The sequence below is a fragment of the Tetrao urogallus genome (assembly GCF_951394365.1).
Source record: "Tetrao urogallus genome assembly, chromosome: 3".
In the NCBI taxonomy this organism is placed as follows: Eukaryota; Metazoa; Chordata; class Aves; order Galliformes; family Phasianidae; genus Tetrao; species Tetrao urogallus.
Window position 1 is genome coordinate 66224716 of NC_136815.1, and position 288358 is coordinate 66513073.

The following is a 288358-nucleotide window of genomic DNA, read 5'->3' on the forward strand; positions in this document are numbered from 1 at the left end:
TGGTTTTGTGCAGTTTCTGGGACTGTGTAGAAATATCTTTTATCTGTATCTACACAATGAGTTTTGAGGTGTTCATGAGATATATTTTATAGAACATACTGCTTCTGAAAAAATACAGAAAAAAAAGAAAAAAGAGGAAAAAAAAAATCTTTTTTTCTCCTAGTGGAAAATAGCAAAAAAAAAATTCCTTAGATATTTTTCACAGAAAAAAAAAAAAAAAAGGGAAAGTTCTTGATCTCAGAAGGTTTTCCTAAATGGAAAGAGTTTGCCTGTAGGACCTAAACAAGTTCATCAATTCAGCCAGTCTGTTTGAACTTTGGTAATGCTTAATAGGTAATGATTCATGTTCCCACTTTCCCATGTGATATAAGCTTCCTTGTAAACTATGAAGGAACATTGTAATCCACAACTACATTTATTTGCTAAGTAAGTTTCTGTCTAAGCCCATTTTTCTAATGAGTATTAAATTTTATTCTGAGACTGAAAGATAAACACATTGTAAATTTTGAACTCCTAGAGAAATTGAATATTTTTTTGTTTTCAATTAGATTTTGTCTGCATTGACTTTATGTAGGACAGCTTCAAGTCTGTTCCTTGCTACAATCAAATATTTCAGGGAAAGATGATGGAACAATAACTTTTATCCATGTTTAAAATTCTGTAATAGTAGTATCTAGCTATACCAATCTGTAGCGTTGCATTGATGTTCATGGAAACCACTAAAACTAATCTTTCTGCCCTTTAGCTTGCAAACAGCAAAGAATCCTTCATTCAAGACTAAGTCCTAAGTGAGGTTTGCAGCATAAAGACCACAAGTTCCTGGGCTCAGAGGAATTCCAATGAACAGTAACTGAGAAATAGCAATTGTTATTGGCAGCAGGCTCAATGGAGAGCTGCATTTCCATAAGAGCTTTCAGGGTACATAAAATAAAAGCGTAAACAATTTTTTTCCAATTCAGATTCAATCCTTCTCTAAAACTTCTTTAGTTTTTTCAAACTCTTCTCTACTACTTTAATTACAAGATCTCAGTATCTGAAGAGCAACTTGTTTGTAACTAACTTTTTGTTTGGAGACGGCCTACAGAAAGTCACAGAGTTATCTAGATCTGTGTCCATGACAGGAGGACAGCAGACCCACAGGCCCACTGGCCCAAAAAAAAAGAAAGAAAGGAGGGCTGGGAGGGTATTGATGGTGTTATGGTTTGGCCTGGTTCTGTGACTAATAGGGCAAGGGGCCCACAGACACACGCCCTGGGAAAGGGGAAAAGGTGGAAAGGTAGGCAGATGGGAGCTGGGCCAGGTCGTGAGAAAAGCGAGTCCCGTGACTTGCCAGGACTTTTATTTTCCCCTCTAAAAGCAAAGTCCTCTGGGATATGTAGTTCTTCTCTTCTGAGAGCCAGATATTTAGAAAAACAGCGGTCCACGGTAGTGGGGCTTTAACTCCTTACCTCCCAGTGCTTTACATGATGTTATGATGTAGAATGCTAATAAAATCATATAAATCATATAAAAAAAAATCACAAAACCATGAAAAGAAAGAGGACCAGAAGCTCAAGATAAGACATAGGAATTCCATATACTCACTTTATGTGCTCAAAATATTTTATTTTGCCTGCACTTTTTTCCTCCTGTAGCATTACAGGCAAGAGTTAATTATGAACTTAAATCTATGAAAAGTTGGCTCTAAGTGAAATAGAAGAAGGTTTTTGGAGTGGATTATATATAACCAGAACCACTGAATGACTACTGCTTATCAATAGGCTAGAAAGTTGCTACAGATAACCAAAAGGTACTGGGAGGGAGCAAGATTTCTGGAGGAAGAACAAGCATAAATAGTGTTTTAAGGTTTTGAATTGAATATATTTTAATGTTAAATACATGCATGAACACATGCATGCATCCCAGAAACATTTATTTTACTTTTTTTTTTTAACTTTTTGTTTCTGTGTACTACCTCACTAGATGCTACACTAAGTTTTAGTGCATGGGGTTTTTATGACGGTTTGAGTGCACTGTTCAGCAGCTTGTCTTCTGTTGAGTAACAGAGCTTTTATTATACTGCCTGAGAGATACCACAAAACATACAACTCTCTCTGAGGAGTTTGCAATCTTCAGCATTACTTAACATAATATGCTTCATTATAAGGTTGTTTTGAATTTGATTACATAAAAAACCTTGCTATGATCTTAAAAAAGTTTTCACAGAACCTAGAGGACAAAGTGGTGTAGACTGAAGGGCCCTCTGTCAGGTAATCTTATAGATACAGTCATTTTATTTTGATTCTGACCCTTAGGAGAGTCAATCATGAGAGGATATGAAAAAAGTTGTATAATGACCAATGCCAGAATAGGAAGATACAGCCTTTGCTAGTGGCAACCATAAAAAGAGCTGCCCGATTTTGGCAATAAACTTGATCTGCAATATACAAAAGAGATGATGCCTAGATTTAAATTCTTATTGTACGATGGGACTATGCCTTACTTTGCAAAAGTGGAGCACAGTAGCAGCAGGATATCTGAGCTGTTTTTCAATGCACTGACACTAACTTACAGACATCTATACAAAATAACATCCAGTACAGGTTAGGAAATCAAAGCATAATATTAATTTTACAGTCACCTGTGCAAACTGAATTCTTTTTGCTCAGTCCTCCTTGCCATTATATTAACAACAACAGAGTATGAAGTTCATGGAGTTTGCATTCATGTAAACTCAAATCCATCATCTTCTACAGTTACATCAGAAGACTAAAATTTCCTCTGCTGATAACCAGGAAGAGAGGATAACGCATATTCCCATCAGCCTGTAAAGTGGTTAAACCTGGAAAAAAAGGTGTCGAAGGAAATACAGACAACATTTTCTTCATTAATCTTTCAAAAAGAAAGCTAAAAGACAGGGAAATATCCTTGAAAATCACAGCATCAAGTCCAGCACAGAAATGCACATAGAAAATGTAATACCGAAATACTAAGCTACTGTACTATAATAAACAGAGTATCAAAAGGACCTTTTCATGAATGTGGGGATCTAAAACATCCCTTTCCAACGCTGAAAACTTTGGGTATGAATGAAATGGTTGAATATTTCAGAAATAGAAACAAAGTGCTAGAAGAGAAGTGCTAGAGAAAGAAAAGAGAAACAGAAAGACAAAAGATTTGGAACAATATGCTATGCTGTGCTTAGTAGGTAATAATTCCAGAAAGATATTTAAAAGAAACAGAGATAAAATTTTATTTTTGGTCTGTCCTTCTTTTAGAAAGCACCTGATTCTTTCAATTAATTGATTCAAATGACAGTCGTCAACAGCTAATGAGATACAGATGTCCAAATCTGTAAGCTGCAGTCAGGAAAACATAGCTTATTTATTAGTCTTTTACAGGGATTTTTTATTTTTTTTTAAGGATCTTTTTTGTCAGTTCTTTTTTGAGTTCAGCGTCTTCTGACTTTGCAAAAATCTTTAGCTCCATCTTCAGAGCAATAACGTGCACACATCTTCAAACTAGAGAGGTAGGGATCTATTAACCATGATCGTAGTGCATTGGAAAGTAACAGCTCAGATGCCTTGAAAAGATGAAAGCAAGAGAGAATTTAAACCAAGTATGAGGCAGAAAACTTTGAAGTACAATTCTTTCCATGGATTGGCCCTGATTTTGACAATTACTTGTGCTACGTTCATTCGGGGGAGTTCTTTTACAGTTTAAACATACATGGGTGCAAGTGCTTCTCTGAACAAGGTTATGTTCTGCCAACGTGCACATAAAATATCAATGAAAAATTCTTGGAACAGTTGAGATGTAAGAAAGGAGGATGTGCAGTGAAATACAGTGATTTGTTTAACTGGGAACTGAGTAGCTTAAAACTGGTGATGAAAGTTGGCACTCAACTGTTTACACTAGAGGCTGAATACTTAGGAGCCTACAGTGAAAATAGGAAGCTGCCATTTGGCAGAATTAACAGGTCTGTTGTCATCTGCACGACAGCTGGATTATAGAGTAGTAAAGCTAAGGAAGTTAGAGGAGCACAGAATAAACTAATTCTCAGTTGAGTGTATGGCTGCTTTTAATGTCAGTATTTTAAAGGCATTTCCTCACTTGGTTGTAAGTGCCAGGTCTCTTTTTGCTAGTGGCTTTTTTCTTCCTGCAACTCGTACAGATTTTGACTGAGATCAGGTAGAGATATGAACTGTGCTTTGGGGGATGTTGCACTCTCTGAATTGTCCATGAACACAAACAAGTTTAGTGGATTTGCTACTATTTTAATTACTCAGTTTACAGTATTTTCAGAACACACATCAAACAAATAACACTTGCAAGTAGCCAGCTGAGAATCCAGTTTTAACCTAACCACATGGGTACTGAAGAACATACCTAAACCTTTGTGGTCTGGATCTAAATATATCCAATCAGCTTAATGTACTGCAAGTCACATTCTCACACAATGGACTGCCTCTCTCAAATTCAGGAAAGTATAAATGCTGTAATTAAAAAACTGTGATGCCAAAAAAAGAAGAAGAAAAAAAAAAAAGCCCACATGAAATTTACTGTTTGTGTTGTTTTTTTTTTCAATAGTAGTAGCCAGAAGAATAGAGCTTAAAACAATTCAAATAAAACTGGATACATTATATTCAAGACAAGTGTTGCAAAGTGACCCTAAATAATTGTCAATTGTCCTCGTTTCTGTACCCTCTTTCAGATTCAGGGGTATATATTTTGCTGGGGAGTTTGCTACCTTGAAGTCAGGCTGTTAAAGGGGATAGCTTTCACACCTGTGAACCTGCTCCCATTGATTGACGGCTCTGCAAAGCATGTTTGGACTGGTTCAATCAAACATAAAAACTGCAAAAATCATAACCAGTTTGTGAGCTACCTAATAAAATCTACTCCTGACATTCCTCTTTCTACTGATCTCTCTCTTCACGGGTCACAAGCAGCATGTTCTGTTCAGCTGGTACTTTCTTCTTTACCTGTCAAATCCAAGTCTGTCTAACAAGGGAAGCACAGATAAAGGAGTTGAACCTCAATAAATACCAAATGAATAGTTAAAATAGAACGTGGAGAAGGCATGTGTATGATGTATCAAAGCAGCAGCTCTGGTAGCTCAAATCCTACTTAATCCCTATAGATGTGGAATTGTGACAGAGAATACATGGAATTCATTAAAGCATGGCTAGAAGTAGAAAATACCCCACCAAGAAAAATAAATGGCAAACACATATGTGGGAGTTCTTTTCTTATATAAAAGAATTCTTTCTGGAAAGATAATTGCCCTGTAATCTCCTCCACTAGTAATTCAGCAAACTGAAGGGTCACATGCACCTTGAGGGACAATGTTTTAACAGGAAAAATACAGCTGTTCTCCCAGTCCCACACCATCATGAAGAAAAAACACCACCTCAGAATAACACAAATCGGTATGAACCGATAACACTGGGAACTTTGAAGCAATTCTTCAGGCACTTCATTACCCTCAGAATGAAGTCAAACCACCAAAAGAGAAGGTATTTCATAGGATCACCAAGGTTGGAAAAGACCCACAGGATCACCCAGTCCAAGGCTCTTGCCCCAGTCTCATTTCCTATTAGGGTTCTCTATTTTGTACTCAGTAGAGTGCATGTGTAACAATATTGGTCCTTCAAAAATGCCCAGAAACCTGAAATAAAGCCATTCTTGCCATCTGTAAAATGTATTAAATGAAATGAGGAGAACTGAAACACTGATTAACTAGGCAAATTATCTAATGCTCTAGGTGTGGTGCTCTGTGATATTAATTAGGTTATTTTGTAGTTGAGCTGATTTTGTAGTCTCATATAATACTTATTTTTAAATAAGCCACTTTCAATCATTGCTTCTACATTACCTTTGTTTATTCATAATGCTAGAATGCATTCTCTGATTCTTAATTTTCATTTTAAGTAGTTGAGTTATCAATATGATTGTGTCAGCACAGTAAAGTGAATACACAACTCAGATCTTGCGACTTGATGACTAATGAGTAATAGATACACTTACAGATGTATCCATGATACTATGATAAGTCCATGTACAGTGGATTGTAACTGTCTGCCCATTATCTTCCAAGATGTGAAATCTCTTGTCAGGAATATAATGTGGATAGCTGAAGTAAGGCAGTCATTTTGCATAGCCACATAATATTTTTAACATTTAACATTAATAGTAATTTTAGTATTTTTCTAACCTTAGTAGGATTTGAGGGAAAGAAGTAAATATTCTGAGACAGAAGAATGTTAAAAAGAAAAATGTTCAACTAATAAAGAAAATGTTTTTCTGGGACAAGCACTGCTAACTGTAGCATAAAAATTCCTGCCCAACCAGACCAATTGGAAAAGTACTCCCCATCTTTTCTCCTAAATAACAAATTTAAACTAGGGACCAGAAACTTAATAGTTTTACAGTTAACAGCCTTTGCATATACCATGCAACAAGCCAGCCTGAAAATTCACTTCTATAGAGATTTTTTTCGTCTAGCTTCAAATTTCCACCACTGTGGTGGCCTACCTCTTCTAACACCGAAGATGCTTGAGATACAAGAGAATTCAGAAAAACTAGAAACTGTAGCTTGATGTCTCACTGGATTTCAGTGCAAGTGAGCTACGGGAATCTGCAGAGCTTCATTCAACACACGACATTTGGAATTTGGAAAATAACTCCAGTATATCCAAGGCACTAAAGACTACATTGAAGATAGAGCTTGGCTGAAGGGGTGAATGAGGCAGCCTTTGGAAAGCATAGCGTTAGAGTTGACAGCACTAGGATATATGGAAATAACAAATGTTTCCACCCTTCAGGGGAAAAACAAAAAACAAAAAGAAAAAAAAGAAGGAAACCTAATTTTTTAGTGGGTTATAGGCCTGTTTCATATTATCACAAGTTCATTTTTTACTTGCATCTCGGAAAGTATTTGCATGCTTCTAGTTTCAGAGTGCTTGAATAGGAGATGCAAATCACAGCCCTCAATCCAAAGACAGAGAAAAAGAAATCAAGAGATGAGAACCAACCTGAGCAAAGTCTTGCTATAATGTAGTGGAATAAACAGGAACAAAAGATTATTTTGCTGGGGGGAAAGGGCTGTCCCTATTTAGCAAGACATGCTGCCTTCCATTATAAATACTTTTTTAAAGATAACTGTGGAAAATGCTGGCTTTCAATTATGCACCTGGTTCAGAAGATGCTATCCTTTTGTGTTCAGTATGGACAACATTATTAATGATCAGCATTTCAGAGGAAACTGATTTTACATCTGTATTTCTAGAATCTGCTTTGCTGAGCAGAGCTATAAGCATTCCATGTATTAAATTATAAATTTTTAGAAGTTATAAAATTTGTAGTTCTACATACTCAGCTTTTCTACATAATATTGTAATGTGTGTATAGACATGTTTGTAGTTTTGTTTCTTTTTGTTTGTTTGTTTTCCTTTCCCCTAATAAGAACATGAAAATATCTTTCACTCGTGTTTTTAGAGCCAGCTTGTTCGACAGGGAAGCACAACTTGTAGCAAGTACATAACCACTCCTTAGCCTGATGAATTTATCTTTAGAGATTTCACAAAGCTCAGCTTGCTTGCAAATGCAGAGTTCCTTTTGTTGTTTCCCTGTGTTCCTGGATTGTACCATGCACCATTCCATTAGTTCACAGCTTAGTGCTCATTGAACTATCATCATTCTTTTCGTGCTTAATAATGTTTACTAAGGTTTTAACAGCATTCCTGCACACAGCAATAACTGTAGCTAACAGATGAAAACCACAGCCATTTCAGTGCAAAACAATGAGCTTACATATCCCTGAGAAATTGCTCCAGTTGAAAAACTCAAGTTAAAAAGGAAGAAACCGTGCATGTTAATTAGAAATATACAAAAAATACATTACTGACATATATTCTCACATAGCAAAATGCAGTACTGCGATTAATAGGTTTATTTCACAGAGAGTATTGAACTGTTTTATAGCTTTGCTTCAGAAGTCTATGTAAGTCATTCGAATAATCACATTTAAGTCAGGGTACACTTGCAGTACTCCATGAGACTGGTAGAAAATTATTTTGTTCCTTTCTCCTTCATCATATCCCAGCCTCCTACAGCATCCCCCTTTTGAACCTTCCATAATCATCCTCTGCATCCAAGCCAAAAGTCTTCCCCTGATGCCTATAGGGGTATTCAGCACTGCCCATGCGTGGCTTCACTGGGAGTACCGGGCTTTCCTTGAAGGCTAAGTAGGAAACGGAGAGAAAATGCAGACAGCCATTTCCACGGCCGAAGGTTGTTGCCGGTGAGCTCAGAAGAGGTTAAAAGAGCGACGAGCTGCTGCCACCTGCTGATGGTCCATTTCCAGATTCAAACCAAAGCTATCGCATTAAGCAGTAATTGCAAATAATTTCATTCTTCAGGGAAAAGGGAAGAAACGGCGTGCTGCGTTTAGCCCAGTGGGGGCAGGCACTACTGAGACACTGGGCACTAGAGCCAGGGCTGTGGTTGCTAACATTCTTTGGCTTTTCGACCCTGCAATCTCAGTTCTGTCAATGACTTGTGTCACCTTGAGAAAGCCAATTAAGCTGTTTAATGTAATCTTCCAAGCAGTAAAAAGGAAATAAAGCATGTGGTATTTTTCACAACAGATTCTAAAGGTGCAGAATGTATTGAAGTAGTTGTTTTGGGTTGTACATTCTATTATTATCTTTAGATCTTAATTCTTTCAGAAGGCTATTTTAATAAAGCTCCCACTGTAATGAAATGTTCATGCTTTGTTAATGAGTAAGTATTAATATTCAACTGTGAAGCAGTAAGTCTGCTCCAATCATATGTATAACAGGCTGAAAAGAGAATATGCAGAGGGAGGAAGCAGTAATGCAACATTTTTGTAGAGGTTTGCATCCACAAATTGTATATGGCTTTGTACTCTACACAGTGGTCAATGGGGAGTCACCAAAAATACTACAAGGCTTTTCTGGGGACCTGCTTTTTAAGGGTATGAGCAATCAGCGAGTTTCATATCAGAGGTCAGAATGGCATGTTACTTGTTTACTAATCAGTGTTGATTCATGAAACTCTGTTCCTTTACTAGAGGCAATACAGCAGATATATATGTGTTGCTCTGAAAGTAATGCCTCCCATTTATCTCCATGGTTACTACAACAGACATAAAAAACACAATAGCACTATTTGATAAAGCAAATTCACAGCTACAAAACACTATTTTTTGACATAATCACCATCATTAGCTATGCATTTTCATCAGTGATGAACAAGAGCCTGCATGCCATGCTCATAAAAATTTGCATAGCCATCTGGAATATGGTTTGTCTTTCACGCCACTGTCACCATTGCTGAAACACATCACCCAACACCTCACTGTGCTCACATCCACTGTTTGGTCTCCATAAATGTTCAGCAAGTGTTGTTGAATGTCAGTGGGTGACATTTTTTCTGCATGTAGGAATTTTAATCCACACCTCTGTTCCAGCCTCTTTGCTGCCATCTGTTGCACAGTAACCCAAAGTAATGGATTATTGTTGGGAATGTTCAGACTCTGCTACTGTACTACCAACATCCACCTCTGACACTATGGGCCAACACCAGAAAATAAGAGGTATTACTTCAGGAGTAGCCCTCATAATAAATAGTAGTCAAATAGCTACCTGCTCTGATGGTGTTTCTATCTCTATATGTCAGATATTTCTTGAATAAAATCTTTTCCAGCCAGAATAATTGCAATACTAACTGTCCTAATCTTCCTGTCCAACAGAGAAGGGTGAGTTGCACAAGTGGAACTGCTGACAGATTACCTTCTGTCACCCAAATGAGCATCCCTGTGAGAGGCAATTAGATGGCCCTGAGTGAGGACAAATTGAGATGGCTCACAAGCTGGTTTACAGGGGCAATAGCAATTCTGAATCTTGCAGGTGGCTTAGAACTTGCCACTGGCATGAAAACTGAGTTTTTTATTGTTAGTTATACTTTGAAGATTGCACATACTTAACACCAAAGTAGGCGCTCATGATCTAACAAGAGACCAAAAATAAATATGAAGTCCTCTAGTTTTCTCTATCCATTTTCAATCATTTCAAAACCAAATGGCACCACCAGTTCAGATGTGTATTTGATCTACATAAAACAAGCTGCAGATACCAGGAATTCTGCAACTGTTTAAATGTGTATGTACTCTTTCAGGCAAATGAGCAAGATCCAGTAATGCTATGTGTAGACAAGGTCACACTGGGCACAGACTACCTGCTTGCAACATACACAATGCAGCTATTTCAGGGAGCTGAACCTTTACTTCCAGTCTTAAAGACAAAAGGCAGGGCTTCCTCCTCTGGTGCTTCTTTACTTATTTCATTTTCTCACATGTAAAATTCTATCTATATGGTTTTATTTCTCCCACTTGTATTTTGTCCAGATGAAATCCATGTTAAGAGCATTTTGGAGCCTCTTGGCTCTTTCAAATTAAAATTAACTTCAGGGGACTCACTGGGAGATTCATCTTGTTGCATAAAACAATGCCACTCTTACAGGATGAGCTGTGCTCTGTACCTCACTGTGACAAACCCTGACATAAGTTAATTCTTCCCTTTATCTATGTGAAATTGAATAATAATAATATTTTAAGAAAAAAAAAAAAAAGTGAGCCTTCTTTCTACTGTGAAAGAAGGATCTCTGTACTACATTCCCCATCTACAACCAGGTAATAACAGTGCATTTTTATTTTCAGCCAGGAAAGTTTCTATTAGTCAACTGAATAGTACAAGTTAGAAATTACCTTTTTATTCAAAGAGAAGCTGGAGTGTGAAGAAAATGTTGCTGCTGGTTTTAGTAAGGGTTTTGTTGGCTATTGGTATTGGTCTGAATGTAAAACAAAAGCCTTATCCAAGTTCTCATGAATACAGAGATTTTTAAATCACAACAAGCTGGTTAATTTTTAATGCTGTTTGTAAGTACACTGAAGTTTTTGTTTTCTGCTTGGACCACAAAAAGAAGGGAGAGAGACTTCTTTTGTTTGCTGATTATCTAACCGGAGTAAGGCATTGCCATTTTCTTCAGTGAGCCACTTTTCCTACCTTGAATGAGCCACCTGAATTTCAGTGCCTTCGTTTCTCTGTTTGTTAAGACAGAGACAAGCCTGCTTCCCTTGTAAGTAAATCTTTCTGAGCACTAAATAAATACTCAAGACTCACCAGCTAATATGTAGAATATTGTAAGGCCTGTTCAGATGATACTTTCATCAGCTGAATATCAATAAATGCCAGAAATTCTGAGGAAATACAATCCTTTGAGATTTCCATGGAAACTGGAATGCCCAGACAAGCTGCAGTTCAACTAAACAACTGAGACAACTCAAGTTCCTCACTGCTAAACCTATTGCGATAAAGTTACATCGGTTCATGCCCTGCATCTGTTGGTTTGAGGAACAGACTTGTTTGTCACTTGGGAGCTGGAAACTGTACTACTCAGAGAGGAGAGAAACACATAGCAGATCTTGGAAGGTTGATCTGGACCTCATTCCTTATTTTTACTTCCATTTTTCATCACTTCTTTCTGGTAACTTTGTAAACAGAAATTAAAAATTTAAATCACATGTAACAGAGTTGTATCATGATGCTTTCTCTCAAGAGGAGTGATGGAGCAGCACAGATTAGCTTAGAACAAAGAACACAAAGGTCTCTGGATAACTGCAAATGAGCAAATCAACTGGGGAATATCAGATATTTGGTCTTTCTGTTATGGTGTTGTCACAATAGCTTATCACAGAATCAGTTGCTGATGTTGGACAGAGCCCTTAAAGAATTTCTAGTCTATTTCACCTGCTCAGAGTAGGGTGACCTGGAGCAGGTTGCTCATGTCTGCGTCAGCTGTATTTAAAGGAAGGAGAACAGATTGTTCCAGTGTTCAACTACCCTCTTGTTGTTTTTTTTCTTATTTTAAGTGAAATATTCTTAATTTCATGCTGTTGTGTCTATTGCCTCTTGTCCTGTGTCATGAGGCATCTCAGAGAAGCATCTGAATGCACCTTTAACTATTCACCCCAGTCAGAAATTTATACCCACTGATAAAATCCTTCCCTGAGCTACCTTCTCCAGGCTGAGCAATCCCTAGTTCTGTCAGCCTCTCCTCATGTGATACAAGCTGCAATATCTTAATCATCTTTGTGGACCTTTTCCAGCTCACTCCAGTATATCCAATTCATTGTTCCACAAGACCCCAGACTTCTTAACTACAAGGGCAGATTGCTGGCTCGTGTTCAAGTTTTTGTTCACTAGGATCTCCAGGTCCTCTTCTGCCAAGCTGCTTTCCACATACACATTCCAAACCTTCACTGCAGCATCAGGATTTTTCTCTCCAGTTACAAAACTTGACATTTTCTTTTGTTGAACTTCATGAAGCTTCTGTCAGCCCATTTCTGCAGCCTATCAATGTCCCTCTGTGCAGTGTATCAACCACTGCTCCCAAGCTCACATCACCTACACGTTTGCCAAAAGTGCTGTCCCATTGTTAAGGTCATTAATGACACTATCAAGCAATACTGACCACAGCATCAGCACCTGGGGTATTTCATTACAGACAGACCTCCAGCTGGATTTTGTGCTTATGACCCCAGCAGTTTTCAGCTCAGGTCATAATCCTCTTGTCTAGTCTGTACTTCCTCATTTGATCTATGAATAATTTTTGAAAAACAGTGTCCTACTGAAGCTAAGATAAATAAAATGCATTTCCCGCTTTATTATTTAAGTCTGCTGAGTTTGAAATGCAAGAAGTAATAAAAGGGATGCTATAGGGGCAAAGGCATGTTAAAATGAGATGCATGGCCTTTCTTAGATATGTTCACTCCAACACAGACAGTATTTTGGAACAGTCCAAATAAGTTTATTGGTATGCAACAAATTTTCCCAATTGCAACAGATGGAAAAATATTGCCAAAACAATTGAAAGTGAGGGCTGTCAAGGTCATGGTCCTGATCATGGAATGTTTTTCAATGGCTCCCTCCTGATGTGCTGTGTTGCTACAATGATTATCTACCTGCCTTAACAGCAACTTCATAAACACCAAAGAAAGCTAATCCCTTTGGCTGTAATATTCATCCCAAATATTAAACTGCTAGATGAAAGAGGGTTATACTCTACACTTCTAGTTCATTAAAGGGTTTCCTGGACAGATCTGAAATGATACTACAGAATATCTGGAACTCTAGAAAAAAAACATGTTTATCAAACATCCTAAGCAAAGTAAGGAAATTATCAACATAAGCAAGCACAGCAATTTGTGCTGATAAATCTCACCCAAAATTTCTGATGGAAATTGAATGTCTTTATTATACACAAAGCCAAAAGAAAAGTCATTGTGTAATGTTTCTCCTTTGCAAGATATGGATACTATCATAACACACTATCAAAGCACAATTTGAGGACTGTGTCTCCATGTTAATTTAATTTAGAAGACCTGCATATTAATACCTGCCAACTATAAACAGCATAATGGACTTAGTCACCTAGAAGATACTGCAATTCAAGCAGCAGCAGAAGGGTCTCCATGGACAGGGATCCCTTTTCCCTCAACTTGTTTTTCTGTTCCCTTTCCTTGCAAAATAAAGCATAATCTATAATCTATAATGGATTTCTAAAGCTCTTGCTGAGTAATTCATTCAGCAGATACATAGCAAGCAAATACCTCTTCATTTTTTTTGTTTGCAAAACTGGTTTGGGTCTTGGAATGACATATAATTACATTGCATATATGTATCTTTACGTCATGCAGATAAAAATATTTTGTTTGTGCCTTTTAGTTTAGTTCCTACTAGCTATGCATTTTAAGTTGAATTACTCTGCATAGGACTTTGGAAATCATAGCCAAGACAATTTTCAGATAACTTTCAGTAAAACGAGTTCTGCTAAGATGAATTATTTCAATCACAAAGGGACTTGCTGGTTTAGGTGTTTGCCTTCTAGCACAGTAGGGTAAAGTTCCAGGACTGGAGATGCTGAACACTGCTGTGATGCAATGAATAAGTAATAGTGCCTGATCAAAAACCAATTAAAAGCAACTCAGTTTTAAATCATGCTTAAGCACAAATGATAAACTGGAAACAAATCTTAACATCATGCAAAAAATTCAGCTGTTAGATGTTGGTAGATATATTTCTTCCTACCCAGGCATTTCATGGTTTGTACTCAAGCTCTTTAAGAATGTTAACAAGGGACTTTTCAAAAAGCAAACAAAGTCTCCCAGTCTCTAAAATGAAATAAGGAGAAAGGCACCAGGAACAATTCTTGGCAAGTTGTCAACATCATGGTGTTGTGCAGCCTATTCTGACAGATGTATAGCTACCGAAGTACTTTAAAACGGTACATCTTCCCTTGATGTGGGAAGACATCAACAGTGGAGTTGTGTAAAGCAGGATGACTTTAATTTCCTGAAAATACTTAAGAGACAACAATCTTTTCTCACAGCTAAATACCATTTAAAGACTTAAATCACTCGGGTAATTTGAATTTGTACATTACAGAGCAAGAATCCCATCTCAACCAGGACTGATAACGCAAAGACTTGCACATAAGAAGAAATCTAAAATGTAGTTCCACTTTTGGGAAAAATCTGTTACCTAAGGGAACTAACCAGTCCAGTTTAACTGATAATAAGCCAAACTAGGGTTTTGCTATCACAGTAGAGGGAAGAAGTCTCCTAAGACAAGAAGAAAATAAACTTGTCACTTTGGGTTCACACTGGAAATGTGAGTGTTGCAAAGGCAGAATTCCACAGATAATAGTAAAGAGATGTGGTTTGTTTATTTTTACCCTTCTGTGTGAAGGAAGCAAGTTGTTATTTTCTGTTTCTTTGGTTTATTTATCTTCTCCCCTCTCACACTCCCTTTGTTTTCTGAGTTCCTGGGGCAGGAAATATTCCTTATTCAACTCCAGTAAAGAGCCTTGAGCTACACCACAAGCACAGCTGTCACTGGTAAACAGACTGAAATGCAGACTCAAAATAGGATGAATGCAGTTAAACTCTTACCTTCCTGAAGTTTGCAAGCTCATTTGATTTCATATCCATGAAAATATCAGGTACTCAAGGTCCAAAATCTATTTGAATTTTCATATGGGTGTGCTCTAATTTAAAAATAAGAGTTAGATGGTTGCAAATGTATTTTCAGTTGTACAATCTAATTCTAAAAAGATAGCTATATTGAATAATAGAATAATGGAATGATCCAACCCGCCTGCCAGAGAAAGGGACATCTTCAACTAGATCAGGTTGCCCACAGCCCCATTCAACCTGTCCTTTAACACCTCCAGGGATGAGGCATCTACAGTTTCTCTGGACAACAGTTTCCATTGCCTCACCACCCCTGAGTAAAGAATTTTTTTCTGAATATCCTACCTAAAATTACCCTCTTTTATCTTTAAACTGTAGCCCTTGTTACCCTATCACTATGCTCCCTGACAGAGTCCTTCTTCAGCTATATTACAGGCCTCAAAGAGATCTCCCTGGAGCCTTCTCTTCTCTGGGATGCACAAACCCAACTCCCTCAGCCTGGCTTCATTAGAAAGGTATTTCAGCCCTTTGATCGAATTCCAGTCATGAAACATATCACAGATAAAAAAAAGGATACTTTCCAAGCCTTTTCATTGAGATAGCTCACAGTTTAGAAGAACCTTGGAATTTTCTTCTCAGGAAGGTGGACTTGGAAGCGAGTGTCAGCACCTCGCTCTTTGTAAGAGTTTCAATAGATGTAGCCCATTTTTCCCCTGAAGACCAGTTTAGATTCCCTGCTGTAAGTGAGGAGGGGGACTGTGATACTTCAGAATAACAATTTTAGCAGGAGTTTAAGTGCTCTAACAGGAACCATGGAAGAATTTGCTTTGTTACACAGCATTGCAAACTTTCTTGGACACTATTCTTACTTTATGAGACTTTAAAATACCGAACCTGAAGCAACTAAATAGATGTTCCTGAGACTCTGATGAAGGTATGATATTCACAATGATGATTCAATAAATGCTTTTCTGATTCTCTTTGCACTGTATTCAAAGCTTGTTTTCTCTACCCTTTCCCTCGTTAGTCACATTTTCAACGTGGTCAGATATCCTCTTCAGCCTCTCATCAGAGTTCATGTCTCTTCACTGCACCGACTGGCGCTGGCACTCCAGGCTTTTGTTACGGTTTCTGAGTTTTTCCTCAGCCACTTGTCCATTTTTTTTTACCACTTTGCACAATAGTGAAATTGGTCACTGAACTGCATCTCTTGGTAAAACATGTATTAGAAGAGTGCAGCCACACCAAAGGAAAAAAAGTATGCTGCAATTTGTTGTTGTTTTTTATTTTGGTTTGGTTTTTCATTTTATTTTTTCTTAATGCCAACACTTGCGTAACAACTTCTGTATCTAAATCAGGTGTTATAATTTTTCTGAGAACTTTTTTTATTCATGGTTCCCCTTTCGCTCAGTTCAGTGTGTTTTCTAAAATTATCAATAATTCACAACCTATAATGGAGCCAAGAAACATTTTTTATTCATAAAGATTTTTTTGTTTGTTTTTTTTTCAAGGCAATCTCAGGCTTGGTTTGTACATATACAACAGGAATAATATATGAGCTTGAACTTTAATGGCATATAGAGCATGCAGCCTTGAATATGTTATTGAATATAAGCTGTGAGGCAACTTGCATTGGAGAAGAGCATCTAATTCATTTGGACCATAGATCCCTACAATACGTGACTATTTACAGATATACATTATTTCCACTGCGTTGACCCTGTCAAGAAGTGCATACTCATCATCTCATCTTAAAATGTTAAGAAATTGCTGGAGAACATGTCAAATAGAAAATCCATCAACAGTGCTTTCCCTGAAAATACCACTCTGCCTGACTAATGGCTGCTTAAACTCAGTAGCAGTGAGTTTGTGAGAGTCTAGCTGACAGCACATGGCACCGAGGTCCTCAATAACACACATAGGGCAGGGAGCAGTCTGGCAGAATTGCTTTGAAACATGAGAGAATCTGAAACTCTCTGCATGTATGGTCCTGTTTAGCTGCAGGGCTGTCAGAAGTCATTGACACCAATTACATGGGCTCTGCTGTCCTTGCACAGACAAGACCAGAAGATAAAGACACAGTTCTGGCATCTGAGATCTACGTGATCACATTTAGACATCTTTGGAGACATCACAGAAGCTTAGAACCAAACAATCACAAAATGGCTTGGGTTGGAAGGGACCTTAAATATCACCAGATTCTGCGCTTGCAACCTTGGATATATATCCAAACCAGGAGGCAAGATGCTGGAGGGCAGCTGAATGGAAAGGGATCTGGGGGTTCTTGCTGATGGCAAGTTGAATATGATTCAACAATACACCCTCGCAGCCCAAAGGGCCAACCATAGCCTGTGGTGCATCATGCCCAGTACTGCCAGCTGCGCCAGGGTAGTGTTGTCCTGATCTGCTCTGCTCCACAATCATCTGTCAGCATACAAAGACAAATAATAGGTCTGTTGTAATTAATATCCTACAGCTTTGTGGCATAGCCTGTAAATCTACAGGGAAAAGTTGAACAAATCAAGCTATTCAATTCACAAATTGAACTTAGCCAGGTCTTCCCCAGATTTTCTCTGTTACTCACTGGTGGTACAAACACTTTCTAGCAGTAAAAGAGTACCAAAATTTGGTGTCTGCACTGAATCATGTCCAGCAGAAGCCTGTTTCTAGTCCAGTAGATCAAAATTGGGTGTTCTTAATATTTCCCCATATCAAATCAGTATTAAATTTGTGCATCCAACTACACTCTGTTTCATACACTTGTTTCCTTGAGGTTAATTCACTTACAACAGAGCAGAATCAATGAGGTGCACTGAGTTAAGGCCTAAGGATACTATAACCCTGCTAATTGACTCCGGTCCACAAAAAGTAGGGAATTAAGTCAGGTTATTTGGAAGGTATAAAACAGAGAATAGAGTTTCATGGTAGCAATCCAAGGCAGTTTTTCCTTCTATAGCATCCAGAGTGCCAGAAAATCATAGAATCATAGGATCATTTGAGTTAGAAGTAACCCTCAAAGGCCGTCTGGTCCAACTCCCCTGCAGTGAACAGGATACCTACAGCTAGATCAGGTTGCTCAGAGCTCCTCACAGCCTGTCCTTGAATGTCTCCCAGGATGAGGCATCCACCACCTCTCTGGGCAACCTGTTCCAGTGCTTCACCATCCTCACTGATAAAGCATTTTCCTTATCTCCAATCTATATTTTCCCTCTTTTAGTTTGAAATCATTCCCCTTTGTCCTGTCACTAAAGACCCTGCTAAAGAGTCTGTCCCCTTCTTTCTTACAGCCCCGAATAGATACTGGAAGGCTTCTATTAGGTCTTCAGGTCTTCCAGAGCCTTCTCTTCTCCAGAATGAACAGCCCCAACTCTCTCAGTCTGTAAAAACAAGCTGTAAACATAGATACACAGCAGTAAATTAAAATTAAGGCACACAGCTGAAACTGTGTCCTCTATACTGAAAGATGCTAATTATAAATCTGGCACCTAGAGTCAATCATATTATTACAAAAATATCTTTTTTTTTTTTTTTTTTTTTTTTATCAGAGTGCTGCAGAGTCACTTTCTGCTAAATTTTAAAATATTTTAAGAATGTTGTTTCTATTGGACTCAGCTGAAAGGGAAAGGGACATGTTTGTCTTTTGTTGTTTTTTTTTTTACCCCCTGAAATACAGAAATACTCTTCAGTTCAGAGCCTTACCTTGAGGTAAGAAATTTACTTATGAGTCATATGTGTCATGGCTTTGCTAAACCTCTCCAGGGGCTGACTGGGAGGTTATTTTGAAGGCAGATATTCTGGGCCATGAGTATGAGTATCTAGGGACCAATGGATAAGCTAGAAGGCTGCAGACAGGTTAAGACAGCACAGAATTGCTACTCCATTTACATAAGGATTGAAATAGTCTCCTGCATACCCAGTGCCTACAGTAGTGTTACCAGCCCCAAGCTATTACAGCATTTAAGCATGCTTGCTGAGGGGGCTGAAACTGCGCATTATTCTCAAGATAGAAAACAAGCTGCTTTCAGAAAATAATGCTGACAGCCTAAGCAGAGAGGTCAAGGAGAAAGCTGCTTTAATTCAATCAAGTAATTCAGGTTTTCCAATAGATCTTTTACTCAGCAGAGAAGATAGTAGCCACGTGGATTTCAAGGAATACAAGTAAGTCAACACTGTCTGTTTCTAAATCAATCTCCTTTCTTACTAGGATTTCCATTGTTCCAATACATTTAGTGGGAGGCAATTAAATGCAATTTAGCAAAGACTATTCTTGGTTTTGTTGCCCTCTTTTTCCTATTGTTTGATTAAAATAAATTAAAATTAACTGTAATATCTATTCTATATGTGACCCAAGACAATTCCTCTTCACTCTTCACAGCCCAGGAAAGCAAAAGGTTAGTAACCCATGTTCTAAAGTGTTCTCAGGTGTCTACAGGCATCCACAGCTTTGTGTCTCTGGGATGGAATAATCAGGCTCTCCCTATGGCTTCCCTTTCCCAGCACACTGAGCACTGCAGAGCTGCTCAGCGGCAACTTCCTGCCTGCCTGAGCCCTCTTCAGCAAAACACAAAGACCATGTTCAAGTGCTTTTTCAAGTTGCAGCCTCTGGGACAAATAGGGAGAGGCAGCTGTAACTGTGCTCTTCAGACCTCTGAAAAAAATGTGATGCAGAGCACCAAGGTGAAGTGACTCAAATGAGGAGATAAGCAACCAAAACCTGCACACAGCTGCGTAACAGAGCCTTGGATTGTCCCTCCCATCTGGAAATAACATTCACTGCAGCAATTTAAAAGCAGAGCAGATGGGACTTGAAGTAGCAGAGGGAAAAGAAGAGAAAGTACTTTTCAGTCAAAGCAACACAGAAAAAGAAGAAACTTAATTTGCAAATAACAAATAATAATAATGTGTCTGCAAGAGTGCCGTACAGTATTCAGCACTCCGCTGCTTCATGGCGGACCTTTGTGCCTTCAGTCCCTGAGTTTTTGCTCTACCTGACAATGATATACAACCACTGAGTAAAACTCTTAAGCACAATTTTCTAAATCTTTATTTATATTGAGGCATATTATTTATCTTTTTGACAATATTAATCACCCAAAATATAATTTTTAAATTAAAAACTCTGTAATACTGTTACCCAGAAATACTGCATCCAGCTGAGAATATTTATCTTCTGTGTTGTTTTCCTCATAGAACAAAGTTATTACATGATTCACTTGACTATATCTCTATTAATTATGACATAGTTTTGCTATAGTTTTCTCAGTCTTTTGTAAACTATATGTAAGAGTTGACTCCTTCAGATTCTCTGCAAATTCTGTGGTTAGAAATGGTGGTTTTTTTTCTGAAGAGGAATATGTTCTGCAAATTGTTAGAATACTCAAATATTTTGAGCATACAAGTCTTTAGTAAGCTGGGCAGAATAATCTAATATAAAGTATAGCATAGAGCTCCTGAGTACCTGTGCTAATTAACATTCATATGGGCCAGTTCCATACCCAGGATCTGGTATAAACTATTTCAATAATACATCATAGATATTACTGCTACTCCGCACAGATTTCCTTTCCTCCATTTCTGTAGTTAAAGTTAGGAATGGCAAGTCAGCCACTTTGGGTTCCTTCCTGAGCATCTCTATGATCATAGTAGAAAACAACAAAAATATCAATGGGAAAGGGAATATCTAATTAAATTAACAATGTCCTACCCGTGTTTCTATAACCACTCACTAGAACGCTTGAAATATTCTTGAAACCTAAGAAGAAAAATCAAAACACACAAATAAAATACGCCCCCAAAAATCACCATGTTAAGACTTTGCTGATCTATTAGATTTTTAGACGCAGCTGCACTGCAACAGTACACTTCCAAATTAGATTACAGAATTGTGATTAATTTGTAATCTTTAGGCCTACTGTATTAGATAAATTCTGATTATTTTTTTTTTTTTTAATACTAATTTTTGGATGGCAAATATCAAAGCTCTCAGAAAGTTTCACAAAAAAAGATTTGTCTTTTGCTTGTATAATATATTGTGCCTATTTTATGGGAACTGCTGAGTCACGGCCTGAACCTCTGATTGATCACCTGAGGCGAGCCATGAGTCAGCCAGAGGAGCACAGGTGAAGGCAATTCACCTGTGCTGCTGGAAGGGGTGGAGCCAGGCTCCACCTCTCCTATACTTATTTAAGAGCTGGCTTAGGGAAGGCTTTTGTCTGGAGATCCCCTCTTCTGGTGTTTTTTTGTGAGTGAGCCTGGCATACGGGTAAGCTTTCTATTTATTCTCTCTTGTTGTCTTAGTCTACTTTGCCTAACTCTCTTGTTCTTTTTTGTGATTATAGCATCTTAATATCTATTGATTATGCAGCCTATGGACTAGAAATGATTATCAATTGCCAACTAAGTTGGCACAATTTCTCTGTATTTCAAATTATCATCTTCCCTTTCAAGTTAATTTACCATCAGTTTGTGTGCATTCATGCTCTATCATAAGAAAATAGTTAGCTCTGGAAAACGTATTTCATCAAACTGGTTGTTTTAACATGTCAACCCATAAGAAATGCTATTTAGACAGCCACATGGAATAACACTGTCAATGATCATTAGGTACAGCTCAAAGACCGAGTAGGAAGCAAATTAATAGAAGACACATTCAATTTGTTTTTCTACAGAGAGAATAAGTCATTAGTTTGCATACTTTAATTGTAATGGAACATTAAGTTCTATCCTGACCTTTTCTAAAATGTAGTGTCTGATTTTAACAGATATTTTGGCTTTGCTCCTGCCATTTTGCCTAAAAACATAGAAAATTGATGGTCTTTATTTTCCACATAGGTTCATGGAAGTCAGTGAAAGTACACTCATGTTTAGGCTGTGTTGAATTTCACAGTTTAGTAAAATAACCTCTCTAGAATATTAAGAAGTCTTTTTTTCCTTCAGGTTTTATACTCCTAAGAAAGCTGCAAAAGAAAATATTCCTCCTTAAAAGCCTAAATAAATCAATAATTTAATCCTTAGCAGGCAACAATAAACAGATAGTGTTACCACTTTTCCATCACTGTTCTTGTATATTTTTTGACAGAGCCTGCTGCACGAGTAGTAATCTCAGTGCTCTATTTTTGTAATACTTCCTGTTGTCCAGAGATTTGGCTAAGCAGGCTGTTGAGAAAGCATTTCAGTGTTACCTGATACCATGTTTTTTCCCATATTGAAATGCTTTTGTCTTTATCCAACATCAACAACAAAGTGAATGATTTACCTTGTATCTTCAATTATCTTTATTAGACCTGAAGCAACTAATAATCATTTTATTCTGTTTTCTGCACCTTCTTTGGATCTATTTCCTCCAACATAATTTTCCTCTCTTTTCACCGTATCTCTTTGGTCTGTACTCAGTTTTGTTTGGATATAGCTGTAAAGGTGATGATCGCTCAATACTCACACTGAATCATTACTTTATTACGTTTGTCCTCCATGAGAGAGTATAGCATTACTCTTGTAGCAGGAATGCTAAGTCATTGCCCTGAAACAGTGATTGAGCACCTGGTGGGAAGGCACTGCTAACCAGGGGAGCTCAGCTGCATGCAATGTACTTGAGTGAGCAGGAGTGGAGCTAGGATGCACCCCCCTCCCAGTCTTCGTTTAAGGGTTTGCAAGGGAGGTAGGGGTTTCTTACTGAATACTCCTCCATACCTGAGGTCTTATAAAAGTAAATGGTTTCTTTTCTTTGTTTCTGTTGCATTTAAGTAAATTCTTGCTTGCTGTAGCCTGGAACTTTCTTGTCATTACATTGATGTGCTTTCCATCGTGTTATATTCATCTAATTAATTTTGAACTGTAACAGTTCTTAAAGTTGAAAGCCTTACAAGATCAGGAGTAGTTTGAGTTTTTTCATTTAATGAGCTTTATTTGGGTGTAGTTTTCATTATATTGCTGGTTTCTGTCATGAGTGTGACAGTTGCTTCTCTAAATATGTGTCTATCAAAAGTTCTCCCCAAAAGTCTACCGGTAAATTCAATGATAATTTCACATGAGGAAGCATCCTAGCATGTTAAAGGGAAAGAGTTAATTCTTAAACTTTGTCAATAGAAAAAAAAATCTTAGTAATTACTTAGTAATTGTAAAGAAAATCAGTATATGTTTGTGATCAGTTTCTTTCAATTTACATATGATGCATTGTATGGGAACTGTTGAGTCACAGCCTGAACCACTGATTGATCACTTGGGGAAAGGTCAGCCCTGGGAGCTACAGGTGAAGGCAGTTCAGCTGTGTGACCAGAAGGGGTAGAGCTGCACCTCTCTTAGACCCCATTTAAGAGCTGACTGCCACTGGGGAAGGATCTCTTTCTGGAGATTCCTCTTCTGTGATGCTTTCCTAGTATTTCCTAGAATCTTCTCATATGGGTGAGCAATCTTCTTCTCTTTCTTTATAGATCCTTTCTACTGTGCCAGTCCTTCTGTTATCACACCTCTGTTGTAACACTTTTCCCATCATATTGCTATATGCATGAAACAGATTTTTGGCATACGTGTACACTTTTAAATAAGGTGTGTAGCCCATTCTTCATGCATTTTATATTTCATTTCATAACTCAGCCAAACCATGATAAAGAAAATATCTAGCTTGTAAATGGCAAGTCAGAGCAAAAAAGCTTTGTTTCACTTGCAGTTACAGAGAACCAGAAGAGGTCCTTTTCAAATTAGCTATGATCACAAAGCTAGAGTGGCCATGTAGTTTGCGAACTTGAACTCTTGTCTGTGTTTTTAGAAAACGTTTAAATGCATTTGCAACTTTCAGTACTATGTCAATAATACCTGTCTTCAAAAGTTATCCTGAAAAAAGACTTTTTTCAGCACCTTTCAGATTAATAAGCAATTGTAGAAAATAATTCTTTTTTTCCTCTGAGGGTTCAATTTACAAGAGTAACAGCTAAGCACAGAAGAATAAAATCTGTCTGCATCTACTGGTAGGCAGCACCACGTAGCTTAGTGAAAGAAGGGTGCAGCTCTACCTTGGTGCCCGTTGATAGAAGCAAAATCCATCCACAAGAGCTTAAACTCCCTACCATATGCATTTTATATTTCATTCCATATGTATGGTGGGAAATTACTACTTTTGTGAGAAGAGGTTGAATTTGTTTGGTTCTCTCTGTAAACCAAGAGTAAAGGAGAAAGTGTAAATGTGCAATCTCTGGTCTGCTGTTGAAATGCATTTTGAAGTCCTGCTTACAGTTTAATTGAATGTGACAATGTAGTCCAACATGAGGGCAGGAAAATGTCAAGAAGGGGGAGGAATAAAACAGCAGTTATTGGCATTATGAAAAGCTTATGAGTTTCTTAGTTGGTTACTTGTGCACTCATCCATAGAGCCCTTCAGCCACCAATCAATTACTAAATTCAGAGATGTCAAGCGCCTATGTATCTTTGATGCTGTAGACACAGTCAAGGCAGGGGCTTATTAAAAATAAATGCAATGCCACTCTGCTGAAACAGAGTGGATCCTGTTTAAAAATGAAAAGGGCTATTGCTTCATCAGGAGGAGGGAGGTGAAAGAGATTTGTGTCATACTGTTGAAGCAAATATAGGATTGGGAAGGAGATGTGAAGCTGAGACAACTGTGTCTCCTTTGGTTTCACAGAATTTGAATGAGAGAGAGAAGAGCAACAGATTAAAGGGATTTGCTAATTTGGGTTTGATTTGATAATGTGAATGCTTACTTCTCTGAGTGAAGAGTCAGTACTGCTATGACTGGCTGAATCAGACTCTGAGTAACCTGATCTTGCTGTAGATGTCTGTTTTTATTGCAGGGAAGTTGAACCAGGTGACCTTAAAGAGTCCATTTCAACTCAATTCTTTAACTCTATTATTCTACAATAGATTAGAAATTGCTGTAATTGTATAGCATCTCCTCTTTCTTACCACTTTACACAAATAGTATCTAATGGGAATTGTGTCTAATATTGGACAGAGGAAGGAAAGGAGTTCCCTGAGCTCCAGATCAGAAAAGCTTTCATTTGAACTCCCAGCTACCAGAAACATTTTTGTAGCCACGCTATTACAAAAAAATATTTGGAGAAACAGGCAGGTGTAAATTCAGTTCCACTTTAAATTATAGATTTCTGCTGCTGACTGATTAAACTTGACCGATTTCCACTGCTGGGATCTGCCCCAGAGTACTTGCCAATCTACTTTTCCATTGGAGCTACATTTCTCTTCTTTGTTGAATAGTATTAGAAATTGTGTAGACCTGCCAAATTGATCAGTGTGATCAGCAGATGGGAGAAATGTGGTTTGAGCTTTTCTTTCAGATTGGTCATATGGAGACCAAGTAACACCTCTGACAAGTTGCATAGATTTATACTGTGCAGGAGGTATTTTGTCTAATTTATTCCATTTTGAGCATACTATTTTGGAGAGTGAGGAGTTTGGCAGGTACATTTTTCTTTTTCCCTTTCCTTCTGCTAGCACTAACTTATGACAGCTAATTTTCTCAAAATAACTTTACACAATAAACTTGATATTTATTCTTGTCAATATTTTATTCATCAATTTGATTCCAAGCTCTCCTATTCTCATGTTTACTAAAGCATTCTATTTGACAAATTGGAGAAATAAACCCTTTTACTTCCAACTGCTCAGTAATTAATGCCCTCATGCCATTTATGAGTAACAAACTCATGGGAAAATCCTTTCCTCCATAAAAGAGGACTTGAAACCCAGGGCTGGATTATTATCTGCTCAGCCATGCAGCTTAGGAGAGAAGGAATTGACTAACACAAATAGAAGGATGACAGGCTCCTTTCCCTCTTAGTAAACCCTTGATCTTTGGATCTTCATTTCCTATGAGAGTTGCTTATCCAGTATGCTGAGCTGTCAAGTGGGGCAAGAGGTCAGAAATATGCTCTGTGTTGTTTTGCTTATTGTTTTCTGTATTTCAAATATCAGAAAATTAAATATTTTCTGAAGTTAATAGTCAGTGAAGTATCTCTGCCTTCTAGGCTAAGGAGAGAATTCCTTACCTAACTACTCTCTCCCAGTTTTTTTACTTCCTACATTTGTTCCTTTCTGTAAAGAATGTTAAACAAGGTTTTATAAAATATTTTTCTGTTTAAGCGTTGAACCTAAATGTCATTTTTCATGGAGATTTAATCAAAAAATAAGCAAATTGGTCCTGAGAAAATGTGCTGCGAGTAATACATTAAGTTCCTTGGTGTTGAACAGTGAAAGAAAGAAGTGTGAGCCGGTCATGTTTTGTTATGTCTCCTGAAATGCTCTGAACATGTAGTGAGGTGCAGGTAGGCAAGTGAAACACAGTACACAGATATCCCAGCTTTTGGGCAGAAAAGTGTGGAAGCCCTTTTTACCAGGTGACAGTAGAACAAAAGTGTCAATCCTGTAGCCAAGCTAAATCTGTGCTTACCTCTTTGTCAGTTCTTTAAAATCCTCTTTTTTTCAGCCACAGTGTCCGTGTGTGGCTTGTCAAAGCATTCTTTAAGATGTGGTTGCCAGTCAGTCCCCACAAATCCACTGTCTCATCAAAGCGATTGATTGCTGTCAAGCTGGCTTGAGACAAGGTTCACAATGAGCTGCATCTATTTATCATGCTGAGGTATGTGTGTAAAGTGTGGGAAACAGTATACATGGAAAATAAACAGAATGTGTAAGGTCTCTGAACTGTAATGAGTTGTTTCAGCAGCTGAGAAAGTGCATTTAACCTTCTATCTTATAACCTATATCTTAATTACTTAATATGATCAAGCATGGAGACTTTCAAAATGTGCATTAGGAATTCCAGAAAGACAAAACAGTTAAGAATAGACAAAAATAATGGTATCCAATTTCTTTCTACAGACCTGGAAAAACAAGTCCTCTTTAGAACAGGAGGGATAGGTCTGGTAGGTTAGATCTTAACACAACCAGATATAACATTGCTCTTCTGCATCTTTCAAGCTAGTATTTTTTTTAATCCATATCGCACTGTACATGATTTTAAGGTTCAGGCAGCACGAAGTTCTCCATTCTTGCAGGGTAGTGATGCTTCCATCAGGAGACTGTAGAGCGTGGCAGTGCTGCTTGACCAGAGCATTGCTTTAACAGGTAAAACAGGTCCTCCATGCTGATCAGGGAATCAGCAGACATGGAGATTTCTGTAGTAGAAATAACCTGTGGCAACTCAAGTTAGCCCAGTGAGGTGCCTGGGAGCTGTAGGAAAGTGGTAAGAGTGTCCTTGAGTCCCAGCTACACTGAGCAGATCATCTCTCTGAGAAAGTGTGAAGTACTTGCTATTTAAGCAGAAACAACACAAGATTTCTACAGGAAGCAATGCTTGTGACTACCTTTAGTTTAGAGCACTAGCTATGGAGGTCTTATAGAAAACCGTGTTTTCACAGTAAGCAGTGTCATTTTCCCACAAACTCTTCTCCCAGTATAATTCAGGTCCCTTAAAACTACAGTAAAAAAAAAAAAATCCATTAGACAAGATGTGTACTTATTCTGTAAGCCTGGCTCTCTTTTTCTACAATTTATAGATGTGTATATATCTATATATACACACAAATACGTGTGTTTGAGTGTATTATTTATGTAATTACAGTTGCAAGTACTATAACTTAAAAATACAATAGACAGTGTAATGTAGATGTATGCATGTTTTACTCTTCTACTAGTCTCTAACTATGCAATCAAAAATAAGATTGAGACTGTTACTTTTTAATTGATCAAAGAGGGGGGAGAAGGTGGTAGTTTATTTTACACACTAGAGTTTTTGTTGTTCTACGAATGAACTAGAATAATCTCGGCCGCTGAGTCTGCCCATGATAGCTGCTAACCACTTTAAAAGATGTCAAACAGTAAAAGCTGTTTAAGTGGAAATTGCTTGCCATTTTCATTTATGCTCAAAGGTAATGGTAGCAAGTTTCACAGTCGGTGCAATGGCCTCACTGCATTAGCCTACCTTCTGTTGTTATATGTGATTCTGCTCTTTCCAAACACTTGTACATCAAACGGGATTTTTCTTTTCTCTAACCTGAATCTCCTGTTAATGTCACCTTTTGTTTCTGCCATGGTAACTACTCCCACAAAGACAGCTTTCACAAAGGCTTATGGTCTTCACATCAATAGAACCCAAAATAAATATGCGTAAGGAAAGAGCACCCACTTACAAAGATCCATCTTCACTAATTAGTGATTGATAGGAAAAACAGCCATGAAATGAATGATGAATCCAAATTATTCTGCTACTTGACTGAATTCGAAAGTTATCCTCTAAAATGTTCATTCTCCTGTCAAAATGATAACGGTAGACATTGTTCTCAGAATCTATACCACAGAAAATGTATTTATTATACTTCATTAAGAAAAAGCACTGACTTCAAATTTTGGATGATTTTCTACGTACCATTAACAGAACACTACCTGTATTCAGAGGCTCATGTGAGTGCCCTGCTTTTTCAGAGAGCATACAGATTATGCTATCGTGTAGCTGCTGTGACAAAATAAGGATTGGCAATAAAGACTGATTGATTGAAGATACTGATGATATTGGAATAGGACTTCAGCTAGTGTAAATCAAAGCAGCTGAGCTGAATATCTAGTCCATTATTTCCAAAAGCCATTGTTCATTTTCCTCACCTTTGGTCTACTGCCAAATATGAGAAGATTGCACTGGTAGCTGTATACATTCACCCGAACAGTAACACAATACCAAAGCACAATAGGTGACACAGAGGACCAGGAGGCAAACAAGATTGTCTGTGGAGTTCATATGCATGTATGACCAAATTATTAAATAATGCCTGTAGTTGTTATCAGGATGACACCTGATTGAAAGTAGGCAGGATACTAGGCAGTCTATTGTTCTCTAAAAATTTCTGCTTGGGTTTCAATAGTTTTGCATGGCCTATGCTTTTAGCAGGAGAAACATTTGTTTTTCATGTTTGAATGATTATTGTGTAAATTATTATTCGAGCATTATATTTTCACAGATAGAGGCTAGCAAACAGATTTGTATTGATAGTAAATCCTCTGGGAAATAAATCTTAGATATTAAAAAAAAATTTGTAGATTTATGCTCATGGAATATCTTCAGCTCAGAAATTCAATGAATTCATTAAATAGTTTCAGCTCAGAAAAGATACTCTGTCATAGAAAACTGACTGAGGAGGACGGGTTAGCGTGGGTGTGCTCAGTAGAGTGAGGAACAGTAAGAAATGTGGAAGGAAATCAAGGAAAGCAGAAGGCTCAGTTTAAGCTTCATTTATGGCTCTTATATTTTTCCTGTAAAACTGTAAAATACAGAAGCGTTTGATTGGGTAAGCCAGTAGACCTTGTAATTAGTTCATGCCCTATCTGAGTAACTGGAGAAAAGTATGCTCCAATCACCTTTAAATGCTGGTATTCAGCTCTGCAACATTTAGACATTAGCTAGGGAGAAAGAATATAATATTCTGAATTGGACACTTGGTGTTTGTACTGACCCACAGCAGAATGAATTGCTGCTCCAGTTTTCAAGCTCCTATAACACATAGTATTTCACTTGTTCCCATCTGCACTGTCACTCTACATGTCTGCCTAGGCTAACTACATTCCATTTTTTCTTCCTTGATGCTTAGAAAGGAAAAAGTATAGTTGGTTTGCTGAGTGTTTAAAGAGGAACAGATTTACTGCCATTTAAAAACTACCCTGCAGATCAATCTCTGCATTATCTCCACTTGGCATCGCAGTAGATGGAGGAATTACTTTTACTACACTGCCATTGTTTTTTCCTCGCTCAAAGACTTTGTGTTACCTCACACGTATGTATAAGTATATGCAATGTAAGATGAAGTAACTCATTCTTACAGAATTGTTAAGGTTGGAAAAGACCTCTAAATCTAGTCCAACCATGGTGAGACCACCTTCACCATGCTTGATAACAACATCCTCCACTGCCACTTGAGCACCTCTGAGACAGTGAATCCACCATCTCCACAGGCAGCTTGTTGCAGTGCTTCACCACTTTAAGAATATTTTTTTCCTAGTATTCAGCCTGAATGTACTGTCAGTGTTACTGCAGCAACATGTTATTTATTTATGATTCAATTCCAGCACAGTTGAGCTACAAACTGTTCACTTTGAACAGTGGAATTTGTTAGGATTTCAAAGTCCTTATTATAAACTGCAGGCCTGACCCTTCTGTTATGTCCAGCATTATCAGATATTTCCCAGATAGCTGTTGGAGGCTGAGTGTTCTACCTTACCTCTTCTCCCCCAGCAGTGCTGTACTAAGGCAGAGCCTCAGAGCAGCTATATAAGCATGGAGTGTTGTCAGTAATGCACACTGGGAGAGATGCAGCTCCGCAGTATGGAAACTTAAAATCACATTGACCATTCCAAGGGATATAACTCCTTGAGAGCAAAGTTGTATCCCCTTCTGTTCCTCTTGCTGCATCTCTTTGCTTGACTTTGGAAGAAAAAATACCTCTTTACAGGACTTGATCCCCACCAAGGCATTAAATTCAACTGGAATATAAATATCTAGTGAGAGTAATAGTAAAAGCTCCATGGGAAAAAAAAGTTTCAGTTCATACAAAGCACATTTTAGTTAAATCCTTCGTATAATTCTGAAACCAGTGAAGAATTTTGCTGGCACTCAATTTGAAGTCCTGTGAAGAGTCACAGTGCAGCTCCAGCTTGGCCTTTCCTACCAGTGAGATTTCACGCAACCCTCAGCTCATCCACAGCAGAATCCTGAAGCTCCTTAATCAAGGCATTAGCATATTCCAGCAGAGTGCTAACAAAACTGGGACTAAAATATGCAAACCAACATCAGGAAGGAGCGTTTTCGGCATACTTATGCTCTGCAAATGTTAAATAGCACTCAGAAAGTAATTGCAGATCTCAGACATAATCCACATGCCTTGTTCTAGCTCTAGAAGTGACTTGGGGTGAGTCTTTATCTGAGGAACAGGCTGCTAGGATTTTCTTACAAGAAATGAAATGCTCATCACCTGTTGCAGTTGTCTTATGCTTATTTGGCAGCTACTAATTCTTTAGATAAACTTCAAATGAAAGGAATTTAGCAGCCAGATAGTCTCTGCAGCTGAGCCTGGCAGAATTGTTTATTAAAGACACTCCAAAAGGTTTCCAGCTGTTTTTAGCACCTGCTCTACTTGAGAACCCAGTGAAGAAAAATGGAAACAGCTGAGGCCAGATGCCCATTCTAGGATTCATTTTGCTGTGGATCAGAGCAATGCATCTTTGGATATTGGAGGAATATGTGCTCAGTGTGGGGTGGCTGCCAGGAACTCATTTGCATCCTTCAGGTGGCAATCATGGCAACAAGGAACAGCCTTAGCTATTGTTAGTGTTAGCAAACTGTTCCCTATATTGGCTGAGTTTAATGTAGTCTAAAAATTGTTGCAATTATATTCACTTGTGCAGTCTAGAAGGTAAATTTTATTCCGGGATGTGATGAGAAAAGTGTGTAAATGGCATATAATCTCTTTAAACAGTTGAAGTAAATAAGATCTACTTAACAGAGTCCAGTTCCTTAGGGCTGGTTACAAAGCCATAGTTCCAGAGTGAGATTCCTGCTGAGGAGCAAGATGCAAAAGCATCAGGAGGAGCTGAACCTAAAAGAGACTTCCTGGGTGTTAGAGATCTTTCCCTAGAAATTATCTTAAGGAAGGACACTTCTATTACATGTAAGATAGAGTGGCAGCTGATTTAGTTCAGCAGCTCAAACTGACTGATTCTTTGATGAGTTGATGGTTGAACTATGATGATCTTAGTGGTCTTTTTCAACCTTAATGATTGTATAATACATTGTCCATGAAATAAAGACTGTCAGTGAGAAGTTGTTATTAGAGTGGCTGTTGGTCTGAGCTAGGTCAAGACCAGGTTACTGCAAAAAAGCATTGTGAGTTCATAAGAAGGATTAAAACATCAACTAACGCTTCCTAGGAAGACAAATATTAATCAAAGATTTGTGAAGAGTAGGAATATAGTAAAGAGTGTAATACAAACATCATCAGTTGGTAGAAACTGACTTATGTGAGATCGTAGAAGGCATATACTGTCTCAAAAAATTAATCATAAGTGATCCCTGTGCTCATCTTTCATATCACAACTTCTGTCATTGGTGCCACCACTAGAGAAAGATGTGTGAGAATGTGTCCTTTTTCTTAGGCATGAACAGGCTGTTCTGTCCTCAGATCCCCTCTTCCAATTGGCAATTTCTTTTTCTGGATTTGCTATTTTACCTGTAAATTTGCTTTTTATTTTCCCCTCTGTTATTAGCTGCCTGCCAAAGCTTCCTTTTTTTAATCACGAGTCTTCTGTATTTCATTGCCTGATATTGTCATAATCTCCTGTTCCTTCAGCATTTTTCTCTCTGATCTCAGTGATTTTGTTTTGCTTTCTGATCTCAGTCTTCTCTCCAGTGCAAGCTAATCCTTGCATTACACAACCACATGCCAGTTTATACATTTGGTTGTTTATTCCCTCTCATTTCCTTTTGTTTCACACATTGTATTTTAATGTTTTCTTCTTTCTGCTGTTCACCTTTTCCCCACTTTCCTCCCTGCTGCTTAGAGTTCCTTATATCTAGTGCATTAACTTTAACCTCAATTTGGGCTTTGGGTTGCCCAAAACTTGCTCATTTTTGCTTTCAAGTAGTTTACCTGTTATTAGTTTGTTTTGTTTAAGAACAAGTTGTGACAATGTTTGTCAGCCTTCAGATGCAGTGGAAGTGCAGTAGGTTGAATAATTTTATTAAATAATATGCTCTTTTCCTGGTTCTTTAAATATTTAAAATCACTTTGCAACTTTTTCCACACAGTACACAAGCAGAAAGCAATTGGGCAAAAATAGCAGTCATTAGCTCTGGAGATGCAGTAAGCACAGCAGGTAGCATATATGATTCAAATTCAAACTACCTCTTCTCAGAAGGAGAGTCTGGAAGGGTTATGCAGTCTCTGCAGTAGACAGAGAGTATCATCTGAATGCTCATTAAAGTAAAACATAAGGGCTGATCCTTATGTCTTTATTGGCATAAGTAGACAAAATTAATTTGGGTTTCGGGATTGCTATTCTTAAAAAGATGGGGAGGGGGAAGAGGGGAGGTGAAATAAACCTAAGAAAAAAATCTAGAATAATGAAATTAACTAAATGTTACTTAACTGTATTTCACACTCTAAATGATGGAAAGTTGACCTTCACAAAAGTGTATATAAAAGTAAGTAAAATGTATTTTGAGGGAAATAGATTGCTTCCCTCATCAGTATGCAGTGTGTATTCATCCCATACTGTTTTTAACATGTTCACTGTCTCTTGGGGAAAAGGTACATAGCTCATATTTGCAACAGAACATTAAAAAGGTGTGCTATTGATTGGTTTTGTTGGCTGTGCACTCTTCTTGCTATGTTAATTACCTTCCTTTTCCACCTGCTTCATGAAGGTCAAAAGTTAGCTTGTGAGCAGTAAATAGACCCCATCTGACAGACCCAAAGAAGAATTTTCTTGAAGGTCAGGCCATAATACCATGTGCCAGAGAGCATGACCACAATGCAGGTACATTAGAGCTGTTCCCAGGAACTGCAGGATTTTTGGCAAGCAGGAAGGCAGTGTCTCCACACAGCTGCACGTTCAGTAGGGCCATCTAAGCCTGTCAGTGGCCTCCAGAACATAAGTTACTGAGTTGCATAAATGCATTTCTATCCTGCACAACAAAATCAAGCAGGTTTCACAGAATTTAATATCCCTTGGTTTCAGGGAACCCCTACGTTAGCACATTTAAAAACAACATCCACTGAACTTGTGCTTTTGTTGTGAAACTGATGATGGGAATGTTAATAAAGTAAGGGTAAGCTGGAGCACTGGCACAGACTGAGGTATGTGTGCTATTGAGACAGGGTTTCTGCAAAACATTTTATAAAAGACTTCTCCGTAAGGTCTGTGAGATGTCTCCAGCCATAGGGAGATTGCTGCTGTTTGTAATGCTACTTCAAGTCCTCACAAAATTGTCTTCAAGTCTATTAACATGAGCAGAAAACAGAATATAAGGAAGAGGGAAGTTTATATTCCAGCAGCTTGGTATCCAGGGAGTTTAAAAAAAAAAAAAAAAAAAGAGTGCAGACCATCAACCTTTGAAAATCTTCCTGCCTACAAGCCATTTGCAGCATCTTCTATTATGTATAAGGTGTTTGCTGGTTTCTGTCTCCAGCTTTCACAAAGAAAAAAAAATAAAAATCTCAATTGACTCTAATTGGTTGCAGTCTCAATGAAAGGTCAAGGATTAAAGGTGGAAAAAACCACAACTAACCTTCTGCTTGCAAAGTTGCCTTCACTACATGTGGGAGGAAGAATGCCAGAGACGTGGTGGGATAAAGTTCACTCTGCTTTATTCCAGAGCTACAGAAATAGCTGTCCCAAGGAAAAGGCCAAAGGACTTCTGTGCCCAGGTATTTCAAGGCTTCACCTTTCCTGCATTTCCCTCAGTGATTTTTATAAATAATTACCAACATGCCATTAACTGCAGCATTATGCTGCAGCCTTCACCAAATCAAGCCTTTCTATCTATATCAAGCAGGATAATATATCTCAAAGTCAAGAGGAAAACTGCACCAGGCAACATGATAGCAACTCTAAGCCTTCTGGATATATTGCACCATAAATACTAGCAACCTCTGCGTTAGAGCTTTTATCAAATCCTGGGCCTGTATATAAGTGACTGGCGCTTCCACAAATCTGTAAAATGATACCATAAATCACTCTTTCTGATGTCACATTATTCTGAACTGCCATCCAAAAAGAACACAGGATGGTCAATAGTTGGGATGATAGATTGAGCAGCCACTCCAGCAGCTTTGAGACATACACTCATCTCAGGTTAATCAATGTAAAGGGAATAAAATATCCAACTCTTTGATACTGTTATTCAAAGCTCCTCTTTGGCAGAGTAGTAAAATATATATGGCTAATTTGGAATTCAGATTGCCTTCAACAGCAGTTCTTCTGTGCTTAAAAGTAGGCATGTGTTTAAATGCCTTGCAAGAATGGAACCTGGAAGGAAAAATGGGCTAATAAAGATTTAGGAGTCTGAGCTGACAGACTGACCAATTTTAAATTCAGACAAAGATGTTGCTTTTCGTGTTCAAAGGAAGAAGGCACGTATTGTTCATGTTTGCTACTTTGTGAGCAATTGTACTTGTGCTGTTGGCGTTACCCTCCTGTAATTTCTTCCCTTATCCAGTTAAGGCTGTAGCTAAATTTCCCCTCATAAATCTTTCTCCCCTAAACAATTCAATTGCTTTCACTTACCTCCACCATTATTAGCTGAGTGTGCAATTTCAAAGTGTGTTTCTTCCCAGCATTCAAACTTGTGGTCGTGTGCTGACTTGAAAGTTAATTTCTAAGTGAAATGTAGTTCACTGGCACTCAGCTTCCATGAACATGGTGGAACAGGACGTGAAGCTTTCTGAGAAAGCCTTCATGTAACCAAGGGTGCAAAACAATAGTGATGCATTTAAAAGAAGCATGGAGACAGCGTACGCTGACTCCTGTGTAAGCATTGTATAGCTATGGCTAGCTAGCTCCATGCCCAAAAATGAGGTTGTTGTGAAATCAGGCTGAGATCAATATGTGAGGTGTATGTAGGTAGACGTGTGTTGTCTGAAACAGAACGACCTCTGTGGATGTGTAGGCTATTACTGAAAAGTTCCAAGAAATTTGGCCTACAATTGGAGAATCATCATCCTTATCCACCTATATCTAAATTCACACCAGCTGTTGCATCATGTTTAACCTTGTACTTCAAAAATTGCTAGAATAATACAAAAACAGTATCCAAATAATACTGAATCTTGTTTGATATTTCAGTGCAAGGTATGAAAGAACAGCAACAATTCTGCAAGAATCAATTAGCATAAAGTCCAAAGACTGCACTTGGGAAGGTCTTTAGTGAGCTCTATTTGATATATAACAACCTTTGAAATTACAGCAGTCTATGGAAATTTAAATAACCAATGCATTATGAATGCATTTTCAAAAAATCTCCCTTAAATCTGTATACTGGAAATATTTTGAAAAGCATAGATTTTGAAACACAGCACAGCGAAACAAGTATCCCTTACGTGTCCTCCTTTCTTTTTGTGTCTTTACTGTATTTATCGGCACTCCTTCACTTGAAAGTGTAATTTTCAGAATGCTTTTGCTGTACCTTAACCTTTGCTGTATCAAATTTGTCTTTTTCAGTCTGTCTTTCTCCTCTACACATTCTCAATGTATAATTTCCAAGGGGATTTTCCTTTCCTGGGGGCACTGTTTCATGTTTCACCATTTCACCTTTTCTCTCTGCTTTGTTTCTCTGCACATTCTGTGACTGCCTACATATGCTCTCTGCCAATGTCTTCCCTTTTTCAGTTCCCTAGTTTACACGTTAGAGTTCAGAAGCATACTGAGTTTGTTGTCCGTACAGCTCCTACATCTTTCCAGCTGGTGTTGCTTCATGTTTAAATAGTTCCTCTCTTGAGTTACATCTATGCCACCATGCCAGGGATACCGATACCTCAAGATCGTGAAACGATGCTGCATAAGGCACTGATTCACAGTATTTTAAACTGTTAATATTTTTCTTCATGTGTCCTTTTATCATATGCATAATATGCATAATTCATAATATGTCCATTTAGTGTTTCAGTAAAGCTACAAATGCATTCTGGCTCAGTTCAAACTACCACTGCAAAGGAAGATTTTGTTACAGGTTGCAGGCTCTGAACCGGCTCTCCAGCAGCAGCATTTAAATCACATAAATACCACCTTTAAAATGAAAAACTAGAAATGGAAAGAGTAAATACCACATATAAATATCACATCCCTTCTAGATTTTCATTTGTTTTTCAGGATTTCTGCTGTTTTTTCAAAACCTGTATGCCTTAGCAAAAACTGATAATCTGAAGATGCTTAAAATAAGATGCACTAAAGTAGGTTGCCCAGAGAGATTGTGGATGCCCCATCCCTGAAGGCATTCAAGGGCAGGCTGGATGTGGCTCTGGGCAGCCTGGTCTAGTTGGTGCAGATAGCAGGGGGGGTTGAAACTAGATGGTTTTTGAGGTCTTGTTCAACCCAGGCCATTCTATGATAAGAAGGAAGTGCTAATTATTTCTGTTCATATAAAAATCTTTTTTTCTCTCCCACCTTGGAGAGCCTCTGTATTCCAAAACTCTTCCAATCATTTACTACAAAACAACATTCTATATTTTAAAGGCTGACAGAAAAATAAACCTGTCAAAATGAATATGGTATTTCAGAACTATAATTTTGCAAACAAAGTGGAAAGTTTTTGGTACTTGTGATACTGATAACAAATGCTGTTTGTTGAACAAGCAATTAAGCATTTTCCAGATGAAGCATCACTGAGAGTTGTTGCAGATTATTTTTAGCTCTTGCAGATTTTCATATATTTATTATACCAAAATGCAGTCAAGCAGTGACACCCAGTGGCTTCAGAATTCTTACTTCATTTTCTATCAGAGAAATCTCGCTTTTCGCTCTGGGTTTCAAAGCTCAGTGTTATTTAAAAAGGGTAAATAATTTCCACTTGAACAGATAGTTGAACTTAGTAGTTAGGTATAGTGGTAACATATGGCGATCTGAAGTAGTCTCACTGGATGGGTGACTGGGTGAAATGGTTTAATCACCACAAGGACAGACACTACTCAACTATGTATCATAGGGCTTGCTCAAGGAATCCACTCAAATACACTATGTAGGAAAGCCACTAAGCTAAGGGTACATCTGTAAATCTGTGCTTAAAATCCTTTACTTGTCAGAGAGAAAGAGAATTTTTCAGTTTTTAAAGACTGAAATTCATGAATGAAAAACACTGTGTAGATGCAAAATCTATTAATATTTATGATATCAGTAAAAAACAAATAAGTAGTAGCATTAGTATTGGAGGTTAGGATGACAGCTTGACATTCTCAAAGTCATCTGGAACTTAAACTACAAAACAAACAGAAGTTCTGCCAAAACAGATTTTCCTATCAAAGGTGACCAAACTATAATTTCCACAGAGGCATACCTTGAAGATAAATTGTCTGCCTAACATGAAAAGTAAATATAAGAAGTCTTATTTAGCAGTTGCTGTGTCTTGGAGACAAATAAATTTGACATTTTTCTTTTTCAAATCAATAGCTTTGCTGTATTAAAAAAGGAAAACATTTCAGTTGCATCATATTGAAGGCCTTTTAAAATCAAGTCTAATAACTGTTCTCAGGGCATAGTACATTTAAATTATCCAGTGACTAAACAAAATTAGGATCAGCTCTTCAAAGATATTGCTAATATCACTAAGTGTTGCAGAGTGGTTAAAAAAAAAAAAAGCTATAATATGATAGTAGCAATCCAATGCATGCTCTCCTCTTTCTGCAAGAAAGAAGTTATTGGAGTTGAGGGAAAAAATACTAGTTTGCTTTGCAGTTTCCAGATGAAGAGAAATCTACTTACTTTGGCTTCTGCTTCCTTGCTTTGGCTGCATACAGTGCTTTTATATGAAAACCACAATAGAGTGCTGAAAAGTTGCAATGGGGACAGATCATAGCTTGCTCGAGTGTTTATTAGATAAAAGCTCCAGTCTCAGGGGTTGCTCCACCTAGAGGACTGCACTGACTTCCCTCTTCTTTGCTCTTATCAAATCTAAATGGCAAAGGAGTCAAAGCAACTGACTTGTTTGCATCCATCTTTCTTATGCATTTCACTTCAGTTTGTTTTAAATGAAGGAGTTCTGACACAACCCACAAAATGGATAGGAGTATTTTAATATCATTTTAATGGAGAACCAAGGTGTGGCTGCCTGTTGCTAGGGGGGTCTCTTCTCTCCAGGCAGGACCAGTTAATGGCTATGTACTCCAAGTTCTGTGAACACATTTGCATCCTGCTGGAGAGTGATGGAACGAGGATCAGCACAAACACAGCTGTTGACCTTCAGGATTTATAATCTGATATTTCTACATTTCTGGAACTCCCTGTATCACTTTATTTTGGTTAACTGGTAGTTTGATTCATGCATGTTTTGAGTCCACATTCATGTTCATACAGTACTTTATTATCAACAAGCAGAAATGTTCTTTCTGCACCTTGGTGAAGCAGCAGAAGAGTACTAACCAGACTTCCTTTTCTTTGTGTTGCAAAGATGCTTCTCTGTCAGTTCATTGTAACCAGATGTTTTTTGGGGAAATTAAGAGTGTGGGAGCTATAGTACATCTACTTCAGCATATGGGCTATATGATCTAATATAAGTTTTATTAACTGAGCTCAGGAAAAAGATAAGGAAGTCCATACCCCATAGACTCGCACATCTCACACGGCATTATTTATCAGACATTTGTTATCTGCCCAGGGCAAAATGTGCAAGAATGATGCATCACATCATTCCTGAAAATATCAGTGTATGCCTACTTCAGAAGAAATTTTGAAAAGCGATTATGACATATAGTCTATACTCTCATAGCAATGCTAGCAAGTAGTTGCATCTAACTAGAAATTCGTAACAGCTTCCAAGCCAGTGAAAAATAAAAACATCTATTGTTGAGGGTTTTTCTCTCAGCTGAATACCTCTTTTTACATTTTCCTTCTTTAGAAAAAAAATGCAGTAGTGTGTTTGGTTTGGACAACAGATGCTGATATGGCTTGTTTTATACTGAGGTGCCAGCTGTTCCTTATGTTCCAAAAACAATGCCAAACCTGCTGTTAGGAGACTTATTATCCATTGGTAAGTTGTTCCAAGTGGGCAATTATTCTCAGTGAAGTTTTTCCTCTTTTTTATGGATGCTTGTTTTTCTGCCAGAGGTCGCTGCTGTTACTGTTACCTGCAGTGACTGGATGTCTGGAGGAATAAGCCATACAGTGTTCTAGGAAGCAGAACTATAAGTGAAAAGCAAACAGTGCATTAAGCAAAATGGGTAGTAAGTTTTTCTATAACCATAGCTACATTGTCACCTCCATTAGTTCTGCAGAGGAGAGGGGGACTGCAGTGCCAGTGCTGCTTTCAGAGAAAAGCAGTTTAATTTGGCAGAAGCAAAAGCTCTTTCCCATTTGCAGAAGTGCTTTCCCAGCACAGTAATAAGGCAGAAGTTATGGTGACCTTGCAAACAAAACTTCTGTTTTGCTCTTCCTTTCTCTCCATCTACATCTTCACAAACAACCAGCTCAAAGAAAGACTTCATACACATTTGTGTCCTCTGATTTCTAACTTTTCTTCCTTCATCTCAGTTATAACTAACGAAATCAGTTTCTGTGGTGACTTAGATTATCTAATGGGAAGAGCTTGGGGCTCTTCCACAATATCTGGTAGCTGTCAAATACATGAAACCTGATCCTCAAACCCTAAAAAGCCAACAGAAGAGTCTGATCACCCCAGAAGTAGGTATCCCAAGAGCCAGGTCCTCATTTTGAGTTATATGAAAATCTTCCACAACTACAGTTCCTAATTGTGTTTCTTGATAAAGTTCAAATTATACATTTTATACGTTCTGCTGTTTTAGAAAAGATCATTTCTGTAACATTTTATGGCTTCATAAATAATGACAGACAATAATGACATTTCAGGAGTTTCCTCTGACTTGCTTTCTCTGTTTCCACAAACAAAAAAACTTTGTTTTCAAATGGAGAGAATGCATTTTCTCCAGAGATCAAACTATGGAAATATCAGATTAGCAGACACCAATAATTCAGTAGTCAATATTGTTGGTTCACATTTTTTCACTAACACCCAGTCACGAATGTTGGGTGAAATTGCAGCTGCATCTGTTTGTTTTAACAAAATGCAGCCCAGCAAACATCTGATCCTGATCTGCACAGCTGTCTGCTGGAAATGACTCATTCTGCTGTGACGAAGATGGTAAATGAACATCAAGCTCTGGAATAAATAAGTCATAACACCATCTCTAATCTTTGCTGTTTCTCTAAAATCCAGGTTTAATTTAACCATTTTCATGAACATTCCTCTCTCCTGAAGTTATAACATGTAATATCATCACTGAAAAGACTCAAGTGGCTAAAGAAACTACTTAAAGACTACTCATCTGAGGCTTCATGATTTATAAAATTTTCTCTATAATTTCTCCAGTATAGCATCTCCTCACTTCAAATAGGAATACTTGTGAAAGAATTGTTATATCACTTTAAAATATGAAAAACACATATAACATTAGGATGAGAACTAGCAGTATAAACACTGCTTTCAAACTAGCATACATTATTCATGTAGGCTCTAGTTCGATAACAGGACAAATATTGCATTCAATACTTACCCTCTTCATGTCTGGAAGAAAGTAAATCAAAACAGAGTACCTGCTGATGTTCTGAAAATAAAGCAAAGCCCATTAATTTTCAGGTAATTCACCATCCCTTTTTCAAGTCAAAAATTACATTCCTGTGGGCAGCAAAGACCTTGGGAGTTTTTAGGTCTGCACATACACACATCAATTCTCAACTGAACATTCTCTTTTAGCAATATAAAGAAATAAACAGCTTAAACATACAAATAAAAATATCCCACAGGCAGCTATTTATATGAACAACTTAGTGTTTAATGATGAGAAAGACATTTAAGAACAACCTTATTTTTTCTACTCAAATGTTGAGGTTTTTGTTTGTTCCAAAATGGGAAAGCTGAACAGGAATACATGGTTTACTAAATGACATATCTACCACACGAGAAAAGGAATTATTTGGCAGGTAAAGTGGTATTGCTTCAAATCTGTGGGCTTTCTCAGCTGGTTGGAGCAAGCAATAATAGATCTTTGCTCAAACACACACCTAAAGTGGATGCTGTTATGGAGGACAATTGCCTTCAGCTGCAATGACCAAAAACATAAGCTTTCTGAGAGGAAAACATAAATGGCTATGACTAACGCAATGGATAGGAATAAAAGATTAGGATAAAATAACATAACCATGAACCATAAATTCTTTTCTGAGTCCTTCAGGTGAATGTTACTGTTGTCTTTGCCATGGCCAAAAGTCTGTTGTTCCCCCTTCAAACCTGTTTGAATTCCCGAGAAGCAATGTTGCTAAATGTTATCACCTGTGTCTCACACACATCCCTATTAACGTTGCTAATGGCTTCATTTTGTCCTCTTGCTTATAAAGAGCCTTGAGCCTTCAGAGGAAAACCTTGATTCTTACTGTAATGAGCTTTTTGGATGAGTTTCTGGCTTGTGCTGTGCTTGAAGGTAAAAGGAGTTTTGATGCTCCAGAGTCTCTGATAGTGAGTGTGGACAGACTTCAGAAAGAGACTGTACAACTGTAAGCACAGTGAAAACAAAAGGAAACTACAGTGCTATGTGGGCTGCTCAGTGCTTGAGTACTTTTAACCTTAGTTTATGACTTTCTGTTGGCTATGCCTCATGGAACAGAGATTGAAATAACTCCTGTCCCAAGTAATCTAGAAACTAATGAATTGCAGTATAGTTGACAATGACCAAGCAAAATCCCAGAGAAAATTCTGGGGAAAACAAACAAATAAACCCGTGTTTAAAAAATCCAGCCTGTATTAATCAGGAAGTGTTGACTGAAAAGGCTGTTCTGTTGTTCAGAGGTAAAAGTTTCTGTATTTCTCAGAATGGTAGGAAATTAATATTCCTGGTAGGAAATTAAGCATCACTTGCCCACTCCCTCTAGATTGAATGGGGAAGAGAGCTGGAAGAGCAAATTTAAGGACAAAAAAAATTACTAGGGAAAATAAAAGCTGCACATGAAAGCATAGCAAAACAAGGAGTACATTCAGTACTGAACATCAGTAGGCAGGTATTCAGCTGGTTTCAGGAAAAGAGTGTTTTATTGCATGTATCAGTCATTGGGAAGACAAGCACGATCACCTAAACATCCCCTCTCCTCCTTCTTTCCCCTAGGTTTATTGATGAGCATGATGCCATATAGTATATGGTCATATCTCTCTTTTCAGTTTAGGTCATCTGTCCTGGTTCTGTCCCTTCTCAGCTCCTTATGCACCCCCAGTTCCCCCACTGGCTGGGCAGCAGGAGAAGCTGTCATTTGCTCTATGCAGTGATGCCTAGCAACAACTAAACCATCTCTGTCTTACCAATGCTGTGTTGGTCACAAATCCAAAGTATAGCACCATACAAGCTATTTTAAAGAAAAATAAGTCCATTACAACTAAAATAAGTATGCTCAATCTTTCATGTAAAACAAACAAACAAAAAATTATTTCAAAGAACAAGCTGGAATGTGTCAGTTGGTTGTTGGGTTGTTTGTTTTGTTTGTTTGTTTGTTTGTTCATTTTTTATTTATTTTGGGTAGGGTTTTTGCTTTTTCTTGGTTGGATAACAGAAAAAAACAGGATAGTTGTTTTGTCTATCTGAATAGATTGGAGGAAAAAGAGAAGAATTCTGGTAAAGAAATGATTAAAACAGGCAGTCAGGGGGTATCTCAGAGAAGCCGGCTTATTCAGAATGCTGAATCCTTGCTCTTCATGGGCCAGAATCTCAGGTAGCTGCTACTTAACGTTAGTTAGCTAGGAAATGCTATGAAATAAGACAATGGCAAATATCACTTACCTATATGATCTCCTTCATGCCTTGTTTTTTCTTAGTGACCTGTCTTTGCTTAGTCAAACTTCACCGTCTCTCAGACTGAACACATCGTACAAGCAATGGTTATTTATACAGTCCATTACTCTTTGACTTTGCTCTTTCGATTGAAAGGTGGCCTCATATATCTAATTTACTAATTTGCCTCTTCATTCTTTTCACTTCTATCATTCTTTAAGTAGATCTTGAAGTTTCTCTTGTTAATCATTCAAAAACATAACTACCTGAACACCACTAGGAAGTGTTTCTAATGCCCTGAATTCTTCTGTTTGTTATAAAATCATGGGGATTTAAAAAAAAAAAAAAAAAAAAAAAAGCATAGTTTATATAAACAGCTTGATATTTTTAGAGCATGGGGACAAGCAGATCAGCTCTTAATTAGAAACAGATTAAACTCTGATCACTCCTGTAAAGCTCTCCAGTGCTGACTGAAGGTAATCCTTACAAGCTTTGCCGTGAGCACTGAGATGCTGCCACTGACTTTGCATTTAAAATCAAAGGTCAGAAAGTCAAAGCAGCAAACTAAAATTGGGAAGATTTAGATCCTACTGGGCCACGGACACAAATGAAGCGCTACTGGGGAACACAAAAGAACAGTAATCCGAACTACAAATTGAATGCTGAAGTACTCCTCAGATGTTGAGATCAGCTCATTGATTAATGGTAATGTATGAATATAATGTACGAATATATTTATTTCATGACAGCAGAAGTTATATAGAACTATAGAGTGGTATGCTTCAGCTCTGAGTAACAGAAATAATAATCTCTGGTTCTGTGTTTTTTGGTCATGTAACTAACTTAGTGGTAGCTTCGAAATGCAGTGCAAAGTTCTGCAAGATGTAAATTATGGTGTGTGTGTATATATATATATTGAAGCTGTCCTAATAGTCTTTGAGGTGTTTATGCTGTTTGTATGATGATAACTGATTCACATTGTTACATCCACGTGTATCTTTGTACTTCAGCTTTGCTAGAAGAAAAAAAGGAAAGAAAAACTTAAAGAACTGCCCCTTAAGGACAGAAGGATACATTTTTATGTGCAAGAGAAGCTTCAAAACATAGCAGTGAAGAATATCCTCAAATATACTATTACATAACAGTAATTAAAATATTGTTTGAAACTGCATTGGCAAAGGTATCCTTGCATGAAACTCAGTGTGATGAGGTAAAACACAAAGCTTTCTCACTGATTAACCAGAAAAATAAAAATAGCAGTTCTCATGAGAAAACCATTTATGAAAGCATTCCTTTGTGCTTTATTTACTTTATTGTGCTTTAACAGCTTCTGAAAAGTCTAAGGTTTTAAATATTCTTTGTACTCATGTGAATGCACCTCATTTAACAGTGCCTACTGTAAAACCTCTCTGAAGATATCTTCAAAGCAGTGCAACCCAGTGACAGGTCAGAAGACTTCAACTCTGTAACCTACTTGACAGCAGTTTTCCTTCAGCTTTCAAGAATATTTTGCCTTACAGAGTAACAGAAGTTTATGGAGCTTAGTGGCATTATCTTATTAATTGCTGGGAAGTTATTACAGGGACCTCCTAGACCCTCACTGATGGATATAATAATTAGATGGCATAAATGAACAAAGGCAAACCTAACTGCCATAATCTGCAGAATCTGCAAGAGAGAGGCAATCAAACGCAGAGACAAGAAAGCACCACAATTTTTCTCTTCCTTGCTCAGGTTGAAGTGCATTCAAGCATTTGAGATTAAAAGAAACTAGTCTTGGAAGAAGCCTTGTTTTATTAATCAATAGATAGCATGTGTAGATGCGTATGCAGCCCTTTCTTATGCTGTCAAGGTGATGGGAGACTTAGGTAAGGTTACTTGACAAACTAACTGTGAAGGGAAGGAGGAGTTTTGTGGTCTTTGTTTTTTGGATAGGTCCAAGATACAGAGTTCCTGACTTTAGCTTCAGTCAAAAGATTGCACTTCCAGTTTGACCAGCTTTTTTAAAACACTTAGTACATTATCTAGGCAGCATGTTACCAAATTGTGTGTATAGCTTGAACAGAAAGGAACGCTAGCTCAGAATTGAAGACAAAATTATTAAAGTTGTCCATATATCCAATAAAATCTGAATTCCTGCTCTGTTTGCTCACTTGCATACATCCATTAGTTCTCTTTTCCTTAAGAATCTTGCTGCTTTCTACTGAAAAATGTATTGCATGCTTAAATTATGGTCTTTAGTAAGTATCAAATATCTTGCTGAAATCAGGTGTTCTGTAAGTGCTGGATGAAATGTAGATTCTTTTTCCATAATGATGGGGCAAAACCTTTCAGAATTGTTTACAGAAAACCTCATTGTACTCCAAGTTGCAAACAACAAGAACTAAAGACAATAAAAGAAACCACTTCTGCTCCCTTTAATAATTAAATTATAACAGCTGAAAGTACACACTCTGGATCATAAGTTTGTATGTGTATTTTTCTTTCCTTTATAAGCATCTCTTCACATGAGATACAGAAGAATTTTTATTTTAATAGAAGCACCCACAAAAACAGTAAGATCTTGTGTAGCAATGATTCCCAATTCCCAATGATTCCCAGACTCCCAGGGAATTCCCAGGAGGGGAAAATGTTGAATGGACTGATTATAAATCAATAAACAGACAACGACAGAAGAATACACGGGTATCTGTTCACACCTGAAAAAGACATGTTAGTTTCTTTTTTCTTTTTCTTTCTTTTTCTCATTTTTTTTCCTTTATTTTTAAATACAGTAATCATAGAGTCATGGGAAGGCTTTTGTTGTAAGGGACCACAAAGCCCCAACCCTGTGCCATGGGCAGGGCTGCCACCCACCAGCTCAGCTGCTCAGGGCCCCACTGAACCTGGCCTTGAGTGCTTCCAGGGATGGGGCACCACAGCTTCTATGGGCAGCTGTGGCAGTATGTTATCTTTTATTAATCTTTTCTGTTTAACTTCGCATTATTATGCTGGAATTAACAGAGATTTCATTTTACTTTCAGGGTATCAGTCTTGGAATACATAAGTTAGTAAAAGAGATGTTTTCCTTCTGTATTGTCGAGTTTTCCCTGGGAGATTATTTGTCCAAAAAAAAAAAAAAAAAGTGAAAATTAAAACGATTGAATGGAGTAAAGCTTTGAAAACCGGAATTTAGAATGAAAAGCTCTGAGTTAGAGAAGGAAGATGTTCTGTTCAGTTCGTACCTTATTTTATAGGATTTTCTTAGATCGAATTCTCCAGAGGCACAGAGAGGCACAGAGCAGAGCATGTGCACTCGATCAAGCCGAGTGTAAGGACAGGCCTCTGCCACTAGAGGGTACTGCACATCCAGGTTTTTTTTAGGTTTTTTTTTTTCTCTCCTTTCAAAGTATTTGGTACGTAGCGTTCTGTACTGAGGTGCATCTAACACAATTTGCTGTTTTGATTCCAAGCTCTCTATTTACTTGTTGGATGAATGTGATAATCCTGTTAAAATAAATAAAAGTCTTAGGGAAATGACTAGAAGATGACTGCCTAGAGTTTGTTTGGAGACTGTTTTCTTGTCTTACGCAGAGTCTTTTCTGATTGAGCTTTGCTTAAAATAAAACATGTTTTTATGTTCGGTGTTGTTTGGCTATTGTCTTATTTTCTTTTAAGACACATAGCTCCACTTTTGAGATCTTGAATTAGATAGATTCATGTTTTGTTCCAATCATCTTTTAAAATAGCTTTTGCACACACTAATATGCCTGGGTTTTCTGGTAACATGGAATGGGTGTGCAAAGCAGTACCTCATGCTCATCGGGTTGATCCACACCTGTAAATGTTATTTTAATTGCTGTGGACACCTATTGGCACTTCACAGCCAAAGCTGTTATACCTAAGAAACATGAAACTGTGGTGACAAAGCTGTAAATGTGCAGCCAGGAAACAAGACAAAAAAAAAAAAAAAAAAAAAAAAAAAAAAAAAAAGGATTTTCAGTGCTTATATCACCACTGAAAGCCAGAAAGGATAAGCATGCTAGATGCTTGCTTGAGAGGATACCTCTTCTACCCTTCAGTCTCACCAAAACAAAGCAAAGAATCTACATCCATTTCTTTCTAATCTGTAAAGTTTTTCAGGGAAATTTCAAGGCTTTGCAGCTATATTTTTACAGGTATTAAGAGCTACAAAATGAGCTTTGAAAATCTTACGATTTAAACTGATCCCTGGAGAGAGTGGAGGCTGGATATAAGGGCTATGCTTCCCATGTTACCACACTTACTTTCAGCTGAGATGTTTGATAACTTTGTGTGAGCCAGCATAATGGGATTCTCAAAGCTCCTTTCCCACTGAACCAAAGCCTGGTTCTGTGCTTTATGCCAGTCTGTTCTGGGATACACCTGGCTTTTGAGTGCTGGAAGAAGAATACTGTGCTGCTTTGTAGTGGTTTTTTTTTGGGGGGGGAGGGGGGGGTATGCTCTTTTCTAGAGAATCGATTTGGCTGAAGAGCTGTATTTGAAATAGGTTGTGTTTCCCTTTGCATGTGAGTGAAATGGGGTGCTTATCCAATGAACTTCCAGCAGGATTATTCTGCTGGTGAGGCACAGCTGTGTGCAGTTGTACTGTTCTACCTTCTTCTTGGGTTCGGCCCAGAGACTACCCTGCATCCACAAGCAGCATGTGGCTCTATGTGTCAGCTTTGCTTGCTCAGCCCCACAGACAGGAATGTCTGATGTGAGAAAAAAACCTTCCCCCGCTAAGAAGTGTGTTGCAGTTAATTAGTTCTAATACAAAATAAACAGGTATTCTTTTCCAACAGGATGTAGATGCTTCCTCCCACCTAGAAGCTAGCATTCTGCACATCAGCTGTGTACACATGTACTGTGAGATGTGCAGCCTTCTCCCATCCAGAATAAAGAGAGAGAGGGGGGAAAAAAAAAAAAAAAAAGCAGAAGATACTTATAAACTTTCTCCTCTTCAACTCTGTAGCAGAAATGCTAAGTTATAACCTGAACCAATGATTGAACACCTGATGGGAAAGCAGGGCCAACCCAGGGAAGTTCACATGTATGCAGTGCACCTGAGTGACTGGAAGGGGTGGAGCAAGGACCCACACCTTCCCAGACCACATTTAAGGGTTGGCAGTGAGTTAGAAGGTATTTTGCTGGAGATCCTTACCTGTCTGAGGCCTTCCAAAGGTAAGCAGTTCTTTTCCTTCATTTCTGTACCCACAGCTGTTGCATGTGGGCTTGTCCTTATTTCCTGTAGCTAAAGACTTTGCTACCTTACTATTATTGCTGTAATTTTTCCATCATGTTGTAGTGTTACAACCCCAAGTTTGAAGTTGATGCTTTATAGTGATGGCTGTATCCTGTTTCCATTTGGTCTATAACACGCAGACTAGTCAAGTGATGACTTTGCATCAAAACAGATGTCATAGCCACAAATGTTTTCTTCTAGTGCTACTTAATACTCACTATTTGCTTTAAGATAGCAACTCAGCTTCTCTTACAGTAATTTTCACTTGAAAGCAGGCCTGCAAGAATCTCCTATTTAAGCCTGCACTGACACAAAGAAGTAAGCTAAACTGTATAGGAGTTAGAGGTGAAAAGAACACAACTGTGGACCCGAGCATAGCTTTGCTAGTACCCACATGTCAAAATCTCCTGGCTCTTTATGGCCTGGGAGAGAAAAAGGATTCACGTGTATGGTTAAGATTTGTTTTTGATTCAGTTTTCTGAAACAGTTCTTCAAATTGTTTCATTCAATCTTGCAATGTGAATTCTGACAGTGATTTGTAAATGATGTAGTGGTTTAGGCTCTGAATACCTCTTCTTCAAAGAGAAGAAAATGAGCAGCAGCCACTTACAGAGCATAGGGGCTTGGTACTTGAGTGTCCTGTGGTAGGAACTCAGATTTGCTGAGGTTTGGAATCTGTCTTCTCAGATGTTTTTCTTTCTCAGGAGTTCATGTATGAAGGAGCTAATTAAATTTTTTCTTGAGTTTGGTTTTGGGATGGAGGAGTACATGTGAAATATCTTTGTAGCCTGGGAGGTATTGATGTTTTGTGACAAATAAATGAACTGATGTTAAGGAACTGCTGTTGAGGGCAAATCTGTGATTTGCAGAGCTGAAAATGATGGTAGATGATCTTTTTCCATTATAAGTTTTGATATTTTTTAACAATTTTCAGTTATGTAAGTTTTGCCCTAAACACTGTTCTTTTTTCCCTTGTCATGAGCTTTGGTGTACTGAAGTTTTTCCCTCAAGTAGAGACTTTTAAGTCTTTGCCTTCAGATCTTGTTCAGTTGTAATTCAAATGTTATGTGAGATAAATCTTTTCTTTTTTACCAGTTAGTAAAATAAGATCTGGATGAAGTGACTTTCTTCAGTGCTCTCTATAATGTTATTGTCATTACTAATATATGAAAATAATAACATAAAACGACATTGAAGTTGCTATCTTGGCTAAGATATCATGACTGTAACAGTGGCATCCAGTGCTACAAGCACAAGCTATTTCTATATAGGTCAGGTCAGTCTTTTTGCTCCAAAGCTATATCTGCTTCCACTCTCCTGCTTCATTTCTCATGCTTAAAAATAGCCAGTACTTGTGGTTGTTAGTGTACGCAGAGAGATGCAGAAGGAATTGATTTAAATCATGGTACAATTAACATAGAGAAGTGTCAAGCCTACTTTTGCCTTTGTCCTGACTGCCTTGGCAGTTATTTTGGGATGGCTCTCTTTTAAGATTGGAGCCTACGGAGAAACTTTATTGTAACCACGGTCAGAATTTTAAAAAATCTTTAAAGATTTTCCATCAAGAAACTGATACTGTCTTGTGCTGCCCAGAGGGAAGAGAGAGAGAGAGAGAGGAAAAAAAAAAAAAAGAGTGGCCAAATTTTCTTGTGGACAAGCTCAGACATTAACTTCTTTTCTGAAATTCTTCAGTCACAACACAAGGACCTTCCAAACGTCAAATTGTAGTTTACAGTTAAACATCCCCTACCCAGTCTCCTCTGCTCTGGCAATTGGACAAAGCAAAACAAATAATTTGGGGAGTATTTGCTGTTTGTGAGAAGGATGTATTTGATGTCTGTGTGAGGAATTCAGGATAGTGATAGATGCTTGAGAAATCACCTTGATTTCCTATGTACTCTGAGTAGGTGGTATTTTTGTGATGCTTTCTGATAATGTGTTACCTTATTTACCTCTTTTGGCACAACATTCGGCAATTCCTTAAACATTTTTAATCCTCTTTTAATGTCATTGCTGCAATTAGCACGTTCCTTACTGTCAGTGAAAATGACCAAGATAATCCTAAAATAGTGTAGTATGACTTCACCTGCATTCTATTTTGCCATCTTTTTGTTGGCCTTAAAAAAAAAAAAAAAAAAAAAAAAAAAAACTGGGACAGGCAATCATCACAGACCCTGACTGTCAGTTGGCATGGGAACAGTCCAATTCATCAAGTTTTAGATTACAATGGCTGAATTAACTGTGACCTGAAGAATATACTTTGGTCTGCTAGTGATTCATTATGCCATTGTCCTCTATGAACTGCAGCAGAACTCCTGTGTGTATGAGGAATATGGGTTTTTTTCTTCTATTTTTAAGGTCCTTCTGCTGATTTAACTTAATAGCGAGACATAAATTTTACCACTCTCAGGGGAGAAAAAAAGAGAATTAATAATTTTCTGTACTTCAAGGTTGTCACTTAAGTTACTCATTATTACATCTAGCTTGGTTTGACCAAACTTCTATTACAGAGTATACTTGGACATAGGTACTTTCTTGTACTGTTGTTTTAATGATGAAGGCTATTTTTTCAGGATTTGTTTGTTTGGGTTTGTTTTGTTTGGTGGTGGTTTGTTTTTTAGGTTTGTTTTTTTTTTGTTTTTTTTTTTTTTTTAATTGAATGAAAGTGGCAACAAGCATGGAAGAGCTGAAAGATTTTAGAGCATCACAAAATAGCATCATTAGAAACCCTTGTGATCGTTGTGCTAGATAGCACCAGTGAAAAGGGTGTGACTACCCAAATTCGTCTGTGCTGTCACCTCTTTTGACTTGGTGCTGTGCAAATAATTTAAGAAATGAAACAGTGGGGGGAAAAAAAAAGGTAATGCAGGCTGATCACATTGCAAACATTCATCAGTAGATCAAAAACTAACAAAATTGATGTAGGAAACCTGCTTTGGCAGGGGGGTTGGACTCTATGATCTCTGGAGGTCTTTTCCAGCACCTGCAATTCTGTGAAAGAATCTTCTCAGAGCCATTTCCTACACTGTAAAAAGATTTCAGTACCTCTACTGTGAAAAGTGTTTCTAAATCATCTAATTCATCAAAACTTCTTACAATATATGTATATTTTCCTTCAGTGTAAGATAGTATGCTGTGATGAAAGTGGGTCAAATCAGACTTTGTTCTTTTACCCAGATGTGCTCTGGCTTCTCCAATACGATAGGCTTTGATTTGTGCTGACCTTGAGGTAAAGCATGGTAAAACCTTGAGAAGATCAAGTGTGAGAATGTTTCCATGGGAGACTTTGTATTGGAGAAGGGGTGGTGAACTTCTGTAGGACTTCTCAGAAACAGAAGGATCAAAATTCTGCCCTTGCTAGACATTGTAGTTGGAGCATGTGCAAGTCCCAGCTACACCCCTTTACTTGCACGTTCATTCCCAGTGGCCTGTAACAGCAAGTAAGGAGGAAAAAAAAAAAAGCTGTGAAAATGAACTTCTTTCATAAAATAGAACTTGTAAATACATCTTCACCAGAAATCTAGAGCATGATGATGCAATATTGATCACTGTGTTTTCCTGTGAAACGACATTTTTGTTTTTCCTAGCACTCTGTAAGCTGAAGGTTAAAGGCTAAATTCTTGCATTGCTTTTTCTCAGGCTGAATTTTATCCAAGAGATCAACCAGATCCAGGCTTTGTGTCAAAAGCCCTCATGTAAATGGGTGAGCTCAACTTGGGAATGTGTGAGAAAAGCCATGAGATAAATGATTGATAGGACAAATCTGAGGGAGAAAGCTAACTTTTAACAATAAGCTGCTTCATCCTGGTATGTAAACAAAGCACCTGATTGTTCAGTTAGGTTTCCTTTTTTAATGTGGTGCCAAGTAATGGAGGGGAAATTTTTTTGCTGGAAGTGTAATCCCACTTCTTTCCTTGCAAGTGCTCCTCGACCAAAACATCTTTCCAGCACTGTTCTAGCACCTCACTTGTACACCCCAGATTTCTTCAAAGTTCTGTGTGCACCATCTCATGAAGGTGATCTTTACTCTTTGATTTCCTGACTGGCACGGCATCCATGTCACTTAAATATGCCAGAATCAGCTACTTCTCACTAGAGAGAAGGCCTAATACTGGGGTTGGTTGCTATCCCTTGCCTCTAGCCTTTTTCTGCTGCCTTTGGGCCTTACACTCAAATTCAGCCTTCCTAGGAGAGGTTGTGTGTATTCCTAGGTGACTGAAGTGTGTAAAGATAAAAGCTTAAGATTGAAATTTAGGACCAAACTGTGTCTGAAGTGATACAAACTGTGGTGTGCATGTCTTCAAGGCTAGTCTTTATTTTAGATGCTAAGCAAGTGATATTTTAAGGTGAAAAATTGCCTTAATCTTGGTATTTATTTAGTATCTTTTTTTTTTTTTTTTTTTTTTTTTTTTTTTTCCTCACTTATTTATTTGAATTGTTATCTCAGGCTTGAACTGTAGTAAGAAATCTACAACAGCCTCAAAGTACCTTGCTGTACTGTGTCTGGAAGTGGAGTTTAGGGTAACCCTGTAATGAAGGCTCATAACCATATGCTTGTTTTGAACACAGTATCGTAAAAAACAAAGTTCTTCTAAAACACACAAAATGCATTTAGGGAAAGGCCTTTTACTGCCCCATAGACAGGACTCATGCCAACTGCCTCCACCAACAGCTTCTCTGAACCTTTTATACATAATTTTTATACATAATGAAAATGGTGTGTTCAGATGATGAGGCATTTCTTTTCCAAGCTCAGGTTTTAAAAGGCTCAGTAAATGGATATGATGGAGTTCAGAGTACTGTATTAGCAAGTAGAATACTGTAACACTGCTATAGCTGGTGATGCCACCTCTCCATATGAAGTCTAGAACTTGCATTCACTGAAGAATTGGAATTAAGAATTGGAATGCTTTGACGTAGGAAATGTTGTTATGTCATAACATTTGTCTTTGCCTTTTGAATTTGTACTTTTTAGGCAGCACACCTGCATTAAAGAAGCAGTATGTATCTGAAAGAAATGCTGTTTATTCATTCATGGGACCAGCCTATTTTAAAAGAAATAAACAATGAAGAGCTCAACTATTACAGCACTTCCCAGAAATCCAGTGTTGAATTATTTAGTTTAGTTCAATCTGCAAGCTGCCATGAAATTTCATTATTCAGCTAGTCATTGTCCCACACACCTGAGCCAAATGCTGTCATGCAGAGGCCTTATGACTTTCTGAATGCTGAATTTCTAGTAGGCTTCAGGGTTTTACTTGCTCCTAACAAGGAGCTCTGTAATTACAGAGCAAAAGAGGATAAGGTGCTGTGAAACCAGAAGGTACACAGTGTATTTCCTGGGATGTCTAATTTGCAAATAGTCATTCAATGTAACAGATAACAAGATGATTTTTGATGTCACTTAAAAATCAAGTATGATCTGAAGGCAAAGTGAAAAACATCATAGCAAGTAAATTAGCTTAAGCCCTGATAATAGCCTGGTGTTCTGTCTTGGCTAACAAGATGTGCCTCTCCTCTAGGCATCTCTCTCTTGGTACAGTTTCAAGTATCCAGACACCTGTGTTAGTTATGAATTAGGTTGTTGCTGCACCACATGTTTTTCTGTGTACAAGACACCCTGGGACTGGATCTCTGTTTTTTTTTTTTATTATTCTTCTATGAAGCAGCTCTCTTATCTAAATAAGTTCACTTGACAGGCTGGATGCTAGTTTTCAATTATTTGTTTTGTTTTCTATATTTCTTTTAAACCTAGTAAATTTTAAACATTATTGAAAAAACAAAACATTTTCCTTCTTAGCTCAGAAAATACATGATGTAAGCTTACGAGAGTGCTGACTAGGCAAAGTGTTAGGTAGTACATGGGTAAGTTTTTGTGAGCCAGCTTTATTAGCACTCAAGTTTCTGAACTTCAGCCACAGCTTGTTGCTCTGTGCTGTACTTTGCTTTTGTTTTACTGTTCTTTAAGCTTTTGTGTAAGGCATTGCCTGGGGGACAAACAATGCTTTATGTTCTCAGTGATGTCCATCATTTAATTAATTTATGGTGTTTAAAAAATCCTGTCTGAAAGGATAGGTCCTGGTCAGGTGATGCTGTCAAACTTAGCTGGACATTACTACAATTCTTGGGGAAGAAAGAGAAAGAAAATTGCTGTTTCTCATTATTTCTCCACTGCCAACAACAATAAAAAACACAGAGCATAAATCACATGAAAGAAGTGTGTTTTCTGTTGACCATTACCTACTTAGAATTTGCACTATAGACTTCTTTTCCTTTTGGAATGGACCTGAGAATTACCTTCAGTATCATTGCCAAAGCGTATTCCTTGTCAGTTCAGGTCTTCAAATATCTGGCAATACAAGCAGTGAAAACAAAAGATTATTCAAACCTATGTGTTGCAGATTAAGAAGTGAGTTGTGGAAAATGTAATAGATTGAGATAGAAAATGATTTGTGATAGACACCAAGGAAATTTCCTTTTGAAAACAGTTAAAAAACAAAGCACAGCAACAACAACAAAAAAAAACTGCTTTGAAGTATCACTGCAGTCTAGTTCTGTTAATACATGTTTGAGGAGAATCTCAGAGCTGGGACGAGATTGAAGTTCAGAATGTAGCATGCAGGAGCTGGGTGTGCCAGCAATCCCTGGGTGCCTGCCTTGGTGGTTACCTAGTTGACTGCCAGGGTCAGAGGGTGTGGAATAATCTGGTGAGGCAGGTGTTCATACAGCAGCAGAAATGTGATCAAGATCAGAATAAAAAAAGCAAAATTAAGAACAAGACATGCATGAAACTGCATGAACTTGATGAGACTGAAATGTCACCAAAATTAAAAAAAGAAAAATTTGGTTTACTTGTGTAGCAGAGCCATAAAGATGGAGAAGCTGACTTGTTTATGCAGAATAGCACTGAATAACCCATCCTCAATATCACTTGCATATCTGTCGAGTTTATTCACAGTTAACCTTCAAAGGGTACGAGAATATTACAGTGCATTTCAGTGGACACTGATCAGTGCTTCTTAAGAGACATAAGAAGTGTCTCCATATGTTAGGAGCATTTTACAAACTAAAATATTTGTGTGGTTTGAATTTTTATTTAGTTGGTTTGGGTTTTTTTGGTTTAAATCTGATCTAATCAGGGTTTTCATATAACTAGACTGCTGTTTCCTATAGGAGCAGGGGAATAGGGAAACATCATACTTCTGTGCAGATTATACTGTCTCACAGTGTATTTTTTATTTCTTGCCAATAAATGTTCAGAAGGATTATGGTAATACACATAAATGTGGAAATAACAGTAACTAATGTCATTCCTGGACAGAAAACACAGGCTACCTCTTATAGCTCTCCAAGATTTGCACCACTAACCAAATTAATAGAGATCCAATTAATGCAAAACGGTGTTGCCAGCACACTTCCCATTTTATAAGGCAGGGTCTCAAAATCACTCAGAAGTCCTTTGTGGCCACTGATGCTCTTTGGCCAATTGCAGCCAGTGAAAAAGCTGAATCCTCCTCCCTCTGTCATCATCCCCAACTTCCCTATTCCCAATGGGCTGTCCCTTTGAAAGGGTCAAGAAAGCAAGTGGTTTGAGTTGTTGTGGTCTTGTTGGTTTTGTTTTGTTTTCCATTGTGGGGAGAAGTGTAGTTTAACAGTTGAAGACAGAGAAACTGCTCTAGGCATGAGAAAAATGCTCCCTTTGGACACATGTGCCTTCTGATGTGACTTTAATATTTTTTGATGGTAGGAACCTAGTATTTGAGTCCTGTTTACATTTCCAAATGCCAAAGCAAGCAGTTTTACTTGCAGGAATCTTCTTGGAAATTTCTCATTTTTAAGCACTGATTGGAAAGAGTTCAAAGAAATCAAGACTTGATTTTAGAAATGCAGCATTTACAGAGTAATAAAAAATGATAGTTAACCATCTGAATAAAAAAAACACATCTGTATGCATACTTATTTAAAATACCATTAAGTATGATAGATGAATTATCTGCTGAATAATTATTATACGTATATTCATTTTAAAAATATTAATGTTAAAAAAATATCTAACAAGAAATTCAAGGCGACATTATCCACAGAGTTCTGAAATTCACTGTTGAATAAATGAGCATCATGAATAAATCAGTGAATCAATCAATGATACTTTCTCAGTGTGGTGTTGCAGGAGGAAAAAAGAAATCCCCAGCTGAGCAGAGATACTTCAATTTGAGGATTCTAGTAATGAGTTTTAATGGGTTTAGTATGATTCATACACATCAGTGCAACAGAAGCTACAAAGTGACACACATTTGCACAGCCTGTACAGTCAGCTGGAACTTGGATGGCTTCCCCCCATGTCTCCATTCTAGAAACACAGGGCAGAGAAGATTTTGAAGGGAGTACATCTCTCATTCTCCATTAAGATTGCCCAGTTTTTTCACAAACTGCCTACCTACGCTGCAGAACCACTTGGAGTCTTCAGTGAGGCTTCTTAGTAATGGGAGTCCAAATGAAGAGTGTATTCTATTCACATGATCAGCATGGGAGCAACCTTGGCACAAGAATGAATAAATAATTAAAGGTGGTTTTGCAGTCCAGATCCCAGCTAACTTTGTGCTTTAAATACTGCTTTAGACCTCTGTTTTTTCCTGAATTTGCTGAAAGGATGAACTTTCCTCAAAGTTGTTAGAAGATAATCTTATCTCAGGCCATTTGGCTGAATGATTTTGAACAAAAATTACCTGAAAATATCTTTTGATCTCAAAAGAGTTCACAACTTATGTTGTTTCTGTACAGATTTTATAACTCTTTCCCTGGTGAAGAGGTGAAGAGCCTGACTTCGGTTCTCCAAAAAGTAAATAACAAAGCTTTTTTCTTAATGAAAAATTTAATTCTGTTCCTTTTAAAATCCATAGATTTCTGAGGTCTCTGGCTCACTCTCTGTGTTTATGTAATTTGTGAAGAGTTTAATTTAGAAATAATGAATAATGGGATGCCCAGTGTATCTGGGGGCAGGAGGGAAATCACTAATTTTGAGCTTGTGAAATCATACCAATCTACACTTCTTAGTAACTAAATCATTTACGGGGGGAAAAAAAGTAATTGCAAATTGCAAGTATTATGGGGGGGGGTTAGGGGAGATGGGAGGGGGAGGAAGTCTGTGAGTAACAAAGATTCTTTGTGGAATCAGCATGAGCTAGAGTTTGCATAAACCTGTTTGGCAGGTTAAAAGTAGAGATGGCCTTTTCTTCAATAAGAAATCCCCTGGAATTGCTGACTGCTCTCAAACCTAGACTTGGCAAGATTGTTGAATAAACAAAGTTGTTTGTTGTTTTTTTTAAAAAAAAATAATAAAATTGTGAATGTCATGATAGAAATACCTTTGAGGAAAGCTTTGAGAACTGAGACTTGGTGAGAGGCTGACAGATCTCTAGCCTTGGCTTTTCAGTAGCTCCCAGCTTTTTCCAGAAGGGTGGAGTTGCTCTCCTTCACTAAGCATCATATCTTGGCCCAGCCTACCTAGTGCTGGATCAGGTGTGCTTTGGAAAAAATCTTGGGAAGAGTAGTCATTAAGAGCAAGTTTTGCAATTGCTTTGATTACTGTATGCTCTCTAAATGTCTCCTGATGTTTAGATTTTGTAATGTGTTAGCACAGTGGTGCTTAATGGAAAAATCTCCAAATGGTATTCCCATCTCCAAACTGTTGTATTCTTATCTGAACCTAGCTGGTTCCTATTAGTTACTTAGTGTTTAAATCTCTTGATAAAAGCGTGATGGAAAGAATGAGTTGTGCATTAGCTATCTTGACATACCTCCAGTTAACAACAATGTTACTTGGTAAAACCTCTTTTGTTCGCAGCTAGAAGTGACTGAACACAAAGAATATAGTTCAGAAACAAAAAATACCACAGAAACTTCTCAGGTGGGGAGTTCTTCCAGCAAAAGAACAAACTCTGTTCTTAGGCAGACAGGTTTTTAAGTGCTCCTGAAACAGATCACGAGCAGAGAAGCTGTTTCTAGTACAAACTACCATCCAAACTTCTGACAAAACTAGATGCTTCAGCATAGCATATGAATTCATCCCTACCTTGAGACAAACAGCCTTCTGGTACACACAGCTCCTGCCTCGCATGAAAGCATCTATTGAAAACCAATGTTGTGGTCATCTAAAGGGCAGCCTGCACAGAAAGCTTGAGCAAGCTCTCTGGCAAAAGCAAGGTTTATAGGCAGTGCCTATTCTCAAAAGGCTGACTGGATTTTTAGCAAAGCTAAAGAAAGTTCAGAGGAGAAAATAGTGATGGTGGAAATACCTGGGCTATCTCTTTCCTCAGAGTAATAAACTCTAATGTGCATGTAAGAGCGAAGAAAGGAAACATTACCTATTGCTGGCAAAAACTCTTTGCCAAGTGCTGGTGGCAAGGAATTTAGTTTAAAGAGAAAAAATGTTTGTTAACTTAAGGGGAAAAAAGCCTTGTTAAAGTATTACACAGCTGACCTGTGACAGTAAATTTTATCTTCTCTATCCTTGACTTGTTGATCATATTGAGACAAAGAAACAAGCCAAAAATAAATATACAAGGTCAAATGTATATCTCTTATGACAAATCCAGTCTTGAGATAATCAGAAGTCTGGGCACTATTACATACACTGATTTGGTGCAATGTATGTGTTAAAAGAACACTATTTTACTAATAAATTCTGTCAATGAATAATACAACAGTTGGCAATAAAAACTCAATTAAAAAAAAAAAAAAAAAAAACTGTCCTCAAACTCCAGGCATGAGAGTTTTCTCATGAAATAAATTCTTTCTCAGTAAATGGTTTATCTTAACAAAGTTGTAGTGTCATTAAAGATTCATCTCTTGTTATGGCTATGTATTGAATTATAAAGGGAAGGCTGGAAGATATTATATAATGAGTGAAACTACTATTTGAGTGTCTTGTTCAGGCACTGCCAGCCAGCTGATTTACTTATGCCCTGTGCCAAATAGCATAAGAGCATATCAAAGAGACAAAGAGTGGCTTTTTTCTGCTCTAGGGACTGGTCAAAAATAATGAAAGAAAATAAAAAATCTTCAGAGCTAGAGGTATTTTGGTCCCCCTCAGGCACTTCTTATTTACAATTGAGGCAAGCAGTTTTTATTTTTGAAGGTAAATAGCAATGGGGATGTTTTTTTTAGAAGATGCAGATTTTTAATCTGGTGGAGATCGAAGAGACTCAATGTCAAGAGGTGTTTGCATTTTTACTCCTTGCCTGAAAAAGTAGAAAAGAATATCTCATAAGATAACAAGCTTTGCAAAGGCCATCATCTTCACTGGGAATAAAATATGCAAAGTTGAGGAAAAATGAAATCTTTCACATGTGAATTTGTTTTTGTTTCTTTAAATAATATACGCATTTTATTGGCTTGATAACCACCTGAGTTCCTGAGTTTGTTTTTTTTTTTTTCCTTCTGCTAACAGTGTAGGTTAATGACCATAACAATTAGGGCAATACAAAAAAGTAAATTCTTCTTTCTTTTTTCAATATGCTGCTGTTGATAGAAAGCCACAAAGGACTAAACTAGATTTTGGCAGGAAAAAGTATTTGAGATCAATTCTTAGCAAACCTTACAATGGTTTAGATGTTAGACTAAATTAAAGTGTAATTAAAATTCTGCTTTTATTGAGCACTGCTGGCTCAGGAAACTATACTGGAGAGTGCTTTTTCAGGAGTATTCAAGTATGGATACTGTAGGTATCACTGGCCTATGCATAGGAGAAGTAGTACAATTGCAGAATTGACTATAAAATGGACAGAACAGAAGAGTGTTTAGGTTTTCTTCTTTCCATTTCCATATTCCTAAAAGTTTGTGTGTTAATTCAGCTGTTCTACTTCATTTGTTAGAAATATTATATTTTACTCTCAATAAGAAATTCTAAAATTGCAAAATTTTCAATTTCTTCCACTTGTGTTTGGGAAATACACTAATTACATGGTTCCCAATTGTGTGTTAGGGCTGCACTGTGGGCAAGCATGAGCCCTGAGATACTTGAGCTAAGGTGCAAAGGTCTTCCTTCAGGAATAGAAGCCAGTAAGGCCTGAGATGATAAAACACAGTATATGTCTGTTGTCTTATGAAGCAATTCATGGTGGGCACGTGCAGTAAATGTCCTAGTACTTTCTTATATATCAGTGACTAAATAACTGTACATCTTGTGATTTGAGATGCTCATCTATTATGTGGCAACCAAATGTGTTGCCTGCCTCCCAACAAAAAATATAAGAATTTATGACACTTGTTAGCCTACCTTTGTTGGCTCAGTTGCATCTTCTGTAAAACGCACATAATTCTCAATACTGTACTGTTCCATAAGCCTGTTGTAAAATCTAGGTAGACTGTTAGTAAAGCGTAGTAAAGCATATGAGGATTTACTCGTAAAAGGGTCTGTGTGCACTCTAGATATATTAACTCTTTGAAGACTAACTGAGGTTACTAAGATGACAAGCCAGGAAGCTGAAGACTTTAAAAGAAGTCTCATTTAGCACACATTCCTATAAGGAATAGGACAACTAAACACTTAAATACAAGCAAATTTTTCATGCCCCAGTGTTTCACTAGGTATTAGCATCTCCTTGAAGCTTAAAGTAAGGCTAAAATTTCAGCAAAATTGTAATGTTCCCAAAGCTTGCAGGCAGAAATAAGTTAGCATAAGATGAGATGGGTCTCTGCCTCTTGAACTTTGCGTTTTCATTCATACAAAAAATTGCTCCCTTCTTGATGCATCATGATGAAAAAGTATTTGCTGAGTCCCTCCACCCCAACACAGATATTTTTTTTTTTTTTTTCAATGCTTCCTATGGCATTTTACCTTTCTGCCCCCCCTCACCCCCTTTCTTTTTTTTTTCTCAGCACTGAAAAGGCATTAATTTGTTTGAAGCAGTCACTCTTTTGGCTGGATGGATGCACTCATTGCATAAAAGCTCCGTGGTATGTTCCAAGGCAGCATCTGGTGCTTTGCTTTAAAGTTTATTTTTAACAGGAAATAGTTCTGAGAGCTCATTTGTAGCTGAAATGCTGACTTCTCAAAGCAGCACAATTAAGCCTGCCCCTTTAGAAGAAGAGAGAAAATATGATGGCATGCATTTCTTAAGGTAGAACTTCTACGTGGAAGGCCATGACTGCTTCGTTGTTCATCACGTTTGTACAGTGGTGCATATCTGTGTCTCTTATATGATAATGCTGTCTTTGAAGTCAGGTTGTGTCACAAAGTCTGTGTGCTCAGTGCCAGGTTTTAGACACAAGCTTCAGCAAATTGCTGGTTTTATTTTTATTTTGAAAGTGTTTTACTTTCTATTGTCAGAGGAAATGATTGCCTTTGTAATTTCAGTGGCATTGCTGTGTTGCTGGAACCATTGCAGCCATTGCTGTGCTAAACTGCGATGTCACAACACTTTGTGATCACGTAAGACAAGAACTGAGCAGAAAGCAAGCATGGCCTCTTACGGAGATGTGACCAACAGACTTCTGCAGTGAGGTCCAGGGCAGGGGCATGCAATGGAAATGACTCTGCGTTCCCTTGATGCTCCCATTGGGGGAGCAGTGGGACCATGGGCATGGCTGGAGCGTTGCGGACAAGTGTTGGGCAGCTGCAGCGGCTGCTGGAACTAGCTCTGTGCTTCTGCTCTCTTCGGTCACTTTGGTAGCCGAACAGCAGCAGCCTCCATTCCAAGGGAAGCACAGAAGACAGCCTACTGCAGTTTTCCAGCCTGCTGGTGCCAGGCCTGGTGGAGCAGGAGAGAATCGCTGGCCTGTTATTTCCACAAGGACTGTCAGGAAACATCTTTAAGCAGATGTCTTGTGTTTTAGCCGAGTACAGTGAGTCATCTGCATGCCCTTCAGCATTCGGAGTTCCACACAGCTTTTTAATGGCTGTGGCATTTCACTTATGATCTGATCTTATGTGCAAATTCCATATAGCTGAATAAAATCCAGACCTTCATCTGGGGAAGGTCTATAGCACCCTGCTTATCTTGGTACAGCCATGAAGCTGGCACGAGAGCAGGATGAATGCTATACACATGGCATGATGTTGTATTAGCAATTGGAGTCAAAGTGGCATTGCTGCAGGAGTTTTCAGGGCCACCAGCATTTGCAGCCTTCCAACAGCCCTCACAGACAAAGGCTTGTTGTGAGCTGGCTGCAGGCTGTGAGGTACAAGCGCAGCTGCATACTCTGTTCATGTTCCCCTCCTTCATCTTAACACATACTCAGGGACTGATTCAAAGTGAATTGAGACAAAAGCAAGGTATCCTCTTAGTGGTTTTGGCTCTTAACAGGAGTAAGCTCTGTCTCTCCTACAGATGCAAAAGAGTGTCATAAATCAGATAAATCACAGCCTTGCTGCATTTGACAATCCAGTGCAGCAGCCAGTTGGAAAGTTTCATTTTCTCTTACAGCCCTTTTGGTGCTTGTCTGCCTGTATCTTCCTTCACTTCTTACCAGCATGAAGGCAGAGCTATCTTATTCAGCCCTTGGAGCTGAATGGAAGTGGTAGAGGAGGACCCATATCCAGATCACAATTTGGAGATTGATCCAAGGGTGCGGGAGAACATATGTACAAACCCGTGGCCTGCAGAGCTGGCAATGAGCAGCACAACCACTTTGGTCGCATGCTGCTGGCCTTGCCACAAAGCTGAGATGTAAGAACAGTTTTTTTTTCTGTATGAGCAGGAACAAAGCAAAGCCTCATTTAAAATATTTGCCTGGAGGCTTGCAAAGAATATTCATTTGCACATCTGCTATGTGCTTCATACACTTGATAGCCTGATGTCATTAGTTGATGTGACACTATTCCTTGGAATAAACCCTAGCTAAATTAAAATGTGTTAAAAACAAGTTTGAAAAAAAAAAAAAAAAAAAAAGAATTTAACAGTAGCAACTTGTGTGAGAAATAACAGAAGGAATTTGTGGCAATGTATCATCTTAGCTGAAGCATATAATACTGCAGAGCTGATTTTGGATTAGGCTTTTGGTTTTTTTTTTTTTTTTTTTTTTTTTAATTAAGCATGCTTTCCCTTTCTCACAGAAAGAGCTCAGTCACTTCCCTTTAAAAGAGAAAAATGGTTTTTTTTTCCAGCCTGTCATCCTACTTATTCCATAAAAAAATAGTTTTCATCAAATGTCATTTTTGCTTATGATTATTATACCAGACTCTCTTATGCACTGTTAAATATGTTGTGGAGGGAGGCTAACTTTAAAGGCAGCCTTCCGAGTGCTGCTGTTTGTTATATTCCATGGTCTCAGCACACAGTGCATGCTGCCTTTCTGACTAAGATGCATCCATTTTAGCAGAACAGTCTCTGTATGACAAACAGTTGCTTAAGAGATCTGAAAACTGGCAGTTATTTCAGACAGAATCAGGCAGTAGGAATGATTCTTTTCCAAAGAACACGGCCTCAGTTTCATCTATTGATTAATTGCAGACTAATTGTAATAGACTTTGAGTCCTGAATGCTGTCTTTGAACTGCATGGACTCTGGTGCTGAATTCCTAGCAGCTGCTTTCTCGGCTGACTAGCACAGAGTCTCTCAAACCACAAGTTGCTCCTGCAGCTCAAGTCATGGCCAATTCTCTAATATCTGCAGAGAATTCTTATTTAATCTTATATTGATGCAGATGGAATATCACTTACACATTGTGGTTGAACCTGGCAGGTGGCTTAGCACTAAACAGCCATTTGTTCACTCTCCCAGCCATGATCCAGATTAAATCTTCCTGACTTTTTTTGCTATGGGAATGGGAATTCCCAGTAATTCTTTCCTGCATGTTTCTTGTGAGTTATTCTCTTAATGTGAGGGGATGTAAGTGAATAATCAGGCAGTGTATGAAACTACAAGAGAGTAGCAAAGCTCTCACAGACTACAGCAAGCAAACAGTAAAAATTGAAGTACTTGATATCTTAGAAAATGATACTGAATGCACCAGACAGTAATGTTTCTACACTGTGGCTGATCAAAAGTTGCATCATTTAAAAACTACACTAAAACTTTAACTTAGTTTTAATAAAGATATTGGAATCTGGTTTTCTGTGTTTTTGTTTTTTGTTGTATTTGATAGTACTCAGTATCAAAGCTTTATTCTGTCTCTGAAGATGGTCGGGAATGTTCAGTTTGCTGTTTTGTTTCTTTTTTTGGGAGGGGGGGGGGGGGAAGAGGGTGTCTTGCATTCTATTCACACTGGTGACTAATAGGGATCAGTGGTTTAAATATTTTCCTGAAGGAAAAAAAAAAAATATCCAACATACATTCTATTTACTGTGAACGGAAACTTGCCCTGTGAGGTTCTGGAGAATAATGTGGCTATCCAGAGAGAAGGGTGATACTTTGAATGTGTAACCCTGTATTTTTCTAATCAAATTTGAGGCAAAGTTACCTTGTCACCTGGCCCACTGATAGCCCTAGTCATTGAGATCTTCAGATCTTGTCTGTACAACTAGGAATAACAGAAACAGGGTCTTCATTTTGGGGGAGAAGAAGGAAGAAAAAAAAAAAAAAAAAAAAAAAAAAAAAAAAAGGAAAAAGCACTGAACTCATCGATACCTATGAACTCTGAAATGTCAGCAAAAGGGGTATGAACAAGGCATAACTGCCTAGGTCATCTGTAAGCTCCTTGTCATTAGATAGTAATGATGTATGCTACATTATTCATACAAGTTGCTCTAATATTTATTAAATTCCATAAAGGAAGGAAACTGGTAAATGAATTAAAAATTATAGGATGGTTTGGGTTGGAAGGGGCTCTTAAAGATTATCTATTACAACCCCCTGGCTATGAGCAGGGACCTCTTTCACTATGTCAGGTTGCCCCCATCCAACCTGTCTTTAAATACTTTCAGTGATGGAATACCCACTTCACTGGGCAACATGTTTCAGTATATAATCACTCTCACAGTGAACAACAAGACCTGTTTGACAGGACCTCAACAGACTGGAAAGCTGGGCAGAGTGGAACCTGATGAGGTTCAACAAGGGCAAGTGTAGAGCCCTACACTTTGAGAGTAATAACTGCATGCATCAATACAGGTGAGGAGCTGACCTTTTGGAGAGAAGCAAAGGTGCTCTGCAGAGAAGGACGTTGATGTCCTGGTGAGTAACATGTTGGCCATGAGCTAGCGGCCAAGAAGACTAGTGGTATCCTTGGGTGCACTCAAAAGAGCATGGCCACTAGGTCAAGGGAAGTGATCCTTCCCCTCTACTCTGCCCTGGGGAGGCAGGGCATCCAGAATTCTGCATCTGGAATGCTGTGTCCCGTTCTGGGCTTCTCAGTTCAAAAAAGGCAGGGATGTCCTAGAAAGAATCCAGTGGAGTGCAACAAAGATGATTAAGGGCCTGGAGCATCTCCCATATGAAAAAGGACTGAGAGACCTGGAACTCATCAGTCTGGAGAAGTTTGAGAGAGGATCTCATAACTGTTATAAAGATCTGAAGTGCAGGAGTCAAGTTGATGGAGTGGACTCTTTTTAGTGGCATGCAGCAATAGAACAAGGGGCAGTAGGCAGAAAATGAACACAAGAAGTTCCGTGCTAACACAAGCAAGAACTTACTTTACTGTCAGAGTGACAGAGCATTGGAACAGGCTGTCCAGAGATGCTGTGAAGCTTCCTCTGAAGATATTCAATATCCATCTGGATCCCTACCTATGTGACCTGCTGTAGAGAACCTGCTTTAGTAGGGAGTTGTATTCCAGAGGTCTGTTCCAAATCCTACAATTCTGTGATTCTGTAAATTTTTCTTTATGTTTAATCTAAATCTACCTTCTTTTAGTGTAAAACCATTATCGCTTGTCCTGTCACCTCATGCTCTGGTAGAGTCCTTTCCCATCTTTCCTGTAAGTCCCTTTTCAGTATTCAAAGGCTGCTTCTAAGGTCTCTCTGGAGCTTTCTTTCCTTTAGGCTGAGCAAACCCAACTCTTTCAGCCTTTCTTCGCAGGAGAGGTGAGCCAGCCTCTGATAATTTTTGTGGCCCTCTTCTAGACCTGCTCTAATAGGTAAATGTCTGTCTTGCACTGGATATCCCAGAGATGCATGCATTTCTCTAGACAATTGCTCATGAGTGCAGAGGCAGGGGGAAATCATGTCACTGTCACAGTGGATACAGTTGCCTTTCTGGGCTGCAAGTGTATATGGCTTGCTCATCTAAATCTTCATTCACAACGGCTCCAAGCCTTTCTTTTCAGAGCTGCTCTCAATCCTTTTGTTACAGTCTGCACCGTTATTGGTGATTGCTGTGATCCAGCCACAGGATCTTGTTGAGCTTTAAGAGGTTCACATGAACCCACCCCTGAAGGCCATCAACTTTCCTTTGGATGGCATCCCTTCTGTTCAGCATATCATCTGCACCTCTCAGCTTGGTGTCCTCCACAATCTTGCTAAGGGTGCACTCAGTCCCATGACATGTGTCGTTACTGAAGACAATATTTGTCCCAGTACAGACCCTTGAGGGATGCTACCCTTGAATAGTTTTTGTTTGGACAGTTAGACATTGATTATAATTCTTTGAATGTGGCCATCCAGACCATTACTCATCCATCTAATAGTTCATCCACCAAACCCACATCTCTCCAATGTTAACAGAGAAAGTAATAATAGAAAGAATAGTATGCTTTAAAAATATTATAGAAACAATGAAGATTGTGAACTTTCAGAAAAAAATGGACACTCTATCGTAGAGTTATTAGAAAAATCCACCCTATGTTTGAGTTCATACATTTTTATACACACAGTGTTTAGTTGAAAATAAGCAAGATGTACAGTGCTGATTTCATCTATTACATAAATAACCTTAGCTGCGTTAACTGTACTACATGGAAGAGCAATATTATCCACGTCTTCCCTTGAGCTGTTTGGAAATCAGCTACAGCTGCTGGAAAAAATGATATCTAGGAATTATAGTTTGTGAAAAGATGCTGGCCTCAATGAAAGACTATGCTGGAAAATAGCTCAACTAGAGAATGAAGAATATAAACAAAATGTGCCAGGAAAGACGGAATATGAAGTCATATCAAAAATATAATCCTCCAGTGAATCATTAGTGAACAAGTAGATTTTATTAAGGCAGAAAAAGGCTTAGTCAAGTTTTCCTATGTCACCACTAGAATCATTAGCAGTGAACTGGTTAATAGCATTCCTCAATGTCCTTTAACTTTGTATCAGAAATGTCACAGTATTTAATCAGAAGAATATGCAATTGGAAGCATCCATCTCAATACATACTAACTAGAGGTAAAATCTGAAGACCATACACAGCATGTATATTCCCTTCATTCCTTAGAATTGAGAGTCACAGACCTGTAAGATGAGTATTGACCTTCTGTATATTGTCTTCTGACAGCAAGCTGAAAACTGATGCACTTTTATTGCATAGGTAACAGTAGGCCATATGTATATAATGCTTCCTGAGAATTGGCTGGAAAGCAGCAGAAAGTGTTTTAGGTTTTGGACCCACTTTCCAAAGATGTCATCTGAGATACTGTTAATGAATATCTTCTGGCTAGAAGCTCTACCTGAGTGACTTTACATGAGATAGCTGTTCTTAATAAGTTGGTTTGTTTGTTTGTTTTCCCCCATTTGATTATTTTCTCAATAGCTGCTTTAGAGAGTTGGTGAATTTGACTTGGTGAATTCATTATCAAACTGGTGTTTGTGAAGCAGCATATTTGGTTAACAAAGGTATTCCATTTTTTCCTAGTCTTTTAAAATACAGTTTCAGGTCTATAAATGTGACTTATTTACAAATCAAGTAAGACGGCAAAGACTGTCTTCTGCCAAAGAAATGCACTGTATAACAGCAAAGAGTGGAGTGAATTCAAAGATGAGAAGCTGAAGTAAAAGACTTTATTACTGTAGACTTGAACAAACTTTCTTCTGTTTTTTTATGCTTGAAGAAAATATTTTGGTGTTTGCCCCTTATTTGGACTACCTTCCTCACCATATGACATGTCTGGACAAGGACATTAGAGAACAATTACTGCTTTTCAGACAAGTGACCTGCAAAGACCTTTTCTCTGGTGTTTTTGCTCAAAGTCAGTATTATCAGGACTAAACTTTATTTATTTATTTATTTATTACTACTTACTGTATCTTAACAACAAGGAGGTTGTGATGCAGTCACTTGTCTGACATACATTTTATCATGTAAGAAAATAACATCTCCCTTTATAGTTAATGGAGAAAGAATGAAGGATTGAGCTTTCTCTCCAAATCAAGAAACTGGAGTGCTCAGAACAGAATTCTGTCTCTGGGAGGCACTGTCTAAAGTGAGAGAGGATGAACTGGGTTACCTAAGTTAAACACCTGAAGGTAACAATCCCCTAATACCACTAATTTCAGTAGAAGCTGAGAGTATTAAGTAGCACGTAAGAAGTATCTAGGTCTTTGAAAGCTCCATCTGTTATTGAATAAATGAGATAACCAGCAGCTACCAAACAGTAAACAAGACTTTGCAGAGCCCTTGTACTTTACAGGTTTGTTTATTTATTTTTTTTTTTTTCCCCCTTTGGGAAGTACAAATTGTTTCCCAAGAGCAAACTGAACTAGATTTACTGCAAACACCAATGTAACTGAACAGGAACTTTGCAGTCACAGCCAAGCCTCAGGCAGCTACAGAGCTTGAGAGCATTGCTCTCCTCTTAGCTTGCCACCCGTCTTATACACTGTTCCTGTGGAAAGTAAGACTTTTTGCAACGATCTCATACAATCTAGTGAATTTTAGGCAAGCTACAGACTACATTATTTGAAACTGTTTTGAATGTTCACCATGAATTTTACTTAATGTATAAGTGTTTAGAGAAGTGGCTTTTTACAGCTTAAGAGCTGTCTGTAGGAGGAATGAGGATAGAAAAGGATTGTATCCAGAGCTGTTGCTGCTGTAAAGTTGAGCCTTGTAGGCTGCCTGAAATAGTACTGGTTAAGCATAGGGAAAATAAATAAATAAATAAATAATCCAGTATTTTGTTGTCATTTGTGAGCCTTAAACTATTCCTATAGGTAAGGCATTTTCTTTATGGAATAATTCTTGCCTGAAAACAATATCATGGAATCCATCTTGACATTGGATGCTTACCAAAAATCCTTTTAGGCTGTTGTCTTTAGGGTCATGGAGGCTGTAATTTTCCTGGTGGCATTGCAGGGGAGATACAGAGGCTGCCTCTGGGACTCAACTGCTTTTCAGTGGCTGCATGTACATACTGTGAGAAGAAAAATGAAAAGTTGCTTGAGATGTTACCTTTTTTTTTGTTGTTGTTGGTTTGTTATTGTCCGTGAAGGAAGCTAGGCATCTACAGGTGTGCTCATTGTCAGTAGCGTGGTTACTGATTAAGAGGTTAAGGAGAGTAATACAAATGATCCCACCTAGTGACTCTCCTGCTGGAGGGCTGATCAGCAATTTACCTGTTCATCTGGCTTCTACATTTAGTATGCCTGGGAGCATACAAGTGATCATTGTTACTGTGTGTATGGTACAGACAGCTACTGGATTTATTTATGCTTTTTATGTCATTTGGCTGTTTTCCATATTATGGGTCTCCTTAGTGCCATGCAAAAGTGTTTTCAGATATATTTGAAATGGGGCTACCCTCTACCAGCCCTGAAACCAGAGCTAGCAAAATACAAAAATAAAAATACAACAGCTATGTTTTTCTCTGTGAGCATGTTGAGCTTTTTCTTCCTGAAAGGCAACAGCTGTGTTGAGATGCTAGTGCTGAGTTTGCTCTGTAGGGCTTCAAATTATAGTGTGCATCAGTGTTGGCATCCTTCTCACTCACCAGTGAGGTACCCTGCTGGTGTTCTTGAGATCAGCCATGACGCATTAAGTGCTGGTCTGTGAATGGGGAAATAGCAATCTGCAGGAGCATGCAACTCAGACTGAGCTCATGTGCCTGGGAGCCCAGAACTGAACATCTCTAGAAGTGAAAAGAGCACTTCAGAGCTAAACGTACAGACATAAGCTGAGCATGATGTTATGTCTACATGTGATCTTATCTAAGTGCTTTGGGAGGGAAAAGGGGCTTTTTTTTGTTTTTGTTTTTTAATTTATTTGGGGGGAATTTCATATCTAAGTCCCTGAAGTACTTTTGGAAATCTCATCATGAGGCTTATCTGTTTAGGCATGCATTCAAGAAAAATAATTTTTGTTTGGGGGATTTTTTTTAGGGAGATTTTATATAAATAAAGATAGAGCAGGGCTAAGTCCCTAGTTTAAAACACTTTTTTTTTTTTTCCTGTTGTAACAAATTCATTCTATCACTACAAAACAAAAGTTGCAGCTTGCAGATGTTTGTCATGGTTTTAAATTAACAGCCTTCTTTTTGAAGAAAGGTAGAATGCTTTGCTGTCATATTTTTCTTCTGAACACCTGTGACATGGAGAAAATGTGAGGCATGACTACAGCACTTCTTCTTTTGTCAGGATGGACAGTATTTTATGTTAAGCTTCTGTTACCCATGAGATGCCAAAGTAATATTATGATAGACCTCCCTATTTGTGTTTGTGTAAATTTTTTATTGGATCTTGTAGAAAAGATGCCTACACTGCCTGCCCCGTAGGGGCTATTGGCTTCCAGTTTTCCTGTAATGTCTGGTTTGTAGTAAATGAAGGAATCAGACTTGAAGCATGATAAGGTCTTGCTAGCAAATACTCACTTTTCTGATCAAAGCTTGACTTCACAACTTTCTGGCTGCAGTGTCCTAGCTGTACAGAATAACTTACTTGCACATGCTTGCACTGCTTTCCTAACACAGATCAACATCAGACATGCATGTCTATCTTCTAAAAAACTAGTTTCTCAAAGTCTGCCTGGAAGGTAGTTTCAGACTGTAGCTCAAGTTTCTCATCCTTTGACAGGCTACCTGCTATGCCAATATAATTGCCATCAGGAGAAATGGCTGCAAAGAAAAACAGACAGCAATGCTGAAATATTCTGCAGTGCATTGTCTGGATGGCAGTAATTGATAGCAGCCCCTCCTATCGACTGACAGTGGCACAGTGAGAGACAGGCATGATACACCACAAAATGTTATGTCTCCTTTCCACCGGGAATGGAAGTATATCCCTTATTTAGTCATATTTATTAGCCCAGACACCAGCCAAGACTGGTGCATGCAAGACTGCTAATTATATCAGAAGGCTTAAGTTTTGTTTGCTTTTTTCAATGGATTCCTGATGATGGAAAGAACTGTTTTCCTTGAAATTTAAATGTACTGGTTACATAAGTTCCATTTGTCTTAAAATGCCATGAAGCATATGCTAAGAGGGTTGTCTCAGTCATAGATGATTATTTTTTAATTGAACTTAATATTTCCAGAAAACTTGAGATCCCTATAATGCTTGCAAACGCTAATGTTTGCATTAAGATACAATACTAGCACATATGCAATATGCTCCATTCCATCCATCACACCATTAGGGCACTCATCTGCCTAATAACCCTGCTCAAATGGGCTAAAAGCATCATTTATGTTCACATCTCCTTTCTCCCTGAAACCTGACAAGTAGAAGATTGTCACATGACGGGCTTAAAAATAAAATCCCCTCTGGGTCAGACCTGCTACCTTTGTGGAGATTTACCTCCTTGCAGAAAATAGTGAACAGCCAGTATGAGCTCTAGCCTGCAGAATGGAAATATCAAGCTGATCAGCATTTCCGCATTGCTAGCAAGATAATCCTTCATTTGAGCTGCTTATCTGAAATCTGTCTCGTGAATCTGATGGCAGGATTTACCCTAAATAGTTAATTATAGTGTTGCTAAACTTCCTCCTCTCTCCCTTATTCCTTCATTTTAAGAAAAAAAAGATGCATCTATAAAGACTGTAGAGTTCAATTAAACGTAAATGAAGTATTATCTTACTTAGGTAGCTGAACATTTACTGAGGCCCCTGCAATTACCATTTTACTTTTATCCTGATCTTACTTTCTTCCAAAGATGATCTTCAGCCTGAGCTAATCTGGTTATACTCATAATTTTTATATACATATATATATACATATATATGTATTTTTAAACTGTATTTGTTGGAAGGTTTTTTTGGTTTACTTAGGTCTTTGAATGATTTTTTTTTTTTTTTTTTTTTACTGTTCAGCTCTGACTTAGGACACTTAGCTGGAGAATTCCTTTGCATCAAGCTAAGCCCTGTCTATTGCCCTGGCCTGAACCAGGCCATGAAGGAAGTGGAAAGACAGAATGAAGACATCATCAGATTAATTATTTCTAAGATACATCTTGTACTCTTCTCTTCTAACTTTACCATAGGTTCTTTCCATTACTTAAATAATTTTGTTTTTAAGGTATTTTGTAGCTAACCAAATTATATGGAAGTTTTAGTATGATTTGCACTTTTAAGTGCCACATTTGAGCACTTATGTGATAGTGAAAAAGAATTGGAAAGATGTATCTTTTTGCATGAAGAAACACCATGATACATGTGGAAGAACTTTGGGGTTCACTTCTCGTGCACATAATGCATTCTGTTAATGGAGTGATATTTCACTGATCGCATTTCTCATCCCATCTATTGATCCTTTTATGCATTGTTCACACACAAAACTTCCTTTCACTTGGGAAGAAGTAGACCAGTGAAATCAGTATCTTTATCTCACTGGATGAACATCCAATTCAATGCTTTCTCTACACCCAGATTTTGACAGTATTTTCTAGCACAACCCATGCAATAACTGTTACTAGGGTTCTGGCCATTAATGTTAATGTATAGCCAAGACAAAGAACTGAAGTATGACAGATTTGATATGAAAAAGAGCATCAAATTGCATTACACATTCAGCTTCTACTGAGAGCTCTACTCAGAGGCTCTACCAGTAATGGGGCAGTAGTGTCCCTGCATTTCAGTGATATGATGACAAAGAAAGCATCAGCTCATGGAAACATATGTGGGACCCTGCTTGGGATCAAGATACGCTAGTTAACTTGTCTTATTTTTCTGGCTACACAGAACTGTCCTTTATTCTTATATTTCATAGTAGTTTTGTAACTTAAGCAACACATACTGCAAAAAGAATGTGAGGAAATAAAATGACTTTTCTCCTGCTTTGTTGCACTAAGAAGTTATTTCCTAAGGCTATCTACTTAACTGCAGCTGCAGACTGTGCCTGAAGATTTTAAAAGAAATGACACTCTGGCTTAGCACAGTAGCTTAATATCTGATTTTGATTTCTTCTGTGTTTTCCATCAGGCCCTTTGGGGCCCTTATGCTACTGAGATTGAGTAGATCGTTAAAAGGAGATGCAGTGTCTGCTCTGTTTTCCCTTGACTATTTTTCATGGTTGGCGGCAGGAAAGTTTCTTGCCACTCCCTTATCTGAAGTTTACGTAATGAATTGATTGTAAGCCCTGCTCTGTTAGAACTTGTTCCAGTTTGGCAGAGAGTGTTTATTCTTGAATCACAATGATTCCTGTAGGATTTTTTCTTGGCTTCAGATATAGGATGGGAAATTTCTTTCTATCATAGGTGTTTTGGAAAATGTCCCCAAGAAGAATCAGGCCCTCAAAAAGATGATGAGATGGTGTGGTTTTATAGGAAAACTGAGGTTACAGAATATAAAAGAATGGACTGGCTCTGATACTTGGACACCACACTGAACTTTGTTGTGTTCATTGTACTAGAATGAAAGTGTCCATAGAGATTTGGACAGTGAGGCACACTTGTCCATGAATCCTCTGAAGTCATAACCATAGCTAATGTGCACTTGTGTGATCTATCTCTGTCTACTAGAGTCAGCTTGAATCTCCTTACACAAGTGTTTTAACATGCTGCCATTTATATAGTGTGTGTGTGTGTGTGTGTGTGTGTGTGTATGTGTGTTTCTGCTGGTCACTGATTTGCTCTCCCACAGACAAGATTTAAATGTATGCCCAATATCCCAGGGAATCATCAGAACAAACCTTTAACTGCTAAGTAATGATGCCAGATGCAATGCTTCTTGGCATATAACTCTACTAGCTAATAAATGTCCAAACGCTCAGCAAATTGGACATTCTTCTTTGAGGCTATCAACTTGGGATAAGCAAAAAGCAGAAAACTCTGTGAAACAATGGATGGAATTAAGTCCTCTCTGTTGTTAAAGAATGCAGTACTGCTGGTACGTCGGCCCCAGCCTGGTAGGGTCACTTCATCACCAATAATCAAAGTGCTCCAAAGTAACAGACCTTAAAATCCTCTCCCAAAAGCACAAACGCACACCTCTGCACCTCTGTATGAGATTTGGATAGTGAGGCACACTTGTCCATGAATCCCTCTGAAGTCATAACCATAGATCACACAAGGTAGCCTGCTGGAAAGATGATGCCTTTATTTATATTTTTTTTTTTTGGGGGGGGGGGAGGAGGGGGTTCAGGTGTGGAAGGGGAGGGAGAGGAATATTCTCTTTGGATTCTGATTCATTTCCTTCAAAAAGACAAACAAAATTCAGCTTATGCATAACTACTGATGCACACTTCCTAAGAGATGTGGGCAAATATGAGTGTTCACTCAATTTGTATCACAATTATCTATGGAGAATTTTTTGTTTTCCTCTTCTGTAACAGGTGGAGTAGCAACTTCTCAGCTATGACAACTTCAACAGGAAGCTTGCATTAAAAATAGTGCAGTTGCTTGCTTGCATCCCTAGGAATGATCCCAAATTTTAGGCTATTTCCCCCAGCCTTCCCTGACAGCTTGCTTTTAGCACTTGTACGCCTGTTTTCCTCCAGTGGTGGAACGCAAACATACCAGAGAGATGAAGTTTTCAGTATCTTTTTTGCTCCCCGTTTTTAACAGCTAAATGTTTGTTACACAGAATTCAGAGCACCTTTACTGCCAGGGAATTAAAAACAAAACAAAACAAAAAAACTTTATTCTTTAATGTGTATATTCCTACATTCTGTGTAGAAAACTTCTCTCCAAACCTGTGCTTTGGTCCTAAATTACTGAAAATATCCTTACAAATTGTTAACAGTTCCAAACAGCATGTAAAAAGGTTGCACAATATACACATTCCTGAGAATTAATGTTTAACGATAGAGTGCCACTACTGAGAAGGCATTTGTAAACAGTGTTTGTTTAAATGGGAAACTTTTGCATACTTCTTGCAATATTGCGCATCTCAATAAAATATACACTTGAGTTATACTTTCTTTACCGTTATTTTATTCTTTTAAGGCACAACAAAGCTAACCTTCAACAGAATGAGCACATGACACTAGAAATCATCACAGGTAACTATTTGATTTCCATTCTTTTATATGCAGTTTAAGTTTAAAAAATGCTACTGCACTTTAACCATTTTGTCTTGTGTGTTTACCCAAGAACAACACAGATGTTAATTTGTGAAATTAAGTTTGCATCCATGAAAACACACACAAAATTCACAAAAGGTAGAATTAGTAGTGCACATATCTTAGCTGAACTTTTTGAGTTCAGCTTAGGCTTCCTGACGTGGGATCAACAGCTCTTAAAGTCAATCTCCTATCACAACATCCAAAAATAAACTCCCTTTTCACAAGGGTGGAAGAGTGTCAATCTTAAAAGGCCAAACATTGTATATATATATATTTTAATGCTAGAAAGAAAGCCTGCCCAGGCCCAGATCCAATAAATAGGATTTTGCTTGCCAATACTTGGATGACTGACCAATGGGTCAGGGATGAGGGGCTGTGACCTCTAGAAGTTAATATGTTACACAACAGTAATTTAAAATGATGTTAAGCTAGAATATGCTAGAATTAGTGCTGTTTTGAGTGTGTTTCAAGTCCTAGTGTCTTCGCTGCTCCAGTTTCACCATACTAGTGGAAAAAAAACCAAAACCCAACTTCCACACTTGTCACACTTCCACAAGTGCTTGAATTTGTTGCTGCAGCGCTCTCCAAATCTATCCCAACCAAATAATGAACTCTTCTCTGCTATTTCTGGTTGTTTTGTTTGTCTGTTTGGTGACCTAATTGTTGTGTTTTGTTTTGCTTTTTTGTTATTGTTGTTGTTGTTTGTTTTTTGTTGGTTTGGGTGGGTGGGTTTTTTGTTTGTTTTTCCTACAATGCTGTAGTAAGCATGCTTGATACAGCAGGAGGCAGTGGACAAGCCTCTTACCCCGCTTCATGCCACACAGAAACAAATAAAGGTGCTCTGTGCATGCAGGGGGAGAAAAGACAGAATGGAGCAGCAGCAAGAAAAAAAAAAAAGAGGGAATATTGTTGCTGGGGACAGACAAGATAGGACGGCGAGACTGTTTCTTTTATAAATGTTGCCAATTTAGATTAGCTTGAAGTGACTATGAAACTGTAGACTAAATTAAGTTTCATCCTGTGCACACAGCATTATTCATAATTACTCAGAGCCAAGGAGTCTGTTGGAGCCTGGGATGGCATTTAATTACTTTAATGCAACATTGCCCTTTTTTCTCCCTGGAATCTCATTGTTTGCTTCCTTTTCCAACTAATGAGATAGACTACACAGTCAGCATATCCACAGACTAGCCTCCATCCTACATACAAGTGGTAGCAGGGATCTTCTGGAAAAGAAATGCTGTCATTTAGCTGAAACACTACTCATGTTGTTCAGATGCAGCCTTCCTGCCAAGACTTGACTGGCAGTAGCAGGGTCTGAGTACAAATCTATGGGAGTTGCCCCTAAAGCAGTGACTTAGCTTGGAGAAGAGAAGACTCCGGGGAGACCTCATTGTGCCCTTCCAGTACTTGAAGGTAGCGTATAAACAGGAGGGGGAATGACTGTTTACAAGGGTGAATAGTGACAGGACAAGGGGAACGGTTTTAGACTGAGACGGGAGGTTTAGATTAGATATTAGGAAGCAGTTTTTCACCCAGAGGGTGGTGACACACTGGAACGGGTTGCCCAAGTAGGTTGTGGATGCCCCATCTCTGGCAGCATTCAAGGCCAGGCTGGATGTGGCCCTGGGCAATTTGGTCTGGTGGTTGGTGATCCTGCACATAGCAGGGGGGTTGAAACTAGATGAACATTGTGCTTCTTTTCAACCCAAGCCATTCTATGACTTGAGGCTACATCTGGGAAAATTACACTGAATTAAGTAATTTTTCCTACTGGCAAACACAAATCAAATGGCTAACAGATTTTTTTCTTTGTTGTGGTGTTCTTTTGGTTTTCTATGAGGAAAAAAATAAAAAACACAACAAAAAACAAACAAATAAAAAAATGAAGAATTTGACCAAGTAGATAAACAGAGTAATAGTAACTTATGTTATAGCTATGCTTCAGCTCTAACAGCTGTAAGGAAGAAATTTCCAGTTGCTTCCCTGTAATCAGTGAAAGCTGAGTTTGTTGGGTGATAAAAAGCCATTTCAAGTGATGTTCTGCCAGTTGTTCACCTCCCTGCCAGCCATGCTTCCAGCTCTCCAAAGCCCATGGGCACTAGCAAACAGACCCCTATAAGATAAATAACCATGGCCCATGACTTCTACAGATCTTAGCCATAGCTGAAGTGAATTGAGAGGGGAATGGATACAGACCTTCAAGAAGACACAGAAATTATGCTACAGACTGTTCAGTTTTTGTACAGTCTGTAGCACAAAACTCATGACTTCCCTCACTGCTAACCTTGCACTCGCTGCCAGAGGTTGGTTGTTGCCTTTGACTGGGACACCAGTTTCCCTAGATACATTTCACAAAGCTGCAAACAAGTTATGAAACTATAAATGCTATTATTATAGCTTTAAACTTTGTAACTCCATTTCTCTGCAATGCCTCTCAAGCACACTAACATAATGTACTTAAAAAAAAAAACCAAAATATTTAGGGCACATCTATTCCTGCTCTCTGTTCAACTCCTCCTTGCCTTTATGAATGGCAAAAGAGAACTTTTCTGCTGGGGCTTCCCTCCCCTCAGAGTTCAAGGTAGATAGGGGAATTATTTGATTTTTGAGCTAAGTCCAAAATTCAGTCCTTTAGAGGGATCAAACTGAGGATTGTTCTTGCTTTGCTTTCATGATGTCCTTGTACTCTTGCTTACCAGAGCACTGCAAAACTCAATTGCTTTTTGTGCTTCCAATTCAAACAAAGGGCAAGTTCTTATCTAATTTCTTGGCTCAACTGTTGAGCCCTATTCTCTTTCTCTTGAAAAACTTTTCTTAAGGAATAAGAGTTCTCAATCTCAGAGTTCACTTTTGAATCCTCAGTTTACCAACAATAAATGCAATGATCTTGCTTGGGTGCACTAATATGCATACCCAAATATGCTCTTGTACTCATTTGGGCAATCAAGAAGCCACAGGTATTTGGAGTTTCCGAGTGAGGCAGTATGAAGAAAAAAAATAAGGCAGAGGGTGATAAAAGGAAAAAATAAAATTCTGGAATCAGAAAATCATATATATGTATATTCATAAAGATATGTATTTTACAGCTTGTATTACATCCATTTATAAATGTATAGCCATTATTCATTTTTATTCATTGATAAGGAATGAGGTATTCATAAAGCAGTAATGTAAGAAATGTAATTTACAGCAACTGTATTAGACAATATATGTAATAGATAATATCTGTATTAGTCAAGTTTGGAAATTCAGTTGTCATGTACAAATGAACCACATATAACTTGCTAAACTGAAAAATCTAGAAAATATTTAAATTTGAAACTTGATATTTAACTTGCAGTGATACCTTTGCAAATGTCATTCTTTTTCAAATAGTTAAAAACACCACACCTTGAGTTGCACAAGTTGTTCTGTTATTTCCCTATGCTCTGACACCCAAACATCTCTGTATGAGAAAGCTGTACCTGTGCAGGCACTGGAGGCTGACCTGTTGCTTTACTACGTAGCCTGGGAGCTGGCAACAATTCAGCTGAGATTGGGCAATCTGGTAGAGAAGAAGTTTCAGAACAACTGAGCTGCAGCAGCTGTGTGAGAGTGCATGAAAACCTTCAGTTTGGATAACCTCCATTTTTGGTCAGAGACCTCTATAGAAGCCATGCCCCAGGCCACGAAGGCTGCTGCAGAGCTCACAGTGGTTTACTGCTTGTGTACATACAAGTCGACTTTCTCGAGCAGCCCTCATTTCGTAAATACTGGGACTGTATAATGTGTTGTAAGTACAGCATATATGATCAGTCAAAACGTTGCTCTTGTTTTTCATCACGTTGCAAGGAAGCTGCGGGCTGTTTTCAAAATATGGTTTGAGTAAAAATTTGCAAAGAGCTACATGCCCATTTTGGTTCACTTGTGCTTATTGAAGTCAAATTTGTGACAACTAGATTTTAAACAACAATCAGTGCTGTGAAAGCATCTCAATCATCATGACAGGCACTAATCTAATGCATTTTAAGAGGATTTATAAGTTTGTTTGTCATCTTCTGCTGAAAGAAAAAAGTCGTATATAAATTAGTGGGTTTCTTTAATAATTGTTCAGGTTATGAATCAGTATAAGAATTAAACCAATGTATTCCTTTAAATCTCTACAGATACATGTATATTTACTACAAAGAGTGAGTTTACTTCTGTCTTATGCACACCGTGTAGAAAACTCTTGCACTGTGTGCAAGACTTTTGTTTTCTACTCTTGTCTCTCTGTGGAGGAGAAGGTGGAGAACAGGAGGGGTTTGGCTTGCTGCCTGTTCTTCTAGAAGACAGAGCTGTACCAGTAGGCTGGACACTGAGTGCAGTGCCAGACTACTGCAGGCAATGCTCTCGCCACAAGGCAGACGAGAAACCCCGTGTAGCTCCTTGCATCACCATTTGCTTTCTGTACTGTCCTGCAAGCAATCCAGCAGTGTCTGGTTGCAAATGCACAAGAGGCTCTTTAATCTGGTTGTTCTAGTCAGTTACCATGAATGGTAGGCAATTAGTTTTATTTATTTATGAATTAGAAGTTTTCCATATTTATTTTTCCGAAGTAAGTCTAAGTAATTACTTTGTATTCTTAATACCTCGAAACCGGAGGTAATTTTCATGCTGCACATTTTCTGGATAACTGCGTATGACTCACCTAAAGAAAGGGAGTGTTGTTTCAGTTTAACTATGTCATAACTTACACTCCTCCCGTACACTGAGGTTGCAGAGTGAGGAGAGCTGACAAACCAGGAGAGGACAGAGAAACAAAAAGTCACCAAAGGTTAATCAATCACTTAATACAAGGTGCAGGTTATTCAAGGCACAGTGAAGACCTCTCTTGATGTTGGTCTTCATGGGCAAGTGAAAGGTTTCTGTTCAAGCTGATACAGACTGTTCAAGTAGATACAGACTGTTCTGGGTGTACTAATACAAGTGACTAGAGGTATGGGTAAGATATGATTAACTTCACATTCAAGAGGAAGAGAAGAGGAAATGAGAATAAAGGCTGAATGAAATTCACAGTCATTACCGCCCATGTTTACAAGTGAGGTGAAAAATTTGGAAAAAACGGAGCCTGTAGAAAACCTTGCTAATATCAGGAGGATATAGATCAGGCCAGTTATGTTCACCTGATCATATTTCATCAACCCTTCTTTGCTGACTGGTTTATCCAATCTCTTTCTTGTTTATTCAAAGACTTTTTCTTGCTTCTAGTCATATGTTGCTTTTAGGAGCAGGGTGAGGAAGGTGACCACAACCCTTGCTAAAGAGTAAAGCATTACCTTTTCTTGTGTCTGCAGCTGTCCAGTGACACTGTGGTGAAGCAACTGTATACATCACCTCAGCCCAACTTCTTCTGGATCTGTACAACTGGACATCCTTGGAAGACTCTGTTCTTCTTCTCTGTTCTTCTGTTCTTCTGCTATACTCAGCTAATCTGTATCTTCTGGAAACAAAGATAAGCGGCAGCATTGGTCTCAAGGTATGTTATTAAAAAAAAAAGAAAAAGAAAAAAAGTGATGAGATGAAATGAAATGAGCCTCTGAAATGTATGAAAGGAGAGTTAAAGCTTTGCAGGCCTCAGAAAGAAGGGTGGTAAGGAAACCAGCCTCTGCACCAGAAAATGTTCCATAACTTGGTAGTGGCCACAAAATGTATTGTACATGATGACAATCCAAGTATGCCCAGTGAGAATTCCTCAAAGTAAGCTTTTTGTTGTTTACTTCCTTTGTAACTTTGGTATGAAATACATATAAGGTCTTATGTATGTCAGTCTTCACAATTCACCTGCCTGGCGCTTTCCTGACAACAGTGTCCTTTGAAAGTCTATCCTTTAGGGGTCTGATTCTTGTATTGCTATAATTCAGTGATTCTGGCCTTTGGGTACATATGTAGCTCCCACATTTAACAGCATGTATCTACTAAGTATACGTTCAGTCTGTGGAGAATTCTGGAGATAATATGTCAAAGGGTCCTGCTTTTTCTAAAGAATCAGATATAAGTTCAACATAATACTGGTGAACTTTCACGTGTCTAAATCTTTTTGTGCTTTAAGGTGTTGTTCACCTAAGGCAAATACAAATTAATAAATATACCAGCAGACAAAGCCTGCTACTTTTCAATTTTTGCATAAGTTCAAACATGTATGTCTCTATCTTTGGCATATGAGCTTTGACTTAAATAGAGAACCAAATCCTGTTTTCATTTTATGCTGCTATCAATCCAGATTAAGTATCTTAAATGAAACGTGCATCAGGTGATGCAAGTATAAAATGAGAATTACATGGTAATCTTGAAACTCTACAAGATCCCGGTTCTTTTTTATCCGTCCTGAACTTTCAGATTGAAACCTTGAGATACCACTACTTACTACAGACTAAAACTTCCTAAATTTCAGTGAAAGACTGCAGTGAAACATCTATGTAAAATTGTGTTTAATTTTAATTCAGTCTATAAGGTAAAAGATAGTTGTAGACATTGTTGATAAAGATAATCCTGATTCAGTGTTCGATATTTTATAGAGAGGACTGTGAGTGGATATAATTCTTCTGATTATAGCTCAGTTACATTATATATATGAAAACAGAAATAGCCTTCTTGAAATAGAAACTCTGGTACTGAATATTCGGTGCAGACAATAAGGCACTTGAGAATAGTTTTATAAAGACATTTGGTCACTGCAAGGACTAATTTATTTCACATTTAGAAGCATTAGTCTTGCATAAACGTCAGTGTTTCAAAGAAGGCATTCCTCACTGCCTCTATTTACAGTGCAAGCAGTTGTTGCTCAGAGGAAGCTAGGCCTGGGAGTGGCTCAGGAAGGTTTAAATGGTGGAGCCATGTGTTGCTGTATGTGCACTGTGCTGCATAAGGGAAATAGGGAACATGCCATGTCAATAATTTTTGCGGTGAGAGCTCTCTCTATTCTTTTTTATTGCATGGGACAATACATGGAATGTTCTTTCTGCCATCTTTTTGTCAGTCCTACCCTGCGGTACTAAAGTGTGGCCTGTCTATACTACAATGACTGGAAAAGTGTCGTGCCAAAGTAAAGTGCTGTGCTATGATTTTGCTTCTAAACAACCTGTTTTCAGACCAATGGAAGGCTCTTTACACTGAAGGCTAATTGAATTTCCCCTCCTGCTAGTCCTGCTGGGCAGAGTGGTTCAAAAGAGAGGTCTCCTTCTCTTCCAAGAAAATGGAGTGGATGTTTCTAAGCATAGCACAACGTCTTTTCATTACAGAAAGTAGAAATGTTGGAGGGAGTGTCAGTGGCACTGGTACTTGGGAGGTTGTGAGTCTTTTCTGAAATGCTGCTCTGACAATTTCAGACGCTCCTTGGCTCAATAAACAAAGAACAAAATCCTTGCAGCAAGTAATGGCTGTAGCTGGGTCATGCTGAACAGCATGTTAAGCAGGATTACCCACCTCAGTACAAGGAAGATACATTTACATCAAATAGCTAAAGCAGTTTAGTTCACAAGCTGGTAAAATGGTCCAAATGTTTTTTTTTTTTTAAATCATGTCGTAGGATATGCTCTTAAAGAATAATTTAATATTTTCCCTGGATAATTGCATTGTCTTCCACTACACTGTTCTCAGATGAGTATGAGTGATATAACTCCTTGACTTTAGGAAGCATCTCACATTAGCATCTTTCCTAAGAAGGCTCTGACCACAGCTGAGCCCAAGAGCATGAGGTCTAAGTCACTTGCTGAGGCCAATATTCTGTGCAGGTAAACATCCTTTCATTAAGGGTTGTTTACCTGCAGACTAGAGCCGGGGTTTCAAATCCTAAAAAAGTTCCCCTAACAGAATTGGTAGAAAACAGAGGATATAGAAGATTACTTGTCCAAAATATACAAGATATATACAAAATATACAGAATGAAATCTTGGGGAAAAGCAACAAACCATAACATTTTGGGGGAAAAGAGAAGAACATTGTATAAATAAGCATGTAATCAGTTCCCAACCTTTAAAATAAAATCCCCAAAGAGTGAACCACTCATAGATTCAAGACTGTGTCAGCACACTGTAGAGACATACCAGGCTCAGTCTGAGTTATGCCAGTTGTGCCATGTCCGCTTTTAGCCACATTTAATATAAGCCACTTTTAATTTCCTGATGGCTGAGTTCACAGAAATTCCTTCTGCTCTATTAACATCACAGTTTTAAACTGTTTTCTCCTCCAGTGTATATCACATCCCACGCTCTGTATGCGTGCTCTGAAATACTCTCTCAAGCAAAAGGACACCCTCTTTCCATAATACTTCCACAGCGTGTGATGGTGCTCAGTCTTTTTGAGTAATTACCTGTTAACTCACTAGAAATACAAATTATCTCAGCTGTAGCTTCATAATATTTAATATAACATAGCTATCTGTTATCCACGTGCTTTTTTAGATAGCTTCTTTGTCATATTTTCACATGATTAGTACCTTTTTTTGATTATTTCTGTCTTATTTAGGGTTCCCAAATGACATCACAGACTTGTTACAGTGTCTCTAAAACCACAAAAGAAAACAAAATCACTGTTCCTAAGTTCCTTAACTTTTCTGAGATTTGCTATGTCATTATAGACGGAGCCAAGCACAATATCCTACTCATAAAGACAGATCTCTCATAAAGACTAGAAAGAAATTCCCCCCTCCCCCCCCTTTTTTTTTTTTTTGAGGGGTGGGAAGATGTAAATATGTTCAATTTGAATGATGTTTAATGAGATTTGCAAGCCCTTCTATCACTCCTCTCAGCACCAAAGCCACATGCCTAAAATCTGAGCAGAGCACCCTGATGGTGGGATGACAATGCATACCAGAAGTACAGCCTTTGCCCTTTTCTGAGGGCTGGGCTGGGTGCCAAGGAGCCTGTACACCAAAGGCGTGTTCTTACATTGCATTGCAGTGCATGCTCCACAAATCCCCCTTGGCTCTTCCATCAGTGAAACGGGACTGAAAAGTTTTGGATGTAGGCAGTCTGTTACTGCTCCTCGCACTCTGGAGCAGTGTTGAGATGGTGTTTTCAGGGATTTATGACAGTCTTTCACTCTGCTGTATAAAATAAAGCAAACATAATAAGCAAATACTATTTTGTTGTTCATTGCTGGATTGTAGCAGCCTTTATATACTCTATATAGTCAAATATATGTTGTTTTATAGGAATTGAAGACAAAATGCTATCAAACAGAAAACATTTAGGCAATACTGCTAAAGAATAAACTAATGTGATACAGTGAAGCCAATGGGAAAGGGTGAAAGAAACCGAAATAGGACTGTGGGCAGTGGGGACGACAGCAAGAGTGCTGCTTTGCAGGACAGCCACAAGGACATCACTGGACATATGGGTGGGTGTGAGTGGAGGAAGAGCGGGTGGATGCATGGTGAGCACAGCTTCCTTCAGGTGTAGCACAGCACAGTGGGATGTGCTAAGTTCTTGCAGGTTTCTGGAGCAGAACAGTGCAGTTTGCTCTTGAGGTGGGAAGATCTTTGGAGTTTTGTAGAGGTTTTGTGTTTCTGCAGCTTTAGCAGGTGTTCTAGGGTAAAAAAGTGGTCATTTAGATTTAGGAGTGAAAAGGGGAGGTTAAAAATGTACTAAATGCCTGATATATAGTGCTATGAAATTGAGATCCTGCAGTTTAATAGAATCATAGAATGGTTTGAGTTGGAAGGGATTTCAGAGTCCCATAGGGATGCTCCCTACTACATCAGGCTGCTCAGGTCTCCATCCAACTAGGAATGGGACATCCACAAGCTTCTCTGGGATCGCCATTCATTTCTGGAGCTCTGGTAAGTGATAGCAGGGAGACTGCATCTGAGAGACCAATTCCCTTGCAAAATAACGTATGCAAGCCAGTCTGTTTTCATAGGGGCACAAGTTACAGATATGTGGCGCATTACCATGACATGTGCCTTAGATGACCAGGGACAAGTTGTGGTGACTCAATGAACTTTTACCCATGTTAACAGGGAAATCAGAGATCCGTAACGCTTTGCTTCTGTACTGTTTTCATTCCCCATGGCAGGATGGTCAGCTGCCTCCCTCACCAAACCCTCTCTGTATGACAGGGATGGGGAGGAGGAAACAGAAAACTGCTCTCAACTTCTGCTTATCTCACAGGAGCTGAGAAGAGTCCTCACGCTATCAAAGGAAGATGGCCAAAGCAGCTCCCCTACCCTTAGCTCTGTAATGGGGTTTTCACCCCACTCAGCCTTCCCACTCAGTGCTTTGGCAGTGGCCTGGCCCATCTGCCGTCACGACCTGGAACGCAAAGTGAAGCAAACAGGCTTGGAGAGGAGCAGAGAAACTCCTGAAATGCCTGCAAGGGGCCAAGGTGCCCAGAATGAGGCACGTCAGAGAACGAGCACATCCTCCGGTAACATAAGCCCCAGCTAGCTTTCCTTTCACGTACAAAGATAACAGTTGCTCTGCTGTGGGACATGCAGTGCTTTTGACACGGCTGAGGCGTTAAGGTGCCGCCGGCCCCGCAGGCAGCTGAGAACTTCGCCCGGCGCCCGCGGAGGACACGGTGCGCTTCTGCCGGGACGCCCCGCAGCAGCCTCCGCTCCCCCGCTCGGTGCGTTGGCGGCGGGGGCGGCCGTGTTTGTGTTTGTCCCGGGCGCTCACATGGAAACGGCTCCGTGTGCGTCTTCGCCCCCGCAAGGGCCGCTGAGAGGGGAGCGGGCAGCTGCGGAGCCACCCGCTGCTCCCCGCCCGAGCGCCCGCAGGTAGGAGGGCCCGGCTGAGCCGTCACAGTTCGGGCGGTGCGTCCGTGCCGGCCCTGGGGGCGGCCGTCGCACTCCCTCCCTCCTTCCCGCCGGGCTCCCGCCCCCGGCCGGGAGTGCCGCCCGTCGCAGAGCGGGGAGCGGTAACTTTGCCCTTTCCCCGCCCCGCCAGCGGCTGCGGGAGCGCGGCCGGGCCGGGGGGGAAAGCGTGCGGGCGTGAGGAGACGCTGCTCACTCGGTGCCCTCTGTTTCCCTGTTCGACCTTCGCTCCTCCTCGCGCCGGGACCCTTCAGAACGCCCATGGAGACCCTCGTCCGCCCCACGGCCGGCAAGCCGCCCAGCGGGTAAGTGAACCCCGAACCCCCGCCCCGGCTTCGGTCTCCGAGCGGCCGCCCTCGCGGCCGGCAGGTGCCGGGGCCCCACCGTGTCGCCCGGTCGGGGCACGGGAGTGGGGCGGCTCTGGGGCCGGGGTGCGGGTTCGGGGCCGCTGGGCCGAGCGGGCGGCCCGAGTGACAGGAGCGACTGGGCGAGGGGTTGCGGAGGGGCGGGTCGGGGTGTTCGACCGGTAAGGAAGCGGCAGCGAGGTGCGATCGCTTTGGTCGGAGCCGGGAGTAAGGCGAGTTCAGGGCTGTGCCGAACGCTCGGTGCGGTTTACTGCTCTGCTTCACGATGCCCGCTCGCGCTAAGGAGAACTGCGGTTGGTTCTGAAGTTTTTTATTTTTTTTGATTTTCGTTTGAAGTCCCAATATTTATGTCATAAATTCATTTAAATAAAAAGAGTCATTGAAGTGCGTGCTTGAGTGGTAGCTTAGCTTTTTGATTTTTAATCTTTAATTTCCATCGTTTCTTTATTTGATGGGAAGCCTTGTAGTGAGTGACTCAAAATTAGAACAGGGGGCAGTGGGTGATGAAAGATGCCAAGATGCTGCAGTAATAGAACTGTGTGTAATGTTTCTTGGACTTGGGAGGTAAGGCTGCTGGCTTTCTCTGTGAGTGCTTTGAAGAATAAGAAGCACTCCTCTCTATGTAACACTGATTAAAATCTTGTCCTGTTTGCTGGGTATCTGGGGTTTCGTTATAGTTTGGAATGAGAAAGCTGCTTGTTTGTGCATCTCACAGCTCAGAATATATTGAATAGAACTCACAAACAGCTAGTTTCATCTCTGTGAGCGTGGAGCTTGTTCCACGAGCAGATGGATACCGCACGGATGGCCAGAAGTTCCTGCAAGTGCATTAACTTCAGTTACAGAATTCCCAGTATAGTCCAAGGAGCAGAACCTATCCTAAAGTTACACTGCACTTGGGATATTGTACAACAGCATGCTGGTGGCAGATCTGTTGTGTACTCAGTACTGTCTGCCCTGAGTTCATTTAAACGCTGAAGTACTCTTGCTTTTCCTTGGAAGCTGTAGAATCTCAGCCTGGATGTGCCCATGCTGTCAGCTGTGGATTTCACTGAGCAGTACGTAATTCTCTGAATTTCCAACATCAGTATTGGAAATCAGTGGATGTTTGCTCCCTAATTAGGTTTTAGTTGTTCCATGAGGAAATTGACCAGTAAAGGATAGCTTCTTCTGTCCTTGTCACTTCCCGTAGGGATCCAGATGTTAGCGACAGCTGTGAAACTTGTCTGGGAGCATGGATTTTTAGATGACTGTGGCAGAAATGTGTTCCTTTTGCAGCAGAAGAACTGCACTACACATTCCCAGCTTATTGATTGAGTTAGCAGGCAGTTCTGAAAGCAAGGAGTTAAAATGATCCCAGCTTTATAATTTTTAACAAAATTTAGGCAGAGCTGTTTTGTCTCTATGTAAATCATTAACAGCAACGTTAAGAGTTTCCCTTGTTAAACAGTGAGCTGATTTAATGTATCATTCAGCATAGTCCAGCAGCTCTGCTGTGTGCTCTGCATAGATAAACTGGCTGTATGTGTTCATGGTGCAGCTGCTGGGAATTGCACGTTTTAAAGTAGGATGCTGATGGGTTTTTGTTTGTTTGCTTTTGTCTTAAATGGCAAAGGAAAAGATCCTGTTTGTGTTGTTGCTGCAGGGTTTTTCCTTTTGCTCTGTTTCAAGAATAATTGTGGACATCAGTCAAAAGAATCTTATTAATGCTAATGGCTGGACATGAGCTTTGTGAAGCTTTATCAAGTTCATAGTGCCTTACTTAGTTAACATTTATTTTAGTTTAAGAATGTGAATTTGAGACACTGAATATGTTTAGGTTAGATATTAGGAAGAAGTTTTTCACACAGAGGGTGGTGACACATTGGAACAGGTTGCTCAAGGAGGTTTTGGGTGCCCCGTCCCTGCAGGCATTCAGGACCAGGCTGGATGTGGCTCTGGGCAGCCTGGTTTGGTGGTTGGTGACCCTGCACATAGCAGGGGTGTTGAAACTAGATGATCATTGTGGTCCTTTTCAACCCCAGACATTTTATGATACTATGAGTCTATGAATACTAGTAGCAGAACATGGGATTTGCTCTGTAGTTGTGCAATGGGAGCATGGAAGAGGGAAAAACACTTGTTGAAAACCTACAGCCTCGGTGCATGCAGCTGCATTTATTTTTGTAGGGAAAGCAGAGAAGAGGCCTCTGAATCTCCTGAACTTTATTGACTGTAACATGGAAAACATTGGCCTATGTTGATCGTAAGTGACATAGAGAACTCAAGCCTAAAATGGGGACTTGCAGGATCAGCTCTTGCAAAGGGCAGAGCTTTATCCTCTGTGAGTGCAAGCATAGTCGTCCCTCTGGAGTCCGTGGCGTATGGCTGCGTCTCTGCAACCTGCAGCAGAGGTGGGAGAAGTGCCTACATTAAGAAGGCACCCATACAACTTGTTTAGAGTAGGACCTTTATTTCTTGTACTGCAGACTGCCTCCCTGTCTTACAGGATCTTATCATAAATAGAGGCACATGCAAACACACCTGCTTTGGAGTGATTTATCTACTGGACTGATGTGACCGTGTAAGTGAGATAAAGACTGCAAAACAGCAGTGACGTTGCATGCTGAACTTGGAAAAGCAAACCCCTGGGTAAAGCATAAGTCACATATCTGAACATGCTGAAGCCTTTACCTTTTATGGTATTCCTTAATCAAGTTGCGTTGTGAAATCATACATCCACCTTTTAAAAAATAAAACAAAAAAGCCTACAGCAATGTTTAGCGTATTGCTTGTGACAGCTGTATGGAAAAGCCTGGAGAGGACTACTGTCCTCATAGTGTATGTGTAAATGTCAGCATAAAATAACTTGTGCTGTGCCATTTCTCACCTTCAGATGTTACAATATTTAAGGTACATGGAAACAACCATGTAATTAACCTTGAAAATTTCCCATTTTTCAACTTAATTTTTCACCTACTTTGTGTTATGAGAGACATTCACATAATGTGCAGAGTGCTGGATGGCAAAGGACGATGACTGCTTGTCATTGTAGGTAGCATGGTAGAAAAGTTGGCAATTCCTTTGCTGGCAAGCTGGAAGGCTGCTACTTGTCTGGTGTTATTCTTCATCTTGTGTTTTGGTTTGTCTGTACACCTCTCTTGCAGGAATCAGATGGCGTTCCTGCCAATGTGTACGCTGTTGGTACCACCACCAGTGTTAGCCCTGTTCTCCTCTCACAAGTAATTGGAATTCAAATTACTTCTTGTGTCAGTGGAAATAGATCACATTAAAAAACAAAACAAACAAACAAAAAAATCCCAACAAAATAAAACATGTAAGAGTAGCAGAAGAATTGAGCTTGCATTATGTAAACTGAAATAGGGTGGGTTTTACTGTATTTTGCAGCTCTATATGTACCTGACTGTTGACCTGCAAAACATAGGCATTTTCAGTCATGACTAATATCTCATGATTGCTGAAGATAAGTGAGCTAATCGTAAGAATAAGCAAAAGGGTGAGATAAAGCAGTGCAGTTCAATCCCAACAGCTGTTCTTTCTGAATTTGGGTTTCTCATTTCTTTTTTTTTTTTTCCCTTTCTTCTAGAAGTCTACTTCTTAAAGTGTTATTTCTGGATTGTCCAGAAAATTCAAGATCTGTTTTCACTTTCCCAGTCTCCTAATTGTCTCATTATTTTCTTTCTTATGGATATCCTCCATATTTTTTCATCTTTCTCTTTTATGCCACTGCTGCCAGTATTGGATGGACTTTTCGTACTCTCTGCTCTCATTTGTTCATTTCTTTTTTCTTGTAATTCCAACTTCATTTTTCTGTAGCTTTTGCTTCTCTAACTTTACATCATGATCAAATTTCTTATCTTTATATAAGTGCTCAGCATGGGTAGCACTGCATTTTGGTGGGACAGATTTTGCTTACTGCCCCATCAGGGCAAGCTGCACCAATCACGGTAACTTTTCAGAATACTGCAGTGGATAAAACTTGGGAGAGGGGATTTGATTACAATTTAGACCATTCTTATTTGTACAGTTTTGGATGATGTTGCCCATAAAGGTAAAAAGCAACTTCTTAAATTATTTGGAAGTCAGTTTGATAAATATATGGTGGCTTAGTGTGTAGTTAATTTTTTTTTCTTTTTCCATTCAACGAAGGAATTAGACTTTTCTTGAATGTATCTATATAGTCTTTAACATCTATTATGCTTTAAGTATGTATTAAGACTCAATGTCATGGACTTGAATTCTTTTAGAAGCATTTATGAAGGCTTCCTAAGAACATTCTTCTAATATATAAGTGGACTTAGAGAGTCCATGTTAGGGAGTCCATGAGTCCATAGGCAGGCATGCGACTGTGCTTACATGGATTGTTTCAAAGCTGCCAGGAGGCCTGTGGCAGAGCTGGAGAAACAACTCTCTTTCCCTGAATCCCAATTCAGAGCCTAACAAGCCTTCCCCTGTGCTCGGCTTTTAGCTACTCTCTCAGCATCAGCAAACACTTGATTTTCTGGCAATGACAATGTTCTGTGTACTGCAGCTTTTTGTGGTGCTTTGCCATTGTCATTTCCATAAAATTGACAGCTTTGACTCTTTAATGCTTCTTCTAAGAGACTAAAAGGTCTTTAGAAATGTATTTTTGCTTAGTGGGCTAAGCCGGCTCCTGCATTAGAAGCCAGGAAACAAAAAAAGCTTACTATCTCTGTTTCCACAGAGATTTGTGACCTAAGGATCTTTTAGAAGTAGCTGCATTTCCAGATAGTGGATGTTGCAGCACATACTAATCCTCTTAACGTATAGGGCATTTCCAGAGCTATCAATTGCCCCATGAGCTGGGCTGCTTATCATTAAATAAAGGATCCTGGGAATAGTGTATTGTTGTCATAGTTTCAGCATTACAATGCCAGCCATGTGCCAAGGAGTGAGTCAGAGGTTGAGTGGCAGGGCAGTGCGGGGATAGCTGCTGCACACAGTGCCCAGTGCCTGCTTTTAGAATCTTGGCCAGAAAGCTTTTAGGATTCATTATTCCCAAGCTGAAAAGCTGCATAAAACACTGGGTGTTTGTGCAGTTTGTCATCAGGGATGGGGGGGGGGAGGAGGGAGAAAAGACACCTAAAGTGATTTTAATGAACCTTTTTTATCACTATGGTTTCCAGATAGGGGGAGTATATTGGACCAAAAATAATAGTAATAATTCTAACTGCTGATCCAGTAAACTCATTGTGGTATTCAGCTGCGTTTCATGTGTTCCTTGCAATGTACTGCATGGGAAAAGTCAGTAGTCTCCTGTGATCACACCAGTGATGGCACTGTAAAACTTTCTGTAAGAATCAAAAAACGATACCACACTGATAAGTTATATTTTATTAAAGGTGATTGAGCTGTGCCGAAGTTAGAAGGCAGGTCTGTGAGTTTCTCTGTGTTATGGTGATATATGTAAAATAGCACAGCCTGCTAAGGTGTGATGGAGATTCTCTCACCTAATAACCAGCAGCCAGGCCATTTGGGAGCTAGCTTACAGAGAACCACATACAAGGACCAGCTGTGCATGGGAGGGGTGAAGGCTTATCTTGCACTAACTGTTGCTACACAAAATTTGCCAAAACCACCTGAAAGTCCCCTTTGCTTTGAGTAAAAGCCAAAAAAACATGAGCCTCTTGGTATTCCCAAAGCTGTTGTGTTGAAATTGGTGTTTCTCTTGCAAGCCCTAGCAACAATGCCAAAGCCTGAAGAAAGTAGTCCTACTGAGCTATTCTGGCTTGTGGTGCTAACAGTTAAAATCCCCCTTACCCAATAAAATAAGCAGATAAGATGAAAAGTAGCACTGCTGGCATGGAGCTTGAGCACAAAAATTACATTTTATGTTATCAGTGTTCTAAATACAGACATACTGTGAAGTTTAACAGCAAGCACCAGTCCAGAAGCACTTCATCAGATAAGAGTTCCTTCCTGTTTTCAGTAAGGACAGCTAACAAGCACTACCATTCTCTATTCACCACACCTGTTTTCCATCTCTGTGTTGTTGTTTTTTTTAAAATGTAAATGCATGCTGAGCCAATCAGCTGCTACTGAAACACCATCGTTATGTTGAGCCAGAGTGGAACTGTTATTTTTCCACAAGTGATAATTGATTATGTTTTTTTCAAGTCCACAGAACTACATAGAGTTTTAAATTGAGTAACGTTGCTGGTTGATGAGGTGCTTTCTAAATTTTCAGACATTGCTTTAGTAAGCATATGTGCCTCCATCTATATTAAGATGATATGCAACCAATATAAAAGCCCTTTTATATTGGTTGCATGTCATATTTTGTTTCCTCTGAAAAGGCAAGGTTTTGCTTGGGGATAGACTGGTGGATTTCTCCTCAATACTTGTGCCAGCTGGTGGTAGGAGATGGTGTCATGGCGACACAAGGAGCAGCTTGGCCTCCAGGGCTGGGCCAAGGTCCTCATCTTGCTGTCTATTGAGGAGCTGCCAGATGTAGGAAGGCCTCAGTCAAAGCCAACTTCTCCAAAGCTGTGAAGAGCTCAATTTTATGTTGTCTACGTGACTTCAGCTTTAAAAGCACACTTCTTTCTTCCCGCACCACACACAGTGGGGAATATTGTTGTGATTGCTCCCAAGATCTCTTGGGAGCTGTGGTAGCATTGTTCAAATGTAAGAGAAAATAATACCTTTAGAGTAGTAATGATTCTTTTATTTTCTGTGTAGGTTACGTAGAGTTATTTAAGGATATAATCAGCTTTTTTTTTTTTCTTGGTCTCGTAGATTCCAAAAAGATACTAAATACCCCAAGTTATTTTGGGATAAAACAATTATTTTTTTGTTCTTATTCCTGTACTTAAGTGACCTTTCCTTCTTTTGTTTTCTTCCTTTCATATGAGAGTTGTTTATTATGTTTATTTTTTGAAGTTACAATCTTGCATATGCAGCAAAAAAACTATCTTGATAAATACACAAAGGGCAGCAAGTCTGCTCTTACTGCACACAGGACGTGTGTTTTCCATTTTGGTTTTGTCTCTCAGTTCCATAAGGGCAGTCTCCAAAATCAATCTATAGTTTCAGCCAAATTTGGAGGAAGAAGCTTTCCTCTCCTGTGTTCTTTTTATATCTTCTCTTGATGCAGTGTTGTATTTTTGTGTTTCTGAACAGTGTGACAGTGGTTCTGGACCGTGATAAAGGAATATCTTGGTCTGACTCCAGATTTATATACATATATATACACTTTTTAGTATCTTCTCTTGGTACCGAGCCTACGCTTTCCAAAGCCTACACAGATACCAAAGAAATTACTCCTGGTTTCTCAGGGGATGCATCTCATGTTTCAGGATCAGTGCTGTTCTGACGACTGCGCTGTGTTGTGCTGACAAATCTCAGCTATTGAGACTTTCTCCTTGAGAAGGATACCAATTATTGGCTTTGGGAGCGATTAAAATCCTGGAGTGGTGACACCTTCATGTCTTCCCAACACTGATTCTGCAAATTCACTGCGTACAGTTACAGCTAGGTCAGATCATGTTGCTGCATTGTAATCACGATTATTTATTTTGCTTGCCCTTAACTACCTCTGTGTTCTTGCCTGTGCTGGAGAATCATTTGGTCATCTCATAGCATTCAGAGCAGCACAGCATGCAGAAGTAATGCTCCGGTGCCTAGTGTCCATAACTGCAGGCCTTTTGCGATGTGTGTTCTTTTTGTGGCCACTTTGCTGCTCCTTGAGGACTGCTGAATGCCACGGCTCCTTTTCTGCAGACAGACAGGGGCTGATTTCCCATCCCAAGTCTATCTGTAGACAGGGGAGCTGCCTGTCCTCCCATGGTGGATGTGTGCTGGGCATCCATCAAGGCTAGCTGTGCTGTGTTTGGCCTGGACATCACTTGACAACTTAATACAGCCTTAAATCAAAGCTTTGATTTAACACTGGAGTGTATTTTTAATTCTAGCCTTAAATTAGTAAATTGAAGAACCCTGTCGTCATGTAGAGTCTGTTATTCCTGAGTGTGTATTAATGCGACATTACTTCCTTACTACCAAACCTGGGTTTGCTATTTTAAGACAAATCTACATGTGATGGATGGAGTCTAGCATCAGACACAAAATATAAAAGAAATGGAAAAAAGACAGTAGCTATGTATCGCCTTTTACATGGGTAATTACAGAACATAATTTAAGTTAAATTAAGATACTTGTGGATTTTACAAATTACTGTGTACTTAGGAGGATAAAAAGTTAAACTGCACTTCTAACACATAAATTTAGTTGTTTTTTTCATTTTCCCATTCAATTTTTGCAGATTGTACCTCCTGTGTAGATTTAAAAAAAGACTCTCTAAGTACAGACCTGGAACTGTATGTTCATGATTAAGCTATTTCATGATGAAGGTAAAATTGCTTTTCTCCTTAATATTTAAGCAGCTAATACAGTTAACTGTATTCTCCTTCCAGCTCTTGTTTGGACTTGTAAGAAACAAGAGAACACCATCCTGAAAATACAGGTAGTTATTCTGCAACTATTACGAATCAATCAATCTCACAAGTATGAAGAAAAAAATTAGTCTTCTAAGGAAAATTTATTATACCTTTGGAGAAGAATTCTTCTTTCTGAAGAAGACAAATTATGTATGTTAAAAATAATGACAGATGAGAGACTTTTACTACTTTTTTTTTTTTTTTTGTAGTTTTATTTTGCAGTAAATAAATAGTGGTTTTAGCGCTTGATGAAAGGATGAAGTTGCAAGTTCTTCCTTCGACACCCACCCTCCAGCTATGTTATTTCTTGTTATTTCTTCCCATTTTTAAAAAAGAATTATTTTCTTCCACCCTTATATAAAACAAACCAGGGCCTTAAAAAAAAAAAAAAAATATATATATATATATATATATGTTATTTTGAATATATATATATTAATATATTCATTATATTTATCAGTGTAATTTTGCACAAAGAGAGTAGTAGGGCTGGGCGGAGTCAATCCATGCTTGTGGTTTCTTGGGCTCCATTGGGGCAGAGGGAATGAATCTGCTTGCACCTGCCAGGAAATGAAGTTCAGCCACAGCACTGGATAATTATTTAATGCAATATTGAATAATGGGGCTTTAGTCAGCTGCTCTGGAGTAGTTTGAATTTGTAGGACCTGCTCAGTGGGGAGGAAAGAGGGCACATCCATGTGCCTGTTGGCTCAGGGCACGGAGAAATGAAACGCCTGCATCTACTGCTGTACCACGGATGGGGAGAAGGACCAGCACAGAGTCACTCCTGCACGTTGGGACTGGCTGTAGGTACTCATTGCCCATGCCTCTTTACTGGGGCTCTGCTTTGTAGTCTGTGTTTGTTCTCAACTTGTTTTTCTTTCTTTACATGATAATGAACTTCAGAGTGCTGTCTTTCCACTAGTACTTTACAGCAAAAGACCTTTTAGGCACTAAAGATAAGTTGCTCAAATTGGTTGAAGATGAAGAGATCAATTGTTTCTGTTTTCGCTCTTGTTCTTTTTACAGGACCGGGTAGTGTTCACTTTCATTTTTTAAAAAAGCCCACAGCTTGTTGTGACATTGCCCCAGCTGTATTTAAGACGACTGCTCATCCATATCATTGTTTATTGTTTCTCATTGTGTGTTCTCAAATTAGCCATAGTTATTTTGGAATGAAATCTCTTTACATTCAAGCGGTTAAATTCCATACTTTCTCCTATTAGAAATGGGATCCAAGTCTACGGGAAAGTATTTTACAAATACAAAACTGCCTGAAGTATAAAACCTGTTTGTACAGATACCTTGGGTTTCTTGCCATGAAAAGCACCGTAAATTCCCCATTCTGATTCATTTTCATAAGGAGTTACTTGGAAAGAAATACTGTTTGCAGTGCATTGCCAATTATTTATATTACTAATTTGCTACCTGAGAATAATTTCTGGTTTGTTTTTTTTGTTGTTGTTTGGTTGTTTTTTTAAGTTTGGTGTAGTATTGAACTGATATAAGTCTTAAATTGCCTGTATATTGCAGTTCAGCTTAGATTTACCTGGGAAGAAATTAACAGTACTGGATATTCTGTGTGTGTGCGGATGAACTTTTCTTTAAAAGAAACATATATACGAACAGTTCTTAGTCTGTCTTTTCAAATCTATTTTGCCACCTACTTTTATGATTAGAGGATAAACAATTCTGTGCAGTATATAAAATACAGAGAACTGTGTTCATGTAAATAGTCTTTGCCTGCAGAGCTCGGGTGCCGAATGTGAACACTGGGCAGCACGCAGTGTCCGCATGGTTAGGCAGCCTGTACATGCCAGCCCCTTGATGCAGAAAAACCATGCAGAGTGACCCAAATTCTTCAGAAGGGGCAATATATTCTATTGCTCTTCTTTTGTAGGCTGTCTTTCGTACTTCAGCCTTCTGATTAATCTTGGAGGAATCATCTGGGTTCTTCTCAATCCTGACCACATAGAAGCAGATATGTTGCTAGCATGGGGACTAAATTTCTCTTCCCAGCTTGCTCAGGAAGGGCTAGGCAGAGTTACTTGGAAAAACATGTGGAAGCTCAAATTGCAAACAAATCCCACATGCTCTGTTTAGCACCTGGCTGTACGTATGCAACAGTATTCAAATATCTATAAATTTTTCATTAGCATTATTTATATTAAGACAAAACCCCAAATCAGCAACAGGGAGTTTCCTGTATTAAATTGCTTTCACCAAGCATTATTTAAGGTTGAAACCTTAAAACTGTCTAGACTTTTCGTACTTTTCTGTGCTACTTTTACCTTTTACCAAGGGTACCACAACTCTGTAGTGGAAAGAAAACCAGTAAGTGTAATGGCGATCAACTGTACCAGATTGATGCAGCTGAGAGTAAAAATAGTATTATTTTCTAGCAGCCAGATAAATGTTTGTATAAAACTCGGAAGATGTTGATGGTCTGAATGAAATGAAGACTTAATGAATCTGTAGTGCTTATGATTTGTACCGTAACGAAAATTCCTCCGTTCTTCCTAATTAAGTTAAGCAGCCGTAGTTATATTCACATGGGGCTTGTTTGGGAAGTGGATGATTTTTCTCTTCTGGGCTACTTTGTGTGTTTCTGGTGAGTAATATATGTACTAGCTGGTATTGGTTTAAGGAAGGATGAGAATATTTAGGTGCTTCGTGCACAGTGTGCAACTGGTCTCTGTGAGATTTTGTGCTGTGGCACAAAAGTGAGTGACTGCCTGGCATTGAGCTGACTTACTGCTCTTAGAGGGAAGTATATTCTTTCATCTTATTGCTAGGCTTCCTGGACATTTGAATGCAAGTGTGTAACAATTTTAGGATTCTTAGCAAACTTCAGCTTATCTCTGAATAATTAATTTTGTTTGTTTCACATGGAGTGTCAGATAGAAGATTAAACTCTGGATAATATGTGTTGAATAATACTGAAAGAAAATGCTTTGGCAGAGAACTTTGCTTCCAGAGTTCCAATGTGTCTAAGAAATTGTGTGGCTGTTCTGGTCCTTTCAGAATTGGTCATTGGACCATTTACATCTGACAAGTACAGAGTCCTAGATGGATTTTATGAGGATGATAGTCTGAAAAACTGTGCAAGTTATTGATTGTAAAATTTGCTGTACTCGAGGAAATTAAGGATTTTCTGATGAAGTTCCGATTATTTGGAGAGAAAAGCTGTACTATGAGTTGAAACAAAATTTGGCAGGTGGCTTGTGTTCCTCAAAATGCATATGGGAGGCAAGGGCCAAGAGATACGTACTTCTTTTATTACTGCCTGACAGAGGTGCAGCCATGCAGTCTCCCAAATCACATGAAATTCTGCGTAGTCTTGTGTATGAGACAAGACTCAGACTTCTGTGTGGTCAGTGTTGTAGGTAAAGCCAATGATGTGTGCAGGTTTCAGCAGTTGGTGGTATTTGTGGTTTTAAGAACAAATGGAGAAAAATCTTGAAGAAAACATTTTTTCCCTTCATAGAAAAGTTTATTCTTTATTGCCTCTTTTGCAAACTCTCTTGCAAGTTTTTGATTTTGATGGAAGAGTAGAAATGCATCCTTCAATTTACAGCTGCAGTAAAGCTATTGCTGCTCAGGGGCCAGGATTTAAAGGAGCTGGAAGGAACCTCCACTGTCCCTGCTTGTCTTCTGGCTGATTTTTGCCTGCTCCTTGGTCCCTTGCGTCCCCTCTGCAAATCACTGCTTGTGACAGGGTTGCCACTCAGGTGGTGACTTGCCTGGCCTTTGGTGGCCCAAATGGCTTGCAGCCTGCTGGTGTAAGGTCTCACAGCCTGCAGGACCTATGAGGACCCAGCTGGGCACGCGGTGAAGGTACAGAATTGCAGAGTCATTAATGTTGGAAGAGACCTCAAAGATAACCTAGTCCAACTGTCAACCCATCACCACCATACCCACTAAACCATGTCCCTAAGTGTGTTGCTGTGTTAATCCCTTTCCTTAAGCTATTTCTTGTCCTCTTTCCTGACATTTTTCAAGCTTCCGTGCTGATCTTGTCTAACCAGGGATTCATGTCCTGCACTAAAAGAGGGGGAAAAATGTGTTCTCGTAGTCTGCTTCGAGTTCTTTTAAAGCTAAACAACCTGGGTGTATTCTGATATGCACCTTTGCAATTACATAAAATTGATAACAAGCCAGATGTCCTCTGGCTGCAGATCTAAATATTGGCATCGACTCATTTATTATGTCTGAGTGTACCTCTGTGTTCGAATCAGCCTGTAATTCATAATGTGCTGTCATTATTATTGCTTGCGTAAATAAATGTATTCTATTAGAGCTGACTAGCTAATAACACATTTATTTTTTACGGTGAAAAATGTTTTCCTTTTTAAGTAGTGTTTACTGCTTCATTGCATTAATTTCTTTGTCGCTAAGGGGTTCAACGTCTATGTACGTATTCCATGAATAGAGTCATGGTGATTTAGTACTTCAGAAAGCTTTGGTGTTTTTTATTTTTTACCTCATCACAAAACCTAATAATCAAAACAAGTGTATGTTGTGTAACTTTGAGACTATTATATAAGCCACGAAGTTCAGTTCTAGTCGTGAAATGAAGACGCAGAGCGCACGAAGAGTAGGGATCTTTTCATCTACACCACAGACTTAGTCTGAAGAGAAAGCGCAAAGCTTTTCTGGTGGCAGATTCATTTCCAGCTGAGTTAAAAGTAATGTTTTAGGATCTGAATCCAAATCAAACAAGAATGTAGTAACAGGAGGTTTTTCACTTCATGCAGTAAATATACATATAGCATATCTTGCATGCCTTAGTTTCATATTGAAGAAACTACTTCAAATAAGCGGCAGCAAATTGCTTTTTTGAGAAAGGGCAGGGAAAAAGAAGTATCTTTCTCCCTGGATAAAGTTGCAATATAAAATGTTTTTTTCCTCTGGTCTTTCTTGCAGTGGCTAAATCAAGAAGACGCTGTCTTGAAAAGTCTGAGGTTTTTTTTTTTAATTGCTTTTGACTGGGCTTTATTTACCTACTTAATCTGAAGCATGCCGCCGCCTTACCGTGTGAAGTTGCTGGCTGTTTCTAAATATACCCCTGTATTTCAGAGAGGCAAAGCCGTGCGTGAGTACTACCCATTCAGAGCAGGCTGCTGGGGCGGGGAGGTACCCACTGGTAACCTGAGAACATGAGCAGATGCTAAATTAGCAGCTGGATCGTTAGTAACGAGTCTGCAAATGTCTGCTGGGAAATGATCTTCCTGGGACTTATGTGGCGTGGGTGTGCGGGCTGCTCGGAGCCTGGAGAGGAGCTGCGCAGTGCCCAGTGCTCAGATCGTGGGGCGGAGGAGGGTTCCTTGCCCTGCTTTCGTTGAAAGGACAGGCTTGTGGTTGGGCTGGCTTCTTTATTTAGGCATGGAATCATGAGACTTTTCAGTGACTGCAAACGCAAGGCGATTGCCAGCTGCATTTTAGTTGCAAATCAAGTAGAAAATATGAAAAGACCCATAGGGAAACACGCAACATTAAAAGGGCACCTTTAGTAATCCAGCTTTATACTGAAAGCTGACATAATTTTGTCTCTCCTCAAGCGAATGGTTACATGAATGTATGCATATATAAGTTACTATTTCCCCATGCATAAACAGATATAGAAATAGCACAGAATAATAGTACATGCATTCTGTTGTCCTAGTTTACACTGAAAGGTGTTGTGGTCTGCCTAATGTGGCTGTACCCACTGTGGAGTTGCACTCGATGGATTGAGCTCATCTTGTTCTGAGACACTGACTAGGATTTTTGAAATAACTAAGCTCAGTGAACCCCCATTAAGTTATGCACACACACATAACTGCGATTTAATGTACAAAGGTGCCCTGTTCTGGTCAGCTCTCCTCCTCTGCTATTTCCACTCCAGTGCTGACTGAAGGTTAGAAGAGGGTTCAGGCTTTGGGGCCAGCAGCAAGGTTTTCAGTGACAGCATCAGGAAAAGCTCCAGAGGCAGTAAAGATTGCTCTGATGGGAGCCTTCTTGTGAGACCCAAGCCACTCAGGTGTTTCAGGGGGCTGGGGCTCCATTCAAGACATTTCTGTTCTGGAGAGGATGAGGAAGAAGCTCTCAAACAACCCCTTCTGTGTTACACAGTAGAGTATTGTTAGTGTGAAGAACATGGAGTATTACTTGATTCCAGATACATGACTGGGAGTGGTTTTATTATAGCAAGAGGAACAAAAAAAAACGTTACCTCTGGTAGCTCTTTTACAGGGAAATTAAGGAGTATGATACTTTAATTCCCCTTTGGAGAGAAATTGCTTTTCCATCTTTGTGCGCATGACTGCGAGTTAGCCTTAATGGAAAAAGAGAGTGGCTTGGTGTAAATCCTCAAGACAATACTCCCATTCTGATTAGGGTTTTAAAACGTTCTGCTGGCAGAGCTGCTGAGCTGCATGAATGCGCTGTTGTGCAGCAGGTGGGATGGAGAAGAGAGGTGGCTGGCAGTTCCTTGTGATAGCCAACAGCAGCTACAAGCCTTTTTTTTTTTTTTTTCTCAGAATATTTTTTTAAAGAAATGAGTATCTCCCTCATACAGAGATTTACCAGGATCCTTTTTTGCTAGGAAAGATGATTCTTCAGGGTGACACTAGTGTTTGGAGAGCAGTAAGGCTGTTTCTCTGTACAGCTGTAAAGGTTAACCAGCTTGCTCTCTGTTTTCCAGTTTCAGTATTTTTCTAAATGACAGTTGCACATGTCTTTGTTTTTTAATATATATATATATATACTCTTTGGCTTTAAGATGAAACAGAATTCTACCTGTGCATTGCTCCCTGTAAAATCCTGTTGTTACTCCAGTACCGAATTAATGCAGCATTGAGTTTCTCTCTTTTGTCCTGTTCTGAAGATTTTTGGGTGGTGTCTTGTGTTATTGTTTCCAGTGCTTAACATCAAGCTTACGTATGAAATTGTGCTGCCTGATCTCTGCATGTCACAGTATATTTATGTTACAGAAGTTTATTTCTTGCCGCTCACTTTCCTGAAGATGGCACATGTCCAATGTACGTTAAGGATTCTTGAACCAAAATCATTTTCCTCACAAGCTAAACTAGATATTCAGGACCAGAGAGTTTGTGTTTCGCCCAATGAAGTTGATCTCTTGCACAAGTGTGTGAGCTTCCAAATTTCACATGTGAAATGGGATGACAATAGCAAAGCTCAAGCTCAGTCTCATAGAATTTTGTGTGCTGTCTTTTGCATGTATGGGGAAGAGGCCAACCACGAGATTAAATCTGCATGTTGCATATGAGTACACATCAGGAGCATTTCAGTGGAAATTGGTGATTTGCCAGACTATGGCCACTGTCTTGCAAGTGATGTAAGCCTTCAACCTGTTTGGGCTATACAGCATTTTAATATAAATTAGAGGATTCTTTTTTAAAAAATGCTATTAACATAGAAAAATGATTATATGATTTAAATTTATCATAATTAAGCAAATCTTTGGGGATTGTGGGAGCAAATCTGGAAGGTCTGTCCCTCTACCCTGAAGCTGTAGGCTTCAGCCCTTAGCTCTGTCTGCCTTCAAGAGCCGTGAGGTTGGCTGAGGAGTTTGCAGAATACAGCTCATGGGACTGTGGAGGCAGAGCCTCAGCAGCACCTGAGGTTACACTGTTTACCCAGGTGTATGTCTCCTTACTGTATCAAATTCAGTAACCTTTGAAGCTTTGGTTTAAAGCAGATACTGTGAGGAGCTTTCTGTCAAGGAAGGGGAGCTGCATCACAGCTTGCTCCAGCACAGAAGCCCATTTCTGAGCAGCCCTCTGTCGTGTTGCTTGGGGACAGTGCTGGTTAATTACACAGCTCTGCAGCTGTGAGGTCAAGCAATAACAACAAACAAACTTTATCCCAGGCCAGCATTGCCCGCAGAAAGGAGGAACAGTCTCTCATACTGTGTGTGTTTTGGTTTATTTATTCTTTTTGTTGCGATACTGTATTTAGACCCTGCTGATGCAGTAGGCATCTGTAACAGAGTGAAGGTAGTTTTTATTCGTTTGTTTTTGCTAAAGCAAATTGCAGTGGAATTTTCCAGCTGATCCAGCCGTTGGAAAATACAGTGTAAGGATCCAGAGTCCTCATGGTTTTTGAATCTCTGTTAATGGATGCACTGTAGGCTGAGGTATACCTGGGAGGGCTTAAGCCAGCTCTGAATTATGCAGTTCTGTTCTTGTTTTCTTGGTGTGGGAAAAGGAGCAAGGGAGTAATGAGGAGTATTCAGAAATGCACTTTAAAAGGCGCTACAAGCTTCCGATATGCATGGGAGCCTCTGCAGGTGTTCCGTACCTAAATGTGGTATGCCTGTTGCACTACATGCTTCACCACAGGTCCAGTGTGATGCAGGATCTCCCTGACACCCTGAGATATTTTGAACGCTTGTCTGACATGTTTCTCCAGCTTGTTGCTCCCCTCAAGTCTCCATCTGCACTTTTTGCTGAGCTGAATTGCTGGCACATCCTATCCTTCCTTCCACAGCCACTGCTTCTGCTCCATTGCTTTAGAGAGAAAACTTTATGCCGGCCCAATACCACCTGGCAAGGGTACTTGCCCTTCTGTATTCAGCAGTCAGGTGTAAATAGCCTGCTGTTGTGTGCTGGGTTATTCTTGGCCAAGGTATTTCTAAGATAACACAGGTGTTGCCACATGTAAACTGCCTTCAGAGAGGAGGGCATGAGCAGGCAGGAGGAAGGTATAAGGAAAACATCTTATGCATTTTTGCCACACTGTGATGCCACAAAACCAACTCAGAATGGAAGCCAGCTTGCAGAGAGATTGTTTCTCACTGCATAAACTGAGGCTTGGCTCCAGTAGCGAATGTGTTTTTTCCTGTATTTTTCTCTCTTTTTTTCCCTATATTTTTCTCTTTTTTTTTTTTCCTGTATCTTTCTTTTTCTTTTTTCTTTTTCTTTTCTTTTTTTCTTTTTGAGTGGGAAGGAGAGCATCATTTCCCTTTCATGACTTTGTTGACTTCAGACAGAGGAGCTGTTATCATGTAGTGAAGATTTGTTGATGGTCAGCTACAAATACAAATCCAGCATCCAGAAAAAAAAAAAAAAAGAAAAAAAAAGTGGGGCTCCAGTCCCATGTAGGAAATGGTTTCTCTTTCATTGCCCTGGGAGGATGAATGAAGAAAATGTGATACTTCAGCAGCTGAAATTAAGATGCTGTGTGGAGTGATATCAGGCAAAGTTCTCCCCAGGTAGATTATGTAGTGTACTGCAGGTACATGAAAGTTAAAATAACATTATAGGGAAAGTGGCATAAATGCTCCATCTCATTTTTTTGAGTTACTTTAGAAAAGACAAGTAGCTTAACTGTCTGGATGTTATATTTGAAGAAACATATACTGTGATATACCCAAGGTAATAGAAGGAAGCCTGTCCTACTTTTTCACCTCTGATTAAGTTGTGATTTTCAACTTTTAGATTCATACCAGTTACTGTTCTGAGCATCCCTTGGCAGGCAGATTGATGTAGATGTTAACTCAAAGGTTGGTGCTGAAATAGAGTGGTGAGAGCAAAAAGGTTATTCAGAAGGGCACTGCTGCTGCTTATAATAACTCATGTAATTTGTTAGCTCTTCAAAATACACAGAATTTGGATTTGACTGGAAGACGTTGAAAGCAAAGACTTAACAGAGGGTGCAGTTTCCAGTCTTGATCTGAGTAGAGGCAAAAGTACAAGGATAGTTTGTACAGGGTGTCCTCTCTTAATATCAACTTTTGGACACAAATTTTAGGAGTATTTCTGAATTGGGTTGTGTGCTGTATTTAGTCTGGGACCAGGCTGGTAATGGGAAGGAATGTGGAGCGTGCTCTGAGGAAGTAAATCAGACTCCTTTTTTGCCAAGGTTGTTCTAACTGTGACAGAACATCAGTTGCTTTTCTAGAATAAAGTTACGATCTAAAATATATTAAAAACATATTTTGGTTGGTGGTTTTTGTTGTTGTTGTTTTATCTTGATAATAGTTTACCATTTCCTCACTATCATCTGGGAATCCTTGTTTAAGCATCTGTTGCTGTTCAGGACTTGCATATTCTTCACGCTCTGTGTCCTTTCTTAGTGAACTTGCAATTCAACAGCAAAGAAGCTCTTGTTGCTATTAAAAACCACAATATTCAGGGCCAGTTTGGATGGGGGCCCTGGGCAAGCTGGTCTACTATTATATATGGAGGTTGGTAGCCCTGCCTGTGGCAAGGGGGTTGGAGCTTGACATTGTTGAGGTCCCTTCCAACCCAAGCCATTGTATGATTCTATGATTACTGCCTTTTGGAACTAATTTTTCAACAAGCTATGGGGGATCTTCAGTGTTCTAACTGTGGATCTTATACTCAAATGCAAAACGAATTTGTCTGTCAGTCTATTAGAAGCTGATCCACATTGCTGCTGTAGCTGGTGAGACCGTTATTAAAATCTTCAGTAAATGTCAAATCTCTTCTAGTAGCTCCTCTGCTAGTGCTGTTTTTAGGCTTTTGTTACATGCAGCCCGAACAGTAATGAGTAGGAAAGAGCAGTTCGGCTCCAGGTATTTTTAAGTACAGAAAATACTAATGGGCATGGAATTTTCCCCTCCATTAAATCTCATGTTAAAAGTTGACTCTTCTGTTAGTTTTGTGAGGTCATGGAATTGAGAGGTCATGAAAAGCTGGCTTCATTTCAACTGTTGGTGCTATCAGGATGTGCCACTATACAGAACAGAAGCGAGTTTTAACTTAGTTAAGAATTAAACTGGAGATGAGTATGTTGATGTGAAAAAAAAAAAACCAAACACAATAAATGATTTTTAAAAATGCCAATAAAATACTACCTCAAGATATGAATGAGCATGCCTCATGCAATATTAAGCTTTTTTCTTTCTTTGTGAGCTTTCCACAAAAATACTGATAAATAGCCAGGAAGTAGGAATTAGAATATATCTGACAAGTCTTTTTAATTCATCAGTTTCTTATTCTGGATGCATAATCCCATTATATTGACTGTAAATAACCACTTCCGCTTTTCTTTTTTGCTTCACAATTGAATACTGTAAAGTCGTTACTGTATTTGCAGCAGTAGTAGGGACAGTGGTCTTTTTTTTTGCACACAATGGCTTACTTGTGACACTGAAGATTAGCTTTCAGCAGATGATTGAAAAAAGCACAGATACACTGGCTATCTGCAGTTCTGAGTTTCTCTGCAGGCTCGTTTCAGCTGGGAGGCATGGCACTTCAACCATCCTCTGATAAGTCTGGCTGGGGCTCCGCTTCCCATCTTAAAGAATAACTGAAAACATAAAACTGAGCAATTTAAAACTGCATAACAAGTTGCAGAATGACAGGTAATGTAGCTAAGAAAATATTTGCAGGAGAACCCCAACTCTTGTTCCTCCTGTTTGGGTGAAACAGCGTTTAGTGGTTTTTCCTGGACAGCCCAGTCTAGTATTAAATGTGGAGGTTGGTGGCCCTGCCTGTGGCGGGGAGGGTTGGAGATTTATGATCCTTGAGGTCCCTTCCAACCCTGTGGTTCTGTGTGCATCAAATTCTTCTCATAGCTTTGCTGTTGTTTTCTGCTGGGAGCTGGGCACCTTGTTGTCTGCTCTTTTTCTCATTTTCCACCGTAAGAAAGTAACTTGTCTACTATTTGCAGCCACTTAAAAGCAGGTACTGAAAATGTAAGATGTAGTCCTTATTAGTTTATGGGAGCTTATAAGAGTAAAGCGTGATGAGGATGAGTGGTCCAGTAATAATAAATCATGTTAACTAGTAAATGTTTTTCAGAAGGTACATATTTTGTATGACTTGTTTCCCAGCTGGATCCTACTTTGCACAAATACACATTTCATATTCTCCTCCCTTCTGCTAACGCTGTCTGCCGCAAGGATGTGATTTGTGTGCTATTAGTATGCTCTCCTAGACTCCTGGGTTTGAGGAAGATAACACTGCTGTCATTGTATATTGGGCTTGCTGTACAATTTGGATATGATGATTAAAAAATAAGCCACTGATTTCCCATTCTCAAAGCAATTATTAAATACTAAAACTATGCTTCATAGATACTCTGTATTTACATTTTAAACTGTTTTATTTATGTTACTGTAATGACAACTGGAATCACTTTTAAATTTCCATGCCTCAGACATATTTTCCTTTATACAAAATCTATTAATTCTTTTTCAAATATGGAAAAAAAAAAAATGAAAGCTTTACATTCTACACTTAGTTTGGGACACAGAAATTTTTTTTCAAAAATAAAGTTCAGTAATAGAATGTGCGTTAAAGAGATCCAAAGCAATGATTCTTTCACTGGTGAAATTAACCTAATGGACTATGCTGATTTACATACCCAGGCAATTAATGGCTTATAAATAAGTGTTATTTCTGTACAGGCTGTTACAAAATGGGACTCTCTGGCTTTTTATTTATTTATTTATTTATTTATTTATTTTTAGTCTCTTGTCTCTATCCAGTCAAGGTAGCTGAGATGCTTTCTTGCCTTTTGAGGTTTGAGTGAGTTCTCTGGCGATGGCGTAATTTGCATAGTTTTATGAAAGGGAAGGGGCTCTTTTGGCTCCCATACTTGTTTTTCATCATGAGCCGTCAGAATTCAGCAGGTGGAAGTATACGTGTGTGTCTGTCACATCTGAAGCGCCAGAATGCCGTGGGGTGTGGGAATTGCAGCTCGTGCTGTTTGCTTTGCCTTGCTCCAACACCCGAGGTCTTGCTGCTACCCAGCAGAGCTCCCCGACAGACACGTCTGCCTCCCTGGGCATGCTTTGCTTCTGGACATGCTTTCATTTTACAGCTGTGCTAAAAAAAAACTTTTGAATTAAGAATACTTACAAACATCTAGAGACAAATGCATAGTATCAATGTAAATAAACACCTTTTTATTTTCTCCCTCTCCTTTTCATACCTCCCAAGCGAAACATAACAAGTTTTAGGGCTCTGAAAATAGAAACAAAGCTATAAGTGTGAGCCATTTAAATAGAAGCATATTACTTGACGAGATTTTGTGTGCCTTTTTGAACTGCTGACCATAGGAAACAACCCAGAATCTGTCTTCAGAAAGTGGTGTTCAAGCAGCTCTAACTCCCTGGAAAGGGTGGCAAGGTGTAAGCATGGCTGCAGGAATACAGTTGCATTACTGTGACAGTACTGTATTTTACGAGTTGCTTTTTTAAAGCTGCGTTGTTTGAAGATCCCAGGTTGAGTAGGAGTATCTGAATTTGGCTCATTGCTTTGAAAACTTTTACTACCAACTCTTCTGAGTGAGAAGTTAATATCTTAAATATTTATAATCCTTATTTTACTGGCCTGTGTTCACTAGCAAGCTAATGGAAAACTTGAAACAAAAATATGGATATGGTATTTTGTAGTTTAGAATATTGAGTCTGTCTGCCATTATTCAGATCTTTCACTACTTCCTTATGCCTTAAGAGGTAGTGTTTAGTGTTTGACACTGAAGTAACATCTTTTTTAGCTGGCTTTATGAAACAACTGTTAGAAATTTTTTTTGTGTGTAATTGATTTCACTGGATGCTCGGGTTGCTTTATTTCTGTGTTCAGGAGAAGTTTTGGAAGTTTGTTTAAATGAAGGCTAGCTTTGAAAGTTTAATAGAAGTTTGTCTGAAGGTATTCACAAACAACCACTTAGGAATAAAGCACTTCTGTTTCACAGGTGTGCTAGATTTAAGTGTCAGAGGAAGAAATCAGGGCAAAAATGATATGGAGTTTTGTTTTCCTTGAAATAGAGATTTCATGCTGAGCAGAGGCCCAGCTCTCTCAGCCTGTCCTTGTAGAGAGGTGTTCCGTCCTTTGGATCATTTTTATGGCTCTCTTCTGGATGCACTCCAACAGTTCCATGTCTCTCCTGTACAGAAGACACCACATCTGGATGCAGTACTCCAGGTGAGGCCTCACCAAGGAGCAGAATCACCTTCCTCACCCTGCTGCCCATGCTTCTTTTGATGCAGCCCAGGATATGATTGGCTTTCTGGGCTGTGGGGGCACATTACTGTCTCATGTTCAGCTTCCCATCTATGGGTACCCCCAGGTAGGTGGTGTTTCAACAGGGCTGCTCTCAATCCTTTCATTCTCCAGCTTGTATTAGTAGTAGATGTTGCCTTGACCCAGGAACAAGACCTTGCACTTGAATTTTTTGAACCTCATGAGGTTCTCCTGGACTCTGTGCTCAAGCCTATCTGAGTCTTTCTGGATGGCATCCCATCCCTCAGTCATGTCAACTGCACCCCACAGCTTGGTGTCATAAGCAAACTTGTTGAGGTGCACTTGACCCCATTGTCGATGTCAGTAATGAAGATACCAAAAAGTAATTCTAATAAAGAGTCATACTGACTTGTCTGTGCTTTCATAAAGTGCATAGCACCATTGGCATGGAATGAAGGTGGACTGGGTGATTCCCTGGGAGGTGAGCTGGCTGTAAGAGATGCACATTATTTTTACTGCATAGCATTCTTGGTCTTGGCACAAACATGGGTTTTAGTGGTGACTGTTGATGCTGGCTTCAGCTGCTACAACTGGTTTGTATTTTTTCTATAGAAGCAATGGATTATCTAGCACATGCCTATTCAAACATAGCCTGCCACTTGGTCTGCTTGTGAGTCATTTCAACCCACATGCTACATATTGACCTGTTCATAGATCACTAGACGCATCATCAAGAAATCTTGTTTTTGTTGTCTTCTCTGTTTACAGCTTGCTAAGCTTTCTGCTCCCACAGTGTCTGAACGCTTTGGTTAATATTTGAATTGATGGAGAAGTAGAAAGTAGATGAGCTCAAAGAAGCGGAAGGATCTGCTTTGGGTTATGGAGGGATATTGTAGAGGGGACAGCAAGATCCCATTCTATGTAAGAAATGGCAAGTGTGCAGCAATGAGAGAGTAGTGGGGCAGGCATAGCAAGAAAAGCTCTTTGGCGGAGCTGGTGGAGCACTGAAGGGACTGGTGGTGTGCAGAGGAGGACCCATAGTGGAATGCAGGAGAAGGGTGAAGTGGAGACAAGTGAGGAGGAAGGAGCGGCAGGAAGAGACTGCTTATCCCAGCCCTGCATTGCTGTCACCTCACCTGGAGAATGGTAGAAGGCCATGAGCTTGAGCACAGCCTGGCTGCTGCCTGTCAGACAGGCAGGTGGAAGACTCGCCTTTCCACTTAGACATGCAGGCCTCTGTACACATCCTTTAGAATACCCACCTCTGACAGCCATAATTTGTATATGGAAAATGAGTAGCAAAATACTTGGAAATACACTGCCGTGTTTGGTCTTGCTGAAGCAGAAACAAATGAAGGCAGAGTATGGTTTCTGCTAACGTTGGTTTTTTTTGTTTGTTTGTTTTTTCTTTCAATTGTGAAGATGTTTATGGATTGTTAGAATTTCTCTTTTCATGCATAAATACATAATTAAAATCTAAAAGCCTACTTCTTGTCTGCTTGGGCTAAGTTGATGTGGATAAGTTTGCTAATTGACAGGAGAGACCACTAACAGGTCAGAATATTTTATTTTTCTGAAGCATTTTTATGCTAGCACCAATTCTTTACATTGGTATTACATACTGAGTTCTTCCCAGCCCTTAATTTTTTCCAGCAGAAGTTAAAACTGGTAATATTCTATGTACTGTTCTCTCATGAATACCATGAGTGTAGTCCTTTGTTTCAGTTTTCTTATCTCTTTCTAGTGCCATATGCAACTACCAGCTGTAAGGACATGGAAAGGGTGTGTGGAATTATTGTAAGCCCAACCCAGATATTTTCAATTGTTCAGACTCTTCCAAGTTTAAAAATAAGTGGTTAGACTTGTTATGTGACACCATTTGTATATGTTTGACTGTCATTTGCCATGATTGTCAACATGCCAGCTATTCAGTGAAAGATTTAAGCTTTTAATTCATTATTTGTTTTGAGAGAAGCAACAGAGATGAAATGAAATTCTCACTTTTCTCCTCCTACCCCATCTCTTTGGATCTTAATCCTGCAATCAAGGAAGCTTGTGGTAAACTTTGCTTTTAACAGTTGTGTGGCTGCAGTTGGAGTAAGGTTGATGCGTTAGTAAGTCTTTGTACATTGACAGAGATAGGACTGCTTGCAAGTAGTACTTTGATTTGTGTGTGTTCGGTGCACTTGAGGTTGCTGCTTATGTCAAGCTGATACTGTTGGTGTATGTCAAGAGCTTCCAGGAATATGCTTCCTCATACAAAAGCCAAGGTATATGATGTCTGATAGCAGGGGATGCAGGTTTTGGTACACATAGGCCGGGCAGAACTTCACCGTACTTTGTTCCCATGTTTATGGACCTAGCACAACAACTGCTCTGTCATACGCAGTACATCCTGCTGTGAGGGTTTGATATAGGCAGTGTTGTCTCCAAGAGACTTCATGGGTTGCAGATGCCTCCAGCATCTCTCTCCGTAGATCTGAGAGGACTCAGAATCAGACTTGTGAGTGAGCAGTGGGGTGAGGGCTGGTCATTCCTTGCCTTCCTGCCCCACTGTTGGGTTAATGATTCATGCTCAGTGCATGCAATTAGCCACAGGTACTGCGGCACACCCAGGTTTGCTGGGGAGCCAGCGGAAGTGTTTTCTCTGGGTCCTGGTAAGACACTGAAAACAAAGGTAGGTTAGTGTAATGAATGGTAGCAGTGTTTTCATTTAGTTTTGCGGGTACCGGAACCACGTAGCAGGACTGTACCACCAGACTGTTAACTCATTTGCTTAAGATTTGATATGGTCTGTTGTGATGACAGGCTATCAAGATATTGAAGCAGAGTTCTTGTAATGATGTGACATAAATAACCCCACCTTGTGACAGCAGAAATCAACCTCCGAAAGTAGAATTTTGTAAGGGTATGAAAAAAGTTATTTCATGTACATGAAACAGTAATTATTTGCAATTGTTTGTACTATGAAGGAGATGGGAGGGAGGAAGGAGCTTTCATGCATGATTTTGCTTAGGCTTATACTTCAAAAAAGACACTCAAACAGTGCTGTAAAAAAAGGTTTTATGCGGGAAGGAGGGGAAACTAGGCATGCTTTGTAGTTTAACCCCCATATAACAGGGAGCATTTTTCTGTAGGGTCTGTCATATATCCCGGAGCTCTGTGTTGCTTGCTGAGGGATTAGGTCTGACTTTCATCAACTTGAAATGCTGTCTTTAAATCTTTCAGCTCCCTTCTTGCCTTCTGCTCTCCTGTATTGACCGTGGAGAACCTGTGACTCAGCTAGGAAGGTGAATCCCTTTCACTTTTTGGCATTCACAGTGTTTCTCCTGCCCTGCGGTTTTGTTTGGATGCCATTTGCCTCAGGTTCAGCAGAAGAGACCTCTCTGGAGGAAGTTTGCTCCATAAGTTGCACATAGGATTCACTTTGGAGAGGATGCTGGGTCTGTTTGCAGTCAAGCGTTCTTGTCTCTTGTTGGGAAGAACGGTGCCAACATCTGTTAAGCGAGCAGCTGTCAGGCCCTGGCTTGGGCAGTGCTGGCTCCACACTGGTAATTTCACCAATTATCACTATGCCACTGACCTTCCTATTTCGGAGGGGTGACCAGAGAGTCTGTGATGTGAAAGTAGGCGGCTTCTACTTGATCTTGCGTCCTCAGATTTCCTTGAGCTCTGTCTCCCATTTTAGAATCGGAAATGATACAAAGTCCAGGTGGTGATGTATGATGATAGATTTGCTTGCATTTTTCATTAACTTTTTTTTCTTAGATTTTCCCTTTTTTAAAATTTAACTTTATTTTTAGATATACTTGTTATGCATGGTACTTCCAGTTTTTGATAAGATTTACTGAGAATGTATGAGTGTACCTTTGCAGATCTGACCAGGACAGTGCTGTGCAGCTGCTCCTGGTGCCGCAGGCTTCTCCCAGGTGCTGTTCTGCTGCTAGGTGTGTCCTGGTGCTCCACAGCTGTACCCAGGCTGGGAAGTATGATGCAGAGGGTTCACTGAGCTCTACTGGCTGCTGCCAGGCTGGGAGCCTGGGTCTACAGGGTCAGTTGCAAAACTCCCATTGACCTCACTGATGTCAAGATTTCTCCCTTTCAGGTGTGTGGAGGAGGAAACTGTAGGCTCTCCTTTCCCTCTTCTGTTTTCATCCAGCGTTCACAGATGGCAGCTAGAAGACAGGACAGGCACCCCTGTTTCTTGTGGAGTCATGTGCTGCCAGATTTTAACATGATTTTCATACGGAATTATGTTTTCAGTTTGACTGGCAGAAGGAAAGAGAAACCTAACATAATAGCTTTTTAAAGAGCCTTTGAGAAGTTGTTGGCCAGTAAAGACAAGAGGCTTTCTAATCACCTTGCTTGGAGGGTGCTTGGAAGCTGTCATCCAGTGTTTCAGAAGTGGAAATCCTCTTTCTCTTGGTTAAAAGACTAGTTCTAAACTATCAGACTTGTTGATATACATTTGATATATGCATAGCTTGTGCTGTTTCTAATGTGACTATGGCAGTTCATGTTTGTTGTAAAGTAAGCCAGTGTATCTTGAATCCTGTATTGGTTTTGTAGGCTGTGTTGTGTTTGCAGCTAGCTAAGGCATGTCTGTACAAACTTGCTGTCACTGCTGTGATGCCCCATCACTACTTGCAGAGCAGCCTTTGGCATGTTTGCATTGGGTTATCTCCGAGTAGGATTTAAATCTCCTCAGTGGTAAGTACCTTTGCTCTCCTACTAGTATTTCTCATTTACAATGTGTAGCACATTTCCATGGCTTCCAGTCTGGTCCTGGGGTGATTCAAGGTCTTGGTTTTGCTCTGCAAAGTCCATAACGGCCCAGACTCTTGCCTGTCATGTGCTGAGCCAGTGCATCACATCACTAAAATATTCAGTATGATCAAATATTTGATTTGAGTGTGTGTGATGAAGAGTATTTGGCTCCTTCCCCTCTAATTTGATTTCTCTAGGGATATGTTGGCATGTCTTTTAGTTTATTGATACTTCACAGTTTGCACTTCATGAAACTGTTAAATGCTTAGGTTGATACTATGTCCCTTTTTGGTTTTAGATTTAAAATCCATTAAGTACTGCATGTGCCTAAAGGATACATTAAAGGAATTTTAAATGGAGTCTGAATGAACAAATCCTTTTTGCTGCCATTTAAAAGCGTTAAAACATTTCTGTTCTTAATAAATCAAGATAGAACTTCAGAGCCCTACTTCTCAGCTTGGGTGTTCTTAGTGTACTTATCTGTGTTAACTTAGCATTTGCAGGTTTCTTTGTTGTTGTTTTCTTGTTTTCAGTCAGGCTTTCTGTTTGTATACTAGTGTAGGCCTTCTACACTGGAGATGAGGTTGGAGTAGGATTGGTTACTTTACAGTTAGGTTTTATTTAGGTTTACTTAGTTGACTTAAACTTAACGATAACAAAAGTTATGGTTTCCTTTTAATAAAAATAATCTGGCTTCAATTCAAACTAAGAAATACTTTATTCCTATATCCTTGGTAGTAACAGAATATCTTAAAACTGAAAGCAAAATTATTGTGGGGGTTTTTTTTTGTTTCTTGTTTTTTTTTTTTTTTTAATAAGAAATTTTATTAAGTAAATTGTTACCAGGAAACAATTACCACTTGAAGCACTGGGATTTCCTAGTAAAAGCAACTGTGGCTCCCCTTAAATATGGGGTCAGAACACAGTTAATACTGTTGTGTTGAAGTTGGGTATTTCTTTATCTCATTGACACTACATACTTACTTCATTAACATTTTTTGATATACTGATACATGTGATTTTCCTACTGTGTGATAGGGTGTGAATTGAGAACAAATTATAAATGCTAATTAAGAAGATGATTAAAGGAGGAAAGAATGTATTAGTATGTGTATTTTTTATTCTTCTGAATATGAGTGCAGGCTCTCAGAAATATACTGTTCGAGCTTGTAGGGCATTTGATCTGGCTATAGATAGAAACTGGTCAGCCCTGTACTTCTGGCTCTGACTTCTTCAGTGATTTTTTTTTTTTTTTTTTTTTTCCTACGGAATTGGGGTTTACAGAATAATTTTAAACAAGAGGAGACAGTTTCTTGTTTTTTATGTTCCACACTGGGCAATGCAATGTAAGCAAATTGTCTCCCTGCTTCTCTCCAGTGTGTCATCAGATCTGGACGTTAAGTACGTAGGATCAGTGGGCATCAGATATGGATGCATCCTGCAACCTCCCCACCCATAGAAATTTCATGTAAGGTCAGTGTGTCAAGATCACAAGCACTTCTTCAAGGGCAGGGAAACCTGACAGGGAGCATTGAGGCCACAGAGACAGACTATTGGTTTAATTCTGCGGATAGCTAAACTCCCTCATTACTGCTGCTGGTGTGTTTTTGTAGGGTCTGTTTCAGAAAAGATGAACTGTTTTCAGCAATGGGTGAATTTCAGCAGCATGGTTCTAGAGCATTCTCATTAAATGAGAAACAGCAATCTCTTGGCTCCTGGTTATGTATACTAATGTTTTGCATAGATGTGTGTATTTAGGCAGTTAATTACCTTGAACATAATTCTTCCCCATCTGCACATCAGATGAACACTTTTTCAAGAGCATTCTTCATTGAAAAAAACATCAGTAGGAATGCTATTCCATAGCAATGTCAGGTACTTTTTCACTGAAATGCCCACTAGCTTGTAAACGTATATAAAACTATAAATTATCACAGGAAATACAGTCAAGTTTCACAGTGTGCATATATATGTGTAGTGAAATACATGTACATGCTGTTGGTTTTTCTGTCCCTTCTTCTATATACCTTGTGAAAAGACGATAAAGAAAAATTTTTCTATAGCAGAGTCCTAATCTATAGTCTGCAAGGCTCAGGAGGGGAATTTTCAGTAGATGGTAGTGAGGTAAAACTCTGAGCACAAAGAATGCAGTCTAGTATACTCTTTTTAATTATCAGTTCCCTGCAAAGACACATTGTAGTTGTATCTCAAAATTTATGCTAATTGCCACAGGAGAATTTATAAGTGTTGCTAGGCAATAAACCTTTATATTTGTTTACTTAAACGACCATATTGAAAGTAATTAGTGATAAGAAAAGATTAAGAAAGGACAGCCACACTGAAATCTGTAAAGCACTGGTAACTTTGGAAGACACCCCTTAACTGGGGATTTCTGGGTGTGCCTCTGGTTTGTCTAACAGTGTTTGTAGTTTTTGACCAGTCTAGAATCAACTTACCTTTTCACTGCTTTTCATTGGCTTGCTATTAATAAACATGATGAACACTGCTGTAATTATTCAGCATTAATGAAACCTATGAAGCATCACATTTCCAGACTTCGGAGTTTTGCTAGAGAGCTCAGGATGCATTGTGGCACCAATCACAGGCAACAAGATGAGAATTATTGTGTCCTTGCAAAGAGCCAGCTGGCAGTAGGAGAAAGAGCATGTTGGCAGGATGCATGTTTGCCCAGAACATGCAGAGGACACAATGCCAGTGTTGATGTCAGCCCAATTAGAAGTGCTCTTGGCTTTGTTTTCTTGCCAGCATATTCCCACAGGTGAGCCTGGTGAGGAAGAATCCAGTTAGCCAGCATGAACCTGGCTACATCTTCATGAACAGTGCTGAGAAAGCTCGCTAGTTGTCTTACCAGCTGATGATATTTTAATGCTGTGGTTTTCTCAGTTCAGCCACAGCAGTTACCATCTGCAGAGAGCTCGCGATGCAGTGGCTGTCTGCATGATTGTAGCCTTCTTCCTGCAAAACCATGCACCCTTACAGGAGCCCAATGAAGATATCAGATCACTAGGGAAGTGTAGAATATGTTTGTAGCAAGGCTTGGTTAATACACTGCAAGTGTAAGCAGTGGTATCTTGGATGCGTCTTATTTGGGATCTTAATATGGGCATTTTTCGTTTTTCTATCTTTTTATTGTTGCCATTGTGCTTAAGCATTATTAACATAGAAATAGCAGTTATTTTTCTTCTTTGTTCTTCCATTTTATATCAGGCTGCTTTGTATCACATTAGTCATAGCTGAAGATAATTGGTAGTGTTTCAGACGAGTGTAAGCAATGTGATGGTTACCTCAGTATTTTCTTGATTTTTATTTTCTGTTTGTCTGCTTGCTTGGAATGAAATTTGACTAATAGTTCAGTAGTTGGTAAGTGGGCAAAAAACAGTGTGACTGTGTGAGTAGTGGAGGAAGAAGACACAGATAATCGTGAGAACAGGACAAGAGAGTTGGTCACCGAATGCACGGCAACAGTTTTTTGCTGGTTTCGCTGTAGATCACTTGAGCAGTCTCATAGCCTTGATTTTCTTCACTCAGAGACTGGTGTGTAGTTTTGGCTCAGATGCTGGAAGCTAAGCTTTTGTATCCAAAAGCCTACATTTGTATTGCCCTTAACACATTTTTCTTCATCTGAGCTTTTTTTTTTTTTTCCTTTGGCAGATGTATCTGTGAAACAAAAAGTTCTACCATCCTGGCCTAGTAGCCTATTTTTCTATTTTATGAAGGCAAAGATCGTTACTCAATCTCCAGTATGAATGGTTAGTGTTGCTTTTGTTTCTGTTCAGGTCACATATCCCAGCTAAAGAGTTAAACCTGTCAGTATATCTCAGACACAGGTATGTGATAATGCTGTAGTTTAGATCATAGAAGTCTGGAATAAGTACTTTCAATGCTTCCTTGCCTTTAGCCACGAAGGACTTCTGTTTTTGTTTAAGATGTATTTCAACAGATGAGGCAAATACCAGCATTAGCTCCTCTCCCATTTCACTCCTGTTCACAAGCGTGAATGAAGATGGTGGAATTGAGCTCAAAGGCACCAGCTTGTAGTATGATCTTCCGCACACACCGAAGACAGACGGTATCTCTAAAGTCCTGTGATACAGCTTTTAGGCCAGATCTTGCAGTGCTTATTAGAGCACTGTTTCCATTACTGCAGCAGGCATCCCAGATGCTGGGATTTGGCTGCTTTTGAAAGGCTTTCACTAGGGCTTGTGTATGTATTTTATTTTGTTTTTGGAAATAATACAGGTAGCTCTGTCAGGCTTCCTAGTATATCTGTGATTCGTAGGTGTTACAAACATGTGCAAGCAGTGACTGGAAAGGGTTAAGCAAGGGTCCACTCCTTCCCAGACCTTATTTAAGGATTGGCAGGGGGTGGTGAGGGTGTCTCTTGCTGTAGATACCTGTGTACCTGAGACCTTCCGAATGTAAGCAGCTCTTTCCTTTCTTTTCTGCATCTGTGGCTGCTGTACTTTGGCTGCAGCAAATGAGGATGAGCACATGTATTTGCCACCCTGCTATCATCATGGTACTTTCCATCCTGTTACAGCGTTACTACCAGTAACGATATGGTCCATGGAATCATCGCCTTCAGCACTGTATTGGTTCAGTAGGTCCTGACAAACTTGCATACGATGTCCTTTCTGTTCGTGTTTGAGCTTTTGTGGGACCCAGCTGGTGTAAACTTTGTGATATTTCAACGTGATCATCATTGCTTCAGATGCATTGCAGCCAATTTTCAGCTCCATACACAGTTCCTTGTTATCATCCACTGACCAGTGCAGATGAGCTGATTGAGACACTCTTTATTTTGTGGTGTGACAGCTGTGCGTGGCTATCTGAAACATGACTTGTCTTTCACATTACTGTCAGCACTGCTGAAACCCACCACCACTGCATCATTGTTTTCACATCCACTATTTGGTCTCCATAAAGATTCAGTATCACTGCTCTTTTTTCCACATGGAGGAATTCAGTGACGTACTTTTGCTTCTTACGCACCTTCATGTCATACACATTTTATCAGACTGCCTCTGCTGCCATCTCTCCAACAGAAACAAAATGTAATGGAATTTTGGCAGGAAGGTTCAACCTCTATTGCCATACCACCAATATTTGCCTCTAGTGTTGTGGGCCAACATAATAAAATAGGAGCCATTACTTTTTGAGCAGCCATGAGACTGTGCTAGGTGAGCTTTGTTCTACTGGTGTACAAAGGGCCACACCTGTGACTGGGAGAAGGATCGGGCTTTTACTAGAAGATAGGGTGTGCTTCATTAAAGGCGTGGGGGATTTATAAGTCCCACAAACCTGAGGACAGCAACCTGTGCACTGACAGTTTGGTCTCGCTTGGTCCTTGCCGTTTGAGTGAAGCAGCACCAGTGCAGGAGGCTGAGCCATGGCAGGAGCAGTAGGCAGTACTCATGCTGTGGCCAAAGCTCTGCTGGTGAAGGTACACCTCAGTCTCTTGCTGAAGTGGGCCAGATCTGAGGATACATCCCTGGGAGCAAATTCAGAACAATCACTTTTGCTTGCATGTATGAGACCAGAAAACTACAGCACGTTTTATACATTTTAATGATTGATTTCTATTGCTTAAGCCTGCGAAAAGATTGAAACTGGAGCTGCAATGCTAGGAACTACTTCTGTTAAACTGTATGTCATCTCAGCTGGGTTTTTATTTTCCTTTAACTTCACCTTCAGGGAAGCATAGCCATGTACTTAATCCATGCTTCCTCCTCCACAGTGCTCTCACTCATCTTATTTCTTGGACTTTTTTTTTTTTTTTCCTCCTGGCATTAACACTTTATTTTTAAAATACATAAAGCTGTAGGGTTTCTCATCAGCAGAATCTAATGGAAGATCAAAAATATAATTAAATAACTTTAATTTCTTTGCCAGAAACAAATTATTTTTTCTTGTCTATTTTGGGTGACTTTATCATGCCCTCAAGGAAACCATTTTCATCATATCTGTCAGTGTGAGCCTTCCTTAAAAATGGAATGGTCTTTTAAAAATAATACAAAATTCAGATAAATGTTTGAAAAGAGGAAAGTGTAAAACAATTACATACCATAATGGCCAGAGAATTCCAAGTGAAGACTGTGTTTAGGAAAAAAAAAAAATCTTAAATATGGGGAAATAAAGCATTAGGAGCAACCTTAGCTTTTCCAGAGCTTATCAGCACAGGAATAATTCAGTTAATTAATAATTTAGTTAATTTAGTCTGAGCTGTTTAGCAAGTATAATATTTTCCTAATATTATAAAACATTAAGAAATGTGCAGTAATACTGGAAATAAAGAGTCACATATTTTAGATCTATAATTTATTTCTTTTTGTGAAACACTTAAAGGCATGAACTATCTGCGTTGCATGTATTATGAGTCAGCATATCTTGCCTGTGACAGGCTGAATCAAGTTGAGAAAGTTTGGTTTTTTCTTTCTCCAATAAAGAGCAAGCAATAAGTGTAGTCTAGTTAGTTGAAACATTGCAGATGGCAAAATGTATTGGAGTTCTGGATCGTGACATAGCACTACCTGGATGAACTCCTGTAGTAGCTATGGGCATTATCATAATCCCCTTTCCTTGCTTGTTTCTATTCTACATCTTTGTAGAATTTGTTTCATTTTTGTTTTTGATTTTCAGCTTTATTTTTGGCTTTTTGACCGTATTTCTTTTCTAACGTGTTTGTGTTTCCTTTGCATTTGCGTTGCATTAGAATTTTTCTGAACTGCTGTGTTTGGAAACTGATAAAATTCTACTTAGGCAGAGAGAACTGTATACTGTAAGCATGATTGAGAGTCTCTGTGTTGGTCTGTGATCTGGATTTGCTTTGCCGCGTGTGATGAAAAGTGGAAGTGTATGTGCTCTGCAGGCTAGATCACTAGGCAGGAGATCTTTCTGCCTTATTGTCTGTATCTTGATGAAGTATCATAGAAGCAAAGCATTATAGAATGGCTTAGTTGGGAATAGACTTCAAAGGTCATCTTGTTCCAGCCCCCCTACTGTTGCACGGGTTGCCAGCCACTAGATCCGGCTGTCCAAAACATCATCCAGCCTGGCCTCAGTGGGGCACCCAGAGATTCTCAAGGCAACCTGTTCCAGTGTCTCTAACCAAAATCTCCCCTTTTTAATTTAAAACCATTCCCCTTTGTCCCATTACTATCTGTGTAAGAAGTCGATTTTCTTCCCTTTAAGTAAGGGAAGGCAACAAGGAGGTTTCCCCAAAGCCTTCTCTACTCCAAGCTGAACAAGTGTAGCTCCCTCAGCTGTTCCTCATAAAAGGTGCTCCAGCCTTCTGACCATCACTGTATCCCTCCTCAGGACCTGATCCAACACCTCCACATCTCTGTTGTGCTGGAGGCTTCAGACTAGGTGTCACAGAAATAACTTGATCAATCCATGCCCGTGACAGGGGGGCAGTAGGTCCCTGCCCCTGCCACCTCCACCCCCCCCCCCAGCCTCACAAAATGGGAAGGAAAAGGGATAGAGAGGTGGGAGCTAGGCTCAAGGAAGGAAAAAAAAAAAAACAAAAAAACAAAAAACAAAAAACCAACAGCAGCGATAACAATCTATGGAGGAAAACTTAGTTTATTAACTATGATATCAGAATGCAAGATAACGCAACATAATACAATCTAATTGAAATTGAGACTAGTAAATCAAATAAAATAGGAGAGACAGAGTTCCTGAGGCTGAGTCAAACCTGAAAATCTTGGTATGGCTAGGAAAGCACCCTCCATTACCCACTGCACCCACTGCAAGGCAGTAAGAGACTTCCCTACCAGGAAGGGCCAGATCCCATTACTTCTGTGATGTACAGGGACAGGTACCCGGAATTGGAGCATTAACAGTTTAAATCCCAGTCATTACATGATGTTACAATGTGGAATACCGAAAACCAAAAATCACAAAATCATGATACTAGGATGCAGTGCTCCAGATGGAATCTCACAAGAGTAGAATAGAGCGGGACGATCCCCTTCCTCTCCTTTTGGCCCACTCCTCTTTTGATGCTGCCTAGGATCCTGTTGGCCTTCTAGGCTGCAACTGCACCCTGCTGGCTCATGTACAGCTTTTCATCTGCCCCAAAATCTTCTCTGCAGGTCTGCTTTCTGTGAGTTCATCTCCTGGTCTTCGCACATACCGAGGGTTATCCTGACCCAAGTGCAACGCCTTGCACTTGACCTTTCTGAACATCATTTGGTGACACGGGCCCACTTTTCAGGCCTGTCAAGGTTCCTGTGGATGGTGTACCTTTCTATTGTGAGAACTGCATCACTCAGTTTGATATCATCAGTAATTTGCTGAGGGTATGCTCAGTCCCACAGTTCTTTGTCAATAAGGGTGTTGAAGAGCACGGAACCCAAGATAGACCCCTGGGGAACACCACTTGTGACCAGCCTCCACCTGGGTGTAGATCTGTTGATCACAATCCTATAGCTGCAGCCACCCAACCAACTTCTTATCCACCTGATAGTCCAGCTTTCAGACCCATGTTTCTCCCATTTAGAGATAAGGATGTGGTATAGGACCATGTCACAAGGTCTTGTGCAAGTCCGGGCAAATTGCATCATTAACTTTCCTTTTTCCACCAATGCCATCATTTCATCATAGAAAGACACCAGATTTGTCAGTCACAGTCAGCTCTACGTGAAGACATTTCTGAATGTCTTGGATCACCTCTCTGTCTGCATGTGCCTTAAAATCTCTTCAGAAGAGGATCTGTTTCATGATCTTCCCATGCACAGAGGCAAGGATTGCCAGTCTGTAGTTTGTGGGTCTTTCTTTCTCCATTTCTGAAAAATGGGAGTGATGTTTCCCTTTTCCCAGTCGCCAGCAATTTTTCCTGACAGCTACAACTTTTCAAATATGATGGGGAGTGGCTTGTCAACCACATCAGCCAATTCCTTCAGTACCTTGGAATACATATCATCCGGCTCTGCAGACTTGTACGTATTTAGCCTTATGTGGTGATCTCAGACTTAGTCTGAATTTATGATGGGAGGGATTTTATTCCCCCATCCCCCTCAAGAGATTCACAGATATGAGATGTGTGAAAAGCCTGACTGCCAGTGAAGACTGAGGCAATGAAGTCATTGAGTACCTCAGGACTCTCCATGTCAGTTGAAGACAGTTCTCTCTTCTAATTTATCAGAGGGATCCATTCTCCTTCATCTGTCTCTTACAACCAGTGTATCTAAATAATCCCTCCTTACTATTCTTCACCTTCCTTGCAGAGTTCAGTTTCATCTGTGCCTTGGCTTTCCTAAGTATGAGGTGTGTCTCATAGTTCACATGTGTGCAAGACTGCAGTCACCTGAAACTCGAGTCAGTAAAATCACCTTTTTTTTTCTTCTTCTTTATCTCTGCATTGCCATCATTGCCATGAAACTCCCTGAATCAATTTGGTTTGAAAGAGCAAACGTGCTTTTTCAGCGTGGAATTGTAAAGTCAAGGTTGGATCTTGTTGCTTGATAGTTATATATTAATTAAGAATAGGTCCAAAGGGCTTGTGTTGCACAGTCTTGAATTCCTTAATTTGGTAAAACTTTTCTTTGTTTCTATTGCTATTCTTCTGCAGGATGTACTACAGCTAAGCTGGCTGTTGCTCTGTTTGGTGGTGGGTTTTTTTTTCCTATTTTGGGAAGCCTGATGCTGTTGCTGAGAATGGTGCTGGTGGGTTGTTTATGTGTTCTGCCTGGTTATTTCATGGCAACGTGCATTTTGTCAGCTCAGAAGAAAATGAAATGAACTATGCCATTCCTCATTAGAAGTTACTGTATGTTTGTTTTAGGATCAGCTGGATGTTATGGCTTTGTCTCTTTGGGTAGAAATGCAGACAGTGGTTGTGACCATGAGTGAATCAGAGGTGTGAAATGTTCTTGTTTCTGACTGCAGCAGCTGGCTAATAGCAGCCAGTGGCTTAGCTGGTATCTCAGTGTCGATCATAGGGAAGGTTTTTGCAAACAAAATTTGCTGCTAAGTCTAGTTTGAATCTGTCTCAGGCTAAGATATGCAACTTCTTTCATTTTTTGTTAATACTTTTGGCATGTTATATATGTAGCATGGGAAGTAAATGTGTTTAAAACAAGCTTTTAATTCATTATTTTAAGTACATTTTAATGTTGTGTTGTCCTTTGTGAGGATCATGGCTATGACAGAAGTGAGCTGGGAAGCAGACACTTGCAGATCTGAGGAAGAGCTCAGGTTCTCGTTCATTGACTCATTGAGCTGCTTTTTGCTCAGATGATGCAGAGATGTCTCAAAAAGGTGGCTGGGAAGTGCAGACCTGTGCCACATATCTCACTGCGTGAACAGAACACTGGAACAGGCTGCCCAAAGAGGCTGTGAGGTCTAGGAGATCTTTTGAAGTCCCTTCCTATTCCTGACAGTCTGTGATTTGGTGAACTTGAAAGGATCTTGCTTCCACTGGAACCGTCAAATCTGTCACCTGGGAAAGCATTGGAAAGCAGTTGCAGGCTTTCAGGAGAAAGTTCAACTGAGGTCACCTGAGCTGTTGCTAGGTTAACAGGGCTGTAGTGGGAATACTTCCTGGATTCCTTTTTCCCATTTCTGTGTAGGAAACGGGTGTGTACTGTCCTTCCTGAACAAAAGATAAGAAGGGCCGTAGCATGTAAAAGACTGTGACTGCTCGGTGCCAAAAACAATACTTAGTGTTACATGAGGTAAAGTGAGCATCACTGGTCAGTGTGGAGATGCATCTTTTGGTGGTTCTGACTCCTGAATTACACCTGCAATTGTGCAAAGTCTATAACTGCAGCACTGCATATAGAGAACACTTAAGAAGTGGCCAAGTAAAAATCACGTTCCCATTTCAGAGCTATAAATTGGTGTTAAGATGTCAGGTCTTGTTTGTTCAGTCTGAAAACTGCGCCTTTATGTTACTGCTAAGGAATAACACTGACACAGCACAATCCAAACTCATTCCCAGCTCTTTCATCAGCTTCAAAACTCAGTCTTTTTTCATTTCTCCACTGACACTTCAAGTCTCTTCAGTTTCAGCTGTTTGAATTTCATGCTTACTGCTGTATTTCCCGGTTTGCTGTGAGGTCTGGAATTGACAAGTAAACAGTAATTGACAGGTAAACCATAATTAAACCAACCAGCTGTGCCAGGCTCAGGACACAAGCTTTGCTTTGCTTTGAAATGATTTTGTGCAAAGCTGTGTATAAGCTGCTTACATTGATGCAGTTGGTGATATGAAGGGTAAGAGTTACGTAGTTTGTAAACTGATCTGAAGTCTTTCAGTGTTGTACTTGTTAAGCTGCTGAGTAATATTGATGACTTTATTGGCAAGAAACGGATTTATGCAAAACTCCCATGTCTCTCACCACCTGCTTACAAACAACTGTAGCTGGGCGTAAAGGGATTTGAGCAAAGACAAACCCAGTTTCTTTTTATTTCTTATTCTTCTCTGTAGACAAGTAAATAAATCAGGAGTTTGGTTCAGGGAGGTATAGAAAGTGAAGGTAATTTGCCAAACAGTAAAACCTTGAACTTCTTATCATCACCTCCATGACAGGAGAGTGGAAGCCACAAGTTAGCAGTTGATGGCCTTCATGACACATTGGGTGTGTGTAGGATAAAAAGGAAATGTTTAGAGAAAATGTCTCATAGGAAAAAAAATGCTGTATGGTAGTAAAGATGGCAGTAGAGCTCCCGGCTTATTTGTAGGGAAAGCTGTTTGTTATGCATGTAGCAGGTTAATGGAAGTATCAGCATCTTCACCGGTGTCCTGATGAAGAAGCTGTAAGATTTTGAAATTTTTTTGAAATTAATTTTCTCTTGACCACAGTTTTGCCCTTGTCTGATTGAACACTAAACCTTGCAGTCGTAGAGTACTTTTTCTGTGTTCTTTTTTTCTGGGTCTGCTTATGCTCTTTGCTGAATGAAAATGATGTATAGAATCATAATGTATGCTCTTCTTGCCACCCTAAAGACAGATTAAAAATTAGGTCAGTAAGCTTGAGTAATAATTTCTCAGTAAATATTTTATTGCTTTTTACCATCTATTTCACTGAAATCTGACTTAAACTAGGCAAAAATCAGTAGAAGTGACAGATATTAATCATCAGAATAATTTCTCTTAAACACATGCTTGGTATGAGGTCGGCTATTCAGAAGTTAACAGCATGAAGCAGTTGCTTATCTACCACACTGCTTGCCAGTAAAGGAGACTTTGAGTCTGTGGCAGTTTTATCTTTCTTCAAATCGTGTGGCTTGGTTGGTGCAAGCTGATGTTGCTTTTCTGTATGTAGCTCACAGCATGTATGCCTTTGCTGGAGAATGAGCTCTCCTGGCTGCTTTCAAAGCGCTGTAGTCTCTGTGTTGGGTGGTAAGAAGTGGTATCATTGGGGTTGAGCATCTCATGGCCCTTTCTTATGAAGTACAATGAGCCAAATTTAATCCTACTCACTAAGAGAAAGAGACAGTATTTCAACTAGAATAGTGCTGTGGAACCCAAACATTGCTGAATTACAGTTCATCCTAGCTCCACTCCTGCTCCTCTTACTTGGAAGCATTCATTTACATAAATACAACTGTGTTTTTAATCAGGTCTGGACTGGACCCAGTTCTGATTCTCTCTTCATAGAAATGTGCTTTGTACTTGACAGAAGAATGATTATTTTCATACCCTAATTATGGAATTGATTCTTACCTTAGGGCCTGGAAAGAAAGCAGTAGGAGTACACGAATAATTAAAAAATTAGTGCATTTTTATAGAGGAAAAAGTAAAAAATAAAATGCAGCTCTGTTGAAGAGTTTTGTGGTGAAGAAAAATGACTTTTGCTGTAGGAACTTCTAGAAATTATCTGAGATTATGGCTGAAAGGATGTATTTTCTCGTTAATGCATATTTTAATTTGCTCGTGGAAAATTTTTAATTTTCTTCTTGCCTTTTTTTCTTAAGGAGAAGAATGAAAGCTCGTGCTCCTCCTCCACCAAACCAACCTTCTGCAGCCAGTAGAACTCACAGTGAGCAGAAGTCACCTGCAGAGACAGCCGTAATTTCTGATCAGAACCTTGTGAGCATGAAGGAGAATATGATAAATAGAATGGTGGACTTCATAGTCATTTTACCCAGTGGGGTAGAACAGAAGTGCACAGTACAAGGAAGGTAAGGTTTTGACTAGCTTCCTCATTTTACAGCCTTCCATTCCCAGTAGAATAATTAATGATATTTGTGTCTCCTTTTTTAGGTTGACAAAGTTCCTCTGTCTTGTTTCTCCTTACATTTTAGGCATCTGCTGTACCAGAGAGTCCTGAAAGCCCATGTATAAGGGACCCTTCTTATGAGAAAGGAAAGAACTAGCAGTTATTGTGTCACTGTATTTCTTGTGAATGACCCTCACCATACGTATGGGCCCCTGTCTTCTATTGTAGGGCTGCTGGGCTAGGCTTAGGCTGTGCTGGGTTATCTTCCGATACAGAGGTACTGGTGCAGTACTGCTGGCAAACAGCATTTGCCAAGAAATGAGATCAGAAAATGAATGTTCCATCAAATTTGGAGATCCTGTTTTCACAAATATATTACGTTTTCATAGGTAGCAAAGCATCTGCTTGTTTTGGGGAAACATTTTCTGTATAAAAACATGTTGGATTTTCCATGGAATGGGAAAGAGGTTCTCCTTGTCATTAGGTACTACCAAGGTCAGATACCAGATTAGGAGGATGTATAGTTGCCCACCAATAAATGTGAGTGTGTGCTTATTTTACATCTGTAAACTATGTAAGTTTATCTGCTTTCCTGTAAAACTTTATCTTGATGTTATATAGCTGTCTGTACTGATTGTTTATTGATTCGTGTATTCTGATGGCTGAGGAAGAATTGTGCAGTGGCTGGTAGTTTCTGGTGCTTCGCTCTTCATTCTGATTTCTTGCTGAAAATAGTGTTTGCTTAGACACACTGAGGAGGCTAGTGCTAGCAGTAACTTCTGTGACCCTAAAGCCAGAATGATATTGAAGGTCTGAAAAGAAAGTAATGCCCATCAGAGCTTTTTGATTATACATTTAGTGGTCAAAATTTTATGGCAGAGGCTTGGATTTAGTGAGAGAAAGAAATGAAAAGGTCTAGAAACTAGGACAGGAAATGAAATTCACAGACCACGAGGTGGCAAAATAAAAAACTAGTATTTCATTGGCAAATATAGGCATTTGGGGAGCTAATGAGAGGGAAATCATGGAATTATAGAATGGTTTGGGTTGGAAAGGACCTTTAATCTTCCTGCAGCATTTTGTATAGAGAGATATCAATGCTGTATGAGTAGTTTTTCCCTCAGAAAAAAAAAACAACAACCAAGACCATCCACTCCAAGATCATTACAAGAGCAGTGTTTTAGTGGGACCTTTTGAATAACATGCAAGTTAGAGGAGCAAAGGACAAAGGGAGGATCCCTGTATAATAAACAGTCTGTCTCAGATGCTTCTTCTCACCTCCGTTTCTCCTCCCTTGTGTTGAAGTTGAGTATTTTTGTTATTGCAGTCTTTAGTTTGTGGACTGAAACCTTGAGATGAGTGTTAAAACTAAACCGTAGATGTTTCATTAGGGCTATTCCTCTGGTCTGCGTGAAGCTCTCAAGGCAATGAAAATGTCGTTCACCTTGTTCTGTGGAGCTGCTTGCTTTCCCCCCATGGACTGCATGTTGAGGCTCCAGCACAGGTGGCAGTGAAAGTGCTGCTAACACTGCTCTGCTGACCTGTGTGTCACAGATGCCTGATATGGGCAGTGGGTCTTTTCCCACATCATGGCCATGAGCCCTGGGACTGGACGCTACTGGCACCTGCCATGGGCAAGTAGCTATCGGAAGGGAAAGGGTTTGGAAGCCAAGGATTGGGTGCCTTACCCAAACAATTGACGGAGTAGGAGGTGAGCGCTGTCTAATGAGCCCTGTGTGACATTGTCCTCATGGGTGCTGCTATTCTTCCTCACCAGCAGAAGATAAAATTTTCCGTATGTTAGAAGTGGTTACAGTTTAAGGGATTTGGAATGCAAGCTTAAAATAAATTCCAAAAGCATTTGAAATTTTTAAAGGTTTTTTAAATCCAGGTTTTGGTGAGAGTGCAGGTATTCTCATCTTTTTGCATTGCCTTGATGTTGTTAACTGGGCAAAGTACAGAGATCATCAGAGGTAAACATTTAGTGAGAAGATAACAGACTAAAAAAAGCTTAGTTTAGTTTGGAACAAGTATGGGAGCTAGTTCAGTTACTACATTATTTTCCTCTTTTGCTCTTTTTAAGTATAGTGATACCACAGAAAGACATTTCAGAAAATTCTGCTATTGCTTATACTGTTGTAAATATTCAGTATTGTTATGGCCAATAGTGGAACTGAATTCTTTAAAATTTGGTTTTGAATACTCTGGGAAAATAGCTTTTCTTTCATAGAAAAATTTGCAAACCCTTGCATCATAATAAAAAAATGTTTGGATAATTTCAGAAAAGAGCAATAAATAATAAATAATAATTTCACAGGGCAGTGAAGTACACTAGAGGATGTTCAAAAATGTAGTTGCTGTAGTCAATTAGTATCACTTAAAGTCATTATAAATTAACCAAATTAAGAGTTAAAATTCTCTGTTTCAAATTGCTCACTGTATGTAAGCAAAGGGAGTATGTCATCAATTTTACTTTGTTCTCTTTGTAGAAAGTTCGGCTAAATCTCAGCAGGAGGACAGAAAATTATCATTAAATTTCCTTGGAAGATGGTTCAAGAAAAAGAGAAAATGTGTCTTATTTAAAGATATTTTATTAGAATCTGGAAATTTGAAGTAGCTTTATTTATAAAAATCAACAGAAGCTGACAGTCTCTCTTTATTTTTTGGAAATGCGTAGCACAGTTTAAGAGTGTTGAGTTCTTGAGGAGTATGTGTAGCATTAAAATGGTATTAAAAAAAAACACTTAAAACAAAAACAAAAACAGTCCCTGCAAATTCTGTTGTAAAACATGTAGAAGTTTTCATGTAGAACTGTTAGGCTTTCTGTCTACTTGCCTATCCCCATAGAATTATAAAATACCATCCACAACTAACCCATATTTATATTGTTCTATGCGGCCTGCATGAAGTCCTGAAAGGATAGATGGTGCTGCAGGAGATCCACACCAACTGTAAGCAGATCTGACAGAGGGGATGATTAGACATTTAGAGCATAATTGAAAAAGCTCACAAGAATTACCAGAAACCTTTTCTATTTGTGATTTTCACAAATTACGGGTAACCTGCAAATACAGGGATCACGCATCTGTCTGCATTCATGCTGAGTGACACTGAAGAGGGCTTCCTGGTTAATGCAGATACAGACCTCTAGTGTCAGCAGCCTGATAAGTCAGTAGTCCTGTTCAGTAAATAGTGGAGGACAGATTGGTCTGCATGCATTACTTGCAACAAAAAGCTAATATAATCACAGAATATTTTCATATAATTTGCAGTGAGAGATTTAATTGATAGTAATTGTTGGCTTATAGCTCAGCATGGAGAATAATGAAAGACTGAAGATGTGGAAGGCTTGACAAACCCAGTCTTCTGCCTCATCTTGCTTTCCTGATGAATATCCAGTATAGAAAATGAGAGCCAAACGCTCCTCAGCAAATTAACAAAAGGAAAGCATTTATTAATATGTTTATCATGCTTTCCTGACTTCTTATGATATAGTTTGCCTTCTGCGTTTACACATTTCTGGTTGTGTTGGAAAGCTACTAGTCCTTTCATGAGATTCCTGGTCTGCTTTGGAGCATGAGAAAATAGTAGTGACGGTTCTCTGTTTTTTGACTGCACATGAGTAAAGCCTCAGACTTCAGCTCACTTTCTCAACGCTACCATTTGTCTTTTACAGTCCATCATTGTAGATTCCTAATATGTGTTTGAAATTAACCTAAATTAAAAAAAAAAAATCCTCCAATTAGATTCTGTGAACGTATGTAGCATGAAAGTAGAAGGGAGCAGGGGAGTCAATGTCATTCTACAGAGTACAGCTTTCTTATCATCTCCTAGATGTACAAGATAGTATTTTAAAATAGAATATTCTGTGTGGTCCCAGAGAGATTAGGTCAAGCCACATCCAAAAGAACTTGCTCTTTTTTTTTTTTTTGCCTCTGAAATTCTAGATGTCTTTGCTACATCTTACTTGTGAACAGCTGTACACAAATGGTCCAACATGCTCTTACCGAGTCAGACTTCAGCCTGATGAGTATCTCTGACACAACAGTTAATCTTTAATTTCCAGACTTGCTTTCAAATGTCAAACAGCTTAGTACTACAACATCAGGATGAAGCTGAAATATTGTCCTTTGCTAAAAATAGTTGTTTGAACCATCTTGTCTGAATCATAAATTGGGTTCATTTTCCATTTTTATTTCTGTGCTCTTCTGTTTGCTTATCAGTGATGAATGTTTAGCATCTGTCACATAGCATTTGGTCTCCACCCTAACTTCAGTGAAGTCTTGCTAAAAGAGAAAGTAGTATGTTTCTTAGCTCAACATTTGGGAATACAGAGGCATTTAATTTGTTTCAGCTTTAGAATTAGTCTTTTATGGTCCAACTTGCCTGGATTTCAAATTGTTTTCTACCCTATCTCCCAGTGAGGTTAAAGTACTGATATGTCTTGAACAAGATTGAAGCAGGGAAAGGAGTGATGCTTTGCATCTTCCAAGAGCTACATTCACCTCAGGAAAAGTTATTTTAGAAAAAAAAACTAGGTTTACATTAGTAGGTGGTTCAGTACCGTTTTCTTGGCTGTGCTTGATAGCTCTCTTCTGTATGTACTACACGTATGGAGAAATAAACTTCCAGTTTAAGTCAGTCTGAACAGTATTGCATTTGAAAAGAAAAATTTGTGGAGTTGGTGAAACTGAAGTCTGATAAAAGACTAACCTTATTTCAAGGACTCCCAACTCTTACATCTCTAGAAACATACGAATTTTAAATTTTGTTTGTTGAAAACCTCATGTAGTTTTTTATCCTTTTGAAGTTTTGTTGAAATGTTTTTCCCTAATTTACATTTTGGGAAAAGCATACTATGCACTTTGAAGCTCATTCAAAAGCTTCAGAGATACTGCTTAATTTCTACTCCTAAATGGTACAGGTGAATGCTTTTCATGAAACAGTTGCATATTCTGAGCAGTATGAAACAGGATAGGATGCTTCAGACTTCATTAAATGTTCATTAACCTTCATTAACCTGTTCTGTAATCAACAATCAAGTGAAATCTCATGTTTGGCTGGATTTTAAAATTGTTCATTGTCTGGACAAATTTCTTCAACTCGTGATTGTCTGCAACTTATTTTCTGTAATGGCTGGTGAGGTTTCTAATCTTGAAATTGAGACACTGTTACTACTTAACATATTTCATAATTTTGCTGGAAAGTACACAGAATTATAAACTGCTCTTCTGATGGAATATAGATTTGTATTAAAAAGAAAGTGTTATTCGAGGGCAGGTTTCTTGGTGGTTTTTTTAGTGTTTAGAGTGCAATAAGAGTCTACACTTGAATGAATTATCACAATATGCACTACAGCAATACATTAGCATTTCGCTTTAAATAAAAATGCGTAGCAAATAGAACACCATGTGTTGTGGTTCTGCCAGGTTATTTATTTTTCTCTGAAACAATAGTAATAAGGCTGAGGGGAAAAAAAGCATGCAAATTTCACTTTGAAAGAAATGATTCTGTAAGCAGACAAGCTGAGATCTTTATCAGACAGACTGACACTATTAAAAATGCTTACTACTGCACAGCATAATGAATGTTTATTTAAATATCAGAGTGTGTAGGATTTTCCTATAGTCTGGACTTAATATATATAAGTGTTTCTGTTTTGTGGGTTGTTACATTTGAAGTAATAGTCACTGCAAAATAGAGGCATTTGCAGTTTGAGGATATCACCAGAATAAGTCATCTGAAAATGTCATGAAGTGACCTGGATACACATCTCTGTTTAGCTAATCTTTTATGTTAGCAGTTACCACAGTGATCTTTTTTACTGATGCCTCCTGTATGTGTTAATGTTTTCCTCATTCAATCTTCATCTTCTCACTCAGTTTCATTCTCTTCAAATGTGATCATGTATTTCAGATGTTCAATGCATGTCACTTCCTCAGTTCACATTGCATAACTCACTTAAACTTGAAATAGATTACTGTAAAGAAGGTCCTTGAACTATTTCTTATCTCTTACACAAGAGCCAGCATTTATGTATGTGTTAGTCTGTTGTCCATTAATAAGAGAGTAGACTTGTTTTCCATTTTCATTGCATTTCTCTGTCATTAGCCCTCCAGCATTCTTCAGAGACTTCTTGACCAGTTGTTGGCCAACAGTATATACCTAGAAAGAAGGTGGGCATTCCCCAAGAGTAATTTCCAGATACCTGCAGCTTGCAGCTGAGGACAATTCTTGGGCTACAAATGATAGTTAATAATCTGTAAAGGATTCTTTTCTTTTTCTTAGATTTTCTCTGCATTTTGAATCTTTATACGCTTTTCCAGTATGCACATTACAAGAATAAGTGCTAGTTCCTTTGGGAAATGTGCTGTTTAAATGTTTGATTTCCACTAGAATAAAAATACCATTTGTGTATTAGGGTCTTCAAGTAAGGCCAGTAACTATTTTGACTTTGGTTGTTTGTTTATAGAAGATACAGTTTTATGAAATCAGAATTTTTCATAAACATCAGCAGTTTTAGTAAACATGTTTTATCTGATCCTGGATGGTATTTACTGGGAATTTTCAGTACCTTGGTACTGAGAAGAGCTTGCTGAGGTGTAGAGAGACATAGCTTATATCCACTGTATCAGACAGTATCAAGCTGCCTTACTGCTTGATTTGAGTTATTACCCCTGCTTTGTGTCTTGGAGTAAGAGATAGAAATGACAGACTTCTTAAACCTGTGGTTTGGGAATCACATCTGTAATGAGAGGTCTTGATAAAGCAAATACTTGAAAACAGATATTTGTAGACTGAATTAATATTCTCACCAAAATAAATAAAGATGGGATGTTTTGTGCTTGAAAGTATTACTGGTGTCAAACTGGGGAGGACAGTAGAAATTTCTGAACAATCTCTAAACTGAAAAAATCCTGTCTACCTCTTGTTCCAGATTCATATTCCATTTTGATTTTCATTCAAATGTAGATGGAGGTTACTGTACCTTGAACGAGTCATTTATTTGTATCTTCCCTTTTAAGAGCAGAGTTTGAGCTGGAGAATTTAATATGTGCATTAGCAGAAAAGATACCGTTTGTCCACTTTAGGCCTATGTTTGTTAGTGTTATTATCAGCACTGTGGTCTGCCTCTAATATTCTTAATTCCAGATGTTTTCATGTGATCTATGTAGCGTCAGCACTGTTTCCTGCTAGCAACACATCCCCAGCTTGTCCTGTATTTTTTCTCTGATATTAAAACAGAAGTGAATTTTTTTGCAGATGTTGTTCTCTGTGCTAACAGTGAATGTCTTCTTCCTTACAGTAAAGCTGTGATGGATCTTTTGGTTGATCTGTGCAGCCGGCATCACTTGAATCCATCCCAGTACAGTCTTGAATTGAAGTCTTTGGAAACTCAACAACCCTTGAGTTACAAGCCAAACACTTTGATAGGAGCACTGGACGTACAGACAGTACTCCTGAAAGAGAAGGTTCCTGAAGAGAAGATAAAGAGACCTCTACCAAGGGGTCCCGAGGTCAGTATTATATAGCCCTAAAACAGTGACACGAAGCATAATTTTGTTCTTATCACTTCAAGCAGTTTTTCCAGTCTTTGAATCTTCAGACCGGGTGGTGGAGGCTTGAGATTTTCTATAACCTGCTCTACTAGTTTAGCTGATTTGCACATGGACTGGCTGCTGCCAGTCTGGACTGCAGCATTTACACAGAATTTTATGTTGCATGTGGTTGTTTAGATGGAAGTTTGTTCTAGCTGAAATTTTTATGGTGTTTTTTATAAATAGTGGCACAAAATTGATGGCTGCCTGTAATTCCTTTTCCTTATTTGCCCAATTTCCTGACTGTCTCTTTAGAGACAAAAACATTCCAATAATTTTTCTTTTATTAATAGTATTCTTCTGCAAGAAATGTGCATGTGGGGTAAGGTAGCCAAAGAGAGATGAAGTCAATATGGACGTCCCTAATGCCATTCTCATTGTAAGAGAGCATGGCCATTAGAAAGTGAGGACTGAGCATTTGCACTTCTTTCTGCAGAAATCTGTGAGGCTGGTGGTAAATTACCTGAAGACACAGAAGGCAGTGGTTCGAGTCAGCCCAGACGTGCCTCTTCATAACATCATCCCAGCTATTTGTGAGAAGTGTGAGGTCAGTCAGGAGCACATTGTTCTTCTGCGAGACAGCATCACCGGGGAGGAGCTGGAGCTTACCAAATCCTTGGAGGAGCTGGGAATAAGCGAGCTGTATGCCTGGGACCGAAAAAGAGGTGAGCTACAACTGAAAGCAGTTCCTACCTAGTTAGATTAGGTGCCAACAGTTAGAAAGGCAAATGAAGAGCATTTTGGGGGGCCTCAATCCAGACAGTAGCAGCCAAGTCAGTGGTGTGCCCAGCCATCCCCAGCTGCTCTGGAGCCAGTGCCAAGCTGTGCTGGCCCTGGCAGAGCACGCATTGGCCTAGGGCAGGGTGAAAGGAGGAGCTTTGTACCTCTCAGAGCTGCTGTTGGTACCAGTGCACGTCACCCAGGGGCCCGTTGCCGACTTGTGCTGTGGGTCAAAGAGAAGGAAAGAGGAGACGTGCTGCAGTCATGGCAGCTGCGAAAGCTGAGAGGCAGACGCGACAGAGCAGGGCTTGTGACGAACAAACTGTGAGTGGATGCGGAGGTGGTTCCTCCGAGGGGCAAAGCTACTGATGATTTTGTGAAAAGAAGCTAAGAGGTATTAGTATTTAAAGTTTTATTTTCTTTCTTTTTTTCTCCCTCCTCTTCTGTTCTCATGGACAGTATTGTAGTGGCAGCTGGAGCTTGAATTTCATCAGCCTTATTGTGTATTCAAAAAGCAGAAGTATGCTATGTGCTTTAAAGTATACATTCTTTAAAAATATGTATTGACAACTGCTGCTTCCTTTGAGATCAGAAAATGATATTCATTAGTGCTGTCTCCTGCAGTTTGTCTCAATCAGTATCGTTTCCAGCACAGTAGATGTCCTTACTTATTGTTTAGATAACGTCTTGTATGCATTGAACAGCAGGCTTATTTTTTATTTATACAGTTATTTATTTATGTTGATGTTCTGTCTCTCCTTTCAAACTCCTTTGGTAAGTGACAGTTCTGCCTCTTTAGGAGCCAAATTTCAATGAATTTAGACTCTTAAACTAAATGTCTCCTTTTTCTTTGGATTGTCAGGATGCTCAAAAAGTGGCTGACAATGTGTCATAACTGAATTATGTGTTTTTCTTTTTTCTTTAAAGACATGTTTACTGTAATTAAGCTAAGCATTTTGGAGCAGCATATTGAAAATGCATAATATTCAACAAGAAATGTTCATCGTACTACAGAAACAACATACAGAATAATTACCAGAGGCCTTAGTAAAACTCCTTTTTGTTTTTTTTTTTAATGAAGGTGGCTGTGTATATATTGGTGCTGTGTGTATCCTCAAGTCAAGGTTTAAAAAATCCTGTATATTCAAAAACAATACTTCAGTCCTGGGATTACAGCAGAAAATCTGTAACATTTGATAGTGTACTGCTCTCAGCATCAGAAAAAAAAAATATATATAACTTTAACCTTTAAGCATGCCATTTGTCATCTTAGAATGATAGAATTGTATAAAGGCTTGGGCTGGAAGAGACCTTAAAGCCCACCTGGTCCCACTGCCACGCCGTGGGCAGGGCTGCCACCCACCAGCTCAGCTGACCCAAGGCCCCATCCAACCTGACCTTGAGTGCTTCCAGGGATGGGACGCCACAGCTTCTCTGGGCAGCTGTGCCAGTGTATTATGACAGTATTCTGTCGATCTTGTGTGTGTATCTGCCTTCTCTGCCTTGCTCTTACTCTGCACTGTGATGCTTTGTGAGAATAATGTCAAATACGTACACAAATTACTAAAGGTTCCCCTTTGTTCAAACAGTTACCTTCCCTCTGTATTTTCACTCCTGTGGAATAATCCCATTGCTCTACATAATAGTTGTTTTGTGGACTGTGCATGGAATAGGATGTCCAGGCTCAGTAATTATGAGAAGTGGCAGATTTTTGAAGTACATTCTCACTAGCTGTGTTTGTAAGAGCAGGTTCTAGAGAAACAAAATATTCGTCTTCCTCTTCCTCCGTGAAATAAAGTGCTGAAGGCAAAGTGTATTTAAAAGGCAAGCTCTGCTGCCACCTGCTAACATACTTTGGTGTAGCAGCTGAAGCTGTCATGAGTGAATACAGAAGGACCAAACTTTTTCTCAGCTAAGTAGCTTCTGGTAGGAACTCTGCATGCCTAGCATCAGGTAAGGTTTTGTTTCTACAGTCCTAGGAGCACAACTCTTAGGAGTAGTGAATGAATACTGTGGCTTACTGAACAATATTAGAACTTTAATATGTCTTCTCCTTTCATTGCCTGCCTTTTCCAGTTCCTCCATCAAAAACTCAGTCTGAACCTTCTTTGAACTACAGAGGTACTGTACAGTGCTGCTGAGGGGAAATCTGCTTTTCCCTTGCTGTTGTTTAATGTGGTTCTGGGAGATGGGTTTTTAACATTGTACTGTGAAATGCTGGTGTGAAACAAGCTGTTGTCACGATCTGTGTTGTCTTTTGGACCACGTTGTTTCCAGGGCCATGCTTTTTGTCAGAACAAACACACTTGTGTGCATACTTCTTCAGTAATTGCCACTAAATGCCAGCCATTAACAAATCCTGTCAGTTAACTACTGTATGGCACAGTATGCTTTGAGTCTTTTAGATTCTGACTTTTTACAGAAGCAGAGGCAGAATATTTTGAGTTCCGTGAGATCTTTCACTAACTTTAATCTATTTGTAGTGAAACATTTTAATATCAAACTGAAATGTGTGCATACACATTGCATAACTCTGGGTGGATGCTGACTTCTGAACTGCTACAATAGACATGATTTCATCAGATTACATTTGTGCTTCTGCTTCTTGTTAAACAGAAAAGATGTATGTTTAGTATATCGTTTTCCCCTACTGAGTCTGTTATATAACATTGTTAATTATCCTCTAGAAAGGTGTGCTTGACTTGTTACATCATTGTGTTACCAGTAAACACAATGCAATGAAAATAAAGCAGTGGATAACTTCTATAAACTGTGAGGATTGAAGTCCATCTCCACTGACAGTGACAGTCAGACAGTGACAGCGATGGAGAGGATATGACTAAGGGCCTGCTGGCTCTTGGCTTCACTGAAGCCAATGATTTTTCTGCTAACTCCTATGTCATGTGTGCTGTGGCTTAGTCTTATACAGAGCATCACACTTGAGTGCATAGCTACTCTATTTATTTAAGAAAAATTATCCAGATTCCTTGTTGTTTTGAGGTGATATGCAGTGTTTAAAATCCCAGTTTGGATTTTCATCAAACTGTTGATGATCATCAGTTACTGACGTGGCTTATGCTAGCCTTTAGTCATTACTGCTTGTTTTTGACTAGATGAGCTAGGGAGTCATGATCCATATCCAATTGTAGCCCAGCCCTGAGCAAAAAAAAAAAAAACGGGTTTCTGGTGAATGAGCTTTGGCATTATTTGAGGAAGGTAATAATTTTTGTTTTTCTGTTTCTTTGTTTGTTTGCTGGGAGTTGCAGCCTTTCTTAAGGATAGTTTCTTCCTGCTTTCCTAGTGGTTCACCACCTTCACTCTTCCACCTTGCTTTAACTACTGTATTTGCTTAACCCCTTCTAACAGCTGAAATTACTGATGTGTAAAGTGATCTTTCATGAAAATCATGTGCTATGTGTGAAATGAAAGTCAATTCACAGGAATTCTGGGATGAGGGTTTCTTGTGAAGTAGACCTTTAATTTCTGGCAAGAAACAAGCCATTTTGTACACTTACTAATTGTTGTTAAATAAATATTTTCAAGAGAATGTAACTTTTTTTTTTTTTTTTTTTTTTTTTTGCAAACTCTTTGTGGTAGTGGGGTACTCTGATGTTCTTGAAAGCAGAGGGAAGTCTCTAGTGCTAGGCAGTGACCATTAAAAATACAGTAGTGTTTTACAGTCTGTATATTGAATATCAAACGGTTGTTCTCTGTAATGTGTGACCTTATCACATTGCTTATCCAACTCAGCTAGTGTTGGGAAAGTTGAAGGGAGACAGAGTGATCACAGAGTCACTAAACTGTGATTGAAAACTTACCAAAATCTATGGCATTATTCCATTCCCTTCTCTAGATTTTTGGAACAAACTCAGAGCAAAGAAAAGTCTGATGAAAAATAAAGTGCAGGATCTGGCATTTACTCAGATAATGCAGTTCATAAAATCTCTAACTCATAAAAGTACAGCATTAACCTCGAATGTGTTAAAATACTGATCATTGTTTCAGAAATGTAAAAATATTCTCTTATAATTGTTTCAGAACCAAGTCGAAGTGTTTCACTAAGCAATGATGCAATAGAAAAAGAAAAGAAAGGATTTCTGGGATTTTTCAAAACTAATAGAAGCAACAGCAAGGTAAGTGTTCATCAATATATTTCTTTATTAAAGAAAATGCATTTCTTTACATGTATATTTTGCCTGTGAGTAGTAGGCTTTGTTTGTTTTTGTCATTGTTGATTTTGATTAATGTTGATTCTTTTTTTTTCCAAAGAGTCATTTTTCAGCAGATGTGTTAACTATGGTTAATCAGTACAGATGGAGATCCGAGCTTATTACCTTTTAGTCCACTTAGTAGTGCATAGACTGACAGGTAAAAAACCAAACATTTATGAAGGAAGTGATGTAATATAGAACACGTTAGATATTTCTAATTCTTCTGTGCATGTGTAATACTCTGTTTTAAAGCATGTGTATCTGCAGTAAGTTATGTGCAGACTTGCAGATGATAATAATGCAACAGCAAAACTGACTCAAAAATAACTTGCTGTACTAAAAGGAATAATATACGCTGAAGGATCAGTGTCTGCTACAGTGCATGTCAGGCATTTTTAAACTTTCAGAAAGGAAAGTTGATGGAAAAAGCTTTATTAAACTAAGCTCAAGATACTGTTACAGTTGCTAAATCTAAATAACTTTGAACAGTTATAGAAGATGTGACAGTATTCTTGTAAGGGGAAAACTGGAAAGTAGTGTTTATGCATTCTACATATTTTTGAAATTTAGAATTTTTTGAGATGCTTTTTGAAAAATATGCGCTTCTCATTACAGAAATTAAATACAGAAAATTGTCTCACTTGAGTACATGCAAAGAACATATTTTCTTTCATCTGAGTTTAAAAATCCTCTAAGGCTTTTGCAGTGAAATTGGATGACCTGGTACTAAGTAACATCTGTTTTGTTGATGGACTGGTATTACAGTTCCAGTCACGTTTCTAAAACTGTATAAGCTTTCCAGAATCTTTCAGTTCTCACCATTTTTCATTATGATCGAATTTGGAGTTATTTTGCCAGGTGGTGGCTTCCAAATCAACACTGGGAATTACCATATTGAAATATCTGATCCGACATGGATCCTGAGCTGTTCTTAACGTTGTTCAAGTACACAGCAGAGCTATATCTTATGGGAAACTAAGTCAGTTTTGATGTTCTTTTCCTGTATAAGCAAGTATTTCCCATTTAGTGTGGAACAAAAAAACAACTTAAGCAATAATGCTGCATCTGCCTGGAAGAATATAGTTCTCAAGCAAGCTCAACATGAACTCCAAGGGCATACCATGGTGCTGCAGTTCCTCTGGAGGAACTGAACATAGCATGTTTACTGCATGGTAGTTGGTCACAGAATGGCCCGGGTTGGAAGGGACCTCAAGGTCCCTTAAAAGGACCTCAATCTCCATCTGTTTCCATGTTACTGAACTTCAGTACGAAATGCGTGCTCTTGGAGTTGTAACTCCAGAAGCAGATTAGATTTAGCTTGTAAAATAATTGCACTTGCAACATTGGAAAACGTTGCTGTGAAACGCGGCAGTGCTCTGGTTACTGCAGTGGGTTTCTCACAGCTAGGATTACAAGTTTATTATGCTTCTATATCCCTCCCTCTCTTCCAACTCTCTTTTTCATACCTGTTAAAAAATAAGAGGTCATAGCCTGAGATTCCTTTTTAAAACACATATTTTAATAGATGTTAAAAATATTGGAAATATATTAATAATCTGCAAGTAATTTTTGTCCTGGGATATGGTGGGAAGTGCAGAAACAAATATGAAGAAACAGTTTCAGAATCTGAGATGAAGCTTCAAGTCTTGCTGCTAGTTCTGATAAGTTAATTGATTTTTCCTACTGGTTTTCTTATTGGACTCTTACTTTCAAATGAAGAGTAGAAGAAGAGAGATTTACCTACCATTTTGTTTAGAGCTGCAAGGAGATCATTGTTACCTTTTTAGTATGTTCTGTAGTAGTTTGAGCCCAAACAGATGGGAGAGTTACTGAAAACTGAAGAATAGCGTATCATACAAAGGAAAGGAAGATGTTAAGTGGCCATGGTAGATGTGACTCAGTGTTATGGCAGATTTACAGCTGAAACTGCTGAAGATACTTAATTAGCAGAATTGGGGCAAATTCATTAACTTCTTTTAAGACAGAATTAATAGGTTTACGAAGGGATTGTATTACGAAATGTCCTGTGTTTTCAGGACATGTGAAGTCCCAGAATGCCTTTTCCAAAGTTGCTTTTACTGTTTCTCAGTTAAAATTTCAGTCCTTTGCAAGACTTTGGTTCTGCTTATTTTTTTCTTTGTTTGCATTATCATTTGCATGCACACAAACAAATATAGGATCACTGTATGCGGTCATGTGTAGTCTCTATTTTAAAACTAGCTGATAGCAAGAATTGTCTGAAGTCTTGAACTGAAGACGTGCTGTGGGGTTTCAGTCATTTACGGGTAAGATGGCTTTGTTTGCAAGGGAAGAACAGGGTATTAGCCCGTCTTGCAAAATGTCCTGGATCAGGTGTCACTCCACTCTGCAGGCCCATGCTCAGATTTCCATGCCCACACACTCTTACTTTCTCAGCTCACTGAAGGCAGTAATCATGGGATGGCAGTGCACTAGATACAGCTTTTTGAACTCTTCTGTGTTTGTTTTCTTTTCCAACTATATGTAAAATACCATCACACAGAATGAAAACAGAGATCTTTTCTCATGGTTGATACAAATTGGTTGTAAATATCTTGTAGGTTAACTTTTTGCTTACAGGCTTAATGCCAGATCAGGTATCACCTTCTTCAGTCCATTCTAATTTTATTCTGGATCAGTTACCCTCTGTTCTCCTGCAGCTGACATGAAGACATAAAGGTGGCAGAATACCATGGCTTTTGATATGAAATATAGTCACGTGCCTGAGGTTGCATCCACATCGAATAGGCAGTGCTTGTACAATCCAGTAGTCCAGAGGTTTTGTGCAGATGATTGTGGGATCTTGAGACGGTATCTGATAGGATGCAAAAGCAGTCTTGTCTCTGACGTGTGGAGGAAGAAGCTCTCTGCTTGCTCCTCTATCTGTCTGTGTAGGTATAGTGGAAACTGGCAACATGGCTGCCGTTACTGCAGGACCTGCTCGCTACCTGTTTTCTTTTTCCTTGCCTTAGCATTGTTCTGTTTTTATAATATTAAAAACAAGATTCTTTATATTCCTGCTAATGAATTTCTTAAGAGCTTTCCTACCTCAGAGAAATTTTGCAGACTCCTTCAGTGTTTATCAACAATCAGTCTAGCATTACAGGGGCAGTTTGTCCTCATTCTGTGATCAGGTTTGGTGCTTTGCTTTGGCATGTTTTTGCTCTTTCCGTTGCTACTGCTCTGTAGGATACTTGTTTGTGTTACAGACAGAAGAACACTTGAGGATGAACAGAGATTATGGTGAGGAGGATGTTTTTAGTTCTACATCTACAAGTGAAGGAAGCTTGGATGTAAGTACTAACGTGGCTTGTAGATGCTACTGCTTTCCTTTAGATCCAGCATTTTTTATAACCAGAACCTGCTGCTGTTCCCTGTGCTTAGTGAAGTAGAAGTAGATGCAACCTTCTTCCCCCTAGTTTAGTTATCTCAGTTCATAATTCATGTCTTCAAGTGCAGTGCACTTTCTTCAATTAAACTCTAGCTACCTAAACTATAAAAAACAGGTTTCTTTCAAAGTAATATTCTAAGCAGTTGTGAGCAAAAAGTGGTTTAACCAAGGATGTGCCTGCAAGATGGTGAGAATGCTGCCTTATATAAGCCTTATCAGTGATGTTTAGGGTTGGCTTTCATTGTTGTTTTGTACATTTGTGGGTTTTTTTTTTTTCTAGGGAACCACACCTCTTTTTTTATTTTTCTGGTTTTTTTTTTTTTTATTATTTTTTTTTTTATTCCTTTACATGTCTACTTTCTGCATGGCAGCATTGCAGTTGTTTCTCAACTTCTGGATGGAGACTAATTTTGTTTTAAACCTCTGCTAATAGCATAAGGGTTTTTGTTATGTACTTCAGTAGGTTTTGTGGTACAGAAATCCTATGAACTGCATTTAGGAAGGTTTTTAAGTTCCTCACAGGCTATTAAAGAATTTAGGTTTCTAGTTAGGAAGTGTGAATCTTAAATATTTTTGAAAGCTGTTCTGATGGATTTGTAACCATAATTAATTGGATGTATCTTTTTGCTTTTTTAATTACTTGGCTCCTTGTATTTTCAAAATCTGGAGAAGACCATGTTGATAACATAATAGAAGCCTGAAATGTGTGGCTCAGCTCTGAATCCCCATTTCACAAACAAATATTTGGAAAATGATCCACAAAATATGCACATTCACCAGTCAAGGAGAAGAGCTGCAGAAAATCGTGGAAAAAGTGGAACAGGAGTGAAAGAGGAGAACCCAAATTAAAATGGTCAGATAAAATAAATCAGACATGGGCAAAATGGAGAAATTGTGAGATTAAAAAACACATGACTTCAAATCTGTGAAACACTCATGATGAAAGAATACAGAATTAAGAATGCTTCATATGACAGTAAGAATTTGGGTGGCACTGTATGGAAGAACTATAAACTTTTATTAAATTTTCTGTTAATATAAAGTTCTAGTAGTAAAGATCACATTGGTAACTGAAACATATGAGATAGAGTATAGAAAAAAAGCTTCATAAGCTCCCCCAAAATAAAACCTGCTCGTGGTTTGTATTCACTGCCTTTGTATATTTCTTTGTCTTAATGCTCATCTAGGACAAGAGAAGGAAGAAGAAAAAGAGGGATTCCAAGTGAGGATATAGTGAAGGTAGTTCAAATACTCTGAACTGTCTTTTCCACTTGTGTGTGGTGCCTTCTTTGAGGAGAGACATCTCTTAATCTTTGTAGGATTAATTGGATATTGGATAGGGCAGATCACAATTGAAGACCTTTTTTCTTTTGTCTTCTGTGGAAAAAACTTGTCAAAACCTTTTAAAAGCATAATCAATATAGCTTAGAGAGCAGAGGTATCTTGGAGTAAAAGGTAGAAAAGCTGTTCTTTGTATTCAGTTACACAAATACAGATTTTTTCCCTTTTAAGAGCCATTAATCTTCAAGAACAATATAGTCATTGTTCAGTGTATATGTCTTTCACTTCTGGCCTGACACTTCTGTTTGTATAAGCACTGATCCCTACCAAGACACAAGTACATGCTTAAATGTGAATATATTGAAATAGCTCAGTTTAAATTGACACTTTTCTGTTAGCATTAGTTGAAAAATGTATAAAACTAGTCTAGTTGATCCACTCAGCAGCGTAGAATGCCCATCCTTCAAACAGGTTAGATGGGCTTCAAGAAAAAATATTAACAACTATATGTCTCAGGTGGAAAAGAAGTATAAAATACTATAAACTTGGCATAGCTTGCTGGTATAAGTCACTTGTATTACTTTAAGATAAAATTCAAATCAAATTAATGAACCTTCCAATGAAGGTACTTCCAGAACTTTAGCAGTTTGTTTTAGTGATTGCTTATAGACGTGGCTTTGAGACCGCTCAGTCATTGTAATTCTTCATTCCCCGATTGCTCAAAAGATAATCTCACTTATATATGCTTTGGTGGAACTGAGTATCCTTTCCCAAGCAAAGTGGTATCTTACATGGCGGTCTATATGTCAAATGCACATTTAAATCTCATTATACAGAAGAAAATTCACTGAGGTAAGGTAGGTCTTTCAGCTACATGTCATCCAGTGGAAGGTTCTGTGGTATCTTCAAGTCTGCTTTCTTTTACTGCTTTGGGTCATCTTGACAGCGTTTTTCATTGTAGTGCAGAAATCAAAACTCAAGTTTCAGAGTAGTTTTTGTAAAGAAAATAGTTTGGTATTGTCTTTCTAAGATTACCTTTGGCATAGTGAAAAGATCAGGAAAATCTTACCTGTATGGAAATGGGCAGCTGATGAAGTACAGCTGATCTAAGGGCAGGATGAGGTGTGCTGGTATTCTTAGTTTAAATCGTTTTACCACTGTTATGTGGAGGTAATGTGCACTGAATTGTGGAAAAAATAATGACTCTGTTCTATATTTATTTTTTTCTTTGTTGTTTGAAAAGCGGCCAATATGCAGAAATGGAATAAAGCTGTAAGAGATCTTTGGTATTTATTCGAGCACAAGGTATATTCTCTTTTTATAAACCAAACTGTCACCATTTCCATATTTTTGTAATTATTGTTAGAATTATTAAAGTAATTTGGATTGCTGGTGAAGAATCAGATTTTCTAAGTCAAGATGCAAAAGTCAACAGCTGTGCTGAAGTAAAAGTACACGTAGAGTACGAGCAAAAATAAATTAGAATTAAACACTGTAGAGACTGTAAAAAATGGCAGAATTGTCCACGACAGTGCACAAAAAACATTATGGCATGCATCAGTAGACAATTTAATGGTTCTGAAATCTAATAGTGTATTGCAAATGAAGCAGAAATCTATGCCTTTAATACGTACTGTTTTGTGCTAAGTAGAGGAACCAGAGTACTTTTTCACAAGTCAACCACAATTGAAGCATTCTTGCTTATAAATACAACATACAGATAAAGCAGTTGGGAGATGCAGAAGGGTTAACTGTATTCCTTTTTTTGGGTACCGTATTTGGTCTCATAGCTGGAATTTTAGAACAGCTGGGAAGGAAAGAGGGAGTGTGAGTAATCTCTGCCACTTGGTGGCACTGTCCTCAAGTAAACAGTTGATCAAGATGAAACCTGATACTTGGAACGCAGTTCTAAAATTAGCTGGTTTTATTTTAGAGGCCTTTGTGTTTTCATAAATCAAGAGTGAAAAAACACATCCCAAGTGCCGAACGATGTGTATCTCTGATGTGGAATTTGTTTATGTAATAAATCAGCTCGGGAAAAAATATTTAAAAAGTACGGCCAGGGACATTTATCAGAGGATTTGAAATTTCAGCACAAAGTCTTATCACGCAAGGTTTCTCTAGTTCAAACCAGCAGACCAGCGTTAGAAGATTTTTGTCAGTACTTAGAGAAGAAATTAAAAAAAAATATAAAAATACATAGTCTTGGGTATGTATTTGAATGTCTTACTCAGAACAGAATCAATGAACTTCAGCAAAGAAAGTAATCTGGAAATTTGCTGCTTAATGGAGCTGTCGTGGCTGTTATAAATATATTCATGTTTAAAATATCCAGGGGAAAAAAAAAAGTAATTTTAGATTTCAAGTAGATAGCAGAGAAATTGTGGATATATATAGGGATTTTGTTGTTGTTTCGGTTTTGTTTTTAGGGGTAGTTGATGGTTTAAGAAAGGAGGGTGGGGAGGTGTTTCTGTTTGTTTTTTGCTTTCTGTTCTAGTCTCTGTACAGGAAGCAAAGTTATGTTTCAGAAGAAAGATAGTGCCCTTAAGTTTGGGGAAAAAAATCATCAGGACTTGTAGTACATTCGTAACTTTGGCACTCACTTGTTAAATGATAAGAAACAGTTACATTCCCTAGGAATAACATGTATGTACATTATTCACCTTTTTAGGGCCTTGTTTGCTCTTCATGTATTGTAACTTTCATGCTTCAGAGCTGGCAGGAACTGAAGCATTCACGATACACTTTCCCAATTCAGAAGTGTTTGGAGAGGGATCAAGTTCAGTTACACAAACATAATTTGAAAATGTGATTACTTCTTAACCATATTAGGTGTCAAGCAATAACTGAATGCCTTGTCCACTGTTCAAGATTTGACCTCAGGTAGCCAGGTACTGTTTAGGGCAATAGGTAGTAACAGCTGCAGCAATGAGAATATTGTCCTTGTATCTAAATGGAAATGAGCAGCTATCAACTTTTAATACTTCTTCATTTCTGATGATTGCATTCACTTTATAGCCTTGTTTTTGTTTGCTTGTTCCTTGGTCTCCTGGCAGTTCTTAGGGTGTTTTATTGGTACTTATAGGGTCAAATCCTGCAACAGTTCTACAGCATTTAACAGTTAGAGTTAGACCACGCTGTCAAGATGTAGCTTTGTGATCTGGCTTTGAAGCAACTGAAGCATAGCTTTGTGTGGTTTTGTTTGTAAAATATAAATCCCAGCATTAGTATGGAGAGTCATCTAAGTATTACAGCAGACTGGTCTGTCCTCACCATTCTTTTGTTAAAGATGTCTGTAAGTAGAAGGAGTTAGATGCTGGAGCATAACACTCAGGAAGATATAACAGAATTAAAAATGATTTTGTATCTGCACCTGTTCTTATGGTTAAAAGAAAAATAATTCATTAAATATAACTCAGAGTAGGGGTCATGATGATAGTAGTAACTTTAGCTAGTTTCATTTTTACATCCTTACATCCTTTGGAAAAAAAAAAAACAAAAAACTTTGAACTTTTCTTGCTGATGAGGTGAGCTTTGCTAGATTTAGCTTGCTTGCAACTGGCATTCAGCTTACATATGGTGATCACCTTGCTTTCTCCTTTTCCGCTGAGGACAGGAGAATTTTCTTTATCGCAGTGAAAATTTAACTTGGAAAAAAATCTGACTGCATGGAAATTTCAAAACAGAGTAGGTTTTTAAAGCAACTGTGACGTATTTTTCACCTGATCACCTGATACTGCAGAACCTCTAGAAATGTCTTGAAGATGAGCTACGCATACTTGATTCTGCCTTTGAGCAGAAGGATGGGTTAGGTGGATTGCGCTGGTGCTTCTCAGCAAGAATTACATCTGCTGAAAAGATGCAGCATTTTCCACCTCCTTTTATGGTGTGCACTTAGAGGATTCATTGTCTTCAGTTATACAGGTTGGGGATACATTCATATATTTACGATAATACTTTTAAATTTTCCTTACAGTATGTGATAGCAGATGAGTTTGAAACAGTGGCTGCTTGACACCAGCCTTCAAATTCTTCTTCCAAAGTGTGGTGTTACTATACCTCTTCAAAGAAAACATCCTTGCAGTTAATGTGGAGTGTAAAAGAAAATTCTGGTTCTCAGAACCAGCTGAACTACTTTGGCTCAAAGAAAATAAAATAAAATAAAATAAAAATTAGCCAGAGGCAGACACCTGGAATGGGAAGTCTCACCAGCTATGGTTAAAGCATCATAATGTTATAAGCTCTTGAAAGCAGACTCTTGTGAAGAGAGGTGTTGGCTGACCCATCTTCTGGCTGTGCTTCTTAGGTTGTACAGCCACAGGACTGCCAACTTTATGCATTCAGGAGTCTGTTAGCTCCCTCCCTCACCAAGCAAGAGTGACTTAAGTCATTTGGTTAAAAAAAAGAAAAAAAAAAAAAAAAAAAAAGAAAGAAAAAAAAGAAAAAGAGAATAGAAATCATTTAGGCTGAACTTTTTTTTCCCCTCCATTCCTCTGCTGAGAATTGATTTTACAAGCCACATTGCTAAATAATTTTTTGCAGCAAGAAAAACTTTACTAAATTAAGGTCTGTCACATAGTAGTCACCAGAAGTTGTCTTTACATAAAATGTCATGATTGAGAGCAAAATCATCACAATGCACTCTGATATAATCACTACAATTCACTTGCTTTTTAAAAATAGTAAGAAACAAAACAAAAAAAAAACCTGGAGTTGTATCATTTCCCCTGCGGTTCTACTTTTAAAAAGACAACTCAGAAAGTTCTGTTCCTCCAATGGCTTTTGAAGGGTATTTTGAAGGAAGTAATTTTAGTTATTTTGGACACTAAATCTAAGCATCAGAGTCACGTTTACTGAGTTTTCAAGCCACTTAAATCAGGACACAATTTTTATGCGTTAAAGTCTGACCAACTTGTGCATCTGCTACCTGCTTCTACTCAGGATTAAATCTTGAGTTTAAGACTTTTACTTTATAAAACTGCCACCTACCATTGTTAGCCAAAATGTGAAAGAACAAAGTCTGGGTTCCCTTCTGTGCATTTGGAGACAGCAGCCAGTCTATCTCTCTCAGGACCATTATTGAGAGAATTATTTCTTCTTTTGTAATGTAAACCAAAGTACTGGCTGGGCTAGAGATGACTGGAACAAAGCTGTGAGGTATTCTTGATGTGGGAAGCATCCTTTTGTAAAGATACCCAAATATTCAGTGACTCAGAAGGAGAGACCAAGAGCAAGCTTAACTATTCAGACTAACAACAAATTAACTTAAGTGTGGTGGCAGCTATGTGTTACAGTGCCAGCGCCAGAGATGTTTTTGTATGTCTTATGCTAAGCAGATGTTAGATCCAACAAATAAGTCACTGAAGCTAGAACTGGAGAAACCAAATGGCTGATGCTTGCTGCTCAGTTGAGATCACCTTGTCTCCAGTCTCTGTCTACCTAAAGTCACATTCATGTGTTTGAGCAGTCTGCTCTGCAGGGTTGGAAGTCTTCTCAACTGGAATAAAGTTTTGAACTTGGATTTCCCATATTCTTACAGAGTCGCTGAACTTTGTAGATGGGTGCAGAGGATGAGAGAGGAGAGAAAGATAACAGCTGCTTCTTCCAGCAGCTAGGTTTTGTGTGGAGCTAGGTTTCTTAGGTTTGCCTAATTGGATTAAGTCCTTGCTGATGATGACAGAGATTTGCCAACTTCATGGATCCTGATGGAGGTTAGGAGTTTAGGCAAGAAGTTATGAGCATGGGTTCTCAGCAGTTTTATGCATAGCATGCCCAGAAGCAGAATTCAGGCCCTAAAATGAGAGTAAGCACATCATAAGGATACATGTCAGGCTTATTGAAGGGAAAGCACTGAGAGGTATGAGTTGGAGAGGCCCAAGCTAACGAGAACGTGGTAAGTTAGGCTAGCCAGGTATATGAGGCAATTGAGCTTCCAAACCTGGACTACATGTCTTCCTTTTGTGTTCTGTGGATGTACCTAGTTGGGCTGGTGTAAGTTGGCTCAGATATCTCCCTCGGATGTTTAATTAAGACCTTGTGACACACCCTTAACCACCCAAAATCCTTTTATGTCTGATTCATCTTCTGTTACTGATTTCACTGAAAAGTTTTGAAGTTAACTCGTTAGAAAAAAAAAGAATAAAGCAACAGCTAATAAGGCCAATGGTTTCTAATTTGCATTAATAAAAGGACATAAAAAAAAACATCCAGGCAAACTTAAATTCCATTTGAGATTTTTCTAGTGACATCTCAACCACTCAGGCTTTGCTTTCTTGGCATTTAATATTACCAGAGCCCCTTAATAGCATATAATAGCCTTGTAATTCCTATTTGGTCGTAATTTATTCAGCATATTGTTCTTAGCGTAACTGGCAAGAATACAGTGGTGTTGAAAGTACCGCCTTTAAAGAATATTGGATAAGCAGAGATATAGTTACTTAAGAAGGGATTTCACATATTTCTGTGTACATAAAATGTTTTTTCTGTTTAATTTTGGAATGGTTTTGGAATGATTTGGCATTACTAATTCCATTACAAAGTACGTTTCTGTTTAATTTAATAATGAATATCCAAAATAGTTCTAAAGCTTTCCAAATGTAACTGCTGTAATGAAAGGATTAGGGTGTATTTATGCCAATGCCCTTCAGTAGATGAAATCAGAAATGGCTAATTGTATGCCATGGACTCCGTGTTGCTAACACACAATAGAGATTTTGGTGGTTTTTTGGTGTTGTTGTTTTTTTTTTGGCAATAACACCTGTTTTTGTAGTGGCATAATCTAAGTCCCATGTAACCGTAGATTCATTATGCTAGTCTAAAATACCCTACTAGATTTTTAGATACAGTAGAGATTTTCAGTATCGGTGAAGGTATAACGTCTTTTCACTTGCAAAGAATTTTTGAAGCATGAGTGCTAATAGGATTTGGTTCTTTTCCAAGCCTCTTCTGTGGACAGCAAAGACTCAATTTCATTAAAAGTAGTGGCAAATAATAACATTTCTTTTAATTAGAAGATCTAACGATTTCCACATGTATTTGTTCTGTGCATTATTGTTCGTTGGCAAAACTGAGCTGCTTGGTAGTGTGTGAAATCGTTATGTCTCAGTAACATCTTATGACGGATGAGGGAGGATTTACAAAACAACAGTTGCTGACAGGACACAAAACATTTCACTTTGATGGGGGAGTTTTCCAAAGTGAACTTTGTGGCTTAGTTCTGTCATGCAAAGTCAAATTTACATAAGTTTTAGCGATCCTTACAGGTCACCCTTAAACTTGAATAGAAGTTGTGTACGTGAAGCAAGGACTGTGCGAAACTCTTTACTGTCTGTGCTACTCAGCTGTTAGCTACTAGGAGAGACATAGTGCCTGTAGTCTATGTAGCTGTTACACATTCTTCTTTTCTAGTGCTAAATTAGATTTTATTGGTCATTTACTTGCAGCTCCAAAGCTGATATTCTCCTATGAGCTTAACAAAAATGGTAGCAAGTATTTTAGGCGCTGCTTTTTCTCTTATCTTCCTGCATTTAATATTTCAGTTCAGTTCTTGGCAGTATTTTGGGAGGCAAGTGGGAAAGGAAAAGGAGAGTGTCAAATAGTGACCAGTCTTTCTAAAGACATAATGTGAAGTAGTAATACCTTCATGTAAATATTCTTTCTTGTAGTTATTTTTTCTTTGTTTGTTTATGTTGTGATTTACACAAGAAGGAGGGCCAGAAGAAGACAAGGCTGACAGCAAAAAACAGCCTTGGAGAGTTCTTAAAGCTATGACGGGCTGCAGGAGGTGGACCCAGTGACATTTTCAGTGTAATACTGAGCACCTGTTGGAGTTTTTCTGCTTCGGTTCCTTGGTGACCTGGTGAGAGCCAGGTGGAACTGATGTTGGGGACATGAGCTGAGCAGGCACTCTGAAGCATGCCGGCACAGAGAGATGGAGAGATTACCATTATAATATGGTTATTCTTAAATTTTTTCCTTTCCTCTGATTATAACATATTCTTCTTTCCATTCCAGCAAATGTTCAAGTACACGTCTCAATTTCAGCACAGAGATGGTGTAATTTCGCAGGTTCAGTTTGTTCTGATTTACAGTTGTTTGCATAGGACGAGAGTTAGGCCAATAAAGTGCACTGTGGAGTTTTGCCTTGTAAAAACCTAATGGCAATGGATCTGACAGAAGAGGGAAGCGCAGAAGAAACATTTAAGACTATTTATTAATCAAGAATTCCAGCAGTAAGGCTTTTCTTGCCTTGATTCTGGCAAATGTACAGATGAGAGATACTGTGCAGAGAGCGTTTCTGCACAAACAGAGAAAGCCCTCCAAATGTAAACATTTGAGCAGCTGGCATGGGAGATTAGTGCAGCAGGGGCAGGAGGGGGGTAATACTGGTTTGTGGCGCCGTCTAAATTTAACAAATTTTAAACAAGGTCCTTTTTCTAGTCTAAAGGTTATAGATCAGAAAGACAATATCAACCAAGTTGTAGAAGTCAAAGTCATTAACTACTAATTAATTAAAATTAACTTGTCTTTTCAAAACTGCCCACACCACCCAAAAATAACCAAAAAAAAAAAAAAAAAAAGAATTTTGGGAGAAAATTTTCTATGCAACCTGTTGAATTAAGGAAAAAAGCTTTCCTACTATGTGCAAAAGACAAGACTTTGCAGTGTTTTTGCTTTGGATTGTAAATTGTCTTAATTTATTATTCTACTTTTAATTTCCTGTGACTGAATATGAAATTAAAGGAAAGCATCATGCTGAAGCTGAAAGCGATGTAGGATCTATTAGCTCTTAGTAGTCATTTGTTCCATACACTGTTTTACATTATTTGGGTGGGGGGGCTAGGAGTGGTTACATTTTGTTTTTTTAACTCCTTTCCAAATAGTTACACAACAAGGCTTTCCATTGGTTTGTGTGCTGTTTTCTTGTGGTTTTTGTTCTTGTGTTTAGATAACCTTTTTAATACAACCCTTTACCTATTTGTTGTGTGTATTTTTGGAAGGTACCTTAATTTCTTCTTTTTTTTTTTTTTTTACAATAGAGATGAAAGTATTGATATATGAAGCCAAAATATGTATTTAAAAAATTAGAGCTGTGCATTGTTATGATTGTCATTGAGTTCAGAAATATACTGAAGAAAAAGATTTCCTGGAGAAGTGACAACATAGTTCAGAGCACATTGTTGCTGTCTTTTGGCATCATAACATTAGTGTGTGTCCATTGGAGACTTGATACAGAAGTTATTGGAGCCAGTGGAAAAATTCTTGCTGGTTTCAGCTGGCTTTGGACCATGTCCTCTGTAAGCTATAATGGCTTTGTTAGCCATTATCTATGCCAGGCCATTTTAAAATCCTTCTTCCTCGTGCTACTTTAGATTCTCTTTCGTAAGAAGAAAGATCTGCTGCCACTTCCGCTGTCATCTTTGAAAATATATGAACTTTGTTCCTTTTTGATGGACAGTTGACACAGATAAAGTCCTCGAAGTTGCTTCTGGAACATTTTCAAGCCAGAAGGGAGAAAACCCCAAAGTAAAACTTGTTAAGTCTTTCAGAAAATGAATTGCAAACAGTGGCAAAGTAAGGAACAGATTTCATCAACCAGTAATTTGTTGCAAAAGCAATTTTTTCTTTGCTATCTGACATGCATACCCAGAAAGTAAGCACAGTTCTCAGTACTGCTTCCCCTTTTTCAGAAGTTACTGTGCTGTTGAAAGTGTAAGTGCAGGTATGGTTGTGTCTGTTTTCACAGATGTTAGCCTAAGTTTCACCTAAATTTAGAGCTGAGCTTGGAAGGATTGTGCCACAGCTCCTTGATGGGGAATGGATACCAATGGTTTGGAATACTCCTGTTAGTGTGAGTGTATAAAGCAGGAATGTGGTCAGCCATGGTGAGGGAGGGCTGACCGAAAACAGGAGGAAGAACATCTTCAAACAGCTTGAATCAGAAATGCCTGAATTCTGATCTCATAGAAGTTCATGCAAAATCCATGTGTGAAACAAAGCTGTGTGCAGTGTGAAATTTGGTATCATACAAGTATCAGAAATCATACATTGGTGTCTTATGGAAAATCATGCTGAATTTTTTGACTTGGAGAAACTCAGTCGACTGCTGTGTACTGCAAAGGAAAATAAAAATATGAAATGATGTACATGAAGTGGATAAGTGGAAAAGAATGAAGTAGCTTGAGTTCTGGAACAGCTGTACTTCCAGTCACTTTGCCATAGCCTGTATTCCAACTTGACTTTTATTTAGAAAGTGGACTGGCATAGACAAAGAGTTAAAACTCTAATAGTGACATCTTCCATTAAAAAAAAAAAAAAAAAAAAAAAAAAAAAAAAAAAAAAAAAAAAGGCCAAAGATATTTGAGGTTATGATGGAATAAAATTCTCAGAAAATTGTAAGGTGAATATGCTTTGTTATTCTTAAAGTGCTCTTCTTTCCTTCATTACTAAATTTGCATGATTTTTGCCGGTATGTTTAGCGTATTGATTATTCTCCAAAGGGAGTAGCCTCTGGAGAATGCTTCTGATTAGAGAGGAAGTTTGGGACCTGAATCTCTTATGATCCTGAAATGAATTTTCTTGTGACTTTTTCAGAGTTATGTGTATTTTCTACTGAAATGTTTCATCTCTAATGGAACAAACTTAACGTCTGTAGGTATTCATCTCTAAAGCAGAAGGCAGATGTGCACATCCGCTTGAATGTGCTTCATCCATTGTCCAACAAGAAAATGTTTTCTCTATACCTTCTCCTCACCCTTGTATTGTTTCTTGACCACCATTATTGATCATAATGTTCAGCTGTTATGAATCAAAATGATTCATTGCCATCAATACCTGAGCTAATGCTGGAGCACAGTATGTGTACATTGTTGTTTGTCTTTGTTTTAAAGGGTTGGTCTGCTTTGGCTAATTATTTGTTGCCAGAAATGCTTAGCATGGAAACTGTAGGTGCAGTTTGAGGACTGTCTTAGGTTTCCATCTAGGGCTTAAGAATTAGGCTGTTGTGCTCTTTGTGTCCAGGTATGTATACATGCTCACATAATGATGCGTACAGACATTTGAAAGAGCTTATTCAAGCAATGTGTGTACATACCTATGTATGTGTATATATATGTGTATATATATATATATATATATATATATATATACACGTGTATATGTACACATATAGTCATTTGAAAGAGCTAATTGAAATAGTACAATTCTTGGCTGTTGACTTGAGTCCTCTTTGTGACTCTGTAATTAGCATTTGTTTTATGATCTGCACTAATTTCAGAGCTCTGAAGCTGTTTTGTTCATCTAATTTAAGTTTTAATATCTTTGGAGGTTATATCATTTTTCAGTAATATTTTTGGCAGTTTTATCATTAAAAACTCTGAATGCTTCTTTCTTGAAAATTTGCTTTGACATTTGGGTGATTTTTTAAAATTTTTTTTGTCTCCCTGTAGCTAAACACATACAGTCACCATAGACTTCAAAGGGAAAAAATAGTTGCACAACTTCATTCTAAATTAACCAAGTATTTGTGTGGGAATTGGATTACAGGGACTGGAAGTGGAAGCCAGTTCCCTGAGCTTGAGTAAATCAGAGCAGCTTTTTTGACTTTAGGGAAGTTCTGCAGATCTTAGTGAAAATTAGCTTTTGCATATCAGTACATATATTTTTTTTTTCCATTCATCAACAGCTGTATTGTTTTTACCGAGATAAAATTTTCACAGGCCAAAAGTTGTGTGTGCCAGAAGCTCAGCAGCTACTGAACAACGATGAGAATCGATTGTTAATATACTTTGTCTCTGGAAAATTCACTGGAGGACACCACTTCCACTAAAAGACAGGGGGAACACTTCAGTGTACCTCAAATAAAAACACTTTCAATAAAACTAGAAGTTTTTTCTTTAAAACCAGAAGAACACATACACAAAAAACTTTTGCCAGGATTTATTCTTATTTTTGATCTCCGTAAGAATTAGTTATACAGGCATTAGAGCAGACATTTTGAAAGTTTTACGTTTCATCTGCTTCTCCAGTACACGTTGGAATATCTACAATGGAAATGCATTGAAAGTGGTCAAATTTAGTGGCCTGATATTCCCTGTATTGCAGTAGAAGTTCTTCTCGGTAGTTTTTCGAAGTATTTTGAGTTTCATAAAGGTGTATATCACAAGTATAGCGACTCATGCCTTCCATAGACTGAGCATATTGGCTGACCGATTTAAAAGAATGATGAAGCCTATTAAAAATGACTTCTTACTGCAATGATGAATTAGTTTTGCTCAAGATCTCTGATCCTTTCTGTGGTTATTTATGATTGATGAATGCTTAACACCAGCGGAAATTATGAAAATGTCTTTTTTACTGTTGTTGGTCTTTGACATTTTGAACTCTGTTTCCTGAAGTCTGTTGCCAAAGCCTTAATAAAGATAGATCTGGGTTTTTGCCTTGGTTGTGCTATGCTATTTGGTTGAGCTCATCTATTTTTAGAGAACACTGAAGTGTAAGCGAAAATAAGTAAGCAGCCTTTTCAGACTTAGAAAAATTTGGCTTTTTCCATCTTAATTCTTCCAAGATTGTTCTCACTAGATTTATTAATGGCCTTCTTACGGCCAAGTGTAAACAGACTCTTTTCAATTGTTCTATCCTTGGGTTGTGGTTTTTTTTCACTTCTGTTACGATATTTTTGTCTCTGTTCTATACTGAGATTTAACTGGATGTTAGTGTCCATGTGGATTTTCCTTTGTATTTTAAACACACTTTTCTTTTAGGTCTGTCACTGGTTTTTAAACATCTCTTGGTTGGTTTTAAGATGTTTCTTTGATTATTTTCATCCATTTTCGTTGTGTGTCTTTGTTTGCATTTATTTTTTACCACAGAAATAGCTAATGCTTGCTCACAAATCTGTATTTTCATCCCCTTTTCCATTCCTCTCACTACTGAGTCTTTACCAATTTGAGTTCTGTTCATGTGACCTTTTTCCCCCACCATCTTCACACCAACAAATGAGCATTCACTTTGCCAGTGAATATAAACAGTCATTGCATTTTCTTGCAGAATATGGTTTCTGTTGTGCGTAAGTGCCTGAGCTTGTAGCATTTACTGAAGGCTTCTGCTTTGCTTCTGTCTTTTTCTAGATTATCATCTTTGAATTTCTGCAAAGGCTACCTCACTGGTCAAATCTGGAGAACATATCCACTTCATTTTGTCAAATGAATCATCATTTTGTTGCTGTTCTCACTTCTTATATATATAAAAATATGTATTTTTTAACTTATTTCTTTTCTTCTTTTGTACCACCTGTATGGATATCCAGAAGAGACATGTAGTGTTTTCTACGTTTTTCCCTATGTAATATTATAATTCATTGAACTCCCTCTACTTCTCTCATTGCAAGCTCATCTCTGATCTCTCTCTGATGATATATTTCATCTTGAATAGATAAATCTTCCTTTTTCTTTATTGTCTTCTGTTTTGGTTTTTATTTTGTTGTTGTTGTGTTGTTTTTTTTTTTTACTGGCATAGAACAAAACATTTTTCTTTTTGTCACGTAGCTGTCATTGCACTGTCAGGTCATGATACTCTTATTTAGTGCATACGCATTTAACTATCCAAAAATATGATAAATATCATGAATAAGGAAATTTGCTGACACTTCTGTTAGAAGCTCCCTCGTGAGAATATTTCGAATTTAATCTTTTTCCCTATATTGCCTTTACATATTCATATTTTTGACAGTTATGAAAAACCTATTTTCAAAATGCAATCTTTTTTTCATGGGCTGACACATTTTGACAGTGTGCTGTGACTAAGGGTTTGGACTTATGGAACGTAAGTTTCTAGCAGTCTAACCTGGAAGATATAAGTTAGCTCTGAAAGGGTACCTTTTATATATAAACAGATTATGATATGTTCCCAAAGCAATATTTAAAAAAAAAAAAAATACAACAACAAAAGCAGTATTGTAACAATTGAGGCAGCTTTCTGTGCACTTCTGAAAGTCAAAATCAGTCATTTCGCACTTACGAAATGCAAGGAAACCTTATTCTAAGCACCTGCCAGCAGTACAGATCTTTATCCATGGTTCAACTTGACTTGTCAGTTCACTTCCTAGAACGTCTGCGGCCTGCAGTCTTACCTCTCACCACAGTGATGAACTGTGAGGTTTGTATGAAGCTACCAAGTGCCATAGAAAATATCCATTGCAGAGGTGCTTTCTGTGCTATGTTGAATGAGGGTTTTGTCATCTTACTGGGATTTACGTCTCCAAAACCAAGAATATTTACATTTTAAAGCTACTTAAAATGCATCTGTCGTCCAGAAGAAAAAAAAAAGTGTTTATCCTGATTGTATCAAGTACATGGCACAGTGAGGGTGTGATGGAATTTGACGTGTTCTGGAAGCTTCTGCATAAACATGTCTTATTTCTCTGTTATCTGTATGTCACCCTAATCTTGATGTGGCATTTTATGGGATTGGACATGCAAGTAACACGTGCATGCTCAAGCTTGTGGCTTTCATGGATGTCATTAGATTTATACCAGTGTTGAAATGTCTTTCAAGTACTTCACATTTCACAGATCTTTAGCTATATTTCTGGAAATTGAGAATCTGGTGGAAGATAGGAAGTACTTTGTACTTGGAATATTAAGTGGAAAATATATCAGCTTGTGTGGTTATGAGCTAAAGCTTGCTTTTTTGAACATACACCTACTTCCAATACCAATCACATTTGTTAGAAAAGAATGTTCAGCAACCTGTTTCTTGTATTTGTGTATTTATTTTATTTCTTTTTATTTGTGTATTTATTTTATTAATTAGCTTCAGATTTCAACAGAACAATTTTTCATCCTTCACAGGACACAGTGACAGTAACTAAATAAAGTAAACAGTAAGTAAATAAATTGAGCATGAGAAGGGTCTGTAGCAAGTTCATTTTCACTTTACTGGATTGAAGTTGACTTGTTAACTATGAGAGCTCTGAATTGATGTTGTTTTGCTTTCTTCCTGTTACCGGCTTCCTCAGCTCTGATTCAGTAAGGCCCATAGCATGCATGCTTGCGAGTTACTACAGTGATTGAAATGATACAGGATAGATAGAGGATACATTTCTACCTGTAGAGATACAGGGATATTTTACACTGAGTGACCTTACCACGGTGAGGACAGGAGAGAATCAAATCAATTTATAGGAAGGGAAATTTTAATTAAATTACGAGGAAAAAAATACATTACAATAAGGATAGTTTCAGCAGTAAAACAGAGTAATTGCAAATAGTGTATACCTCTCACAGGAAGATTTTAGTAACCTCTGCAAGGGCAGATAGATAATGCTACTTTGCTGCTGGGAGATGATGAGCTTATACAGGAGCACTCTTGCTTGCACCTGGCATTGCTAGGATTTCTGGTAAACAGACTTGCTACTAAAATGACAGGAGTGTGGTCAGCCATAGTGAGGGAGAGCTGACAGGGCACAGGACAGAGAACATCTTCAGACATTTCTGATTCAAGCTGTTTGAGTTCTGATGTCCGCCACTTGACGCCTGACCGTAGAATCTGGAATTGCTAGCTTGATACTAAAACAGACTTAAATGAGGATAAAATGGGGTTGGAGGTGTACAGATTTCAAAACATAACTCAGATTTTATAAGATGACCTTGAAAGCTTCATTAGATGCATAAAATCAACGTGATTCTTCCCATATGAGTTACTACCATGGATGTTGAATGTCTTTCTCTTTTAGTACTGTGATGAGTGACCTGATTATTTCATGCCAATGCAAACATGGGATGAAACAATAAACCAACATGAGTAAATTGCATAAAAATGCATTTTTAAAAAAATTTGGAGCAAGGAAGCATGTATTTTTTTCCTTTCTGGCTGCAGGCTGTATGCAGGTATCATAGTGATCGTCACGAGTGCATCATGGAGTACAAAAAACAAGCTGTATTCATTGTGGCCAGTTGAAAAGGAAGATTTGGGAAGTCACAGTTTATTAAAAAAAAAAAAAAAAAAAAAAAAAAAAGCATCCAGGTAATCTTATGATCACAGTATTTTGCTCTATTTTGAAACAGGAGCTTGGATTCATTTTTTGTCAAATTTAATGCTAGCATAAAGAATTTCACTATCATCTCAAGGCAAGTGGCCTCAGACTTTTAATGTGTGCAGTAGATCTGATCTAACATGTTTGGTATTCTAAATGGTCAGTTGTAGCCAGTTGCTGTGTCATTCAGCAAATCAATAAGCATTGCATTAATGGAGTTTAAATTTCCAACAGGTAAAACTACTCTTGTTGTCACTGTGTAACTGAACTTGCGTGCCTGCTCTAGATCTTATTTTTCAGGTTTACCCACACTACGCTTTCAAACAAAATGATTTCCTTTATATTTTATTTTGTCTCTTTTGTTTTTGGAGAAAAACCCAAACAACTACATCTTGCTGATGCATCTGGTACGTTGAGTGCTAAAAAAACAACCCAATTGATTACCTTTGATTTAAAAACTCCTCAGAAGGAAGTTGCATAACAAGACTGAGATCTCAAATATGTGAGTTTTGGCAAAGAGCTGTGGAAGAAAGGCCTCACAAGAAAGGAACTTGACATTTTGAAAAACTTTTATTGTCTGGTGTGGACAGAGAACGGGAAGTCAGATCACTCTCACAGGCAAGCTGCAGCCTCTTCCTTGCTGACCTTTAAATACCACTTAGTGTCATCAGAAAATCAAGGAAATGCTACTAACAGAGCTTTGGGTCAGAGAGCTGTGTATCAAGGATATCTTTTGAAAGCAAACAGAAGCCGACTCACATTTTTATAGATATTTTTTTGTAAAATGAGATTCTCACGACAGCACTATTTATATTTTAGTAGATCTTAATTGATAATCTCACATAATTTTATTAATATGATCACTAAAATTTTCCTAAATACCTGTAAGACATCAGAGCTTAAGTTCATACTTAAAAAGGAAATAATTTGGAAAAGGCATTTTATTATACTTGAGTTGAGTTCTATGGGCTGTGGTATTTCTCAATCTTGTTGACTTCTTCTGAAAATGAAACTGTTATGCCTGAACCACCGATTTATTCTGAGCCTTTATGTACCCTGTATTTTTAAACAGTCCTGCTCTGGCCATCCAAAAGGTCTTTGAAAGCTAAATTCAAGAAGTGGGATAACACTTTGAAAATAAACTGTTTATCCTCGAAGAGTCAGGTGCATGAAGAAAAAAGAAGGTCCCTTATATTTCAGGAGTTTAAGAAGCAGGAAAGAAACTAGATGGCAAATCTAACACTAAACAGTATATACATGAAATCTGATGGTACTCTCTAGTTCTACAAACTGTTTCTTCCTTCCTTCCAACATCTGTCTTGCGGAACTGAAATGAACTTTAGGCTGTAGTTGTATAGGAGCTGTTCAAGACTCTTGCTCAGCTAGAGTCTAGATTTACTGGGGACCTGTGCAGATGCAACTGTGCTTATAATGGGTTTTCTTCAGCTTAATTCAGAAGAAAAGGAAAAGGAAAGGAAGAGAAGAGAAGAGAAGAGAAGAGAAGAGAAGAGAAGAGAAGAGAAGAGAAGAGAAGAGAAGAGAAGAGAAGAGAAGAGAAGAGAAGAGAAGAGAAGAGAAGAGAAGAGAAGAGAAGAGAAGAGAAGAGAAGAGAAGAGAAGAGAAATCTTGTTGGTTTGCATTATTTAATCGTTGGAACTGCTAGCAAAGTTCTGTAATGCTAGTGTAATTAGTGGGTTTTACAAGTAGAGACATTTTGAAAAATTTTACGTAATTCAATCCAGCGATCTTTTTTATTTTCCTGTTTTCTTTTTTAATTCTACAGTGCAGTTACAAAACACTCTGATTGTAGAAACTGAATTTGATTCTCGGCAGAACATTTTCCACAACCTGTTGCTGTCAAGTGAAACAGATGATAAGGGCATACTTCTTCATACAACTATATTGACTGCAATACACGAGCTTGGTTTCCCCTCCACCTGTGGTACACCCTATGTTCTTGTCAGTAACCTGTATTTTTAATGCTGGGAGAGAAGCTGTTTCTTGTTTTATGTATCTTGTAAATATGTGAACAAAAGTAAGTATGTGGGAAATGGAGACTACTGCTTATTTCACCCTGTGAGCCCAGACATTTCTTCAGGAGAAAATAGAAGTTTATTTTGTAGAATGAGGTGCAATATGCACTGAGATGAACTTAAAACCTTGTAGGGTTAGATGAAATTGCTATTTTTCCCACTGCCTGAGATACAGGTCTAAGAAAAGAGCATGTTTCCTTATGAGATCTCTTCCAGTCTTTCAAACCCCACCTTCCACTTAGAGCTTTTTTGTTTTCTTTTGTTTAGGAACAGTGGATGATAGTAAGTTCAGAGAATAGTGATGAAAAAGACATGGTAAATACTGCTTTGATTCTTTAATAAAACTGTAGTTGATCAGAGCAGTCTGGTACCATGCATTGTTTGTGCTAAATACACAATTCTGGCATGAAGTCTGTGCAGCGTGCAAAATAAAAGGTAACAAAAAAGTCCAGATATTAGCCTGAAGTCACATCCATGGCAAATTCAGGATAGGATGCAAATGGGTTTGCTATCCGCATTACCACTTTCAGTTGCTTTCATGGGAATCTGCAAACACTGAATCTTACTAAGCAGTCAGGAACCTGTGTTGTTTATGTCTGTTTTTTCATTGCTTAAATTTTTTTTTTTAGCTTTTTATGCTTCATAAGTACTTCCTCAAAAGTACTATAATTAAATGAATTACCTTTTTGAGCTTGTTGCTCCACGTTTCTAACTTTTAGCTAAGATCAATGTTGATACATATCATATACGTATCATATATGATATCATATATGTATCATATATATCATATATCATACATATAACAATGTTGATACATATGGAAAGAAATTATCATACTGTGTCATGAACAAATTCCTTGACAGTTACAGTCCTACAGAAATCACAGATATTCACCACAGTAATAAAGCAGCAGAGGCAGAACTCTTTTCAGCCCTTCCTGGACTAGAACTTAGGTTCAAAGAACTCCCTCTTTTATTTGGATAATGATGATATTTCTGGTGAGTTGTAGTTTCATGCCAGTCTTGGTCAGAATTCCACCTGAAAGCTTTACGTGAGCTTTACTCACTGAGTGGTGAGTTTTGCACATGCAGTACCATGTTCTGTGGTGATGAGAACAGCATTACCAACCACGGTCATCAACCTTCCTTTCCAGAGTAGGAATCCTACTCCAGCTCAGAGCGGGTTGATACTGTAATGGTTCTCAAAAACCATTTTTCAGAAATAACTGTCTCATAACTAAACTGAAAAGTAATTTTCTGTTTAGTATGGAAGCTTCTCCTAATAAGTATATCAAAAAATGACTAACAGGTTTTGAGAGAAACGTGAAAGATCTTAATTAGCAAGTTCAGAAATATGATTTTAAAGTTGAGTTAAAGTGTAAAACTAAAGAAAAAATCAAAATTTTCTTTCAATCTCAGTTCCTGATCTTCTCCTGTTAGATTTACTACTGTATGACTGCACGTATTTCTGAATGAATGTTAAGATAAAAATGTATAAAGGTCTTGTTCAGAAATCGGTGAAAATTATTCCCTTGATTTTAATAAGTTTTGAATGAGAACTGAAGTAATTTTTAACATAAAGAAATACTGAAATAGTTTCTGCTTTTCTTCTGAGCATGTTTAAATGCAGTACGGTGTCTGTCAGTGGAACTTCTTTTGAGCATATTCATCGATTGGTGTTAGTAAATTGTAAATGTTTACACTTGATTATGCATATAAATTGAAAATAGTTTTATGGTAGCAGAGTTTCTTTTATGTAAATCTGTGGAGAACTAGTAATAAAAGCCTGGGATTCAGGCAGCATACAATTAATACAGTGTTCTCAATTAAGAGTAAAGGTTGCTTTTAGATATGTGTGTTACTTGTAATTCAAATATAACTGAAAATGTGTTTAGATGACCATATCTATATGGTGCATTTTAAATAGCAAACAGTGGCAATATTCCCATCAAATGTAACATAGTATTGCAGTAGATGCTTGTAGTGCCTTCTGACATTCATACTGCTTGTAGGCTTTGTTCCAGTTGACCTTTAGAAGTGTCCAAAAGTTACAGTTTGCAGTTCAACTAGTTTGGCAGATGAACATACGTGACTATTCATATTGTTTTAAACGGTAACCAGATGTGTGTTGTTTTTCTTCTTTCTCTCCCACTGTTTTTAAAAAGTGATGTTAATCCAAAATGTTAATCCATTTACAGGGTTTTTCCACAGCACCAAACTCCCCTTCAGTGAATTCGCGTTCCAGTACCTTGGGTCCATCGCTGTCCCTTGGTAATATCTCAGGAATGACAGCAAACCCAGAAGTGAAAAAGCGCAGAGCACCTCCTCCACCAGTTTTGACACCTCCGTTGCAGAATCTGGAGATGAGCGGACAGGAGAAGACAACAGTACAGGTAACAGGGACACCACAGAAATTGAATTCTTTGCTGAATATGCTGGCTACCATCAGTTCATTCATCACATCTAAAGTCATTCACAGACATTTTGACAAACCACTAAGTACTGCACACTGAAACTATTGATCTTAGAAAATAAAATCGTTAAAAGTCTTGGAGTTTTGTACATATTTACTGGGCTTTCTTGAGACTGTCCCACGCTTTTCTCTTTTACGAATTTTTCTAAATGGGAAAAGTTTTGTGAAGCGTTATGCTGAAAGAAGGAGAGAGAATAAAAAATAAGAATAGAAAAGCTGGTAATTATATAGAGTGGCTAGGTATTATTGGCCAGGATAGTCTTGGAAATTAGGTGAGTGTTCTAGTGAAAATCCTCTTTTCCTCAAATACTGGTCAAGATGGTGCCTACATCCTTGTTTCTTATGCTGGATACCAGAAGATCTACCCTGTTTTCGTAGTTGTGCCATGTGGTCTGGTAAAACAATGCAGTGTTTTAAAAAGGATTGCTGTTCCATGACATAGTCAGCCTGAATTAAATAGAAATTGAGGAGAAAAGCCTTTCTGAGGACCTAACCTTTTGAAAAAAATGGAGTTTAGTGGAAAGGACTTATTAAACATGCATAAGCACATTAAGATTTTTGCATCCAGCATTAAAAACAGCATTCTAAATGTGAACTGTGAAAGTCTAGATATATCTAGACATATTCCACTAAATAGGAATGCAAGGAGCCAATACTTTCAAGGTCATGTAATGGGACTGGCTTTGTCTACTTTGGGCTTGTCTTATCTACAGCAGTTTTATCTTTGGAAAGTGAACTGTTAGTCTAAAATGGAGTCTGGAAGGAATCTTTAAATTCAGTGCCACTGATGAGGAGGAGTCTAATGCTCAGTCTAACTCCTTGCCACTCTTGTATTTGCTTGTGTTGAACACACCTTGAGTGCCTTCTCCAATGAATCATTGTGTAAGTTAACTTGGTAAAGAATCATGGGATCTTATTTTCCAATGCTTACGTTAGGCAAAAGTGTGATTGCTGGGACATGAAAATGCTTCATCTTTCAAAACATGTAACACTCCTTTTGCAGACATGGCTCAAGAGAAACAATTACATTGAGGCTTTTGGTGCACTTTCTTGTTTTAAGTTTCCTTTTTTCTTGTTTTCCTTTTGAAATTCCTATAGTAGGTACTGTGATGAGGTTTCTTGTGTCCCCTGGATTTAAGTGTTCACTGTGATTAAGATAAATAGGTGTTTTTCTATGAAAATGTTATGGCACTTCAAACGCTTAAAAATTTTAAAGTAAGCGCATTATTCTGCCATTCTCTTAGGCTTATTTGCATGTAGTGTGGCACTGACATTTTGCATTCTTTTGGACAAAACCAGTCAGAAGCTAATCTCTTTTTAATACTAGCATTTGTATTTTCAGCATTGTTATAGATACTAAAAGTGTTGGATTTCTGAAGCCACTTGGAAAAAAAAAGTATTTGTCAAAAATAGCATGCAGTTCTGTCAATTTCAAATTCTTAGAGTCTAAAGGAAAAGCTGTGTTGAAGGAAAAGAGGTGAAGTTTGCATCAGAAGATATTCCACTGAGAATTTTGGGCAATACAAGTGTCTTGTCGAGCTAACAGCTAACAGTAGCCAGTGAATAGTATGGTAAGAAGTATAACACAGTTGCTAGAGTTACTTTGCCTGCATTTCTGGGGGGTAGCAGACGTCTTTATGAAAACAATTGCCCATGTCAAAACTGGATTTGTGCTCCTGAAGCTCCTACACTGACAGTGGTTCACAGGCTTCACTGTTGTAGTTCAAACAAGAATGTATGGAGTACAGTTGAAATGGAGCACAAGTTCCATGAAGCAATCAAAAACTGAGGGAAGAGATTAGTTATGTATTATGTGGGAAGGCAGCAACAGAAATATCGTTTATATGAATGCCCAAACAGTTCTTTCTTATCTACGTGCAAACTATCCAGTTTGCTGTGAATATAGAGTAAAAAATCTCAGGGTGTAAGTTTATTTCTTTAGTTTATGGGAAAGAATTAGCACTGATCTCTTTTTTTTCAGGGAAGGACGTCAATTCCTTATTAATGGACTTCCTTCCATAAAAAGATAAGATGTTTGTTTAGAAAACTTTATTTATGTGCAACTGTTACTAACAGGAAGATCCTGCAAAGGGGGAACATGTTTATTTCCAGTGAAACTAGCACATTAATAGAAAATGAAAACAGTGGTGTTCTGAACTTTCAGAAGCATTTTTCTTTTCAAACTATCTCCTTCCATAAAGCTGTGTAGAAAAGCAAATAGTGTAGCTGTTATGGAGACATGCAGTTTGACTTTCCAACCCAACAAGCACATTATTTTTAACCCATTGTTGAGCTCTAGGGCATTCCATTTTCTTTACAGTGTAGATGTTGCTTTTAGGAATATACATCTTGTCTCCCTGCCTAGTGATTATAACCAGAAATTTCCATGTGTATGAAGAGATCAGAGATGTTTAGGCTTTTAAATTTACATTTTTTCTGCTCATTTTTCTGGGTAGGTGAGTCACTGCATATAATCATACTATAGTGCGAGTTTTGTTTCTGTGGAACTTGCAGTAATTTACCTCCTTCTGGGTAAGACCCCCGCAGTAACTCTAATTATCTTATAGTGTAGCATAATTAGTTTTGCTATTCCATGTTTAGTTTTCTTATTTCAGTGTCTGCTGTAAGGTACTGTTTCCTCTGTAACTGTTTTAAATCTCTTCTAGCAAGTATTCATTTTGCATTAGATGACAGTTGAACAGTGTTTCAGAGTGTGCTGAGCATGCACCAACTATTTTGCATGGGCAGGCAGACTCAAAGAAAGAAGCACATAGATTTTTTTCGTTAGAAAGTATTTTTACCCTCTTTTTAAAAACATCCCCAGAGCGTTGCAATTTAGAATGATGGGAAGCCATGTGAAAAAGTATTCTTTGAAAGATCAAGATATGGTAATATTTCCAATAGGAAATCCAGAAACTAAGATGCCTTGCTTGTAGAAGCAAGGAAATCCTTTCCTTGGTAAGTTGCAACTTGGAGCATGCACTGTTCAGATATGTAGAATAGTAGTGTATGGAGTGAACAAAAGATGAAACTCCTTTACAAACATTCTCTGTTCACTGTCCCAGCATTTTCAAGGATGTGCTAGCAAAACCTGGGGTCACCTTATGGTAGGCAGAGTATAAAATGAGTCACCAACAGAAAAAGCACACATCATTTAGACAAAACATATGAGAGAAAATCTGTATGAGTAGAGCATTGTAGAGTACATGGAGAGAAGCTGTACGTGAAATCTGACAATTAAGCACATCTGATTCAGTGACCTTACTTAAAAAGAGAAAGAAGTATAGTTCAGATCATTTCTTGGAAGAGTTGTACAACTGAGTATTTAAATCTTTTGGAGATGGAGAGTATTATACACTGGCAAAATAGAGTTTATGGGAATAATTACCTTTTTTAATGTCTATGGAAAAGCGAAGAAATTGGAGTGAAGGGAGATGATAAATAAGGCCCGAGGGGCTTTCTGTAAGAGCCTTTTCTATGAAATGGAGTGGTTTGTTCCAAGCAAAATCACGAGGCTTTTTGGAGACAACTTCAGAATTAGAAGAGGGCTCTTCAGTGCTTCCATCTTTTTAATAGCTTTAATGTCAGAAGCCAGAAAACACAATTTGTAGAATGTGATAAAGGAGCTGTGTGCTGATTCAGCTGCTGGGATTTTCAGAATCAGAAGTCTTTCATGTTGCATGAAGATATAAAGCATGTAAGTTTTGCTATTAGCCAGTCAAATTCCTGTACTGTGTGGAAGAGTGGGACAGTATGACAGGCACAAATATTCTGACATTTGTTTTGTAGTTTTTAATTTCAGTTTCAATGTGACAAGACAGTCAGTTTAAATAAAAAGTGTCATTGGCTTTTATTGCAGGTGTAAAAATAGCCTCACATTTTCAGAAGGCACTAAAAATGAAATTTTCAGGTTTTTTCAATGTTTACATGATTTCTTGGGGGTTGCTACAAACAAACAACCTTGCCATTCTGTGGATTTTGCTGTGCTTCTTATGTTCCTCTTTATTAAAATCTCAAGCTTGGATTGCTGAGGACAGTTGCTGACTCATTATTTTTGGTCTTACCTTTAGAGCAGACTGCTTGCCCCAGTGTTTTATCAAGTATCTATTACCAAAAATAGCTGATTTGTTGAAGAGGCTTACTCACATGAATAAAAGGCTTTCTCAAAGCATTTAATAGCAAGTTTTCTTTTCTCTGCCTAGACATAAGATTGGTCAAAATGAACTGAAGGCAGAGAGAACAAAACCTGCCATCAATATCTTGAGAAAGCCTTTTGTTCATGTGAGTAAGCCACTTGAAGAAAATCAACTATTTTTACCATCTTCGTTACATACATAACATGACCATCACATAAGGGTGTTTTGTTGTTTTTATTTATTTATTTTTTTGGAGTATTCCTGTTCTTTTGTGGGTGGCACCTGCCTCACACAGCATGTATTCCCCTGTTTCAGCCCATCTTGCACTTGGAATAGTTCTGATTCCAGCAGCACTCAACAAGAGGAGTGCCACTGAACTAGCAGGCCCCTAGGTTAGGCCTTGAGAAGCATTTTCATGACTTTGGTAGTGATGCCTTTCTCACAGGAGAAGTTGTGTTATAGTACTGTTCATCCTTTTCAGTATAAACCAGTATAAATAGAATACTTCAGTTATTGAAAGATGCATACTCTCTGATTTATTGAGGATATTAGGAACGTGTCAAAAGAACGATACTCTAATGAAATGACCTGTTGAAAGCCACTGAATTTATATCTATCTACAGACAACCCTGAAATACTTTAAATCACATGGTTACAGTGTGTAGTGAAAACATACATGAGGTTTGTTCTGACAGACAGAGCCACAGAATTTTTGAGTAGTGAATGTGAAGGAAAGGTACTAAAGGAAACCCATGAATGAAATTATACCGAAATAATAATTAACATACAGCATAATTATTAAACCATAAACTCATTTCCACTCTGTCCTTGAATTTGTAGTTGTCAGATTTCCCATATACGTGTGCATACTACAGTTATGAACTTGGAAGCCACTTGCAATGATGACTCATTATCTTTCTTAAGAGTAAAATACATTTTAGAACAGTGGCCAAGATTTTAGAAACAGTTCTCTGCTGTTCATAATTAGGAAGCTCAGTTTGTAGCTTGACGTTTTCCACTTCTAAGATGTCAGAAGTTACGTCTGGTTGCCCAGCAACTCATTATCTGTCCATTGGGATTTTAATATCATATTATTTTTCATTTTATCGCCTTCTGTTGCAAAATTTGAATCAAGATTGTAAATATGAACATCTGAGCGTTCTTCCACTCATGTTCCTCCTCAGCATACTCTCATTTTTTTGCATAGATATCTTTCTTGCTCATTTCCATGGTGTGGTTACCACTCTTCCATTTCCCTTTTATATAATCTGAGGGCACAGATGTTTGGCTTCTGACTTCAAGGATAATCTTGATTGGTTTGAAATCATACTGTTACTGCTATTCATGCCAGGTTTTCAAAATGATATATTTCCATGTGGCTGCAAATTAGACCCTAAGGCAATGGATACAGACACTGTAGGACAGTGTGGAATAAGGTACATTTATAGTATGCAAGGCTGTGTCATTAAAGAGGCCATCAGTAGAGCTTTCCATCTCTCTGCTGCATGAGTTAAAGTTTCTTGAATCTGCTTTGTCCCTGCGTACTTTGTATCAGTTTGGCATTTAAATTAGCAATAATATTCCTGCAGTGGGCCTCGCTTCTAGGAAGCACTAAGTGCTTAGCAAGGAGCCTGTGTTTGTGCCTTTTTTTCTTATGCGTTTCCTTCGACTATCAGAAGGATCATTTTATGGGAGAGGCACGGTACCACCAGGCATTGCAATTGCGACTCTGTTCCTCAATTTCACAACAACTGAATGAGAACAACCACTGCAGACTCGTTTGTGCATCTGCTCCCATTCATTACTGTGAAAACTTCTCTCCAACTAGAGCTCTGTGTTCTGAGAGGAGGAGACTCAAATCTGTTTATATTTACCGAGGTGGTCCTATTTTTGCACAAGTGATTATAGTCATAACTACATGAGGGTAACAGAGGGAAGAGAAGGGTTTTTGTTGGTTTTGTTGTTTAGTTCTTTTTTTTTTTTTTTTCTTTTTTTTTTTTTTTTATTGCAGCAGAATACCATTCTGCTGTAGGTATTTTTGTCCCTTTTGAATTACACCTTTTTTCTGTATTTCAACATGGAGCGAAAGGTAATGAGCAGTTCATAGTGGAGACTATGTGACAGTTGTATTCTTTGTTAGTAAGGAGCCTATTATTCAACAAGAGGGTGGACGGACTCCGATCAGTTATCTCCCTTCCACAGGTTACACCTAAGTCAAAAATGTCTGCTTGAAGTCAACAAGATATGAGTGTATGGTTTTTTTAATCATCTTTCAGAGAGGAAGGGAGGTTTCTTTTGACTCAGAGGTCTTCTGGGTGAGGACTTTGCAACCTTTCTCTTATGACACATTTCCTTTCCCCTTAAGTGTTCTGTGAATGTGGTTATTTTTTCTTTTTTTTTTTTTTTTCTGTGAGGAATCTCAAAAAAAAAAAAAGTCTCCTGTAAGAATAACAGATACATGTTGCACGCTGTGAGAAAGGATGCAGTGAATCAATTTCTGCACTAGGAAAAATCTGTTTATCAAAATGTGTCCTTTAGCTCAACAAAATATTGCATCTTGTAAATCGCTTGTCAGTTTTCAGTAAGTTCTCTGCAGATAAGAAAGCAAGGTTTGTTCCAAAGAGGAAGGAGAGCACAGTTTATTTATTTATTTATTTGAATCGTTGATGAAAAGAAATTTAATGACTGGATTTGCACCTCTTTCTGTTTTGTTTGTTTCTTCTACTTTGGTGTTCATTTTATGCATTAAGAAGACTTGATACGTGAATGGTGCATGTTATTTTTAAAGTTCCATAGTCCTTTTTGACTGAGGACATCAAGAGTGCTAGATTATAAATGTCACTGATGTTGGTGGCCAATATCTTAGAACCCTTAGGCGGTTTGTGGGATTCCTCAGCAGTATTCTGTGATGAAGATTAGGATATTGAATCTGCCTAAAAGATGTTTAGTTTCTTGGAAACAGTGTTTAGATGCCCAAGGTTATGTAAGCATACATAAAGAACACTTTTTTGTGTATGGTGAACAGGTAATCAAGGATGTATAGAGGTCTTTTTATAGTTCAAAAATAAACCTAATACTACTTACCAGAGTTCTTGAGTGGTGTATTACAACTGCTAAGAAAACTTGCTAAATCATCCTCTTTTTCTCAATTGTTGTATTTTAGTACAGTGCTGTACAATGCCAAAGACTCCTTACACAATTTGCGTGAGTTTTGGTTTGTGTTTTGATAGGGTCACAGTGTGATTGAGTCTACCTCCGTGTATTGATGTGAATAGATAGATAATTAATAGAGAACTCTACTCGTAATGGAAGTTCTGTCTACAAGGGGCTGCTCTGAAAGTAACAGCTCCTATTTTATGATGTTGGCCCATGACATCAGAGGCCGTGACATCAGAGGTTATATGGCAGTAGAGGCTGAACCTTCCTGCTAGGATTTCATTACCTTTTGTTACTGTGCAACAGATGGCAGCAGAGTGGCAGTCTTACATATGTCATCTGATGTATGTATGAAGCAAAGGCATGTCACTGAATTTGATACATAGCGCATTTCAGAAGTGGCAACAGTGACTTGAAAGACAAACTTTATTGTTCCAGATGGCCACACAAAACTGTCACGCCACAAAATGAGGAGCATCTCAAGCAGCTCATCCATGCAGATCAGCAGATTATGATTAAGAAACTGTACAGAGCTGAATACTGGCTTCAGTGTATTGGAAACAATAGTTGCTACGTTGGAATATCACAAATTTAGCACTAGATGGGTCTCAAGAATGCTTATGCGGGATCTGAAAGAGCACTGCATACAAGTTCGTCAGGACCTGTTGGAACAGTAGTATGAGGCTGAAGAGACAGCTTCCAGGGTCACATTATTACCAGTGACAAGACATGGTGTCATCACTGCAAGCCAGACTCTAATTGCAATCCATGGTGTGAAGACGTGAATTCTGCATTGAAGAAAAGGATCAAGATGCAGCCCTCAGTGGGTACGGTGATGTGCGCTGTCATTTGGATAGGAAAGAGGTGATCCTTTTGGATTTCCAGTCAAACAAACCATCAGCTGTCTGCTACATCACAGTGCTGACTAATCTGACAAAGAGTCAGGACTGAGATGAAAACCTTTCTCATGCAAAACGATAACAGCTGGCCACATAAGAGTTCAAAGACCATGGAGCATATTGCCATATCCACATTAGTTTGGATTTGGTGCCTTCCAACTTCCATCTGTTTGGATGGACTGGTGAAGGATGGACTGCATGGGCAGTCCTAGCAACTGTGCTGTCCTAGAAGCTGTGAAACAGTGGGTCACCTCCACTGGTGCAGGTTTTTACAAGTGTGGCATTCAGGCTCTTACTCATTGCTGGCAAAAATACATAGGTAAATAGTGGTGGCTATGTTGAAAGACAGTGTTTTGTAGCTGATAGTTTGCTCTATCAGTGCTATTGTGCTCTTTATATCTGTTGTAGTTCCCATGGAAATAAGTAGGAGGCATTACATTCAGAGCTAACTATGTATTTCTCTGTATTTCACAATAAATTCATGTAGAAAATACTATTTTGAATGTTGTAGGCTGCAAATATTTTATGGTAATTATAAGACTTTTCATTGGGCTTTTAGTATCTCTTGTTTTGGGACTTCTATTTCAGCCATCCTGTCTGAAATTTTATTTAGGAGCTTATTAACTTCGTCTGTGCATTTCAGTTGATTTTGAGAGTTCATGTGTGTGATTGATTCTTTTTCCTTAGCTCAATGAGCAGATGAAATTCTTTATAAATTAGTATGATGTAAATGAGAGAAAAAAACACTCCAGTTTTCCCCAGTAGCTTGTAAAGTGGTCTTTTGTGTGGTAGCAAGCAATTAGGAAGATCTTAGGTTCATAACACATAGTTGTTTGAAAATGTCAACTCAAAACTCAATAGCAATGAAATAAAGTCAAATGCAGAGTATTTTAGGAGAGAAAAAGAAGATAAAAGAAGTTGTCATTCTACTCTATTGTGATTCTTTTTATGCCATCTTGAATACTAGTAGTGCTGCTTCCCAGACAGAATAGAAGTCTTCCTGGAAGGGCATCAATTGCGATCAGAGGTGTGGACTAGATTAATACAAGGACAGCTGTGCAACTTAAGTAAGCTGTTTTTTTTATCTTGAAAGAGTGGTATGAGGACTACGAATAGAAATTTGACTGTTCAGCTATTCAGCCAGCAATTACAAGAGCAGGCGGGCATCATCTGAAGCTGATAGAAGGCAAAACGTGTAAAACCAAAGAATATGGTTGTTCATGCAAGTAGTAGAGCTCCTTGCCAAGGGTTGATGTGAGTGTGAAGAATTTATGTGGGCTCAAAAGGAAACTAATGAAATCCTGCAAGAAAGAAAATCTGTTCAGAATTTTTAAATAGAAATCACAGCAGGAGGTAACTAGCTGTAGAGGCTGGTGATTGCAAAACATCAGTAGGAAGGAACATATCTTTTTTCCTGCCCTCTTGTAAGTATTTGCTACAGAATCTTGATCTAATCCACTACAGCTCTTTTAGGAGAAAATTGAAGAAGTTCTAACCTAGATATTTGACCCATGTAATCTGGTAGCAGTCTGGAAAAGTCATAGATAGTAGTTGCACTGAAATCACTAGATTGTCTTATCACTGATTTTATTGATTACTAGGCAGCATGTCTCTTGTGAAATGCAGAAACAGCTGTATGTTATTCCAGTTCCTAATCTTTGCTCTCTTTGTTTTGTGGTCTCGAGTGAAATTCTGCATTTGCAGAATTAGGTCTTAAGTTTTGCCAGTAAATGATATGAGCAATAATAATTTTCCAAGGTGATTGCTAAAGCAACTTGCCTGGTATATGCGTTTTAGCTTTGAACTGTAACTGACGAAAAACAGAAAAATGAAAGATTTGATTCCATTCTATGTGAAATCAGCATCTTTAATGTCAAATATATTTATTGATTTAAAGAGGAAGACGAAACAAAAGTGGATGAGTGGATGGTTGGGATGTTTTGCACTTTCATTTCTCTTTCTCCAAGAACTACCCTTGTAGCTTTGTGCTGCAGGTGTGCTGCCATTCCCAGCCTTACCCCGCAGCTGTTGCTCTTAAGTCCAGTCATCATCACTCAATATCAGTATAGAACTTCTTTTTCTTGGGGTAGTTTTTGTTTTAAAGCAAAAAGCTGTAAAACTGTTTCTGTTACTGATGCTTGCTCTACTTTCGTCTGTGTTTCAGCGCTTTCTGTGCTTGATGTCTAGATTACAGGTTCTTTGAGAAATGGGTTGTTAGTACACTTCTGCCTTGTAATGTGATGAAGTTATTGTTTTGCTTAGCGAATTATAATATTTTTTCCTTTCCTAGGATGGCAAGTCAGATAGGTCTCTTATGGTGTGCTGCTTGCCTGGATCTATCCAGTTTTCTCCAACGGATTAGGCAATATGTCTTTCCTTAAGATGAGCATATAAGGGTGGAGTATTTTTTTAATGATTTTAAGCTAATTGCTTCATGTTGAAAAAGCCATTTATAAACTGTTGCCCTTCATAGACATGACAATCTGTGATTACATACTAAATTACATTTTATAGAAACAGTGGTCTTTGTAACCGATCATAAATCTGGAAAGTTTTATCTATTTAATATTTTCACTGGAGCTGAACCTGACTAGCGCTATGCTATTACATAGTCCATTATCAAGATGTACCGTAACCAATTACTAGAAGCAATTGTGAGCAGTAAAGGTCTGTGCTCCTTAGAATGCCCTTTATTGAAGTAAGTGACTATGAAATTAGAACACAGAACAATTAATTTCTAATTTGAAGGTGATTTGTTCATTTTTCCCCAAAGAGCTTTAAATGTGACATTGAGTTAGCTGAATGAGAGGTATCCAGATTTGTTCCTTTCGTGTCTGACAAAACAGTGCTCAGACAAACATGATGCTAGTCGACGGAACATCAGATAATGTTTGCTGTGCAGTCTGGATGCTTAATTTAGCTAGACAAGTGCATTCTGGTTTGGCTAATGATGCAGGCCCAAATTAAAAGAGAGAAAAGTGCAGTCATGGCTGAAGGCTTATCTCGCTGTCATATATAGAATCAAATTTAGGAATTATATCAAAGGCTCAAAAAAGAGGCTCCTAGTAAAATGAGTAGTTGTAAAAAAAACATCTGAAAAATTATTTCCAATATAGGCACATTTAAACAAGCTTTATTTTATAATGATTATCAAAGACTACAGGTAGATTATTATGCACTGTAGTGACTACTTTCTCAGTATCTTAAAAGAGTATTGTTTGAGGATATGTTACATTTTAATGCTATATTACATAACTTTTTCTGTGTCTATAAAGAAATTCCATGATTTGTGCAAATTGTCACCCATCCTCTGTAGACTTTCTAGTGCTCAACTTTGTCAGTTTACTCAGTCACAAACTGTTTTTTTTTTTTTCTGAAATTTGGCCAGTGTGAATAAATATGTTAGTATAGAATTTCAGTGGAGGACAGAGGTTTTGATGTTATCTAGAAAGTGCAAGGGGAGGTGATGCTGCCTCTGCAGTGGCCCTCTGAGAATCTGTCTTTGCTCATACAAAAAGCATGGTATCACACCAAACTTAAAAATTCTAAACCTGCTTTAAAGGTGTGTGTTTTTTAGAAGGAGAATATTGTCTCTATAGCTTGGGGGGAAAATGTTGCTTAGGAGAAAGTCTACCGTGTAGCTTTGTTGCATTTTCAGGAATTTTTATTTTCAAGTTTCATCCAGGAAATGTGGAGTGATACGCGTGTGTCCAGTAGTGATATTTAATTCTTGCTTACTTTAACTGAAGGCTGGAGTGTGCAAACTTTGGATTGGATAGGCTGATACTGTAGGGGGATGGGAAAAGAAGACCTGTGGAATGTTATAGGAATCCTCAGCGGTCAACTTTCCTGTTCTCTGCACAGTAGTCCAGTACTGCCCTCTAACCTGTATAGTAAAAGGAACCCAAGCGACCTGAGCTTGCTTTGCCTTTTGAAACCACTTGTCATGCATCATATCATAACCATGGAAAGGCATGAGATCTGTTAGGCAGGAAAGATTCTGATTTAGCAGTTAATAAAATAGATTTTTTGTTGTTGCTGTTGTTAGAAGAAAACATACAGCATGAGAGTTGAATCCTTAGATTATGTGCAAGAAAAATTCTTGGAAAAGTCTCTTCACCGACATCAGTAACATTCCTTATCTTTTGCAATAATCCAATTGCTTCTGACTGTGAGATCATGGATCACCTGCCAGCTGTTTCTGAACAGATTATGCTACCTGCCTTGGGAATAATACCACAACTTACCATCTGGTGAGATCATGATAGTATCACTTGACCTCCACATGTGGTTTCCGTCAAACACTTCATTGAAAACTGGCAAGACATCAGGGCCTGAACATACTGTTCTATGCAGCCCTGGATTTTGGCAGGATTGCAGAATCTAGTAAGTAAACTTCATCTGGCTTGCAAGTCACAGACAAATAGAACAGGCTGATGTCATCATAAGAGTTAACTCTCATTAAAGAAGTAGTTTGTGTTGAGTAATTATTAGCTTTGTCAGGCAGATTATTTAGGGGAAGCTAATGGAGAAGGCAAGGCTTCTAAAGAACTAGCGTTCAGTAAGCAATGAAAAATGACCCTAACACCATGCTTAATTTAGAAACTGGGTTTGTGTCACTTTTCAGATTTCACTTGTAACTCCACCTTTCTTATATATTAAATTTTTTTTAAAAAAGCAAGCACGTATATACTAGAAAAATTAACTATTTAAATGTGTACTGTGTAAATCAGGTGTAATTCAATGGCTTAATGGCATTGTTTGCTGATCAGTCTCTAGATAGAAATAAGAGAACAAGTTAAAACATCCCAGGTAAATATAATGTACTAAAACTGTTCATTGATACCTAAAGCCACTTTTCACTTGAGTTAATTCATCATTCAGAGAGGTGGGAATGCAAATCCAATTCCTCTAACTGCATACCACTTCAATTTTTCACCTCTTTAGAGAAAGTACAGTGGAAATATGGAAGTGCAAGCACTGCCTTAACTAGAATGTCATAGCTTAGCAGACTGTCCCCGAGTCCTACTCAGCTGCATGTTAGTGCTGCTTCCAGTCATGGATAGGAAGTGGAGTGTCACAGTGCATTTCTCAAACTGGTCTGCAGCAGAGCACATTCATTATTTTAGATTATAAAAATCTTACACTTGTAAGGAGTGGTTGATGTAGAGCGATGTTACGCTACAATGCATAGTAATACATCTAATTTACAATTTTCTACCACTTTGCTATTTCACCTTCTCCTTGATTTCTGAAGGTTATGGAAGTAGGGGCTTTTGGCTACCCTTCATAAGTCCTGGAAGGATCTAGACAGAGAGGAAATTTTCAGGGAGCAGTGAAATATATGACATGAAACTGTCACTTGACTTTCCGCCCAGAATAGGTTTCCCAGGCATTTTGTGTGTCTGCAGGCAGAGAGAACTAACTTAAGTAGGGGAAATACTGGAAATAAGTTTGGATTGCTCTTCTCTAAAATGAGAAAACTTGTGAGGATGTTACTTAGGGCTTGGTGCTATTCTGAGTGCTTGAAATTCACATTGACTATTCCAATAGGAGAAAATTGTAAGTTCAAAGGAAAACTTAAGCTCCAGGGAATTTTGTAGCTTAGTGCTAGTAGAAATGGTGTGCTTCTCCTTGTTTCTGGTCAGATATTTGTGAGATTGTATTCTGCTTTCTAGACCTATCATGAATTAGACTACAGCTCAAAATTTAGCAAAAAATTTAGCAAAAAATTGGACGAAGATGCAAATGAAGTTTTGCAGATATTCAGTTGGCTCATGACATCTCTCAGATTTTTAAGGACAGACAGACAGACCAAGCAATCAACCAGCATGTAATCCTGAATATGAGGCAGAGGAAGATTATTTGTAAAATCCTTACGCTAGGGCCTTTTCCAAAGGCACTACTGGCTCAGGGAACTATGACTGATACCTATCAGATTCATTCATAAATTTGCCAGAAGAAGTATAAAGCAGCAGTCCTACTGTGTCCTTACTGCTGCTCAATTGTTCCAATCAAATGTATTTGCTCTAGCTGAAAGATAAGCACAAACATGAAAAAGGAGGATATTTTTGCCCTTTTTCTTTTACTCAATTGTCTATATCTACAAGAGAAATTGATCTTAGTAGCAAGTCAGTTCATGGTGGTTTTAAAATATGATTTTTAACCATCCGAGGGTGTTTTTTTTTTCCCTAAATGAAGACATAAATGAGGAGGATTATATTGTATTCAGAGAAACAGAGGAAATTCAGTTCTCTGCCAAAACAAACATCCGCAAACTTGTGTAGTCTACATGTTTCAATGCATGTGAAAATATTTGGTGCTGCAGAGTGACTTCCTTGAGTGGAAATAATATTCCAGCTAGTAATGAGATTTTGCAAAAGAAGGAAATCACAGCTATCTTAGTAATTTAACATCTCAGATTTGTTTATAGATAGTTTCCTGTTTGACACATTTAGCTTAACAAGTTAAAGTGTTTAAAGAAGATTAGAATGACATTAATTTTTAACTGCCCTTGACCATGACGATTCACAAAGGGTGTGTTCTATAAAAACAGATGGAAAAATGAGCTTGCCCCTTCACCTTGCAGTGGCTTTCTTCTGTCAACTGATTTAGCTTTCTGTTGCCAGTCAGCTGAGTATTCAAGGACATCCTTGAATTTTGTCATTTTCATTTTATGAATAAAAATAAAGCACAAGAACGTAGCGATTTCTGTAGAATTCTGTGATGCTGAGCTTTTCATCTATTATTAATGTTGAAATGTTTTTGTGGTCACATCTTTGATTTTTGTAGTGACTGTTAAATTACAAAATTAATGCAAGAGTTATATAAAGTGAGGAATTAAATTTGAAATTAGCATAAAACTGAGCAGAATAATACAATATTTTGTGGCATCTAATTAAAATAATTGGTAAAATAATATGGTATTTTCAGAATAGAGCTACAATTTGCACCCTGCATATAAGCCTGACTTCCCAATTTGATGCAGTGACTGAACGTTTCTATCAGGAATGCAGCTCAGAAACTGAGGCCATGAATATGACTGAGGCACAGCCATTTCGTGAGCCCAACTATCAGAGATGAGTTAGCTGGTATTGGGTTGGGGAGCAGCCTGAGATTTCCCCATGTAGAAATGTACCATGTGAAACTGGTGTATCCAAAGTAACACAATACACTGGGTCGATCCAAATGTCAGGTCATCAATCTTTTAGCAGCATTCATTTCTTAACTTCCTATCGCTTATTTTAATTTCTTCCTTCACATTTATTATTATTCCTTCTGTTGTTGGGTTTGTGATATCAAGAACTAGGAAACCAAGACGTAGAGAACATAAATGCCTGATGCAGCAAAATAGCTTGCTAGTTTCTCAGAGTGTGATCATTTCTATGCTTTTTTTAATCAAAATGACAAATTTTTCAAACAATGTGCTCTTTAATTTTGTTCCCATGTGCCAAGTTGTGAGTATATCTGTGTATATTGCTTTTACAATATGTTGTTGCATTGCATGGAATCCTAGCAGGCATTTTAAATATCCCACCACTCATATGCAATCTGCAACAAAGACATGTTTTTGGGAAACATCAGACTGCCGCTTCTGAATGCCATTTGTAACATACTCAGAGATTAAAAATTCTGTCTTCAGTTAACTGAAATGGAGTACTGCCCAATAAGAAAATAAGTGCTAAATAGACAATATAACAATGTAACTGGCAGTGGTTGGCCTCACCAGTTGTTTGTAAGTTCTATTTCTTAGGGAGTTCACAGAATTTCTCTGGGTCAGTTTATGCTTAATGTCAGTGAGAAGCCTAATAATATATGACCAGTCCAGGGAATATTAGACATACGAGTGAATGTTGTTTAAGACAAATTAATGTTCATTTGGGACTTCTTGTGGTTTCTGGTGCTAGGCTTGTTGAGGAATCTGTTGCCCCGTGAAAGCACAGAATCATCTGGATGGAGTAGCTTTTATATCATCAAGTGTCGAGGACAGATTTATGTCTCTTCTGCAGCTGAAAGATTTATCTCTCTGATTTTCCTAGTTTGGCTCCTCTTGGATCAAAATATTTTTTTCACAATTGCTTTAAGTTATGTACAAAATCATACAAAAAAAATGTATTTAAAAACTCTCAAGCCATAAATCTTGCTAGCATACCAACCTATACTTGTCTTTCATTCACTGCTGAAAAAGCATCAGTGCAATTACAATTATATCTAGAAAACGATTAGTAAAAATTGTCTTTTTGTTTCTAGATCTTATTGTGAAATTACTTGTTTCAAGATACTGTACAGTTCTTTGTGAGGAGAAGGGGGTTGGGATAGTCAGATGCGATACTGTCATTTGTTTACTTAAAAGCTAACAGAATTTTCTGTGGTTGATACTTAAGCACTCTTGCAGTTGAGTAGGCATTCTGACCCACACAGTATCATCAGCAACAGTTGTGTCAAAATCTGGCTTGCTTAAATCAGTGTGTGTCATGTCTGTGTTGGATGACAGAAATCAATTTGTAGTTAAGACATGCCTGCAATTGAATCCATGTGTGTTCTTCCAGTGCTCCTTATTTGGTTCTAAAAGTAATTTCTACAGATAATCACTCGCTGTTTCCCTGAACAGCATGTTTTATATACAAATGAGACAGAAGTCACAGCAATACTAACATTCTGTAAAACAGTGAAAGATACTAAATTGTGATGTTGCGTAAAGAAAGATAAATGAGCAAGAGAGTATATGAGCTTACTTCACACATTTTATGTTATTTGCTATAAAATGCTTAAATACTCTGAGCTATGATGGGGCATCCTTTGCATTCGGTCCTTAGTCCAAATATAATTCTTTCGCTGCTAAAATGTGCTTATCATCTGTTTCTAGGATGTTTAAGCAAAAATAAAATAATTGAATGGTGATTTTAATAAAAATCAAACCCTGGAAAATTGTTAGGTTTTCAAGTTTCCTTTTTTCCTGGTCTGTGTCAAAGTGATAGCAGTGAGAGTGAAAGGAAGAATCTGTTGCTGTAAGACAAATGTTTCTTGTTTTCGTGGAAGTACTAGAAAGAGTAGTTTGGATTTTGAAATGCAAACTATACGCTTTTTTTTAACACTACAGACATGTGTTGACTGGGTCCACTGAGGAGATTTCTTCTAAGGCACATTTAGAACAGTTTGTATCTGTCTGCGATTCCTTGAGACTTTCTCCAGGGGGTGTAGACACGGAATATGGTAAGAGGTACCCATAGTTGTTCAGTGGAAACCTTGTTAATCCAAAAGTAACTGAAGAAGGTGCGGTTTGCTTTTAATGTGCAAGTCCAAGGGAGTCTTTCCATTACAGTTTTTGGTTTGATCCCTTTTTGTGCCCTTAGTTGTGCTTCCGAGCTGAAATCACTGAGCTTTTTCCAGGCTCTGTCTCAGTCCTTCAAAAAGTGGGTGTCTGCTCTTACCTCTTCGCCCCAAAATAACTCCTGGCAGAAAGAGGGTAATGTGTCTTTTACTTCTGGTCTCTGTATATACAGCAATTGTTCAAGATCATCAGGTCTTCCACAGCTATTCAATAAATGTACAGAATATGTTGTTTGAAAGGCATTAGTACACAGAAAGCACCAAAAGTGGCTTTCAGCATCCTATTTAGAAGTTTTTTGATATTTTCACCTCAAACCCACAAAACGCTGCTGGGTTTCTAGCATTAGCATAAGCATTTTTACCTGCTAGTATCACCATTTTGAAATAAATTCCTACTTGCTTCATACTTTAATTGGCAAGATAAAATTGTAGTCATTAGAACAGTGCTGTATTTTGTTATTTAAGGATGCACTAGAAGCATCTTTCAAGGCTGAATTAAGCCCAGACCCTTGTTCTCTAACATCTGTGGCAAGTGCTTGTGGGCTGCCCTTAACAGGCCAGAGATGGATATGTGTGATTCTCCAAATGTGCTGTTGCAGTCGTTAATTTGTCTTTGGAAACAGCACAGTGAGATTTCTTTTCTGGTCAGTGTAGTGATTGACAAGACAGATACATAGCCAGTGTCAGCAGGTGACTTGCAGAGCTGGGAGATGTTGGAGGACAGAGCAGTGCAATACATCAGTGTGGTTTCTGGCTTACAGAAAAAAGTTGTTTGGGGAGCAGTAAGCCTGCAGTATATTTTGGCTTAGTTTGGTGACTGAATAGTTACCAAATATAAAATAAAAGTACCATGGTATTTGCCAGATGACTTAGCAAGTAGTTACACAGATAGACATTACAATTAGAAGCTTAATAGTGGGGGGGAGTGATTAAACAAAAGCAGTGGCTGACCTATAAGTCAAGACAGGCAAGGCGAAGGAGTAGACCTCCTACTGGAAGTTTATTTGAGAACCTTTGAATATTCAGTGAATTTTTGATGATCATTGGCTTTTATTTCCTTCAATCTACATTAATATTTTTCATGACAGCTTATTTGGGGCAGTGTAACCCAGTCAAAATACTGAACTCTTATGCATAAAATATATATATATATATTTATATATACTATTTATATAGTATATATATATATACTATTTTATATATATATATATACACTATAAACTATATATTTATATATATATATATATATATATATATATATATATATATATATATATATATATACATACTGGTGTCATCTCCAGGGCCCTTTTGCAACTTAGGTGACTGTCAAATGCTACTGATTAGAATTTACTATCATCGTACTTGTGGGGTACCCTTCCTCCTTTCCTTGGGCACATCGCCTCATCGTGACGTCGTTTTGCTTTAAGTATTTTTTGAGCCCTCCAATTTTAATGAAGGTTTTGAACCTTGACAGATAGAAGCCACATTCAGAATATTTCTCAAATATTTTGTCTGCAGCATTGGAAGTATTTTTCAAACAGCATGTGAGCCATGATGTGAATTTAATGGATTTTTTTTTCATCATATTTGCTGTCATCTGTATGGAAAAAAACTACACTGTTTGTCAGATTTAGGTCCTTTTGACCCACTTCATTCATCTCTAGTTCACTCGATGGTATTAGTTATAGTCAGAGAATAGACATGACTTTTAAATGTGTTAGTCAGTGTTGCATGAATTGAAAATCACCTAGTAATTTCATCTAGTTCCTTAAAAAATGGTATTTGAAGGTGCTAAGAATCGGAAATACTCTGTTGCACTCAGAGAGGGACTCCTGTAACAAAATTTGAATGGGAAATTACTTCAGATAATGTTGTTAAGGCTTGATTTCTTTATAAATAAGCAGCCAGCCATAACAAATTATTTTCAAGTTCTATTGTTTCAGTATATACAATTGCAAGAAGGAAACAGAATGTTCTTTGTGTTTTTTTGGTATTGATATTTAGCCTCATGTGTTTACTGAGGTTAGCTTTAAAGAACTACTTTAACAGTTTTTTACAACCTGTTCTTGAACTAGTCTCTTTTACATACATTGCAGTCTGTCTAGCTTTCAGCAGTGTTCATCTTCTTTATGGTGTTTGTGAAGTATGCTGTGCTTAGCTGACTATACAATACAAGTTTTTGTGTGTATTTGACCAAACTTTTGTTATTGCCACTGTGTACTGTCTATTCCTTAGCTTTTTTTTTTCATCAGTAGTAGTTTATTTACCCATACATCTGTCTAATGTTCCTTAAAAGGTTCCTCCAAATAAGAACACGTACAGCTGATATAAGTTGGCTTCACTCAAGAGTTCTTTCTTCTTTGTAACACCATAACATATATTTTAGGAATTTGGTTATACCAGACTAATATGCTTCACTTACCTGGTACTCAGTGAGGGTTGGTTATTGATCTCTATCATTTCAAGTGGAAAAACGCTTTTCTTTTTGTCTTGATTCTTGAGATTTCCTAGGCTTATCATTTAAATCACCAGACATCCATTTTTATCCTCAAGTAAAGTGACCTTTCTGCTTGGAAAGATATAAGTGAATCTGGAAGCTAAAAAATGCTATTAAGTAGCTGCAAAAGTCATTGCCTGTACTTATCAAGTGCGGGGGAAATTCTAATTCTGCCTGTCTTTCAGATGATTTTTTGTAGCTACTGAATTTTGGACACTAGTGTCAGATTTTAATGTTCAGTCTTATCCCTGCTTTGACGATTCTCTCTTTTTTAGAATCATAGAATCACCAAGGTTGGAAAAGACCTAAAAGATCATCCAGTCCAACCGTTCACCTATTGCCAATAGCTCCCACTAAACCATGTCCCTCAACACGACATCCAGTCTGTCCTTGAACACCCCCAGGCTCGGTGACTCCACCACCTCCCTGGGTAGTCCATTCCAGTGCCTGACCACCCTTTTGTAAAGTACCACCCTAAAGAATCAAGCATTAAAAGCTTAAATGTATTTGCTTATTCTAAAAGGCAAAGCAGATACGTGATTTTTTTTTTCTAGGTGCTTTTTTCCCAATTGCCTTAAAAAAGCATGAAAATGAATTAGGTAGCTGTCCTCCATGTAATTCCTAGTCTGCAAAACCAGAGCCAGATGAGTCTATTTCGCTGAACAGTTTCCCATCTTTATTGAGCTGCACAGTGAACATTTAAAAAAAAAATACTAAATCCAATTTAGTCATTTGTAGTCTGTTTCTAACAACTAGCAGACAGTTTCTGCATTGAAAGGTGCCCCATTTATAATAATAATTTGAATAAAAGTTTTTCTAAGAAACTCTCAGTTTTTGCTGTACCTATTACTGAATGTTTGGCTTGGTGCTCTTTTCTGAAGAGAAGGGTATTTTTTTTCAAGTTCTGTGAAGTTTTGGCCAACATTCTTGGCCTCTGGCTGTGCTTAATTTTATCTAGCTTGGCCTCACTGGCTTTAGTCACATGCTGTGTCCAATGGATATTTAATATAAAATTCAGAAGTAGTCTGTGTTAGTGGATCCCAAAACCAGGACACCTTTCTTTCCCCACCTTCAGTCTCTGTTTGCTGGAGCCTGCAGCCCATCCCGGTTAATGCATTCTAATGGCAGTGTGGTTACTACCAGATTTCTCCGTGTGCTGGAGAACAGGTGGAGAGCATCTACATGTCCTGTGGCATTGTGGTTAGAGTATTGTCCTGCTGGATGGTAATTGAGTTTCCTTGTTTTATAAACCAGATCATTCTTGAGGACTTCTAAAAAGGAAGGTTAAGAGAGGGAGGCTCTGTTCTTTGTAAAATTTGTTTACGCCTGGAGTTTCCACTCAGCCTAGGAAAGGACACATACAAATGAATGCTTTTCCTCTGATCTCTGATAATACCTGTGAGCAGTGTGAAGCTGGTATTGATTTAATGAAATCACTCACAACAAATGTATTTGAAGAATTCACTAGTCTTTTGGATTAAAGGAAGGGTTATTATTAGGCCTTTGTTTATATTAGAAAACTACCAGGCAGTTCTTTATATTAAGTATCTTCAGCTAGGTAGATTATCAGGATGGACGGAGCAGTGAAGCGATATGAGGGAGCACTGAGGAACAGCATGCTATGTGTGGGCAGCTTTGCCCTCTGCCTCAGCTGTGCCTGATTCTGTCTATTGTTGCTGGTACTTTTCAAATATAAAGATTCAGCAGGTTTTCATACATGTTTTTTGCTTTCTTTTTTTTTTTTAATTATTTTTCCAGTGAAGGAAAACAGAGCTATGTTCCAACGATCAAAAGAAAATATTATGCAATGAAGTGAAACCCAAGACACTTAATAAAATTTTTCATAATATAAAAAGCCCTGTAAACACTAATGAAGTTTTAGCTTGCCAACCAACATGTTGCAGTTTTTGGACGTAGAGGTGCTAGAGATCTTTGGAACTTTGTCTTAGAAGTCCAGTAAATATAAATCGATTACAGTATCATCTCTAATCATTATACAAACAGACTTCAGATTTTGAGTCTCTTCTCACAAGTCCTGAAGCATCATTTTGAGAGGAAAATGAAAGAAATGAGAGAACATTTATTCCCTACATATACTGATTTGCAGTCTTTAACCATAATTTAAGATCTGAAGAAATCAATGGTACAAACAAGAGCATAGTCTGAGTTAAGCTGTTACACGTAGTCTCATACTATGCTTTGCTCTCCAGTCTCCTACCACAAGTGTCTAATGGAATAGACTGGTAGTTCTCTTGTGACATTTCTTTGCAGTTCTTGCCTATCGTTGTCTGAGTGCATTACTATGCCTCTTGTTTTCTGTCTCATCAATCTCTTGTTGTTACTGTAAATACTTACTTTAAATATTTTGATGGTTCTGTGTGCTAAATAAATTAGGTCATATGACAATCACTTTTTATGCTATTGATAACTTAAAAAAAAAACCACCAACACATCCTTTATTTTGCATATTTTTCAATTTTACTAGATTTCACAAGGAGCATCTCTTAACGATCTACAGAAAAAGAAGAGGCGTGCACCTCTTCCACCAACTCAGTCTGCTCCACCTACTCCTGCCATGCCAAATAGGAGGGAAGAGATGGAAGACAAGAGGAAGAGCACAATGGGTAAGAGGCATTCTTTTCTCCTGTGTAATTCCATGCATGTGCTTTTGGCACTTAGTATTCAGAGTTTTCTTAATTCTGTTATGCTGTGAGTTGGGAAATTTTATAACCTGGGGGGAAAAAAATACATTTATTCTACAGAATGAAAGTCTGGAAATAAGTATTTGTATATTGCCTCTTGTTTTAATGGCACCATTCAGAGGACTATGGAGTAGTAAAACCTAGGTAATTCTGTGGACAGTATGAATGTTTGGTACAAGTTAGATATTCCAAAGCATTTGTCCTGGGCCTTTTCCGTGCCTCTAAGGTCATGGTGGTTTTGCTAGTAAAAGGGAAATGAGGAAATAGGCCAGGCAACTCTGAATCCGTCTGAAGCCATGGAATTCTACTAGAATTAAGTACAGTCAAGCTTGTTCAGGTTCTCCTACATGTTCCTAAAACTGAAAGACGTTTTCTTTTCCTGTAGTCCTCCAAAAGTTTGTTATCGACTCACCATGCTCTGTGAAGTTTTTATTTTGAATGTGTTTCTTGATGTTATTTTAAATTTATTTCTCCTTAGTCTATAGCTAGAAGAAAAGAACTGGTGTTCTTAAAGGTATTCCGTATGTAGCTGGAGACAGCAAAGAAGTGCGGCCTTCAGCTGTATGTGACACATTTACTGTCATATAGGAATACTGAAAAATGTTCTCCCAGACCTCTATTGTTATCTGACTGCAAGCTCATTCAGGTCGGTGGGAGCTTTGCCCAAGTGAGGACCCCAAGATATGCTTTTAGCAAACAAAGTGATTTTACGATGGGTAAAGATATGAGATAATAACCCCACGTATTGGAACTCATTTTTCAGTACATTAGGAGAATCATTCTCTAAGTGCTGTAATGCACTCAGTGCACTTCAGTTCATGCCTTTGACCTCATGTTCCATAAAGTGCCTAAGACATACAGATATGACATCCTGTCATACATAATTGCTTACATTACGAATGCCTCACAGTTTAGAAAGAAACCTCTTGGCTTTGTTCCAACATTTATTTTCAGTAAATGCTTCACATTTAATGCCTCAGCATTTATGCAGCAGCAGGAGTCCATTATCTTGTGACATGCTCAACTCCATTGACATCTCTTATTTAAGCCCCCCAAGGGGAATGTTATGTCTGTGCTATATAATACAGGAGTTTTCAGCAAATAGTCTTAACTATTGCTGATGTCACAGCCTGACACTTCTCACATCTTGCCCTATTGCAAGTTGATGATTGATAACGCTTAGTGCTTTAACTTTTTTTAAGTGTTAAGTTTATTTTGTATCGGTGCTCAGTGTTGCAGCTGAAATAAAGCAGAGCAGAACCACTTCTAGTTGTTCAGTGCTGTGTATGTAAGCGCTTGCTGGCCAGACTGTTGATGTAGGGCTTAGTATCGTTTACTTTAGTGGAGCCTTATTAATTACACCAACAAAGAGCTTATCCCACGGTAGCTCAATCTTCAGTGCTTCTCATTTTCTGCTACTTTCTTGAATGAATACGTTTATTAACAAGAAGAAATGTTACAGCAAAGGAAGATTGGTAAAACAGCTTCTCTTTTAGGTCCTTGGGAGAAAACGATGAGAAAGCACAGATGGCTCTGAAAGCAGGAAAGAGAAGCTGTGAAAAAAGCAAGACAGTAGTGAGGGGGAAATGTGCTGTGAGAAATAGGCAGCCTCATGATGAAAAAGGATTAAAGCTACCTGTGCATCTCCCAACTTAGCCTCATGAATCTGAGCAAAAGATCTTATTTAAAATATTCTCAAACAGGCAGATGGGGTGCACTTCAGTATTTAATATTGACTCACTTGCTCTGATCCCAAAGCATTGTGCTGTTTTCTCATAGCAGTTAAAAAGAGTGCATATTGGCAGCATTTAATTGTGTTGTGAGTCTCTTCAAACTGGTGATTCCTAACTAGTAATCATAATGGCTTAATCTTTTTTCCTCACTCTTGGTGCTACTCCCTTTCTCAACAGCACCAGAGCATGAGCATAAGAGTGCAGTAGCAGTGAGAATGGAGCAGGCAAGAGGTCCATCACCAGTATCCATTTTTGTCAATGACCAATTGTGCAGATGCCTAGGGCAGGGCATGAGGGCAGAGCAAACAGACAGTTGTGTTTCTTCAGCTTGCTTTCAGCATCTGAGCACATTTTGAATTGCAGTTGTTCTAGGCCTATGCACTACGAACCGGCAGCAGCTTTTCAGCACTGCAGCATAGTGCAGCGATGTTTATCTATCTAGTTATTGCATGTAGGATTGAAATAGGCTCCCAGTCAAAGTTATGAGTGTTTCCTATGATAGCTTAACAGTTTTTTTTTTTAAGAATGACTTGATCAGCTGCTTCTCCATAGTGACAAAATGATACAAAAACTACCTAGATAAAGAAGAACCTGTCAAGATACCTACTTAAAAATACTGATTTGAGGCGTTTTCCTTTCTTCTCTTACAGAGTGAGGAAAATAGTCTCATAAAGTATCCTAGAAGTGAAAAATTCATTCACTTTGATACTTAGGAATAATATAACTTTCTCATGTTTCATTTCCTTGTATAGCTTTTTTTTTTTTTTTCCCCACTTTTTTTCAGTTACTTTTCACCTTCCTTATTTGGCAAAACACCGATAAATATATCAACTGTTAGTTGTGATGTACATGTATATTTTGGGCCTGGTTCTACTCTCATTGATGTAGGAGTCCAGGCTTTTCCTTCTCCCTTAATTACCTGGGGTTAAATAAGAGCAGAATTGTATCCAGAGGAACTTTGGATATGGGTAAAGGAAAATCAACGCATGTTGTAAAAACAGTAAGCACAGCAGTTATTGTCTTGATGCTGAAGTAACTAGTCAATTGATCCCCTGTAGGTGATGGACGGCAGGTGCCACAAAAGCCTCCTAGGGGCCCCACTCGTGACCCACCCCAGTTAGTGATCCCCCCACCCCCACCTTACCCTCCTCCTGAAAGAGACAATATGGATCCAGCAGTCTCTTACAGAGAAGCAGATGTTACAGCACCAACAAAACTGGTACCTAAACGTATGTTTCAAAATATATGTATTTGATTTCATCTCTGATGATTACTCTCAGGGGTAGTTTTTCCAGACTTTCCTCTCTGTACATATGTGTCTGTTTTTTCCCTTTTTTCCAGCCTGTTGTCTTTTGAAATGTCCAATGCAGTGTAACTAATTAATGCAAAGTAAATTAAGCACTTGTTTGCAGGCAGGTTTGCTAGAGATCCCTGGCCATTAACAACATTTTAAAACAACGATCAAAACACTTGAACTCACCCAAGTGGAAGCAAAAATTCACTGCCTTGTATTAATTCTCCGTCTTTAATTTCCTGTGCTAACACTTTTTCTCTCTGCAGAGACAAATTCCGTTGGGAGTCAGTGGGTCTGTGAGTCTAGGTTGAAAACTGCAGGGTGTCTCCCTTCAGGAAAATTAAACCATTTACACGATCTGTATGTTGTTAAAGGCCTTCCTGTCCTAATGGATACATTTTCCTTGATATCTCTGGATACTCTTTTGTGTGCTCTTCCCCTCGAGGCGTAACTGTTATCAGACAAAAATAATAAAATAGTTTCCACATCCTTGGGTATTTGTGAAAAGCATGTTTTCGTTACTTCTTCGTGCTTGTCCATTGACTGTCTTTAATTCTTTGTACATGATCCAAGTCTTTGATCATGTAGTGTATTCCCTGTGGGCTTGACCTGCACACCCGTGGAGATCCTGTAAAGGCAGCAAAGCTCTGCATATTATGGCGTCACATGGACACTTCTTTGAAGGTTAGGAGTCTGTCTCCAAGCCATGGGGTAGAGAAATCCCTCCATTAGCTGCTAATTTGACAAGGATTTTTTTCCAGGGTGTTTTCTTACTGAAATTATTCTACAGGTAGCAGTAACTGACACTTTAATGTTGGTGGTTTTGCTGCTCAGTACCAACTGATCTATGGTGTTGTGTTGCTTTTGTAACTGTGCCAAGGAATTAATGATTACTGAGTTTTATTGTGGGGAGAGAAAAAAACTGAAGCAATCCATTCTGACAGAAAACCTGACCCTTATTGAGGATTAACTCAAATTCATTTATTTACCAACATATGCACAGAAATCATATCATCCCTAAAATCCTTCTTTGCTAGATACCATCAGCTTGCCTACAGTATTCCCTTTATTAAAAATCTGTTGTGACCTTCTTTACATTAATATTTCTACTTCATTTGAGTTTCTACCACTCCAATATTTTGCAATGCTTTCCTGATCTACCTTGCTGATCAAATACACTTTAATCAATGCAGCACTGATATTATCAGCTTGATCATTTGCTCTTAAACAAACACAATATCCTAGCCAAAATGATTTGATTAAGCTTGTACATGGAAACATAATGTGAGCTTTTATTATCCTTGGTTTATTGAGAGCAAAGCCGTAGTGTTTAGTGAATATTTATTTTAGACATGAAGCATCAGTGTTGGAGAGGGACAAGTTTAGCTTTATAATTACGCTGTACTCTACATAGATAGAGTTACGCATATAGATTTACAGGAGAGAAACGTGTGTAGATGTACACATGAGAGTAAGCAGCACACATGATGTATGCTAATTACATTGCCTAATTCAATTCCAAAAGGTGCTTAGATACTGTAGTGACTGAGTGGTAAAGAACAGAGTTTTGCAATGATGGTTTTTATTGCCTGAGAATGCCTCAAGCACTGCAAATAGGACTTTGGCGGTAGATTCAAAGAAGAACAAAGTTTTCAATCTTCCTGACTCTAACCTCAGTAAATGTGTTTTCTCATAGAACAAGGTGGGAAGGAGGATAAGCTACTGATGCCAGATATTGATGAAAGGCATATTTGTTCTGAAAAGACTCTCAAAACAGCTTTCTTTGATGATGATTGTGGTCTCTTTTTGCTGAGTGGGTGACTGTCAGCAGCAGTTTGACAAGATGTGATTCCCATTCAGAAATTATAATTATGTGATCGTGTGGAGTTTAAATTCTTGTTCCTTATGATCTGTCATAGTTTGTGAGGCACTGCCCCACCCGTCATTCCTTCCCAGCAGACACACAGTTGTCCCATTGTGCTCTGAGAAATCCACGTTGAGGAATTTTCATTTCATAGAGGATGTTGGTAATCGCTCTTCATGGAGTTTTCCAAACTTAGGTAGAGCATAAGTCATTCATGAATAGGGCTTTTGCTAAGATATTTGGGCTTTCTGGCTCTAGTGGTAAGAGTCTTTCCCACAAACAAGAGTGCAATTGTTCCAACTGGATTTTGTTTTTTAATCTTTTTATTCTCATTTCGTGGGCTTTCCTGTTAATTTTGGTCTTGCTGACTTTTAGCTGCATGTTGTATGCATGTTTAAAATGATATGTTTATGGGATCCTGTCTTCTTCCTTATCTTACTAATCAGATTTTTCATGGCCTGTGACTGTACAATTAAATAACTGTGCTTTGGTAATACAGAAATGGAGATTGTCACCTCTTTTGCATGGCTTTGGTTATGTCATATTGTCTGAAAAGTCTCAAAAAACTGGGTAATACCCAGTGCATTTCAAGAATCTGAGTAGAAAGGAGCCTTGTCCCCAAATCTAATTGTATTTTCATTACGTCAGTGATATATTGATGAGTACTATAAGCCACTTGGCAAAAGCTGTGACTATTTCACAATTTGGTCATGTTTCTTCAGTCACCTTGGATATGTATGCAGTCTTCCACAGTCAGTAGGGATAGTCTCTTAAGGGTTGGACTTTGTTAAGGCAAAAACAGGTACAGAAAATCAGAGAAAGAAAACCACACATGGCTCCAAATTAATTGAGAACTGGAGATTGCTGAGTAGGTAGTTTTGTTGGCTTATCGTAATGCAGTGACGCAGAAGGAGTCTTTCAAGTGGCCCAGTCTTTTCTTTCTTACAGATGATCAGTAAAACAGGAAAATTGGTAAGGATGACATAAGGGCTCATACCACCATCATGCCTCATACTTGTCCAGCCTGATCTGTGGAAAAAGAATGAATTTGAATCTCCAATACCTTGTACTTTCTAGAGAATTTAAATTCAGGCCAAGTTAAGCAAAGTTTGTGGACACATTGCATATCAGTAGGTGTCACACTGTTGGGATTGAGTTAGCTTATACCTGAGTCCAGGGAGCCAGTCTCAGAGTATCTGCGGAATTCAGAATTTCAGTGTTATGGGCGCACGTAGTGACAGTTCCTTTGGGCATCTGGTTCTTGAAGGTTGCTGAGCATGCTAGCCATTCTGTTGTGTTTCTTACACAGTATTCATTATTTTATTGTTTTACTCTTTTTTTCCCCAACAGTTTATTGTTGTGCATCATTCCCTTCATACAACAAGCGCGTCTGACAGACCCTCTTCCTTTGACCTTCATACCTCTGAACATCCTGTTGCCTCTGCTACCCCGATTCTTCTGTTGCCTTTCTTCCTTCCCTGCTGGAAAAGAACCTTTGTTTTTTCTGACTGAGATTTTGGCTTCCTTTCTTTTTGAACTTTCACATTCTCTTCTAATTACTATTGATTATTTTTGGCTGAGGTTCATTTCATACTCATTTGTGAGATGTATGCTCCAGAAATGAATGCTGTGTTACATAAATCTATATATCAGCCTCAGAAGCATTATCTGTACATTTGTCTGTTCTTTTTTGAAGGATTCTCTTTACTTTGAGTCATGGTTTAATTTGATTTGGTGTTTCAAAGAGCGTGTGGTATGGGGGAAGGGTGTCTCTCAGTACTATCTGAAGATTTCATGAAAACTCCCTAAAAACATTTTTTTTTTTTCCTATTAGCCTAGGTATAGCATTTTACATTCTCAAATATATCTTATTTTTCCTTCATTGCATATGTTTTGTTCCTTTGAAACAAAAGTAGAACTGGGCATGGCCTAGTTAAGTTGAAGTACAGGATTCTTTCTGTATCTTGGCTATCATTCAAGATGCGAAGAAAAAAGGAACTAGAAAGATCTGTCTGATTAAAAGAAGCCTAAATAATACTAAGAATCAGTACCAAATATACTGATTCATAGGCTTTACATGTGCTTTCATCCTGGTGCTTAGTATGATTAATTTTATCTTGATGTTGGAGTCATTCTATGGCACTCAAGGTGTGTGTTCTATTTCTGTAACAAACGATGCAAATGCTCTTTGCTCAAGATAAATCTCGTTCCATGACTCTCCTTTTTACAGTTGTAATAGGAATATTCAGTGAGTTATAATTAAAATATCAGCTACAGGAATGTACTTACCAAAAATTTATTTGCACTGAAGAAATTTCTTCGTGTGAGTGGCCCATAAGGCATGTATTTTTAATCATTTTGAATTATAAACATACATTTTATGAGTTGCAATGGTGCACACACCCAGAACTGTTCTGACCTCACATGTGCCATGATTTAAGACACTTACGCTTCTTAAATTAGTGAGTTGCAATACAGAAGCCTAATTTAAATGATGAAAAATTATTGTTTTACCCTCAAGCAAACAATCATGTTCATCTTGAATCCTTTCCAGGTAGGCAAAATGGAGAATAACAAAACAAAGCATTCCTACATGTGAAACATGACTAGAAAGGGTTTTGATGCCTTTTAATACAAATATGACATGCAGTTAATAAGTTTTAAGTGATGCCTAAGAATATATATTTAATACCCTAAGGTATTCTAATAAAAGTGGAGTGGAATTGATCTGTCTATGCTGCCAGGTACTTTGTTATAGTTTCTTAAGACAAGACAATAGTTTAATTGTACGCCTTCTCAAAAAAAAAAAAAAAAAAAAAAAAAAAAGTGGATATACACAATGTGAAAATTAAGAACCTAATTTACCTATTCTTATTACTGTATTTACATCCCATTTGTAACTCCACAGAGTTACATGCCCCATGGAGTTAAGACTAGAATACGAACCGAATAATGAAGTGGTAAAACAAAGGGGTTTGTATTGAGTACAGTGTAAAAGTGCAGTATACTGTAAAAGCAGTCCTTTGCATTTACACGAGTTCAGCTTATTGGAAGGTCAACTTTTTAACTAAGTCACAGTTTTGATGAAAAGGTTTCCTTGCCGTGAAAGAATGCAGCTATAATCATCACCACCTATCTGGTAAATTTGCTTTAAAAAGCTGTTTCCAGATGGTCTGCTTGAGTTTGAAAGTGCTATGGGTAAAAACTCAGAAATTCGTTGCTCATCCTTAATTTATTTCATTTTTGTATTAAAATGCCAAATTTGCCTCTTTTGCCTTTTTTTTCCCCATCTTTGTAGAAATTTGCATTTTCCATGAAATTTCTGTGTAAAATTGTGATGACCAGTTCTAACTGCTAGCTCTGAACTTAAGAAAAACTGAACTTTAAGAAGAATTGATTTTTTTTTTAAAAAAGAACAAAAACATAAGTTCTTCCTTGTTCTAGTTCACTCTTCGTTTCTTCAAGTTTTAGAGATGCCAGGTACATACATATAGTATTAAATGGTAAAAAAAGAAAAAAGAAAAGCTGTATCTTTACAAGAAATCATCTTAGTTATAAGCAGTTGTGCTCATGCTCCAACATTAGCATGTTTAAAACCTCCCTTTATTATATACAGTGTGGGAATGAACTTCCAATGGCACTCATTATATCCAAATCTATTCAATGGAAGCGCATAGATAAGCTATTTCATGACTGTTAATTCATTAATAATGTGTGTATGAGGGGGTAGAGCATTCAAGCAAAGTGAGACCATGGGAACATGAACTTGATGGAAGTTTGGTTTGCAGGCACCAGCTCGGCACTGAGGTGCGCTCAGGGAATCCCTCCTTGCTCCATGCCTTACCCAGGGTTTCTGAAGCCACCTCAGTTCTGTTTCTGGAAATGAATGAGTATGTTTGTTATTTTCAGTGACTGGAAGAAGCGACGGTTTAGTTCAGTTTGATGGAGTCTTAAGGTAGCAGAGATATAAATGTGCATTGGCATAGTTTTATGCCTTTCATTTTATCTACAGAGACAAGAGAAGTGTAACGAGAATGAGATGGAGAAGATGATAATAAATTGACTGCTATGCTAGACCTCTCCATCAAAATGGTCTTACCAGAGTTAGTAAGAAATTTAAGTTATTCATCACTTTTCTGCACTACCAAACAGCATTGCTGAAAGACTGTACTTCAGGGAGGAATACTTTTCTATCTGGGGTGAAAGAAAGAAAGAAAACACAAAAACCCCTAACAGCTGGGAAGAGTTTGAGTGTGGTAAGTAAATGCAGTGTTAGCATATGGATCAAAATAACTTCCAGTTTTATGACTCTGGTGGCTGTGACATTCAGTCCCTTTAGGAAATAAGGACAGATGTATGATTAATGATTACTACCATTTTGATGCATGATAAATGTCCTCATCCCCTACAAAATCCTGTGAGTTATTAACAGATTAGGCTTCGTGGCGGACAGATTTTACTGACCAGATATTTCAAACTTTTTTATTTTATGTTGACCACCAGAGGGAGCCAGCGTTGTCAAAAATCTGCAGTAAGTTGCAAGTAAGGACAATGCTAAAGGTGAATCTTAAACTATAAGTATCATCACATTTATGCAAATAATTTCAGCCTTTAAGAAACTCATAAACATAAATGGAGTTTACAGAGTTCTTTTGTTCATTAACTAAAAATAAAAGTAGTTTTTCTGTTATTTTAATCAATTTAATCACAAATTTGAAACCAAATCATATTTGCATATGATGCTACTGTGATGGCATTTTCCAGACATGACCTCAAAATTTAACTCTAGGTGTGTTTGCAAAGGGTGTTGGCATGTTTTGTTACTTATTACAGTGCAGATATTGCCTGTGTATTTATTGTAGCCTGTGCCCAAGGTGTGGAAATCAGTGCATACAGCTGATGTATGTGCTGAAGAGCAAGTACATAGGAGTTGGCCACATTGAGTGTAGATCTAAAAGGATGTGTTCTATTAAGAATGCTTATCAGCATGAGTTGTAGCATTTCAAAGGTGTGTGTAGATGGTTTTAGTGTCCATCCTCTTCCACAGTCAAGTGACTTCGTTACCAGCAATTCAGTCATTCAGTCATCTTCAAACCAAAGATTCAGAGACTCTCCCAGCACCCTTAAATATTTTTCTACATGAAATTCTGTCTTTTTTAATGACTTATCTTTGAGAATTGAAATGTATGCTGTCTTTTGCGCTGAGCAACTGGAATTTTTTCTTTTCCAGCAACAGAGCTGCAGAATACTAAGCTTTGAATTAATTCCATTTTTATCTGTAGAAAATATGCTCTATCTGTCCATAACTGAAACTTATTCTGAATGAGGTGGGGAGAGAATATTTTAAATATATCTGTGAAAGAAGAAATTATGTCTTTTTTTGTTCAGTTTTTAAAGAGGGTTATTTGTAGCTGGCTGTGGGGTCTAACGTTCTCAAATAGGTGGTGAGGAGAGTGAAAGGCAGATAGATGATCCGGTCAAAATGATGTGGTAGATTGCAAAGGCTTGTGATGCATCTATTTATTAAACATGGCCATGCAGTCTATCATATGCCCATCATCTGTCCCTGTATTCTGCATATTTAAAGTCCGCACTGTGGGTGTGATTCTTACATGCTCATTCTTTGCATTTAAGCCCTCCTTTCAGTTCCATCGCAGTATAAAGTGCCTCAGTGTGAGAGTTGTTCTCAGCGTGTGTATATAAAACAGCATTTCTGTCTCCCTAACTTGGCTTCTCATCACTACCGTGACTCTCAATATATATTTAGTTCATGCAGTAGGCACCATTTAACTTTCCATACTAAAATACATGTTATTTTAGAAGACAGAATGTAACTTATTCCATCCCTCCAAAATTACAGCCATGTTGTTTTCTAATGTCATTGCAAAACTATGAACTCCCCCCTCAGGGACAGTGAGACAAACTTGCTGTCACTGTTTACACACTTCTTCACGTATCTCATGCATAGTATGCAGATAAGCTTCTCTGGCCATACAGGCACTATACAGAAGTCCACTGCTGAAATATGTAAGAAGTTGACAGAACAAAAAGCGACGCAATTAATTTCTTGCTCATGCAGAAGAGCTTATTCATAATGATCTTTGCTGTGTTTTGCTGAGATGGAGAAGGGTAAGGGTGGTCTTGTATTTTTCTGGGCACAAATAAGCTGCGTGGTGACGTTTATTGCGTGTTCTTCTGTAATGGTTTAACTACAGGTGGTGAACGGCTGTTAAAAGGATCTAGCCCAGTAGCAAGAGCTGTGTCAGAACCAGATGATACACTGGCTGTACATAATTGTTAAGTCCTTTATATCCTTTGAATGTGCCTTAAACATCAGGGATTTATTTTTCTATTCAGTTCCAGTAAGCAGATTCTAAATCGTGGTCACTAAATCTCTGTCATTTTTCTCATGACTGGAGAAAGCACTGAAGAAGGAGATGCAGTCCTCTGTAAAGGTAACAGCATAAAGCGTGTATGTTGCATTCCCTTACATGTTCACTCAGCTTGCTGTCAGAGTACTGGAAATAATACCAGAGACTTTGCAGACTTGGAGCAGAAGTTGGCCCTGGTGTAATTCCTTTGAATATAACAAAATATTTTCTGGTTAGAGTAAGCAAGGGACTGGACACCAGTGAATCAAATTGTCTTTCTAATCTCATTTCCTCATATTTAGCTCTTTGCTTATTTATCTACTTCATAATGTGTGGAGTAAAACTTAGCTTCCCATTTCCCACTCTGACTAAATATTAAAAAGTTTCTCTTCTTCTAACTCCCTTGAAGCCCAATTCTGCCATACAAGTGGTCTGTGGATAAACTTTGTTTATTCTGAGTGAAACCAAATTCCCTGTTTTCCTCTTCCTTAGTCAGAGTAAGAGATTAACTTTGTGAGTCTCACCTTTAATAACTGGGTAGCATCTTAAATGTACTCTGTGGGACTTCTAGAAACTGTCACACCCATACCAGTGGAGAAACTTTCATTTACTCACTAGCAAGCTGGACTAAACATCTGTGTCCAGCCAAGTACGTGCACATGGTGTGACTGTGTGTGTCTCCGAGCTTCAGTCCCTAGTACAGATTGGAAGTTAGGCTTCATTTACACGTAATGGACCAAATCAAACAGGGTGGTTGGTGTTCAAAATGGCATGAAAATCTGTGGTACAAGATCCTACTGATTCAAGTGTAGTCATGACACAGAGATGCAGAAAGCAAACGGTTGAAAATCTTGTGTTTTCTGTACCAGGTAGATGATAATGCTCATACCAAACTACTCGTCCAACCTCAAAGATACTCATACTCAGCTTTTCCTATTACCACTTCTAAGCCAGTAAGCACTCACTAAGATGACTGCCTGCTTTCTTCTAAGAAATTGAGAATTCTGTCCATGCACATTCACTTCTGGGTTTTAGGGCCTGAGGGAGCAAAAGGCTGAGAGTGGAGACAGAGCCTCTTTTGTCAGCTCCTTTTGTGGATTCCATAATTGGTTCCTGGCATGGATAAAAGAATTACTTTCCAACCTACTGTACCATAAGCGAAGGTGGGGTGTAATGGAGGACAAAGACCTAAAGAAGATGGAGGAAAGAATGAGAAAGGAACACTGTAACTGCAAATATTTTTTATAAGACTATTGTGATTAAAAGATGAAAGTAAAACTGCTAAAAATATATGGAACCTGTCATAAGCAGTGGTAGGGGAATAGTTAATATTTTTCATTCAAGCTTATTATGAAGGTTATTATTGATACCTAATTTTAAAAAAGTTTTCCTCAATTTTTGCACTTGATAAGGCGTTGAAAAAAAATTTTTTTTACTTTGTAAAACATTGAAAATTAATGAAAATTTTTTCTCAGCCAAAATCTATTCTTAAACTGTTCCTATATGGGAAAGTCTTTGACAAGAATTCAAGAATTCTTATCATTCGTAATCTGTAGGAATTATAAAGAATTATATAAGAAATGTATGAACATTCTAAAAAGCTAAAGTACTGGGAAAGTTTTAGAATTCACAGTAAGAATTTTCTGCAGTTGGCTGTTGATTGTAACAAAAGGAGCAGTGTGGAAGCTAAATAGACTTTTCAGCTTGACTCTTTATGAAGGCAGCTTAATAGTGGCCAGCTGAGTGCTCTAGAAGGGCCAGCCCATGTCGCTTCTTGTTATTAGAGAGCAGAAACGTATATTAGAGAACTATCGGAAGAACGCATTACTATCTCAGTTTTATCTGACACTCTTTTTGGGTACTGACAGTCTCTCAGACATGTTCAATCAGTGATCAGGAATGACATGATTGTCCTTTGCCCGGTAAAACTTAGCCTGCTTTCCTCCCAGAGAAAGGAATTTATTTTTTTTTTTCCCCAAAAGAAATATTATTTTGGTTAAACACAACATGTATGGATATTTTCATGATCAGTCACGATTTAAAAATATATGGGTTTTTTTTACTTCTTTTCTACTTGCTTTCAGAAACAGCTGTGCTGATTAACTGACCGGTCTGTTAAAGAAACTTTGAGGTTTAAGTGTCCGAGTTTTCCAAATGAAAACATTTGGTCAAAGGAAGAAAAAAAAACACGCATATACTGTAATTTGCTTGTTTGCTCCACTCCCCTGTGGACATGCCCAGCTTCCTTTGTACCTGGCAACTTTCCTGTTCTGTATTCATCAAGCTAATCGATATGATTCAGATGTTCCTCAAATAAAATCATTTGTCTTCAGTTTACTCCTACAAGGGACACAGATTGTACTAAAAAGGCCTTTTTACACTCTCAGGGTACACAAAATACATGTCACTGTTCATAATACAAGGCTTTGGCAGCACACTGGTTGAATTTTTTTACACAAAAAAATCCTTGCACAAGGCAACTCCTTGCAGTTTTCCAGGAGTTAAATTAGTGCCTGTGAGAAAATTAGCAGACTGAAAGCACAGAAGTCTTTAAACTTACATGCCATGATGTGAAGAGTAATAACAAGCCGCCAACTCAATTCTGCACTGGTCTGATAGGGGCTACTCTAAGGTGCAAGGGTTATGATGAGCAATCAGGAGAGTGAAGATAAGGTTAGAGCATTACAGTATAAACTGTACTGTACAAACTGGTACAGTAACCTGTCACGCATGTGTAAAATTTTCCAAGCACAATCGTTGCATAGGTTTTTTGGGGATAAAAACCAAAATCTTTAAAAGAGATACTTATAAAGGAAGAGATAGATGGAGAAGGAGATCTCATCACTTTGCTTTTAAAAGACAACTTGAATACTTAACTTAAGATTTGTGTTTCCTTTTCTTGTTCTTTGTTTTCTACTTTTCCTCCTCCAGACCCCATCAGGTAATTCCTTGAGCAGTTCCTGCTTTAATTACTCAGTTCTCTAGACATTTAAAAAAAGATAAACTCTGGAGTTTTGTTGTAGCTTGTAGCCTTTGTCTCTCTGTCATGAGATGAATAAATAGATAGATATTCTTTCTCTAATAATTTATAAAGGTTCTTCTACTTCTTGATGAAACTCATGGAATTGAATTTTAGCACTGTTACCCTTCCTGACTAATTCAGAAAAAAAAAATGGCCAATTTTTAGGATTTAAAAGTTAGAGAGTTTCATAGACAAACTCATAAACCTACATCAGTGTGATGTTCTCAATTTTATTTTTGTGAGAACTGAGACTAAAAATTAAAAACAGAAAATTCAGAATTTTGCGTAGGAAAAATGAGCTTTTATGCTGATCATATTCAGAATTAAACCCATTAACTTAGGTGAAAAATTTCCCAAACTAGTGTGTCTGTTCTGAGGATATGCTCATAGTGAACCATCATATTCTAGAAATGGCCCTGCTCCAGACAGGCACTTAAGCATGCTTAATCGGGTACCCCATTATACAGCATGCACGTTATTATTGAATGAACTGTGTAAATGAAAGTCTTAAAATGCTTCACGTGAATAAAAATGCAGATAGATTTTCCCTGTGGAGATTCTTCCCATGGAGGAGATACCTGCAGCTCTGCATTTTTATCAGTAAGTGGTCCGATCCAGCTCCCACTGCAGTCAGTGGCAAAACCCACCTGATTAAATGGAAGCAGGACCCGATGCTAACAGTAAAATATGAAAGGGAAAAAATTTATTCCAAGTCAGTGCTGAGATGAAGACCCATTTCCAAAGAAGAGCTTTTCTTCCATGAGGGTACTGGTCACAGGAGTGCCAGAGAAGGTATTGCCATTAACATTTTGCTATACACAAACCATTACAAAGCGTAACATCCGCTTACGACGTTTGCCTATTTGCATTATCTCCTGCTGGCATTCTAAGTTAGCAGGGAAGGAGAGCCTGAGAGCAAAGCACAATTGATGAGATAGCTTGCTTCAGAAGAGGACTGTGAAGGAATGAGCCAAATTCAGCTCTAACTTAGGTATTCTCATCTCTGCTTAAGTCTGAAATGACCTGATCTAGTCCATGTGTTGTCAAAGGGTGTATGACATGCAGACATGACTCTGCTTGACAGCAGAGCTGTTCTGTGAGCACCATGTTCTCCACCTGTCCCGTATTCCCTCCTAACTAAGCTCCTGATGAGAAAGTTCTCACCGTTGTGCATGTCTGAAAAAGGTAAAGGTGGCTAGAGCCTGAATAGGAATTTGTGGTACTCAGCAATTGATTCCTGCCCCATGCAGTGATTTCTTGGCTATGTCTATGTTATTGGAAAAAACAGCTGTCCTTTAGTGTCCTTCCTACAAGTAGTGGCCTCTATGGGCCTTTACGCAGCTTGTCAGTAGCTCTTACCTGACAGCACAGTCCCAAGCAGTGTGTTTTGTGACAAGCATCCTGGTCTTGCTGCCCTTGGTTTGCACACTGCCCAGCAGGAAGTCTCATCTGCAGGACAGCCAAGAAGTGTCGATTGATAATAGCGCAATGCTGCTCTGAGGGGTCTTATGCAAGATCTTCAGGGAGAGACTTCGTACGCTCTGGTCTTCGATTTCGTTAGCTACGAGAGAAATTGAGTGTGAATGCATAGTAAAACGTGAAAATCCTTAATTCAGAAAAGAAGTATGCTTTTATAGGATAGAATATTCCTCCAAATGTAACTGACAAAGTAAATCACAACCAAACTATATTGAAGGGTCTGCTGGAGTTTGAACTTTGGAGAGGAAGCAGGTGTTCTGTTGATGATGGTCCGAGAGGGAAATAGTCTGGTAATGTACAACAAAGGAGGTAAGAGTGAGCTTTGTGTCGTTGCACTACAGACATGTATGAAAAGATTTTCATATCTAAATTTGGAGCTAGCTACTGCAAAGGTATTTATATTATTGGTGGTTAGTCTGAAGTGTGTTTTGACCAGTTAAATGGAGTTATATTGTGCTGTCCTAATTGTAAGTTAGACAAGTGGTTTGTGCATGAAACATTTCATTTTCTCAGGGCTCTGTCTGACTTCAGGCAGTGCTATCGGTACTGTTCTGAACTAAGATAGAAGGTGATGTAAGGAAGCATGATGGATGCACTGAGTGGGGAACCAAAGGGAAACATCGTGGTTCTGAATGGACTGAGGTGCTGTGAGGATGAATGAAAACTCAGCAAAAACTCAACAAGGTGATGAAATTCCATTTAGTTATCCTCCACTCCAGTCCAAAGTTCGCTCTTAGCTGTTGCTATTAAATGAAACAAGTTTTTGGGGGTTTTTTTGCCCTTACTGCACAATAAATCTGTATTGTTAGGAAGGCACCACACATATTTTCTTCTCACTTGCGCAGTATTTCTCATAGAAGCACTTATATGCACAAAACAAGTATACTTTGTCCTGGAATCAGAACTAAGCTGTTCAAAATTTTTTACTTGTATGCATGTTGTTCCTGATGGCCTCAGTAACAGAGAGTCAATTACAGATAAACCTTATTCTTTTCCACAGTTCTCAACTTCTAAATCACTTTCAATCAGAAATAAATGCACAGTTGTGAGTGGAATGGTATCTCTGTAACACAGAATGAGTTCCTAAATCCCACAAGTGTGTGGGTATGCATGTTTGGTTTAGGAGGTTTTTTTTTGTCTTTTCCTTGCTGAGCTTGCTAGCAGCTAGTCTCTGGGGAAAGAAAATACAGTTACAATGCAAAAGTGTTTTATGGTTCTTTTCCCTGGATTGTGCTGGCAATAGGAAACTGTAGTGCAGATTTGATGAAATTGTTAACAGTAAAGACAGCAAAGAAGGGAGTGAATTGACAAGAAGAGAATGGACAGGGAAAATGATGGAGAAGTTTAAGAAGAAATGTTGAGCAAATGGCCTTTTCTTCTGTGGTCCTAAAAATCACCTAATTAAACATTGTTTTATTGCATAGGTGCACTAATCATTTCTGGTTTTAATCATTATACCGCATACGCTTTTCAGACAATTTTACAGTCTGTACTCAAAGGTGGCTCATGAAAATCACCTTCGCAGTCCATTTGTTTAGATTCTGCAGCATACTTGAGTTGAAGCCAACCACCTCTGTAAAGGATTCAGATTACCAAAATCTATCACTTATGACTAATAATTGCTAGCAAAATGTGGAGAGTGGTTTATTTCTCCATCAGGCTTATTATATCAGACAGTTTCTGTTAGATCTAGAGTTTCTTTTCCCACAAAGGCCTCCAAAGAGCCCCAGTATTGATCACAACATGTTTCTAGTATTACATATGATGATTTATAAAGTACAACTCTGAAGCTATCTATTGTATACACTTAAATATACTTCCACATTATCCTGCTTCTTTAATCTGTGCTGTCTGTTTGTTCATAGTCTTTTGAGCTGCACAGGTGAGGCACACTGCCTTGCTCCTCGCACATAAGTAAGGAGAGCCAGGAAAGCATCCTGTATGTAGTTCTGGCTTACTCTTAAAAAGTGACACCATCATGCTTCATGGTGTGTAATAGGAGGTGGAAAACTCACACTATTAACTCATTTTTCTCCAAGCATGGTGATAGTTTTCTTAAATTAATCAAAAGAAAAATCTATCTACTTGCACACTTGGTCTTGTTTGCAGTAAAGAACATTTTGCTCTTCGTGTCGCGTTTGCAAAGGATTGGAATCCGTTATGTCTGATCTTGTAGAAGAAGGTTGAGCAGTTGAGGGCTATACTGTGGAGTCATCAGAGCCTTAAGATAAGGTCTTTGTAAAACGAAGGAACTAGTGAAAAGTGAGTTTGAAAGAATGCCAGAAGGGGAAGGATAACAATCATTATAACAACAGTAGGAGTATTTTAGGACATATCAGTTTTATAGAGGCCAGAGAGATTTCTGTAGTCATTGAAGAAAGGATTGTGGGGAAAAAAATTAGGGATAATAAAGTCCTATGTGTTAATTTCCTATTTAAAAATCTGTTACATTATTTTGAACTTTTTTTTCTCTGTTTTCTTGTGTGGCAGATGGTAAAACTGGAGGTCTGAAATGGGAAGAGGTAGCAGCCATTTACTTGAGTTGATAGTTTCTGGTTGCAGATTTTTTGCAGTAAGAAGAACTGCATTTAAAGAACCTGTTGGCAAAGAAAACATGTATGGGACAAAAGGCTAGGAAGGAGACTGATAATACCTCATTATATGAGAACTGCGAGTCACATGCGTGACTGCATGAATCAGCAACGTGCCCTCATGGTGATGAAGCACTAACCACATACTGAATTGCACTAGCAAGAACACAGCCAGCAGATCAAGGGAAAGGATTACTCCCTTCTGCTTGGCTGTCTTGAAGCCACATGTGTGCTCATTGTCCAAATGTGGGCTCAGTCTTGCATTCTCTCAGACAAGATACTGACAAACCAGACCAAAGGCAGCAGCCTGGTAGAAGGTCTCTGAAATGGCTGGAGCACATGTACATGGAGGTGCTGAGGTGCACAGGACTTTTTGATCCTGCTAAAGGGAAGGATAATGAGGATTTGAATGCTGTAGTGCAGGACGAGGAAGGCAGAGCCAGATTCTTCTCAGAGGTTCACTGCAAAAGGCTAAGAGGCAGCAATAGCAAGTTGGACTGAGGAAAAGAAATTAATTTGGCATAAGAAAAAGTTCATCTTGGGGAGAAGCTGTAATGTTGCCTAGGGAATGATTTTTGATTTTCTAGAATGTCTGTGGTGTCTCTGTGCTTGAAGATTTTAGGAACTCAGCAGATCAAGGCCATGAACAGCCTCATCTAAGCTGCATGTTAGCCTTGCTCTGAGGAGGATGTTCACCTAGGTGACCTCCAGAGGTACTTCTTGAATGAAATTTTTCTGGAATTCTATTAGCTAAATGAACTGAGGCTACTAAGCTGACCTACATCTTCATTTTGGAGGACTGAAGTTGTAAAGCATCCTCACCATCACATTCCGTGGGCACATCTTCAGCCGCTGCAGGGCAGTTATGGGAACTGAAAAGAATGCATCAGAGCTCAGTCTGTTCCCTGACTTCCCTAATTCTATTGTTAATGAATAACAGTGCTATTATGTAAATAATTAGTATTTAAATTTAAAAAGTGAAAGTAAGCATGCAGGCTCAAGTATACCAAGAAACATGTTGAATGTAAATTGCCATAAATTCAGAGAAGATAGCCCATTCTGTCTTGTTCTTTAACTGAACCTATACTTCACGTACAAGTTTTTGATAGATGAGCAGAATGAGTAAAATATAACCAGTGCACATTGTACCTGTGTGAAAATTCTTACACTGGTCCTGCGTTGCTTATTTTTATAATCTCTGTTAATCACTGCCATAATTCCCCATCTTTTTCCACGAGGCTTCTTCCAAGTACGTGAAAAAATGCACACTTTCTTGAACACTGATCTTTACTTTGTACTGCCAGTGCAAAGAATTAGAGCAACTTTTTGCCTTGCTAAGTTTTAAGTACTGTCAGTAAAATAATTGTGTTGCAATTTGGGCATCATTATAAGAATTATTATTCTTTAACATGATGAAGTTTGTAATATTTTTAACAATTTTAGTGTAATAGGCCATTTGAACTACAGCAGAGCAATTTCAATCCGTGAAAAGAAAGTTTTTTTCTCAGTGGAACAAGTGGTGAAAGAAATTGGAAAATAATTGCCAACCGCTTAGGGAGAACTTAGAGGAATTATAGGAAATCTGCATCTCTAAAATCAGTACGAAGTTCCAGTTTTTCACATCAGCTGCTATCTCTTGAAAAATGCCTTTGGTTGTAGTCTGTCTTTGAATGTGACAGTAAACAACCAGCAGTGTCATAAAAGCAGGAGGGAGGTCGCAGCTCTTAGTGAACAGTTGCACTTTGTCAAGAGAAGACATATGCCTTGTATATAGTGGACTCTGAGGGAGGGGTGGTTTGGTCTTCAGTGTTGTGGACTTGGGTTCTGATTTCATACATCTGGGTGAGACGTGCATCTTTTGAACACTTCAATCTGATCTCAGTCCTGTTTGAAGTAGGTGGTGGTTATTTTCTATCAGTAATCAAAGTGAGGATTTCACCCATGATTGTCATTTAGTACTGAGTTTAGTCTTCATTTCTGAAAGTGTGTATTGGCATTTAAACCAGGTGTTTATCTATCTCTCCGTCACTGGCATTCTGTGTGAGTAATATGTACATATATGCAGGATCAAGCAGCACAAGCGCAGATATGGCTCTTCTGAACTCAGAGCTCAGTGTTCTCCTAATTACTTACAGCTTATTGAGATTAAAGCAACGAAATCTCTTTTGTATTAAACAAGAAGCTTGCATTCTTTACTGATGAGCTACTCTCCCCTTTGCTTCCTGATGATCAGGGGCAACATTCCTGCTAACAGCTTCCCCAAGAAAGCCGTTGTCGGTTGTGGTTGACCTAATTGTGCAGCGACAGGCCTGGTGCTGGGGAGCAGGGCAGAGCTGTGGCAGGGCACTCCTCTGGGCCTTGCAGCATCTCCTCCTGTTGTCCTGAGTAGGTGCAGGGCAGTGCAAGGCATGGAGGAACGCTGACTGAAGCTGTGGATGAGATATTACACAGAAATTTTAGTAGAGTTGGAGACCATAATCCACTTGAAGTCAGGAGTTGAACTCCATGATCCCTGTGGGACTGTTACAGCTCAGGGTATCCATAGTTGTAAGTGGGTTATGTCTGACTGAAAGAAGAGCTTGGCACTGTTACTCCTTCAGAAATTCAGACAGTCTTCCGAGGTACAGCACTGTTTCAGTAGTATGCTGTCTGTGGCAATCGTTTTTTGTGTGCCAGGTCATGGAGTAAAAGCTCAGTTTTCTGTATCTCAACCCGGATGTTTTGTGTCTGCATAAGATCTTGAAAATCAGAAGCCAAACTGAAATGTTGTTAGCATTATGACAGAGAAGAGAGCATCAAATAGTAAATTTTTCCTTCGTTTGGCCACAGACTTACTTCAGTTGGCTGCCACTACTCTGGTCATACAGTGCTCAGTGTGTGGTGTTTTTTGTGCATGCACACTCAGTGTGAGGAGAAGATACACAAAAATTGTAGGACAGAATTGCATCTGCTACTGCTCATTACCTGGTCATCTGTGTAAGACTAGAAAGCTGTAGAAGCTAGTTTCTGATTGCCCAAGTCAAGACCACTCAATATGTTGAGGTGGACTTTTTGCGTTGTGTGTTCTCTGAGGAAACTGCTGTGTCCTCGTGTGGCCTGGACATCCTAGTTTGCACAGTGCATAGTTTGCACTGGTGAAGACTTGTTCAGGTGTGTGAAAGGAAGAACAGGTTCTTACTTCAACCATCCAAGGATAGCTCCAATTCACAACAGCTGAAAGATAACATAGAACTTCAGCTGTCAATATTCACATGTGTGCCCACGTGTTAAGATAAGCAGTAGTGATAATCAAAATGTTTTACCTCATCAAGCAACTCTGTTGACATGTGTTAATGCTGGAATTAAAGGATCTTCTCTGTGAAGATAAAAGATGAGGGAACTGCTTCAACAAAAGTGATAGACTTGAAGTGAGAGAGTCATTTTGGTTTTTCATGGGAATTTAATCACTGAATTGAAAGGTGTCTTTCTGTATTCCCGTCGTTTAGATGTTGCTAAACAAGAAGGCTCTTACACTGAACAGGACGATTCAGCTGCCAAGACCCAGGCTAACTGATAGGGATCTGTTCACATGTGCGGACATTGATAAAAAGAGAATCAGTTTTCATTCTAATAGTATGTGTGAAGAACAGGCTGGGGTGTGGAGGTCCTGCGGCAGGGCACCTTGCTGGATAAAACCTCTGAGAGAAAAGGATTTCGCTACTGCAGTACGTGAGTGAGGCTGTGTGACCAAAGATCTATAATCTGAATCAGATGCCAGAAATAGTTGCAGGCAGGCAAAAGGAGGAGCAGGAAATGAGAGAGACAGCTCAAGAGGAAAAGCCTGCCACCCTGGTATCAGGAACTGGAAGCAGGTACTTTGTCACAAACTGCAGGATGAAGATCATTTATGGCATCCTGGTGACAAATGTTGTAGCCAGTATTATGTTGAGGTCCCTTTGCATCAAAATATACTGCATTGTGCATTGCTCCAAAACTTTATGTGTGCTTCTACTCTTTACTTTCCACTTGTGATTTCTTTGCTGTATCATACTGTACTTTGTTCTGTTTTTAACCTATTGTAACTTTTACTAATGCTTTGGTGGTAGATTGTTGCTGGGAATTTTTGTTTTTAATTAAAAGGCAAGCAGGCCATATACTCTTACCTATTCGTTCAGTGTATTTTTCCGTGGGTGTTTATTGCTGGGTGTTTAATGTCAAGTTATTCTTATTTCTCCTTGATACTGGTGTTGTCCTAATTGTAGTTCTGTCATGAGCATACTATAATCCATCAGTGTCACATAATTCATTCCTGTAATTGATATTTTTACAGGGAACAATCTCTTGGATTTAATCTGGAACCTGGAGTTAATGTTACAGAAAATAAGGTCAAAGAAATGGAGTAACATTACTTCCAAAGTCACAATAGAGTCTTTGGATCATCTCCCATCATTAATATTGATGCTTGACAGCACTTACAACTTGAATCATGATTTGTAACCCTATGAATTTTATTGCTTCTGCTGTCAGAAATCAATTTCAGTACTTAATGGTGTCTTGTAACCTCAGTCAAGGAGAATGTTAGTTTGATTTTTATTTTAGTTTTACTCGAAGCTTCACTAAGTTACACCCTTCAAAGATTATTTTTGTAATACTTTTTTTTAACAAAGTTGCTGTCAGTTCCCTGACTTAAAGAGAATAGTTCTGTGTATACAGTGTGATACAGAATTATTTCTATGATTTTCATTGACATGTAGCTTCATGTATGCTTCAAAACTTGTAGATTATGACTTTAGAAATAGTGAAGTGTATGTTTAATCTTAGTCACACTTGTAGACATAGGACTCTTCATGTAATTAACATCTACCACAAATGTCTGCAAGATCAGAACATAACCAATTTTTTAACCTTCCTTTTGCTCATGGATGTTGAAGGAGAAAATGAGGCACACTTTTAATTATCAATTAAACATTCATATTAGTCTGTATTGATTCATTATGATCACAAGTAGTGTGTTTGAATTTGCTTCTGTCTTCAGTCACTCTCTGAAATTACTGATGTTATTAGCCATTCTCCTTTAATAGCGTGATTGCAGGGTGGAGTGCAGAGTTCTACATCACCTAAGGAAAATAACAAAATTGTATTTCTTACCAAAAAAAAACACCAACAGAACAAAATGTTTAAATGATGTGGTGCAAAAACACGCACAAAAAAAACCCGGTAACAACAGCCCACAAGTATTTCATAGGAAACAAACTAGATCAGAACATGAAAAACCATACAGTATCTAATCATCTCTCATCACTTGCAACTCTTAATACAATTAAGCATGCAAAGAGCGTATCCCTTGATTTCTTTTACATATGACTAAAAGCTGGGAAAGGTTCTGCTTTGAGTTGCGTCTACTTTTTTTTAACGCTACTTGATTTTTTATGCTTTGCTAAGAGATTATTGTTATTCACCCACTCAACACATAGGAAATTGAAAGATGGTAAAATAAAGTGACTCATCCTGTGGGCCATGTGTAGATTTATTATACCAATTCAGTGTCTTACCTGGGAAATGCTGCTCATTTTTATCTATGTGTAGTATTATGGGAGATAATTTGGCAAAATTTAAAAGGAGCAATTAGACAATGTCATCACAAGCCATAACAGGAATCATTTCTTGCATCCCATCATTTAAACTTTAGTTTAGTCGTCTCCAGAAACATTCAGCAAATATGGAGGAATGTCAGTTAGATTTCATCTGCACCTTCATATGCACTTCCATGTTAGGTGCCATGGTGTCAGACTGCCCCTCTGCTACCATCAGTCACATGGCAAAAAAATGTAATGAATATTGGTGGGAAGGTTTAACCTCTGCTCCCATACCAACATCTACCTCTGACATCATGAGACAACGTACTAAAATAGGAGGCTGTATTTTTAGAGCAGCCTTTGTACACAAATGTTGAGCTCTGGTCTATTGTACTGTTTCTAAAGGATTTCATGTGTTCATTTTCTTCTTACAAAGCAGTAGATCTCTGTATTTATTTTGTGACTACTTTCAACTAACTTTACTTGGTGTATTTCGTTTAGAGAGCCTGCTGCCTGCACATGATAATTTTTATGTAGTGGATGATACAGTTATGGAGCTATCAGAAGTAGAAGAAACAGCATCAGAAAGCAGCTGCTTTGCATCTGAGGACACTACTGAAGACTCAGGTGTAGTAAGCTCCCCATCTGACATTGTGTCACTGGATTCACAAAATGACAGTACGAAGTTGAGAGACATCAAGCTGGTGAATGGCTACGTGGACTCAGACGTGATCTATGGTACAGAGACTTGCTCTGTAAAGAACACGCACTGCGATAACGTGGGATATGCCAGTACTCCACACAGGTAAGAATTCATTTGAAGCCAACTCTTGGAAAATATTTTGCATGTCCTTCTTGCAGGGAGGCATTTAGGAAAGCCAGCTGCTGCTTCTACTTTCTTCTGCTCTTTCATAAACCAGTACCAAAGCCAGGTGACTCCTCCCATTGAAGAAAAACTGCGCCAAATCCCCTCCAGTGACATGCTTGTAGCAACAGGCAAAGGTCACTTTTCTGTTTGAACTTGTAGTTAAGTTTCTTGCTAAAGAGTGCTGCCCTCCAGAGTTAATTTCTCCCAAAAGTTTGAAGCAACTTTGTTACAATTTGGCTTCTGTTGTGGTTCTGATGGTATGTGAAGTACTTGAAGTGATATTTTGCATTGATCTAGAAAAATAACTTACAGGTCATAAATGGAAAAATTCATAAAATGGGAAAATTCAAGACATTTAAAGTCAAGTAGGAAAGGATATATTCCATGAAATCTGGGGGTTTATTTGTGGGTGTGTGCATGTACGTGCATATGTATGTTCACATACTGCTAGCTTCCACTGGTGTTGTACCTTGGTGTTTTTTTACACTTCTTTTTTTTTTTCTTTTTTTTTTTTTTGTATAAACAAACATTGTGCTGCAGTTCTGCAGGGAAGTACAAGAACCTGGAATTTAACTAGAAACTGCCCTCAATCAGAAGTGACTCTGACACTGTTTGTTTGCCAAAACTCACATAGTTGGTGGCAGGGCCACAGTGGGAACCCAAAATTTATAGGACTTTGCAAATACAAACTGGCCAAATAGGAAGGAAGCTGTGCCTTCAGCGAGGAGGGTGGCCTGGTAATACTGACAGGGATCCACTCTGTGTGATGCTGCCGAGTCATGGGACAGAGGCCAGAAATTCCTCTGAATTCTCAGTTGACACAAAGTCTGTGCTTTCTGGTCTGTCTCCATTCAGCTACTAATCTGTAGCCCCTTCATAAGAACATGTATCATGACCTAGTTATTTCCTTCCACACATTTCTGAGGGAGAACTTCATCCTGGATCATGCAGTGGATGATGAATTAGGTATAAACTAGGCCAAGTCAGTATTTAACATATTGGAACGATTTCAGGGCTTTTCTTTTCTCATCAATATCAAGGGGAACAGGGTCAAGTCTCATTGAGATACTTGTTCAGAAATACATTTTACTTCTGATTTTTCCTTCTGCAGTGTTTTAGGTCCTGAATATCAAACTGATATAGTTTGGAATATTAAATAGGCTGGTGTAGTAGTTACAGTTACCGTTCCAGACCTGATCCAAAAAAGCAACCCATTAATTTCAGTATTAAGATAATTAAGCAGTCCCAATTTTCCTTACAGTCAAGGATCTATAGGGTTAAGAAAACACACATGTACATTTAGGGGAAGAAAAAAAAAAAAAAAAAACATTGCCATAATACTGAGTGAAAACATCAAGGCAAAACACTGTAAGAAAATCCTAATCAATGGAAAATATTTTGGACTTTTTTTAGATTTTGGATTTGCTTTTGCCACATAAACAAACTAAATTTTTTATTTTTAATATTTGGAAAGGGTACTTAAAGAAGAGGCACCAGGACAGTGTGACACAGTGTGACACAAAACACATAATTATTAGAATTTGCAAAAGCTACTGACCTGGGGAACCATTTAATTGGCTGGTCAGCAGGGCTGCCACTTGCCAAGTGGGAGGATTGGAAGGTGGAAAGACATACAAGGCTGCAAGAGCACAGCCCATCATAATCAGGGAGGTCATGGTCCCCCCTGCTCTGCATCTGGGAGTCCAGTTCTATAGTACTGCATCCAGCCCCGAGAGAGGATGGCAAACTGCAGAAGGTCTGTAGGAGAGCCACAGAGTTGACAGGGTGCTGGAGATGAAAAGTATGAGGGGGAGAGAACTCTGGGGTTGCTCATCTAGCAAAAGCAATGCGGGTGTGGAGGGATCTGACTGCAGTCTCTCACCATACAAAAGGAGGACTGTGAGCAGAATCTGGATGCAGAGGCTTCTTGGGGTACACAGTGGAAGGAACGATAGTTACTAGCTGCTGTAAAGGAAATAAAAATGGAATATTAGGTGGAAATTCCTCAAAATAGGCAATGGAGCATGTTGCACAGAGACTTTGAGAAATCTCCGTGTCTGGAGGTTTTCAGAACGCAGCTAGACAAAGCCTTGGAAAGACTCAGCTGACTTTGAAAATATCCCTGCTTGGAGAAGCAGGTTGAACTAGGCTCCCAGTCTACACTTAGGTGATTTTAGTATTCTAAATATTCTGTATTTGTCTGATATGTCCATAATTCGACTAATTAATAAAGGACATAATTGGGTTGGAGATTCATGATCCTTGAGGTCCCTTCCAACCCAGGCCACTCTGTGGTTCTGTAATTAAAAAGGAGGGGAAATAGGAGATGGTTTTGTTGCTAAAGTAGAGGGTTTCATTAATTGTGGGTATTTTAGTCTCTGGGACAGCAAAATTATTTCAAAACAACTTTAAGGTAGAGCTGAAGTCTAACGTTTATAGTGGATTTTATTCTCATGGCAGCAACCGTGGAGACTGCCACAGAGAAGATGCTAATAGTAAAATCTTTAAACTTTTTTGCTCTGAATGTGCCAGCAATGTTTGAAGGTAAATCCAGTCCCACTGCTAACGTATTTTTGTAGAAAAAACAGAAAATCGTGCTCTTCTAAATCCTTTTGAGATTAACTTGCTGAGTTTTTAAAAGCCACTTCCCAAATGTAGAGGGGAGGACAAAATGGCCGTGGGTTTGTTTTTGTTTTTTAAGCTATTCATATTAAATTCTCCTTTTTCTGGGATTTAAATCAGTTCAGAGTACAGCATTTAGTACAGTCAAATTTGGAGTGCATCAATTTCAGCTGCTGTTGTCAGAGCAGCCACCACCCCAGTGATAAAATCTGCTGGGAGACCTGACATTATGTGAGTTCTTGTGATGAATGAGCTGCTTTGAGGACCAAAGCAGCCTTCTAAATTCCCAGACAAGTCAAAGTGCAGTTTGAATGAATAATCGATACCAAGCTACACAGAGTTTTAAATGTGTTTCAAAAACTACAGAACTTGAAGGAAAATTTTACATGGAGTTTCACAAATCTTTTATTTCTTTTTCCAGTCCGTGTACCAAGATCTAACTCAGTTCTAAAAGGAAAATATGAAAAGATAAATTTAGAGAACATGTCAATACTATAAAGAAACAATAGTTAGCAGAAGTGAAATAGCGTCCTCCTTGAGTCTGAGCTCCACTGAAGCCAGAAATTGTAGTTAATTTGGCCCAGGGTTGGGGGGAAAAAAAAGTTAATAAAAATCATGGAAATATTTGGCTTTGAATTGTAAAGCTAGCAAAAACTGGGGCTTTTTACCCTGTGAAATAACTATAATTCTGTATACTACAATCATTTTGTACTCTGTGGGTAATAAGAACTACCCTTAAAGTGGAAGCAGATTATATTTAGAGTGTGAAGAGGCTGTAAGGAAGGACCAAGTGATCTTTTGCTTATGCACCCTGACAAACTTTAGTGAAGAGCACAGTCAAGCCCACAGTTCTTCAGTATATTTGTTCTGAGATCTTAGACTGTGCTCCAGATCATGAAGAGTATTTTGTCATGTTGCTTATTTGGTTAATTGTATATGTATTTTTAAATTTATTTTTCTTGGAGCTTCTGGAACCATTCACTGCATGGAATGTGTGGTCTCAGTGCAGCAGAAATGTCTGATAGCTTTAGAATATCACAGCAGGGTCTGTACCTCATCTGTTACTGAAGTCAGGGATAGAGTGGAGTGCTGAGGGATGCAGTCTTCAATATGCAATAGGTTTGTCTGCATGTAGCAGCATAATAGTATGGACAGGGTAGTAAGTCATGTACAAACTTTGTACGTACAGAAATGGCAATTGCAACATATTATGAATCTTGTTCCTAAAGAAGATAGACAAATTTCTAAAAGAATGTCTCCAAAGCCCAGGGATTTCCAGTCCTCTGTAGTCTTGCTTTTCAGTATGTAAGAACCATTTGTATGTGCACTCTTTTTTGTTCTGTTTTGGGTTTCTTGTTTAAGCAGCCTTAATGCGAATAAACAGAAGAGTTAGTGTGCAGAGTACCAAATCACTCAACCCTTGGTTCTGCTTCTAATCTATTAAACCATCTTTGTCTCTGCCTCTGATATGCCTGTCAGCCACTTACTGTGTAAAATTCTGCACACAGTTATGATATCTCACAATATGTTTATACAGTGCCTGGTAGAGCAGAATCCTGATCTCAGCTGGAGGTGACACAGGATAACCCCTATAAATAATTGACTACATATGATATTGGCTGTGAATGTTATAGTAACTGCTGACTCTGAACACAGTACAACATAGTTCTCTTTCTTCTATCCTTCCTTACAGTTGATTTGTGTTATGTATCTGTTCACCAAATTTTAATATATAGTGTTAAATGAGTAACAAGAAAACCACAAAGAAGCTGAAATGTTGCTTATGTAGCAGTAAGCACATCTCATGATCTCACAGTGTTGCAACTCTGTCCTCCCATACCCCCTCCTTTCCCATCCCTTGTATGGTGTCATCATGCAAGCTCCTTGGGGCAGGGATCAGTCAATTTTATACGCCTATAAAGCATCCTGCACACCTACTGTCTCAAGCTTTATAAATAATTACACATTAAAAATTATTTTAAAATAATGTTATTAGGGATGCTAAGTCACATGCTCAAAGTTAGCTAACATTAATAAGACCGTGTAACCTTAGTTTCCCCCTTTTAACCTTAATTCCCCCCATTTTATGCACTATGATAAAGTCTCTCGTTAAATGGTCATACTCATTTTTTCTTTCTAAGTTTCAGAGCTCAATTAATGGAGCAGGTATACCAGTTTGCTCTCAGTTCACATTCTCTTCTAGAGCCAGGACCATTTAATTTCCTCTTGCTCTATCTTACTCATCACACTAGTATCCATGTGCCATGCAGACTTTAATTAATTTCTCATCCTAGTACTCATGTGAGGTGAAGAGGAGGCATTGTGGCATTATGTTACTGTAGAGAAAAAAAGTTGATGCACAGGGTCGAGGCAGACCAGTGACCGTGTAAACCACACAGGACCCATTTATGTCAGAGCGGTGAGCATTCAAACAGCATTTCATGTATCAGAATGCACCTCTCATTTCCTCCAGACTCTGTTCTTCAAAGGCATCTAAGTGTTTTGGCACAAATAAAATAACAGAATGCTAACAGGCATGATGCACGTTGTTGCCTTTGGACTGCCACCTATCAAAGGCGTAAGGTGTAGGTAGCTGAAAGAAGAGTTAAGGGGCCTTTAGAGTGGGTTGTCCTACCACTCAGAGCACTAAAATACTTCAAAATACAATATATTTTATTAAAGTTTAGAAAGGTTTCTGTGGGATTTTTTAAAATGTATGAACTTGCTGGTTTGAAAGCTGAATAAATGCATCATCATAAATAGTGAATTGTAAGGGACAATAAGACGAAATATTCTCCAAAGGCCTAAAAGGGATTTTCCTCTCCCTTGAGTTCCTCCTGTGTCAGTAGCCATGAAGGAGGATTATTTTTTCACGTACAGCTAATTGAGGGCGTAGGATGGGGGTGGGGGAACCCTGCAGAGATCAGTTCATGCTGTGGATCTGGACAGGGAGAATCCCGTTTCCTCCCTTTCTCTCGGGAGAATTTGTTACCTTTGGCTCTGGTTGTGGTAGCTGAGCTGTAGGGAGGAGAGGAAAAACTGTTCTCTTTGTTACCAACCTGAGAAATACTCAGCTGTTTGCTACAAAATTCTTTGGGTTTTGATGAGTTAGATTAAAACAAATGCTTGAAAGGATAGGGGTGGGTGAACTTGTTCTGCTTAATTTTCAGCCCATTCAAATTCAAATGTTACAAGGTTTTGTGTTCCACTTGGGAAGGACAGGGGGGAAAAAGAACTTGGTAGCTGGAGAGAATTTAATGATGAAGCAGGTCAGAGGAAGAGAAAGTAGAATTGTGAGTGGCAGAAGGCAGTCGGAAGGGAGGGAGAACTCTAATGAAAATAGCACTATGTATATATTTACACACATTTGTGTGCACAAATATACTCTGTATAGTTACTCGTCACTTGTAGCAATCTTAGAGAAATACTGGAAAGCTTTGTTTTGTCATTCCTCTGTAAGATAAGTTTCATTTTAGCTGGGTGGACATGTGTTTTACTTTTTTGGAAACAGAAAGGTACTGTTGATAGGGAGGAAGGAAGAGAAAGGGTTAATGTGACAGAGAGAACTTCGTGGGTGAAAAATTACTTAATTAAGCCCCAGATGTCTGACAGATTTGCAAGCCTCTGCTCCTTACATACTTTTGCTAATTTCCTTCCTTATCTCTGGCTTTCCCTTTCCTCTTGTTCCAGAAAACTCTTTCGATTTGGATATTCTCATACACTTTTTTTCTGGCAGATGTTCATGGAGGGAAGGTACTAATCATATTATGGTTAAGTAATAGATACTCACAATCACTGTAGAGCAGGAGTGCAGATTAGCCTTTCTGCTACACTTGTTGGCTGGAAAAATTGCTATATACTTGAGAGCTGTGTAACGCATTGGATGTTAGGGAGCAGCTTGGGTTGCTAAAGGTGCAGCAAAGGGCTTTGCTCTTTCCTCTCATATTTTTTTGTGTGTAAACCAAGAGAGGTTATTTAACCTCACTGTGCCATCATTTAACCTGCAGCGCTACTGTGCCCAAGTGACGTTGCTGTATTGAGGTTTAAGTCAAGCTAGTTCACTTCCCTGACTATTTCTGGCGATCCTGTCTGCCTGTGGGCTTTCCTATTGGGAAGCTGTTGCCAGAGGCCAGTGCAAGGAGGGGGAGTGGGGACATGCTTCCAGCTGTATAGCAACTGCAAGCTGCTGCCTCTGCAGCCTATGGGAGGACTCTGAAACGTATGAGACATACGTCTGGGGCTCTGGAAGCTTAAATCATCATGGTATGTAACAGGCTTAGAGATTTCTAGCATTAAGGGACTGAAAAACACAAAATGCTATAAATAAGCATAAATTTTTTCATTTGCTTTCTATTTCTGACTGATGGACATGGAGGAGGACTGTGAAAGGTCCATAAACATATCTGCTGCAGAAAAACTATTTTCCTCCTTCTCTGTACTTGTAAATTCCTATCTTAATCAGGTGGTTTTAAATCTGAGGTCACTACTGGACTTCTGTTATTCTGGGATTGGAAAACAGGTTAATCTAATTTCTGATTATTTTTATTCAGCACAGAATGCTGCCTAAAGATCACTGCAGTCCCACAGAAATAAAAGTAGAACACACACTAAGAATTTGGAACAGAAATGATATTTGCACCTTGCTCTCAAAAAGTATGCACAGCCTTCTTTTAACCGGCAGTTGAAGAATGTAAAAAGCAAGGTTACATGGCATCCAACAGAATATGAATGTGTGTGTTTTTTCCTTTCCTTAGTTTCTGCCACTTTCAGAAATCTTGCATGAAAGACAGTTGAGGACTTCGTTAACTAGCCAGTTCTAAGAGGGATGTATTTTCCAGTACATTAACAGTCTACTGTCAGCATTTTAGCAGTATGACCATTTTCTTTGGTCATTCGAAGCTAGAACTTTGAAACTTCATGCTCACGTTCACAGGAGGTAGCGTTAAGCAAGGATTTCATTTGTCTGGTCGTAGCCTCAGTTATTAGAAAGTCCATTCCTTATACTGACTACTCTTCTTTCCTTGAAAGGAAATAGAGAAAAAAATCATCTAGCTTAAGAAATGCAGAAAATGGAAAAATGGTCCCTAAGATTTTGTAAACTCCTGACTACTCTGGAAAATAGTTTCCTCCACTTCTGAAGAGTACTTTGCTGCATCAATCACAGAAGCAAGTGAATAAGCACTTTGAAATTACTTTGTCATTTCTGGCCTGCTTGAATAGCAAGTCATATTAAAAAACAATGCACTTTCAACCATGCTTTCTACATCATTCAACATCAGCCTTTTATGTAACACCAGCTATGATAGATCCTAGGTGGAAGCATTTATTTCCCCAGCATTTATGTAAAAGGAGAATATTTTCAATCCATTTTGAAGAGGAAGAATTTGGATATATGCAGCAAGGTTAAATTAAATCCCTATTAGCAGACTGAGAAGACACTTAGAACAGAGAAGGTAGCCCAGATGCATCAAAGCCCAATGCTGAGTCACCATAATACTAGTCTTCTACGTTGGTCAGTTCCTGTTGGCTGCTGAAGATGCATATGGGGAGCTGAATGCCCTCATGTCCACTGAACCTGGCCTTAGGGAAGCCACTCCTTCCTCCTGTGCACTACTGCACTGTGAGCCTTTCTGGATTTGACTGTTACAGTGGTTCCGTCTGCCCTCCCCAGCTGGTGATTTAGAGGAACTACGGTCTCAAGATTTTTTATTTAATCAAGGTAGCACAAAATAGGTGAGGCTCTCAGAAAGCATTCAGTGAACTTGAGAAATGTCTGCTGCCAGTTCTCTTGCCTGTTGCTTTTCCAGCAGTCTCTATCAGTTCATGTTGTGTCTGTCAGCCCCACACAGATGTCTTGAGTGCCCTGCATTATTTCAAATGGTACTGAGTGTCCCAAATGGACAACTGGATCTTTTCTCCATAGTTTAAATAGCTCTGCATTGTATTTTCTCAGTTATGTTGGAAGCTGCGATCTACCTCTGATTCCATAGGGGAGGCATTCCAGAATTCCTGAGAGGCGCCCAGAGAAGCATTGGTCTGTTGTACCATTTGCAAAGCCCCAATAGAGCAAAAATGTAGAACAAAATGGCAGCTTCTGTCTTTGCAAATCTGTTGTACTTTAGCTGTTCGGTTTTTCTTTTTAATGCATTTCAAGCAAGATTTATCAGAGATTTTCTTCTTTCTTAGAGTGTAAACTTTCTCATAAATGTCTGTCTCTCATGGCACTAATTTGACAAAATGCTGCAGTAAGTTTCATTTTGTCTCCAACTGTGCGAATGACTGCTGAGGAATAATTATGTATTGTAGCCTGAGCTCAGTGGAGCACTAAAGGCGGTAGTTTAGTAGTCTGTCTGCTCGGTTCTGCACTCCTGCACAAATCTCAGCTAATCTACATAAGTAATAAGTGAGGAGGCTTCCAGGAACCATACATGTTTGCCATTTCGAGCTTGTGCTAAATACTCCCCATTTTTAACACCTCACGTTACCAGAAAGGCAGCAGAAAGGTTATCAAGTTGTTCCTTAAGTCAAAAAAAGCATGTGTGAGAAAATGCCACTGGTAATGTTTGTCCAGAATGTAAAACATAGTACTGGAATAAGTCCTGTATTTTTCTTGGATTCTGACCAAAATAGAGCTGTCAACAAAAGAAAAGTGTGCAGCGTTAGAAGGGAAGAAGGCTTTGAAAAAATATTAGAGGCCCTCTTGTTTTCTTTTCCCAAATGCTGTTGTGTGAAAGAGTCTTTTTAGGCATATTTATAGACTGTGTGAGCTACTGGAAACTACCAGACTTTCACCTCTCAAAACACATATCACATTTTAAATTCCCAATGCTAAGAATTTAAAGAAGAGCTCTGTGATTAACATGCACCTTCTGGCTTGCTTTTTAGGTGAGTTTGGAGATGAATTGAACAATAGCTCTTTTAGGAATTTGGAAATGCAGAAGGAAAGATCTGCTTTTTCTGAAGCTCCATCTGTAAAGGACTGAGAATCCTTTCATTTTCAGTGCATTGTTCTCTCTCCTTTATAAAAATTCTCTGAATTGGGTAGTATTATCCCATTTGCCTAGATGAGGAGATTGAAGCCGAAATTGAGAGGCAAATTACCTACACTGCATAAGTGCACAGAGGATAATGAAAGACACCTCTGCTGACTGTTGCACCTACGAAGGAGAAGGTGATTTTTCTGAGTCTTTGAAAGATTCTCCCCAGTTGTCATGAGAAAAGATCTGGTCAGTGCAGCGAACCCTGTTTGGAATCCAAGAATCTCTGTCCCAGGCCCCAAATATGTTTTCTTACATGAGTCGCCCATAAAATTCTCAAGCCAATTATTTTCATTATTTGCTGGAGAAAGCCCAATACCAACAACCTTAGTAATACAGATTTTGGCTGTGTTGAAAAGGAGTCAGGCAACAGAAGAAATCAGGTAGCAGAAGGTGGTGAAGTTGCGTGGCCTTCGTGGAACAAGGTCACATTCTCTGATGGAGGTGGATTTAGACATTTATTTTCCAAGGTTTTTCTCAAACCAAAGCTCAAAGCGCCTTCTTCACTTTCTCTAAGTAGCTTAGAGAAAGTCTCAGTGAAGGTCAATAACTTGCTTCCAAGTGTGGGAAACTATCTCATAAGGCCAGTTTTGTAAAGAAGAAAACAGTGTTTGCCTTCCATACTGCTTAGATATATCGTTCAGCTGGTGCACAGTTTTGATCGTTTTTCTCAGTGAAAAATAGAAAGTTCTTTCTATTATTTTGCAAATAAATGGTGCACTCAGGATAGCAAGTAATTTTTTAAATTATTTTTATAAAATTTTTCACTGCAAAAACAGTAGGACATTCAGGTGGTTCATAGTTCTTGCCAACTTTAGGTTGAGAGGGTTTTGTGCCAGGCTTCTGCTTAGTTTGAATACTGCAGTAAGCTTAAATCTTGTCAGTTTGTCAGATGAGTGGTCTCACTGATTTGTGTGTGTGAACGCTGCAGGCTACAAGTAGGATTGCTGTCTTACAGAACCAGTTGCTCCCATTAGAGACTTTGACTGAATTGTGTCACCCTCCTCATTATCCATCCTGGAGAAAACTGAGTTCATCATGATCCTGAATTACGAGAATGAGCCTGAGCTTCATCAGTGCATGTTGGCTTCTGGAGGTGCTCGGGGCCTGCAAAGCTCTGATCAATGGCAGATGCTGGGAGAAATGATACTCCACACAGAGAGTGCTTCCTGCACTGCATCTCTTCCTCTGTATTCAAATAACAAATGCAGATATCTTTCTTCAGAAATACATACATTCCAATTTGGGAAACAATTTAGGTATTATATGTAGCTTTGCCACTTTGGATTCATCCCTGCTTAGGAAAGGGAATCAGGTTCCAAGAATGCTACAGAGGATACAAGGAAAGGAGAGGTGAATGCAAAAAAAAACAAGCAAACAAACAAACAAAAAAGGTGCTTGAAAATATGCTTTCAGCAAGTCCTGCTAGGAACAAGAGAAAAATAATACAATTGCAAAAATAGAAGGCACACGTTAGAGATCATTTAAATCAGTGTCAAGAATCATCCGCAAATATTTATTCCAAAGATTAGTACATAGTACTAATAATAATTAATAGTACAAAGAAAAGTACATTTTTTCAGGTGATGCTCGGTAAACTAGGCGAAAAAGAAGAAAAAAAAAAGAAAAAAAGTCACCTGTCACTTTATCTGTGACATTAAGGGCTTGATCTTGAAAAGGGCAAAGTTGCTTCACCTGACCAAAGTGGCTTAGATGTGGTTAAATGGAAAATTATTTTGTCAGCAGTCTAATCTCAAGGGTAGAACATAGAGGCAGTGTCACAGATGACGTTTTGACTTCAGGTGAGGATCAGGTAGCAGAAAAAATGAATTGCCCAGTGTGAAATCCTGGCTTCAGTGATTTAGATAGGAAAGCTATGCTGGTCAGGATTCTTCCTAGGAAACAGAATGTCTGTTGTGTAACAGGTTTTTATGTGTTTGTTGTTGAAGTTTTTTTCAGGTTCTTTTTTGTTAAGATTTTTCTTCTTTTCGTGTTTTAATAAGCCAAGACAACACTTGGCACTCATTCTGGTTTTATACTTGTTTTTAGATTATTGTACAAGTTTGTCAAAAAGCACAGAGTTATTTCTTGGCAAAATCAGGCCACTTTTCATTAGAAACAGCTCTCAAGGGATTAGTTTCTCTTTACTCCTCCCCTCCCTTCCCCCAGGATGCAGAGTGATTGTCTAACACTATTTCACTCTATTTATTTTTCATCATCGTGCAATTTTTATTTAATTAAGGTGCAGATTTGTTGGCAAAGTGTGTACATGGGATGGCTAGTGGTCTGCTTTAAAATTACATGGATATACAAAAGCTTTGCCTCAGCATATGCTGCTTTTCTGCAGTCCGGCTGAACTGCATGCTTCACAGTGAAGCCAGACCATTTCTTTGTGATGGAGTTTATTAATCCTAATCTTTTGATCACCAGCACATGGAGTATGCTCAGTCTTTGCTGAGATTCCTCCTAGATTTGGTTGTGTGTGGTTTGTGTGTCCAAGGCTGCATTTTTTTTGTACTTTGGGGAATGGATTTCAAAACCTCAGTGGAACCAAAGGGGCTGAAATGAGGGTATATTTCTGAGCAGGAGCACAAGGCAAGAAAGCAGGAGACCCGACATTTTTTTCTCTTTATTTAGCAGTAAAAGTGAAGAAATGGCTGCGGCTAAGCATGAGAATGAGGATGTATTCATTGATGCACAACTCCAGCAGACTTTGGCTGACTTGGATGAAGATTTAGAAGGTAGGGAACTGTAAAGCCTCAGAGGCATAAAAGACATAGGCACAGCCTGAAGAAACACAGACAAACTGCACTCTGAGACACCTTCATTTCTCACTAAGATCACTAGCAGCAACTCACAGATCTGAGTCAGAATGTGGTCCACCTGAAGTGGGTTCTTTCCCCTTGCTTCCTGGGCAGCCACTCTTTATACACCAGCACAAAATATTTTTCAACCTGCTTATCTGATTGTCATTGTATTTTGATGTCTGCTACCAGAAAGAGACGAACAACAGATTATGGACACATTTTGTGAGCTAAATTTGGTATTTACTTCAGTGAAGCTAAATCAGTAGTGAGTTTAGTTGTCTGTCATAAACAATACTCCTGTTGCTTATTTTATCATAGTGAAATGGAGAAGGGGGGACATTCTTGCAATCAATCCCTCCTCTTCATTAGCAGACGTGTTTTAAAGTTAAACGTTTAAAAATGTGAAAAGAAACAATAAGAAGAGATAAAATCTCACCACAAAGCAATATTGTGCTTCTCTTTATCCTACAGTAAATAAAAACATTTCATTATTAATAGTTCGTCATGAAATGATGTTCAATACTTTTTAAAAAATTTCCATCCTTATTTCAGAACTTTGGCAGTGTACTGAATTCCAGTTTAATTTCTTTGACACTGTCATTTCTTACATTCTGTGTTGTAACCCTTGATTTATACTAGCAAATCTGAGAGAGGAGTTAAGCTTCTTGCACAGTGAGGTTCCTGGAGTCATTGGTAATGAAGGAAAATGAAAGAATGGAGAAAAAAAAAAAATACAAGTACTGTTTCTTTGTTTGCTTGCTCAAGGAAATCCTTCAGCTGGGTTGTTATTACTAACCAGGTCTGGGAAACATAATTTGAAGTTGCTCACTGTTTCTCAGAAATGTTTCTCCTTTGGAGTCATGTGGTGAAATGTTTATCACTGAGAGAAGTTAGTCAAAGATAAGGTATGAACAATAGATTAAATTCTGCTTTCAGCTGCATTTGTATGTTTCCCACTGGCTGAAGAAGGACTGCAGGAATATTTTGGCTGATTCTAATCAGCAGCCAGACAATAAAAAGGACACAGATCTCTCCTTTTTTGTAATATAAATATATTCGTGCTAGTTTTAGTGGAACTAAAATATCTGATCTGGGTATGTTTGTATTAGCTGCTTGTGTAATTTAAAGTCATATTGCCTAAATATTGCCTGAATATAATACTACATGTGTTTTACAGCAATGGATGTTTTAAGTAACTCTGACTCTGAGCACATGGGTGAAGTGTTGAACCCACATGCAAGAAAAGTTGAGGTCCTCCACGATGTTGCTAGTTCTGTTCCAGTAACAGTCATAGATGATGCTCCAGAAGTTACCATCTATAACTCAGCTGGAAACCAAGAGACAAGGGGTTCACGGAATTCATCCGCTGACTCTGTTAATATGGGAAGCTTTACAAATAGAAACAACAATGCGGGTTCCTTTGATAAGGGACATGCCAATGGTGAATCTGCATGTATAGCCAAGTACCTAATACATCAGCAGCCGTCTGATAATGAGTTCAGTCACTTACCCGTGGAACAGAGGAGGGATATGTTTGAATCTCTCACATCCTCCTTTGAAAAAAGAAGTGAAAAGAATGTAAAAGTAGAAGCTCCGCCTAGACATGTTATGAAGTCTGAGGAGTGTAAATCAAAGCTGACTTCATCTTGCTCCAAGACTGCAACTGAAATCAATACAGCGAAAGAGAAAGTAAATCCATTTAATGAATGTAGTAAGAGGGAGAGACCTCTGAAAAAAAGTAAGTCAGAACTAGAAATCAAACGGCCACCTGCAAAAAAAATTGAAGTAGAAGAAGTTCCATCAACACCTCCATGGTGTCATCGTGCCCAGAAATTGGAAGCAAATTATGAACCCAAAATGGGTTTGACGACCTTCAAAGTTGTCCCTCCAAAACCTGAAGTAAAAAATTTTGATAGAGGACTTTCGATTTCCACTGGTGCCATTAAGATCGATGAACTAGGCAACCTTATCAACCCAAAGCCTGTTGTCAGTAAGAACATACCAGGTTCCTCTGCTGGTGAAAGTGAGGAAATTCCTCTTGGGAAAGTGAAGGCATTCTGGAGGTCAAGTTCTATGGAAAAACAAAGTGATGACTCTGCTGAGCATCTTGCTAAAAAGCCAGCAGTTACCACAAACTCTAAGTCCTTTGTTACAAAGCAAGAATGCAAACCCGTCTGTCCTGCAGCTTCAAAACCTGTAGCACCACAAACTGTTATTTCCCAGGTAGGTGAAAAACAGTCTGAGAATGAGAAGACTAAACCACCTCTTCCAGTTACACAGTCTCAGGTAAAACCATTAGTGGTCCCAGCCATTAATAAGGACAAGCCAGAGCTTCCATTTCTAAAGCCTCACAGGAGAACTTCCAGTCAGTATGTGGCCTCTGCCATTGCAAAACACATCAACCTACCCACCTTTAAGTCTGATTCTACAGATTTTCATGAGAAAGATGAAAATAAGCATGGGGCAGGAGAGGTTAAAACTTTAGCTGATGTTTCCCCCAAAAGGTGTATTATTGTGGCCAAATACAGCCCTGTGGAAACAGAATCAGCAGAAACAAGAGAAAAAATTTCAAGTATTTTTACTTGTAGTCAAAAGGCATCCCACAGATTCACACCTGGTGATAATTCTGGCATGGAAAACAAAGTAGTGAACATCAGGGCACCGAGTCAAGCAACTCCTGCTAGTTTCTATAAAAAGAATGCCAGTGTCCCACTTAGTAAATCCTCTTCAAAGGATAACAACAAAGCAGAAGATGATCACAGTTTAAACAGCAAACAAGGTACAGAAGAGAAAAAGATGCATCTTTTGTTTGAACAGAAAAGCGAGACTTTGCCCCGTAGTAATTCAGCCTCCTCTCTCAAGTCACCTGATCTCCAAGGAGCCTCACCCTCTTTCAGCTCATCTTTGCGTATTGCTAAATGGCCTCCTGCTGACAGCATGCAAGTTAGTTCCCTGAAAGCATCGCCCAAGTTCAATGGTGTGACAGCAAAGGCAGAATCAGAACAGAACGACAGATCTGATGATTCGGCTGCTAATGCTATTGGTGAATTGGATGTTAATGTGCAGACTAATATCTTCGGACCAAAGAAGAAGTTCAAACCTGTTGTCCAAAAACCAATTCCAAAAGATACATCGCTGCACAGTGCCCTAATGGAAGCTATTCAAACAGGAGGGGGAAAAGAGAAACTCAGAAAGGTAAAGTGGAGATTTTATTTAGCCTGTTCAGGTTGCAGAAACCTGTAGGCAGCCTCAGACACCAGAGGTTTTATAACTGGCACATCTGCAAGGAAGCTGCAGCATACATGGCACTTGAAAAATTTATAGTGGCAAAGTGCAGACCACACCAGTGGTTATTTTGCACGTCTTGTAAGTTACACAACACCATTCCTGCTGCCCTAGCTAAAAGAGGCAAAGGGGGAGAGAAACAACATGAAGGAGAGGTAATTGAGGTTAGTCGGGGAGCCTCGCCTGCATTTCAGTGTGTTATGTAAAAAAGGAACACACAGCACGCAGGAAACTTGTAAATACCTGCAAAAGAAAGAAGACACCAGTTTTTGTTAGTAGGCAATACCAGTTAGCCACTGATTTTATGCTCAGGGGATATGAGGCTGCATCTCTATGTGTGGCGTTGGTAACTGGGACCTACATGTATCCTTACATTCGGTGAGAGCTCAGGTTATAAAAGCAGGCACGTAGGCAGACAGACTGAGTAGTCCCCATAGCTTGCATTCCAGTGCAAGAGCTAAAAATATTTCTAATAACATTTCCAAAATATCTGTACGTAAACGTCTAATAACAGTATTCTTTTCATAATGTAGGTTTCAGACAGCGCACTAAATGGCAATCACAAGAAACCCTCATACAGTGAGCCAGAGAATGAGCGGTCAGCCCTACTAGCAGCAATTAGAGGTCACAGTGGCACTTCCAAGCTGAAAAAAGTAAGAAATCAACATGATAAATGATCTTCTAAGTGTGGTCTGTTCTTATCGACTGTTTCAAATAAACCTAGAGAAAATGCAAACTACGAGTTGTATTGGAAAGAGAAGAGTGTAGGGGGAAAGTGTTATGATGCAAGACCAGATCTGACTTAGACAGATAGCAGAGAGGGTCAGATTCCACCCTCTCTATAGAACTTAGCACTACCTCAAGTGGCGTGCTTTCAACTGAGAAAGAAGTGGAGAAATAATCCAAATGGATTATTGGGAATGTACACAGGAAATATCAAATGTTTATCGCTTTCACAGTTTAGGCGTTGTTTTTTGTATGTTAGGGGTATGCAGTTACTATATTTGCATTACCTTCTGTATACATCCAGTTCCAGTTACCTCATAACACTAGGACTTTTTCATGCATGCTGTTTATCTGTTAACTGATGCATGCAAGTTGTATGCAAGTAATTGATGGAAAATTTCACTACAGCAGAATGTTTCCTCCTATCTGAAAGATTTACCTAATTGTTAAAGCATCTCTTATCCCCAGTAGCCAAAGCCTGCATTGTTCTAGCCTCAGATTTCACTCAGTTACTAATCCAGCCAAGGACATGTATTGGCAAGGAGGTTCCCATTTCCCTCTTGCAATGACTAAGACCATTAGCACATATCCAGAGAGCTGGCACTAGGTAGAAAGTCTCCCTTGTCTCTGTTTGGGAATTATTTCCTCCCTCAGAGCAGTTCTGAATATCTTACTGCCCTTGTTTCAGTTAGGATGCAGCTTCCCTTGAACTTGGGAGCAGAACGTGCGGTGCTGCAGTCACCTTCGTGCACACAACTGCGCTCTGCGTTCATTAGGAATAAATGCAGATCTGTGTGAAAGAGGCTTTGACAGCGAAATGGTGTTGTATTGCCGCAGAGACTTTTTAGGATACTTTCTCCCTGCAGTTTTAAAGGAAGTTGCCTAGAAACCATGGGCTTCTTTTTCACAGTGTCACCTGTGCTAGATGAAGTACCATGTTTGTATGCATACAGGGCAGGATATAGATGTATACAGATGTACTGCGATTAAAGGGCTGTCCCTTCCATGACGTCTCAAATGTTCTTATCTGACATGACATTATTACCATGTATTTGTGTATGTGTATGTACAGTGAATAACAGAACATAGGGGCTCTGTGAGTTTGGATTATTTGATGAGAGATGAGTCCTTTTTTACTAGAGAAGATCTATGCCTTAATTTCATTGAAACAGAATGTTAATGCATCTATTTGAAAACCTCCTGTTTGGCACACGGTACTGAATTTCCTAATAATTGCCAAATCCTTATAATTACTAATAATTTATTGTGATTATTATTAGTAATGTTGTTAGTGGAAAAAATATTTGTTGAGGCAGTTGCTTAGTCTAAAAGATTACCTCCTTGCCTACATTATTTAAACTAGAACAAGTTTCCAGGTAAGTAATTCGTGCTGGAATTTTAGGTTCAGAAATTCTACAGAAAGACACGTGGAAGAGTAATCTATTGATTTTTTTTCTCCCCCAGTGCTTTTACACAATTCTCTTGTCTTACCTTTTTCTTTTTTTTTCTTTTTTCTTTTTTTTTCTTTTTTTTCTTTTTTTCAGTGTGAGTTGAAACTTTAATGTTACTTTTTCTCTGAAGCCAGGTCTGAAAGCTTCAAATCTAGAAGAGCATCTCTGTCATTCAAGATTATTTCTATGTAGGCCAGAATGTGAAAAGTAACAAGATTCCTGGGTGGCTGCAGCAACCTTAATATGTCTTCATGATTCCAAAACCCCTTGTGGTTCTTAGCAAATGAATTCCAAGTCCAACTCTCTGTCTGTTACCTTAAATGCCAAAAAGAGTTATAGGATGCTGGAGCTTGTGGTAAATAAAGATTGAGTTTCTGAGTCAGAGTCAATGCCAAATCCTTGATGCTTGTAATCAGCCCAGCTGAGTGATGTGAGTGAGTAGTAACAGATGTTCAGCTTCATGAGCAAACAAAAAGCTCTACGTGTTTTATGTCATTCAAGCAAAGTGAAATTAGGGTACTGAAATTAAAGTGCATCAAATGTCAAGTAATTACAGTTTAGTCATGCTTGGTATTAACTGTCTCCTTTCAACTGCATCACGAACAGATCTCCTCATTGGCCTCTGAAGAGCTCCAGAGTTTTAGGAATGCGGAACTGTCTTTACAGAAAGCAGAAGACCCTCAGGAAGAACAGCTCTCTATTCCACCTGCCCCTGCCCAGCCACCACCACCACCTCCCCCTCAGCTGTCAACAGCGACTTTTAAATTCTCTGCCACAACTACAGGTGACCCTGGAGAGGCGAGGCGAGCCCTGATGGAGGCCATTCGCTCTGGTGCTGGAGCAGCAAAGTTAAAAAAGGTAAATGCACTTTTATATTTCCTTGTGAATGAAAAAACTTGGTCTTTCTTGGCCTTGGAAACTGTTTACAAGCTGTTCTAGCCACGCATTTCATTCCGCCATCAGAAGAGCTGTGCATTCAGTGTTTTCGCTGAGTCGAAGACTGAGAGTGTTTTTCAAACCTTTGAACAGGTATTAAAATGCACTGTTAATGCTAAAACATGCCTGTGTTTATACACAACCATATGAACCACATGAGCAGCCAATTCTTTTTAAAGAGCATGAATATCACTTCAGAAAGTATTTCCATGCTCTTTTCTGTTGTTGTGAATATGAGACAATACTGCATGTCCTTCAGACTAGGAGAATTTTAAAAAGATCAGATATGAGACCCTAAAGCAAATGTAGAGGTAAATATTCTATCCTAACTTCAGTTATGTGTAGGTTTTGATTTCCATAGGATCTGTCAGTAAAACCTGTGGGTTCCTTTTAGTATCAATCTGAACTTTATTAATTGGATGCCTGTATGTATCAGTTCTGTGGCCCATCGTGGGTTACTCTACTCCCAGATGGCTAAATGATCTGCTGCTCTGGTGTGATTTTTTGAGGTAAGTTCACATACCTCTTTGACCAAAATTTGCTCTTCCTAATCTTGAGTTATATTTCTGGGTGAGGAGAAGTAGATCAGCTGTTCTCAGTTGAGTTATCTCAGTATCTTACTGCAGTATCAAAGAATGGACTTTGATCCACAGACTTCAGGGAATGCACTGAAACAGATGCTGTTTTCCCAACACGTCATTTGGCTAATGACAACCAGAAGTTGTAAATATACTTTAACCTTGCTCACTTGTCCCCTTCAAGTAATTCAGAAAATGTGATCAAATTTTAACAGTAAAAAGTCTATCTAATGAAATCTTGTTTCTGATAAATCAGAAATTCCACAGAATCATCCAAAAAAGTATACATTCATTTTACTTTCAGGGAAGTTCACATCAGCATGCAAACAGAAGTCTGAATGTGCAGTTATTGTCTATGTGGAAAGATGTATTGATACTATGCATACTAGTAGAAGACGACAAATTATGAAGAACTGCTACTCTAGATCAGGCCTTTGATTCCATACTTCACTAGCTTACAGAAGAGAAAAAGAAATTTGGACATTCAAGAATACTTCATGCTGTTGTTTCATTTCTAGATCCTTCCAAATTCCTGGTTTGTCCAACTGCATAACTCTGAGGGAACCCAACTCTGAGGGGACCTATACCAGTACTCATTTAAACAGGCCTTTATTATATCCTTGGGGATTTATTTTGAAACAGTTGGATGGCCCTTGCAGACCATGAAAGTGATCTAGATATACTAATGTATTCCGCTAAATGCTGTGCCTGTCTTTTTCTATTTTCAAGACAGAGTACTTTTTTTTGTAGTTTCGACACTGAGGTGACAGAAGAGTGCATCTCTTACTGGGTAGATCTTTTATGAAAATAAAAGAGAGGAGCATTTTGTACAAAACAAAGTAAGGTGGTCGTCTTATTGTGCTGTCCTTCATGTATTGGATATGCAAGCTAACTCCTAAGTATATGCTAAAGGCATCGTATCACTTTGACATCTGAAATTTCATGCCCTTGATCAGTGATAAAAGTAAAATTCAGATTTCTCGAAGAGCTTGCATCCACTGTGTATTACAATCTCTCCTAGCTTGCTGTGTTAAGTGAGAGCTAAATTCTGATTTTTTCTTTGCAGTAAGGCAATTTGTGATAGCAAAAGTTGAATTGGTAGAAGCATGTGTCTGCATATCAGGGTTTTCTTTTCTTCCTTCCTAGCTGAAGAATGTATCTCCAAGGAGCACTGAGTTGTTGACAGAGGGTGGCTGGCAGGTAGTTTTGCACCAGGGCTGAGGCAAACTTTTTTCTGTGTTTAGCCTTACGTGTCCATTATCTCTGATGCCATGATTTGGAGGTATGAGTACAGGGCCATTTTTGGCTTTGCTTTCTAGAAGGTTTTGGTTTCAGCAGCTAGACAGCAGACTTGGTCGTTCCATTCTGTAATTTGTCTGTTTCTCCTTCATTGTCTTCTTGAAATTTTATGGAACAGGGGCTTCTGATGGTGAAGTCATTCATTTAGCTAATATTGTGGGGGAACTGAGACTAAGAACTGTGTTGCTTAGTAATGTATGACTCAGTTTGGCCTTATTTATAAGGGGTTATTTGCAGTGGAAGTAGATCAAACAGAGCTGTCAGGAGAACTAAACATAAAAAGCAACCAATTGCATAGATAAGGAGCATCCCAACAAAAATTTGAGCTCTATTAATATCTGTGAAAAGGCAACTCCTCCACTCCACCCTTGATTACACAGCTGTTCACTAAAGTCATGAACTTTAAGGTTAAAAGATCCACTGTGCAGGAAGGGAGGAGAGAAATTGGTGTAGGCTGATGTTGCCTTGCTCAGAGTCAGAGTCTGCACCACACCGGCTGTAATTGGGTCACCCAAAACAAACCAGAGCAAAAACAGGTACTTGTGGAAAATGCCAAGTGTGGATAAGATAATATGTGCATAGGTTCCCTGGCCATTCCTTAATTGATTTCTTGGAGTATTTTGCCTGCTTTGGCTAATAAATCATACTTTGTTTTGGAGAAATGGCTTCTGTTTTATTGCACACTGTTGCTGTCCACAGAGTCCTAAAGGAAAATTCTTGTGGATGCCAAGCCCAGTTGGGTCTCCTCTGGAAAATGGTTCATCCCAATGCAGTGCAGTTCAGAGAGATGCCAGAAAGGGGGGTTAGATTTCATATCCTACCCAAACATCTTCACCTCTATTCTGTGCTATTGAAGGGTGATGAAATTACCAAGCTGGAAAAGACTTTACAAGATGCAGGAAGTAACCTTTTTCTTCAATTTCCAACTTGCTTAGCACACCCAAAGTGCAATAGCAAATCATGGAGATGGCGTGAAGCAGAGACAGCAACCAGGATGGCTAATATAGAGCTTTTGGCTGTTAGTCGACTTCAGAAGTAAAGGGGTCTCACTAGCAAGGAGCCTGCTTTCTAGCCATGCAGTCTGGCTCCTGTACAAAGGATGATCAGTTGATCTGAGAAATAAACAACTGATCTGAGACCAAATTTTGGCTAATTCTATTAGTCAGGTCATAGAGCTGTACCATCTGAGTTTCTGCTGTTAAATATGAACTAATGTTTTCCTTTATCATATTAAGGAACTTTTCTCATGGTTTCATATAATTAAGATCCTTCTGATTAATTTTTGCACTTTCTATTTCTGTCTTAGAAAATGCAACATAATCTGGCTAGATTTCTGCAATTCCTTATAACATTACATGTATATTTTTGTCTGTGTAACCTGCCTTGGGATTTACTATGATTATCTGTGGAAAAAAACACAACTACACATGCAAATAACCTGTTAGACGTCTAGCTGTAGGTATAGTTGCAGCACAAGCCCATGCAGGATGAAAAATTTTACCCAACAAAGAGAAGTTACAAAAGTTGCTCATGCTACATTATGCCATCTACTCATATTAGAGGAATACTTGAGGGATTTGGTAGAAATGCTGCAGAATGTACCTTCACAGCGTGGAAAAGGCAAGTTGCCTATCTGAAAAACAGGCTTTGCTTGTGGAAAAAGTATTTCTGTAAACCACCTTTTAATAGAATACGCAAGAGGTATTCTACAGACTTCACATTTTCCAGTAGCAATAAGAGCCATGCAATTTTAAGCAATCTTACATTAATAATACAAATTTGGCTCAATCGCAGTATCTACAAACATTCATTCCATTGGCACTGGCGTTTAGTCACATGAACTCTTGATACGTGCAGTATATCACTCTGTTGGCAATCAAAGGAGCCAGGTAAGGTAATTACTGCACCCATTACAGTAGATCTGTGGTATATGCTGGGATAATTTGAAGTTGGTTGCCAATGAGTAATACATTGATCTGAATTATGGCCCATTCAGTGTCTTGTTGGAAGTGTGGCCTAGTTCTATACCTCTGTGTCTGGCACTGGATTATTCTCCTCATATAATAATGATCTGTGTCTGTGGGTGCAATGACAGAAATTACAGACTCAAAGCCATGGTTGATGTTGACACTGCTATGCTGGAAATGGAGTGGGAGGCCCCACTAAAAGGTTGGCCAAGCTTGATATACAGGTAGTCAAATGAGCATAGAAGGTGATTCTCATTCCCATGCATAGTGAGAGACAGACATTTGCATGCTGCTACTTCATTTGAATTCAAAGATTAAATTTTATTTGAACTATTCACCTTAATGAGAATTTGTACCATGACCTGTTTTTTTTCCCTATGAATAAAGCTTCTGCCGTGGATACTAAGGCCAGAAGTGGAAGATTGAAACTTAATCAAATACATTATTCCTGTTTAGCTTCTGCGATCCCCTTAATGTATATCTCTCTGATAGAATCAAAGCCAAGTATCTTTGATTTTGGAAGAGTACACTGGCATTAAAATTAAGCAAATGCGTCGATGACCTGAGGACTAGGAAGGAAGATAAGCATTTGTTTAAGGATTTTCCTGCATCAAAGCCTATAAAAGTTTCTGTCATTCAATCAGGAAGCCAAGTACTCATCAGTTGATTTATATGACCAGTGACAGCTATCTGATACTGCACAGCTTTTGACTGTCAGACACTGCGTACTCACAGCCAGATCTCTGTTCATCCACAAAATGAAGGAAGTTTATAGAAAAATATGTTGTCAACTTCCATGTAATAATGTTAACTGCAACTACGAAGTGTACGTATATATGAGGAGTGGGGTTTTAAGGAAGGACGTGACTTTCCTTAAGACCAATTGATAAAGCTAGAAAGAAGAATAGATAAGCTCCATGTCTTAAGGAGCTGAAGAAGAGAGTAGGTTTGAAAACAGCCCCACAGGAGAATGTTTGGTTAACAATGATGGTTTAAAAATATCTTGAATGATTGTGTTCTTTTCTTTGTTATAGGTCCCTCTGCTCGTTTGAATCATGTATAAAGAACAAGTAATTCGAAAATCTAACCCCATAAGCACCTATAATCATCATTCAAGATCTGAAGGGCAAAAAACATCAAGATATTTAGTTTATTCTTTTGTCTACACGCCAAAATAAGTTGTAGTTAATTTTCTTTGTGTTCCTGCATAATGGTTCTAAGGGGAAAATATGTTGCTCTGCTGTAAAGCTTCTGTGCCAAGGAATTGTGTTTTGCCTCTGAATATTTAAGGTTGCCAATAAACTATTCTTGTTGGCAGGTTAATAAGAACATAAACACTGTGCGGTCCTGTGTTCATACTTAATTGTGTTTATGGGCAAAATGAAAAGACTTTGCTAGCTATCTGAAAAGTAATATTCATTTCCAGTTCTTAAGAATATGTAACTGTTTCAAACCATTTACTTCTTACTTGATTTAGAAAGGGCAGTAAATGATCAGGGGGAAAAAGGAGAATAAAGATCCGTAGAAAATAATCACAAGGAAGAGGTTGTAGAACATTATGAGGAACGTCAACTGTCATACGTGGAGTCACTGTTGTCTTTTTAAGGTTAAGTGAATGTTATATCTGTGGTGGAGCTCTGAGAAAGCAGTCAATCAAGAGTGAATGTGAGACTGTGTCTACTGAAGAGTGACTTATGGGGTATGACGTATCAAATACCTGTATGTGTAGATATACTGAGCCCTAGTCATGTTCACGGCACTTTAAGAACTGAGACACCTTAAAGAATCTCTATTTGCAGCAGACTGTGAGAGTTATAAATAAGACTTCAGAGTGCTCCATAGAGGTTCAGGATTTAGAATTTATTCCCGCACTGCAAAAGGAAGTGAAGCTGGTTTGCATTAGAAACCAGGACTTTGTCTCTTGGTCAAGTTGTGGGTACTTTCGCCATTTGCTTCCAGATTGTATGGTTGTTGTATGTTGTCTCATGAATATTTATAAGCAGCATCTTTCTCAAATGTTAACTACTTTGGTAGTTGCTGTTGTACATATTTTGACAATCTTTCATTGAATTGAAATGATTAACTTATAAAGGAGAGATCAGAAATGCTTTTTCGTATTTCCCGTATTGTAATGAAACTGAGGAAGACGAAGTTTGTACATTTACACTTTTATAATCACAGATCAGAGTGTTGGTAGATTTTTTTTTTTTTTTTTTGAGGCTTAAATTTAAAATGTATAGCTGTGTAATGTTGAAAGCGAGAGAATATTTAGCCATCTGCATTTAATATGACTGTATATTATATATTGTAAAATATTGATGTCTGTTAGTGCCACAAATAAAAATAAAACGAAAACATGGCTTGAAAGACTCTTTTTGCCAACTGCTTTCCATTTACAAAAAGAAATTGGAACTAGAGATGGACTTAAGCAAACCATTATGCTGTGTTTGATATCTCGGCTCTAACAAAAAATGTCTCAAAATGAGAACCATGATAGTGGTTTTATACATTATGGTATTAATCTGCTGTAGATCCATTTCATCATTAGGGAAGCTAATGTATTCAGAATTAGGGTGCTCTTTCGTGCCCTGCATTAAATAAAATAACTTCTGTTGACTGGTTAGCTTTCTTTTTCCTTGAAAATCTTCTCAGTGTGCTTTAGATAAGAAATATTAAAATTGTATTGCAGGAAAGGATGCAGGCTCTAATAGCTTGAATACTGAACAGGTTGTCCCTCCAGTAGCTAAGGCAGCTTCCTTGCTGAGGCGCAGAAAGATATAATACACTGCAGTTCTTTTGTTCTTCTTAGTGTTGTCTGAAGGCCCTGCATCTGTAGCTCTTCATTCCTAATGCCCCCTTCATTTAACAAATTCTATAGATATATACTTTTCAATGTAAGGGATCCAAAACTGGATTTTGAGATAACAAGAAACTCTGGTCTTTGTGATTCAAATGTTTCATCTGGCTTTATAGAACTAGAGTTTATAGAAGATTTATGCTTGAATAAACTGCTGATTATTGAATTCTCGTGGCTAAAATACTTTAAGATTAAGAACAGTGCGAGATGAGATCTCACCTTTGCTGTCCTGCGGGCTCACTCACAGCTCAAGCTAAAAATGGAAAGAGAGTTCAGCTGTCTACAATAGGAAGCTGGACTGGGTGTGCATTCCCTTCTCTTTCTGATGTGCTGTTAACATTGCCATCCTAGGTGTTGTAGAATTCCTGGTAGACAATTTAAGCCCAGACAAATGCAAATTTTAATATAAATCCATTTTCAAGAAAGTCTAATTATAGGCACGACTCTTCCATACAATAACTTTCTATTAAGGCTTGCAGCAGTCTTCACTTGGGAAGTAAGCATATGTTGTTAGTGGTTGGTGCATTTCAGGCAAGTGCTTTTGAATCTGCTTATCCTGTCACCCACACTTTTACCATGATTCAGGACTTAAGAACTGGGTTGCTACTGGATGCAGTGAATCTGGGAGATGAGCTCCATCATAAAGCAACATTCAGTCCAAGGAACCATGCTGGAGTTTGTCCTAAGTCGAAAGAAAGACCCTGAAATGTGTATGATAAAGATGTTATTCCTCAATCAAGTATTTTGATCCATGTAGGTCACTCCAAAAGTAATTCCTCCTATATATTTCCATGGAAAACTACAATAAAGAGCAAAATAGCATTATTATTTGATAGAGCAAATTCTCAGCTACGAAACACAATTCTTCAGTGGAGTCACCACTGTTAACTAAACATTTTTACCAGCAATGAACAAGAACCTGCAAGCTGTGCTACTAAAAATCCACGTGGTCATCTGGTACGTGATTTGTCTTTCACACTGCTTTTGCCATTGCTGAAACACACCACTCTCCTGTGCACACATCCACTGTTTGGTCTCTATAAATGTTCAGCAAGTGTCAATGAATGTCAGTGGGTGCCATTTTTTCTGTATGGAGGAATTCAGTGACAAACTTGTACTTCCACGTCCGATGCCATTTTGTCAGACTGCCCCTTCGCTGCCATTTGTTGCACAGCAACATGTGACGGAATATTGACAAGAAGGTTCATCTTCTACTGCCATACTGCCACCGTCTGCCTCTGATGGCATGGGCCAACATCATAAAATAGGAGGCATTATTTTTGAAGCAGCCTTGTTATATTTCTGCTCCTGTTGGTCTACTTTGCTAGTGTAAACACAGCCTATGTCTAGAGGTCTACCTGCCACCGAGGTTAGTCCTTGACGTGTCCTTTCATGGCACTTGTAGGTAGAAAACCCGCAGGCAGTTTTTTAGAAGGACTGAAATCAGGGCAGCAAGCTCCGTTTTCCTCCTGTTTGTCTCTTGGCCTACATTCCCTTAGCTCAGTTCAACCAGAAGAAAGAGTCTGATACGCTTCTGCTTCTTCTGGTCCTTTATATTGTCCTTTAATGTGGGTAAGATATATTTAAATGAGGTGAAAAATAGCATCACTAGGGAAATGGGATGGAGAATTTGGATTTGCTGTCTTCATTCCTTGTATAGGGATAAATCAATGATCAGGGCTTAGAGAATCTATTCTTATGTCTCAAACAAAATTTGTAGCTACCCTTCTTTTTTACATGTTTTTTTTTTGTTGTTGGTTTTTTTTTTTTTTTTTTTTCTGAGCTCAGAATATCACTCAACCATAAAGAAAGCATTAAGTAGCTCTGAATAAGTATCTAGTCTGCATGAGCTGTTTGACTTAGGGGACTTCATTATAGATTCCTTCTTCTTGAACAGCCAGCTTGCTAATGTTGGTCATGCGAAGTACTGCACAAAAAGGCCTTTTGACATGGACGTCCACCTACAGTTTTGAACATGGCATGTTTTAACTTCCCTGGGTCATACAAGTGATTGGTACAATTTATGTGATATTTACTGCAGTGAAAAAATTGGCACTTCATCAGTGTGTAGGAAGATGGAAGAGAACGAGATGTAATTATGAAACAATGGAAAATGCCACCAGAGATAGTCTGTGATGTGTTTCTTCCTATCACTCCAGAAGAGAATCAGTTCTGTTGTTTAGTGTTGCTTAGCAGTTAAGTGTGTGTTTTAATTTGAATGCAAAAATGTGCACACATCTCTGTTTGAGTCAAAGTTTGTCTGAATGAAACGTTCATAATTTGGTACTTCGTTGTTGCAGTATGAAAAATAGTTGTCTTTGACAACAGTAAATGTGCATTTTAAAGTACAGTTTCTTTACTCATCTCTGTTCCTCCTCTGAGTTATGTATGCGCTGTGTGTACCAGTGTCCTTTGCCTCTGAGATGTGCACTAAGATTTATGAGAATATTCCTGTTCTTACTTCATTTGTTACTGTTGGGCACACACAACAAAATATGGAAGGCTGCATCCTACAGCTGTAGCTGCCATCGTGGTTGCATTTCCCCACTTGCAGAAAATGACCTTTCTAATGGCAGTGTTTCTTTCTGAGATAAAACGAAAAAAGGAATTCCTGGATTTTCAGGAGCACTCACCTGGATTTGGTAGAGCATTGTTCAGTTTGCATTTCTCTGTTGCTGAATAGGGCACAGAGGGTTGATTTGTTGCTGATGCCCTCGTTTGGCTGGAAAAAGTTTCCGTGTTGTTGCATTCATGGGGTTGGTCAACAAAGCATGCTAAGATGGATAAACCTTTCTAAGAGCAACAAGGTATATATATATATATATTGTTATTGCTACTAGATATTTTTAAGTATTTGTTAGAGCAGTATAATTGGGTTTAAATACTAACAGACTGCGTGATGCTGTGCCGGATGTAGAAGTCACACTCTCCTGGTTTTGTCCAGCAATTAAGGGGGTTTGTGCTTTTATTTAAGCTCCTTTCATGTCAGCAGCCTTTTTATCCTATGAATCAGGAACTTTCAGAAAGGCAGCAACCAAGTTCTGATGCAGTCACAACAGCTACATGCAGTCATTGCTGAAAGTGATGTTGAATCTAGGTCCAGAGAATGTCTTCAGCCAATTTCTTTTGCTTTTTTTTTTTTCCCCTTCTTTACTTTAATTGTCTGTATGCTTATAAAAACATGCACATGCCATGTCTCTTTTCTGAGGTCTTTATTGTGTTTGAGGACCTAAAAGGTTTTCCCCTGAACAAGCATAACGTTGTTGCATTTATATATCAGACTGAAAGAGGACATTATTTCTGCACAAACACACTGTCCACTTTGCAATTCAGGAATTGAGAAACGGAAACCGTGCTGAAAGAACAAGCCTGTGGAACATCCTTGTCTTCTATATTGTAACCTGTGTTTACTGCTGTACAAACAAAGCAAACACAGTGCAAAGACGCCTGGCTTTCCTTTGTCTGATTTCATGCATTCAACAGAGGAGTTTCTGTCAGATGTGCTTGGATCTGTTCCTTGCAGTGCTTGGCACAGTGAAAGGGGGATACAACTGCAGTACCCAGGTCCCAGGAAAAAGCAGTCTGCACAGTTTCCTCTTATTCTTAAACAGGAGGTAATGGTATGGGGAGATTTAAATGGATGTATCTGCCCCCAGACAAAATCTTTTGTAAGCCAACAAGCTGCAGCCTTCCACCAACACACTGCAGTGAAAACAACACAGAGGAGGGCACCTGATCAGCAGTCACAGCACCGCAGAACCATAGATTGGTTTGAGTGGAATGGACCATAAGGAACCCATGCCATGGGCAGGGCTGCCACCCACCAGCTCAGCTGCCCAAGGCCCCATCCAACCTGGCACGTCCAGGTATCGGGCACCACAGCTTCTCTGGGCAACTGTGCCAGTGCTCCACTGCCCTCTGAGTGAAGAATTTCCCCCTGACATCTAACCTAAATCTCCCCTCTGTTAGTTTAAAACCATTCCCCCCTTGTCCTGTCCTCATGAAAAGTCCTCTGAAACCAGTATGCTTGGTGAGCACACTGGATGTTGGCAGTCACTGCAGAGACCCTTGATTGCAGATACCTCTGTTAATACAACCGCTCAAGACGAGTGCACTGTAGATCCTTTGCTGATGAAATTCAGCCTTCCCCACAGCTCTAGTCCCCCCACCAGCCCCAGCTCTGGGCACAGCCTGTGTTTTCTCTGACCAGCAGATGCTGAGCGCAGGCCAGTATCTCTGCTGCCCGCACAGTGCATATTTCCTTGCTCATTAGCCCTTGCTGTTAACATTCCAAACATTTTAGCTTATGGAAGGAACTGTCAAAGGCAATTTGCAGATAGCCAGTGCTACAGAAGTGCAAAGAGTTATATTTTTATGTGTTAATGAATAATTTAGCAACAATTCTGTGTTATGTAAAATTACTGCCTTAGTGCTGCTGGGGCTGGTGTTGGTACAAAGTGTTCTTCTAAGCCCAGTTACACAAGTTAAAGCTTGCTAGTTTTATCCTATGTGTCTGCCTTGAGACAGAATTTCTCCAGATTCAAGCTGGGAATTAGGTCTTTCAATCCAGGAGAGGGCTGTTCCTTTCTCATTCTCATTTATAGTCCTGATCATCACAGTGCTTTTCTAAACAGTCAGCTCTACACAGGAGAGTATATATTGATTAGTGCAGGTTTTCTTCACTGAGAAGGATGAGATGTAATTTTTTTCCATAGAAACACCATGGAAATCGTCTGTTTTCACAGACCTTTGCTTTGTATGAAGGAGCAAACTAAGATACCATGTGGAGCAGCCACAGGTTTCACTCCCTCTCTTGTGAATGAGTCCTGTGCACATATTTTGGTAGAGAGCACAGAATGTGGACAGTTTTGAGTGTATCTTATTTTAGTTTCAGGTTGAAAATTGCTCCCCTGAGATTCTTCTATGCTCAGAGTGGGATTGAAAGATGGGGGAATGACAACAAACCGCTATTGTCCCCACCCACAAGCTCACTTGTACAGAGAAAGTGAGATTGAAATGCTATTGTATTTGAGTACCAGAACGTGTCCAGAAGTGGAGAAAGACTCATGGGTTTTCTTAAGACTCTGCATCTCGGCTGCTGCTTCTGCTGTGTGCTACAAGTGTTGCCAAGAGATGCTAAGCTGAAAATGCAAATAAGTTCAGAGCTGAGGGATCAAAGAGCAATTAAATTAAAAACTGCTGACAGGTCAATCTTAATAGTCATTTCCATGCTGAAATAAGTCAATAAATCTTAGCTTGCAATAAATCTTACCACATAAAGGTGGGCTTGCATAACAGGAAAATGTAGTAAAATATAGCAATATATTTTATGCAAATGTTTTTTAGAAGTAATGAGTAGCATGTTTTATTCATATTGTCCTGGCATCAAAGCGGTCAAGAAGACATTGGACTTCTGGAATGGGTTAATCTTCTGCAGCAGAAGCATGCTGAGCTGGCAGAATGGCTTCTATTTATATTACTCTTTGCTTATATTTGTAAATACAACCCTTAATTGAGCTCCTGAGCCCAGTTGTGTTTGGTGCTGTGCAAACACAAGTGACTGTCCCTGCCCCAAAGAGCTTTACAAACCAGAAGAGTCAGGAAGAGGGTCAGAGGGAAGCAGAGTGCTCAAGTGCCTTGCTTGAGGTGGCAGAGGCACAGCTAGGACTTGGGATGGGAATCAGAATATGTGTGTCATAGCTTGGCCATGTTTCCCAGTCATGCAGCTTCCTGGACTGTGTGGAGCAGCTATGGATCAAATAAGAAACAAACGTATAGTTCTGGTGACAGGGATGCAGGGAAAGCAGCCATTCAGCTGGCTTTCAGAGTGGCTTGGGTTAGAAAGGACCTCAAAGCTAACCCAGCCCCAACCCCCTGCCATGGGCAGGGCTGACACTCACCAGCTAAGGCTGCCCGGGGCTCCATCCAACCTGGTCTTGAGTGCCTCCAGGATGGGACATCCTTAATGTGCTCTCATGTTTTTATTTATTCTCCCTATTGGATGAGGTTTTAGATGAACCTGCTCTTACTTATATCCAAACTAGACAAGTCTCCAGCAAACACACAGTAGAAAAGCTGGAGTTCTACTGCTCGATCTGAAACAGGTTTTCTGCACAGCTGAAGTTCCCAAATCATTGAATAGCATCTGTGCCTGTTACAGCTTCCAACCCACCTATGGCTATTCTCCAGTTATCCTGGGAGAATTATACTGCTTCTAACAAAGGTCAGAACTCAGCAAAGTAATTGCACAAGCAAGAAAAAGGTCTGTACTTACTTTTTTGCTCTACTTTGTTCTCTTTTTGCATTGACTCTGAAAAACCCTTCTTGAGCTTGTGTAGTCTCCCGTGCGGTACAGGCCTTCATCTTCTGAATGCTTCTCCTTATGCTCTAAGATGACATGGAGCCCAGTCCAGGGTAATGACATGCTGCATGACCCCAAAGCTGGGCACAAAGCATGAGAATTTTTGTGTTTCTCAGGATGCTGCTGTCACATTGCATCACTGAAGTACCTTCTCTTTTTAACGAAGAGAACGTTCCCCACCATTGCCAAAATGGGATTGCTGGTACTTGCCTGATGTGAGCAGGACAGTTAATTGTCACCAATAATCAAAGGTGGAATTAGGAAAAAGTTTTAAGAGGAGATTTCTCTCAGGAGCAGGTAGCACTGCTCCCCAACACAAACCATTCCATTGAAGCAACAGGTGGAATGCGTGAAGAAACCCATCATCCCAAATCTTCCAGACCTGAGCAGAGGATCAGATGCATCATCAGCAATGAAGATGAGGTTCATAACCTGATGAGGTTCAACAAGGCGAAGTGCAAGTTGTGCCGGAGCAATCCCAGGTGTTTATACAGACTGAGCAAAGAACCCCTTGACAGCAGCCCTGTGGAGAAGGACTTTTGGGTCCTCATAGACAAGAAGCTGGACATGAAGCAGCAGTGTGCGCTTGCAGCCTGGAAGGCCAGCTGTGTTCTGGGCTGCATTAAAAAAAGGGTGGCCAGCAGGGAGAGGGAGGTGATTGTCCCGCTCTGCTTGGCTTTTGTGAGGCCCCATCTGCAGTGCTGCGTCCAGGCCTGGGGCCCCCAGTATAAGAAAGACACAGAGCTCTTGGAACAAGACCAGCAAAGGGCCACTAAGATGATCAGAGGGCTGGAGCACCTCTCCTATGAGGAAGGGTTGAGGGAATTAGCTTGTTTAGCTTGGAAAAGAGAAGGCTCCAAGGAGACCTCACTGTGGCCTTCCAGTACTTGAAGGGAACATATAAACAAGAGGGGGAACGGCTGTTTATGAGGGTGGACAGTGATAGGACAAGGGGGAATGGTTTAAACTAAGGGGAGGTTTAGGTTAGATATTAGGAGGAAGTTTTTCACTCAGAGGGTGGTGATGCACTGGAACAGGTTGCCCAAGGAGGACGTGGATGCCCCATCTCTGGAGGCATTCAAGGCCAGGCTGGATGTGGCTCTGGGCAGCCTGGTCTGCTGGTTGGTGACTGCACATAGCAGGGGGTTGAAACTGGATGAACATTGTGGTCCTTTTCAACCCAGGCCACTCTGTGATTCTATGATTCTATGAAGATGATGAGTCAGGGCCATGAAGTCAGAAGGCTGCTGTGCAGGGTAATGAGGGTTGCATTTTTGTTTGTAAGGTTATTGCCGCTGCCCTGTAGCTTGGTCTGCACTTGATATCAGAGATTCCACAGCCTCTCCACAGAAGCTCTTTTCCTCTCCCACCTCAACCCTCAGCTATGCAGGGAAACCCACATGAAGCAGCTGCAAATCTAGGAGGTGGTCTGTGGCATAGGGCTTCCATTACAGCAGAAAAGCATGCCTGCTGATGTGCCCCATGTTTAGCAGTGAGCACCAGAAGGTTCTGCAGCACAAGGCTCCAATATTTCCAGTCTATTCACTTATAAAGGTGGGTTTTTATACTATTGAGTTTGTCTTTGAAATTTATCCTTCTAGATTGTGTGTTGGTACAGGTATTTCCACTTAGGAGTGTGATATTTTTCACTGAAATAAATGGGTCCATATGACTGCCGGCTGGGGACACTTGCACTGGCAAAGAGGAACCTCTACCAGTACAACTTGTTTGCCTTCTAGTATGGAAATGGAAATTTCTGCATAAACATCTTTATACCTGGAGAAGCCATACCATTTTTACTCTACCGGCCTAACTACAGCTCTGTGCTGCCAGGCCTTCACATTGGTACAACATCTGTGTAGCAAAACCCTCATGATGGCCAGGGCCTTGCCATGCCAAAAAGAGCTGCAGAGAGCACTTTTGCTCACTTTTACTGCCTGGTACAAATAGCTGCGTACCTAGCACCAGTGGGCAGGCAGTTCTGCCATATCTGGAAGCAGATGGCGGGTAAAATGAGAGACAATTTTTGCAGCATGCTGAAGTGAGGAAGAGTTACTCTTGCGATGTCTGCCCCAGCCTGGTGTTACAGAGCAGAATACAGCTATGGTAGCAGAGCAGTGTCACTGAGTGTCTCTGGGCTCACACATACATATCTCCAGTTCACCACAGCACTGCAAAGCAGCAGAAAGCCATTACCCTGTGAGCAGCCTGTGCTAGTAACATTGTCATGTACAGGCAGCATCTGCCAGGCAAAAGGAAGGAGAAATATGACTTTTAATGACAGTCAGCAGTTAACATAAAGCTTTTCACCTTAAAACACGTTGCAAACTCCAGTTATATTTAAACTCATTTCACCAGCATATGTGTGTGCAAGTTTGTCTGTGTGGGCACTCTGCTTCTCATAAGCTCTGCATAAACAGAAAAGCAGACAGCACTCAGATGGTAAGTGCATGGAGCAGGAGAACCATGTGGACAAGGGGTTGGAAAGTTGCTTGTTGCCCGTAGTTGGATGGGAGGGAAGGGACAGGCATCGTAGGCTCCCAGCTTCAGCTGCATTGAACCACAGGATCAACCTCTCTGTCTCTGGACTAAGGTAATTGAGGAATAGGGTCAAAATGGCTTTACAACACCTGCAGACAGTGGGATTTCTTATTGATAGAGTATGCAAGTTGATGACCCAAATCCTTTCCTGCTATATACAAATGCAGTTCTAATCTCTTGAATAATTTAGAGGCTGCTTTGACAGCGTGAAAAAGAGATTAATTCACCTGCTGTCCTGACGGCCATGATGAGAAAATGACAAAGTCAGAGCAGCAGCTCAGCGTTTATGAGGCTGCAGACACAAGTCTTACTCAGCCACAAAGCTCTGCGTGCCTTGAAGCTGAGTTTCGGGGTGAAGGTCACTGCCCTGCCAGTAACCACAGTGCTTGTCACATGAAGTTTTAATCAGCACACTCTGAGCAAATATACCTCCAGCACTGCACTGTTAAATACGATGAATAATAGCATTTGCACTGCAGGTGACTGTAGGTCTTCATTGCTAAGTCAGCTCTGCCTGTTTACCTTTCAGTTACAGCTTAATTATACAAAATGTTCCATATCCCAACTTTTCCCACATCAGAGACTTGAAGAAACCATTTTCCTGTAGCACTGCATGTGAAGAGGTAACGTTTCTTCATTTGCCTCACATATCAAAATTCAAGGCTATCAGTCATTCATTCTACATCATAAATAATACATGCACCCAACCAAACACAAAAGGCTGTACTTCAGACCGCTTTCCCTTCACACTTTAATAAGACCATCCTTATTTCAAGATGAAATGTGCAGTCTCATATTTAAATCATTTGGTTCCAGTGTGGTATTTCATCTCATTTTGCAAGGTCAGGGTAGCCAAAGTGCTCAAAGAAAGAAAGAAAAGTGAAGACTTTATCAGCAGAACAAACACAACTGATTCATGTTAAAGAGGAGATAGGTTAGCTATAAAGGGTAAATGCTTGCTGGGGATTTGCAAGGGAGCTATACATCAGCGCTGTCAGACCATGGTGAGTTGCTTTATTCCCGTAGTACAGGCTTCCTGCAGTAATGAGCTCCTCTCCTAGCCATTTCTAATGTGTTTTGCTGAAAGGGAAGCAGTCAGATTCCAAAATGGATGTGGCTTCTATTGGGAATTTTTGAGAAATGGGAAAAATCGCCCAAAGAAAGCAAAATTCCTTGATCTCAGTATATGACAGGGAGCTAAAATCTCCATGTTTCCAAGCAGTTTCTGGCTGATTTCCACAGTGGAACACAAGATGGTCCCCAGCCCTCAGAAGCCTGACTTACATTGCAGCCTCCTTGTTAGGAGGAGTTAGACATTCTTATTAGACATCCTTATGGACCCAGGCAAGTTGCTTAACTCTCACATACCCTGGTTTTCAATCCCTTGTTTGTATAAGGTATCCCCTCTCTTAGACTCCTGTGTTCCATCTGCTTCAAAATAAAACTCTCAGAGAACAAGAAATTGTCCGCACTCCTATTTACTTGGTAAGCAAAGGGAGGTCCAAGTCTTGGGCAGCAGATGTGATCATCTTAACATATCTGTATTATAATAATAAGGTGATTAATTTAATCTATCTATGTAGCTTCCTAGAAGGGAAACTGCAGATGTTTACGATGAGTTCCTGGCTCATGAAGGTGGTGTGGGTAGTGTTTGTGTGAGGCACTTGGTAGATCAAAGGTGCTCAATTGTTGTTACTGCCGTGAGATCTCAGCAAGTTCTTGTGGAAGTGAATTGGGAACAGGAATATTAAGTAAAAGGCACAACTCATTAGCATTAGCACAAACAGAAGCAGGACCTCAATCACAAGCAGTTTCCAAATGAGTGTAGGACAAAAATTTGATAGGCAAAGTGCAATACATTCTAGTGTTGTCTCTTTGTAACCATTTAACCAAAAGAGAAGGTTACCAACAGAACCACAGAAAGGCGCTGATGACTGAATTCTAAAACCAATATAGAGAAAAGGTTCCCAAACACCACATGCTCTTTAATGAAATTAAAACTGAATATATTTGTTATCTTAAACCATGGTGCTCCTACAGTAACCTGGGCAATAGAGACGACTTTCAGCAGGGATAATGTTGGCATGGAACAGCTGCAGAATCGTGTGGTGAAAACACACAGAAGCCTTATGCCTTGTCCCCTGGTTATACCCACAGTAGATTTGCTCAGTTGGATTAATCTGTGATTCACAGAGCTGCTCTTTCTCTTCTCTTTAGAGGACAAGATGTACAAGGAGCAGTCGAGGTCCCTGGATTGGTTGAGCCCAGAGCAGAGGAAATGAGGGGATGCCTCATGGCCACCTCAGCTCCACACAGGGAGCGGAGGGGCAGCGCTGAGCTCAGCTCTCTGTGACAGTGACAGGGCCCGAGGGAACAGCATGGAGCTGTGTCAGGGGAGAGCCGGGCTGGGTATCTCCATCAGAGATCAGTGGGCACGGAACAAGCTGCCTAGGGCAGTGAGCATGGCTCCAAGTGCTGGAGTTCAAGGAGTGTTTCAACAACATTCAGACATTGAGTTTGAATTTTGGGCAATCCTGTGTGAAGCCAGGAGTTGGACTCAATGATCATTATGGGTCATATCCAGCTCAAGATACTCTATGATTCTACGATTGATTCCCTGATGCTCCTCATAGGACCTTTCAAGAAAGGAGACCAGAATCAAAAGCCTTTAAGCAGAGCAAAGTAGGGTGAGGTAGAGGACTACTGGCAGCAATTGGAAGACTTTAACTGAAGTAGGCTCATTCAATAATGGCAGTTTTGGTTAGGTTGTTGTTTAGACGGGCAGCTTGTCTCATTCCACCACATCTCCTTCTATAAGTCTGTTCTCGGAAGCCCACCAGTGTGGTTCTGGGATGTGGACCGATGTCCTCAGCTCCCACCATCTTGCACACAGCCCTATTTCCAGCTGTAAGGCTTGGGACCCAAGATGCCGCTTATGGCATCACTGCTTGGGGAAAAGGTCAGAGATTTTCAGAATTTCAGGTCTCCTCACAGCCTACACAGCCAGGCCACAATGATCTACAGACCATAGAGCATTCACTGGCTCCTGCTGAAGATTATTCATGAGAGGAATAGTTTTATTTCCACCTCCGATTATCTTTCCTAAATGCCGAAAGCAAAAAATAAACAAAAACTCTTTAATAATGTGTTTTTTTCAAGTCTGTGTGTTCAAGATACAGCAACCCACTTAAAAAATAAAACATTCATAGTGGACCAAGTGAAGAATTATCCTACTTACACCACATACTCTTTCCTATTTTTTTTCTCTCTTCTAAGCTGATAAAAGATGACAGATTGAGACAAAGATGTTCCTGAAAAGCCCTTTTTATGAAAAAATCTAGAAATAGAAATAAATATGAAGAATGAGCTGCACTGGCTGCCTTATATCTAAAATAAGCCAAGCTGAAGTAGAATGGGGAAGGTATTAGACAAATACATGTGCACAAGCACACTTGCACACACATCAAAGGAAGAAAGCAAGCAAGAATTATACCTCCTGAGGAGGCTAAAACAGAAACCTATGAGTGATGGATTAGGAAATAAGAGTCCTCAATACATTCATTCAAATATGCATCCTCTGTTGGACACTCTGACATGCTCGTCAGACTTACTGAAGTATCAGCTGAAAACCTCCAGAATGTGTACAGAGCCTAAAGCTCCTCACAGGGAGTGGAGGAGCAGTGATGAGCTCTGCTCTCTAGTGATAGCAACAGGACCCAAGGGATCAGCATGGTGCTGCATCGGAGAGGGTCAGGTTGGATGTTAGGAGAAGGTTCTTCACCAGAGGGTGATGGAACAGGCTGCCCAGGGCAGTGGGCATGGCCCCAGGTACTGGAGATTAAGAAGCATTTCGACAACATTCCCAGACATAGGGTTAGAATGTTGAATGGTGCTGTATGGAGCCAGGAGCTGAACTCAGTGATCCTTATTGAGTCCCTTTTAATTCAGAAATATATTCTGTATTTCTGTGACTCTATGATTCTATAAAATCCTGCCATCCTCAGAGCCCCCAGGCTCATTCAGCATCATTAGCAATGTCTATAAATGCATGATTTGTTATTTCTCCACATCTCACACCTTCCAAGCTCTCCCTCCATAATCAGTGACAGTTCACACCTCCCCTCTCTCTGCAAATACTTTTCAAGCATCAATAAATATTTTCTTGTCTCCAGATCCCAGCCTAACTTCATCCCTGGGTCTTGCACCACACATCTGAAGCCAAAGACTGAGGTTTTCCTTATAAACACCCTCCCCAGCTTCCCTAGCTCTTTTGGCAAGCAGCTGGGTCAGCTGCCAGGATAACCTGGCTCCTCCTGGAAAACAACCAAATGAGTCTGGCTTTCTTCCTCCAGAGGTGGCAGGTCTTTCCAACTGTCTGGATGGCTCCAGCTTCCTAGAGGGATTTTTCTGATGCTCAAATAAACCTTAAGGAGGGAAGGAGCAGTAAAGTGGATGTTGCTACGAAGAGGCCTGATATGTGAGGTGGTGGGCAAAACTAATGTGACAAATTCATTTTTGCCTGACCACAGGCAAACATTTTATCTTATTGGAAATTTACAGCAAAGGAGGGAAGCTGCTTTTCAAAGGCAGCATTGTGCAGTATGTCTCCTAGAATACAGCTGGGCCTCTTGGGGTGGCCTCAGAGCCACTCATGCTGCCCCTCAGGAAGGAGAGTCATTGATGATGGCTTTATGCTCATTTTACACACACCGTCCCAGATCCAGCTGGATTTGGGCCAGTTTCTGATGTGATTATGGTTCTTTGTAATGATCTGACAGAAGATAGTTAAAGGGGCATAGCAAGGACCTCATCTAAGTGTCATCTAAGCACAATCCCGGTAGCGACAAGTGCTCTCAGTGACCTGGGACCTCCTTTCTCCTACCCTACTGCAGGCTGATTAATTAAAACTTCATCATGCTTGATTTGCCTGGCAAAGAAGCTCCCTTGACAGTATAAATCTTTCCCTCAGATCCTAAGCAAACATTTTTCGATGACACATCTGGCATTTTGCTCCAGCTGTATATAAATTGCTTATGAGCTGTCATTCTTTTTGGTCATGTCTTGCCTATGTGCTTGTCACTAGCTTGTGAGCTTCCTAATGCAAGATTTCTCATGGGGGTGTAGATCTAGAAAGTCTTTCATTCTGTTGCTGCAAGCCCTGCTCAACATTATCCCATTCATGGATTATCATTTCTATAGCATTACAGTCTGTGGCCCTAATAACAGCTGGAAGGCTGTTTCACTCCTTTCACTCCTTTCTTCTCTTGTGTAAGTCCAATCAGCAAGTGCTCATGTGGAGTTCCTACCTCCCTTAGCCTTTAGAAGTGTTGGAAAAGTGCTGCACACATTCCTGAGTCAAAAAAGGTATTAAACATTGACTGCTCTTACTTCAGTGACAGTGAGCTCCCAGGTGTGCCCGACTCTTTTTTGTGAGTTATCCTGTCACAGGCAGCAGGACTGTAAAGACAGTTTTTCCCTTATGCCCAGATCTGAGTTCACTTGCATCCATGTAACTGAGGAGTATATTTGTACTTCTGTGATATTAATAGGCTCTGTAGTCTGCTCAGCCTTACAGGTAGGTACCTCCCTGCTTAACAAACTGTTTTAAAGAAATTTGAGGGATCATCTTGCATTACAATAGTCCAGACCTAAAAGCTTTGATGTCTCTGTGATGGGAACATCGGTTCAAGACAGGTTTTCCTCCATTACTATTAAAGTGCATGAAGAAGCCCTACAAGGTTAGCTTATTTTTGTTGACCTGTGAGGTAGCTTTATGATGTCCTTACTCATGCCTGCTGAGAGGACCAATGAAGTAAACTGGGAGCTTTCTCATTGAAGAGGCAAAGTCAGGTTTTTTTAGAAAAGTTTCTCCCTCAGTTCTACCCTGAACTGCTAGGAGTTCAAGTGTACAAAGAGATGGGCACATTTATGTTCACGTACATGATTGCTTGTCAGTGGTACTCCACAGGCTCTCCTCTGGGGCAGAGGTAGGTTGGATTTTCCAAAGTCCTCAGTGCTCACAGCAAGTTGGCAACAAGAAGCATGCCTGAAAGTCTGAGCTGGAAGAAAAAAAAGAGAATATGAACCTCTGAGCTAAACTTTCAGTACAATATATTAACACATTAACAGTCTTCCTATTTTTTGTGAGATGAGTCAGGCAGATAGGCTGGATTTTCTGTTACAGTTCTCTTTAAGGCCTTAAAGAAGTTGAACAAAAGCTACAATCTCATATTTTTCTTTCTTTATAAAGTATACTGAATATAGTAAGTGATCTTATCTGATTAAAGCAGCAAAATCTTGACAGAAGCAAAAAAGATGTATCATTTTATGAAGAAATATTCCCTGCTGGTTTTCGTAGCTTTAGCACCAGGCTGTAAGCCTTTGGACATAATAAACTCTGTGACCTCTCATGAAATTAAAGGTGGTTTGATTTTTTCTCTTTTTTCTTTCCTTTTTTTTTTTTTCTTACTGCTCCAAGTGATATGAAGCTTGTCTGGAGACATTAAAGGCCATTAAATTACTTGGTTTCCCAGGCTCACTTCCATTATTAGAAGGACTGCTTTTCCTTTTTTTCAGTTTGATAATTTGTTGTTTCTGTCTTGAGAAAGGTCAGTCCTGCTCTCATCGTGCAGCATTTCTTTTAGACTTCTGGGTGTTTTCTTAGATCACAAAGGGCTTTGTGATCTTTCTATATAGGTTCTGTCTTGCGCTAAATATTGGAAAAACTTAAGTAATAGGACCAAAGTCCATTTGTAGAAGCAAATTGCTCTGCAGAGCAATTGCAGAGATGATTGCTGTATCAAATGGAAATGACATCTTAATTGCTGGGTGTGGACAAATCCTCTTCTCTCCCTACAGAAAACACAGCCCCTGCTGAGTCAGCATTCATAGCCTTCCTGTCCTGGCCTGAACACACATCAGCCTGAACTTTTTTCTCTAGTATTCATCTGCTATAGCTATGATACCAGCAGAGTCAAAGCACAAGCCCTTTCAAGATGGAGGGAGCAGTGTGAGCCCAGCCCTGAATAAGAAATTGTGTCAGAAAAAGGAGAACAGCAGCATCTCCAAAGTTACTCCATTTTTCTGCAACACTGGTACCAGAACTTTCCTGTCATTTTTCTAGCTATATTTATTTATGTTTCTGTAGAATTCCTACCTGCAATATAGGCTTTTTTAACATATCTCTAGCATGTTCCATCCACAGCCATGCTGGTTACAGCACAGGACTTCTTGGAGCGCAATGGTGCTTTTTCCCCAGCACTTGTGGCACTCCAGCAAAGCCCATGTGATGTGTTCTGTCACTGAACTTGACACAACGCAGAAGCCTGTGACTGTGAGATCCCTGCCTACCTGAGGCCTTCCAAAGGTAAGCAGATTCTTTCCTTTGTTTCTGTACCCACAGCTGCTGCATTTGAGTATATCCTCACTTGATGCAGCCTAGGACTTTGTTACTCTGCTGTCATTGCTATGCTTTCCATCATGTTACCGCATTAATGATTCTATGATTCTATGATTACACTAGAGTATATGGATTTCTTTTCCTACATCCTGCAGACAATACATTTCATCCTTCTCCCTTTTCCACCTTGGCAACCTGTATCTATTCTTGCTTCAGATGAGTACTGGTTCATGCATCTCTGCCCCATGCACCTATAACATCTCCTTATGTAAAGAAGAACAATGAAATCTACTGACTTTTTCTGGTGGTTTCTACCACTTATTTGCAAGTTTGTCCCATGCTAGGGTTTTTTTTATCACTTTTCTTCCTGCAGTCGTCAAGGAAAAGTTCTTTGCCCTGTGGGACACTAGCTTTTTCTGCAGTGGTACTGCTGGAAGAACATACTGTCATGTGAAAAAAAAAAAAACAATTTATTTAAAATTGACAAAAGGAGAAGGGTTTTTCTACCTCATCAATAAGAAGCTGCTTTCATAACTGGAGCCTTCTGGCAGAAGCATTCCCTGAAAGCCAGCTGCAATTTAACAGCATTCATAACCTATACATTCCATTGAGAGATCAATAAGCTTTAACCTTAAGGGTCTGTGCTACAGAGGAAGCACAGTGAGGTGTGAGAACACCCGTGGGCAGAGAGCCAAGTCCAGTCACATCTGCCCAAGCCAGGAACCTGGCAGCTGCTTAGCCTGCTCCAGCATCCCTGCAGAGCACACAGGTTTTGGCCCCTGCTGGAATTCAGGATTTCTGGAACAGCCTTTTCACTGATTTTGAAGGAATGCTGGTATTTCTGGCCTGGTTCAATTGTATCAGGCAAATACGTGAGCTTTTGAAACAAACTTTAGAGGTACACTTCATTCTGCTAGCCTGAAGGATGCATTAGGGTGCATCTCAAATTACTCAGCTTTATTCAATGCCCTGCTAATTTAAAATTAGTGCTTTAGATTCTATGTTTACATTCCAGTTTTTAACTTTTTTAGTAGAAACAGCCAAACTCAGAAATATCTTGGGCTTCCAATGGCATTACTGTACCCAGGAGATGGTCTGAGAACAGAGGGGGAAAAAAAAGGAGAGAAACCCACAAGCAAAGAACTGTTAACTTCAAATACCTGAAGCTGTTTAGAAGACTAGACAAGCCTAGCCCTGGTGGGTGCTTGATTTACTGGACACAACCACAAAAATATTCCCATGGGTTGTTGGATTGTTGCTTCTGAAGCACGGTAGCAGTGACTGTGAGCAGGTACATGGCATGCCAGGGATGGGAACCTTCTTCTGGGGCTTTGGTTGTGCAGAGGGACAAGAAACAGTGCTGGCCCTGCTGGAGTTTCCTGGTGTGGGGCACTTTTCCACCAGAAGGAAATTGGAGATAAAGGCAGCAGCTGGACAAGCAGTGTGGGAGACGGCTTGGTGTCAAACATGGGGGATGAATGAAGTAGGAATAAGAAGCCATTCTGCCCCCCCCAAGGCTAGTCAACTGAGAAATTAACCCTGTACAACCTCAGGGTGGGTGGTGAGGCATTGGGTCAGGCCCTGGTCGTGGCGGGAAGTCACCAGAGTGTTTCCTTTTCTCTCCAGGGCTGGGACAGGGAAGGAGCAGGCAATGTGGGCACCAGGCCTAAAGGGAGCCGCTCCCTGTCCCTGCCAGCTGCAGCCTGTCCGAGAGGGCAGCTGGAGAGCAGCAGGGAGACGCAGTGAGAGGGCAGGCAGCTCCAGTGAGGGGCATGGAGCCGGAACAAGGCCCAGCAAGGCACTATTTTCAGGCCCTACTGTCAGGCAAAGTCTGTCCAGGGATAATATATTTCCCCATTGTGACAGCTCTGGCAGACAGTGCAAACATGGCCGGTCTGAAGCCGTGCTCAGGGGCGCGCTTCCTAATTAGGAAGAGAATTGAAAAAGAATTTCTCATTTTTTGCTGTTGTTTGTCAGTGCCCCAGCATTCACTCCAGTGGTCACCTTGCAAGAGCAAAGCAATTCTGCAAGACAAGGATCTTCACCAAAACCCCTCAGACATAGGCTGATGGAGGTTTCGTGGTGCACGTGAGCTTGTGTATAACAAGATACACGAGCTCAGAGCTGACAAAGAGACAGATGAGCAATGGTTTGTAGAAGTGTGTTTAAAGCAGGATAATGAACCTTCCAGACGAAGCAGCCGTACTCAGAGTGCAAGAACGAGAGACTCAAACAAATTAGGAAGCAGACGTAAGTAAAATACTATTCTTTTCAGGAAGGTGCTTTATACACAACCAGTAATTAACTTGTGGAGCTCACTGCCCCAGCTGCTATTATTGAGGTCAGGGAAGAAATAAGATTTAAAAAGGCCCATGAATAATACAAACACCAAGTGCTGTGCTGAGTAGAATAACAAATTACAAGGGATATAAATCACCATGCTTTAGATCATAAATAACAATAAATTGCCCAGTGATTAGAACGCAACTTTGGCTAGGGGCAGGTTCCTCAGTAATTGTTCATTTTTGCATTTTCTTGCCCTTTTTTCCCTCTGAGCATTCTGCTGCTGCCTGAACAAGAGAAAAGGGTTTAGGTGGCAAGCAGGCATTTTCTATGCACAGCATATTGTACAGAAGAAATCCAGTTTCTTCTATGGGAGAGCTATTTAAGAGAGTTTCCCTTAGAGAAACACAACGGTAGCAGTTGAAAACCTGCAGCAATGTTTGGGACAGGCTTAAATAAATAAATGTTGAATTATTTTGGTATTTTTAGCCTTCCTAGATCAGTTCCCAGTTTTTGTCATAATTTTGCTTGTTTGTTTATTTGGATCTTTCTTAAGTAAGCCATAAAACAATTTCAAAGTAAGCACTATGCCTAGAACATTGTTTTTTTTATGGCACTTGCTTTTGCTTGCCCTGCCTGACAAACTGATTTCTAGATTGGATAAATGCATGTTGCTTTAGCTGACGTATAAGAAGGCCTAGGTTCAAGTTGTTTAGATTCCAGCTCCTTGCTAATAGAGATTAATACAGTTCTCTGAGTTAACATTTAATTTCTGGGCTGCCAAAAAAAAAGCAATTTGAAGCAGCTAAGAGACAGTCATGGCGCTGAGCTGGGTACAAATTGGATCAGGGCTTTTAGATCAACTCTTGCTGAAACATTTTAGGCTGTGCTTCCCTGGCTTGCTTCCTAGTAGGACGCAGGGCAGTGTAACTGGCACAGGTGCTCCATGAAGACATTCCATGCCGTGTCCCTATCCTGAGTTTTTCCATATGTTTTTTCCATGCTCAGTAGTTAAAAGAAGCTCAGGTTGCACCACCTGGCCCTAGTGGTGCAGAACATGCGCTCGGATAAGAGCTTTTGCAGCTCAGGTCCATCTTTGTAATGGATTGAACTGGGCTGGTGGATATTCTGATGCTGCTCACTCTGCACAGCTTTTCCCCAGGTACAGGATGGGATGAAGATGGTTGAACTAGATGACTTTACTGGTCTTTCCCAACCTTAATGTTTCTATAATTCTATGAAGATGCTGGATTGGTATTTATAAGAGCTGGTCAGAAGTTCTGTCCTCTGCTATGAATCACAGAATAATGTTTTGAGATAAAAATGTAGAATGTGTTTTGAAATGAGATTTTAGAGATTGAAAAGCTTGGTCATGTCCCTTTTGCTGGGCAGTTGAATTGCATCAGCCTGTTGCATGGCACTAGAACTGCCCCAAAACGCCGCCTGTCAGGTCTCTCCCTGGGAAAGCATGATCAGTCCTGCCCCAGAGAGAGACTAATAATACTGTCTCCACTGCTCTGGACCAGCTGCTTTCCTAAAATTAAAAACATTGGAGTGCCTGGCGTTTCTTATGAGGAAGTGTTTATAAATATTAGGTGAGGACTTCACACTGCCAGTTAGCATTTTGCAGGATGTGCTAATAAGGCTTTGCTCCGCTGCTCATAGAGTGCTCAGACTGCGCAAGCACAACTGGTAGCAATTTCCCCCTCCTTAGAGGATTAAGTGAGGAATATGATGGCGTTAGGTTCAATTAGCAAGGAACCTAGTATATGTACTTACAGCATAGGCAGTCTGTATCTTAACTTTGCACTGAGGATATGATTTTTTGGCTTTTCCATATCATTTTTCATATCTGCACTATTTCCCATGCCCACACACACATGTGTACTGTTTGGAAAGGCTGTCTAGTCACTGTCCTTCCTGGCTTTCTGCAGTTCAGGCTGATGCAGTACAGCACTTTCTAGTGTTAGGATCAGCCAGCCAGCAGCTGGCACCTGAGGTCTTGGTGGGAAAGGGACACAAAGCAGCATGGTGTGCTCAGGAATAGTGACCTCCCAGTGCCACCTCACGATGGCCCAAATGTTTGGGTTTGCTTGGGTTTGTTTTATGTACTGTTTGTGCCTCACCACATGGCATTTCTCAGCATCTACCTGATTATTCAATGTCAAACAGTGGTATCAAATGGTCTAGTGAGCTTTGTTCAGCTGGGTTCTTCTCAGGGAACACAACTGTTCCCATCCACTTAGTCCTTGACAGAGCAGTTAAGTCAGCATGATCCAGCCTTTTTTTTCAGGGCCTCCAGATAGTGAGAAAGTAGATGAAAAATAATAGAGCCTTGAGAACAAAGGGACAATATGATTGTTGTGGTTAATGGTGTCTTGGATTGAAGACACAATTTCGGAGGATCACAGGAGGAATTTATAGCACTTGACAATGAGACTATGCGCCCACACAGACAACTGGGCATTCCTCCTACCACTTTATTATTCGGCCTCCTGTATGTAGTCCATAAATCCGCTGCTATTTCTCTGTGGGAGGAATTCCCCCAGGATACAGGCAGCTGGTGGCAGTGGCTTTGCTGGCGGCTCCCTCTCTGAGGTTGTCACCTTTTCTCTCAGTGGCCTTTGGTGCACTGCACTCATGTGATGGGCACAGCTTCTGACATGTGCAAATGCATGTGAGCAGAGGGACATCAAAGCATCTGTGTTTAGAGCCTAGGGAGGATCTATCCTCAGCTCTCCCTTGAGACTCTCTTCTGTATTCTGCTTTTTAGCACAATCCAAGAAAATGTGCCTTTTCACTATTGCAGAAACTTAGTAGGAATATTACAGCCTCAATAACTTCGGCAGAAAGAAACCTTTCTCATATGAAGCTGTAAAATAACTTACAGAAGAACGTGAAGAGACCATCCACATTCAACTAAAGAGGATGGTTTAAAATGATAAATTTTTCCCTAGCTCTTTTTAAATAAACTTTTCTCCACAACAGATTTTTGTTGGAAAAAGAGTTGCTAAGCTATTGACTGCAAACATATTTCCTAAAAAACGCATTGTTTGCTTGTTTGTAAACAGAACCTAATTCCACCCTAGAGAGTAGGCAAACTGGCAAACTCTTCCCGGTGGCTATTTGCTCCTCCTTGTTTAAGGCCTGTAGCTGATATGCTGAGTGACGTGAAATTCTCTGTTTCCTCAGTGCAGTGATTGGATGACTGAAGCTCTTTTAAGTGGGAGAATAATGAAATAATGACTCGTGAATAAAAGAAATCCTTGTTTGCATGCTAATACTCTGTTGAGTATCAGGTGTGGTATAAAAAGTGGCTATTCCCCAATTTGCTCAAACAAAACCCTTGTTCTGAATTCAAACACTATTTGTGCCATATCCAGTCATCTGTAGCTGCAGGCTTCCCAGAGAAAGCACGTTTCAGGGAATGATTTAAATGAAAATGGGTGGTTACTTGGATCATAAAAGAGGGAAGGAGTTCCAAGAATGAGGAACAGTGGAGGGAAAAAGGGCCAAAATCATAAAATGTAAATTTGTACTTTTAGGAATTGTTCATTGCTTTTCAGACTAAAGGAACCATTTATCCTCCACTCACTGGGAAGTGTGTCCCTGACTCCAGCAGAACAGGAGGCTGTGGATTTGACAGGAAGGTAGTTGATTAATTCTAAAGACTTCCTTGTACTCAAGCCATACAGGGATGCATCTGAAGCCCTGGGCTGCTGGCAGGTGAAGGAAATTCTTCAGCTCAGATCCAAGAGCCTTTTCTTCTTCAGCTGAAGAGCTGAAGGACAGGAATCCTCCCACATCACTACTGCCTGTGTAGATGGCACCAGCGATAAAATTATGGTAGAGATTAAGGAAGAGTGTGACTGTTAAAAGTGTTCCAGAATACATACAAGTGCATGAGCTTTGTGTATGTAGGTCACATATAGACTGTCTGTATGAAATGTGGGTGCGTATGTGTGCGTGTGTGTATAGAACATCAGATTGACAACTGAAGTTCGTTTCTAAGTAGCAGTTTTTTTCTGACACTGGTGATGTAGAAGTCTGAAGAGTTAAAACTTGCATGCTGCGTGGAAAGGATTTTTATATTACTGTATTTATCTTAAATTATTTTAATAACTTTATTAGATTTACGTAGTTATCTGCTTTGTTTTCTAGATTGCATTATCCATGATGAGAACTAGATTTCTCTTTAACATGGGGATATACACGTTGCTATAGCTACCCTGGTTCTGGCTATTTATTCTGCAAAGCAGGAGTTCTGAACAGCCTTCCTGTTCTAGCATCTGAAACGTTTTGTCCACAGTCTTTGTATTCATGTGGACCCTGCTTTTGAGTAAATCAGACAGTAGGAGTTTGCATGTCAATCGTCTGCAGAGAAATAATAAGCACATTCATCTAGGACATTTGAACTTCACTTAGGTGCAGGAGGGGACACAAGGTGTTCAAAGAATATCTCTAAAATAAAGAATTCAGAGAATGGATAGTAGAACTCTTGGATAAGCTCTCCTCTGAAAAAAAAAAAAAAAAAGTGAAGAGTCAAAAGCAGAAGATAAAATGAAAGAGGTGTAAAGCTCAGCAGCTGAAGAGTTATCTAAAGGGTCATTCACTTTGAAATCCTAGAGATGGGGGAAAATTGTTCAGCCTTCTGTTTTTGCTCTTATACTTCTGGAGGACATTACTTGAAATTGCTCCTTGCCAGAACCATGGGTAAAATCTGACCTGAAGTTCAATTTCTCCACCCAAAGCACTGCCAGAAAGAATCCTCTGGAGATCTCTCTGAATACTAAGGGTATATTTAATACTGCCTGTCTAGAGTGGCCTAGGCTTACACTTCAGACCAAGTTTATCCACAGATCTCTGATGCTTGTACTCAGATGTGAATATAAGGAAGAATGGAAGGGCATGCAGGTATCTGGGTGAGGGGAGACATGAGGGGGTCGAGGTATGTTTTGTGACTGTACTGCCGACAGAATGGATGCAATTTAAGTGCCTTGGTGACAACCATCTATCCCATCTGCTCTTGTGCCCATGTCTAAGCAATCCTTCATACGTGGCTCCTGATGTTCCTTGACCTAGAAGTAAATGTAATTTATAGCTCCAAGTTTCTGATGCAGTGTGGATACCAAAAGCCTGACTGAGAGGAACTTTAGAGTTGGCGGCACAAATGCAAAGAGTGGGGTCAGAAGGTGCTTCGGACTTTCCCTATTTTTGCTTGACAAGCTGTGTAGACATAGCCTAGAATTATCACTGTCCTCTGCTCCATTGACATCTCTGGTATTTCCTCCAGGCCCTGCAACTGGCAGCACTGGATTCTTATTTTACCTGGCATCTGTTGTTTCCTTCAGACCAAATGGTATCCAGCATGTCTCATGCACTTCAATATCATATTAGCAAAGCCTCAAAATATGTTAGAACACTGGGAATGTGGTTTCCTAAGGTTACATGTTGTCCAATATTTTAAAGTGCAATTCAAGGTTTTTTGAGTGAAATAAACAAGATAGAAGGAGAAGAAGTTTCTACCCAAGTAGCAGGTATTAGCTTCCAGTGTGCCTGAAAACCCGTAAAGTTGGTCCTACCAACTGGGATGCAGTAGTTCATTCTGTGTGGCAGACCCTACCGCCGCTCAGGGACAGACGGCCTCACCTAGGCCAGCCCTAGCTGTCTGAACTGAAGAGCTGACATTTAACCTTGATTTCAAATGTCATGGAATGCTGAGTCCAAATACTTTTATTATTCAACAGTTTGTCTAAGCAGAAGGGTGTGACTCTTTGCAGAAACTGAGATTTAGACTTGGTTAGTATCAAGTTACACACTCATCATGTGTTAAATTACTTTATGATTCCTAATAGCATGGGGTAGACTGCCCAGGATGTGCAGTAAAATCTACCCATTCATCAGCAAATACTATGAATGTGACCTTACGTTCCTCAAATGAGCTGTTGATGCAGCTCGTGTTTCCTTGATGCCATCTGCCACCCATCTTGTCTCTCCTCAGACCTCTCCCAGCAACCTGAGGGCAACCTTTCCGAGCAGTAGGCAGGTCCCTTCACTTCTTTATTTGGTGTGAGCTAATGATCTCCTTACTTCCATCTCCAGGCAGTAACTTCATGCCAGGCTGAGCATGGTGCTTGTACTTTACATGCTATAGGACCTCAGCCTGGAATTCACCTCATACTTTGAGAAGGCATAATGTCCATGACCTCCTTCTTTGGAGAACCTGGTTACACTGTAGACTTTCTGCTTGCTTGCTTTTGTGAGTTAAAATTTTGTCTTTTCCCTTTTAAAGGAACCAGTTACTTGGTTCATGCAAGTACTTTCAGTTACTTTCCTCTAAACCTTGGCAAGCAACCTTGCCTCTGGACTGTGGAGCCACAACTGTCACCTTGGAGCTGTAAATCTGTTTGAGGGGAGGGTACTTAATTAGGGCACTGTTTTTATCTTTCCTGCACCTTTTTTTAGCAACTACTTATGATTTAATATTAATAATTCAGATAAGGGGACTCCGTCACACAGATACATTGAGGTTATATGATATGCAGCTAAATAATACATGTTACAATTCAGACTTTGTGCTAGGAAGTTAATGATCAAGTTACCCATGTCAAGGATGCTTTGACCTAGTAACCTGAATAGAGACACTTTCCCTATTACCATGGGTGTGATGTAAAATGCTGTATTAATGAGATTGTTCCTATAGTCCTAAAGCTGTGCTTTCTCCAGAGTTCTCAGTTTCTCCTTGACCTTCCTGGCACAATGTTGGTCATAAACTGCCACCCAACTTGCCAGATGCCTTCTGGATATCATGAATCAAGGTATACAGGGAGTACATAATTGTGGTAGGAGAGTCTGACTTTCATAATCACTTATACAGAGACATTTTAATCAGCATGTTTGAAAACTGATGGTAAGAAAGAGGTGGTATCTTTCCCATCAACTGATTTTTTTTCTAGACTGCTATTGCCTGCCTGCCTTTCTCCATGGTAATTTCACGTTTGTTTCTCTCCAGTTCCAGTAGCATAATTTCCTTCAAAACTAGCTGATCTTGCTATTAAACTCCTTTTTTTTTTTTTTCATATAGATTTGGCCTTATAGTACAGGCATATATCTTGTCCTTCATGCTCAAAACTTCAGTTTGTTTAGCTCCTTTGATTTAAATCTGTGGAGTGTCTTGTATACCGTATCTGTTATGTGCTCAGAGCTCACGTTAGCCCTCACTTTGCAACCTGTGTTTTGAGCCCAATGCTTTGCCACTGTCAAAAAACTATGCTTAAGTGGAGGAATAGGATTTATTTTGAACTTCAACAGCATGCAACATTCAGCATTAAATTTGTTTACCTGAAGTTTTAGGAAGAAAGTTATTCTTCATTTTTTTTCTTAAAGTAGCTCATTGTGCAGTTTATTTAACTGTTCCGAAATAGAATAATATCTGATTACACTGGGACACACTGAAGTCCCAGCACAACTTGTTTAATCAAAAGTAAATGTTGTATCTGCAGAAGTTTCTTAACAATGTGTTATTATTACAGCATGTCATATAATATTCTATTAGACACAATTGAGAAAGTAATATAGAAACATCTGTTCTGTGGAACAATGAAGTTTTTACTTAGAGGTCTATCTATTTTGCCACCCACCACAGAAAATGAAAAAGGATTAAAAATATGACTGAATTATCTGATGTTTTTAGAGCCCTCTGCTTTTAAATTTGACTTCAGCACCTTTCAACTTTAAACCATTGGCTGCTCAGCACGGTGTTTAAGTTATCCAAAGTCATATTATATAATTTATTTATATAATTGCTTCCAGTAGCATGCTGAGTGTTGTTTGAAGTACAGTGATAAAAACAGCTCTCTCCACAAATTATTTACAGTTTAGGTAGAGGCATGGTCCAATTCCCTCAGAGCTTAAAAGCTCGGGATCCAAACAGCTTTTAAAAATGTAAAGGATTGTGTTAGTTTCAAGAAATTTCACTCAATAGCAGCATTGCCCGAAGTCTCTTTTGTGGACAGTGCTGTTACGTGGGGTCATCTTCTGCTCTAGCTGAGTTGTTAAGGAACACTCTGTAACTTTGTCTCAGTCCCACTGACAAAGATGATTTTGGTCGTGGAACAGAAATGGAACAGAAACAAGGAATAAAAAGTGGGGTTCAGGCTACTGTGAGACTTTGCATTGAGCTCCTGCACCCTGCTGTGCAAGAATCCCAACAAAACCATCTGCCTGCTCAGGGGAGAGGCCAGGAGCCCACAAATAGCCAAGCCCTCCGCTCCCTATGGCCAAGGATCTTCCTGGTGAGTGTGACCACTCACTGCCTGCCTCACTGTGCTGCTTAGGGGCTGAGGGAGAAGTGGGGCCTTGCATGAGTGAGAAATCACCCCTATAAACCACTGCAGGAAGAGAAGGTTCCTGTCTCAGAAAAGCAGCCCTCTGATAAGAATGGTGAATCATATAAACCCAGCAGCATGGCAGTTGTTAATTAAACCATTATGCAAAAAGGGGCTGCTTCAGCAATTTATTTGCATCAGGCATTTCTAAAATATATGCTGTCCCACCCAGATTTTTCATGAGTTGCGACCTCAGGACATGTCTCTCTTGCCAGCTGTGCAGTGGTGATAGCATTTGTCATGCGGTGAATCCAAAGCAGATGAGGCAGAGATGAGTCCTGCAAGGCAGCTTAAGCAGGTCGCAGAACCTCCTACCACACCACAAGCAAGCCTAATCAAAAGCAGAGCTTTGCATGAAGCCTCGGGACCTCTGCTGTTTTATTCTTGCATGAACCAAGTGTCAGCTAGCACTCACCAGCTATCTGTCTTTGAGCAATGTTTAATTTATTGAATTGTTTCATTTATCACAACCACGAGGGTGCTTTAAAGCTTGAAATGTATTATGTCACTGAGAAATGCATGCTCAGAGAGGGCAAACTCTCCTGCTGTTGCTGTCATTAGTAAAGTTGCTAAAAAAGATAATCAGTTTTAATTGTTCCCTGAATCATTGCATCATATCTTTCTTTGGTTTAGGGCAGAATGCTCCATGGGCTAGTCACCATTGCAAAAAGTGTAAAAATTAATCATCTGCTGTCTCACCATGGTCTGGGGATGCTGACCGTAAGGAAAACGAACAACAAATCATGCCTCCATCAACAGGCTCAGCTGCTGAGCTGTACAGCTCTGATTCCCATGTCCCTGCAGGGGAGCCTGCCAGCCCTGGCACTGCTGGGGGAGACCTCCATCTCAGAAAGAGAAGTAAATAGCCACAGTGTCCGCCCCTTGTCCTTTGCTCACTAGGGACTGGCGCAAGACAGAAAGAGGCCCCAGAGCAATTGCTGGTTTTCTTGAGGGCAACTGCCTGGAAGATGAAGTTGTGACCATATCATTTTTAAATGGCAGGGAAGGAGCCAGCATGGCTTTTATCTGGCCAACTGCCTCAAAATGAGTTGCTCTAAATCAGTCCCTTGGAATCCAGACAATGTAAACCTTTCCTGTCCCAAGCACATGCCAGCATTCACAGCTGCTAAAATGTGGGCATACTCCTGCATCCCAAAAATAAATCATGACCATAGCCAATATACCCAGCCCTGCACCCACAGCCGCAACTGTCTTAAAGGCCAGCTGTTGAGAATTTGAGGCACTCAGACTATTAGGAAATGCTGGCTATAGAAAGGAAGAGAACATGGCAAAATGTTTTTCATATCTTGTGAGTTGTGAAGCTGAGGAGACAATAGGCACAAGTTGAGACCGGGCAAGAGCTGAGATGGACAGAATAAAATGGTTCAGGAGAGCAGAAAGTGCTTGGGAGGCTTTGAACTACCTCCAGGCCATTGCCCATGTCTTCTCGGGATGGCTTTGATGAGACTGTGTTGAATTACATCACCTAGAGGCTCTGGTTTTGGTTGGGCTGAGGAGGTTTGTGAAGTAAGCTTGTTGCCCTTATGAAAGCTGAGGGGAAATAGAAGAGTAACGTCCTGCTATGCCAGGAAAAGTGCCAGATAACATAAAATTACCAATGAAGTGTTCCATCACCACTAATATGGTGAATGGTCTAGTGATTTTGATTGCCCAGTCATTGGAAGTTGGAAAAAAGAAAAATTGGTGGGTAGTGGTTTCAAATGGATATGGCTCAAATTATGAATGTGATAAGAACTTCCTTGTATCTTCAAGAACATCTCAGCTGCAGGAAAAAGAAATTTTGTCCTTTTTGTCCTTCTGATCCTGACAGGTGGGATGACTGCCAGACTCGCATTTTATACTGGTAAGGGCTGAAGTTGCTCAGAACTCTGCAGAAGCAGAGCCTGTGGCTATTTATGAGGAACGTTTGCATGTAGTGATGATCTTAACCACTAATTGAAAGAACATTGCAGTCTGTGTAGTCCCAAATGCATCAGATAAAAATGGTAGTAAAAGAAGATGATTTGCTGAGTCTTAATGTGTTTAAATATTTGGTTCTCCAACAAGAAGGAAATCTGCATAAAATGCATCTTACAAAAAATAATATATCCTACAAGAATAGCCTAGGCACTTTTTGTAAAAGAAAAATGTTTTAATTATAAACTGATGTTGCTCGGAATACATTCTCCTATCTTTACTGTGTAATTCTAGAAGCTGAGGGTTTGTGGTTATTTTAATTTTCATTTTGCGTGGAAGATAACTATTCAGAGAAGAAACAGAAAAGAAATGAGGTCAGTGAATTTAAAAGAAGTTATTGCATGCCATTTTCCCTTCTCCTCACAATCATGAAATAAATTAATAGCTCCACTAAACTCAGTGCTCACTCCTCAGAGCTCCAGATGAGAGTTACGTGGACAAGGCCACATCAGTCTCCCTGTAAAACAAAGAAAGTGATGGGGCAGGTTATGAACTGCTAATAAAAGCAATAACTTCCTGCTCAGAAAAAAAAGTATGGTTGAAGCATTCTGGATAGGGATCAGCAAAAGAATGAAATGCATGTTTGTGAGCTGCCTGAGAGCCAAATGATCTTTTCAGGGCTGTTCTCCCTTTCACATGTGCACCACTGTCTGCACCCATGGAGATGCTGGGAGTTGTCTGTCTTGATCATGATCCCTCAAATTACTGAGACTATAACATGGAGAGTGAAGATACCAGCAGATCTGCTACTATCTACCTTCCCTCAAGAAAAATACTGTTCTGTGCTCAGCCACATTGCCTTTCCTGGTGGCATTAGGCCAGTCCCCATTGGGTCTCACTGGTCTCTTTACAGGCCCTATTTTAGCTAAGACCAGGTAAGCTTTGTGGAGATTTTGGTACTTGTTTGATTTTTCCCTGGAAGGTGAATAGTCTTGGACTCATCATGACCTGCATTCTAAAAGGCAGATAAGAAACAATTTGATGAAGGAAAGGCTGAATGCAACATAGGGCTGACCTGTTGAACATCTGGATTTGCTTCAAGGATGCATTCTGACTAACTTCACAAGCAGGACTTTCGAAGAGATTCATCCTTGAGGAACATGTTCACTAAAACACCTTAGCACCTGAGGCTAACATATTAAGTTGATGGGCTCTGATTGATATGGAGAGACAGAAGCAAGAGGGTAACATTACATGTATGTAACTGTAAACTACTATTACTTTCTTAGCTATAGTTCTGACAGGTGTAGAAATGAGTACATAGGACAACATCAGCTATTGAATTTCATTCTCTACAATTTTGTATCATAGGTGTTCAGCTGAGAAATATCCAAAGACTGTCTATTTCCCCTTATACCATATGCAGCATCTTAGAATAAGCAGGAAAGCCTTTCAGTGAAAACCAAAATTGAAAGCTCAGATTCTGTAAGAGGTAGAACAAAGAGAAATGTGATCAAGAGGTGGAATTTCTAGCACAGATGCTCCTCTTGGCTTCATTTCAGGTGCCTCTGAGCCTACTATGTTATTAGACAATCTCTTACCCATCACATCCCAGCTCTGGGAGTTCTACAGACTTGTGTCAGACTTAGATAATGCTCTTACTCTGCAGCCCAACAATATCTTTCAAACTGAAGAAAGCTAAAGCATCTCATTCTCCTTGATGTTGTTTAAGAAAAGATTAATTTTGAGATGGACAAGAGTAAATAATGCCATTTCATTCTTGCTTCACATCAGGTAGACACTCTTAGCTTCTGAGTTAAGTAGCTGAAGTCTTGTGAGATGGTTTCTGTGACACAGAAACTGGGAGCTGAATGCAGCAAGCAGGACTGGCAGGCAGTTTGGAAGATTTTGTCCTTTCCTAAACCAGGACAACACAGGACAAAACAAAAGACACCTTATTAGCAATAGTCACATTCCCACAAGGGAAAAAAACCATTCAGCCCTTTAGCATTCATAGTTTATTCAGTCAGGCAATGTATTATGGCCTCATAAACAGGGACACCTGTCACATTGTCTATTAAATATTAACAGCACCAACGTAGAAATGAACTGTAATGGTTTTATTATAGTAATGTTCTGGGTAAACCTCACTGTGGATGTCGACAAACAGAAAGTATGGAAACATTAATTTTATATAAAAATTACAGATTGATTTGATTTAGACACAACTGCATCCTTCTGGAATAGGTAACAGTATTGAGTCATCCTTCAGTATTACATTATAGAAATGATAATGCTTATCACCTTTGAAGTATCTGTTTATCAGAAGATATCAGAGCATTTGTCTGGGACTCAAAAAAGCCTTCACAGCATGCTCCTTGTGAAGAAGAAGAAACCCATGAAGCAGGCTGCATGGACTGCAAGAAAAGCAGAACGGAAATAGGACTAGCATCCCAGCACCTGGTCCCCAGCACCCACTTTATCCACTTAGCAGCGCTTGCTATAACGGGAGGGCACGCCACATCTGCCCACGACTTACGTCCCACACAATCTCATTAGCCCTGCTGCCTGGTTCCTGACCTTTAATAGAAAAGCAATCAAAAACGGGGGTTTGAGAACTGTGTTTAAAAAATGACATACCTTATCCTTCCTTGTTTCAGCATGGGCAGGAAGCGGTAGTACAGAAATACTGTGCCAGACGCTATTCTTGACACTTTCCGAGCCTGGCTCCAAGTGTGACTCGGTGTTTCTGTTCCCAGTGGATAAGAGTCCAGAAGTCTCCGGATCGGGCTGGAGGTCTCCAGAGTCCAGGCTTTCCTGGTGGCCTTCCAGTCAGTCCTGGGTTTAGCTGACCTGGGAAATATGTAAGAATAGCTTTTGTCCTCCTGCTGCTCGATTCCTGTTTCCCAGCCTCACAGAAACAAAAGAGGGGCAGCAACATTTTTGGTATCCCAGATAAATAAGATTTTCCTGGAACTAAAGAAAAGGTCAAATTGGGTTCCTGTTGCAACTCCTGTGCATTTCCATTTGTGGGCCTGTGTGTATGTGTGGTCTCTTTACATTCAAAAGGCAGCCACTGCTTTTTTGCTCATTTTTAGGCCTTTGTGCATTCATTTATTTTAAACAGCCAAGTAAGAGTTTATGTTAGATTCATGGATCCCCCAAACTGGTAATTAATGTCATGGATCTGAAAGACAGAAAGTCACTGAAGACTTAGTTTTGGGGATTCCTCACGTTTCTCAAACAGTTACAGAAAGCAAAGCTTTGAGACTTGAGCAAGGGCAGATATCCTAGGCCAGGTTAAACCAGCTTAAATGTGTCCTGGTCACTCCAGCGGTACCCAAATGGGGCAGTCCAGAATGTGTTAAAAATAGAACTTGGAAATGATCACTTAAATTGAAATTTGAAAGCCTTCAAACCAGTCAATAAATGGCAAATTATCCCCAGTAATTGGCAACATTTTACTTGTACAGTACTATCAAACACTCTCTATATGCTGACAATGTCCTTTAAAAAGGCGCCACTTTCAGATCTAATACAGAGAAAGTTTTAATATTAGTGCTATTTTTCATGCAATTTAGTCTGTAATAAAGTCAGAGAGTTCTGTCATACTCTGCAGCTACCATACAGACCTTGAGGGAGAAAGTATAAAATATGGTGAGTAAATGCTGGAAACCATCTTGCAACAGGTTTTCTACATATAATAAAAGCCCTTAAAGGGAAAGAATAGGAAAGAGAAGATGTAACTTTTGAGTTTCTGTTTCTTGCCTTGTTAGAATTTATATCTGCGTATAGCCCCAGACTAAACTACGTATGTATGTGGGAACTGGGGAGGGAAATTCCACAGTAATTCTACATTTCACAAAAATTCCACATTTTGTAGAGATTTAGTGACTTACTGTTTGAAACTGATCAGTGGTAGTTCCAGGACAGATGCTCACAGATTTTTACAGTTTTAAATGCCTGATAAACACTGTTTGTGACTATCTCAAAAGCTGGCTGAATGACAAGGAGAGTATTTGCAAACATATGCGTGAAGATGGAGCTTTACAGCTACTTGTAGGATAGCAGCTTTTGCTACTTGAGTTATTTGTGAGGTCACAGTATTTGTTTCTTTGAAATATTATATGATCCAAAATTGTAAGAGGCGGTTTGATTGCTTGTTTACTTCAAGGTAAACTTTTTCAGTCATCAGGTCCAAGTGCTAAAATGATGTAGTATAAGCCAACGTGGTAAAGCTGATAAACAACCATGGGCAGATACACTAAACTGTTCATCAAAACCAGCTATCAAAGTTTTGAAACAAATGACACGTAGAGGCAAATGTAGGAACAACTTCATGGCTGGCATACAGATTAGAGAAAAGGGAGGATACCACAGAAATTTATGCAGTGCTGAGTTCAATGACCTCCATAACTGTTCTTCCAATACATGTTACTTACACTCTATGTTTCAAATAAATAGAGCAAGAGCCTATCAAATACATTCTGTACCTTATGGACTTTATATTCTGTCTTTAAATAAACAGCAGTAATGGCTACTACACTGTTTCAGGTCATAAACTTCAGTTCTGGATTAATGAAGAGCATGTATCAATGTTACATTACACTCGATTAGACAAATTTAAAATAATCTTCTCTCCACAAATGATCAGTGTCACATTTAATGCCACAAAGGTCATACGTACATATTGAAAAATAATTTATTTCATTCTTTGAACGAACAGTTGCATAATAAGTTATTTGTATACTGGTAGAAAGTAAAAAAGAGAGTATGGAGTTGTGTTATATGTAACTGTTCCGTGGCTCTATTTACCGAAAAATATGTAAAGAAATAAAAAATAGAAGCAGTGATCCTGTTCAGTTTGTCTAATGGCTGATAATGTTGGTGATAAGTAGTGTAATATGTTCTGCCCTCTTATCTAGAAAGACCACAAATACTGACTAACTACTTAGAAAAACAACACTTCCCTGAGCATACTCTTTTTTTCCTTTCCAACTATGTACAGGCTCTGTGAATAAGAGCCCTGTGATGATGATGGCTTCTGAGTAATTTATGTGATGTTCTGGAATAAATATTTAATTTATGACTGTGTTGATTACCCTAGTTGAAGGGGAAAAAGCTCGAAGCTCCCAAGCCCCCACCTCCTCTTCTTTTTCATCCTCCGATGTTTTATTTTCTCAGCAGCCCAGCTGTATTCTCCTTATACTGTATGCATTGTCAGGATTATCTTCAGCAATGTGAACTGTAAACATGGCTCACTGCAGCCCAGCTAACGGTATGGCAGAAGGCCAAGAAGGAAAACTGTCCCCTTTGTCTGAGGGGCACTTGAAAAACAGACCCAGGAAAGGTCTTTCCTCGCTGTTCTGGAGGATCCTGATGTCACTCTTGCATTGGCATCATCTCTCTGCCACAGCTTTCATTGCAGTGAATATTTTCAGTAAAAGATGACTTCTGTTTCAATCTTATTTAAAAACTCTGTGGTAATGTTTGAGAAATCATGCCCGTTTATTTAGCTCCTGTAGCAGTGTATGTGGGGAGTAGCCAAAGGTTGTTCTGGCTTCATGAGTGTCAGTGACAAAGCAAAGCCCTGCAATAACAGAGCAGCAGTTTCTAGGAGATGAGATACTCCTTTGACTACACATATCTCTTTATTTTTTGCAGCTATCAGGGAAAGACAGACTTATCCTTATATGCCATCGGAGGTGGAGATGTTCTTCAGCCATGCATTTTCAGGCACCAAAAAGGATTGCTCAATGCCCTCACTATTTGCCATGAATTTGAGTAACTAAGTTCCTCCATGGCTCAGGTTCCTCATGTGGAAAGCAAATCCTCCCACTAGTTTTTAACATATCCTTGTCACTGAAATGTTCAGAGACAAAGTCTTATGGCTACAGAGAAATATTTTATTTTACCAGAGACTATCTAGAGAGTAAGAATAAAGTCCACAAAAACATTGAAATCACTCAACACACCTGTAGAAATCTAATCCACTTTGAAATTACTGGATAGTAGAGGTCAAAGTGGGAATTAAGACTGTGACTTGATCTCTCTGTCTGCCTCTGTGGTGCTGCTGATACAAGGAGCACCAGTTCCTTGCTAAAGAAGAACAGCTATTAGATCAACAAACAGCACAGATGGCATTAACAGAGGTGGCTTCTTTAGTTTGCTTAGCCATTCTTCAAAAAACCCTTATTTCAGGTGGTAGTGAAATTCTGTTTCATAGGATAAGGGTATCATCAATAAATGCAGATTCCTTCCATGATTTCCTCGGATGACCGGGAAGAAGTGTTTAGAATAGAGCAGCTCATCAACCAGAATTGCCATTAAAACTCACACCGTTTTTTTTGCTTCATTACATCACGTGCACTTACACTGCAGCTTGGTGAAGGAGAAAGCAGCACTTCACCCCGCATCCCAGTCACAGACAGGATGCACAGCCACAGACACTGGAGTCAGCAGTATAGATGCATGCGTGAGTCGTGTCTCCAGTCACCCCTTGCACATATCTAAACTTTATACTAGATTAAAGGTCAGACTTTGTTTCTGCCTTTTTTGACGTGGAGAGCCAACGTCCTCAGGCAAGCCAGCTATTATGTTTTATTTCACCAGTTAGTGGAAAGCAGCTGTAGTGCTTAGCATAATTAACGAGGAGGTCAGACAGTAATGCTTTGTATACAATAGTGTTATATGCAGTACTAAGGCAAGTAATGGCCCATAAAAACAGTATCTTGTAAAAAGGGAGGGGGTAATCCAGCTCCATCAGAGAGAAATTTAGGAGCACAAAACTTCCTTTTAGTCATCCCTAAAAATATTCCCCCTTTATGTCCTTCAAAGCTAGACTGTCATTTAGCAAAAATATTCAGAAAGTAATCCACAGCAATGCTCACTACTCTTTACTAAAAATCTGTAAACGTCAACTGTTGCAAGTATGCATGGAAACTATCGACTCTAAAAGAAGTCAGTTGCATGTAGTGCTGTATTAACTACGTGTCCTGATGCGTCTAAAGGTAATTTAAAAGATAATGCAAGTTGATGTCCTTAGTAGTTTCCTCTATATTCTGCTCTGGAAGACTTTTGTTCGGTTCTTCTTTGACAGCAAGATAATACACTCCTACAGATAGGTGGGAGAAAAGCCATTTCTACATGCTCATTTGTGATAAAATGGCTGCTTCAGTCCTTCTGAAACCAACTAAGGCAGGAACAGGAGGCACACTTTTAAAAATAATGAACAGTCTAACCCAATGCTAGCTTCAGTTGAGTCTTTCAATAGAAAACTGAGAGTGCTGACAAACATCAGGAAGAACGATATCCTTTTCAAGCTAACTTTCATTAGCTAATCTGTCTTTGATCTTTTCTGATAGAAGTAAAGAGTGGCTACTGCAAAACCTAAAAGTGGTAAAATTGAGGATTTTTTAGTATCTGTCTGATTCACTCCACTGCAGACATGATGTTCAAGTCCAAGAAAGGCCCACTAAACCATGTCTCTAAGTACTTCATCTACCCTTCTTTTAAACACCTTCAGAGATAGTGACTTCACTCCATCCCTGGGTGGCCTGTGCCAGTGCCTCACCACTCCTTCTGAGAAGAAATTCTTTGTAATATCCAACCTGAAAGTCCCCTGGTGCAACTTGAGGCCATTCCCTCTTTTCCTGTCACTGTTACCTGGGAGAAGAGGGCAAGCCTCACTCCACTCAACCTTCTTTCAGGTTGCTGTAAAAAGCAATAAGGTCTTCCCGGAGCTTCTTCTTCTCCAGATTAAATATCAATCCCCAGGCTAAATATCAAGTAGTTTTATTGTGCCTTTTGTATCTGTTGTTGTTTCCATGGAAATACATAAGAGGCATTACTTTTGGAGCAAGCTACATATGTGTCAGATTGCACCTCAACTCACCTATTTGGAAGTAAAGAATTTAGTCCTCTCTACCCTGCAGGGGAGGTCACCCAATCCAATCCTTAGTGACTATGGAGGCAATTTAGACAATCATTTTGGATTAGAAACCTAACACTTCAACCTGATTCTTAGAACAAAAGGAGCAACACATAAAATTAAATATAAAATGAAATAATACAATACAGTACAATACAATGAGTTAATTAGTCTTGACTGGCTTTGGAAAGGGCTTCAAAAATGTAAACCATGAGCTACATGGCCAAGAAACTTGTTACCATCAATCCATCTTTCATCCTCTCCCAGGGCACAGAGAAAAGGTGGTGCTCCTTGTGACAGCATTTACTTCCACTTTCACATCAGTATTGCCCAGACTTTTGCTAACCATTACTGAGACACCAACTCAAAAGGAAGGAGTATCTGGGAGGAAATACACTTGTCATGACATACTCTTTGAATACTTTACATGACATTTACCTTTTTATTTCACAGTTGTTTCAGCATTTCAGCAACATGGGAACAGTACGATCAAACTGGAGCTTGGCTATTGTTGTTGTTTTTTTGTTGGAGCCTAGAACATTGTGTAGAATCTTCAGGCTTATTTTTCAGTGCACTGAAGAGACATGCTAATATTTAAACCTAAGACACAATGTTAATAATATCCTTATGGCTGGCTCTTGGACTCCCTCCTGATGGAGACAAATGCTACCCACACGTTCTTTTGGCTGATACACAGTCATAACTTGGCGATTAGCATGGTTCCAAGGCCTACTGAGATAAATCAGAAAGAAGAACCACATTACTTTATATAGACTAATAACTTGAAACAAATGGGGTTTATGGAATGCAAAGAAAGCTGTAGGAAGGAATATTTCTACTGAACAACTTTCTGTCAAAGATAACAGCAGGGAGTATAAATTATTATGGATTGTACAAGCTGAAGACAGAACACGAGAAAAACAGGGAGGAATTTGAAGACCAAATAGCCAAAGATATAAAAGCAATTTGTAAATTCTCAGCTGATTCTGCCATCTCTGAAACATGACTAATGTGGAGACAATGCCAGCACATAGATGTCTCAGGGAGAAATAAAATGGTGCAGGGGGAAGTGGAATGTTTAATTTCTGAAGTGAAAGACAGCAGTGCCTATTTCTTTTTTGAATTAAGCATTATTAACACAGATACAATGCTGATTTTCAGAAGCAGATGCTCTGGTGGAGTGGTAAAAATCGGTATGGTGTATGAACAACATCCCTACGAAGAGACACATGATTACCACATGAGAAAAAAGGAAAATCAAAGCATTCATCTGGACCTTGCAGAGCATCTGAAGACATGCAAAGGACAGTTAACTGTCCTTAAGTGAAAAGAAAACACTTGAATTTCGGCCTAGCTGCAACAATGCAAGGCAAACAAAAAGAGGGACAGAAAAGCAATGATTTTATATAGAAGTCCCATATTTTGTTTGTATCCATACTGATTTGAGGTGTTTGCTTTCTACTAGATTAATACAATTTCCCTTCTCAAAACAAGGACACTGCCTGCAGATTCATTCTGATGGCTGCTTCAGTGATTCTGAAATTGAAATAATGTACCCTCCGAAACCACTAATATTTCTATTGTGACCAGACTTGTCCAGAGTTTTACAATCCTAATTAGTTTCACAGTTGTCTTGTTGTTTTCCTGTACTCCCCCTCTGTCTGCTCATCACCATCTGTTGCCGTCCACGGTAAGATCTTAAAGGAAGGACCATCTCTTTGTTCTGCCTTTATACAGCACTTCACAGAAATAGCTCATTATGGGATCCCAGGGCTGAAATTCCTAAACACCATGGCAATAAATGTAGTGGACAGAAAGAATAACGAGCCTCAGAAACAGTGGAGAAATGCCCACACTCTGGCTTTTGGATAGTATCTCTTGCTATCTTTTGTTCCCATGCCATTTCTGTTCTGCCCATTACAGGAATTACTAGAACAAGGATTTAGACGTGAACACAGAGCTTGACGACAGTACATGCATAATTTTGGAAGAAAAGTCAGTGAAAGATGTGGGACAGAGAAAAGTGAGCTTCAGAACAATTTTTCAAAACTAATGCTGGGGAAATATGGAAATGTCACCTTTCTTTGTACCTGTACTTTAGAGAGCCTGTTTCAGGGTTTTGTTCATCTGTTTTCAAGTCAGAAACATTTAAATGAGGACAATTTATGTATCAGTCTGTCTCAGTATTGAACTTCCAATAGGCCTATTCAGTGTCTGTACAATGAAGTGGAACATTAGCCCTAAGGATCATCTATTCCTCCTTCTCCTTTAGCATCTCCTTCTTTCCTCCATCCATGAGCAGAACTCAGCTTGATACTCCATGGATGCTTCCTGCTAATTGCTCCTCTATCCTACAAGGCCTTTATGTTCATCATTTCTTTTTGCTAACAATATCATAGGATATTTCATTCAGGAAATAGAAGAGTGGATTACAGAACAACAGAGGAAGAACTCTGTTTCAGCTGCTAAGTGAACTGGTCACCTGGCATCTCTAAAATTCAGCTGTATTGTAAAATTCTTGGTTCTGGGGGTTTAGGAACTGACTTAGATTTTTGATGAATTATGTGGAAAATCTGAACAAAACGGCTGCTTTTCACTGCTAGTTAATAGGAAAGGCTAAATACTGACTGCCATTAGTTGAAAGGCCTTGTTTGGATTGGATGCAAAATGTTAAATATGAATCACATCCAAAAGCTGAAGTAGATATACAGCTGTTCAGGAGACAGTGAAGTCTTTAGCATCAGTGAATGGGTTTTTGCATTTGAACAAAAAAATAAAACTAAGTATTCTGGAGTACTAGTCTTTCAGAATTCCTTAAAATACCCATAAAATGCTCATAAAATTCTTCTAGTGAAAACTGCATTTTGAAATGTTTATTAAAATATTTTAATTAAAACTTAGCATTTACAAAGTTCAGCAAATCATTATGTTGCTTATACCAAAAATATATGCTGGCTTCAGCGTTCTCTCATAAAATATTTATTCTATATTTACTACCACTGACAGCACCATCATGTCAAATATGCAATACCTATAAACCCCATAAAGATTTCATAATGCATCACTGCTATAAAATAGCACCTTGATAAGTATGTGTTTTTCATGTTTTGGGTGTCCATTTTTTTTTAAATAGGTGTCCAAACCTGTACTATTATTTTAAAATTACATGACTTGATAAAGTAAATTACAGACCTGTTTTAAAACACTAGATATCATCTCTGCAACATTTGCAGTCTGTCTTACTGTAGGAAATTGCCAGGTGATTGAGAAAATGCTGAAGCCGTGCTATTTAGTTGTTAGAGATGACTTTGAAAGACCGAGCTGACTACTCAGAAGATGACAGAGTTCCCAGGGCAGTCCCTCACACTGGTAACACAGCAGCCCATTGTGCAGGACAGCAATTAGGAGTGCCAGCACTGATTGGGATCCTGGGGAGCATTGTTCTTCCTGATTTTCAGGTCATTCCACTCAATGGGCAGATGCTGAGGAAGTCATAACAGGGATTATCAGTTCGGGAGTTCCACTTCAGCAAACGACCATGGCTAAGTGTGGGATTTTCGCACGTCAGGACTCTTTGGTGGAGGAAATATCTGTGTGTGAGAGAAGTGAACTGTGTTGCACACAAGCACCTGGTGGTGTTGTTAGGGAGGTGATTGTCAGCGCGCCTCATGCACCTCAGAGGAGCCATGGGGGCTCACATTCCTTTCCATTCTTACACCCTGTAATCACAGGGCTAAAGGCCATCATTACCTGCTCCCTGCAGAGGTGTTCCCAGCACATATCAGCTGTCGCACCTTAAGCTTTCAGATGCTTGAAAATCATCACGGCAGCAATAAATGGCCCAAAAGACACAGAGCTCTCCTTTGCGAGCTGTCTGGCAGGCTGGTGCCAGTCAGACTCCGGGGCAGCCGAGCGCCTTGCATACTGCCCTGTGTGTACCGGCCATTCCAGCACTCAGTGCCATGCCCTCACAACAGGCCCCAGGCCCTGCCACAGGGAGCCAGAAAGGTGGATGGCCAGCATCCTACATTAAAGTACACCTCAGGGAGCAATGTTCTTGAGTGACATCGGCATGCTCCTCCGATCTATGCTCCTCCATCTGCAAGATTTCTCTGCGCCTTACCTGCCTCTTGGGTCCCATCAAATTAGGCTGTGTGTTCTCCTCCTCTCCTTTTGCCTTGGTTGTTTGTTTTTTTTTTCTCCAGATCTGAGCTGGTAACAGCCTACTAATTGCATGCTGCCTGCATGGTAACCTGAATGGATCTCCCAGAGTGACCTTGCTGTTCAGAGGGCACCTGAGAGTCCATAGGTGGACAAGTGAGTCAGAGGACACCGGGCTGGAGCAGGGAAGAGAGATTGCTGTGCCTGCCTGAGGCGGTTCAGAGACTGTGGCTGAAATGCTGAGGATTTGCACCAGAACAACAACAAAAACTTGGAAAAGGACAGGTACAAGCAGCAAGAATAACTTGAAAGACTTTGCCTTTCAGCAAATGGTATAAGGACTGTGGTCTAGTGGTTATCTGTGAGCATAATTTTCTGAAGAACAGTCAAATTTGTGTCATCTGAAGAATTTAAATCAAACTGGCTGTTGAAAATATAAGATAAGAAGGAATAGAAACAGTGAAATATCAAAATGATGTCTTCTATGCTTTGTGCTGAGTAACTGAGAGATACTGACTGCTCAGTGCCTGATGTGTTCTTCATTATGCATCTTCATTAAGTGCAACATATCGTTCTTATCTAAACCAATACCTGCGAGTTGAGCAAATTCCTTATGCTCATAAGAAAATATTTCTAATTTCAAGCCAAACCTTTTTTTTTGTGCCTGTGTTTTGCAAATGTTTCCACTCACTGTACAATAGGTCATGAGGAGGCAAGAAAATTTGTGATCAGGTTCCTGTATGGGTGTATAACTGCGCAGTGGCAATATATTTACTTGCAGCAGATGGAATGAATATGGGAGAACATCTAATGTGGTAATTGACACTAAAATCTAAGGCATTAATTAAATGTGTGTTCTACTTAAGGAGTCAACTGAATGATGAGTGACAATTAAAAATGATGTCTTTATAATTATTCCAATTTCTATTTATGCAAGTAGAGTGTGACTGCATATTAAAACATGATTGAAGGTTTTATGACTCCTTATTCTTTCACAGCTAAAACGTTTGCAATTATTTCTCGCTCAGATTAGAGCAATGCATAGCAATGTAAAGTAAAACAGCGTAGGCTTGATTCTCCAGTCACTTAACACAGGTTTTATATTGGCATATGGTAACTCCCTTGAGCAGAGAACTCCTCGGCTAGGGTGATTTGAATGGACAATTAGGCTCAGCATGCTGAATACTGCAAATTCAGTATGAACATCTGGGGATGTATTTACGGATCAATGGCTCATTTTTTAAAATAATGTTTGGTCAGGTTTGGAATGTCTCCTGCTCAAATATGTGCTGCAGCAGTAATGGGAAGAGCTCTGCTTCCAGCCAAAGCAGTGGGAGAATTCCCTTTCCTTTGCAGGGAGTGGGGTTAGCCCATTCACAGAATTCAGTGTCTCTCCCTCAATCTGCATATGCCTAATGTACTTCTTTGAAAGCACTTAACTAGAATTGCAGATCTGAACTTTGCAAAAAGGGCTGCCTGCAGCTTGGGTTGGATTAAAGTAACTAGAAGTTCTAATTGGCTGCAATTCTAAGAAGTGTTCTCAACCCAACACTCCTATACTTCCACAATAACTCCCAAAGACATCAGACAGTGGAAAATTCCCTTCTCTCTCCAAGTTTTTGTAAACTTCTCACAAGCAGCCAGAATCAATTTTTTCTTGTCCGTTATGTAACCATGAGCAGTCCTCATTTTCTTCTTAAAAAAAAAAAAAAAAAAAGTTATAATGCAATTACTTTTATTCAGGAACAGAAGACTGGTTTTATATTGTACCCAAGAATAACAGAATAGAGAAGATGAATGGTTCCTTTATTAGAGTTTAACTTTTATTTATTTCTGCTGTGCATTTTTTCTGCCTGCCTTTTACCTCCTTGCTGTGCTTGCTGAGGAGGTACCATGGAAGCACCAGTGCTTATCTTTAAGAAGCCAGCAAGCTCAAGGGTAGCTGGCAATACCATTGATTATTTTTACTGCAACTGTGAAAAGACAGAGAACAAAAGGTGTGTTTATGTGTATATATCCACACATTTATACACACACATACCGAACAGAAATATTCCATGAAACTTTAAACTCTTCGCCAAGCTTGGGAAGCTGGCTTTCCTGCTGGAGTTGTTCTTAGTACCCAAGGCAAGGAACTCTGCCCCTGGACTCAGATTGGATATTAGAAGCAATTTCTTCTCAGAAGGAGTGCTGAGGCACTGGAACAGGCTGCCAAGGGAGGTGGTGGAGTCACAGTCCCTGGACGTGAGTGATAAAAGGGTGGATGTGGCAATGAGGGATGTGGTTTAGTGGTCATAGTGGGGATGAGTTGATGGTCAACCTACATGATCTTACAGATCTTTTCTGACTTTAATGATTCTATGATTCTATGGATAAAGAGCAGCAGCAGGGCAGCCTTGCAGCCCTGAACTTGCAGATCTCCCAGGAGTCTGGCCAAAAGTCTGCTTCATTGTGCCTTTGCCTCTTCCTCAGAACGATCAGTGAACCTCTTTCTCTCCAGCCCCCACACTTTTCACCTCTTTCTCTATTCAAATCTGTTTGGTGTTTTGCAATAAAAAGGCTTCTGACCCCCTGCCTGAGCTTCTCAGCTGGCTCCTCTGTTTTGTGCATGCTGCTGACCGCTTGTATCTGCTCTGAGAGTGCTGCAACTGCAAGCACCCTGCCACCTGCCCTCAGATCTGTGCCCAAAGTCCTGTTTGGCACAACTTGCCTTCCTCTGTCCTGGGGCTGCAAGAACATTTCTACATGCTCAGGTTGTTCTTGTCTGGAAAATGCCTTCCCTGTTCCAGCCCATCAGCAGTTCTCAGTCATCTCTTCTGCACTGATTCCTCCAGTAGCCCAGTGCACTGCAATGGATCTGCTTTTCTATTTACCTCAATGGCATTAGTTTTTATTCTGCTCTGAATTGGAATTTAGCAGCCCATAGTTTGTATTTAGAATTAGATATATTTTTGTAAGCCATTTGAAAAACAAGGATATCAAGCTTCCAGATGGCATAAAATACTGGTTTCTGGATTTAGTACTTCTCAAGATAGAACCTGTTAAAATCATGCCTGACTGGAAGGGTAGAAAAAAGCAAGAGGGCAGCCCAAGTAATGTGCTTCTAGAGTTCTGAGTGGGCTTTTTTGGTCTTTTTATTCCAGGCGGGCCTGTTACAGGTGGCAGCTCCATGGAAAAAAGCAGTAGAGAGCAGAGCGATCAGTTCCCATGCACGGGAGATGTAGGCAGAAGGCAGTCAGGACTTGCAAGAGAAGCTAATCAGAGGCTCAGAGCCTTCTTGTTCCTCTGTATGTTAAAGAAGATGAAATTAGATGGTGGAAGTGCTGACACTGTATTTGGTGACATAAGTTTTATTCATGTCATAATGCAAATTCACTAGTATAATCATGTTAATGATAAACAGCTGTATAATTAATGATAAACAGCTATATATATATATTTTTGGGGGGGGGAGAGGGGAGGGGGTTGGTTCAATATATGTTAACGCTGTGAATTATAAAATTAAAAGCAGAAGTGCCAAAACAAGGTGATTTTTTTAAGGTTAGCTCTCCACAACACATTCAACCCTTAAAACAAATTGTTATTTTATTAATTAGTGTCACTCATTTAGATCTTCTCCTGCTTCTGTCTTCCTTCTTACTTTTCAAAGCTACTCCTCATCAGCTTATCTCCCCTGCAAAGATCCCCACACCTTTAATCTGTTTAGCTGATGTATCATGGCCTTTCTCCCTTTTTAATAGGCGAAATTAAAATATTCTCACTGACAGCCTATCTTTCTCTGTGAAGATTAGATTATCTCAGGATCTTATAGACAGAATTATGAATTGAGTATAAAGCACACATCGCAGCTTGCTTCTGCCTGGAGACTTTCCAAGTTCTGCTCGCTGAAGATCTCTTTGCCCCAGAGCAAAGGCCTAGGAGTTGTGTCTGGCTGTTCTCCAGCAGCAGACAATTGATGAAACTATATGGGAAAGAAAAGTCTAATCAGGAAGTTCCTATTTGGGGAGGGGAAACACACTTAGAAAGATGCACAACTGAATAAATGTGTCTGTTTTCCTGACAGCTATGTCTGCACACGCACTGTCCTTGTATCAGACCACACATCAGCTGCTTCCCAAAAGCCTCAGAATATTGGGCATGAGCCATACAACTCCAGAAGGAGTGGGCTGTAGCATGGTGGGCAAACCTGGGCGGATGGTAGTCTTTCATTCGGAGATGTTATTTCCTAATGTCATCAGAGGAAATCTCTCCATGTTCTTTTGCGGATCTGCCATCAGCTATTCTGGCGTTTATATGTCTGTATTTAGATATCATTTATGTATCAGTATTATTTTCACTAATCAGCCTTTCTGTTTGGAAACTGTACATTCATTTTTGGTGGATGTAAAGTCTGGGTGCTAAGTATGTGGTGGCTGTGCTTATATATTTATGCCTACATACTAGACTAGGGGAATCTTAACAAGTTTACAAACGTATAGTGCCTACTGTTTCTGCGTGGTGACAAGGGAGGGGATCACTACCTTTAACTAGAGACTAACCCCTTCCAAAAGTTAGCAGTACTGACAAATTACAGCTCTAAACTAATAGCAGTGTTGAAGACCTCTCTGCTAACACTATCAGATAAATACATCTACAATTTCAGCTTCCCACATTTGACACTTCTTAAGGGCTTGCCTACACAACAAAGTTGTTCTTACATTGATTTTAAAAAATGTCGTATGGTTTATAAGTGATTTAGTTCTACCTAGCTTAAATAGATTCTTTTGAAAGATACATGTTTATATAAAACATTGCATGTGTGCAATTATAAAAGCACTGCAAAACCCAACATCATCCAGGTTCTGACTTGGATGGAAATTGAATTGTTGTACAATTTCCGTTCTTGGACTTAGATGAAGGTTTGTGCTTTGTTTTGTTTTTTAAAATAAGTGAAAATGTCTTTGGGCATTTTAAATTAACGCTAAATTAAAAAATATATGATTGATATACATCTATGTGTACATATATAAAAATGTATATTTATATGCATACATACACACTTATCTGACTGCTGTTGGCAAAACTAATGCTTTTATGGAGATGTCCTGATCTGCTTAGAGGCACTTGCACTGAATAAGATGAAGAGAACTATGTACAACCTGAGACAGTCTCTCAATTATTCTAGTGTTTCTAGACTGAAGCACTTTCCTCCATGAAATTTGGAATGTTTAACAAATCTTTATCATTGATATGCTTATAAATGATGCAACATTTCCTTTCTGTGTTGCCCATCCAATGTTAAAAGACCAAACTTAAATCAGCATTGGCACAAGTAGGATTTCTCTTGTTCTGCAATACAGAAGAATAGCCAGTCATTCTCTATATAAATGAGTCCATAGTCATATTCATATATGATATGGTTTCCTAATGAGGCCAATTCCCTAGGCAACAGCCCAACCCTGTAAATGTCTAAGCACGGGAGTACAGCCAGCAGGATGTCTAATTCAGTTTGATTCAATTGAGATGATTTGCTGCTTGTAATCACCTCACCTCCACAAGCTGCATGCCTGTTTTAAGTAATGTAATCAGAAAGAAAAAGTATTTAAAAGCTCCTTCTTGTAATGACTTATTTCAAAACCTATTTTTCCCGATGTATTCTATCATCCATGTTTTGAGATAAGGTTTCTCTCTTGAGATCAGAACAACCTTCCAGAAAAACAACTAAGAAATTATATTGGAAAAGCCCTAAGCATATTTAATATGGCTTGAGTAATCAAGAGAGTCTACTTGTCACCATTACATGTTTCCAAAGTAAAAATTGCATGCCACAAGCTGATCTCCTTCTCTTTTGTCTCGACTCTCCATCTCTGAAGCTATTCTCCCCCACATCTGTAATCATCTGTGTGCAAAGCAAATTAAAAACAATTTTGTTGGAAATCAGTGCGTTATTTTGTGCACTATAGTACGTATGGCAATAGACACTTATTGAATCATAGAATGGTAGAATGGTCTGGGTTGAAAAGGACCTCAAAGATCATCTAATTTCACCCCCCTTGCTATGTGCAGGGTCGCCAACCACCAGACCAGGCTGCCCAGAGCCACATCCAGCCTGGCCTTGAATGCCTCCAGGGATGGGGCATCCACAGCCTCCTTGGGCAACCTGTTCCAGTGATTGTATCTCAATCAAAAGTAAGGTCTAATTGATTTCTTAAAAGAAGACTGGACAGCAATGAGATAATTATGCATGATGTTGATATAGCTCATTTTACATGCACCATGCGTATAGGGCACCACAAAGTTTGCAGACATCCTGACAAAATCTGCAAACTTGAAATCCACCATCCACTAGAGCTAGTAAGCACCAGAAAAGGTCACTGCAGTATTACTGTGAAGACCTGCATGAAATGGCCCCAGGATGGAAGGAAAAGAAACTCAAATCATTTTTGTACTAGTGCCTGGCAGCTGTGCTGCTCAGCCTCCCACTGTCCATTAGAGAAGTTCTGCAAGGCTCATAAAAGAGCCATCAATTTTTACTCCTCCTAAAGGACAATACAAAGCATATGTGTCTCAAAAACAAGCTTTAAAATGAAGTAGATGGTGTGATGGCTTTAGATGGCATAAATGTGTGGTTCTTTATAACCTGGCTTATGTGATAGGACAGAGCTCACCTAGATATTGGTTGCATTTTCATTCCCAATGAAACTTCTGCACCATGTAATATTAAACTGGTAGACAGACAAATGAAAAGAAGCTTGAGGAAAGTAAGGGTACATTGCTCCCTATCTGTCAGAAAAGTGCCTAGGGAAATGAGGTCAGCTATCTGCTCAGAAATTGTGCTCGAACATGAGAAAGCCTAGATTTGTTTCTGTAAATTACAGAGGTCTGGCCTCACTTCTACTGAAAGTGAATAAAAATTCCTTATGTACTCTCATTAAAGTAGGGTCAGCTTTATAAAGCATAAGGATACAGTGCAGCATTGAGACTTGCTGTTGGAGCTGAATACTAAATTGTCTTTTAAGTATATGTAGCATTCAGGTTGTAGCGGTGAACGAAAGCCTGACAAACTCACCTGTTTTTGCCCAAATTATCCACCACACCTTTCATTTACCTTTGGTTATCCTACTGGTAAACCATATGATTAAACAAAGGAGGATTACTTGATATAAAAGTGAATTATCAGGAATAAAGAAAAAGAACTTTCCTTTTGCTGTCTAGAGGGACTGGCAAAGTTTTAAGTTTAATGCGATCCTGAATGTTCTCATCTGAAGACCTTGTCTTCTGTTCAGGTAGATTTTAAGTACCTTTTAGTAACATAAGGCACAATATCCTCCTAGCTTTATCTGTTTTCTCTGCTGGATCATCTTTTCTGTACGTAGATTCCTTTTAAGAAACTGTGAGCTGGGGATAAAGATAAATAACTGTTGAATAAAGCCTCTATGTTTATGTTTGTCAGAATATTTTGGACCTGGTCTCTCCTATGCAACGTGTGAAGAGACTTGAAATTTGCTCTTCTAACTGTTATAAAGATAAGAAGGAACAAAGTCTGTTATTCCACATAAGATTTCATGCAGGAGGGTAAGAATTTTTTTCCAACAAATACAAATGGAAGAGGCTTTTGAGGGAATGACCTTCCATCTAAAGGTCTTAACTAGGAAGTTCCAAGAAATTGCTACAGAATCTAGATGAATAATTACAGGGGTTATATGGGGACTTAACCACAACACAGTTACAAATACGTACAGTCTGCAATACAGGCTCTAAGGGATAAAGACTAATTGTTATACAGGAAGAAACTGCTTTCCAATTATCCTGCTTAGCTTTTTTGAGTAGTTTGCCACTGAACTGTGTGAACTAGCCTGGGAAAACTGGGACTCTTCCATCTCTCATGTTTAAAGTCATGTTGTCCAGCTTTAGATTTGGGTGGAGAGCGAAGCCTCTCATTCTGAGGCAATCCATTGACGGCTGGAAGACATTAGAGTTGTTGACATCTGTAAAGAATTTGAGAAATTGTGTGCGGATATACAGCAATGAGCAACACAGAGGCCACAGCAGATCAGAGCTTCATGGTCACCCAGGAGTTGCGTAACTGAGGATGATGCATGGATTCTTTCCAGAAGATGTCAAACCCAGTCCATGTGAATGAAGCAGAACTAAAAAATTTGTACTGTGTTCAAGCAGCCATTCAAGGAAAATCTAAGTCAGAATTTCCCTCTCACAGCTCTTTCTGATGCATAGTTCTTTACTTTGATGGGTTCCTTGACACATCAATAGCATTGCATTCCTTATGTTTGTCTTTAACATGGACACTTAAATACACATATAAACATATACACATACAAAACCCTATCTTTTTTATGCTGATTTCTCTATTATCACATTTTCATTCCTCCAAAGCATGCTCCCTCATTTGTCTTTGTTCTCTTTCCTAGGCAGGTGGGAGGGTTAATTAATTAATATTCTTATCGCTGGGAGGTAGAAACATGCAGATTGTCTCAAAATCTACATGGCAGGGTCATTACAAGTATTCAGTTGAGGCACTGCAGGTACTAGGGAAATATTTCATCAGAAGTCTGAGATGCCATGGGTCTCAGGCAATATAATCTTACCTTTGGGGTTTGTTCCAAATGCTGTAGGAGTTCCTGGTTGGATGTCTGATCTCTCTTTGTGGTGATGATGGAGAGATTCTCTGTTCTCAGTTTGGATGAACCTCTTCTGCTTTGCAATATAAGAAGAGGCGTTGTGTATGCTGAGCAGCTGCACTTCATGTCATGTTTAATTGCATCTCCATTCTTTGCTGCCCCTTCTCCATGTACTGATGCACTGATTGCAGAACTACCACCGTAGCTTGCCTGCTGGCTTACATGTATAAAAATGAGGTGTAAAACTCCAGCAAACCAGAGTGCCATAAATTCATCTATGTCTGATGAACGCATTGGTAAGTGTGGATGACCAAGATGGA

General features: G+C 39.0%; 1 protein-coding gene across 1 annotated transcript; it reads left to right on the forward strand.

Moving 5' to 3' along the window:
* Nucleotides 1–87153: 87153 nt before the first annotated feature.
* COBL (cordon-bleu WH2 repeat protein) lies at nt 87154–234656 on the forward strand (the record flags this gene model as incomplete). Its single annotated transcript, XM_079533895.1, has 16 exons — nt 87154–87197; nt 127375–127581; nt 134926–135136; nt 135654–135882; nt 138014–138058; nt 139976–140070; nt 143376–143459; nt 165102–165296; nt 187883–188021; nt 190891–191061; nt 212510–212813; nt 225173–225276; nt 226520–228537; nt 229161–229280; nt 231411–231662; nt 234474–234656. 16 exons carry the CDS (start codon nt 87154–87156, stop codon nt 234654–234656), a joined length of 4401 nt encoding a protein of 1466 aa, XP_079390021.1.
* Nucleotides 234657–288358: the final 53702 nt, after the last annotated feature.